Below are 288,358 nucleotides of genomic sequence, written 5' to 3' on the forward strand. Positions count from 1 at the left end.
CTTTTTAAATCACATATAGAAAGAATGGAAAGCTTTTATTCGAGTGAGCCAAAATCTTTAAATTATTTGATGGAAAAAAGTAAAATTTTTGTAGATTCATATTTTGGTACTTTTGACCAAGCATATAGCTTGGTTGCATAAAGCAAGCAAAGTAGAGATTGGTGGATGATATCATTGACTGAGCAATTGGGTTAGATATTTTGGTATAGGCATTTCAATTGAGACAAGCAAGGCAATTGCCAAAGGCGACACAATACATAATATTATCCCGAAAGATTCCAAAGACATTGATTGGATGCAGTGCACAAGTTAAAGCCAAGAAACTCCATGCAAGAAAGAGGGTGGCATCTTAACTTAGCTAGGTTGACTTAGAGAATGTTCTAGTGGATAGTTTGGAAAGAGAAGGCTCTTACAACTTTTACCCCACAAAACTTTAGCTCTAATGCATTTGAAGGTATAGGATTCGAGGATGAGTACTATTCTTTGTAGAATCAATGGCATGTATATTTGTGAAGCACTATAATTTCTAGCATATTAGACTTTTGAAATATGTCATGCCATGGCCCTTTTATTTGCATTGGATGCATAGGTCCATATTGTAATGGTTTTGAGAAATTATTGTATTTTATGTCGATTTTGTATTCTAAGTAAAGGTTTTCATGCCTATTTTTCGAAAAACGATTGTCGAAACTTTTTCAAAAAAAGATGGTTTTTATGTCTTTTGTCAAAATACATTGTGCCATCTTTTCAAAAAATATGTAAAATTCACATGAAAAGAAAGGAATCTTTGAAAGATTCCCAAGAGTTCTCATTTTGAGGTTACAGTTCTCGAATAAGATGTTACATTGTTATTTTTCCTTGTTGGACTCATGGGGATTTCCATACATAGTCATTTTCTATCTCCCAGTTGTAAACTAAGAGTTCTAGGAGTGACTCACAGGTTGGGGCCATGTGTGTTGCCACATGATGGTGGGCAAGCCATGGACCATCCCATGTACTACTGCTGAGGGATGAGGTCATCAATTTGTGGGGGGGAATGAAGGACAAATTGATGTATGTGTGTGTGTGCCTATGGGCTAGGAGTGTGTGAGTGTAGGTGTGCTAGAAGGTTCTAGTGACTTGGCAATTAGGTTTGTTAGGTTGGTGTGATGTGTGGATTTGGAGTGATCATAGGAGGTAACTGATTGAGCTAATCATGGAGACAATTGTGGATTTGGGATCTACCAACATGGAGGCAGTTGCCTATATATGTAACCACTCATGTATAAAGATGTGTTCATTGTGATTCACCTTTGCCTCATTGTTCAGTCCATGAACCAACAAATAGGACTAGACGATAATGGTGATGATCATCATGGGATCAGCCATATAGTAGTACATTATACAAAAAACCTTGGTGAAGGAAATCTTTGGTGGGTATAAGGTCCTACAAAATAAACGTAATGATAATGGGATAAAAACCTAATATACTATTGGATAAAGACATTATACCAACAATAAAGTTTAGTAAGCACATCATGAATTTGATCAAATATATTATGCTAGAGAACCATAAAGATGAATTATTTGTTGGTAAAATGTAAGTGTCCAAAATACATAATGGCTTGTCCATTTATCTTGTGAATTTCTCTCTGTAGGAAATGCCACTTTGTAGGAAAAGTCTACAATGAATGAGAAGGTGAAGTTGTTGGATTTTAAAAGAAAAAAGGGTTGTTGGCTTGGGTGAAATAATTACACATCCTACAACAAAAAAGGGTTGTCAGCTTGGGTGAAATAATTAGTATAGCAACTAGCTACAATCTTTAGGCCAAGTAAATGGACAAAGTGTGACTTGGCCTTTGGCTCTTCTCACAAGGGAAACTACATGTAATCATGCTAATTATTATGAAATAAAAGAATTGTTTGTATTTTGATAAATATTCTCTTAGTTTTATTTTTTATTATAGTGTATTTTTCTTTCATCCTTTGAAATTCAACTATTGATTGACATAGTTTGACCATATATAAATCACCACATTTTTAAAAAAATGTGAGCTAGTAGCTAGAGATCCAATGCATGCATGGAAAATGCAAACTATATTATAAGCTAGTAGCTAGAAAGCTAATGCATGCATATGAAAATATATTGTGCAAACTTCTATATTTAGATAATTGAGATTTCTCAACTACTTTGCATGGTCTTTGTACAATCATTATACAGTGCAATGTAGATAGCAAAAATGTAATTGTATATTAAAATAATACAATGGAGTGTAGATAGCAAAAATGTAATTATATATTAAGATAATTACAAATAAAGATTGGATGTAGCTCAAATGACCATATTTGTAAAACTATTATGCAGAGAAAAGGCAAACTTTAAGCCCAATCGATCATGCTTTAAAAAGAAATTAGGCAATAACTTCCATTCTTAGACATGGAGGGAAATAGAAGATATGGGAAAATGCTCATATCTCTTATTTTATTTCAATGCAAGTGTCAAAGGGATGCAAAATTTAATCTTTTGAGTTTGTATAAAAGGAGAATTTCTAGTTCTTTAAAACGGAGGACCACAAGGACAAAACTAATAAAAGATAGAGACTTAAGGGTGGATAGGAAAACTCTAGCGTTTTAGGGAAACTTAATTTTCCCTTTAGGACAATCAAAGGGGTGGAATTAGATCACCCTTTTTGCCCACTTTTCTACTAGTGTCTAAGCATAACCTCGATGCTAATAAAACGAGGTTAACCAGGAGAGCAATTGCTATAGTAGATAAACAATAATGGAGAGAGAGAGAGAGAGAGAGAGAGAGAGAGAGAGAGAGAGAGAGAGAGAGGTTGCAAAATTTGAAGAACAAGGCTATAAAAAACATAACAAGATTGTTGGAGGGACATGCCCAAAACATCAAGCTTATTAGTATCATGAAATGAAAATCTAATGCATTGCTTTGGGTTGAGCCCCATACTTTTGGCAATGTCTTCACAGCTCAGAGAAGCATGTGTTGCAAAGACCATTATTTGTTGACAATGTTAGTGCATCATAGAGAATGTTGACAATGTTGTGATTCAATATGGGCTTCGCATAATATTGCTACAATTTGACAACAAAAGCCCTCATGATTGAGGTTGGGAGAAAAAGTATACATTAATGTTTTGGGATGGCTGAGGAACTACTCAAGCAAGTTGAGGAAAGAGATAGTACAATCCTAAAAGGAAAAGCAACGGGAGATAGTAAAGCTAGTAATATAAGAACTCTGAACTTTGTGACATTCATCACAAAGAAGGAGATCCATATCGGTGAAAAGATTACAAAGTTCGTTAAGGAAACCAAGTAATTGTTTTATTTAAACGATGCTTGCACAAGAAACTTATCAACTTTCAATGATAAAGGTTTCTCACGTCATATGACCTTTATCATTGAAAATTCAACTAATGTTAAGGGTTTAATCTTCTATAAGTAACGTATCAAAGCCAACATGGATGAAGCTCGACAAGGTCTTGAAGCGAATTAATGTTAAGGGTTTAATCTTCTGTAAGTAACGTATCAAGCTTTTGAACTGAAGCCTTTGGTCTTGAAGTCCAAATTGATAACTACCATTTCTTGGCAATTAGATGCTAAGTGTAGACAGGATATAATACTGAAAACGGCAATCGAAACACCGAGTTTAAATTCTATGGAGCTCTTGAATTATAAAATGGGCTTTCAGCCGTGAATTAGAGTTATGAGCTCTTTTACTGTAACGCTAAGCTCTCTCAATGTGCAAATGTTTCCCGTGCTAATCTCTTATACAACTGTTTCATGATGTGCTAATGTTACTGGCCACAATCGTTTCATGTTACTACTACAATCGTTTCATGTGCTAATCCTACAAATGTTGCAGGCTACATCCACAAGAGCTCAAAGTTGATTCAAACGCTGAGTCCACAGGGAGTGTATAATCATGTTGAAGATATCATACTGAACAGGTTCGTCGTGCCACAGGAAATGTCTCCGGACATATTTCAACCTTCTCTGCATGGAACTGTATACTTCTTGAGGTATGTTCATGAGAATGTCCTTCAGATTGGGCACATCTTGCTCCAAAACGGTCACAGAAAACCTGTTCCAATCCAGCACGTCACTAAATGGGAGCACAAAATTATCTGCGATGATTACTGGCACACACTCGTAATAGATTGCTTCAACCAGCCTGGGGCTGTTCACCGTGAACCCCCTGGGACAAATGCAATACTTGCTGTGTCTCATATGATCTGAGTATGACTTGGTGAGTCTCGTGTAGGAAAGATTTCCAGGTCCCGCAGATTGCAGGACGTCAAATATCCTCATGGTTGGATCCTTGTCCTTCCAATGCTGGACCAAGTTGGGCCGGAGGCTTCCATGCATTTGTCCTGCAAAGAATGCTAAGTGAGGTCGATTTCCTGCGCTTGGGCCGTCTGTATACAGAAAGTTGAAGAACTTGAGATTGGAGCCATGAACGTATGTTTCTGGTAATGAAACGTCTGAATTCTTCCGAAACCCCTCCGTAAGATCAGCGTTGCAAACCACCTTTACCACATTCTTTTGCAGGACGTCGTGGTCCCTTAGCGAACTCAATGCCTGCATCCAAGAACATTTTCAGCAATTGACTCAACATTAGGAAGAAACTCGGAATCGCACAGACAAACTAAGCTAAGCATCTGCTGCTGCAAAATCGTTTATGTAAAATGTTCGTACCCAATCATGGCAAGATACAAAGAAATGGTCTCTGCCCTGTGTCCTGTTCCAAAAAGGGTATGAGGATATCAGTCCATCCACATAGTTGCTGATGACCCTCCTTAGAATCTTGCGGCTACGTGTATAGGGGTCATGTAGGTGATCCACCATCTGCTTCATACTGTAAGGCAGGAAAAACATGTGCGCCTCAAATGGATTCTCCACTGTAAACTGGTTTCCCTTCTCCATTGTGTCAATGAACAGACCTTCGGAGGCATAAATGCTGTTCGTGTATCCCTGATGGAAAAGCGGCTTGTAGCCATCCTTGTACACGTAGATGCGAAATACTTCCTCCATCAGTCGATAGCTTCTGTAGCATTGCTAGTCTTTCAACGTTAGGAGCTTGCACATCAGAAAGCTCGTCCATATCTGAGAGCCAACAAAACGTATCTCTCGGATTGCGAGAATTTACCTTCGAAATTTGGAGACATTGTGGAAGACTGACGAATAAAGTCCGTCATCCTCGTCCAGTAAAGGATCCTCTGCAAGTGTTCGTTTGAACGACCATAGAGCCTTTTCTACTCCGGTGAGGCGCTTGATCTGGATTGACCAAACCATTTTTATGTTAAGAACGCATGATTGGACAGCGCGTGTTAGTTGAAAGTTTGTCTTCATGAGTGACGCATGACGTTGAAGGCATCACGGCAGAATGTAAGAGTGCATCACAAAGGAATTTACAGTCACCATGCACTGTGAGCACTCAGAACCTCCTCAACGAAACCGAAATGAAAGTCGAACGTATAGAAATTCTTACTTGGACCAATTACAAATACTGATATGATAATACTTACGTTTATGTATGAAACATTTGCCGGGAAAAGAATATTTTGAAACTCTTGTGTTCATTAAACAAGAAAAAGTTTCGCGACTGTCGCAGGAAGACCGACTTGAAAAATAACAGAACGTTAATTTCGAAAAGAAAGTCGAAGAGTGCTTTCGTTGAAAGTATTCCGACTTGTGTCTAAGAACTCTCACCTCGTCTTCTCCTGGAGGATCGGGACTCGTCTTCTCAGGTTTTTCAAGAGAGAAATCAAAATCCGACGAAGTACGATGATGCTCCTCGGTGAAATGAGGCATGCAAGAAGCGCCCATACTGGACGAATAAATCGTGTTTGCTGTGTGGTTTGAGGCTGGGCAGGGCATCCAGTTGCTGGTGACAGCGGCACGAAGCGTTTTCGTTCGAGCATCAGAAAGGAGAAACCACCACAGCAGGACAAGCACCAACGCGGTAATGCCGATTCCAACAAGCAGACCGAGGATGAGACGACCTTTCAAGGAGGTTGGACATCTCAAAAAGGTTGGACATGTCAAGGAAGTTGGACATCTGAGAAAGGTTGGACATCTCACAAAGGCTGGACATCTGAAAAAGGCTCTCAAAGAGCGAACGAAACGCTGCCATCTAGTACGACGAAGTAGAGATGGCGGAGGTTCAAGCCAACTACGGGGAATGAAACGCATTTGCTCGAAGGGGACAGTGAGTAGAACATCGAGACGGTGCATGAAAGATGCATAGTCGCGGGCGCGCTCGACGTCGTTCTCCTCGACGATCTCGGTCAGTAGATTCTCGTAGTCCATTTGGTGCTGGTGAATGTATTCGCAACCTCTGATTTCTCGTAGGACACTGGAAATAGAATCAATCTGCAGAACAAGTTCGAACAGATTGAGCAACAGAAATCGATGGGGTTACGGATCGAGTGGAATTTGTGCAGCTGTCGATCCTAGAGCGTACATGTAGGAATTGATAGGATTACTCAAAATTCATGCAGCAATTCGAACACAGAAATCGTATGGACTCTGAGAACAGCAATCAATCGATGCGATGACTCAATGCGTGAAGCAATCGATCAAACTGACATAATTCTAAGCCTCCGGAGGATGTTCTGCTTCGTTGTCTATTTCCGGCGCCTTCCAATGCCTGCAAAGAGGAAGATCAGCCGAAGTTGTGACATCAAAATGCGTGAAGCAATAGATCAAGCTGACATTCTAAGTCTCCGCACCGGTGATTTCTTCGTCGAGGATGTTCTGTTTCTTCGTCTATTTCCGGCGTCTTCCAATGCCTCTTGCGCTAGTCTGCAAAGAGGAAAATCAGATGGAAAGCAGAACTGCTACAATCAAAACGCGATGGAACAAAATGCGTGAAGAAATCGATCAAACTGGCATTCTAATTCTCCGCGGCGGTGATTTCTTCGTCGAGGATGTTCTCGTGAATTTCGTCTATTTCCGGCGTTCCAATGCAAACACGAAGATTAAAGCTTCTGAAATCAAAATGCGATGAATCATAATGCTAAACGAATCGATCAAACTGACATGATCCTAACACTCCATAATTTCCATTTCCTCGTCGAGAACGTTCTGTTTCTTTGTCTAATTCCGGCGCCTTCCAATGCTCTGGGGCTAGTCTGCAAAGAGGAAGATGAGACGGAGAGCGCCAGAACTGCTGAAAATCAAAACGCGATGGATCAAAATGCTAAGGGAAGCGATCAAACTGACGTTCTAAGACTCCGCTGCACTGATTTCGTCGTCGAGGATGTTCTGTTTCTTTCGAATGATAAAGCAAACATCAATTGCTCAAGACCTTCAAACTTTCAAACAAGAAGACGATGAAGATGAAACACAACTTAAATCTCTTTGCTAACCCACATTAATTAGCTCTTAATCTCGCTTGTCACAATTGGCCCCTTTTTTTTTCCCACCCTCACACACAATGCCATCTACCAAAGGCACGTCTATAGCTTCGTACTTGAGAGTCTGATCGACATAGGCAGCAAGAGTCTTCGCGAGGGAACCGAACACAAGCATCCAACTCCTAAGCTCATGCTCTTGCTTACAGGTAGCAAGAGTCTTCGTGAGGTTGAAGGCCCAAATTGAATCTCTCGTTCTGCACATCTGTTTCACCCCATCCTCATGCCCTTGCCCACCATCGAATCCACATAGCTTGCCTCACAAATGGATTAGGGTACCTTCTCACTACAAGATATGCCCTTTTTTGACATATGCTCCAACAAAATGTGTGAAGAATTAAACTTTTACCCAAGTGCAGAATTGTCAGTAAAAGACTCAAAATCAATATATCAATATTTGGGTGAAAGCATGGTTGGGTCAACCAGTCTTTGTGCTAAAAAGCAAATGGGTCTTAGCAATCATGTTGTGATTATACATGGATGTTGCATGTGTGCTATAATGATTGCATCATTTCAACTCAAAGTGATCACACATCCATAATCTTTGCATGTCTTCTCCAACTAAATAAGTGTATCAAACTTCTATTTCCTCCCAACAGAGTGGCACTCTCCTCCCCTTAAGCACACAATCTCCACACAATCCCCTCATTACCTTAGTGTGCCCAAACTTCTCTCTTCCTTGTCTCCTCTCCTCACTCCACAATGCATTCTCCTCACCTCGACATCCCAATGGTATCTTGACAACACAATGTAGAGAACTTCTTCATAACATTTAGTTGTTCATAGTACAAGAGGTGGAGGGAGTTGCCACATGTGTATCTTCCTTTCCAAATGAGGTTTTGCCTTCAAGTTAAAGAATTTCATTAGGATTACGGGCTCAACTTGATTGGTCATAATCCTAGGAGGATTTCAAGAGGTGAGGTGTTTACTACTACAGACCTTAGTTGGCTTGTATTCATACTGAACTAATTCAAATGATCAGCTATAGACCCACCTTTTGACATCTTGAGTCTTCAAGTGCTCATGAGTAAATGCATGTAGTGCCATGTGTCGAGCTCTACATTGATAATGATAACATTGTGTCTCATTATTACACCATTGCGGCAACCATGATGCTGGAAAAACTTCCGGGGAGAGCGTGGGTCCACGCAAAATTCAAAATCTCACCCACCAATAAAAGTTCATAACGTTGCAAGATTGAAAGCGGGAAGTGGAGGGTGCAAGCAGCGCATCCAAGAAGCCCAGTAAGTAGCTTTTGCTATTTGGAATGTAGCTATGTTCAATCTTGTTATGTAGATGGAAATCGAGCAATGTGCTTATGTACACGTGCTGCTTGTAGAAAAATTTAGGAGCCTCAAAAGGAGAATGTTGATCCGACTGCTCTTCTAGTGAAACAAGTGAAAGATCTATTTTCAACTACTATTGCAAAATAGATGATTGAGGAAAAGAAGTTTAAAACCATCAAACGCAACATTGTGCATCAATTTGTGGAAAGCTGGCAAAGGTTATGTGGACTTAATCCAAGAGCCTCTTGATGAGAGTGGAGTTAGCTGGAAAGGTTACTCCTCTATTTTCAAAGCAGTATCATCAACTTTAAAAGATCAGAGTATCAAACATGTGCTTCTTCCAAATCCTACCAAGGTATGGAAGTTAAGAGGTTCACTCAACTAGCAAGTAGATGATTTTCTTGGGCATTGGTTGCACATTGAAAATATTTATGAAGGTAACAAAGGTAGCATTGTGTATAATCCTTGGAACAATTTTTTTGTTGATCTTGAATAATTAGAAAGAAGGATGGCTGAATTCTATGGAATTACATTTGAAAAGTGCCAAGGACGGCTTATATTTGTTATTAAATTAGATGAATCTGAGATTTTTAAGGAAAGAAAGATTGAAAGAGTGACCATCATACTTATGAATAGAGCTCTTGATCCACCAATAACAAAAGCAAACTCAAAGATATTTCAGTGTACAATCAGAGAAGCACATTTGGTAGTTCGGTGCATTTGAGGTAAGCACAAACTTGGACTTTAAATGGTTTTCCATATTTAAAATGTGTTGATGTCTAATTCTATTTATATTGCCTTGATGCTTTAATAGAGAAGGATTCTCCAATGGTAGGTTAATACAGAGGACCACCAAACATTATTTTGGGTGTTCCACAAAACAGAAATACCAGCAATCATCAAAAAACAAGTTCAAGGAGGACAACTTCATGTCGAAGGAAAATGCAATTTTCAAGTTGATTGGCATACGGCAGGGGACCTCAAGACCCTAAAATGCATGTTTAACATAAGAAAAGGAAGTAATTCTAAATCTCCATGCCTTTACTGCAAGGATCCATCCCATGTCATGGATCCCAAATGGTGGAGGAGAGCTCCTAATAGGGATAACATTGATCCAAATTCAAAGCAGCCTTGGACATCCCTTTGTGTTATGTCCATATTTGCAATTTGCATACTTTATGTCAAATCATTGAAATTTTGGTTTTTTAATATATCGGAATTTCTTGGAAGCTTCAACCTAAAAAGCATAGGAAAAAAGTAATTGTTGCTTTAGAAAAAGTATTATCGGGCATGGGTCTTCATGGAGATGTTCATATTGTAACAGACCTTAAGAAGTCAACAAATGGAAAGGATGTTCCTCGTCAAACCATCAATTGGTGGAGTCAATGCAAGAAGGCTTCTGTCAGAACCACAAAGAGAAGGAAAGCTTGGTAGACAGTCGAGATATGTTTTGAGGGTGAGATATGGCCTCTGGAAGCTTGTGAGAATCTTGTGAATAATGTTGTCAAAGATGATGAGGTAGATGGTGTTGCTAGATATGTGAAAGTAGAAGTATGAAAATCGTTAGACAAGCTATTCATACTTTGTGACAAAAATACATGGACCAAGAGTGATGACCCTTTGTTAGAAGAGGAGCTTAAAGCTTTTGGAAAGTCGATGAAACAAGCTTGGACAAGTTGCAACATAACACACTATATGGTAAGCAAAACTAATTTGTCCTATAAGGTAGATGCCTTTGGTACTTGCCAAGCACAAAATAGCGACTTAATATTTATGTAATTGCAGCATATTATCTATAACCATCTTTTGTATTTTGTGAAAAAGTATGGATGCCTTGCAATTTGGTGTACACAAGAAATGGAGAAGTCTCATTACATTGCAAGAAATGTTTTTTTTGTACACACAACATTTTGGAGGCGCAATGAAGGCAAATAGTCTCAAATAAGCATTTCAATGATTTTACAGATGTATACTACACAGGTACAAATAAAGAAAAAAGTTGCATTATCACAAGTTAAAATTGCCTTCAACATGGCATAAAAGAGAAGAAGAAGTCAAATTCTGGACAACTCAATAGCTGCCCAAAAACATGTGGAATGGAGGCAGTCAAAGATCTTTCTGGATCACAAATGAATTGATAGAACTTAAAGTTTTATCAAGAAATGCATCAGTGTACAACCTATTCGAAAAAAATAAAAACTGTATGATGTATTTCAAGAAATTTAATACAAATTCAATGTTCACTATCTTTTGTTGTAGTCCTTTGTATCAATGGAAAATACAACATAACTGGTTTTCACTCTTTTTCTTATTTCTCATCAACCCCTCCTTCTATCTTTTTAGCCTTTGGAGTTGAGACTGACTCTCTTAACCTTATAAGATGGTGTTTCCCATAACCATCAAGATGTATAGGATTTTTAATTCCATGTACTAGAGCATATGCACTGTAGGTGAGAAAGTAACTTGCCCTTGAGCATTATTGGCCTTGGGCAGTGCCCAAAAATGTCCAAGGTAGATAATATCTCAATTAATATTACTTTGTCTTTTCACTAGTTCACTTAGTAACCACCAAGAAATATTGACAAACATTTGAAAAAATAGAAAGCACCCTCTCCATTGTTGCTTAACTGCCTATGGTAAATTGAAATCTTGGTGGAAGACATCTTTTTGATATAGTGTGAAAGGGAAGACAATTGTCCAAGTCCCCTTTCTCTACTCCCCATGGATCTTTTATGAAAACAATCATCTTCAATATACAAGTGCAACATCAAACAAACAATGAGGAGAAAGACTTATGCTAGCCATAATAAAAATGATTTAGCAAAGAAAAGAATGATAGCGTACCTAGATTGAAAGTCTTATCATTTGTCTTCTTGATATTTGTGGCTTTTTTAAAGCACATAAATGGGGTGTCCTTGGGGTCAAATGTATCTTCAAGAATCATCAACTCATCATCCTCAATTCTGACCTTTTTGTCTCAATGACAAGCTTGAGCAATCAACACAATGGTGTAATCTTCTCATAGGTCAAAGAGAATGAGTATGTCTAATAGTAGATAATATTATTGACCTTGAATAGTAAAGGATGGAAGCATGGGGACAATAGGATTACATGTCTCAAAATCCAGTCCTTCAATAGATACTGCTCCTTTAAGTGTTTCTAATTTCAAAGCTACAAGATCCAAAGATGCAGCCTCTTTACTCTTTTCCTCAAGATTAATATATTGCTCTTCTAATGCTGAGCCTCGCAAATTTGTCATCTTTTTCTTCAAAAATTGTTTCTTCTTGAGGATCTTCCTTAGGCTCTTCTGGTATGTCTTCAGGAGCTCCATAATAAACATGTAGGAACATAGCAAAAGAAAGACTCTCTTCTAAGAGTTTGCATCTTCTAGCACTTCTGCTAAAAAATCTCTATTTGTCTCCAATATGGCAGCTTAATCCAGCTTTGTTCCACATCTCATAGAAAAGATGAAAATCCTGTTGAGCATCAGACTTCTCTAGAAATTCAAAAAGCAACAACTTTGATAGCTTCTCGTCTTCCTCTAAGGCCTTTCCTTGGAACGGGATTGCCTGTTTTGCAAATGACATCCCTTTCATACTTGTTTTCTCCTTTTCATCTTTCATCTCTTTCATGTATGTACTTTGCTCTCTCTTTTTCTACAATCTATTCTTCTTTATTGGAATTTGGGATCTTTCTTTTACACCTTGCATCAAGAATTGAAATATTTCCTCAATATTTCTCTCTCTCTCTCTCTCTCTCTCTCTCTCTCTCTCTCTCTCTCTCTCTCTCTCTCTCTATATATATATATATACTCTCTCTCTCTCTCTCTCTCTCTCTCTCTCTCTATCTATATATATATATATATATATATATATGGCATCATGCCACAACAACACAAAGCAACTATAGACATGCAAAATAGCAGGTGCGTTTATAGGCGCTATTCAAATAGAGAAATTATGGGTGCGTCTAATAGCACATCTATTGGCACGTCTATTAGTGCATCTAATAGCGCGTCTAATAGCGTGTCTATTAGCACACTTATTAGCATGTCTACCAACGTGTCTACATAGTGAATTGGATGCGGATTTAGATGCAAAACAGAGAATACAAAAAGTGAGATTTTGGGGCAGCTTGATAAATGTACATCACTGCTTTCCAAACATTTCCCATGATTACCAAACTCTTACCAAAGCACGTAATTTTAACAAAAATATCAATGCTTTTTTGCAAACCCATGCCACATATACAAAAATTGAGGTGAGGAGAATGAGACGATATGTAAAATAGTTTTGCCGATATCAATGATGGGCTACGGTTCAATCTCATCCTCAATGAGATCAACCCTTGCCAAACTATCTACTTCAAAATCCAAACCAGTGTTGAGATCTACAAATACATTCTACCCACTACTACTTGTGCTACTCATGTGCTCATCGAAATCAGCATCACCAATGGTAAGCTCGTCCTCACGAGTAATGGCCTCAATATCTGTATCTCCGATCTCATGATCATTCTCCTCTCACGTATCACGGTCATCATCACCTCCGTGGTGATGATCATCCTCCATACGCTCCATATTAGTAAATGTACTATACGTATACATCCCTTTGGAACGTGCCGTAATAGGTATGACATGCCACCATCTATTATTATCCACCATTGGGTGATAGACAACCTAATTCAAACACAAATACAATCATGTTATTTTCCTTGCATCGAAGGTATCAAATATTTAAAAGTGAGTATTTTTATATGTGTGTACAGTACTTGTTCACGTTGTTGCGATAGTACTAGTGTGTCCTTCTTACTTTGCCAAACTTTGTGGAGACAATAGTTACAAAGCCACTTGCATGGCATTTGATTGTTGCATTAGGGTCTCTTTCCACCACGTCCTTAAACCACTTTACATCTAAAACATACACAAAGAAGCATCGAAAATCAAGCTTGATAATATATTGGATTATGCCACAATAATCATCCATGGCTCCATTGGCTCCCTCAAAGCTAGCAATGATGCTGCAATCTTGTGTGTTTCTCTTATCATCAATCCGTTGTGTTCGAAAATGCTTGCCCTCACACCATATAGCATTGAACATAGTATACTACACCAAGACAAAATCAATTAAATAAGCAATCTAAATTATTGAAAGCTCCTAACTTATGCATAACATTCTATATGCTGACCTTGCTCATGCATCCCCTAGCATACTCCCATTCTTCCATTGTGATATGCATCCCCTCGTCTCTCTCTGCTCTCTCCATTTCATCAAGTAGCCAATCCACATGAATATCCTTTGGAAGTGCTCTTAGATACTGAGGGTATGGCACACGAGATCCGTGGTGTGTACGAAAGAGGGCCCTTTCTTCTTGTCTTCTTGCCTTTGCATCCTCGTATCTTGTCACCCATCTTTTCATCACATCACTATTAAGCATGCAATAGAGGTTGATATTATTAAGCAACTCCGTGTCTATTACTTTGATGCGTCCTTTCCCTTGAGGCACAATAGAGGTCATCCTTAGGTCTGCATCATCTCTCCATAGTCATGGGAGAGAGCTATCCACATCAATAAGAAACTCAGAAATATATACAAGTGATTCTTGTACCAACCAACCCTCAGCCATTCTACCTTCGGGCCTTGCATTTTGTCTCACGAAACCCTTCAAGGTCTTCATGAAGCGCTCGAGGAAGAACAACCATCATGCATGTACAGTACCGCATATAGCAATCTCATCCACGAAATGCACTATGAGATGTAGTTGGATTGTGAGAATAGAATGTGGAAATGTCTCTTCCATAAAGAAACAACCTCCACTGACATAACTCGAGCATTCTCAAGCGTGGTGGGATCTATTTCCTTTGAGCTCACATACCTAGAAAGAAAAAAGTACGCAATATTAGCAATATGAACACCTTGCATCCTGTAAAGTACCTCACAAGCTCACCGAGAGCTCGCCCATGTTGTAAATACAATATTCACATTTTGTATCCTGTAAAGTACCTCACAAGCTTGCCCATCTTGTAAATACAATCCTTCACATCCTTCGATGCACTGCGAGAAATGCTAGTAGGTAGTATGAATTGAACACACGAGGAATGATTGATTAGTTGCTTCTAATTCACTCACAAATTTGGAAGGAAAAATATATTATGCACATAAAATACTTACTTGGAGCATCTTGTGCCAATCATGATATTTCAAGCCATATAATTGCTCTACACCTCGTTTCTTGCTCTTTGTGAAGGCCCCCTTCAAACACCTCATGCATCCGATGGGGGTACGAATGATAGTGATAGCATGCTTCACCGCTACCATCTCTAGCTTTGATAACCTCCACGGTGCACGAGGTAAAAAAACACGTCCATTTGGTCTCTCTTGTGGCCAAGCTTTATGCATCCTCCCTGTGGTGCGTAGATCCTCCCTTATCCCTGTGGAATCTCGTGTCCCATTCAAATGTTCCCAAATGGTAGATGCCACATTCTTGAAGATATGCATGGGATCAAGCAAGTGATTGATCTTGAGGTGGGACCAATATGGTAAACAATAAAAATGGAGTATCTAAACAAAAGAAAGTGTTAGCGGGCAATCTTTATTTCCAGCCAATATAGCACACAATAGTTATAAACCCTTACCGGCTCATGCCAAGTGGTGGAGGAGTCATGGAACCGTCCCAAATTCTCATCCAATCTCCTGCAGTGAGTGATTGTGGGGGGGCTTCATTCCAAGGAGCAACATATCTAGGATGATCAGGTGGGAGAAATCGATGGTGATTCTCATAGATGACCTTATTCAATGCGTCTGCCCATGAGGCAACTAGTGAAGGACCACAAACAGGACATGCATGGTAATCCGATGTAGTGAGACCTAAACAATAGATGCAATTAAGAGTTGAAGGTGGGTTTAGGGTGCCACATCGGTTGCCTACTCATAATTAAAAGTGCAATGCTTACCTGAACACTCGCCATAGCCTGGGAAGTCATGCATCATCCACATCAAGACTGCTTTGTAGTTAAAGTCTCGTGACGAGGGAGGCTTGCTCACATCATGCACCTCGATACCTCTCCAAAGTATCTCTAGCTTGTCAATCAAAGGCTCCAAATAAACATTAGGATTTTTGACTTTATGTTTCCCTGGAATTAGAAGGGATAACATAACATGTCCTTTCTTAATAGCCATAGAGGGTGGAAGATTATAATTCACCAATATCACTGGCCATACACTGTAAGAGGTGCTTTTGAGACCAAATGGGTTCACACCATCCATATCCAATCCAAGTCTCAAGCTCCTAGGTTCTTCCTTGAAGCTTTGGCCATGTGTCTTCAATATGCTTCCACGTAGAAGTGTCTACGGGAGTTCTCCATTTGCCATCAGTTGATCGATGGGAGGAATGCCATGACATGAGCTCTGCAATGGATTCGCACTTGAACATATGTTGGATGCGAGGGATTATGGGAAAATGTCGCAGAACCTTACAAGGAACATCCAAAGTTTTGAGATCTGCTCTATATCTTTTCTCTGCACAAGTAGGACACTCTCTTGCATCCTTATGTGGTCCACGAAACAGAACGCAATCGTTGACGCATGCATGGATGTGCTTGTAATCTAACCCTCCAAGAAAGGTCACATGTTGCCTTGCCATATCTCTTGACGTCGATAATTTATTCTCCCTTGGAAGCATTTTACACAATAGCCTGCACGTGAAGACCATAAATGAGGAAAAGCATTCGAGTAATTGACCTACTAGCATAATTCACCATGTTTGCAAAATAGACTTTAAAGCTTACTTGAGTAATGCATTCAAACTTGCATTGCTCCATCCATAGATGGTCTACAAGTTTAGTAACTCAAAGGAGGCACGTAGAATAGAGAATGTGCACCCCTCAAATAGTGGAGTCGATGCTACAGTAAAAAGATAATCCTGCTCCATGCTATCATCCCTCCCTTCGGATTGATGGACATATAAATCCCGCACCATATCATCAAACATATCCTCCTCCACGGCCTCATGAGGTAATGGCGGAGGGCTACAATCACCATCACTCCATGCATCCATAATGGTCCCTCTTGAAGATCCCACCTCATATCACCAATGCTTCGCCTCCTCACGATGAGCATAGGGCAACATATGCGGGTGTGGCACTACATCCTGTATCAAATTAAAACAGGATCATAACTCAAACACATGAACACCCATAAGTATCTCAATCAACCTTAACTCTTTAACACTTACCATATTTATGGTTGCATCCCATTCTCCATACTTTGAGACGTGATTGAGTGTAATTCTACGTGCACGATACATGTTTCCTCGACATCAATCACACATACATTTGATTTTTTGCTCCAACCATATTTCGCGATGGTGGATACGGAGGGATTCATCCTCACTGGAGCTACTTGTTGAAGATGAAGACATCCTACAAATAAACAACCCAAAAAGTTTTCTCTTGCATGAGTTGTAAATGTTAAAAACGGTGGCACATCTAAAAGCGCATCTATACTATGGTGTGCATCTATAGGTGCATCTAAAAACTGTGGATGTGTTGATAGATGTGCATATAGATGCGCTTTTAGATGCGTAGACTATGAGCTAATTTTCAAACCTACTTTTAGCGCGCTTGCTTTTCTTCACATAGTTTTAATGTTGCGCGGCTTGCTTTGCTATTCACAGACACAGCTTCGGGCATCCACACTTATCTCCAAGCATCCACACTCATCTCCAAGCTTACACAATCATCCCCAAGCACACAAGAGAAGAGTGTGAACAAGGAAGAGAAGAAAGAGAAGTAGAGGGTGAACAAAGAAGAGAAGAAAGAGAAGCAGCTTTGAAGAAGGACACGAAGCTTCCATACCTCTATCCAAGGTAAGTCTCTTGACGGTTGATCTTCTTTGAAGTTGCTCTCATTGGATTCGTCCTTTGTCGTATGCAAGGAATGAATGTTTTTGGTACTAGTGTTGTTTTTTTGTGTCGGGCGCATGTCCTTTTCAAGTTTAAAAAAAAAGTGTCTATCAGAGCACGCTTATAGACGTGTATAAGAGCGCGTCTATATTTGGAAACAGGCAACCGTGCCTATAGATGTGTTGTTAGACACGTTCCGACAGTCTTAGATTTCTTCGTTTTCCTTCCCTTCCCCTTCTCCTTCTGATGACTTTGTTGTTGCTGATGATGACCGCTTCTCTGGAATAAGCTACCTCTACCTCTGCCTTTCCTTCTGTTTGAAGCTGTGAATGTCTGATCATTAGAATGACCATTGCTTGCATGAATGGCTTGCGTCCTGAGCTCTTCACCAAGTAAGACTGACCAAAGTTCTTCCAGTGTTGAAATTTGCCGTTGGATGGCAATACTCTAGACTAGATTCTTGTATCCCTCTCCTAGTCCATTCAAGATGACTTGAACCATTTATGCTAGATTCATAGTCTCTCCTGCTCTACTGTGAGTTGATTGTTGTAGTCTTTGATTCTGAGTATGTAAGCATGACCGATTTTGCTGTTGCTATTGCGAAAACTCTAGTTTATTTGGTTTCTTAGTGTGAGATCTTGGATGTGTTCTTGGACTCGTAGAGAGCTACGAACATATCCCATGCTTTTTTTGATGTCTTGATGGTGTTGAGTTGTCCTAGCATGACATCTTGCACATTACACTTGATCAAATGATATGCATACTTATCTTTCTTATCCCATTCTACTTGTGCTCATGCAATGGTAGGATTTGCTATAGGTATAGAAACTGTTGGTGTAGCTAGAGATCCCACTGTAGATTCTACTATTAGTGTTGAGACAATGGCTGGAGTACGCTACTGCTGGTTGGATCGTCCAATGGTCTAGGTGTAGATCCATCGACATACTCCCATTTGTCCTGAAGTACAAGAATGGTCTCCATTTGGTATTTCCATGTGCCGTAATTGGAGTTGTCTAGCTTAGTAGATGCCTCTAGATTGAGGTTGCTAGTCATAGACATGGTGCAAGAAATGTACTCAAAGTGTTGTGAAAATCACTATTTGAATCAACTGCAAAACATTGACTGTGGCAAGTGAAATATGAACTGTTGGTGAAGATAGAATTGCAATATATTCCACTCACGCTTGTGAGCGGTGTGGGGCGGGCCCCTTGGTGGTTGACCTCCCTTGAGCCTAGCAATCTCTGCTAGTGCCTGCCTCTTAAGCGAAGATCTTTTATTGCTAAGTATCGTAATAATCTTTGACTTGGCCCATTTATCTATGAACCGAACATTGGGGGGATTGGGATACCTAGAGCGAACAGCAATGAGGGTCTCATCAGGAGGGTCTCATCAGCCAACCTTTTTGGATGGTCTTTATAGTGCATAAAGCAATCTCTATAGTTGTTAGCAATTACAGAGCGCATGAAGGCCATGATGTCCTTCCCTTATGCATCCATCAAGATGCCTCCTGTCTGAGTGATGTCATAGTAGATCGTACCATCACCCTCTGGCACATCTGCATCATCTGAATCATCCCCGTCCCTACCACTATCCCTCCCAAAGCACTGTGCCATGCATCCCCCACCGCTCTCCCTACTACTACACCTGCTACTATGTGTCGATCTAGTACACTGGCCACTCATAACTGGAGAAGCGACTCTCGACTACATGGGACTACATTGACCAGAGAATCGAGTCTCGACTGCACAGGAGTACGTCGATGGCTTTGCGAGGCAAAAGGGCCTCTTGACGGCATGGGGAAGGGGCTCGGCTCTGTAGCTAACTGGGCTGTCTCGACTCCACTGGGGTAATCTCAGCTGGTGTGGGGTTGGGGTGGTTTGGAGTCTGTAGTGCTGACTCCTTGGGGGTGTTTAGAGTACCTGTCATGTAGCCGTATAACTCCCCAGGACTGGGAGGGTGCCCCAAAAGGTTATATAACTCCTGAAAGATGGTCACCCGAAGATCAAGTGAGGCTGAAAAGCTTCTTGGTCATATGATGAACTGAAGAAAAGAAAAAAAGAAGATTATTGATAAACTGAAAAAAAGAAGAAAAAAGAGAGAAAAAGTGGGGATAAAAGAGAGAAAAAGAGAGAAGGAAAGACAAGAGAGAAGAGAGGAAAATAGAGAAAAAGAGAGGAGAAAAAAAGAGAGAAAAAGAGAGGAGATAAGAGAGGAGAATTACCATGAAAAGAGAAGGAAAAAGAGAGAAAAGGTGAGGATAAAAGAGAGAAAAAGAGAGAAGGAAAGAGAGCAGAAAGGAGAGGAAAAGAGAGGAAAAAAAGAGAGAAAAAGAGAGGAAAAGAGAGGAGAAAGAAAGAAAAAGTGGGGAGAAAAGAGAGGAAAATAAAGGAAAATAGAGGAGAAAAGAGAGGAAAATAGAGATAAAAGAGAGAAGGAAAAAGAGAGAAAAGGTGAGGATAAAAGAGAGAAAAAGAGAGAAGGAAAGAGAGGAGAAAGGAGAAGAAAAGAGAGGAAAAAAAGAGAGAAAAAGAGAAAAAAAGAGAGGAGAAAAAAAGAGAGAAAAAGTGGGGATAAAAGAGAGGACACAGGAGAGGAAAAAAAGAGAGAAAAAGAGGTGATAAAATAGAGAGAGAGAGAGAAGGAAAGAGAGGAAAATAGAGGAGAAGAAAAGAGAGGAGAAAAAAGGAGAGAAAAAGAGAGGAGATAAGAGAGGAAAATTACCACGAAAAGAGAAGGAAAGAGAGAAGGAAAAAGAGAGAAAAGGTGAGGATAAAAGAGAAAAAAAGAGAGAAAGAAAGACAGGAGAAAGGAGAGGAAAAGAGAGGAAAAAAAGAGAGAAAAAGAGAGGAGATAAGAGAGGAAAATTACCACGAAAAGAGAAGGAAAGAGAGGATAAAAGAGAGAAGGAAAAAGAGAGAAGGAAAGAGAAGATAAAAGAGAGAAGGAAAAAGAGAGAAAAAGAGAGAAGGAAAGAGAGGAGAAAAGGGAGGAGGGAAAGAGAAAAAAAGAGAGAAGGAAAGAGATGAGAAAAGAGATGAAAAGAGAAGAAAAGAGAGGAGATAAGAGAGAAAAAGAGAGACGAAAAGAGAAGGGGAAGGGGAAGGGAAGGAAGGGGAATCACTTTTCTTCATTCATGCAATCACTTATTTCCATCATTCAATATGCAATCCTTTTCTTGGAAAGTCAGAATTAGCATCAGCATCATCCTGAGCAACATTATGACAGCAAAGAGGAAATCATTCCAACTGAGAAATATTCCAAGGATGGGAAAATGTATCCAGCAATGTGTCAAACATTCAGTGCAACTACCACCAGAAGTTTGGACACTATGAAAGAGATTGCCACAAGAAGCAGTACGACCAAGGTGGTCAATCCAGTAGTAATCGAGGGAATTTCCATGGTAGAGAAAATCATCGTGGTGGACATTCTTTGCAAATGAACATGGGAATATGTTTCTTGCAAATGAGGAAATGCAGAAGATTGATACAATGTACCTAGAAGTGTACCTAGACACTGATTGCAATCCAAAAGAGGACTTTAGCTATCAGGTCGATGAAGCAGATCAAGATCCTTGGTACATCGATAGTGGTGCATCATCTCACATGACAAATCATAAAGAATGGTTCACAGAGTTGAAACCACTAGAAGGTCAAAAGAATGTCATCTACATAGTAGATAATACACTGAATCCATTTCAAGGGACATGCATTATCCCTATGAAAAATTTCACTGGTATGAAAGGATTGGTAAAAGATGTACTATATGTTTCGAAGCTCAGTAAGAACCTCTTACCAGTAGGTCAAGTGATGGAACACAACTACCGAGTCATCTTTGACAGAGATGAATGAATGATCAGAGACAAATCCAGAAGATTTCAGCTAGTAGCAAAAGGTGTCAAGGAAGGATGCTTATATAGAATGCTAGCTACAGTACCATATATTCATGCCATGTCAGCTAAACTACAATAGGTGCCACTATCCACAAAATGGAACAAGAGATATGGTCATGTCAATTTCAAGAGCTTGCTGGATCTCAGGAATCAAAATATGGCGATCAGGATTCCTAAGCTACAGTTTCTCAAAAAAGTTTGCGAAGCATGCTACTACAGCAAACAAAAGCGAACCAACTTCGGTAGAAGCACCTCTCAAGCACGAGGTATACTCGATTTGATACATAAAGATGTATGTGGTTATGCCCAAACCCGTAGCATCAATGGATCACTTTAGTACTTGACTTTCATCGACGACTATAGTAGATATTGTTGGGTCTACTTTCTGAAAGAGAAATCTGAAGTCTTTTCCAGATTTCAAGAATTCAAAGCCATGGTAGAAAAACAAATAGGCAGAAAGATCAAAGTCATGAGATCAGATAGAGGAGGTGGAAACATGTCATGCATTCATGAACTTTTGCAAAAGTCACAGCATTTGAAGACAATTCACTTGTGCATCTATACTCGCCACAGTAGAATGCAAGAGATGAAAGGAAGAATGGTACTTTAGTGGATAGTGCAATGCTTATTGAGAAGAATCTTCCGAATCAGTATTGGGCATAAGCAATAGCCACTGCAAACTATTTGCTTAATCGACTTCCTATCGAACCGATACAGGGTATCACACCTTATGAAGCATTCGCTGGACACAAGCCACACATTAGGCATCTTTGCATATTTGGTTGCATAGCATATGCCCACATACATGATGATCATCGCAGTAAATTGGATGCAAAGTCACAAAATTGCATCATGGTTGGCTACAGTGAAGAAAGCAAAGCATACAAGTTGTATGATCCCATCAACTGCAGGGTCATTATCTCCGGAGATGTAATCTTTGATGAGGAATCAGAATGGAAAACCTCAAACACACAGGAGATAGACTCATTGACTACTCAGTCATTTGCAGAAAAGGTTGATGAAGAAGAGCAAGAATTGCCAAAAACACCCCAAGCAAAGCCACAGCAGCTCAAACGGTCTACTAGGGAAAGCAGACCTCAAGCCAGATTGACATATGCTCAGAAAGGCAAAGCAATTCAGGTCGAAACCACCAACTATGCTCTTATGACTACCATCATAGCTACAGAAGAACCACTGTACTTTAAAGATGCAGTAGACAAGCCAGTATGGCAAACTGATATGAATGAAAAAATGGATGCTTTGTACTCGCTTTGTATAAGAATAATACTTGGGAATTATGCAACCTTCCACCAAGAAAGAAGGCCATAGCAAACAAATGGGTATACAAAGTGAAGTACAATCTAGATGGAAGTATTCAAAGATACAAAGTTAGACTAGTTGCAAAAGGATTTGCATAGCAACATGGTCGTGACTATGATGAGACCTATGCTCTAGTAGCAAAGATGGATTCCATACAGTTCTTGATATCACTAGCAACACTCAGCAGATGGAATGTGTATCAGCTCGATGTCAATGGTTACCTAGACGAGGAAGTCTACATGCAACAACCAGCAGGTTATGTTGATTCAAGAAAGGAGAATAAGGTTTGCCATCTCAAGAAGAGTCTCTATAGCTTAAAGCAAGCACCCAGAAGTTGGTACAGCAGAATCGACAAGTATTTTATTGATCTAGGATACATGAAATCCAATGCAAATCATACTCTCTACTACAAAGTTTAAGGGGAAGACATTACTATTACACTTCTGTACATAGATGATCTGATTGTGACAGGAAGAAGCAAGGATAGCTTCATCAGAAAGCTAAAACAAGACTTATCTCTGTAGAGTTCGACATGAAAGATCTTGGACTTATGCACTATTGTCTTGGAATGGAGTTCTGGAGAGATTCAGACAGCACCTTTATGAGTCAGCTCAAGTATGTTGATAGTCTCCTGAAGAAGTTTCATATGCCAGATTGCAAGATTGCAACAACTCCCATGGAACAGAGTTTGAAACTTACAAAATATTCAAAAAAGCCTATAGTCAATGATAGGTACTACAGGCAACTCATCGGATCTCTTATATATCTAACTATCACATGGCCAGATATTTGTTATGCAGTAAGCTCACTTGCACAGTTTATGGCAAATCCAAAACACTCTCATTGGAATGCAACCAAAAGACTCTTGAGATACATCAGAGGTACAAGACAGTTTGTGATAGAATACAGAGGAAGTCATCCACAGTTGCATGGATACTGTGACATTGGCTATGCCAGAGATCATGGGACTAGGAGATCCACACAGGGATATGCATTTTTCCTTGGACAAGGTGCTATATCATGGTTGTCAAACAAGCAGTCAACTATTTCTTTGTCTTCGACGGAAACAAGATATAGGACACTCACTACAGGTGCATGTGAGGCTATATGGCTCAGAAGAGTATTGTCAGAAACAAACTACTTTGATGAGTCAAAGCCAACAACAATATACTGTGATAATCAATCGGATCAAGATTTGGCCAAGAATCCAGTATATCATGCTAGGACAAAGCACATTGGTGTCATAGAGCACTTCATCAGAGAAAGAGTGTTCCTTGGTGACATCACAGTGTAGCATTGTGATAGCAAAGAGAATGTTGCAGACATCTTTACCAAACCACTCCATAAAGAGCTTTTTGAGAAACATCGACAAGCTCTTGGTTTGACACAGAGGAAGGACATTCCCATTAAAGGGGTGTGATGGAATGTAATGTTCAGTCCTTCTTCGATTCCCCACAATCATTATCTTGAGGGAAGTCCTACTTCATGATGTTGATCTTGAGGGAAGGTGTTGAGAGGTCATGCTCAACATCATGTGATCATATGTGAATAGCACTAACACTTATAGAGTGCTACACATGCCTTGCATAATCTGAATCTGAGTACTCAAGTACACACATCTCTCCTCCACCAAAGAAGATACACTCCTTGGTACCCTTCATGTACCTCATGATGCACTTAACTGCCTCTTAATGCCTCTTTTCTCGATTAGCCATATATTGGCTTAGAACAACTCCCACTACAAATGCAATGTCCGGTCTAGTAGCTATCATAGCATACATAAGACTCCCTACCGTTGATGAATAAGGAAACTTGCCCATCATGGACCTCTCCTCATCTGATTTGGGACTATCTGCCTGACTCAGTTTCACATATGGATTCAATGGAGTACTTACTGCCTTCCCCCCTTCCATATTGAAATGCTGCAACACTTTTGTAACATACTCCTTCTATGAAAGCCAAAGGAGTTTCCTACTCTAGTCATACGTTATGCGCATACTAAGTATATGACCTGTAGGTCCCAAATCCTTCATGTCAAAGGCCTCATGAAACTTTTCCTTCAATGCATTTAGCTCATAAGTGTTCTTGCCAACTAATAGCATATCATCCACATAAAGTGCCAGAGTATCATGCTATTATCCTTAGCCCTTTTAGTGTAGTGGCAGTGATCTATCTCACTTCTTCTGAAACCCTGGGACCGAATGAAAGTATCAAGCTTCTAATACCATTCTCTAGGCACTTGCTTAAGGCTATAGAAACTCTTTTTCAGCTTGCAAACCAAATGCTCTTTGCCCTATTCTTCAAAGCCTCTTTGCTATACCATGTAAATTTCCTCATGCAAATCCCCATGCAAGAAAGCTGTCTTGACATCCATTTGCATATTAAGCTCCATATCCTCTGTTGCCACAAGACCAAGTACACATCTAAGTGTGGTCATCCCACAATCAGAGAGAATATCTCATCAAAGTCTACACCCTTCTCTTCTTAAACCCTTTAGTGACCAAATGGGCCTTGTACTTAGGCACATAATCACCTGTGACCTTCATCTTGTAGACCCATTTACTTGGCAATGCTTTCTTTCCATGTGGAAACGAAACCAAGTCCCAAGTCTTATTCTTCATAAGTGAATTCATATCTGACCGCATAGCATACTCCCACTTGCACTGATACTCACGCATCATAGCCTCTCTATACCAAGAAGGCTCCCCACAATCAGTAGGGATCACATAGTCTTCCCTAGAACAAATCTCTCGAGCAGTCTAGACACTCTAGCTAATCTTCTCAAGGGCATTTTGACTTTTTGTCCTGCTTGCATATCAGCCACATTTGGCTCATCATCTCCACCAATAGATGATCCATCATCTGCCCTTGATTGTGTACCTATGGGAGTACCTAGTGGCACCATTTCTTGCACATTTGGTGCATGGACAGCTTGTTGTCTATCAACATATGTGGGTGCTCGGGGGGGTAAGTCATCATATGTAACCTTGTCACGTGAGTTCAACAGAAGGATACTTTTAATATCTACATTTTACAGAAATTAATTTACATAAGGGAGCTTTTTAAATGATTTTGGGAAAATTTTACAGATTTATATAGAAAAAGGGTACATTTTATTAATGGAAAAATTACAGATAAGGGATTTTACAAAAAGGCCTTGAACGCACGTGATATTGAGGGTTTATACATAGTGACCCCCCCCCGAGTGTGGGTGGATTTTGGCATCCTGGAAAGTGATTCTCCTCATTTCCACATCCCTCATGGGTGTCTTATGCATCTTCTTCTCATTGAAGACCACATCATGTCTTTGTATGATCTTCTTTTCTTCTAGATAGCCCACATCTCTACACTTTCACCATAACCTAGAAAGATGCATTTCCTAGACTTAGGATCTAGCTTCTTTTGAAGCTCTTTTGGCACAGGTCCATATGACTCATAGCCATGATTCATAGCCAAATACATGCAAATGAGAGTAAGAGGGCTTCTTGCCACTCCATTCCTCTTCAGGAATACCACCATTCAAACTCTTACTAGGTGATCTATTGATCACATGCACTGCAATCTTCATTGTCTCAGCCCAAAAACTACCAAAAAGACTTGCATTGGAAAGCATACATTGCAACCTTTCCTAAATGGTGTGGTTCATCTGTTTTGCAATTGGATTTTGCTCTAGAGTATGAGGGGACGTGAGATCCCTCGATCCCACGTGTATCATAGAAATGCTGAAAGTCATGAGAGAGATACTCTCCACCATTGTCAGTCCTCCGTAGGCATTTAAGCACTCGCATTATACTTGACTAATTTTCAACCAAAGCCAACCATTTATGAAATACCTAGAACACATTGCTCTTCTAAGCTATAGAATAAGCTCACACTTTCCTAGTTGTATCATCAATGAATGTCACATAGTATTCAACCCTGCCTAATGACCGTGTATAGGCATGAGACCACATACATCTGAATGCACCAAATTAGTCCTTTCAAACTCTTTCTTTCTTCTTCTTTTATGGGCTGATTTAGTCGGCTTCCCATAGAGACAATGCACATAAAATTCAAAGTCACAAAAACTCAAATGCAGTACATAACTAAAATGGCATAAGAGTTTCATTCCATTTTGGCTCATGTGCCCCAATCAACAATGCCACAAAGAAGTACTTCATTGCTCGGTTATTGCAACAATATGATCAGACACCCCTGATACATGTAAGGGATACAATATCCCACCCTTGGCACCTCTTGCCAAAACCATAGAGCCCTTCTAAATTTTCCAACTCTGAAAAACAAAATGCGGTGTTAAAGCCAACATCAATTAGCTGAACCACTGAAATAAGAATCTTGGTTAGCTTAGGCACATGTCTCACATTTTTTAAAACAAATGCAGACCCATTTGCAAAAGAAAACTTTATGTCACCTACTCCCACTATGTCACATGCATAGGTGATTTCCAAGATGCACACAACCTATCTTTCCATTGTCATAAGTGGAACACCATTCTCTATGGCGAATAACATGGAATGAAGCACCAGAATCCAAAATACAATCCCAAGAATATGCATCATCTGAAGTGATAAGCAAGTTTGCAGATAGACTAGACATTCTCAATATTATCAGTGATTGTATTGATCTCTTTGCACCCCAATTTGCATTCTTTTTCTTATTATTTTCAGCTTGTAGCAATCCCTTTTCATGTGGCCCTTATTTCCACAATGGTAACACTCAATTATCTATGCCATGGATTTGCTATGAGACTTCCCTCTTTCTTGTGACTTCCCCCTGAGGTGTGATCTTCCCCTTTGCACATTTAAGGATGCATCCTACTTGTTTCCATCCATAGACTTCCATCTAATCTCCTCGGCCAAAAAGCTACCCACATCATCAAACTTTAGTACTCCACTAGGTGGAGAGTTACTGGTAGTTGTATGAAAGGTATCCCATGATGATGGCAATGAACATAAGAGGAATATTGCCTTAGTCTCCGCATCAAAATTCATCTTCTGAGCCTAAAGCTGGCTGAAAATAATAGTGAATTCATTCAAGTGAGAAGCAATGGAGACCCGTTCCTTCATCTATAGCTCAAACAGCCTCTTCATGAGGTAAACTTTGTTACAGGTAGTTTCCTTCGCATAAGTGGCACATAATTTCTTCCACAAATCTTTCATAGTCTGCTTATTTATACTACTGAGAAATAGAATGACTTTGTGAGATAAAATCTAACAGTAGATATTGCTAATACATCCAACTTATTTCAATCATCCTTAGATATATCTGGAAGCTTAACTTCAATCCCTACCAAGGGTTTAATCTTTTTTTTTTGAATCACATCCCTTATCTATTCTTTCCACTAAGAAAAGTCTGTCCCATCAAACTTTTAATGATGAAAAACTTCTTTTCAAACATGGAAGAGGATGCCATGATGCAAATGAAACAAAACCCCAAATGCTAGTACCTACAAGAGAGAAAACACACCAAATACCAGGTGCAACCAAATGTATATGCCAAAATGGAAGGTAATATCACCAAACCTCAAAGACTCAAAGCATCAAACTGCATCTAACTCATGTGCATATACTATGCATCCATATGAGCAAATCTGGCACAAAAGAAAATGCCAATTGCAATGGCAAAACAATGGCAATCCCAATGCCAATAAGTGCCAAAATGCCTCAAGCATAAATGTTGTCCATGAGCATAGGCATCAACAAAATCTCATCCAAGAGATCATCGCACAACCTGTGTATCCACTTACAATATGTCAAAGCTGTCCCTTAGCATAAAATAGCATCACAAGGTAATTTGGGCCTATCAATGCATCCAACAAGGATCAAAATTCATCTAAATGGCCTATAAAGCATCCATTGCAACCCAATGCAAACCACGAATGAGCGCACATGGCTCAAACTGCAACTAGAGTGATCTATATAACGTATATCCAAAACAATCATGGCTTTATGGCAATGAGCGCTAGTGAAAATAGAGTCTGGGATGTCTCAAAACATGGGTGTCACTGCATAATCAGGCTCAACAAGAAAATATGCAATATGTATCTTTTACCACCACTCTAAAATCTCATCCAAGGATGGAGTAAGAGCTAGTCAACTTTTGCATCTACTTGCAAAAATAAACCTTAGGAAACTTAACTTTAGCCAAAATGCCATGTGGCACCTGTGTAGAAATTTCAAGAAATCGGCAACAATAGAGAAGAAGAACTGCAACTTAGAGGATCATAGCTCAAAGAATATTTCACCAAATCATCACAAGAATTTACAAATAACAATTCGGGCCCATCCCCGATCCATTGGAATAGATAGATCCAAAAATGGTGGCCTGTACGGGTGGGTTTGATGACAAACCACGGGCGTTCGGATGTAAGAAGAGCTAAGAGAGACAAAACTTCTCCAAATCTCCACAGAATTGGAAGCAACTTCACAGGTAGAAGTTCTGGACTGCTCTAAATCCCCTAGGAGTGTTGGAACTACAAATGGTGGTCTCTACGACCAGCACACGAGCATCGAAATGTAGAAGAGGATCAGAAACTTGACACAATTGTTTTCTTGCTCCAAACTTGCTTAGTTGATGCTTACTACTCATGCTACTGCGCTCCAAGTGTAGTTTGTTGCTCATAGCAGTAGAATCTCTCTAGAAAGCAACTCGTTTTTTCCTTCTGAAGGCCAAAAAATAGCAAACCACAAGCTAGAATCACGATGTAGCAGGTCATTTTTGCTTCCCAGGGGATAATAGATAACCTCCCACTCTTGAATCAAGCCATAAATTGTCCAAAAAGGAGGGGTAGTCTATTATATACACACTAAACAACAAAAGCGACCTAGTATATGTCAAAATATAGCTCCCATGGTGGGTAGTAGGAGACTCCACGTAGCAACTATGGGCAAAGATAATCCTTCCTGGGTTGGAAACAAGCTCTGGGAAGTATAGGCAACAAGCTAAAAATCAGTAGTGCAGCAAGAAAAAAGATTCCTTCCTCTGTTTTGAAGCCACAAGCAAGTAAAAGCTCTCCCACAAGCTTCCACAACAATACGGAAAAAGAGGGCGGCCAGAGGGTAGGGCTCTGATACTAGTTGAGAGTGCTCTCAACGGAAGCAGAATGGAAGAGGGTGAGAGAGAGGGAGAGCTACAAAGTTTTAATGGGTGCAGAACATCCTAATCTTCTATGTCATCCAAATATTTATATGTGTTTGAGTATTGTACATAAGTGGGGTTAACATACAATGGCCTTTAACCCCCATAGAAGCCCAAAGACTTCTTGGATCAGGATGATCCTCCATTGCTTCCTCTCTGTGTCCAACCACTAGAGCCATGTTAGTCCTTATGATTGATAACATCTTCGACATTGTGCACCCAAGCCATTTATGCTTATCTTTGCAACTAGATGATCTAATTGTTCCCACTTTCACTTTCTATAGGCCATTTCTCAGGTTAGAGAGCATAGCTCTTGGGCATGCATCTCCCAAGATGTTGGTAGAGTGTCACTCTTAAAATTTTAGGATGTAGGCTAAAGCTTGTGAAGACTCGATACTAGTATTTGCCTGAATGTCTTGGTGCTATTGTCTCAAATGCTCCCATAAATGTGAGACCACAACTCATGTTTTTTGCTCCAATGGACATGAGCAAATGCATGCATCTACAACCGCTTCCTACTACTGCTCTGCAAGGAGACTTCTTTCTTCTCATTGTTTCTCCCTCTGCAAATTTTGCAAAAGTGCTTTGCATTTTTGTTTTGATAACGTGCCATTTATTTTCTCACCCCACAATCTATTCCTTGTGCCTTGACCAAGATTTTTAGTTTTCTATCTTGCAAACTCTGTCTAGTTCTCTTGCAAGCCATGATGAGCTATATCTTGCCATTGGTGCCATGGAGACAAGCAGTGAACCACCACCCGTGAACCACAAACCGAATAGAGACCAGCTAGCTTGTGAGGCAAGAAAATGATAGAAGACCACTTACCCGAGTTAAGAAGATAATGCCAAACCAAAAGAATGAGGTCACGTCGAGCTGCCTCTACATGGGGCAGGTTGCAGGATAGCAGGAGGAGGACAATGTACTTTGCAGGGTGGCAGGATGAGGATGCACTTTAATAATTAAAGATTTGTAGGGAAGGAGGTGAAGGAGGTGAAAAAAAGCAAAATTTTGTGGGGATGTAAAAATTTTCAATCACCATGAGGGCATGTTATTAGGTTTGATGCTATATATTATGACATGCAATGACCTTTGACATGCTTATGAGCCATATAGCAAGCAAATGCATGGAAGAAGAGCTAATACAATATTGTAAATAGTGTTGGATTTATTAAAAGGTCTTTGCACATGCACAAATTGCACATTTTCAAGTTAGTCCATTCTAGGTTGAATCTAGATACCAATATCACCAACTATCAATTTTTTAAGACCACCATGCAGTAGTCCCACTAGTTTGGATTCCAAATTTTGAATCTGTTTTGGGTTTTAACAAATCCAAAAAAAGTTAAGGAGCATGCCCTTGAATGGGTGTGCATAATTTTAGCACAACATTGGAAGCCCCTTAAACCATATCTAATATTCTCAATTAGGTGTGTCTTTTGGTTGAGGAGAAGCTCACGTAGTGTAATTTTGAATGATTACTTGGTTGCATGTATATGCAAAACAAAATTTTGATGTTTTTGAATAAATTGTTATATCATATACTCTTCAATGTGCATGCTCAGCATGCAACATAGCACGTGTAATTCTTTAGTGGTCTCATTTCAAATCTTTATTCCATATTTTTTTGGTCTCATGTTCAAAATTGGAATGTATACTACGACTTTAAGACAAAGTTTGTCGAAGTTCATTGAGAAATACATAAGTTATGGGTCAAGCAAGATACTTATATACAAGAAATGGCTTGAAACTCACCAAAAATGACTACAACCAAGCAAACATTGACCCCTCTCATAAATGGGACTCCTTATCTTGAATCTATCTCAATATCTCACCTATTATATAGAAATGAGAAAGGAAACAAGAGAGGGAGTAAGAAAATCTTGGAAGGTAAGCCTCGAATATGGCTATGACACCATGTTAAAGCTTAGAATGTCAAGCTAAAGTAGAAAGAAGATGAGAGACAAGATGTCATAAAGAAACAAAAATTTTGTATTGATCACTAAGATAATACAGCTCCCTAAGATATGTCACACACTAATATGCAAGACTTTAAATAGGCAAGGGGAAGAGCCCACTTGTCTTGCTCCACCTCCAAGAGTCTCACATGTAATGAGGTGATTACAATTAGTTTCCAATGGCCACATAGCAGCACCATGTCACTCGCCCAGCATATAGCTAGAACCGTACACAAACCACTCCAATTAGGCATACATAGTCCCATTGGTATTGGAAGGCTAGATCATTCCTTTCTCAATAAAATAGATAGTGAACAAGTGCAAGGCCTGATGAAGCTGAGAGTGCTCTCAACAGAAGCAAGAACGGAAGAGGGAGAGAGAGAAACAGAGAGCCACACAAGTTTACGGAAGTAAGAATAGAAGAGGGAGAGAGAGAAACAGAGAGCCACACAAGTTTTGGTTTTCATTAATTTATATGTGTTTGAGTATTGTACATAACCGGGGTAAAGGCACAGTGACCTTTAACCCCCACAACCTCCCACTTAAAGGACAATGTGCCTTTAAGGGAGAACAACTAGTGAGCATACTATCTAATGCCCATCAATACACGATAATACTCAAACTGCTGACTAGGTAGACTCTTCATCAGCATATCTGTAGGGTTATCATTTGTATGAACCTTGACAAGCTCTATGCACTTGTCCTCAAGTACCTCCCTGATGAAATGGTACCTGACCTCAATGTGTTTGGTCTTTGCATGAAAGACCGGATTCTATGCTAGTTGAATAGCACTCATGGAATCACTATGCAATGTTCGTACACCTGTATGAATCCCCAAATCTCCCACTAGCCGATCAAGCCATATAGCCTCCTTGCAACCCTCTGTGGCTACAACATACTCAGCCTCTGTGGTAGACAAAGCAATGCACTTTTGTGTGTGAGACATCCATGACACTGCACCACCTGCAAAGGTGAACACATAACCTGAAGTGGATCTCCTAGTATCCACATGCCCTGCATAGTCTGAATCTGTGAACCCAAGTACACGCATGTCTCCTCTACCAAAGCAGATGCACATCTCCTTGGTACCCTTCATGTACCTCATGATGCACTTAACTGCCTCCCAATGCCTCTTTCCTGGATTAGCCATATACCGGCTAACAACTCCCACTGCAAATGCAATGTCTGGTCTAGTAACTATCATAGCATACATAAGACTCCCAACTACTGATGCATAAGGAACCTTGGCAATCATGGCCCTTTCCTCATCTGATTTGGGACTATCTGTATGACTCAGTTTCACATATGGAGGCAATGGAGTACTCACTGCCTTCCCCCCCTCCATATTGAAATGCTGCAATACTTTTGTAACATACTCCTTCTGTGAAAGCCAAAGGAGCTTCCTACTCTGATCACGCATGATGCACATACCAAGAATATGACCTGCAAGTCCCAAATCCTTCATATCAAAGGCCTCATGCAACTTGGCCTTTAATGCATCTAGCTCATAAGTATTCTTGCTAGCCAATAGCATATCATCCACATATAGTGTCAGGAGTATCAGGCTATTATCCTTAGCCCTTTTAGTGTAGAGGTAGTGATCAATTTCACTCCTTCTAAAACCCTGGGACCAAATGAAAGCATCAAACTTCTGATACCATTCTCTAGGCGCTTGCTTAAGACCATAGAGACTCTTCTTCAGCTTGCAAACTAAATGCTCTTTGCCCTTTTCTTCAAAGCCTTCTGGCTGCACCATGTAAATTTCCTCATGCAAATGCCCATATGCAAGAAAGCTGTCTTGACATCCATCTGCATAAGCTCCATATCCTCTGATGCCACTAGTCCAAGCATGCATCTAAGTGTGGTCATCTTCACAACCGGAGAGAATATCTCATCAAAGTCCACACCTTTCTCTTGCTTGAACCCTTTAGCGACCAAACGGGCCTTGTACCTAGGCACATCATCAACTATAACCTTCATTTTGTAGACCCATTTACATGGCAATGCTTTCTTTCCATGTGGCAAAGAAACCAAGTCCTGTCTTATTCTTCATAAGTGAACTCATCTCTGATTGCATAGAATACTCCCACTTGCGTTGATCCTCATGCATCATAGCCTCTCTGTAGCAAGAAGGCTCCCCGCAATCAGTAAGCATCACATAGTCTACTCCTGGAACAAACCTATCAGGTGGTCTAGACACTCTAGATGATTTTCTCAAGAGCATTTCAGCTTGCTGTCCCACTTGCATCATTTCCACCAATAGATTATCCATCATCTACCCTTGATTGTATACCTGTGGGAGTACTTGGTGGTACCATTTATTGCACATTTGGTGCATGGACAGCTTGCTCTCTATCAACATATGAAGGTGGATTCACATCCTGGAAAGTGATTCTCCTCATTTCCACATCCCTCATGGGTGCCTTATGCATCTTCTTCTCATTGAAGACTACATCATGGCTGTGTATGATCTTCTTTGCTTCTGGATCCTAGAGATGATAGGCCATCTCTCCACTTTCACCATAACCCAGAAAGATGCATTTCCTAGACTTAGGATCTAGCTTCTTTCGAAACTCTTTTGGCACATGTGCATATGCCTCACACCCAAATATATGCAAATGAGAGTAAGAGGGCTTGTTGCCACTCGATGCCTCTTCAGGAATACCACCACCCAAACTCTTACTAGGTGATCTATTGATCAGATGCACTATAATCTTCATTGCCTTAGCCCAAAAACCACCAAAAAGACTTGCATTGGAAAGCATGCATTGCAACCTTTCTTGAATGGTACGGTTCATCTTTTCTGCAACTGGATTTTGCTCTAGAGTACGAGGGGATGTGAGCTCCCTCTTAATCCCATATGTATCACAGAAATGCTGAAAGTCATGAGAGAGATACTCTCCACCCCATTGTCAGTCCGTAGGCATTTAAGCGTTCTACCTGACTGATTCTCAACCAAGGCCAGCCATTTCTGAAATACCTGGAACACATCACTCTTCCGAGCTACAGCATAAGCCCACACTTTCCTCGCCTAATGGCCATGTAGGCATGGGACCACATACGTCTGAATGCACCAAATCAAGCTTTTCAAACTCTTTCTTTCCCCTTCTTTTATGGGCTGATTTAGTCTGCTTCCCATAGAGACAGTGCTCACAAAATTCAAAATCACAGAAACTCAAATGCGGTACATACCCAAACGGCATAAGAGTTTCATTCCATTCTGGCTCATGTGCCCCAACCTGCAATGCCACAAAGAAGTGCTTGGCTACTCGGTTATTGCAACAACATGATCAAATACCCCTGATACATGTAAGGGATACAACGTCCCACACTTGGCACCCCTGGCCAAAAGCATAGAGCCCTTCTGAATTTTCCAATTCTGAAAGCCAAAAGTGGTGAGAAAACCAGCATCATCTAGCTGACCCACTAAAATAAGACTCTTGGTCAACTTAGGCACATGTCTCACATGTTTCAAAATAAATGCAGACCCATTTGCAAAAGAAAACTTTATGTCACCTACTCCCACTATGTCACATGCATAGTCATTTCCAAGATGCACACAACCTGTCTTTCCACTGTCATAAGTGGAGAACCATTCCCTATGGGGAGTAACATGGAATGAAGCACTAGAATCCAAAATCCAATCCAAGGAATATGCATCATCTGAAGTGGTAAGCAACTCTATAGATAAACTAGACATGAAGAGAACATCATTGTCACTATCATGTGTGACTGTATTGATCTCCTCGATCTTCACTTTTCCTTTGTCCTCCTGTGGATTCTCTTCCTTTTGATTTGCACCCCAATTCACATTCTTTTTCTTATCCTTTTGCTCTCTTTTCAGCTTGTAGCAATCCTTTTTCATATGGCCCTTCTTGCCACAGTGGTAACACTCAATGTTCCGTGCCCTGGATTTGCTATGAACTTCCCTCTTTCTTGGGACTTCCCCCTGAACTGTGATCTTCCCCTTTGCACATTTAAGGCTGCATCCTGCTTGTTGCCATCCATAGACTTCCGTCTAATCTCCTCGGCCAACAAGCTACCCACAACATCATCAAATTTCAGTACTCTACCAGGTGCAGAGTTACTGACAGCTATACAGAAGGTATCCCATGAGGATGGCAATGAACATAAGAGAAATATTGCCTTATTCTCCGCATCAAAATTCATCTTCTGAGCCTCAAGCTGGCTGAAAATAATATTGAATTCATTCAAGTGAGAAGCAATGGAGACCCTTCCTTCATCTGCAGCTCAAACAACCTCTTCATGAGGTAAACTTTATTAGAGGCAGTTTCCTTTTCATAAGTGGCACACAGTTTCTTCCACAAATCTTCCGGAGTCTGCTCATTTACTACTGTGAAATAAACTGACTCTGCAAGATGAAGTCTAATAGTAGATTTTGCTAATGCATCCAACTAATTCCAATCATCCTCAGACATATTTGCAGGCTTAGCTTCAATCCCTGCCAAGGGTTTAATCTGCTTCTGTTGAATAAGCACATCCCTTATTTGTTCTTTCCACAAAGAAAAGTTTGTCCCATCAAACTTTTTAATGCTAAAAAACTCCTTTTCAGACATGGAAGAGGATGCCATGATGCAAATGAAGCAAAAATCCCAAATGCTAGTGCCTATGAGAGAGAATCACACCAAATACCAGGCACTACTACACACGCATCCTATTGCGACGTTTACGTACCGACGATTAGCGCTCGCTTAGCGTTAATCGTCGGTATAAAAATCGGGCTTCGCAAATCGTCGCTATATAGCGACTTTTGCTAAAAGTCGCTATATAGCGACGTTAGGAAAAGTCGCTATATAGCGACATTTAAAAGTCGCTATATAGCGACACTGAGACAAAATATTATAGCGACGTTTTACAGAGAGGTTTTTTTTTTTTTAAAGGCCTTAAAATTTATTTTTTTCCAATGACAAAATTTTTAAAATTTTCATACATGTTTGAGCTCATAGAGAATTAAAAAATGAGAGCATGTACATCAAGCTTTTGAAGTTCATATATTCATGTCCAAGTTTGAGATGAGAAAAATCAAATAAGAGCATTTACATCAACTGTTTCATCTTGAGCCAAGTCTAAGGCGCCAAGCAAGTCTATCTCCAACTCTATACCGAGTTGATCTCCTATATCATCATCGTACTCTAGTATCGTACGTTCACCTAAAAGTATTTGATCCTCTTCTTCAATAAAGCTTAAGTGTGGTGATTGATCTTGATGATTGTTGTCTTCTTCGTCAATATCGTGATCTCCATCCTCCTCCCGTGCGATGTCATTATGCGCATCTTCCTCTTGTCTCATATGGTGATCTACATCTTCTTCGCTAGATTCATCAATTGGATCCGGCATTGGTAGTGGCATCTCCATATCCACATCTCGATCTTCAAATATTTGCTTACTTCGTGGTGCAACTTGGATCACGTACCACCATCTTGGATCAGAACGATCCGGATGAAAAACCACCTATATTGAAGATGGGTGCCAAATGTCGTCAATTATATATATATCAATGGACTATAAAAATGAAAGATTTGACTAATTAAATCATTAGTATGCACCTGCTCACAGTGCTCGGGAAGAACAAAAGTATCACTTTCATCGGTCCAATGTTTGGTGGAGTCTATTGCAAAGAGACCGCTACTATCTTTTCTCACTATCGCATGGGGACCGTTGTAAGTAGTTCTAAACCATTTTACATCAAGAATGAAAATAGTAAATCGTCTGAAATCAATTTCATAGATGTCGCGTATGGTTCCACAATAATCCAACTGTGAGGAGAGAAGATTGGTATCTGAAGCACTTGCTCGGCTATCTTGTGTGAAGTTAGCCATGACTCCACAATCATATGTGACTCTCTTTGAATCGATGCGTTCCACGCGAAAATGTCGTCCATATGACCATAATGCACTGTACTTTTTGTACTGTAAAAGAGCATCATTAAATCAATGAAGATGCACCTATTTTATAGCATATATTGCCACAAATAATTACTTAATTACGTCAAGAGATAAGAAACTTACAAGCACCATACATCCAGATGATAACTCCCGCTCGCGCTCGTTTATTGTCTCTCCATCACGTTCGGCTTTACGTACAGCTAGTTGTAGCCAATCAAGTGACATGTGAGTAGGGAGAAGAGCCAGATCTCGTGGATATGGTTGTGATCGCCTGTACATTACTCTGAATCTCGTCCTTGCATTTATTCTTTCTGCTTTGGCCACTTCATATCTCTCAATCCACTTCTGCATCTCAGGGCTATTGAGGATACAAAACTTATTGAATTTCTCCATTTACTCTTCGCTCATCTTTCTTTCAATCCCTTTTCCTTGGGGGACCTCGCCAATGATGCGATCATCATCCTTGTTGTGCCAAGCTTGCGGCATATCAGGATCCGTGGATGCAAGAAACTCTGTGATATATACTAATGACTCTTGCACAAGCCTATGGGCCATGTCGACCAAGATGTCGAGCGTAACCCGAAAGGATTCACGCCGTCCATGGCTAGCCCAAGATGTAAGTTGTGTGGCTCCCTCGCAAAGTCCGGCCACTGAATATCTATGTGCTTCCAAGCTGCACAATCTGCGGGAATCCTCAATGTGTGATCAGTGGACCGATGAGATGCATGCCATGTCATCAACTCGTGGATTTGCATCGAAACATGTGTTGTATTCTTGCAATGATGGGAAAGTGTCTCAAGACCTTTACCGGTATCCGCTCACCCTGCAAGTCATCTCTATATCATTGTTCCCCACACTTTGGACAACTAGCCAAATCTCCATGCTCACGACGAAAGAGAATACAATCATTACGACAAGCATGGATGGTATCATAATCCATACCCACCGTTGTTAGCATCTTTTTCGCTTCATCTCTTGATGCGGGCATGGTATTTGGTGCAGGCAACATCTTCTGGAGCAACCTATGACAAAGACACTATCCAAATGATGATTCTCAAAACAAACAATATCCAAATAATGAGTCAAATTAATGCAAGGGCTAACCTCATTAAGGCCGAGACACTTGTATCCGACCACCCATACTGTACTTGTAGATTCAAGATTGAGAGACAAGCACGTAGTTTAGACATCCTAGCACCCTCGTACAATTGTGTTGATTGCAACTCTCGCATTTTGACCTCAGACTCTGACATCACGTGTACGTGGGATGTAGTGCCCCTAAAAATGGAATCCATCATGTCGACCATACCCTCGTCGTCATCCGGGAGACTATAGTCTTGTTGAAAGTGAGAAGGTATATGTGTACCCTCGTCACCCTCCTCATCCTGTCATAAGCTCATTCGTGTAAATAGAAGATCTTCTATTTCCGGGTATACAATAAGATTGCGATGATCCATCAACATGTGCAACACCAACGGGGGGTACTGGTTCCGGCTCCTCCCCATACATCCGCAAGTGGCGCATGATAATACGACGTTGATGTCGTACTTCTCGCTTGCAATGAGTGCAATGACAATATAACCTCTCCGTAAGCCACTTCGTGCTCCCGGGCGTTGGCGCATCATCGGATGAGCTTCCACTCGTCCCTTCCATCTACACTTATAAAACCACAACATAAGCATGAAGAGGAGATATTGACAATTATGAGCATAGCATGTTTAATTTGAGCTTCTCTTGAGGCCATATCAAAAAAATGACGTCGCTATATAGTAAGGATTGAAACTAAAAATCATATATGGTAAGGCTATATAGTAAGAGGAGATATTGACAATTATAAGCATAGCATGTTTGAGCTTCACAAGAGGCTACACAAAAAAAATAAACAGTAAGCGTCGTTATATAGCGACTCTTTGTTTCGTCGTTATATAGCGACTCTCTGTTTCGTCGTTATATAGTGACGTTTAATTCCACAGCGTCGCTATATAGCGACGCTTTTAATTAAAAACGTCGCTATATAGCGACGAAAAAGCGTCGCTATATAGCGACGCTGTGGGTTAAAACCCGAAACGGCGAAACGCGCGGCGTTTTTGCATAAGCCATTCCTAATCTCTACAGTAAGAAACCCCAAATCTCCTCCCACCTATTTCGACGACCTCCCATCTATTCCAGGCAACCTCCTACTCTATTTCCCACTCCTCACCCTTCTCCTACCTCTTGTACTCCCTCTCTCTCCTTTTTCCCTCTTTGGTTTCCAGAAAGAAAGTTCTTCAAGAGGTGAGTTTGTTTCAACAATGTAGGTTGTTTGTTTGTTAGCTTTGGTTTTGTGAGTGTTTCTACTTGTATTGCTAAAGTTGTAAACTAGTTTTCATGCTTGATTTGAAAGGATTGAAACCAAAAACGAAATTTCAAGAAAGAAAGAAAGAAAGAAAGAAAACTCACCTCTTCTTTTTCCTGTATTTCTTTCCTTCTCTTTCTCCTTGTCTCCTCAATCTTCTCTTTCCTTGTCTCCTTTCAAGAAGTTGCTTTTGTGATCTCCTCTTTCCACTAACATCTTATTTGAAAAAATGGGTTGTTTTCTCTCTTTTGTAGGGCCAGTCCACTACACCGAGCGGGACATACTCTCTCTTTTGTGGGGCCAGTCCACTACACCGAGCGGGACATACTTTTACAGGTAAGTGCTTCCTCTTATTTCCATTTAATATTTTTTTTATTTGCATTGGCCTGCAGCTAGCGCCTTAAGCGCTAGCTGCAGTAATGGGCGTAGGAACCCTCTCTTCCCCTCTCTCTCTTTCCGTCTTCCCCCTTCTCTTTTTCTCATTTTTCCCCCTTTCACTTTTTTCCCTTATGCTCATGCAGAAAAAGAGAAAGAGCTTATGCGAAAAAAGAGAATGAGAGAAGCATAAGCTTCTCTCATTCTCTATTTCCGCATAAGCTCATGCGAAAACTTACGCATAAGCTCATGCTCATGCATGAGCATAGGCATGAGTTTATGCTCATGCTTATGCTTAAGCATAGGCATAAGCATAAGCTCATGCTTATGCTCATGCATGAGCATGAGCTTATGCTTGTTTCCGCATGAGCTTAAGCATAAGCTCATGCATAAGCTCATGCTTCCGCATAAGCATAAGCTCATGCTTATGCTCATGCATGAGCATGAGCTTATGCTTAAGCATAAGCATGAGCTTATGCGGAAATAGAGAATGAGAGAAGCTTATGCTTCTCTCATTCTCTTTTTCCGCATAAGCTCATTCTCTTTTTCCGCATGAGCATAAGCTCCTTCTCTTTTTCCGCATGAGCATAAGCATGAGCTTATGCTTATGCTTATGCTTATGCTTATGCATAAGCATAAGCATAAGCTCATGCTTATGCTCATGCATGAGCATGAGCTTATGCTTGTTTCCGCATGAGCTTATGCGGAAATAGAGAAAGAGAGAAGCATAAGCTTCTCTCATTCTCTTTTTCCGCATGAGCATAAGCTCATGCTTCCGCATAAGCATAAGCTCATGCTTATGCTCATGCATGAGCATGAGCTTATGCTTAAGCATAAGCATGAGCTTATGCGGAAGTAGAGAATGAGAGAAGCTTATGCTTCTCTCATTCTCTTTTTCCGCATAAGCTCTTTCTCTTTTTCCGCATGAGCATAAGCTCCTTCTCTTTTTCCGCATGAGCATAAGCATGAGCTTATGCTTATGCTTATGCATAAGCATAAGCATAAGCATAAGCTCATGCTTATGCTCATGCATGAGCATGAGCTTATGCTTGTTTCCGCATGAGCTTATGCGGAAATAGAGAAAGAGAGAAGCATAAGCTTCTCTCATTCTCTTTTTCCGCATGAGCATAAGCATGAGCATAGAGAAAGAGAGAAGCTTATGCTTCTCTTATTCTCTTTTTCCGCATAAGCTCTCTCTCTTTTTCCGCATCCGCATAAGCTCCTTCTCTTTTTTCGCGTGAGCATAAGCATGAGCTTATGCTTATGCTTATGCTTATGCATAAGCATAAGCATAAGCTCATGCTTATGCTCATGCATGAGCATGAGCTTATGCTTGTTTCCGCATGAGCTTATGCGGAAATAGAGAAAGAGAGAAGCATAAGCTTCTCTCATTCTCTTTTTCCGCATGAGCATAAGCATGAGCTTGTTTCTGCATAAGCTTGTTTCCGCATGAGCATAAGCTCCTTCTCTTTTTCCGCATAAGCTCTCTCTCTTTTTCCGCATCCGCATAAGCTCCTTCTCTTTTTGCGCATGAGCATAAGCTCATGCTTATGCTCATGCATGAGCATGAGCTTATGCTTGTTTCCGCATGAGCTTATGCGGAAATAGAGAAAGAGAGAAGCATAAGCTTCTCTCATTCTCTTTTTCCGCATGAGCATAAGCATGAGCTTGTTTTTCATAAGCTTGTTTCCGCATGAGCATAAGCTCCTTCTCTTTTTTTGCATGAGCTTATGCTTGTTTCCGCATGAGCTTATGCGGAAATAGAGAAAGGGAGAAGCTTATGATTCTCTCATTCTCTTTTTCCGCATAAGCTCCTTCTCTTTTTTCGCATGAGCATAAGCTTGTTTCCGCATGAGCTTATTTCCGCATGAGCTTGTTTCCGCATGAGCTTGTTTCCGCTTAAGCTTGTTTCCGCATGAGCTCATGCTTATGCGGAAATAGAGAATGAGAGAAGCTTATGCTTCTCTTATTCTCTTTTTCCGCATAAGCTCTCTCTCTTTTTCCGCATCCGCATAAGCTCCTTCTCTTTTTCCGCATGAGCATAAGCATGAGCTTATGCTCATGCATGAGCATGAGCTTATGCTTGTTTCCGCATGAGCTTATGCGGAAATAGAGAAAGAGAGAAGCATAAGCTTCTCTCATTCTCTTTTTCCGCATGAGCATAAGCATGAGCTTGTTTCCGCATAAGCTTGTTTCTGCATGAGCATAAGCTCCTTCTCTTTTTTCGCATGAGCTTATGCTTGTTTCCGCATGAGCTTATGCGGAAATAGGGAAAGGGAGAAGCTTATGCGTCTCTCATTCTCTTTTTCCGCATAAGCTCCTTCTCTTTTTTCGCATGAGCATAAGCTTGTTTCCGCATGAGCTTATTTCCGCATGAGCTTGTTTCCGCATAAGCTTGTTTCCGCATGAGCTTGTTTCCACATAAGCTTGTTTCCGCTTAAGCTTGTTTCCGCATAAGCATAAGCATAAGCTCATGCTTATGCTCATGCATGAGCATGAGCTTATGCTTAAGCATAAGCATGAGCTCATGCTTATGCGGAAATAGAGAATGAGAGAAGCTTATGCTTCTCTTATTCTCTTTTTCCGCATGAGCTCTCTCTCTTTTTCCGCATCCGCATAAGCTCCTTCTCTTTTTTCGCATGAGCATAAGCATGAGCTTATGCTCATGCATGAGCATGAGCTTATGCTTGTTTCTGCATGAGCTTATGCGAAAATAGAGAAAAGGAGAAGCTTATGCTTCTCTCATTCTCTTTTTCCGCATAAGCTCTTTCTCTTTTTCCGCATGAGCATAAGCTCCTTCTCTCATTCTCTATTTCCTCATTCTCATTCTCTATTTCCCCCTTCTGTCATTCTCTATTTCCTCATTCTCATTCTTTTCTTTCCTTTACATCTCATTTCCCTCTTATCTTTCCCTCTTCTTTCCCTCTTTCCTTTCCCTCTTCTTTCATTTCCCTCTTCTTTCTTCTTGCCTATGCCTATGCCTATGAGAATGCTCATGTTTGTTTTTTGTTTTCTGTTTTCGTGTTTGTGTCTATGTTAGATATGGGATCACGTCGCTCATCCGACGAGTACGAACAGCCTCGCAGGAGGAGAGCTCACGATCTATATGCTCCAGAGGACTTTGATTCCTCTCAGGCGACTACCCCGAGGAGTACCCCTGGTCCGACTCCTCTCGGTCCTAGCACTGCGACTACCCCTGGTCCGACCCCTCTTCCACGTAGCACTGCGACTACCCCTCAGGGGACTCCTTTGCTAGCCGCGCATGGCTTTGTCGGGACTCCCGACGAGTTTGTAGCGCAGATGAGCGATGAGGAGGCAGCGAGATTCTTCTCTCTGCTCTCTCAGAGGACCTCCGCAATTCCTTCCCCTATACCGACGGGTGGACGTACTGCCCAGCCATCCCCTCGCGCCCCTTCGACCGCGGGATCATCACCTGCGCATGCCTCCCGCAAGGGAAGGAAGAGTAGGATGGGCGGCTCATGTTGTGCTGACTCAGGAGATGTAGACGAGTCAGCACACTCACGCTCCTTTAGGTCTCCACTTGGTCCGGAGACACAGTATCAGTCAGGTCCCTTTCCCTCTCCTACTCCCACAGCTACTCCTCGATCCGGAAGCGGTCGCGCAGCTTCCACTCCTTCAGACTCTGCTACCGTCAGTCCCCCTTACTCATCAGGGGATCTCTCCTATCAAATCACATCTGCCGGAGAGATAATAGAAGACAAAAAGGGCAAAGCAGTGATGGCCGCCATGAGGAGGTTGATGAGTCATCACTTCAAGAGCGGCATAAATATCGATTGGCGGTATCAAGATGCCCAAAAGAAGCAGGCGGTGATCGATGAGTTAAAACAAAGATATCCTAATCCGCCAAATGTGGAGTTTAATAACAATTATATGCTCGAGCGCATGGGTTTGGTCCTAAAGCATCGCAGATCAACCTTGCGTACTTCCATTACAAAGGGGTTGGCTAAACCCAGCTGGGCAGACAAAGCTGATTGGAAGTACTTCAAGAAGCAACATAGGGACCATCCCGAAATGTTCGAGGGTCAGAGGAGGGCTGCGAAGAGACGGCTGGACGTCGTAGGTACTTCGCACTTTGGTGCAGGCGGACGGTATGCGTTCGAGGCAACCGTGGTAAGTCTACTTCTTCCCATTTAATGTATTGTTCTATTTGTTTTACTTACATATTACATGCACTTTAGCTAACTCTAACTCTCGTAAATTGGATCCACAGCAAGCTGCGATGGGTCGACTTCCTACGGATGCAGAGACGCGGCACGCATTTCGGATAGGAACAAGGCCGTGGTTCATTGAGCAAGAGGCAATGGGAGCGACAGTCGATTGGGCTGAGGTGGCTGCTCGCACGGTATAAGTTTACTCCTACTTGTAATCTAACTTTTTAATTTAAGTTCCAATCTAATTTTCGATTTATATGGTTCACTCTTAGGGTCAAAGCTCAAGCGTCCCATCATCAGAGACGAGCGATCAACAGGGACAAGGATCGGACGCAGGTGCCGAGGACGAGGGAGAAGACGCAGGTGTCGGGGACGAGGGAGAAGACGCAGGTGTCGAGAGGACCAAGGAATAGGCCATCAAGACGATTCGGATTCGGATTCGGATTAGTAGTAGTAGTAGCTCATTGTATATCCGCTCGTTTGAGCAATTTTGTATCGCCCTTTCACAGGGTAATTTTGTTACAAACACAGTTGTATATGTATATGCATTTCTTCCTCATCGTTCACAAGAACAATTTTGTATCATCCTGCAAGCAAGGAAAATTTTGTTATTAAAAACTTTCTTTTGTAATTACAAAAAAAAAAAAGGATTAGTGGGGCTAAACAGGGCCAAAAGGAAGCCCTGTTTAGCCCCACTAAACCTTTTTTTTTACTTCTGTTAATCGTCGCTATATAGCGACGTTTACCAGTGTCGCTATATAGCGACGATTAACAGTGTCGCTATATAGCGACGTTTTCATCGTCGCTATATAGCGACGATTAACAGCGTCGCTATATAGCGATGATTTATAGCGACGCTCCTTTTTCGACGATTTTAACGACTTTTATAGCGACCTTTACGCCCGTGAAAAAAAAAATTAATGTAAAAAGCGTCGGTATTTCCGTCGGAAAATGGCCTATGCCTTGTAGTGAGGTGCACCCAAATGTGTATGCCAATATAGAGTGAAATATCACCAAAACTCATGTCTCAAAGCATTTGACTCATGTGCATATACTATGCATCCATATGAGCAAATCTGCCCAAAAGAAACTGCCAACTGCAATGGTAATCCAAAATACCAATAAGTGCCAAATGACTCAAGCATAAACACCGTCCACTGGCATATGCATTAATAATATCTCATCCAAGAGAGCATAGCACTATCAGTGCATCACCTGCAATGTGTCAAAGCTATCCCTTAGCATAAAATAGCATCCATGTGCAAAGCGTCCATAAAAATAGCATCCCACAAGGCAATTTGGGCCTATCAGCGCATCCAATAGGGACCGCAATGCATCCAAATGGCCTATAAATCATCCACTGCAACCCAATGCACACCACGAATGAGTGCACACTGCTCAAACTACAACCAGAGTGATCTGCATAAGGTATTCTCAAGAAATCATAGTCTCATGATAATGATCGCTAATGAAAATAGAACCTGAGATGCCTCAAAACATGGGCGCCATTGCATAATCGGACTCAGCAAGAGAATCTACAAATATCTCTCTTCTGCCAGAACTTCAAAATCCCAACCGATGAGTGAGAAATGAGAGTCAACACTTATCCACTGCCATGTGGCATAAATCTAAGGTTTCAAAACCTTAGAATGAAAAATGCACAACAGAGAGATGAAATCGAATACACAGAGATCTATAACTCTGAAAATCCTCCATCGAATCACATAAGAACTGACAGCTAGGGGTTTTTGGGCATCCGAAACCCAATGGGATAGACGGTTTTGGAAACCGTGGTCTCAATCACTGGGTCCAACACACGAACTGAAAAACGTTTTTGGAAACAGAGCTGTTTATAAACTCCACCAGAGTGCGAATGATGAGCAACATAGAAGTTTTAGGACCTTTTGAGTCCACCGGAATTGACAGATCTACAAATGGTTGCTCCAAACTTGAGTTCCAACACCCGAGCAGAAAAACGTAGAAAATGACACAGTGAGTCAAAAATCCAATGAAATGATCCGAGATTCAAGAATGAAGGTGTTTCCAAGGTCCTGAAGTGAAGCAGATACCAAAAGAAAGCAATAGTTGCCTCTATAAGTCAATACTGAGTCTCTATCATCGAACGGAACAGGGAAAAGCTCAAAAAACGACTTTTTCTTTGAAAACACTTAACATGCTCTCAAAACCACTTCACAAAACCAAAGTGACTTTTCCAAAGGTTCCTCCAAGGTCTCTGCACACTCGGATGCAAGTAAAGTCACCCACAAAGCTTCCCACTGAGCTTCTCCTTCCTCCCACAGAGTTGCTGAGCTTCAAGCATTCACGCACGCTCAGCTAGATCACTCGGGCTCTGATACCAGTTCAGAGTGCTCTCAACGGAAGCAAGAATGGAAGAGGGAGAGAGAGAAACAAAGAGCCACACAAGTTTACGGAAGCAAGAACAGAAGAGGGAGACAGAGAAACAGAGAGCCACACAAGTTTTGGTGGGTGCAGAACCACCCTAATCTTCTTTTTCATTCATTTATATATGTGTTTGAGTATTGTACATAACCGGGGTAAAGGCACAGTGACCTTTAACCCCCACAGAAGCAAGGTCAATATGGAAGTTTGTAGTTGTTGAAGTATGCAAATGGAGTTCCTATTGAGTTATACTATGTTTGAAGGTAAAATAGAATATTTGAGTGGATGAGGCTTTGAAACTAATTCTACAAGAGGTGAAAGTATATTACAGAGGCTATTATGGCATCCATGAACTTGGATTTCATGATCATGTTATATTTTTGGAGTATTCACATGTGATGGATTATTTATTTATTTATTTATTTATCTTTTGAGATGGTGATGCATCAAGCTTGGTTGAATTCGTAAGAAAGGTGATTGCATGCGCCTTGATCTCTTGGTTGGTTTAACATTCATGATGATGAGGAAATGATTTTTAAGAATAGTTTTTTGGAATTGCTTCTCCTATGTGTTACAATTGGATCTTTTAAGATTTTTCTTATTCATGAGATCATTGAGTCGTGAGTTGTTTGGAGCTATGATATGCTTATGGATATATTTTGTGTGGAGGCTATTATTAGGGAGTGGTGGGAGAGAAGAGATGCATCATGACAAGAGGTGAGAACACAAGAAGAATCTAGAAGAGTGTTCTATTGATTGAGAAAGAATTCTCTCATTTATAGAGTGGGAGAGAGGGTGTCCTAGGCACCTCTCCTACATCGAAGGAAATCAGCCCTACATCATAAGGAATTCTTAAATCATTGGCATCTCTTGAAGAGGGTGCCTTCTACTGCATCATCACCTGTGTCATGGTCCATAGCACTAAGTATGCTTCACTACACACACATATACATAATAAATTTGATTAGTAAATGTATCTCACACACACAGACACTTATTTCTTTATACACACACACATGTGACTGCTACTAGATGCGTGTACACATGCACCTTGGAGAAATCCCTTAATCATAGATATTCCAACATACCCCCCTCAAGGGTCTCCCTCATGCTATGTCAAGGATACATCTAGTCACATAGTTTCACATGCCATCTCATGGTGGTCAAGGATAAATCGATGGCTAGGATCTCATGCTAACAAGGGTGCCCAAGATTCAAAGTTTATAAAATGGGGTAAACCCCACCCCCCCCCCAAATGGTTATCTCTCTTGCATGTATAAGGATTAATCTTAGGCCTTCGTGTAGATCTAGTTTCTCATGTCTATAAGAGGTACCATGGGGACAAAGACATATCACATGGCCTACATAATATGGTGACCAGAGGAGATTCATAGAGACTATAAGGACTAAAAACACATAACATTCCTTTTTTACATGACCAAGTGATGACAAAAGTTCAAAGCCTGTTGGAATTTAGAAGGTCTAATATTTATCTTCCTTTACAAATTCTGTTTCTTCATTTGTTGATGCTACCACAAAATGTGTTACTTCATTGATTGATGGAGTTCTTTCTTCAACCATCTTTGCCTTGACTTTCTTCTTCTCATTGCAAAACTTCTTCGAGTGATTGTTTTGGCCTTGTTTTGGCCACAATAAGTGCAAGGATTGATCCTAGAGCAATCTTTGTCAATTGGTGTTTCCACAATGCTTGCATGCTTCAAGTACTTTCCCTTTGATGAGAACTTTAGTAAATCATCATCAATACTCTTTCAAGCTTGCATCAAGCATCCAATCACCAAAACTGTCCAAAATTATAGTGTAAAAATAGATAAAATTGGAGACCTCAATTCAAACATCCTAAAGAAAATTTGGGAGGGATTTTGAAGCCAAAGTGAAGTTTTTATAAAAGCCTAGGGCGACCAACAAGGATAGGTGCAAAATGGCACAATGCCACCCAGGAGAGCTTAAGCAAGATTGACTACTTTTTTGTTGATTTCTCCTCATCCATTGGAGCATTAGTGCTCAAAATTCATCAGCATCTTTCTCAAAGGGTCGCTTAAAAAATTCTAGGAGGGTTAGGTGAAATTCGTCTCCAATAAGGAGAATTTGGCATAAGGTCACTGGACAGAGTAAGTGTCATGGCATGGGCAGCAAAGAGGATATTTCTCTAATTCCTCTGAGCCAGAGGTTCGCCCTATCAAGGGAAAACTACAACTTAAAGGGCTAAGGAAATGGTCTAGAAACAAGGCCAAACAAGCTCTAGCAAAAATTGGGGCAGAACAGGGAAGGAAATATGAAGAAGGAGATAGATGGGAAGAAGATGATGCTTTGGCAATTAGGGGGCTAAAGGGTATTCTAGAACCTACAGCTCTGATACCACATGTTGGGGAGTGGTGGGAGAGAAGAGATGTATCATGACAAGAGGTGAGAACACAAGAAGAATCCAAAAGTGTGTTCTATTGATTGTAAGAGAGAAGCCTCTCATTTATAGAGTGGGAGAGAGAGTGCCCTAGACCGTAGGCACCTCTCCTACATCAAAGGCAATCAACCCTACATCATAGGGCCTTCCTAAATCATTGGCACCTCTTGAAGAGGATGCCTTCTACTACATCATCACCTGTGTCATGGTCCATAGCATTAAGTGTGCTTCACTATACACACACACACACACATGTGACTGCTACTGGATGCACACATGTAGCTTAAATCAATCCTTTAATCACAAATATCCCAACAGCCATGTGAGAAAACATGATATACAAGCATTGGAGAGACAAATGTAGCAAGATGAGGTCTATTACAATGTCCTTGTAGGCCAAATCATGATCTAGTATAGCCATTTTTTTGAGGTTAGGGAATATCTTGCATATGGGTACAACTTGCTTGATCGACCCATGTGTTTCTTATTGGAACTTGGCAAACTTGGGGCCTAAAGTAAGCTACACCTTCCAAAGTGGAATATGAGACCAAATTTCCTTCTTGAATGAGATCATTAAACCAGTGCATTATTTGTGCTTTCATATTTCTCCACTCTTCTTTATTAATTTGATCTACTTTATATTATCCCCAATGGGGACTTTATAGTTGTGCTACCTTGTTGAATCTTTGGGGACCTATGTAAAATTATCACTGATGGGGACTTAATAGTTGTTCTACCTTGTTGAAAATTTCCAAGTTTGAGCCCTATGTAAACTGTTGCAAATGCTTACACTAAAACATTTGAAAAACGCTAACAACGAGGCTAACAACATGTTATCCAAAGAATATTCATCATAAGAGCCAAGACAATGAGAAATAGATCTACTAAAAAAAGACATCTTGATCACCACATATTTATTTCAAAGAGGGATAAATTATCATGTGATAAAAAAAACAAGTTAAACTTGACATTGGGATAGAGAAAGATCTTTAGGTGATCATATTGTAGTTCAATGGTGGAAGAATGCATGGCATGTTTTACACCTAAGTTCTAGTTACGTGCGATACAAATTAAGTCACATAAAAAAATAACTAATACCAAGTGATGATTACAAAAAGACAAAGACAACATTGAAGATGAAATTATTATTTTTAAGTCCTTACACACAATAGGCGCTATATGTGGAATGAAACTTGTAGATGAAAGACGATGTACATATAATGATGTCTCAAGACTAGATAATATATGCTTGACTTCATACTCAAGTTGGAATCATCAATCAGTAGAGATGTAATAGTTTGAAATATGATAGAAAGAATGGCATGCTACAACAATAGATGTCATTAAAGTCTTTGAAGTCCAAAACAACATTGTATTTGAATTTTGTTCCATCATGTGTGAAATCTTAAATATTCTTATTTAAGTCCAAAACAACATTGTATTTGATCATTGTTCCATCATGTGTGAAATCTTAAATATTCTTATTTGGCTACCTCTTAAACATAACTTCTTTAACCTTTATAGGGCCATTATGTGCTTCCTTGATTCATTTACACACGTACAAGATTAGTTTTTACCTTTTACAATGCATAGTAGCAAATTAATGGACCATCTTTGCATAATTTAGCTAGTTATGAGCTTCTCTTATTTTCTTTATGACAACACACTCTATCCCATGAAGACTTGTTTGTTTAATACACCACTAGTGTGCAACCCCCCATGACAGGACACGGCCTATATTCCTATAATTCGAAAGCCTACTAACTTGGTAAAATTACATCACAAAGTCTAACACAGTTAGGATTACAATGATGAATCACAAAGCTTGCTTTTAAAGATGGATAGACAGAAAGAACGCTGAGCATTCTAAATGACAGTTTCATTGTACTGAGTGCCTTCTTCCTTCTCACAAAGCAAGTTTGGAAGCTTGTAGAGATTTTGAATGCCCTCTTTGTCTTACTTTGCCTCTACATTTTCTTACTCTGTTTTCAATAGCAACAAGCACCTTTCACAAGCGCAACCACAAATGGCATTGTCAAACCATTCGGGAAACCTTTCTTACTCTGTTTTCAATAGCAACAAGCACCTTTCACAAGCGCAACCACAGCAAGGATGAGCGACTCGGATCTCTATAAGATATGCATTGCCTTGCAGAGGTTGCATGTTCTACCAGATCCTTCTACCAAGGCTGTAAAACCCAACAAAATAGTGCATGCCTTTTGGCAGAGAGTGCTTCCTTGAACCGTTCTGAGACCTCTGAAGTGTAATTGCTTAATTCCATTACCGTCAGTATCCAGAAATATCAAAATTCTTCGATCTACACAGATGATCTCTCACTCTCTCAGACACACACACACACACACACTCATAACCTCCCTCGATGCCCTCTCTCCCTCTAGTTGTGATTGTCCTTCCGGATATCAGAAAGCAGCGAAAACTATATACTTTTCCGTGAGAAACAGAGCCCTACATAGTGGCTTCCTTTCCCTGCCTGCATACACTTGTCTCCTTGACTCATGGAGTCGATCTTACATCAAGTCAACAATATATTAAGCAGATTGTACTACCCAATCCTTAGATCTATGCAGCACACGACATTAGGTTGTCAGTTCATCCAAGCACACGTCTCACATTAATATCGACAATAGTTCTGAATATAAGAGTTCCAAGCTCGAGGAGTTCCACCGAATTGAAGTGATAATCCATGAATTCACAGTGCCTTACCGGGATGTCCTCAAGGATAATAGCAGAGCATATCGTGTTTTCGTTTTCGTAGCAAAACGAAAGTCTCTTCAACTTTACAAATTAGTGTACAAAAAGAATAAGAATGGCAATCCAACCATCAGCTATGTCCATTATTTGTAAGTTCTGCTATGTACCACATTAAACATGAACCAACAGACAGAACAGATCCTGAACATGACACGATCCAGTTTGGAAATCCTAGATCAGGTGAACATTACACAGTGCTCCTAGGCGCCAATACGAGTAAACCATCAGACAAAATAATTCCTGAAGAAGTGAAGGCATGTCACTGAATACGAAAGATGTTGAATCGAACATTGTTTAAGAACTAAATAAGAATGGCAATCCAACACTCAGCTATGTCCATTATTTGTAAGCTCTGCTATGCACGACATTAACCATGAACCACCAGACAGAACAGATCCTGAACATGACACGAATATCCAGTTTGGAAATCCTAGAGGTGAACATTACACAGTGCTCCTAGGCGCAAATACGAGTGAACCATCAGACAAAAGAATTCATGAAGAAGCAAAGGCATGTCATTGAATACGAAAGGTGTCAAGAAGCTAACATTGTTTAAGAACTATTCAAACAAATAAAAGGAGCATCTCCGTTTTCTTTTTCTACTGAAAACTCCGCACTCACGTATTCTGTTTTCCTCCTTCCTTATGTCAGTACTCCTCCTTGATCACCATGATAACATACGAGTGAAATCGTAAATCCAAAAAAGGATGGAGCACCCATTGTAATGCCATGAAACATCGACCTCTTTTGTACATCATTGTACTTCCATCAACCCAGGAGCTCGACAAACCATGACTATTGTACATGTCTCATGTCATTCAGGCGGAACTTTTGGTCACACCCATTTACTCTAAGAAAACAGAGACTAAGAACGACAAGAAAAGGAGAATGCTCGAGAAAGAAGTGAAAGCGCTGAGAAAACAAGAATGGCCAAACGATGATGATTGTCTATTGAAGAAGATCCCACGGCTTATATAGAGAATACATCTGAGTGCTAACAGAAAAGTCCGTCGAGAGCAACTAATCTAGCTGTTGTGATTACTGACTTAATAATCTATACTTTGGAGTTACATTAATAATTCTAACATCTACATTTCAACAACTAGAACTCACAATTTCGATAGTAATCATGCTGCACAAAATCCACAATTCCAAACACGAATGTCCCCGTCAAAATGAGAACAAACCCGCACGTTTGGAGTTTGTAAAGCCAGTGGTCGAAGCATACCAGCCTATTACCTAGACCTTTGGATCCGAGCGACAGCGAAACTGCATGAAAAAGGAGCATAGAAATGGCCACGTACTGGTAGAGCGATTGTATGCTAAGATCCATGTAATGTTTCTGCGGGATGCTGGATTGAGGATACCCGATGTATGGCCAGAATGACAGAATCACTAGACCCACCAAAGCAACGACCCAAGAGAATGTAACAATCTTATTCGATCTGTACCCAGTCAACTCGATATCGGCCTGTACTGCAGGATACGGGTATGGCTTTACGTAGACTTTGCTTGCAATCCAATGTGAAACCATTACGCGGAACAGTCCTATTATCGCTAAGGGCTTTGTGATCGATGGTAAAAACCCAATGCCTGCGCTCGAGATGGCCGCATATTGTATTGCAAGTATCCCCTGATATGCGGCCACAAAGGAGAGCAGGACTTGTATCCCCGAAATTTCCAGCCTTTTGACGTGATAATTTTCGATCATATCTCCCACGATATAAGGTATTGGAGGTCTGTAAGGATAAGCTTCATAGTTTATCAGTGCTACCTGCTTCTCTGTCCATTTCGTGGCCATGCATCTGTACGCCAGAATTGAGTAGTACCGCCAGCATAGATTAACAGGATTGAAGTATCTGATTAACCAGGAGATCTTTTCCAAGATAGTGGCATCCGCAAGCGTTGTATCAACTTCTCCAGCGAGAATATGCGTAGCCAACACAGTGAAGAACGATCGTAACGCATTCTCCAACTGATAGAAGTCACTCGGTCGTTTACACGGCATCTTGCAGGGACCCAAAGGCTTGGATTTATACAGACACAAGAAGGAATCAAAATTTCTACGTAGCACTCACACACTTTCCCAATCCACAGATATATTCCTCTTAACTCTATGCTCAGTCTAATGCTTTGTTGCTGCATCCCTTCCTACTCTCAATTAACTCTAGAACCAGATCGGTCTCGACCTACACATACGGCCATCTTGCTCATAGGGAGCTCTTCGGGCGGAGCACCAAGTAGAGCTAGCCAGAGAAAGCCACGAGAGTGGTGATGTGTTTACCTATGCTCTCTTCTAGAGCATCACATGTGTAACACGTCCTGAGTCAAAAACTCGCAGCCATAAATTAGTCATCAGGCGGGCGGTTCGAACTTCGGTTTCACGTCAAGCTAATTTTCTGTTTTAAAAAAATCGAAACGCTCTTGGAAGTTGGAGTCGAAGAGAAGGAATCCTGATGGAAAATGAGCGTCGTCGGGAGAAATTTCTAACAACGAACCGAAGACACGAACGTGCCTGCACGTCCATACATTGAATCTGGTGTTCTACTTTGATCCTATGCCAAAAGCAATGACCGTGAATCTCCACGAGTCTCGTTGAGTAGTAGCATGTCAACGAAATCAATTTTCAAGAACGACCTCATGCATCACTCAATCACACAAAAATTGTGAGGTTGACAAGAAAACAAAACTGTCAACGTCTCTAGAATTTGCAAGAAATTTGAAAAACTCTAAGATTCTAAGAGTGTTTACACAATTGCCCAAATGTGGGCATGCCAAGGCTCATGGACGGGCAAGATTGAGGGAGCCCACGGTCCAGATGCATTTATTACATCTTGGGCGCCCATAGTGTATAAACACCCTTAAACTATTCTGGTCGTGAGTGGGATCGCTACTCTACTACCTCAACTCGTGACTACTGCCATAGTGGCACATGTCAACTAGCTTGGTGCCCCAAATCAACCACGGGGGTGGTCTATTACATGATAGCTATTTTCATGCAACATACTATGCTAATTCTAGCAAGAAACATGGTAGTGTGCACTCCGCAGTTTGCCACTATGGCACGACTATGGTTCTTGTCCAAGGCATGGCTTTTGGGCAAGCCTAGGCATATGCTAGCTAGTTCGTGGTGAAACACTTCTTGCATCAAAGCATCTCTCATCCCTAGCCAATCAGCTCTCTCTAAACACAAATATTTGCATGCACATCTTCATAGTACCAATATCATCATATGTATAATGAGGGTCAAAGTTTGACTCAGATACAGTCAAAGTTTGACTTAGATACGTATTCAAAGTATGTCACTTTGATTGTGCTTCCTCATATACATGTGCTATGAATAGTTAAAAAAATTTAATGTTATATTAAGTAGCTTGAATAATATAGAATAGGAGGGCTATAGACCCATAGTTGAGTGTAGAAAGCACTCTCTTGTGCCAACCTTTCCATGTGGATGGCCCCATGTGTGCATTGAATGGAATAGTTGTTCATAGTACAAGAGATCTAATAATTTTTCCACTTGTCCTCATAGGTGTCATACGTGCATTATAAAATTCGGAAAGGTTCCAAGGAGGTGAGTCATTCAATCTTGACGTTTGGTATTGGATCTTGATTTATGAGGAAAATGAGGCCAAAGGCATTGAGAGGTATATAGCTAAGATGCTCACATGGAAGATTCTCTCATCCACTCTATGCATGTGGGATCCCAATTAATGAGGGAAGCAATTGGCTATGAATTAAAGGTATGCGAGTAAGGACATATACCTCAGTGACACCTTCAATTGTTCATGTCTTCTCTCATTTATATGCCTCCATTCTCTCCAATTAAGCTAGGAAGTCTCTCCCCCTTTTCTCATTAGAGTCTCTCCTTTTTCCTCCATCTCCCGATGTGTATATTTCCTTTCCCTCCCCATGTGTATATGTCACTCCCACTCTTCATCTTCATTGTTACATTTCTCTTGACTTTTGAATTGGTCTGAAATACATGATTATTACAATCATTTTGGGGAACAACTCAGGTAGAACCTGACTTAGCTCAAGGCAATATACATACACACTAAATAATTTTTACCTTCAATAGTTGAAGAGTTATAAGAAAGTGGTCAACTAATCATAGGGCAACACAATATACAAGTAATATCAATCGTCCAAATCACGACTTTCAATAGGTGAAGAATTACATCATCATTAAGTGCAATTTCTAGAAACCATAAACCTTCTCATTATTAACTTTGTCAACCACAAAACAAACCCAGCAGGTTGATCATCTTCAATTATGACATTTGCATTGCCTTTGCCTTGGCAAATAGTTTTCTTCCTTCAACTCCTCACTAAGTCCTCTTTCTTCAAATCCTCCCTAAACCTTTTCTTCTAATGGGACCACTAGTTACTCTGGCTATGTGATTGATGCAATGGGAAGCAACACTAGGCAGAGGGAGTGTGAAGATTAAAAAAAGACTACGTGATGGCATCTTCTTGCGGTAACTTCTCAGCCAGGGGCTCAGCAGACAATTTGTTCATGCTTATGCTTATGCATGAGCATGTTGGATGTACTGCCCAGCCATCCCCTCATGCCCCTTCGACCGAGGGGTCATCACCTACACGTGCCTCTCGTAAGGGAAGGAAGAGTAGGAAGGGCAGCTTATGTTGTGCTAACTTGGGAGATGTAGACGAGTCAGCACACTCACATTCCTATAGGTCTCCACTTGGTCCGGAGACATAGTATCAGTCAGGTCCCTTGCCTTCTCCTGCTCCCACTGCTACTTCTCGCTCCGGAAGCGCTTGCACACAGCTTCCACTCCTTCTAACTATGCTACCATCAGTCCTCCTTACTCATCATGGGATCTCTCCTATCAAATCATGGCTGTTGGAGAGATAATAGAAGATAGAAAGGGCAAAGCAGTGATGGCCACCATGAGGCGGTTGATAAGCCATCACTTCAAAAGCGGCATTGCTACCGATTGGCAGTATCAAGATGACCAAAAGAAGCAAGCGGTCGAGAGGCAGTCATCAATGAATTAAAACAAAAATATCCTAACCCACCAAATTCAGAGTTTAATGAGGATTATATGCGAGAGTGCATGGGTTTGGTCTTAAAGCATCGTAGATCAACCTTGCGTACTTCCATCACAAAGGGGTTGGCTAAACCCAGCTGGGCAGACAAAGCTAATTGGAAGTTCTTCAAGAAGTAGAATAGGGACCATCCCAAAATGTTCGAGGGCCAGAGGAGGGCTGCGAAGAGATGGCTGGACATTGTAGGTACTTCGCACTTTGGTGCAGGCGGATGGTTGACATTCGAGGCAACCATGGTAAGTCTACTTCTTCTCATTTAATGTATTGTTCTATTTGTTTTACTACATATTACATGCACTTTAGCTAACTCTAACTCTCGTAAATTGGATCCACAGCAAGCTGGAATGGGTCGTCTTCCTACAGATGGAGAGACGCGATGCGCATTTTGCATAGGAACAAAGCCGTGGTTTATTGAGCAAGAGGCAATGGGAGCGACGGTCGATTGGGCTGAGGTGGCTGCTCGCACGGTATAAGTCTACTCCTACTTGTAATCTCACTTTTTAAATTGTTTTATTCTTTAAGTTCCAATCTAATTTTCAATTTATATAGTTCACTCTTAGGGTCAAAGCTCAAGCGTCCCATCATCGGAGGCGAGCGATCACCAGGGCCAGGGATCAGACGCACGTGACGAGGATCAAGAAGAAGGCGAGCTCACGAGGACCAAGGATCAGGCCAACAAGACGAGGACGAGGACAAGGACGATTCGGATGAGTAGTAGTAGTAGTAGTAGTAGTAGTAGTAGTAGTAGTAGTAGTAGTAGTAGTAGTAGTAGTAGTAGTAGTAGTAGTAGTAGTAGTAGTAGTAGTAGTAGTAGTAGTAGTAGTAGTAGTAGTAGTAGTAGTAGTAGTAGTAGTAGTAGTAGTAGTAGTAGTAGTAGTAGTAGTAGTAGTAGTAGTAGTAGTAGTAGTAGTAGTAGTAGTAGTTTGCATTTTCTTCACCATGTATGTCATTTTGTATATCTGCTCGTTTGAGCAATTTTGTATCACCCTTTCGAAAGGGTAATTTTGTAACAAACAATGTTGTATATGTTCAACATGTATATGCTTTTGTTGCTCGATCATTTCATTTGAGCGATTTTGTATCACCTTTTTCGCAAGGGAAATTTTGTTATAAAAAACGACGAATATCAGTGTCGCTATATAGCGACATTTAACAGCGTCGCTATATAGCGATGCTTTATAGCGACGGTTCTTTTTCGACGCTTTTAACGACTTTAATAACGACATTTGCGCCCGTTAAAAAAAAAATTTAATGTAAAAAGCGTTGGTATTTTCATCGAAAAAGGGCCTATGCCTTGGTGCTCCAAGAACCTAAACTCCTTAAAATTAGATCTGAGGTATTGGAGGTCCTCTCCATCAAGGCTTCATATACCGTGATATTGGATAACCAAATTTGTATGTGGGATTAAGCCCCTATCACATTCTCCATGTGTCAAACTAAGGTGAGGTTCTATTTAGCTCTATCCCTTGTCCTTGCACGTTCATACACTCACTCATGATTGAGTATATTCTAACAACCCCCCTCGACATAAGCCATGTTCTAACTATCATCAAATTCTATTCTTAGAAGCTCCCTTTGTGATCCTTGGATCCTAGCAACTTCATCCTTCTGTGAATTATCTCCCTTGTTGCGTGTTTGCATTAATTTGAATGCTTGTGGCATTTTGCTTTTGTGTCTTATCTCTTGGAGGACTTAAAAGTGCATTTTACACTCCAATTTATGAATTAACCTTATTAGACTCTAGACACCTTAAAAGAGGGGTGCCACAATAGAGTCCATGACGGAATGCGAATGTTGCCTATCAAATCTCCTATGGGGTACTTAACGAAAGCGAAGGGGAAGCGTAAGGACCTGAAAAAAGGTTCTAGGAGAAGCAAGGAAAAAGGCATATTTACCTTCCATCCATGATTTTAACCGCATATCGTGTGTCTCAGCATTGCAACATATATATCACATCAACTATGATGGCAATCTTCCCATGCATTAATTAAGGCATGCTATTCATGTTTGTTGTACTCCATTGTTTGACCCTTAGTGTCTCTTTGCTATTGCTTCTAGCATGCACATTTCTTGCTAGTTCCACGTGAGTCCTACATTGGAATTGATCTACTCTTCTATCCTTGTGGTCCATGTGTAGTCCATTGCATCTATCCCCAGCCTGCTACTAGTCAGGTTGCACTTTTGTATACCAATTTGCCATGCAACAACGATCTCAGACAGTGATTCTATTGGCTAGCATTAATCCTTTTGTGCCCTTTCCCATGTCACTATCTCCTATTGGTAGTCTAGTTATGTCCGTATAGTTTTGCATCAGTCCATAGTTGCTCCATAATTGCTGCATAACATTAAGATTGTAATCTCCTCTTTTATCTTCATTGATCCATTACCATCTGCACATCTGTGTAGTTTTGCATCAGTCAATAGTTATTGTGTAACTAGTGCATAGCATGATTGTAGTCTCCTCTTTCATCTTCATTGATCCATTACCATCTAGACATCTACACATCTATGTAGATAGCATGCGTAGTCCTGGCTGTGACTCATGTGTCGCAGGGTTGTTGCAAATATGCCAATTTTGAATGCAATAGTGGGAGTTGTTGAATTTTGGTAAAAAGAGACGATCATGTTTTGCCACCTCCGGCTGAACATGTCACCAACTTGTGCCCCTAAAAAAGTGCAAAGAAGACCAAAATGGAGAAAAAAAGAAAAAGAAAAAATGCATCATTAGCGGGTTTGATGATGTGGATTAAGAAATGGAACCAACTTTGACACGCTTATGAGCCTCATTTCAAGGTAGTGACTTTAAAAGCGACTGATGCAAAATGATAAATAATGTGGGATCTATTCAAAGAGCATTGCATCTATATGCATTTAGGTCTTCCTAGTGCATGCATTTATGGGTGAACTAAATTACAAATTTCAACAAACATCAAAGTTTTAAAACCACCATGCACTAGCTTCATAAGTTTGGAGTACATTTTTTCAAAAAGTTTGCCTTTCCAACCAAATGCAAATAAGTTATTAATTTTGCCCTCAAAGGTATGTGCACAATTGCCTCCTTTGGTTTGTGGGAAGCTTAAGTAGAGAACTTTCAAATAAACAATTGCTTCCATATATGTGTAGAACCATTATTTGATGTTTTAAAATTTTATGGATATCCTAAACAATCCAAGTTGCATGCTTAATAGGCATTATAGCATTTGTAATAGTTTAATGGTATCATTCAAGATTCCAATTGTGTAATTTTTTGCCTTCAAATTCAACTTTAGTATGTGTAGATTAGTTTAGACACCAAGATTGTCAAACTCGATTGAGAAATGCATAAGTTACGAATTGAGCAAGTTAGTCATATGCAATATATTCCTTGAACTTCACAAAAAATGGATATACCAAATCATGCATTGGCCCTATTGGATGGTATGATTTTATATTTCTCAACCCTCTTTCTTGATCAAACATCCATACCACACAAGGTGCGCTTTGACTAAGGAATCACTAAGAGCTGACTAAGAATATAGAATGTCCCCACTAGCTAAAGAGATTCTTTTACAAGGTTTATTTTTAAAAAATTTGTACAAGGTTTATCAAATTCGGTTACACCACATGTAACATACTACCACTTATGCCATGTCCATAAAGTAAACCTCAAAAATTTACACCAATCCTAATGTATATGCACCAAGTTGGGTTCACACCTAGAACCATGTAGAGCACACACACATGTGCCCATGTCTTTGAAAAGTTTTTTATGACAAAAGTAATTCCATAATACACATAGAATATGTAAGGCCACAATAAGATTATCAAGAAATAAAGATATATGCATAAGACACATCCTTGCAAAGATTTTAGTGCATGTGATTTTTTTGTTGAATTACTCTCTCTTGGGAGCCATGAGCCTTGCCCCTAATAATCACTAAGACAATTCTTGTGGCAAGTAGAGTAAAAACCCACTAAGTAATGATATACAAAAAATTGCAAACTTATAAAGATAACGAAGGACATGACAAAGAAGTTGCCCAAAATATACCCCCTTAAAAGAGGCCAGAACCGGCCCAGTCCACCTTTTAATTGACTTGTATTAGAACATTAGGACAGAAGATAATTGACCCAAAATTTACACCTTTTATGTGTCCACAAATCAAGTGACTTTGAAGGTTATAGCCTTAAGCTTTGGAGAAAACAAATTCTATAGAGATGTCCCCTCAACACAAATTTTCCATGCCTCAAAGTCCTCTATAACTTCGTTGAAGAATTCAAGTTGATATTTTTCATGTAGCTCTAAATTCAACGTTGCAATGATCATAGGTCTCAAAAGATGACACTAGAGGCTGCCCTTGTATTCTGCCAACCATGATTAGAAAACCGACTCTCTCAATATCTAATTAGATGGGACTCCTTATCTTGACTCTATCTCAATATCTCACCTATAATATAGAAGTGAGAAAGGCAACATTATAGGGAGGAAGAAAATCTTGGAAGGTGAACCTCAAACATGGCTATGATACCACATTAAAGCTTAGAGAGTCAAGATAAAGCAAAATCAAGATGAGAGACAATATGTTGGATAAAGAAACACAAATTTTGTATTGATCACTAAGAATACAATTCAATAACATATGTCACACTCTCATGTACAAGACTTTAAGTAGGCAAGAGGAAGCTCCACCTCCATGCAAGGAGGTGATTGCAATTAGTTGCCACATAGCAGCACCATGTGTCACTATGCTAGCACATAACTACAACCCACTCCACTTAGGCATACATAGTCCCATTGGTATTAGATGCTATGATCATCCATTTCTCAATTAAAAAGAGAAGGAAAAGGTGCAAGTCCTGATGAAGCAAGATCATCTGGAAGTTTGTAGTTGTTGAAGAATGCAAATGCGATTCCTGTTGAGTTATACTATGGATGAAGGTAAAACAAAAGATTTGAGTGGATGAGGATTTGAAACTAATTCTATAAGAGGTGAAAGTATATTGTAGATGCTATTATGGCATCCATGAACATGTCTTTCATGAACATGTTTTGCTTTTGTAGTATTCATGGAGGATTATCTTAGTTTCTCTTTCTTTATTTACTTGTTTATCTTTTGAGATGATGTGCATCAAGCTTGGTTGAATGCCTAAGGAAGATGATTGCATGTGCGTTAAGCTCTTAGTTGGTTTAATAGTCATGAACATGATTTTTTATGGTCATTTTGATACATAGATGAGAGAATGGATTGCGCGTGCCTTAAGCTCTTAGTTGGTTTAATAGTCATGATGATGGTAATGATGATGATTTTTAACATCATGATGATGGTAATGATGATGATGGTCATTGTGATATATAGATGAGAGAATAGATTTTTAGAACTAAAGTGCTTATCCTATGTGTTACAATTGGATCTTAAATAGGAGTTTTTCTCTTATTCAAGAGATCATTGAGTCGTGACTTGTTTGGAGCTATGATATGCTTATGGATATTTCTTTTGTGGAGGCTATGTGAGAAAACACAAATATACAAGCATTAGAGAGACACTTATAGCAAGATGACATTAATTAGAATGTGGGCCAAAGCATGATCTAGTGTAGCCATTTTTGTGAGGTTGGGGAATATCTTGCAGATGGGTAACTTGCTTGATCCATTACCCATGTGTTTCTCAATGGAACTTGGCAAATGTGATGTCTGAAGTAATTCACACGTTCCAAATGTGAATATGATGCCAAATTTCCTTCTTTAATGAGATCATTAATCCATTGTAAAATTTATGCTATTTTACATGAGAATTGTGTATCCTAGATAGTGTAGGATATAACAATACACATAGATGTAGGAAAGTGTTCATTCAAAAGTGCATTAGTTGTGCTTGCTTATATTCCCTCTCCTCTTTCCCTTTCACTGATAAAAGGAAGAATCTACCTTCTTTATTAGTTGGTCTACTTTATATTATCCCTAATGGGGACTTAATAGTTGTGCTACCTTGCTTAATTTTTCCGATCTTGGGACCCATGTAAAATCTCACAAATGCTTACACTAAAAATGTTGAAAAATGCTAACAACATGTTATCTATAAGATATTTATCACAAGAATTAATATCATAAGAAATAGATTCCCATTGCACCAAGTTGACAATATTCTCATTGCCTTCAGATCACAAAATGCTCTTAACATCCTCGAGAATCCTTCTCTTCATACTATTGATTCCCTCTAGGATGGATACTATTGCTTCTCACTCTCCTGCATATTGCATAGCCTCACAAAAAAGGCATCACAGATGGTTCTCATTACTATTTTGTGTTTGGCGATACTTAGCTCTTCCCCTAGCTTTTGCTTGGTCCTAGCCATTGAGGCCATGCTTGCAAGTAGATGCTACTATGTGTGTACAAATCCTGGGCCTTGAAACTTGCAGAAATCTTGAACGATTGACCCTTGTAAACAATTGCATTTTACCACACAATATTGAGAAAGTAACCATGTGACAATACTTAAGCACTAGTGACTCTAACTCCTTATGTACCAACCCTATGAATTTTATTAAAAAAATTACATGGAATGAAATTCGATGATCATGCATGAATGCAAAGGATTCCTTCACTTCTTTCAACGCATAGACATGCATTATGCATGGATGCAAAAGATTCATTCACTATTTTTAATGCATAGACACAATATATGCTATACAAACTCTAAACAAAAAATGACAAAATAATCCCCACTTGATGTGGAGATTCGAGGAAACCTAGATCTAGGTCATGGTTGCAACTAGCCCCTCATCCTATTTAGGATGTGCAAGACTATGAATCATTCCTGGACCAGACCCCCGACTAGACTTGGAGCGAGGAGGAGTTTTTACCTCTTCTCAATCAAACAATGGTAAAATTGAGATTGGTTGTGGCATAATAACTTGGGGCGATAGTACTAATAGCAGTGTTACACAGGATACCATCAATAGTAAGCCTATTATCGCCACCAATAACAAGGAAAGTACCAATGGTAGTATTGCTTCTACCAATGGTATTACAGCAGTTTTGCATAGGATACCATCAGTAGTAAGCCTATTACTAGCAATAACAAGGAAAGTACAGATGGTAGTATTACTTGTACCAACAGTGCTATTAAAACTACCACCGGTTATTTTATTACAGGAGGTATTGCTATGAATACATGCAATATTTTGAAGTAAAGCTACCAGTGATAGTTTTGGAACTACCACTAGTAATATGCTAGTTGACAAGTCATAGCCACTAGATAGCATGAAGGTGTGATTGTGATCATGAGTACATGAAATATGTCATCACAACACGTTATCACAAGAAAATTCACATGATTACATGAATATTAAATCCCAAACTGATCTACAACTATTCGTGCATGGATCCGACTCCATTTACTATCACACGAGATGATGCAGATATACGACATGAGTTTAGCAGTAGTGATCATGCAGATTTACAACAAGTAAGTCCTTTGGAGGAGGGCGCATGGAGCAAAGTAGAGCAAGGGCGGAAAAGAGCTGCAGGAGGGGTGTGGAGCAAAGTAGCATGCAAAGATACATGGCACATTGCATTCATCTCCTTGAGTGATTCCATTCTAGCATCTCTCACCAATGCTTTCACCTCTGACATCAAGCACGTCATATCTTTGGACAGTTTTCATCAAGAGTATAGATTAGTAGATCAATAGATCAGTCTTCAAGACATTCTAGCATCGGTTCAGTCTCATGCCACATTGCATCATGCTTGGATCCAATTATCACCACCACCTCAATTCAACAGATCATTCCTCAACATGAGGACATTTGTGCATCAATGTAGTCCTGCCCCCAACCTTGGGAATCTCCATGTTTTAGCATGCACTTATGGCTATAGTATATAGTCTATACTTGATGAAGATTAGTGGTTGGATCTAGGATTACAGATTTATCCTAACATCAACATTCGGCACCTCATATGCCTTCGAGGTATCTTATGTTTTCTCAGTATGATTTCATCCTTTATACTGCTAGCTCCTTGAGTCTATGACACATGCGACATCCCATGCTGATGGATATTTAGCCATGCACACATCATATCACCTTTAGCTCATGAGAGTTGAGCATATAGGACTGACAGCCACCATGCCTTGTCAATTTTATGGGCCTCTTCTTCACAAGAGCAGACTATTATACTTGGACCTTTGGCCCTATATTTTCAGCCTCTAGATCACTCTATCCACATTGACTATGCCGTTCTCTACAATCCTGCATCATATGATAGAGATTAACAGGGAGTCATAGAAAACATCAACAAAATCATGCAAATGACAACACAACTTCTTTTTTGAAAAAGAAACAAAAAAGTACCTTTCTCCAAAATATGGAGACAAAACACAATTTTATGTCAAACAACTTTTTAAACTAGCTACTTTTATGGCAAAAAAATTACTTACATCTTACTTTAAAACCTAAAAACATCCAATATTATGAATTGGAAAAAGTGTTCTAACTCTATAATTTAAAAAACATGACAAATTACAAATAAGAACAAACTATTCTATTCACAACTAGGAAACGTCCTTGGACCTGTTGCTTTAAAATATCAATTGTTTTTTGGTGTTTAATTGACCAATTTTTTTAAACTTAAATCCATACACAAGAATTTCTATAGCTTGAAATTTAAACATTTCTACACATTGATGAATTTCCATCTTTGAATCAACTTTCCCTTGAGCACTTTTGTTAAAAGAGTTTTATACCATTTACACAGAGTGAACAAAATTGCCCTCAAGTATAAGTTTTGTACCAATATATCCATGTCGTATGTAATGTGCTATCCATAAACCTAAAGGAATGCATTGTCTTTTTAAAAATCATTCTTTTTATATAGTATTAATCCAATGGTTGAATTTAAGCATATTTTAATATTACATAGGTAGTTATATGGAGTTCATGGCCATAGAAGAGGTTTGTTGAAGGTAAAGATGTTTTTAGATTTAAATATTAACTAAAGACGTTTATCATCTTATATTATTTGGATCAAATAGTTTAATTTTGATCTAAATAATGAGGATTTTATGTTTATCAATTTACTTTATTCAAATCCAAGTTGTGATGTGAACTTGGATTCTGTAGTTCGCAATTTCATGACTGTGTAGTCTCGATGGTGACTCACATGTCATGGGGATCTCGAAGGAATGCCGATGGAGCCTCCACTCCAAGCTACTCCTTGTGAGAGCACTGCAAAGCACGAGCCGTCCACATGTGTCACTGAAGCGGCTCCCGGATTGTTGTAATGTGCTTCCACGAGAGAAAGAGGGAAGGGGGAGAAGGGAAAAGAGAGGGGAGAAGGGAGGGAGAAGGAAAAGGGAAGAGGAGAGTGAAGGGGGATGGAGTGGCAACCACAAAGGAAACAAGAGAACACCCAAAGATTCTTGGAAGAGAAGAGGGAGCTTGTATTCCAAACTTGTGCAACTTGTGCATACAACAATGAAGGCCAAAGTGAACAACTTGGCCTTTTATACAAGTCACCTTTTGAAGGGAGGGCCAACCCTAATCTCTTTATACCACTCTCCTTGTCATTCTTTTACCATCCTCTTAGGCCCCCATCTAGCTCCAAGGCACAATCCTAGGTCTATGAACTTGACACTGTCCATCAAATCACATCACTTAACCAGTGGTAGCATATTGTTAACCAATCTGTTAACATGCCGCCCTTCTTGATCTCGATCTAGTCCTCTGGATCGTGCAACGTTCATGGTTTTTGGAGTGTCTTCAATGAATATAATGCAAAGTAGTCTTTTGTGTGTACTAGGATGAATCTTCTTTTTGTCCATTGCAGCAGAGGGATATAGTGGCTCCTTGTTATGGAATGCTTGCTAGAAGTATGGATGAGTGATTCATCTGGAACTAGCACTTCAAGGTTTGAGTGAGCTGAGTTGAGTACTTGTGACCACTCAAAGAAGGAATAAGAAAAAGGAAAAGAAGAATATAAGGGGTAAGTTATTAGGTAGAAGGTCTTAGATCCTAGTGGTGTTAGTGTTAGCAGAGTGTTAGTAGGGATTGATGTAAGATCCTAGTGGTGTTAGTGTTAGCAGAGTAAGTAATGTGCATTCTCATGCTCCTCTTAAGTCCCATATTTTATTTGAGTGGGACTTCCAATGGATTCTCAGTAGATTATGTCTTTGACATGCCATGTTTGAACATCCGAAGTTGTGCATGAAATTTTGTCTTACTTCTCTACATTAAAGTTTCTTTAAAGTCCATCTCATTGAGGGCTTTGCTTGGAAGTATTTGAGCCCAATAAGGTTTTGCTACCATCTGGAGCTTTATTTGTCTGAGTCATCAAATCAAGGAGTATGATAATTAATACACCCACTATGGCTGAAGAGGTTTATAAAAGGGGGATTCTAGGAAAGGCTTTTAAGCTAGAACTGAAAGAAAAGAAAAATAAAGAAAAGAGGATGAGTAGAAGTTAGATAGTTAATGGTGATGTTAGTAAAAAAATGTGAAAAAATATTTGAGGGTCACATGCAACTCATCCAAACCATATTGGTATAATAGATCCTATTCACCTAAATGGCCTTGGTACCTACAAGTATGTCAAAAGGTGATTGCAGTAACATATTGACCAATTGTGACCCTGACCAAGCAAGAACATGATTTTGTAGACCACCCAAGGAATATGAATTGTATAGCTATTTGGGACCTCATGTAAGTTTGATAATCACTTCAAAGGAGAGTCATTAAGACATTATTGGAGATCTTTGTTGGCGTGAAGTTGACACTGCATTCATGTCATCACTCTCAAAGTATTGGTGCAGTTTGTTGATTGGCACCCTTGGAAGTTCTTGAGCTTGATAGGGAGATTCAATATTCTCAGGATTAGTGGATTGGGGTGTCACTATTTGCCCATTCATCCAATATGAGAGGTCTCTCCATAGAGTAGGATTACCCCGTAATAGTGTCGTGCTGGGCATTTTGATCTCGGTGGATAGGAATGAGGCTGTGATGTCTCAAGAACCAATGATAGGTTCCTATTGATTTTGACTCTTCTAAGCCATATAAGGACATGTTGTCATCCTCCTTTGGTTGTTGCAAGGCAGGGTCTTCTTCAAACATCCGTTGCATTAGGGTGGATCCCTCTGTTGAAGGGCATGACATACCTTCTTCATCTACCCTTTCAGGTATAATTTACAAGGCCTTTGAGGCTCGAGTGTTTATCTCATGTCTTGGATGAATTGTATCAGCACTCTTGCTTGCCTTGAGCCTTTGCTCACATTCCTCTTGGCACTTGTTCCAATTTATGTGCCTCGGTGAGACCTTGTTTCCCCACCCATGGGTTGGGATATCCACTGTGACCCTTAGGTGTTTGGCATGGTGAAGCCATTATTGTTGCCTCATTTGCCTCATGTGGGTGTTTGTTGCTGGTACCATTTGCGAGAGTATCACCAAAGGAAGATGATGTTGCTAGGGAGGCTGTATCTTCATCTGGCCCATCTTGGATGATGACCTTATTTTTTCCCTTCTCAATCTTCATTTCTCTCTTGATGCTTACTTGTGCTGATTCAGTTGCCTCTCTAGGCTTCAACGTGCTGGCTTTATCCCTTTTGGCTTGTTTGCAAAGCTCTTTATTAAGGGATTTAGCTTGTAACCTCATGATTACATTTAAGGATACTCTCAATGTTTAACAAGTTAAGGCTTGTGGACCTAGATGGCCTTCTCATCGAGCAATCCATAAAAAGATGGTCCACACCACACCCAGTGCAGGAAGTGGTGTATTAGACACTGGTGCACATGTGATTGGCTGCTTGGATTGCCCCTTATATGGACACTCATTGGTTGGGTGTGGCCCTTGACACATACGGCATTGAATGGAGTGTATCTTGGTCAAGTTCATAAATCCCATTTTTTGAGGAATTGGTGCCGTTTGGTAGACCAGGATGTATCTTGTATAATGTAGTGACTTATAATGCTGGACCAATTTGCATTGTCACCATTTTGGGGATAGTTGTGTCCATTGTAGGTAGGTTTGGGGTCTCCCCAATAACTCTTCCACCAATACTTGATTAAGGGGAGTAATTCGTGGAGGTGGTGGTTGAGGTCCCAGTACTAACGAGGGTAATGGAATATTTTGAGCCCTAAATTTCCCTTGATTGGCTGATGTGGCTCCTTGTATTGCCAATTGTGCCTGGTTGGATGGATTGGGTGGTGCAGGCAGTGGCCTTTGTTGATACATAGGTTGAGGAATCACCCTAGGATAATGACATTGGGATGTGTCATGATTTCCCCAATGAACACAATGGGCACAGTAGAGTGTTGACCTGGCTCTAAGACGAGGGCATTCCTTAGTGTTATCTCTTTGTGGAAATAGATGGGGGTTATTAGGAGCATCTTTTGTTGCTTCTATCTTCCATTGTTGGCTCAACTTGTTTAATAGATCTATGGCCAAATTTTTCATGTTGAGCCCCTTCGGCGTCATGCTTACATTTTTAGTTGCTTCTGAGGTTGAAGCCTATGCTATTTGGGACATATCTGAGGAGCCTAAGGATATATCCTTTTGGGGTGTCTCCCTCATGCTATCCCCTAGATGTATTGTTGTCTTGCTACATAGCTCAAATGATGTGGGATTCATAGCAAACAAATGATCATGTAGCTTAGCATCTCGTAGCCCTATGAGGAAGTGTGGTAGAAGCTGCACATCACTCATCCTCTCATGGGGTTCACATCATGAGTTCATATGGTTAATCCTAGTGATATAGTCTCTTAAGGACTTAGTGTTCTTCTGTTTTACCTCATAAAGTTGGCTAAGCGAGCTCCACTTGGGACCACTGGGGGCAAACCCCACAATGAAATATCTATGCAATGTGTCCCAATTTATTTTCTCCTTAGGGTTTAAGGCTCTAAACCATTGTCCAGCCTTGCCATCAAGACTCAAGCTAAAAGCATTGACCTTATCTAGATCCCCAATATCACCAAATGTGTTACAGATTTGTTCAAACCTCTCAACATGGGAAAGTAGGTCTACTTCTCCTACAAACCTGGTGATTAGGTGATTAGGTTGGAGATTGTGATAGGCTTGCTCCTTGAGGGGTTGGTATCCCTTCTTGGAAAAAGTAGTGGTGGAGCGATGGCCCCCCTTCCTAGTACTTGCACTAGGATTCTCATAGCTTCATCTATAAGGACCATTTGCGATATAGGAGGAGGTTGTGGAATGGTGGGCCGTGTCCCATTCATTAGTGGTCTTGATGAACGGTTCCATGGATTTGATGGCACGAGGTTGGGATGGGAGGATCAAGGCCCACTAGGCATTTCCATTGTGACTTGTGTCAGGTTGGGCCTAACAAGTTGGACTGGAGGTCCTCTAGGGAGTGGTATGCTCCCTACAAGCATAGGCCTATAAGGGGCACTTGTTGGGTAGGGAAAATCTCCCATGTTTTGTTGCCAAAGAGGCATCATAGGGGCTTCTGTGGTGGAGGGTCTTAATTGTGGGCCTTCAAGGTTACTCCTCTGCCCCCTTTGCTCTAGCATTTGGGACCTTGTGAGAATGTGGGTCCAAATCCATCCCCATAGGATTGTGTATCATCAAATAATTGGTACGACAGGGGTTGATTGCCATTAGGTATCGTGGGACTTGGCTCCCTGAGTATTGCTTCTGACATCGGTGGTTGGGCCGGCATTTGAGCCTCTGACATTGCCCTAGTCTATTCAGCAAATGGGTTTAGCCACTCTATTGGGTCTGTCAATCCAAACCTTCCCATGATATTGGAAAAGGTTTCCCTTAATGTAGGTGATGTTGTAGATGGGGTAGGAGAGTGGAGATCAGTGGGGATGTAGTTTAGAGCCATTGAGGCTCTAAAATTGGAGGTTTCACCCATGCCTTCATCCTAACTCAAGGACTCTTCTGAGCTAGATAATTCACATGGTGGTGGTTCTAGCAATGAGTGAGAAACGACTTTTGAGCTTGCTTCCCCTAAGGATGCCAAGCTAGGTATGGAGGTCGACAAGATGGTATTTGAGGCACTGTCTTTAGGCTCAATGTGAGCTTGAAGGACTCTTCCTGATCTCAAGATCAAGTGTTCATTGGCACAGTTGAGGCCTCAATTCTAGGTTGATTCCGCCTCAATGCAGGGTCAAGGGGCAGCAAAATGGGGTTTATTTCAATGCAATTTTCATGCAAATTTCATGTGCTTTTTCCTGATTTTTGTGTTCCCAAAGCTATCCCTATGGCCGTGGGGATAAGGCTATGGCAACGACCCATGGGGATAGAGCTATGGCGATGACCCGTGGGGATAGAGCTATGGCAATGCCCATGGGGACAACATGTCAACGGGATAGAGTAAGGCAACGACCGGCGAGAAAGTGCTATGGCAACGAGTCAATGCCTATTTGACCAGTGGGATAGAGCTATGGCGACGACCCATGGGGATAGGGCTTTGGCAACGACCTGTGGGAATACAGCTATGGCGATGACCCATGGGGATAGAGCTAAGGCAACGATCGGCGGGATAGCGTCATGGCACCGGGTCAATGCATGTTTGACTATCAGTATAGTGTTATAGCGATGACCCGCGGGGATAGGGCTAAGGCAAGGACCGGTGGGATAGCCTTATGGCACTGGGCCAATGCATGTTTGATCGGTGGGATAGTTGACTGACAGTAATAAATTAGGCGGCGGGTTAGGTACTAACATGTGTCAGGTTGTGGGGATAGCACTAAGGCGATGGGTCAACAAAAGTTTGACCGATGGGATAGTGCTAAGGTGATGAGTCAATGCAAATTTGACAAATAGGATAGGGCTATGGTGACAGTGGGTGGGATAGCACTAAGTTGCCGACCCATGGGGATAGGAATGCGCTGTCACCGACTAATTTTTGATGATTTTTGATAGATTTGGAGTTCCTGTTCAGGGTTTTTTGTGATGGGTGGATGCTAAACTACCTAATGATTCTACCTACCCAATGCAAAAAAGAAGAAAGAAAAACAACATTTGGGTGCAAAATGAGAGATTGCTTGAAGAGGTGACTGTCAACACTCAAAACCACTTTGATTTTCAGCTTGATTCCTCATTCTTGGTTGTTTTTTGTGAGTTTTGATATCATACACTCCTTAGCAATCTTCCCAACTATCTTCTTTCCAACTTAAAACACTAAAAAACATAAAAAACAAGCTTCAAATTATCAAAACGACTTTCCAATAGAAAATGTCAGTTTCCCTCACTTTTCCATCCAAACTCACAGTTCTTCACCCTTTCCTCTCGTAGAACTCCACTATCAAAGCTCCAAGTTAAGCTTGAAACAATGAGCAATGTGTAGATGATGAGAGAAGGCAAGTGCAATGCAAAATCATACCTTGAACTCCTCAGCAGTGGCACCAAAAATGTGTAGTCTCGACGGTGACTCATGTGTCGTGGGGATCTTGAAGGAATGCCAATGGAGCCTCCACTCCAAGCTACTCCTTGTGAGAGCAATGCAAGGCACGAGCCATCCACATGTGTCACTCAAGCGGCTCTCAAATTGTTGCAATGTGCTTCCACGAGAGAAAGAGGGAAGGGGGAGAAGGGAGAAGAGAGGGGAGAAGGGAGGGAGAACAAGAAGGGAAGATGAGCGTGAAGGGGGATGGAGTGGAAAACACAAAGGCCCTACAAAGAAAACAAGAGAACACCCAAAGACACTCTTGGAAGAGAAGAGGGAGCTTGTATTCCAAACTTGTGCATACAACAATGAAGACCAAAGTCAACAACTTGGCCTTTAATACAAGTCACCTTTTGAAGGGAGGGCCAACCCTAATCTCTTTATATCACTCTCCCTTCTCATTCCTCTACCATCCTCTTGGGTCCATCTAGCTCCAAGGCACAATCCTAGCTCTATGAACTTGCCACTATACATCAAATCACATCACTTAACCATAGCGGTGGCATATTGTTAACCAATCTGTTAACAGTGACAGATTGATATTTCTGTCGACGAAGTGAATTTTTTGTCCAAAAAAAGGGGGGAAAAAAGCGGTCCAAAATGAGTGAAATCTCACTTTCATCCAATGAAATTTTCAATGCCAAAATTTCCTAGCGATGGACAAAAATTTCATCAATGGAAATGTGGACCATGGAGGTACTAGGCATCTTCCCCATCTCCTTTTGCTGCTCTGCTCATTGGTGATCCCACTCTTGAGCATCCAGACATTCATTCTGCCAATGTCCTGCCCCCAAACAGAACAGACAATTTTTTGATCAATTCAACCCACGACCTCCACCACCGCAGCCACCGCAACCACCACCGCCACTGCCTCTTGGCATAGTAGGGTGTGTATGTTCCTCTTGAACATAGGATGCACTCGGATCCTGCTCCTCCAAAGTTGGCCACTACAGTTGACCCCTCATGCATTGTCTATGCTCATTATAGTGGCAACCGGATATGTTGTGGGTGTTGGACATGCATATCGCACACCATTTCTCATTAAGCGTGCACTCCATTCCTGAATACATCGGATTACGATAGTGCATACACCATAGTCCTTTCAAGCCTTTACTAGTCAAGCCATCACCGAAAGCCTCTGGGGTGAGCTTTCCTCTTTTAGAGGATTTTTAGGCCTTCTTCTCCGCTTTCGAGTCGCAGACTCCTTACTATTGGTTTCTTCAAAACTCTCTTTGGAACTATCATCCTCCAAATCTTGATCACTGTCATTTGACTTCTTGGCTTTTGATTTTGAGGACTTGCGATTCTTGGCCACTCGGTCATGCAGAGACTCTCCCGCTAGCACTACTTGCTCTACAACCACTATGAGCTGCATAGTGACCTGATCCACTATAGCCAATACCGTCTGCAAATCACGGGACAACCTCAAAATGAAGTAGTCATTCAACACTTCCTAGGTGGTCCATTGCATCAGTGGAACACGTTGCAGAAGTAGACAAAATTGGGCTGCATAATCCTCCACATCTTGATCTCCTTGATCCAACCATCGTATCCTTCTAGAGTTTGCGGTATCGTTTTTTCTTTACGAAACCATCTCAAGAATGCGGTGTGGACGAGATCATATGCGGTGAAATAGTCCACTACATACTCTACAAGGCATTTTGATGCCTTACCCACCAAGGTCGATTCGAACATTGCCTCCTATTAGAGTGGCACCACGAGTGGTGGGTTGTCGACCGCATACACCTCGGTGGAGTGTTGTTGAACACACACACCTTCTTGAATTGCCTGACATGAGCATCGGGGTCATCTCTTTTCTTCCCCGAAAACTTGGTGTACATAACTTGGGCCGCCAGCCATGTCCCTCTTGTAGGTTGAACCATCGGTCTGCCCGCTCCTGGTGTCACTACCTATCCGAATAGATTGCATGAGGCTGCCAAAACCACTATCTGAGAGGATCATGCACTCATCACCCTGCATCCATCCAATGAGACCCACACATGCCAACCTGAGTGCGTACAAGGTGGTGACTGTGAATGTGAGGGTGTCCCCTAGCTTCAGTCGGACCTTCTAGGAGAAAGCAGGGTGTTGAGAGTTCACGCTCAACATCATGTGATCATGTGTGCATAGCACCATCACATGATCATATGTGCATTGCACTAACCTTATAGAGTGCTATAAAGGAAAGGGTTAGATCCCCTAACCCTAACCCTAAATGGGTTTGTATATATTCTATTTCTTCAACTAAATCTAGTGTACAGTTAGTCATTTGTGGTGCGCTCTCTAGCTGTGCCCTATCTCCTCATCTCCACTCTTCTCCTCTCCCCTCTTCATATTTTGTCATGGTATCAGAGCATGGTTATGCCTTTCGCTGAGGTGCCATCCTTGTGAGAGTGATTGAGAGATTGAGAGATCGAGAGAGATCGAGTGTTCTCTTCTATTGAAAGAACTTCTTCCTTGATGAAAGAATTCCGTCCATTGAAAGAAATTTTCGTTCATTTCTTGAGATTTCCTTGTGAGGATTTCAATTCATTCTGTGAGACATTCTTATTGTGAGAGAGAGAGATTTCTTCTTTCTGAGTGAGAGAGGATTTCCGTTAAGAGTTCCTTATGAGATTTCTTGTTTCAAATATTTCCATTGAGAGGCAAGCGACCTTGCTCATGCTGTAGGAATTCTCCGTGATAGTCTTCACTTTCATGTTTTCCTTCATTGCCTCAGCAACCACAGTGAGGAGCTCGGATTCAATAGTGGGAAACACAACTTTGGAAGCTTTGCATGGCATTCTGTCTACCCAGACTCCTCGTAGAAGTGAAGGAGTGGCCATTAGATCCTCGTACGAGCCTGTCTCTGCCACTGTTTGTTGGGTATTAAGGAGCTCAAACTTCTCGATTTGCTGTTAAGGCCTTATTGCACTGCTCTAGCCGTTGCTAAGCTCTAGCGACCTCCATCGACATACACTCTCCATCCAGCACAATGACTCCAATGCCCTCTCCAAAGTAGCATATCAACTAAGCCTCTCCAACGAGCCACAAAGCCAAAGCTTCATGACAGCTTTGACCCCTCCAGCACCCAAAGCTCACAGGCAGCCAGTGCCTCCAAGCTCCTTCTCCACCAAGCATAGCTCCAAACAAGGCCTCCACAGAGCTGACAAGCTGCCAATCAATGTGATGCTACCTCCGCCTCTCACGCACCATAGCTCCCTGCTCTATTAAGCATACGATGAAGGCTCCCAACAACAAAGGCACAACGAGCTCCTGAGGTGACTCCAGTCTCTACTATGCCTTTGCAACGAGACTCCAACAAAGGCGCTCTCGGCTACACAGGTGACTACATGACACCAACAGCAGCAAACGATGCCACAAGCAGCTCCGAGCTTCGTCGACAGTAACGGAGAAGACGACGAAATCTCGAAGATTCCATCGACATCTTTGAGATTCCATCAGGACACATCATCTTCCATCTGCCATGTTAGCAAGCCCTCTGCCTAGTGCCACATCACCTTATCCACATGCCACGTGCGATCACACATTATCTGCCACGTGTGACACCCTATCCTTTTGCCATGTCATCATAGCCACATAAGCAAGCCATGTTACCATTGCCACATCATCAGGGACATGTCACCTTACACATCACTTGCCACATCATCTGCCATGTCATCTACCACGTCACCTATGCCACATCATCTATCACATCATCTACCACGTTAGCATTGCCACATCATCTACTAACATCATCATCTATGCCACCTTAGCAGTGCCACCTGTGAAGAGAGTGGGAGAGAAGGAAGGAATCTCACTTGCAGCTTTCTCACATACACAATGGTGGAATATACACAAAGGTGGAGGCTGAAAATAGTTTTCCTCTTCTTAGTTGTGAAATCAAAAGAACTCTCTCAGTACAAAAGGAATAGGTGAACCCTATATGTGGGTCTCAAGCCAAACTCAGCTAACTAAGGTGGCATACTAACTAAGCCACTAATTAGAGTACATAGAGATAGCTGTCATCTAGCTATTATTCATGGGCGGTGTACCAACCGCATTTGCAGCTAACAAGTCGGTGACATAAATGCATAACGATCACCCTAGCATATCACGAGTGGAGCTCGATATCTCAACACTGCCCCTCAAGCTCAATCCCAATTCTTGCACACCAAGCAGGTCTCTGAACTTGCGTAGCTTCTCTGCGCCTAATGCCTTCGTGAATCTGTCAGCTACCTGATCCTCTATACTGAAACTAGAGCAATAAAACCTACTAGAACCTTCTCCCACACATAGTGATAATACACCTCAATGTGCTTTGTTCTAGCATGATAGACTGGGTTATTTTCCAAGTGTATATTGCTCATGTTGTCACAATAAATGACAACTGGCCCATCTATAAAATGATGCATATCATAAAGTAGCTTATGCAACCAAGCTGCCTCACATGCAGCCATTGTTGCACCCCTGTACTCAGCCTCTATGCTCGACAAGGCAACTATAGGTTGTTTCTTGCTACTCCAAGTGACTACAACACTCCCAAAAGAGAACACATATCCACTGGTAGATCGTCTATCAGAAATACTACCAGCCCAATTAGCATTAGTGTATCCATGCAACTATATCTAAACCCCAGTCTCATAAAATAGTCCATACTGCAATGTGGACTTCACAAACCTCAGTATGCATCTAGCCGCATCCAAATGCAGTTTCCTTGGAGCTTGCATAAACTGACTTACCAAACCAACAGCATAGCTCAAATCTGGTCTGGTAATGGTCATATAAATCAAACTTCGTACTATGCATCTGTACATAGTAGGGTCTTCCAGAAGCTCACCTGCATTTGCGCTCAACTTCACATTTTGCTCCAAAGGGACTGAAATAGGCTTATAGCCTATCATCCCATATTTGGACAGCATGTCCAATCCATACTGCCTCTGCAAGAGCCATATCCCACATGGATCTAATCACCTTAATTCCCAAGAAGTAACACAGCTCTCCCAAATCCTTCATCTCAAACTTCTACTTCAATAACATTTTCACATGAAGGATATCTTCATCACTATCACCTGTGATGATCAAATCATCAACATAAATGACAAGGAGCATAATACCTCTCTCTGTTTTTCTCACATAAAGTGAGAAATCTGCCTTGGAAATCTGAAAGCCAATAGTGACAAGATACTTTCCTATCTTGTCAAACCATGCTCTGCATGCTTGCTTCAAGCCATACAAGGCTTTCTTCAACCTGCAAACAAACTCAAGATGAACAGCATGAACATAATGTTGGGATATCTCAAGGTGTATGCCTCAGGCACACCTTGGTTTCTATGTGTGAGTGCTAGAGGCACAGTTAGGTGCCCATAAGCACAATTAGGTGGTGGAGAGCCACATAGGATGATTGAGAGAATCTAGGAGCAGATTGAGGAGATGATTGTGGAGCTTTGAAGTCATCAGTGATGTCAGTGAGCATGTTAGAGGTGCCTACATAAGGACCTCACTCTTCTTCATTCCATAATGCAAGTATTCTGAATTTGTGTCCACTCTACTCTTTCCTTTCAGTTTACCAACATGGTATCAGAGCCATTTGATCCCCCTTGATCCATTTCTGCCACATCATCATCTTCTTCTCCATCTTCTTCTTCACCATCTCTTCCTCTTCTTCCCAAAATTTTGCTTAAGCTTGTTCTCCTCCATTTCTCTGCCATTCTCCATGCCCTTCCTGCTAGAGATCCACCTCGAAGGGGCGAATCCTTGGCTGCAAGGAATTGACGAACCTTTGCTTCTCCTCGTCGCCATTTCACGTAGTTCATCGATCCTTCTACCTGCGTTTTCTCTCAACATGCTCCATGCTTCTCTAATTCCTTTCAGAGGGAGTTTGTCCATACCTAGAGCTATCCTATGCTGAAATCTGAGCAGCAATGGATGCATATTCAAGCTGAAAACAGAGAAAAACCAATCGAAAATGGAGAGAAGCTATGGCGCCCTGACGTGTTTTTGCGCCCTTCCTTCTCAGTGGACATTTTGTGGTATATAAGCTCTCTTTTGTCTCAAAAACCCCTTTTTCCTTTGCTCTGAAGAGTGAGATACAAACCCTCCAAGTTCAGTCTTTTGATTTTGACAGTTTTGACAAGTTTTTGAAGATGATGCTACATAAAATGCTACTCTAGCATTTCTGAGTTTTTGAAGTTTTCAATAACATCAGTACAACTGTGGCTTCAGCTTTGCTCTGAGTTGATATACCTGGTTTTGATTGGAAAGCTTTCATTTTAGCCACCTCTATGAAGCATGTAAGAAAAAGCATCATTGATTGAATTTTGGTCACTAGTCTTTGCTATATTAAATGCTTATATTTGGAAGCCTTTCAGTTGTTATTCTAGCCTTGTAAGAGAGAAGACACTGCCCAATACCTGGGTTAGACCCTCTCATGGCTACCATATTGAATATAGATAAGTTCAATGGAAAGGGCTTCCACACATGGCAGATGAAGGTGAAATTTGCATTGATGAGGGAAAACCTCTGGGGACTTGTCAAACCGACTTCAACTTCTTCTTCTACAGCCTCCAATGCTGGAGAATCCTCAGCTCTGACACGCCCGGCAAGGGATCCCGCTAGAGAGGAGAAAGCATATGGTATCATTGCTCTTGCTTTAGGAGATGATTATATTCATCACATCTCTGACTTAGAGTCTCCTTCAGAAGCTTGGCAGAAGCTTGACATGATCTTTGGTGCTAGCTCTCACATCTCTAAATTATCACTTAAAATCTCTTTCTTTGAATTGAAGATGGATAGTGGCACTCCTTTGGTAGCCCATGTCAATTACATGCAGAGTCTTATGACTCAACTTGCTTCTATCAACTCTCCTATCACTACAGATGATGCTATGGCAGTGTTGCTTAAGAGTATGCCTGAAGATTATGATCATATTGTTACCACTTTGAAAAATCTTCCTAATCCTAATCTTGAAGGTATTATCTCTGCTCTCCAAGAAGAAGAAAGGCACATGGAGCTCAGGAAAGGCAATGACACTGTTTATGCTATAAAAATCCAGAAGGGTAAGTTTACACCTCCGTTGCAATCATTGTGGAAAGACAAATCACCTTTCAAAGGACTGCTTCAAAATTAATCCATGCAAACAGTGTGGCAAAAAAAATCATCATGAGAAGTTTTGCAGAGCCAAAGCAAAGACAGAAAATGCCAATCTACTTTCAGTTGTTGATGTGCCTCCACAAGATGAGGCATCCTTTGAAGATTATGCATTTTAAATCATCTCTATGTATGCTCCAGATCTCTCTTTTTGAGTCAAGGTACTCAGCCTGGATAGTCCTCCAAAATGAATGAAATAAACTATTGTGTTTTGTGTGTTTTGTAAACACCTCTGGTCACCTTATGATGTAGGCCATGTGTATGTGTTTTGCTCCATGGTACCTCCTGCAAACACTGTGTGCATGTACATGCAGGGGAGATAACCATTGGAAGGTCTTTTTGTATCCCTTTTGTTTACCTTACACCCATGGGAACCCTTGCTAGCTTGAGATCCTAGCCATTGATAGATCCATGACCACCATGACATGGCATGAGACACCTTGTGCTAGCTGTATCCTTGACATAGCCTGAGACATTCCCTTGAGGGGGGGTTTGTTGGGATATCTCAAGGTGTATGCCTCAGTTTCTATGTGTGAGTGCTAGAGGCACAGTTAGGTGTCCATAAGCACAGTTAGGTGGTGGAGAGCCACATAGGATGATTGAGAGAATTTAGGAGCAGATTGAGGAGATGATTGTAGAGCTCTGAAGTCATCAGTGATGTCAGTGAGCATGTTAGAGGTGCCTACATAAGGACCTCACTCTTCTTCATTCCATAATGCAAGTATTCTGAATTTGTGTCCACTCTACTCTTTCCTTTCAGTTTACCAACACATAACCTGGTGGCTGCTCCATATAGACCTCTTCTTGCAAATCACCATGCAAGAAGGCATTCTTTACATCCATCTGATATAAAGACCATCCCTTTGATGCAGCCATAGCAATGACTACTCTTGCGGCTGCCATCCTTGCAACCGGACTGAATGTTTCTTCATAATCAATGCCATATGTCCCCTTGACAACTAATCTTGCCTTGTATCTGTTCACAAAACCATCTGCATTGTGCTTCACCTTATAAACCCACTTGCAACCAATTGCATTCTTGTCTTTAGGCAAAGGCACCAATTCCCATGTAGCATTTGCTTCCAAGGCATCCATTTCTTCATACATGGCTTTCTCCCATTTTTCTTTTCCCATGGCTTGCTCAAAAGAAGTGGGTTCTGGTTCATGTATCACTTTGACCATATAGGCATAGTGAATGGCTGTAAATCCATCATATTTCAGCTTATCCATAGGATACCTAACTCTGGTAGACCTACACAAAATAGGCTCACTACCAAGTGCTCTCAAAACATCCCTTGTCTTCCTTACTCCAGGTGTAACAACAGAAGGAATACCCACCTCATCATCAAGGCACTATTCTGAGCCACTGGATTCACCATCCACATAAGAGTGACCTGCATTCACATCAACCATGGGTTGATCTACTTTCTCTTTTCCTTTTCGTGATACTTGCATACCACTATTTTCATTGCTTTGAGGAGATTCTCCTGATCTCAATCTGCCTATCCATGGTGAAGTATGTGAACCACTGCTAGAGGACACTACAGGTCCACTAATATTTTGTGATTACTGCTGTGAATTCTGTGCAGCATTACCATTTTTTGCATCTACATCATCAATCACATTTACTGGTTTATACCAGCTGCTCATCTCATCAAAAACAACATCTTTGCTTACTGTAAACTTACAAGTAGAAGGGTTATAGCATCTATACCCTTTCTGCTACAGAGAATAACCAATAAAGATGCACTTCTCAACTTTTGGATCCAACTTGGCTCTCAACTCATCTGGCACATGAACATAGGCAATGCAACCAAAAACTTTCAAATGAGAAATATATGGTTTCCTACCAGTATACATCTCCTCTGGCATCATGCCATGTATTGTTGCAATGGGAGTCTTGTTCATTATGTAGGCTGATGTAGCAACTGCTTCAACCTAAGAATAATCTGGCAATCTTTTTTATTGAGCATGGCACGAGACACCTCTCCAATATGCCTGTTTTCCTTTCTGCAAGTCCATTTTGCTGTGGGGTATGACTGCATGAATATTGCTGCTTTATGCCATGCTTCTGCAGGAACCTTGCAAACTCATTTGAGAGGTAGTCTCTATTGGAATACTGAAAGGAAAGAGTGGAGTTGACACAAAATCAGAATACTTGCTTATAGAATGAAGAAGAAAGAGGTCCTTAAGTAGGCACCTCATACAAGGTCACTGACATCACTGATGACCTCAAAGCTCCACAATCATCTCCTCAATCTGCTCCTAGATTCTCTCAATCATCCTATGTGGCTCTCCACCACCTAACTGTGCTTGTGGGCACCTAACTGTGCCTCTAGCACTCACACATAGAAACATAAGGTGTGCCTGAGGCATACACCTTGAGATATCCCAACAAACCCCCCCTCAAGGAAATGCCTCAGGCTATGTCAAGGATACATCTAGTCTCATAGTTTCTCATGCCATCTCATGGTGGTCAAGGATAAATCTATGGCTAGGTTCTCATGCTAGCAAGGGTTTCCTTGGGTGTAAGGTAAACAGAAAGGGATACAATCAGACCTTCCAATGGTTATCTCCCCTGCATGTACATGCACACAATGTCTGCAGGAGGTACCATGGAACAAAACATACACATGGCCTACATCATAAGGTGACCAGAGGTGTTTACAAAACACACAACACACAATAGTTTATTTTCATTCATTTTGGAGGACTATCCAGGCTAAGTACCTTGACATAAAAAGAGAGATCTGGAGCATACATAGAGATGATTTAAAATGCATAATCTTCATGGGATGCCTCATCTTGTGGAGGCAAAATATCCATGTCAAGGCAAGGTCTTACCACATGGGCAGTGTCTAGTGCCTTATAAGATGGTGCTATGATAGAACAAGTGGATTTGAAAGTCATATCCTTCAAGAGAACAATTATCTTGTCATCTCCATAGTTGTGTAGAGAAGCATATCTTAGGTGTCTGACCGTCATCTTTTTCTTGTACTTGGAGTCAAATAAAAGTGCCATGAGAGGGTAGATCTTTGTAGTTGCTTCCTTTTTGGCAACCATTGTTTTGGCAATCTTCAATAAGGAAGTCAGGTTGGCATTTTCATCCTTTGTAGCATAACAAGACATTGCTTTATGTTTTGGCTTTTCACATATTTGGCATAAGCAAGCCATGAGAGGCTCTAACCCAAGTATTGGGTAGTGTCTTCTCTCTTACAAGTGAAAAAGAACTGAAATACTTCCAAAGTATAGGCACTTGATGTAGCAAATAGTAGTGACTAGTTTTCAAACAATGATGCTACTTTTTACATGCTTCATAGAAGTGAATGAAATAAACACTTTCCAATCACAACCAGGTCTAGCAAGTCAAAACAAAACTGAAGCAACACTTGTAGTGAAGTTATTGAAAACTTCAAATGACCAGAAATGCTAGAGTAGCATTTTATGTAGCATCATTTTCAAGAGTATGTCAAAACTGTCAAAACTAGAGAGCTGAACTTGGAGGGCTCATATCACACTCTTCAAAGCAAAAGAAAGGGGGCTTTCTGAGGCAAAAGAAAGCTGGTATACCACAGTAGATCCTCTGGGAAGAAGAGGCGAAAATATGCGTCAGGTCGCCTTCACCTTCTTGAACAAAGTCGACTGGTTTTTCTCTGTTTTCTCCTTCAATATGCAGCCATTGCTGCTCAAATTTCAGCACAAGGTAGCTCTAGGATGGAGAAGCTTGCCCTGAAAGGAATTAGACAAAGACGGAGCAGGCGCAGAGAAAACGCAGGAAGAAGATTCGACGCAGTTCGTGCAATGGCGACCAGCAGAGCTCATATTTCGTCAATTCCTTCCAACCCGAAATGCGCCCCAACAAGAGGGATCTCCAGCAGAAAGGGCATGGGAAATGGGTGAGAATCAGAGGAGAACAAGCTCAAGCAAATTTTTGGAAGAAGAGGGAGAGATGGTGAAGAAGAAGAAGAGGAAGAAGATGATGATGTGGCAAAAATGGGCTCAAGGGGGATCAAATGGCTCTGATACCATGTTGGAATACTGAAAGGAAAGAGTAGAGTTGACACAAAATCAGAATACTTGCTTATAGAATGAAGAAGAAAGAGGTCCTTAAGTAGGCACCTCATACAAGGTCACTGACATCACTGATGACCTCAAAGCTCCACAATCATCTCCTCAATCTGCTCCTAGATTCTCTCAATCATCCTATGTGGCTCTCCACCACCTAACTGTGCTTGTGGGCACCTAACTGTGCCTCTAGCACTCACACATAGAAACATAAGGTGTGCCTGAGGCATACACCTTGAGATATCCCAACACTCTCCCCCTCCATCTGACCTTAGGCATTTAATTTGCAGGCCTGTTTCTTTTTCAACCATAGCTTTAAAAGCTTTGAAATGCCCAAACACTTCACTTTTCTTTTTCATAAAATACACCCAAACTTTTCAGCTGTAGTCATCAATAAAAGTGACAAAATAATGATAGCCTCTAATAGATGTAGCTTTAGTAGTCCACACATCAGAGTGGATTAATTCCAATGGCCTCTTACTCTCTTGACATGTCTAGGAAATGGTTTCCTTGCCTGTTTTCCAAATTGACAAGCTTCACATACCTTATGCATTATATGTTATATGTTGGTTTGCTCCAGAGACAAGTAAGATCTATGAGCCTAATGTTGGAGGTTGGAATCTCATGAATATTATGCATGTGAATTTAATCAGGAAGAGATTCCGTAGGATTGTGGAGCCAGCCTCGAGATCTCTTAGTTGTTTTTCTAGATCAATTTTCAACAACAGTCAAACGCAAAATGGACTTCAAGATTGCAATACCTACATTTACCTTTCCTACAAGGAGCCTTAGAGCTTGTGGAGAATCTAGCAGCTGTTTGTGTAACCAAAGTGTGATTTGCATTTGCTATAGACATTCCTAAATCTATCTACTTCATCTCCTCCTCGTAGAGTGCATCTGCAGCTTGCTCCCATGTAAGATTTTTGTTAGTCCTCAGTGCGCTACAAAAGTTATGCCAATTGCTAGGAAGGGATTGGTAGAGCTTAAGCCTTTCTTGTTCGATGGGAACCTTATAGGCTTCCTATAGAAATTGAAGACCACGGAGTATTCATAGAAATAGGGATACAACGAATGATTGTATTACAAGTGAATTGATGTTACATTGTTGATTTTCATTACAATTGTGTTTATTTTATTTTTGTTTGATTAATAGCATTATCTATTTCTTTGCTCCCTCTTAATGTTATTAATTTAATTTGATTAACTATCTACTCTTCTAACGGGCTTATGTCATGGAGGGGAAAAGGGGGGGAAATAATGATGGCTATTTTGGATGCTTTTCCCTTGGAAGAGCCTAATTCTGATGTTTTTCCTATGATGCATGACATAATGATCCAAGGGAAAATGAGACATGCTATAAAGGAAATGTCACATCAATGGTTCTCAAGAGTGTGGGAAATAGCACCTTGAGGTCTAGAGCATGGAGTGCTATTTCCCCTGGTCCCACCCTATTTCCCACCTATTTCCCTTCTATTTCCCATGGTGCATTTGCACAGCATAACAGAAATAGCTATTTCTTACATATTTCCCTTCCATGACATAAGGCCCTAAGTCCTAGATTAATATAACAGGACTCATGCTAAGGTGTTGGCAGTAGCTTTGTTAGGAAGTCTGCCCACATCAGATCTGTTGGTGTGTGCTTTTTCTTCAATCTGATATTTCTCGAATGAAATGATACTTCAGGTCGGCGTGCTTTGTTTTCTATGAGTGTTTTGGATTACTTGCGAGGTATATGCATGAGAGTTTGTCACAGTATAATTGAAGTGGTAGTTTTGGAAGAAACTTTAGTTCTTCGAGTAGCATCTATATCTGTAATCCTTCTTTAGTTGCCGGTGCTACTTCCATGAACTTTGCTTCGGTAGAGGATAGTATTACTAAGGTTTGCTTCTTTGATTGCCACGGGATTGCTCCATCAGCAATCACAAAAGTAAATCCGACAATAGACCGTCGTGTATCGATCCCCCACCCCCCTTGAGTTGACGAGGAGTGGTGTGATGGGAATATTGTATGCCTAGGTTATGTGTGAAACTAAGATAGCGAAGTATTCGTAGTAGCACTTTCCAATGTTTGTAACCAGGATTGTGCATGAAGCATGAGAGGTAGAATATTGATGCTATGACAAATGTCAAGGCGTGTGCGAGTGACTAGGTAACACAAGTTTCCTATCAACTATCTATAGGGCAATTGCTTATGAATTGTTTGTCACAGTCAGATGAGGGGCAATCGGCAAGGGAGAGTTTGCAACTAACTAATAGAGGAGTGGGTGCAAGTTTCATATTACTGAGACCAAATTGATGAAGGATTTGATCAATAAATTTTATTTGGTGAAGGTGAAGAGTGCCTTGTGATCAGTTTTGTTTGACTTGAATTCCTAAAAAATAGGTAAGTAGGCCTAGATCAGTGATGGCAAAAGCGGATGCAAGTGACCTAGATCAGTGATGGCAAAAGCGGATGCAAGTGTTGTTAGATCCAATTAATGGTATGTCATCTATGTATAATGCAACGATAAGAAATGTGTTAGATGTGTGATGTGTGTAAATGTTAGGTCCTATGAGTCGAGAATACTCAGAGGGAATTAGCGTAGGAATGGTTAAATTCAATTTGGTTGACTGGGTAGAGATGATGGTTGCCGGGATGGAAGTAAGGAGGCAAGGAGACATATGGCTTGGACGGAAGGTTCTAAGACCAGACCGGACATTGTAAGGTCATCCATGGCTGTGCACCATGTTTGCAAAAACTTAGGTGGATCATCCATTTCATTCATATGGACGTTCATAAGGTTTTTCATATTCGAGAGTTGTGTGGAGAGATCTTTGTGCTCGTATGTCTATTGTAATTGACACCAAATTTCATGAGTGGTGGTCAACGTTCTCACCGATTGCTTTTGCTAATCTTTCATGTACAGGATGCCCGTTGAGGTCTCTTTGTTTGCAGTTTGCAAAATCTTGTGCCTTGTCTAGATCATTGCAATCGGGCATTACTTCAGAGCCGTCCATGACTTTCAATAGATCAAGTTTCTGTAGGAGGAGTTCCATTGTCATCCTCCAAGGTTGGTAATTGGTGTCGTTTAGTTTGTCCACCTTGTAAGCTCTAGTTGTTGTGCAATCGTAGTAGACTATCACGATCAATCGTTCCGATTAGGCAAGTAATTCTACTTGGCTAAATTGGGCTTCTACTGGATCATGGATACCATGTAGAAATTGAAGAACAGGGAGTATTCACAAAAGTAGGGATAGAATGAATCATTGTATTACAAGTGAATTGGTGTTACATAGTTGTATACCGATTTGGCGTGTCTTTACGATGATGCCTCATCAATTTTCATTACGTTTGTGTTTATTTTATTTGAGTTTAATTAATAGCATTATCTACTTCTTTACTTCCCTACGACACGTCAATTGATTAAATGATTCCTTCATGTTCGCACATAAGTGCGCGAATCCTTCCCATAGAGATACTACAATTGGTCAAGTTTGTGAAAGATATGCAGTACCTCTATTTCAAAATGCTTCTCGTACCTGGATCAAGCACTCCCATAGGCCATCGCTCATTTTGCATGGTGCCTCCAAAACAATCCCCCGCCGTTGCCAATTCCTGCAAGAGCTTTATCATCACATGCTTTGTCAGGCCTTGCCTTTAGTTGCCGCACTGGGCTTCTTCTTTGTCCCATCCACAATGGGAAAGTATCCTTCTCCCTTAAGGTAAACTAGCATGAAACCTATACCTCTCATAATCTTTGTTGTTAATTTGTCCATAGTGCTATGTAGTACGAGGAAAAACCCATTTTAGAATTTATCAAGATCGTCTAATTACATTTGGGCTTGTCGGATTTTGTTTTCATGGACATTCCTTTTACCATCTAAGCGAGGTATTTGTTGGAATTACCCACTTCTATTTGTGTTTGAATCCACCATTGCATTAAGGACAGTTGGGTAGTACATTTGAAAGTTGTTTTTGACCATACTATCTGGCTTGTTGTCAGGAACTCCATCTATTTTTTTTTTAATGCTCGAGGTGAACAAATATAGAGAGAGGAGAGGAGAAAAGTGGAGATGAGGAGAGAGAGCACACCATAAATGACTCACTATACACTCTAGATTTAGTTGAAAATGTAGAATATATACAAATCCCTTTAGGGTTAGGGTAAGGGTTAGGGTATCTAACCCTTTCCTTTATAGCACTCTATGTGTTGGTGATATGCACAATATTGAACATATGATGTTGAGATGGTTTCTCGACACCTTCCCTCAAGATCAACATCATGAAGTAGGCCTTCCCTCAAGATGATGATTCTGGGGAATCGAAGAAGGACTGAGCATTACATTCCATCACCCCCCTTTAATGGGAATGTCCTTCCTCTACGTCAAACCAAGCTCTTTGCCAAGTGGTTTGATAAAGATGTCTGCAACATTCTCTTTGCTATCACATTGCTGCAGTGTGATGTGACCAAGCTCTTTGCCAAGTGGTTTGATAAAGATGTATGCAACATTCTCTTTGCTATCACATTGCTGCAGTGTGATGTCACCAAGTAACACTCTTTCTCTGATGAAATGCTCTCTAACATCAATGTGCTGATACACTGGATTCTTGGCCAATGCTTGAGCCAATTGTTTTTGGCTTTGATTCATCAAAGTAGTATGTTTCTAACAATAGTCTTCTGAGCCATATAGCCTCACATGCACCTGTAGTGAGTCCCCTATATTCTGCTTCTGTTGAAGACAAAGATACAATTGGCTTTTTATTTGACAACCATGATATAGCACCTTGACCAAGGAAAAATGCATATCCCTGTTGTGGATCTTGTGGTCTCATGATCTTCGGCATAGTCACTATCCATGCAACCTTGAATGACTTCCTTTGTATTCTATTACAAACTTTCTTGTACCTCTGATGTATCTCAAGACTCTTTTGGTTGCATTCCAGTGAGACTGTTTTGTATTTTCCATAAATTGTGCTAGTAAACTTACTACATAACAAATATATGGTCGTGTGATAGTCAGATATATAAGAGATCCGATGAGCTACCGATACTAACTATCATTGATGGTAGGATTTTCTAAATCTTTTGTAAGTTTCAAACTCGGTCCCATGGAAGTGGCTGCAATCTTACAATCTACCATATGAAACTTCTTCAGGTGACTGTCAACATATTTTAGCTGACTCATGAAGGTATTGTGTGAGTCTCTTCAAAACTCAATACCAAGATAATAGTGCATACGTTCAAGATCTTTCATGTCGGACTCTGCAAATAAGTCTTGTTTCAACTTCTTGATGAAGCTATCATTGCTTCTTGTCACAATCAGATCATCTATGTACAAAAGTGCAATAGTGATGTCTTCCCCTTGAACTTTCTAGTAGAGAGTATGATCTGCATCGGACTTCATGTATCCCAAATTAGAAAAATATTTGTCGATTCTACTATACCAACTTCTGGGTGCTAGCTTTAAGCCATAGAGAGATGGCAAACCTAATGCTCTTTCCCTGGTTCAACATAACCTGTTGGTTGTTGCATGTAGACTTCCTCGTCTAAGTAACCATTGAGAAAAGCATTCTCGACATCGAGCTGGTACACATTCGATCTATTGAGTGTTGCTAGTGATATCAAGAACCGTATGGAATCCATCTTTAATACTGGAGCATAATTCTCATCATATACTTACCATATTGCCGTGCAAATCCTTTTGCAATTGGTCTAGCTTTGTATCTTTCAATGCTTCCATCTGGATTGTACTTCACTTTGTTTGCTATGGCCTTCTTTCCTAGTGGAAGGTCGCATAATTCCTAAGTGTTGTTTTGTACAAAGCTTCCATTTTTTTATTCATAGCAGTTTGCCATTCTGGCTTGTCAACTACATCTTTGAAGTACATTGGCTCTTTTGTAGCCATGATGGTAGTCATAAGAGCATAATCAGTGGTTTCAACCTGAATTGCTTTGCCTTTCTGAGCATATGCGGGTCGCGGACTTGAGACAGTGCGATGTAGACAAGGCCATGTGCTTTTACTCTAGAGGGATCGAATGTGAACGAGTTCATTGTAAGGTCTTGCGCACGGTGGATTGTCCTTGCTGCAGCTAGTTGTATGGGGAACTAGTGCATGCATACTGTGTTGAGTTGATTCTTTCCAATTTGGAATTCACATGCAATTTGCAGGATTGGGTCATGTTGCGGGAATTCGTTATTTGCAGAGGTGCGAGTGTGTTGCATGTGCATGTCTTCCTATGCTTAGATTCTCAAATTGTATCCAAACAATTGCAGGGCTTTTGTTTAATGATGTGCCCCTGAAGTTCGTGTCGGCTACATTAACAAGATCATCGGAGATGTTGAGGCTCCCTACGCAAATTTTGACGATCACGTCTTGTTTTAGTTGCAACTCCTTGTACTCTCACTCTCACTCTCTTTCATATAGCCCACTCTCACATGATATAAGCCATTTTTATTGTATGTTTTGTCTCTCTATTTCGTGTTGTTTATTTGATTTTGTTAGAAAGCAAGCTCATGTATGATCGATCTTCTTTGCATGTGCAGCTATGTCACCCCATAGGTCCAATGCATCACAGGATAGTTCATGATCTGTGGCCTCGTGTTTATCCTAGACGACGAGTCTTGATTAGATTGATAATTAATGACTCAACAAGCTCAGGTAGCACAAATTGAGATTAGTCTAACAGGTTGTCCCACATGCCCTGTCCAACTTCATAGTCCTAGCCATCACCAGAGATAGATTCCTCTGAATGATACCTATTTACTCTTACAAGGCGATGTCTTTGTCATTGCAGTGAGGAGAGGATGATGTTGATGAGGATGTTCATGTCAGTCGAGAGCTAGTTGTAGACACATAGTCTCTTAGTGGATGAGACACACCCTTCCCAACTAGTGGATGAGACATGTCCCTCCTTGCTAGTGGAGTAGCCACATAATTAGCCTAAGGATGTTTTTAGAACCCATCTACTACTTTGAGAAAAAAAATGTGTCAATGTCTCCAAAAACACTAGAAACTCTCCAATTACATAATATGTCTCACTACATGGCCACTTTGTCAACTTTATTTCATGTATTTTTCAACAAATGATATAGGCTTGCCTACTTGAAAAGCACTACTAAGTTTGATTTCCTTTTCTTTGACCATTTGCAATCACAATGTCATAAAGCTCCACTTGGAGACATTTTAAAATTCCTTACAATCTTGTTATTAGAAACTCTTGTAAAGTTTTGCCTTGGAGCCTTGCGTTGGATATTTTAAGCACCTCAAGCCATTAAGATAGTGGTTAATGTACTTTTATATGCAATATCATTTACTAGTCGGCAAAAAATGCAAGAGTATCGAGTTCTATTACACTTACAGCCCTCGCAGAAGCATCGTTGTTGCCGTTTCCTTAGTCTAAAAATGCAAGGAACTACTTTTGCAAGGCTCATAAACCTTGCAAAGAAAGGCCTTACCACATCTAAAAATTGAGTGCAAGGCTCTTATATTTTGGAATAAGCATTAATATATTTTTTAAGCATAATAGAAATTAATAGTATAAACTTTGGGCTTGACAAAGCATTGAGTTTCCTTTTGGTGAAAAAAAAAAGTTAAATAAACATAGAATTGCTATATTGGAACGTTAGTTAATGAAAAAATAATGTACATGATTCTTTCAATTTCATACTAAGGAAAAAAAATGCAAGTTAGCTTGTTATGGAAAGAATGTGTGGCAATGTGTAAGGAGGGAAATGCTTGCCAACAAGCACTTCAACCTAATAATATGATTGAGAGCACGAGCTGGCCAACCCATTATGTATAGTATCAGTCATGATTATAGTAAGAAGAGGAAGAGAGTATTATGGCAGATGGAAGCACTAGTCCAAAAGTGATATAGTTTCCAAATGGACCATGAGGATGGCTAGGATCCAAACTGGCTTCTTGATGAAGTTTGTATGTTTATGCAAGATTTTGTAGCTAAGATGATGAGGAATGATGATTCAGTGGGGACTTAACTAAAGGATGTGGGATTTACCTTCTTAGGTGTTAAAATTTGCATATTTGCATAGGCTTCAGTTGTTGCCCGTGATTGGGCTAGTATTTGTTTAGGGGTGTGTAGGGGGTTTCAACCCCCCCCCCCCCCCCCGCCCCCCTCTCTTCCGTTTTGATGCAATTAATAAAAGCAACGATTTTCTAAAACTTGATGTAATGCAAAGAGAATTAAATGCTCTACCCGTGTCCACCCTTAAAGAGTTTTAACACTAAGGTAGATAGACATTGTGGGGTAGGGAGCTATTTAACGTCATAAACTCTCCACAAAATGAAATTGTAGGCCAAGTGACATGGAGAGAATATGAGGTCTTTCATTAGGAGGCATCATTGTATTACCAATCAGGATAAACTCTTGTTAATTGTAATGTCCCATGATAAGGGAGGAGGTGCAAGAATAATGTGATTTCACCTGTATATATATCTTGTACAAATATAGGAGTTCGTTTGCTACATATGGGTATTGCTATTGTTGACAATGTCAATCTATTTTATTTGGATGCATGAATATGCTTTTCCCTCTTCCTACTCACACCACATGGCTTATCCATGCTCACACACTCGTGACACCCCTTTGATCCTCCTCTAAGATACCTTCCATAAGAGCAGGTGAAATATGCATCCACCTTCCCCCCTCCCCACCTCCTAGTTTTCATGCTACCCATTGGCTTTGCCAAACAATATGAGTGCCCTTGAGGGTCCCCTTATGAATCTAACCTGGAGGTTTTCATGCTTATACTTTAGGTCCAAACCTTGGTGGGTTAGTTGAGACACAGGGCCATGAATAGTACCATGTGGATGATTTACTTTTCAGGTGATGGAATTTGAAACGGAACTAAAGAGTAGTCCAAAATATCCCAAAGGTTTGAAAGATGTTGTGGGCTTCCCATTGGTTGTACAATTGCCCAAAGGGTATCCACAACATATGACAATTTGGAAAATAAGCTGAAATAACATAGTGTAGAAGATCTATATTTTTCACCCTCCATTTTTTTTCGCACAAATTGTAGGTCAATGTAGGCACAAACATGCACCTCATGGTGTGTACACCCCCAACATAGAAACCTCATTGGATTGGGAATTTACCAATGATTATCCACTTTTATGGGTTGCCCTTGAAATGATTTACACATGAGGCCAATCTTTGGCATGGAATGTTAATGGCTAGTACATGCACCTGGCTACTCATTGCCCTTTCTCCAAACACGTATCCTAATTAAAGTAGTTGTAACAACGTTTTTGTTTCTTGGGGTATGCACATTTGCAACTCGAGCATGTCCCAATGTTGGGTTATGGGTGTGTTAACAATGGCATTGTCGATCTTAGATATTGTTGCTATTGTGAGATAGCACCTTGTACTGTAGAAGGTAGGTCACTCCTTGTGCTTAAGAAAATGCGCAAGTATATTGACCATGCTTATTTGATTAGTAGACTCTCAAAATATTCTCTCGTAAGGTTATATAGTATTGGGCTAATGAGTTGGAGTTGTGTTGCTCTAGGCTCATTAGAGCAATGGACACTTATTTTGGTAGTTGCTTGATCGTATTCGTCATTGGTCCATGATCTTAGCTAGATACATTCTTAATCCATGTGGCATATTAGAGAAGCATTGGCTTCTTCTTTCTTACTTTGTGGTGGTGCAAACCTAACTTAACAGACTATCCCTAACTTGACAAACCTACTTATTAGTGAGAGTGAATGTGCTTGTCAAAGGATTAGTATGAGAGATGAGTGGGTTTGTGAGTATGCTTTACCAGGTAGGAGAACCAAAGTGAAGGGGTATGAAGACTATTGGAGGAGGGGGGTGAAAGCCTATTTATGGCGGTGGTACCCTATTTTAGAGATAGGGTGACTGAGCTTTTCAAGCATGTAAAAGGAGGGTATTTTAGGTATTATATATATATACACACACACACACATCGTGTCACCAATCCTCTCTCAAATGCACCAACTCACCCTTGCAAAACTTACACCCCTTAAAACTTGGTCTTCACTTGGATTGTGTGTCCCCATAACATTGATAAATGTGTGTCCCCATAACATTTATCAATGTTATGGGGACACACACAATCCAAGTGAAGACCAAGTTTTAGGGGGTGTAAGTTTTGCAAGGGTGAGTTGGCGCATTTGAGAGAGGATTGGTGACACGATGTGGGGAGGGGCAACTAGGAGCCAAGGGGAGTAGGGGGGGGCACAAAAAGACATTGGCAAAGACAAAAGAGGAAAATAGGGGTGGAGGTGGGAAAGTGTTGGGAGGGGGGATAAAGAGACGTGGGAAAAGACAAATGGGAACAAGAAAATCCGAGTGTGTTTTGTTTTTTGGGGGGGCCTTGAAAGAAGGGGGAAGTGAGATTCCAAGTGAGGTAGGATGAAATTTAATAGCATTTGTTGCAAATGTAATGTAATGGTGGCAATAATAATAAAATAATTGTGTAGTAACAAACACCACACTCAGACTCTCTAGTCGCTTTGCCTGCCTTCCCACTTCCTCTCATCATCCATCTCTCTCTCTCTCTCCCCCACAAGCTTTGCCCGCCATAGCCACCTCCTCCAAGCTTTGCCCTTCGCCATCGCCACCACTCGCCCGTCGCCATAGCCACCTCCTCCAAGCTTTGCCCGTCGCCATAGCCACCTCCTCCCAATAGCTCACCCCTTCTCTCTCTCTCAGTGAAAAGTAAAGAATCCCCCCCCCCCTCTGCCTCCTCCCCCCGCCTCCTTTTCCTCCCTTTACCCCTCGCATTGTCCTCCCCCCCCCCCCCTCGTCCATTTCCCCTGCATCTGCCTTCGCAGCCGCTCGTGACCTCAGTTTCATCTCGAATAAATCACTCTTTGCGAACCCCTCGCGGACGTGCAGCTCATTCTGGAACATGTGTCGTTGACATCGCACCGGAATCCTCCCCGTCCGTTCTTCCTTCCGCCACCATGACTCACGTGCTTAGATCGCGGGAAATCGGATCGTCCAAGCATAAGACCGAGAATGCAAAAATTAACGTATCGCATGCCACCCCTCCAGCCAAACCTTTGAGATTGGTCTATTGCGATGAAAGCGGAACATTCAAAATGGACGCAGAAGCTGTGGCAGCTTTGCAGCTGGTTAAAGGCCCTCTCGGTGTAGTTTCGGTGTGTGGCCGCGCGCGTCAAGGCAAAAGTTACATCTTGAATCAGGTAATTGGGTGAATTGCGTCGAATTGGCGATCCGGAAGTTATTGACTAGTCCGGGGTCTTGATCGGTACACTGTAAGTAGATGGGCACTAACACTAGCGCGATGCTTAAATAGTCTTTCGACTTGGTGCGCTGTCGTGAACAACTTATCGTGACCAAAGAAGCTGGACTGAAATCGTCCACGACTCGGAGACAATTGTTTTATGTTGATTCATTCAGGCCGTACTCTCTTTGCAAAACCGTAGGGCAATGCGACCATGCCACGCCAATGGCCATGAGTTTAGGCTGCTATTACTCACTCGGAGGTTTCCCTTTTGTCAACTCTACGTACACCTCATGGCGTGCCATGACATGGACGGCAACGTACGCAGCTAAGTAGGACTTGGACTTTGGGGCCTTCTTGATAACCATGCATGTTGTAAAACCGATTCAGTTCGTGGCGATTATTGTGACTACTTAGGGAATGTCCTCCATCCTTGGAGCCCTACAGTGATTACTGCCTGTCAATCAGGTGGTCGAAAACTCCTAGAGGCCTACTGATGGTATCATCAAGCCTATTATACTTGCTTTCATGTACACAGTGAGACAGTAGTTTTCCTACTGGCCAATATGTTACCCTGGCAAATGATGGTGCTTGAGGCCTGCTGGATGTTTCTAAACCTTGAAGTTGACGTAAAACAGTTGCTTATGCGACAACGTGTAATTAAGCTGAACTACCGTACCGATCGTACAGCAGCTTTGCATTTTTGTAGATTCTTAGTTACCAGAAATGGTGGTCCCTAAAAAGGAATGTTTGACTTGAGAAAATGTAGTACAAATTCAATATGCAGTCATTGCATGCTTTTTTTAGGCAAAGGTTGCTCTTTAAAAACATGCCTTTAACGACACCTTTCTGAATAAGATTGTCTAATACACCCAAGATTTTCCAGGATGCCTTCCTAAAAGGCACAACCTTTAGCTCGCCATTCTGCTCAAACAGGTTTCCATTAAGCATTCCAAGAAGCTATTTGTCCACTGAAGTCGAGTCTCCAAAAAGAAACATCTGTCATTGAGGGCCAGTAAAAGAAGGGGAGGCAGCAATATGTCAACGCTGAGCTTTTCACGAGTGTTGTTCGGCATTCCATGAATTGACAATAGCTGAACACACCTTGAAGGTAGCAAGTCTTGCCTTTTTGCAGAAAACCTGACGTAAAAGTGCGTTTTTTGAGTTGTGCATGATTTCCCTGATGGCTAGCAGAATCCATCCCAATTAGCCAAACTTCAGAACTTTTTTATTTCTGAATCAGAATGCTGCTTATGTGTGGAAGAGGCATAATGGACATTTTTATGTATCGAAGGCATGGCCCGTGTCATGCAGTCCAATTATACATTTCTAGGTGACCTGTAGATGGTGACACTGTGCATGCCTTCATTAAAAATTTTGGCATCAATTTGTGGTATTATATGGCACCTGTGTAATCTTATTGTGCTGGACTGACATTGTATGACATCTTTAGTTTTAAATTCACTCTATGCTTTTGGAATCCTGGTATTTCTTTCTGATATTTGTTTTCCAATGATAAAGCTTTTAGGCAGGAGTAGTGGTTTTCAAGTGGCCTCTTCTCATCGGCCCTGTACAAAAGGGCTCTGGATGTGGAGCACTCCACTGAAGAGAACAGCACCTGATGGAACAGAGTACAGTCTTGTGCTTCTTGATAGCGAAGGCATTGATGCATATGACCAAACTGTACTGCTTATTGTGCCCTCATGATCCTTGCTCTTGTTTTTTCTTTACATGTTTTTTTTTGGTTCTTGCTGTTGTAGGCCCACATTCGTTTTGATTCATATTATTTTTCTTGGGACAGGGGACATATAGCACTCAGATATTTTCAATGGCAGTGCTGTTATCAAGCATGTTTGTTTACAATCAGGTGACTTCTCATCGTTGGGCTAATATAGTAGTGAGACGTGAATAGGATCAAAAGTTAAGCAGAGATCTTTTCTGACTGAAGTTTTACTTTCCATCAATTTCTGTGCTGGAGTCTCAGTGATTCACGTTTGCAGTGGGATAATGACAATATTTTGTTATAGATGGGAGGCATTGATGAGGCAGCTCTGGATCGGCTATCCCTTGTCACAGAGATGACCAAACATATCCGAGTGAGGGCCTCTCAACATCGACCTTCAGCTGCAGAGTTGGGCCAGTTTTCTCCAGTTTTTCTTTGGCTTTTACGGGTATGCTTTTGGAAACAATATTTATTGATACTCAGCTTGGCTCTTTTATCCAAATTTAACCCATTTTGCAACATGTCATCATTTGGGAATGAGGTATGAATTGTTGACGGGCTATTGCATTGGTATCAGAGCTTCAGTTTTTTCCTGAGACAGTGATGTTCAGTCAGGGACAGGCACTGGTTTATGGTACTGACGAGGTATGGCAGAGACACCATGAGTACCAATGACACATCCAACCATAGAGGAAGCAGGTTTGACAGCCCTTCCACCACAGTCAGTACCCATCGCCAGAGGCCCGAGTTACAGCTTTCACCATGGTAGGCATGATGTAGATGCAGACACAGCAGGCAGAGAGCCTCTTTGCACGCATGCTACAGCTCCAAGAGATGCGAGAGGATTGTGAGCAGGCCGTCAGAGCATGCGATTGGGCAGCTCAGGAGGCCAAGGAAAAGCACGATCCAGAGGCTCAAGAGGCCAGGGAGCTTAGAGTGCACAGAGTTCAGGAGGCGAAGGAAGAACATGATGTCTTCTCCTCATTTCTCTACTCCGGTCATAGGGAGGCGAGGAAAAGAAGATAGTTCCACAGCCCGTCAAAGTGAAATTCCCCCCTGAAGCTCAATTTTCTATGGTATGATGGTAAGCCAATCCACTAGTGTTGATTTCTTGGCTCGATCAGTTTGAAAGTTATTTCTCAGTTGTGCCTACGAAAGACAATGCGAGGCGTATCCTTGTGTCGATGCACCTTAGAGGCAAGGCGGTCACGTGGTGTTACAAATGGTAGGACCACTAAGATGCAGTCCATGAGATACCTCATTATGTGTGGACAAAGTTCATGAAGGATATCAGGAAAGATTCCTACCACCATAGTATTTGGACAGGTTGCAATTCTTCGAGATGACCCAAATGGCTCACCGTGTCAGTACATCATTACGGCCAACAGGTTTATGCATGTGTCCATTCAATTGCAAAAGGAGGTATGAGAAAAGCTGAGAGTCTTCATGGTTTGCATTTTCCACGCCAGGTGATGGTGGGAATGGGAAGAAACCGGGGAACATGCAGTCTAAGAAGAACTGGATGGCAAAAGCACAATGCAATAGAAGGGGGAGCCTCACATGTTTACAGTGCTCCAGTTTTACGACCAGATGGGGGGCAAAGGTCCTCATCCTTGCAGATTTAGGGAGTTTTGAGAATATCATCTCCACCAAAGCCTCCAAATAGGTCCAAATTGACTCTCACTCTAACTAAGACCATTGCCTTGAATGCTAAATTCTTGGGAGAGTAGACGGAGAGCAACATGGAGGTCGCTTCAGCCACTCCAAAGATCTCAAGGTGGGTCGACGATCAGCCACCCAGGGTCACACCAACACATGCAACGGATACCATTTTGGGAGCACGATGGTGGTACCAATTTGAGGTTTGACTTGACTACCAGAACAAGGGCTTGGGTCTCAAAATCTTGGGCCTTGGGGGAAAGCTCATTCCTTGGCTATGGGATACTCTTCCTCGACTATTGATTTCAGTAGTACACATGTCTCGAGATGTTCACTGACTTGGCGAAGTGTATGTGGTCTACGTCAACTCGACCGCATCCACTCTAGTCATGAGCCCTCAGCAGGAAACATTATTACAGCAGTACCATCCTCACGTCGAGTCTCCCTCCAACCTTATCACGAGTTCAGCTAGAGGACCACCGCATTGAGCTCATTCCTAGCTCATCACCCACTAGCAAGCATCCTTACAATCTCAGCAAGAAGATGGAGGAGGAGCTTGAGGTACATTTGGAGAAACCGTTACGGAGTGGTTTCATAAGACCTAGTAATTCTCCATATGCAGCCTTGATCCTCTTTGTCAAGAAGAAAGATAGCACGTGTCACATGCACTAGGGTCAAGCCTAGGGGCAGTGACAACTGTCTGCCTTGTCAGCCAATCGCAGCTCTCTATGCAGCCCAGTGAACCAGTCGACTAGCTGGTTGGCCAGTTTAGGCTGCTTGGGTTGGCCAAAATGAGCCTTTCCAGCCCCTATATAAAGGGCGGGGTTTTCCATGATCCAGCACCTAGCCTCCAGCAGCTGCTTTCAGCCATCCTATGGGCGAGGTGTGGGTGTCCTATTTCTGCAGCATGGCTCCATCTGTAGCGAGAGAGAGACTATCCTCACTCTCTCTCCGATCACTAACTGCAAACTGCAAGATGACGCACTCAATACACAAAGTGATGCTGTGGATGTGAGAGAGAATCAGAGGGAGAGAATATAACTGAAATGTATGAGAATATAACTGAAATGTATGAATGCCCAAAGGGCTGAATACAACTGTATGGAGGGGCTGAAACCCTCAACTGCGAAACTGGAAAGAAACTAGACTACCTAGAGGAGGTGAATCCTCACTAGATCCCTGTAGAGGCTAAGGCACCCTGCTGGTTTGCTGCGGGGAGCGTGTCTACTGCTGCACTGAGGGCTTGGAAGGCTTGAGAAATGAAGGCCAAGGGGGGCTGCTTTAATAGGCCCCTCTTGGGCCTCAAACTGACCGACCAGGCATATTTCTGCCCACCGACCAGACTGCTCTTGTTCACCGACCTGCTGTTGCTGACATGGCAGTCGACCTGCTGGCGTCATCACTAACGTGACACCCTGCTGACGTTGCGCTTGTTCAATCTACTGAACTGTCTGTGTGGCAGTCAGCTGACGTGGCAATCCACTGCTGCACTGAAGGCTTGGAAGGCCTGAGGTGGGGATGAGAAATGAAGGCCAAGGGGTCTGCTTTTATAGGCCCCCCCTTGGGCCTCAAACTGACCGACCAGGCATATTTCTGCTCACTGACCAGACTGCTCTTGTTCACTGACCTGCTGTTGCTGATGTGGCAGCCGACCTACTGACGTTCGCTGATGTGGTGCCCTGCTGACGTGGTGCCTGGTGATGACATGGCAATTGTATGGTCTGCTGAGCTGGCTGCTGGCTGTGTGGCAGTCTGCGTGGCAGCTGGCTGATGTGGCTGCCTGAGTGGCAATCCACGGGGCTGCTGCGTGTTGACTGGACAGCCCACGTGGTCCAGCATGCCATAGGCTGAGGATGCCCGTGACACCATCTGCCGCATGTCGTAGTTAGGGGAGTGGTCTCAGTGCAGTTTTGTATGCCAATTTGGCAATCATGTGTAAATAAAGCAGTGTACTATAGTTAGGTAGATCTATGGTATCTTTCATGCTTGAGTTCTTCCATGTATGTTCATCTAAATTCCACATAGTTATGCTACAGCACTGCCAGGATGTGTGTGGACTACTGCACACTTAACAGACAGGTAGTGAAGAACTGGTTTCTCATGCCATTGTTGATGCCATTTTGGAATGCTTGAATGGGGCCAAGTTGTTCTCCAAAATTGATTTGAAAAGTGGATAGCATCAGATGCGGATTCATGAGCGGGATATTCTGAAGTTAGCCTTTCCCACGGAGAAGACATGGTATGAGTTCATTATTATGCCCTTTGGTTTCACAAGGGCGTGGTGAGCTTCAACTGCATGATGTTGTGGACCTTAAGCCTCTCATTGATAAAAGTGTTTTTGTCTTTCTTGATGACAGTCTCATTTTTTCCCCCACACAGCATGTTTTGCATGCCCAACAGGGTCTTCAGTTCTTGAAGGATAATCACTTGTACATCAATGCCTAGAAAAGCAGCTTCTTTTTAGAGGAGGTACACTATTTGGGCTACGTCATCTCTCTTGGAGGTGTTCGATTGGACCCAGTCAAAGTAAAGGATATCGTGGAGTGGGAGGTGCTAGCTACAGTCCAAGAGGTCCACATGTTCATGGGTATTTGTCAAGCATACAAGAGGCACATCAAGGAATTGGCAAAGATTGGGGTTCCCATCACCAATTTGTTACAGGGGATAAAGAGCAAGAAGCAGCCCATTCACTTTACTCCAAAAGCACTTTTAGCCTTCGCTCGTTGTTGAAGGAAGCAGTTACCACAGCCCCATGCCTTGCATTGGCCCAGTGGGATCAGCCCTTTGATCTTCGGGCCGACGCCAGTGACTACGCCATAGGAGCAGTCTTGGAGCCTAATGGTCACCCCATTGCATTTGAGGGGCGCAAGCTGATTCCAGCCTAGACTAGGTATTCGGTATATGAGGAGGAGTTGTTAGCAGTGATCCATGCCTTAAAAACATGGAAGCATTTCCTGTATGGATAGATTTTATTGTTTGGGTAGATCATCAAGCATTGAAGTGGCTTTAGAGTATGCCAGGTGTCCAGTGGTGTGACCATAAGGTTCGATGGAGCAAAACTTTTCAGTATTTTGGAGGAATGATCGAGTACCAGCCCCGGGCAGAAAACGTAGTGGCTGATGCTCTCAGTCGACGGCGGGGCATGGCCACCTCCATCTCCCTAGTACATGAATCTTCTCTTTCAGCCATGTGTAACCAGTACCAGATTTTCAGGTTCATTGGTACAAGGTTATGCTTGATAACCAGCCCGGTGATCATGCCATAGATGATGGTTGGTAGTTTTTTGGAGGATGCCTTTGTGTGCTGCCCCAGTTCCATGCCACCATACTCCATCATACGAACGATTCCATAGTTGGCGGACACCGAGGTGTTCAAAGCACTCTTAAGAAAACTGAGTGCAAGTTTTTTTGGCCTCATTGTGCAGCGACGTATGTCTCCTGCTCCCAAAGGTGTTAGAAAGTGAAAGCACCTCATGGGAAGTTGCCAGGTCTTCTTCAGCCCCTTGAGATTCCGGATCGGCCATTTGAACAAATCAGCACGGACTTTGTCAAAAGCCTTCCACCGACCATTGGTTCAGAAACACCATGTGTCTGACCATTGTGGACAGGTTCAACAAGTTTGTCATGCTCATTCCATGCAAAGCTACCATTGATGCACAAGATGCGGCTCGACTCTTCATCCGATGATGGTATCCAATGTGTGGTTTGCCATGTACCACTATATTTGATAGAGATTCCAAGTTCACAAGTTAGTTTTGGAGAGCCCTTTGTGACAACTTTGGTACGAAGCTAAGTTTTTCTGGCAGCTTCTATCCTAAGTATGATGGCCAAATAGAAGTCTATAAGCCAGTTGGTGTTCGACGTTTCGAAATGTTATGTGGCAGATTGACACTCCTGATGGGAGTAGTTTCTACCATTGGTCCAACCATTGGTCCAGGGGATCCTGAATGACATCCATTCCACCAGTGTCATAATAAATATAGATTTGTTCCCTAGTTCAGAGGACCTTAATTTCCCCCTTAGTTCTTGCACTCACTTTACCGCTTCCACTTGTGTTATGAGTGTATCTTCTCTTGGTTTCTACCTCAATTTTAGTCAACAGTTAGCAGGAGAGAGAGTGCATTAGACTTATCCATGCTACAGGCTGGTTAGCTCTCTTGTAGGCTGAGAAACAGCAGGGAGGCTAGGTGTGATTAAAAAAGAAAGAAAGAGAGAGAACTCTATTAATGCTAGATGTGATTAAAAAAAAAAAAAAGAGAAAAGGAACTTCTATTAATGCTTGAAATAACCACCATCCAAATCAGCAAACAACCTAGAAGGTGCTGACCATGGGAAAAAGAAAGGAAAAAAGCTAGTTGCTGCTTGAATATGGCCAACTTGTTTCCTGAGCCCCCAGCAAAGTGCCTAGGGAGTCTCTGGAACAGGGGCTAACTATTAGAGGTCAACATCTCCTGATGTCACCTATGTTGGAACTTGAGGAGAGAGGATAGCTTCATCATGGAGGTGAGTGAGAAACATGAGATATTCAAATGGGTGTTCTATTGATCTGAGAGGGAAGTCCCTCTTTTATACAAATGGAGAGAGGGTGTCCTAAATTAGTGGCACCTCTCCTACATCATTGGAGGTAACTCCTAAATCATAGGAACTCCACAATCATAGGCACCACCCACATCCCTCAAGGGTTTGCCTCTTGCTATGTCAAGGATACATCTAGTCACATAGTTTCTCATGCCATCTCATGGTAGTCAAGGACAAATCTATGGCTAGGATCTCATGCTAGCAAAGGTGCCCAAGAGTCAAGGTTTACAAAAATGGGATAGACCTCCCCAAATGGTTATCTCCCTTGTATGTATAAGGATGAATCTGAGGCCTTTGTGTGGACCTAGTTTCTCATGTCTGCAAGAGGTACCATGGGGGTAAGTAAACACATATCGCATGGCCTACATCATATGGTGACCAGAGGTGATTCACAAAAGACAAAACACATAACATTCTTTTTGGAGTACTATTCCAGGTAGAGAACCTTAAAATTTGACCAAGTGATGATAAATAAAGTTCAAAAAGGCAAGGTCTTTATCTTCTAACTCAAAGTTTGATTCTTCATTTGCTGTTGGAGTTCTTTCTTCAGCCAGATTTGCTTTGTTGTTTATGTAGCCCTTCTTCACATGATATGGTTCATTCTCTTTGGAGTTGTTCTTCTTCATGGAATAACACACTCCCTTTTTCAATTGTAGCCAAAGGAACTTAATAAGCAAGGTATATTTGAAGCATTTCCCTTGTGCGTCAAATACTGTGTGAAGATGATCCCAAGCTTCATGTGAAGTTTCAAAGCCATCAATGTGGTGAATGTATGAGTCACTTAATCCCAAAGCAATGATAGCAAGAGCCTTCTTGTCTTTGATCAACCAATCAGCTTCTTCTTTTGCAGGCGTCTTTTCCTTTCCATTAACAACATTCCATATCCCCTTTTTCATAAGCACAAACTTAGCTTTTGTTTGCCAAGTATGGAAACTAGTTCCATTAAACTTCTCCACTTGCTCGGGCTTAGTCATGTTTACAATGCAAGTACTTATCAATCATGGTCAAAGAGAATCATCCTAAATGCAAAGTATAATGACACTCGTGAGCTCCATGACTGAGTTCTACTGCTCAAGTACAATCAAAACAATAAAAATTTGCAGTAAATAATAAGCCCCAAACTTGTGGTGATTTGTCAACACCCTTTGACCAAAATATGAAGAATTCTGCCAACGAAGACCAAGGTAGATTGGAGGGGGCAATTCACACGCATAAAACATGAACAGAGGGGGCTTTTAAAGCAGAAATAAAACAAGTATACCAGACCAGGGCTACCAACAAGAAGAGGCGCTATTTCACTCAGGAGAAGCTATGGAAACCTGACTGGATTTTTGCGGAATTCTCATCGTTCAGTGGACCAAACGGTCTCAGATTTGCACTGAAGACACCTTATGACATCGCCCAATTGTGGCTGGAAGTAATTAGAGATCTTTCTTCTCTATCGACAGAATTGCACGACTGTTCGGCGAGTGAAGTTTGTGTTGGCACTTCGCGTACAGGCAATATCTGGCTAATTGCTTGCAGCTAAAGGGTCGCTCATATGACAGGAGTCTATAGCTTAGAGGATTTGAACAACGGTCGCGTGTAGTGGGAGAACTAAGCTCTGCAAGTTTTGGAGAGAAAGAAAATGAAATATGGAAGAAGATGGAGGGTGGAGAAGATGATGATGTGGCAAGCTAAGGAGGCGGCTAGTGGCTCAAGGAGGATCATGTTGCTCTGATACCAAATGTTGGAACTTGGGGAGAGAGGAGAGCTTCATCATGGAGGTGAGTGAGAACACATGAGATATTCAAATGGGTGTTCTATTGATTTGAGGGGGAAGTCTCTCTTTTATAGAAATGGAGAGAGGGTCTCCTAAATCAGTGGCACCTCTCCTACATCAATGGAGGTAACTCCTAAATCATAGGAACTCCACAATCATAGGCACCACCCCATGTGGGGGCCTTTGCATTACATCATCACCTGTGTCATGGTCTATGGCACTAAGTGTGCCTCTCCTACACACACACACACACACACACACACACACAACCATATGACTGCTATTGGATGCACACATGCACCTAGCAGCCGCAGCCCTTGATCACACACATCCCAACAACCTAGACAGAGAGGGCCTTGATTGTGGGTGTGCCCGCCCAGTGGGTGAGGCTAGGGCAGAGAGTGAGGGCCTGTGTTGTGGGTGTGCCCGCCCCCCGTGAGCGTAGGTGTGGTTTCCAGTGCCTCATGTGATGCCATGTAGGCCATGGAGGCTCCTAGGTAGGGTGCAGGGTTGTGTGAGCAGGTGTGTCTCACCTTGCTGCCCTTAGGCGCCTCATATGGGCCCCTTTTTGTCGGCTGTACAGCAGTGGGTGGGCCGACCTACAAGTCGGCCACCTTGGCTAGCGATAGCCCTTGTTTGTGCCCTCTATTAGGGCCTGGACAACCCTATATGGCAGGCTGTAGGGGTTGGCCCTCATGGGCAAGCTGGTCGGTGCCCTACTTTGCTGGCCGACTCGAGAGGGAGGGGGGGGGGGGGGGCGCTAAATATATGCCTCCCCCTCCCCTCATTCGAGCAGTTCAGGTCACTTCATTGTGGTGCCTGGCAGAGGAGCAGAGCCAGCCTAGAGTAGCACTTGAGGAGCAAGGTAGTGGAGCAGTTCATCCACTCCCTTGTGCTTCCGTTCTTGTGGTTGTTGAGCTGTTGTCTGAGTTCTCGAGCAGCCTGTTGGTTCGGAGGTTTTCCCCCAGTTGTAGCGGGGTTTCCTCCACAGATCACTTGCAGTTCTCTTGTGCCTTTCTCCTTTCTCTCCTTCTCAGTGTGGTGTGTGTGAGGCGTGCTCTCTCTCTCTCTCTCTCTCTCTCTCTCTCTCTCTCTCCCCCTTTCATTTCCACTGCACTTCTCACATGGTATCAGAGCCACGGTTGGCTTGAGACCCAAGGAGCGGAGGGAGTGTAGACCAAAACACTGAGAGGAGGATTAGGGTGCTGTTTGGGGGTGTCTTTGAGGAGCGTGTGCTAGGTGTGGACTATTTGGGTGACCAGCGAAGGGCAACTTTGAAGGGTGTTTTTAGATAAGAGAGGAGGTGTTTCCAAGGGACAGAAAGCGAGGTGTGAAGGTACATTGGATTGTCAGTCCCTTCATCCTCTTCTTCTGCCTTCTCCTTTCTTCAACCCTCAATTCCCTTCTATCCCATCCACCTTCTGTTTCAGTTCATCGTCCTCTTCACTCCGACATGGCGAGTCGCGACTTTGTCCGAGATGGCAGAGAACAAGACTAGAATTCCAGTGTTGCCCACATTTCCGTTTGACGGGCAGTTGGATGGGCTCAATTACGATGTCTGGCATGTGATGATGGACTCTGTGTTACAGTCATAAGACTTGGCAGATTTCATCTTGATAGGTGTTGCCCGACCAGATCCTGTGGTGAAGGACTTTGGCATCCTGGAGCAGATGGAGGTTGAGATCTTGTCTCAGCTCTGGGACCGTGTTAATGCCAGGGTAAGATAATTTATATTTCTTAACTGTACTCCTCAGGTGATTAATCATGTGAAGCACATGAAAGTGGCCAAAAGTATATGGGAGCATTTGGCGTCCATGTATAACCAAACCTCTCCCATGAAGAGGGTCTCACTGGAGGTCTAGATGAGGTTGTTGGATCCCAAGAAGTCTTCATCGATGCGGGACTACATCAACAAGCTACAAGAACTTCAGCAGGAGATCCTCCATGTGGGGAAGCAAATTTCATTAGAGGACATGGCCATAACTCTTCTATCCTAGTAATCCTCTCAGTACGGGCCTTCTATTCATCCTTGATCACCAGTGGTAGGATGAATGAGTTGACCTAGGAGGAATTGGTCCGCATGGTGTTTGACCAGGAGGAGCGCTTTGTGGATTGTACTTATCAAAGTCAGCTTGAGGCTTTTGACAGCTGATCAAAAAGGTAGAAAGCAATTGATAGCTGAGGAATGAGAAGCTCTTAAGGCATCCTGTACGTGTAACTGATGTGGCCAGAAAGGTCATTATTGGCGTCAGTGTCCCCAACGAAATGCAGAGGGGTCCAGTAACCAGGTGCCAATAGTGTGACTGTTGCGACCACGCATACTCCAGCCTTCTAGTAGCACGAGGTAGGCGCTGCTAGCAGACCTTGAGCCACGAGGAGTCGTTCCCGTTGACTTAGGTGGTAGTATGTTATCAGTTTGTATTTTGTTTGGATGTTATGACCTGGCAGATCCTGAGGGGGTCTCCTAGTGTTCTGTTGTAGCTATTGTCTGATGCTGATGGAGATCCGGATGGGTTAGTAGATTGCCAGCGTGGGAACCCAGACATAGTTGATAGATCCTTGTGAGCTGTTTTATGCATGTTGACATTGGAGCACTAAAGCTCATCGATCTGGGGACAGTGGACCAGCTATCTAGCTCTGAGATATAGGTGCCCATGTAAGGAAGCAGACCTGTGCCGGAGGCAGTATCAGTCGGTTTATTGTTCCAAGATCCTTTGTTGGAGCCATGTACCAGGACCAGCAGTTGGATTGTTGTACTAGATGACCCAGTGTACTAGTTGCAGACCAGAGAAGTGTACCTAGCACCTAGTTCCATGTTACCAGTGATCGTGCTGAGGTGGTTCGTGCCACAGGGGGGCTTGTTCGACAGTATCTGTGGTGGTCTTCAGCAATGGAGTATCACACGATGGATTTCTCCAATTGTTCCAGCGGCACACCCAGCTCCCTGGCTGTTCCATCCAGGAGCTGAGAGGTGGTTCTAGAGGTCAACATCTCCTGATGTCACCTAGAGAGAGAGGGCCTTGATTGTGGGTGTGCCGCCCACTGAGTGAGGCTAGGGTAGAGAGTGAGGGCTTGCGTTGTGGGTGTGCCTGCCCCCCGTGAGCGTAGGTGTGGTTTCCAGTGCCTCACACACTTGCACCAAGTGCATATAGGCTACACACTCACACACTTGCACCAAGTGCATATGGGATAAGTCCCATAGTGACACGTGGCACTCACACATGAATTAGTACTAGATCTCCTAGTACAACACATCACACCACACATCTCACACACTCTTTGGCTATGATATCTCCAACACAAATCTGAGCAAAAATTGGGCAAAGCCTGACCAAAAATGACCACAAAGGACTCATGAGTGGACTGCAAGTCTGAGAAAGTCCACTGTGTCCTTCATGAAGAAGGGAGCTGTAGTGCAAACTGAACTGAGCAGGAAGGCTGCAGCCTGAAAAGCATCCAACACAGCCGTAGCCTTCTTCAAGACAGCTCGAAAGAGGTTGAAATTGTCCAAGACAGCAGCAGAGGAGGTGTTATTAGGCATGTACGGGGCAGGCTCTTGTCCTTTCTGCCTTCTCTTCCCGTACATCTTTGCCTTGGCCGCCTCCTCTTCGAACATGGCCCCCTAGAGATCAATGTCCCCACCTGTGAGCCCCCGATTTGAGGGGAAAAGGGGCATTAACTCATGGGGGGCTGGGGGGAACTCAGCACATGATTGCACAGGGTACGTGGCTGCGTGTAAGGCGCCTCCAAGAGTGGAGCAGGGCGCAGCATAGTAGCACCAAAAGGCCCTGCAATAGGGCCCTTTTATAGGCCAGCAAAAATCGGGCCAAGGGCTGACTTTGCAGGTCGGTTTAGGGCTGCACTCAGGTCGGTGTAAGGGTAGGGGGTCGGCCCTATGCTGGTTGGTTTTTTTGAGCCCTGCTTCAGGTCTATATAAACCCCCTTCCACTCCCACATTCTCCATCCAACGCTTGTTGAATGCCTTCACCTACAGGCAATGCATCTAGGAGGAGATTGCAGTGCTGCATAGAGAGTCTCAGTTCAGTTTTGTCCCAGCCCTTGCTGGATGCTCTTTTGTGCTCACCATTGAGGTTGTTTTCCCACTGCTCGGTTGTGCCGTGTTTTCTGAGAGAGGTGAGCATCATTGTAATCAGTGAGAGAGTCTACTTGGAGATGAAGGTTATCCAGAGGATTGAGTGATTCTTTCTTCAATTTCCAACATGGTATCAGAGCAAGGTTTCCAGCTCTAGGTTCTCACATCGAAGGAAGGAGTTCTTCTACACGAAGGCGACTCTGATTTGAGCCAAATTTGCGCCGAGTTCAATTCTTTCTATGGCAATGGTGTTTACAGATTTGCTGTGTGTATTTGCAGCAAGCAATGTCGACTACAGGAGCCTCTTCAGCCAATGCTCTTCCTTCCTCCTCATCCACTCATATTCCTTCATTTATCCCTAACTTGGGAGAGTCCAGGAAGCTAGATGGGATGAACTACCCTATTTGGAAGGTGAAGATCTGGAGTCACCTGGTGGGTCGCAAGTTGAGAGTTTTAGAGTTTAACCACCCGGAGCTTGTATGGAGGCTTATTGGGGTTGTATGGAAACTAAGCGGAGGTTTTACGGGATCTATACGATGGGATGAGCGGAGGTTGTAAGGGTGGTACGGACGGAGCTACGACAGAGAGAGAGAGAGGGGGCAGCAAGTAGGAGTAGAAAGGAGAGTAGATAGGATTAGATGTCACATAAAATGTACATTGCACATGAGGGGAGGGTACTTATATATTTCTCTTTATCCCCATTGGCCTCTCTATATTTCTCCTAACCCCCACCAACTTGGTCAACTTTTGGTCTTCATTACAATCATCCCCTCTCAATATAATTTTGCCCTCAAAATTGCAAGTCAACCTCCCCCCTCCACCACCACTTTTTCCGTCAAGCTTCCCCCCCCATCTCTGCCACCTCTATCTCCACCCAGCTTCCATCAACCCCCGTACAGGTCCTGTACAACCTCCGTAAGCTTTCGCTCAGCTCCTGTATATCCCCCGTACAGTAACAACTGGATCGTTGGAGCGTAAGGGAGCAGTGCAGGTAGCTTTTTGAGGCCAGTCCAAGCTGGACTGAGCCCTTGGCTCAGTTTTGGGGGCTAGCTCTAGCAAAGGGCTTCCAGGTTTAGGAAGGCCAATATGGAGTTCCCCCAAGACGAAGTTATTTGCCTCTACCCCAACCAACAAGCTCTCGTATTCAACTATTGTAGCAATACCTAGACCCTTTGCGCTGACCTACAAGAGAAGGATTGGATCAGACCCTCAAGAACACATTTATTATCTGGAGCAAAGTTAGAGAACTTAGGCTCCTAGTTGCAGCTCTTAGCAAAAAGGTGAATGAGATGGAGAGCAAAGGCAAGTAGGAAATCATTGCAGAAGTTATGGAGAAGTGCAACACATCTCCACCAGAACTAATACTTGTTTCCTAGGTCAAGGAAATGATCAACGCTCAGGTCAGCTCAGCCAAGGAAGAGATGGCCATTGTTGCCAACAACAGACTTAACTGTTGGGGTAAAGGCACTGGCCACCCTTGTAACAGTATTTTTCTAGTACCACTAAGTACCTAAGTACAATGTGTAATAAGGAAATGAATGCCTTGAAAAAGAGATTGCACCAGACCTTTGATATGAAGGATCTTGGTGATGCCAACCATATATTGGGTATGCGCATACTTCGGGATAGGGAAAAGCGGTTGCTATACTTATCTCAGAAGGAATACATTGGCAAGGTCTTGCAGAGATTTCACATGGAGGGGGGGAAGAGTATTGGTACTCCATTACCTCCTTATGTGAAAATCAGCGCTTTGGACAGCCCTCAGACAGATGCTGAGAGAGCTGAGATGTCAAAGATTCCGTATGCATCAGCTTGTGGCAGTCTCATGTATGCTATGGTTGCAACCAGGCCCGATATTGCGTTTGCAGTGGGAGTGGTTAGCAGATACATGGCTAAACCTGGCAAGAAGCATTGGAATGCAGTGAAAGGTGTCATGAGATACCTAAAGGGTACACAGGACTTGTGTATATGTTTCGGCAGTCAAGATGCAAAAGTGCAGGGTTATACAGACTCTGATTATGCCGGTCACCCTGATACCCGGAAGTCTACTACCGGCTATGTTTTCACTTTCACTGGAGGTGCAGTGTCGTGGGTATCTAGAATGCAGCAATGCGTTGCTTTGTCTACTACAGAAGCTGAATATATTGCAGCCACTGAGGCGTGCAAGGAAGCTATATGGCTATCTCGGCTAGTGGCAGATTTGGGCTACTCTAGTGATACTCCATTGTTGCATTGTGACAGTCAGAGTGCCATACAGTTGGCACGAAATCCTGTTTTTCATGCAAAGACGAAGCACATCGACGTGAAGTATCATTTTATCAGGGAGGTGCTTGAGAACAAGCAACTTCAGCTTGTGAAAGTTCACACTGATGACAATCCAGCAGATCTGTTGACAAAAGGATTGGCTGCTGAGCGGTTTGCACACTGCAGACGGCTTATGGGTATTGGATAAGCAGACCAACTGGTCCTGTACATGATGATGTATATTGCTGTTTTTTCTTTTACTCTCTCTTATGGGCACACTGCCTTTAAGTGGGAGGTTGTTGGGGTAAAGGCACTGGCCACCCTTGTAACAGTATTTTTCTAGTACTACTAAGTACACTAAGTACACATTGTACTTAGGTACTTAGTGGCCCTAGTCTTATCCATATATATACTAGTGTGTGTACTTGGGGAGGTACCACTCATTCCTTTATCCCCACCCACTGGTGTGTGACTACTGTGAGTGTGTCTCTCTACTCCCTACTCCATCTCTCCCTCACACTCTCCATCATTAACAAAGCAGATCTTTACACAGAAAAGAGCAACAGGCCATAGTACATAATGAGAAGATACCATGCATCGAAGGGCTGCCCCAAGGATTGCCTTGGTTGCTTTAGTGTAGAAGAGGCATACAAGTGGAATGGGATGAAAATGATATCAACTATGTCTCCCAAATGGGAATGCAAGTATAGGTGCTTTTCAAGAGACTCCACGGGTCTTTAGAAACCCAGTATAGCTGCTTATGCTTGGGCACTGATGATGACATAAGTGTTGCTTTGCTTGCTAAGTATGTCTTCGTTTTGTTTTTCATAAATGTTTTTGTTTACCTCTTTTTTCTTCTCTTTCATTTTCTCTTTTATTTTATGTGTAGTTTTTTGATCTTTAGAACAACAAAAAATCTAAATTTGTATGATTGGACTTATTCTAGTCTTACAAAGGTATATATATATAAAGATTCTCCGACAGACAAACAAGTTGAAGGGCACAAGGATTTGGATTTCTGCGGAGCTCACCCCAACTCAGCTGAAACAAAGGAATGTTGACCCCACCAAAGTGAAAGATGCACGTAACGCTAGAAAATGGGTTGTATCGAGATGGAATAGTTTTAATTAGAGACTTCAAATCTAAACCCCTCAGTCTTAAACAGATGTTATGAAGGCCATTTTTATTTCTATTATAGATTTAGTATGTAGAGGTGTGTTATAATAATCGAGCTGAGATGCCATGTGCACTCCTTGGCTCTCTGGTTTAGCCAGATGATGTAAGTCATTTTGACATTTTGTCTTTTGTTTCATAGGCCCATGAGGCCTCCCGCAAACATTAATACGACTCTCTCTCTCTCTCTCTCTCTCTCTCTCTCTCTCTCCCCCCTCCTACTCGACAACACCACAGGACGCTTAGACAGACCGATCACAGCGACATGCACTCTCTAGAAATCAAGCCGAGGGGGAGTCCTCTTGCTTGGGGACTTCAACGCGAGGACAGGGGCATGTCAGATACCACTACTCGACTTCAGAGATGGCTCTATTTTGCTACCAGACATTGACTTGGAGGATGCAGGTATGCTGTGAGTCTCAGCTGATAGGCGAGGCGCGGTCAATCTTATGGGCATGCATTGCTAGATCTAGGCGGGATGCATGATCTCATTATCTATAACGGTCTTGACAGGTGGCCATTCTCAGGTGGTTTTACTTGTTTCCCACATGGAGGAGGCTCGATGGTTGATGGTTACATCATGGGATCCCTTGCCTTCTCCTCTTGTATCATTGACTTTATTGTTGCCACCTCCTCACGAAGCCTACCACACATACCTCTTCTTCCATATCTCCATACCCCGTCTCGCAGTACCTTTCATTCCATAGATCACTCACACCCCACTAGAGGACCATGCTGCTCTCATCACTCTGTTGTGGGCCGGATTTGTCAGATATAGAGTGGGCTCGTGCAGAACGCCTACAGGTTCTTATGTTACAGAGATGCTTGTCTGCCTTCATTCACGAGGTAGTGAGACACCGTGAGCCTCTACTTAGATCACTGAGATAGGAGCAGTGCACCCTGGTATAGACTCTTCTCAGAGCATGATCACTGAGTTTTTCCAATGGACCATACAGACTCCCTTCGACACGATCATGACCTAGAGCTAGTGTCACGACAGCTCAAGCAGAGGGTTGATGCACATATTGCATTGGGGGACATTCCCTCCTTGTTCAGAGTTGGAGCGTGACAGACAGGGGTCACTGTAGCTGTTGTTAGATGGAGAGCCATGACCAAGAGATAGCACAGGCCGTGCCCACAGGCAGCCGACAACATTCTATCTTTGATTTCATGCTCTTGCTCCCTCATCACCCTTGACGGGGCAGGGGGACCTTAGATGTGATACTGGAGCATATTTCACTTTATATTCTGATGACAGATGATGTGATGATGAGGATGATAGTGATGATGTAGAGGATTATTTTGATATGACTGTGTAGCATTTAGCATTTAGCATTTTGCATGGGTGTTGATGTTTGGTTAGTAGCTCCACCCTTTCAGCTTGCTTATACCAGGTTTCTCGCAATCTCATAGACCCATCGGTTTTCTGAAGACGTTAATAAACTTTCTTTTTTTCTTTCTCTCACTCTCTTTCTCTCTCTCTTCCTCACATTTTTCTTTGTCTCTTCTACCCTATCTTCCTCCTTCCCTCCTCTTCCTTTCACTCTTCTATGCCTATTTTCCTAATGTGCCCCTACCCCCTTTTCAGCACAGTTGGCACAATGGTGGGGAGTGTATGAAGGCAACAAGTTGAAGCAATTCATGAGAAATTTGGATTCCAAAATCATATTTTCAATGCAGAATTTTGACCCCGCTTGCCTATGAGTGGATGGTGACCTTTGACTTAGAATCAAGAAATGATGCTAAATGGGGGAAAGCACAAGGAGGTCCAAACAGGTGCCAAGGCCCTACAACCACCCTCAACACCCCCGTGTAAGGGTACACAACAGAACTAGAAGAAAGATGATCAGTAGTTCGTCTAGTAGAAAAAAGGATTCCATGCGTAAAAAGACTACCCCAGACGAAAAAGCAAAGGAGGGCATTATGGGAGGTTACCTTTAGCCGACCGAACATAAGTTGTTAAAAAGGGATCAGCAGCGCCTAAAAAAGAGCTCATTTCTGAGACACTAGAGGAAGAGAAAAGACGGGCCGGTAAAGCAATGAATGTCCTAGTTAGAGGCTTCACAGTGGGAGACACCTCAATGGCAGATGCTCAAGCCTTATTTGCCAAGATGGGAGTCAACCTTACATGTGAGGCAGCTTGGAGAGTAGGGAAGATGGAGATACCAACAAGACTCTTAGTGCTGAAACTCCGGACTGCAATAGATAGGTCCAACCTCATGAGCATGTCAGCATTCTTGAAGGGGACCAAAATCAACTTGGATGATGACCTCACCCTTCTACAATAGGAACACAGAAGGGAAGGCATGACTAATGGCAGCAAGGGAAGCAGGGAAATGGGCTGCCTACAGGGCTGGCAAGGTGATTATCCGGGAAAGAGCTGACAGAGGGGAGAAGGGAGAAGGGGAACTATGATGGTGTTAGAACTAGTGCACAAAACAAGCGGAGTATGGCTGTATGGAACTGTAATGGTACCCTTTGGTCTGGCCAAGGTGGCTTCTCGGAGACATACACAGATAGAGACATCATCTTCTACATGAGAGAGAAAGAAAGAAAGAAAGAAAGTCTATTAACGTCCACTGGAGACCAAAAGGTCTATGGGACAGGAAGAAACCCTCCAGTACAACTGCTTTAGGGAGGGTGCATGGCAGCTCCCAAGGAGTGCAAAAGCAACCCCCATTTATTTAGAGTACCTACATAATAGTCTGAAAGAGTAATCAGCCATACATCAGTTTAATACTGAGAGTCTTTGGTTTTGATTTAAACTCTCTGATTAGGGCTATGCCTTCATGGTAAACTGCCCATTTTCCATCCTTTCTAGCAGCCCTGACTTTAGCTAATTCAGTTGCCTTATTTTTGAGTTGAGCTTGTGTAAGCTCCTCAGCTATCCATACTTTGGTACCCTTCAGCTTGTATGATTGTCGAAGAAGCTTGATTCGCATATCTTTTGACTTCAGTGTAAGATTGCCTGACCTTTGTAGTGCATAATAGAAGCGGGCCTAGAGTCGTCATCATCCTGCTCATCATCATCCGTCCATTCAATGTTGGGCAACTCTGCTTTGATCTTTGTCAATATTTCACTACAAGTGTTCTCCTCTTTGTACCAATCTTCTGGAAGTCCCCCTATTCTAATCTTCAGCGCATTATCACATCTAGCTTCATGTTCTTTAATCTCTGCTTAAATATCAGACTTACTTGCTTTGGTATCCACTTTGACAATCACTTCCTTCTTAGCAGTTTGTACTTCAATGTAAACAAGATCTCTGACTGTAGAGACTAGCTATGGGGTAGGGGAGGAGTCCTTACAAGATTTTACAGCCTCATCAATTACTGCTTGCTTACCAGTCCCTTCCAGAATGTGAAGTCAAGCTTGTACTTTTGCTAGTTCCAATCGTAGCTCTCTCACTGCTTGCTGTAGATAAAAAATCTGATCCTATTGCCCAAGGATGGGTCGTTTTGAGACTTCTTGTTGATAATTGCGTGCATACAGAGAGGTTGTCATTGCTGCAATTCAGAGTATGGAGTCCTGATGGAGGTTGAAGGAGTTGAGGGGGGCTTGAAGGAGAGGGTAGGCCAGCCCATAATTGGCTGTCTGTAGAACCCCCTAGCTGAACCTAACCCTGGGTTGGGTTGGGGTTTTAGCCCAACTCCGGGTTAGGGTTAGGGTTAGGGCTTTGTCCAACTCGGGATTAGGATTAGGGTTAGGGGTGGGGGGGGTTTGTTGTTGACGACATGACTGGGGGGTTTGTTGGTGATGACGGGCTAGGAGGTGCTGGCAGCTGGCGGTTGACGGGCTGTGGGGGGCTTCTGGCGGCTGACGGTGGCCCTGTTGGCTGGTTAGCTAGGTAGATGGGTAAGATAGGTAGGTAGGCGGGGCAAGCGGCGGTTGTGGCAAACGACAAGCTGAGCGGCGACGAGGAGGAGGAGGAGGAGGAGGAGTTGAACGACGAGTTGAGCGACGAACGGGAATGGGAGCTGAGTGACGGATGGGAACGGGAGAGCTGAGGCTGAGTGTTGAGCGACGAACGAGAATAGGAGAGCTGAGGCTAGCAGGTTGAGCAGGGAGGGTGTGTATGAAGGGAGAGAGGCGGGAGGGTGGGGGCAGAGAGAGAGAGAGAGAGAGAGAGAGAGAGAGAGAGAGACGGGAGACCTCGCGGGCCTATGGGACAAAGTGCACAGAAAAGCGAACTCATACAAGCCTCAGTGGGCTGAAGCAAAGGGTACACGCTAGGACCCTCATTGAGTACTAATCTATGTTAACAGAATCATAATCATAAACATATCATATCAATCAATCTATCTAGGCGTTGGGACGAAACCGAAGCTTGGTACAGTGATGGCTCTCTGGTGGGCTGCGAAAATATCTCGTATCTGCGTCTGTCGAGCTGTCTTGATCTGTGGCGGGGGGTGCAGTCTCCTCGCTCTCTGGACTCTTTGGGCTATGTCTAGAGTGATCCCTCGTCTCTGTCGGTCTCCTCTAAGGAAAGCTGTGATAGGTCGGACCTCAATAGAGTGTACTCTGGGGGCTCTCTGTCGCATATGTGGCCTCTGCGTTCAGAGAGAGGGCTGCCCACAGTGACAGGATACACTTGGGAGTCCAGAGAGAGGGCTGCCCACAGAGAGAACTGAGGAGAGACTGTGGAGTACGAGGCTCTGGAGGCGTAGTTGTCCTTTTCAAGACATACTTGAGACCACTCATGTCTGTGGTATGAAGAGAGGAACATGCACGTCATATGTGGATACAAGTCTAGTTGCTAGATGCTCGACCGATCTTCATTGCAGTATGCTACTTCCCTCCAGACAAGGAGACACCCTTCTTCTAGGGGACTTCAATGCAAGGACAAGGGATAGGCAAGTGGGCTTACTTGACTTCACATATGAGAGAGACCCCCACATGATTCCGGAGTTAGATGTAGGAGAGCTTGGGATCCGAAGACATTCAGTAGATACCTCACATGTGACATCATACGGGCAACACTTGCTTGAGCTGGGAGCTGTCCACGATCTCATCATCTACAATGGCCTTTAGAGATGGCCATCATCTAGGGGATTTACATGTTTCCCACATGGAGGTGGGACTAGCACAGTGGACTACCTACTGGGCCCATTGGCTTTTGTCTCACGAATACACGACCTCACTGTACCCCCCCCCCCTTTGGAGCTGACCACTCATATCTGGCCTTCTGTGTTCTTGCTACTACGCCAGTCACAGGGAGAGATCCTACCACAGCCCGTACATAGATCCACTTTGATCGTGCCCTTGATCCAGTGTATGCGAGTCACTTAGCTAGAGAGCTTCCGGCCCTATTGGAGGATGATTTAGACCTCACCCACGCCTCAGACACCCTTGTCACAGTGATACAGGACGCTGCCACCAGATCCTTTCCTATGACCCGATCTGCATGGGTACGAGATGGGAAGATGCCTCAAAGCCCTTGGTTTGATGATGAGTGCAGAGAGATGCGAGCCCATCTCACACAAGAGCAAGCCTTGGGTCAATTGACGTCATATGAGGAACAACGTATCTTTCAACGATTGACATGCCGCAAGAGACGAGCCTTCCTCTCACACAAGATGGATGAGATCTTTAGATCATTTCGAGGAGGCGACCCGACCATTGGATGGGGACTTCTTTCAGAGGGGAAGCCACCCATTCCCATTACTGATCCCGGAGTATGGCACACTTTATGCATGCTTCTTATACGATGTCTCGAGGCAGACACCGCTAGGCATATCCTCTATGCCTAGGCCCACCACCTACCCTCAGTTTACTACGCAGGATGTGCGGGCTGCACTTTGCCGGCTCCACAATCGGAAAGAACAGGATCATGGCAGCCTACGGACAGAGGATTTCGCACATGGGCAAGAGGTTCTAGCCCCCATTCTTGCACAGATGTTTAACCATGCAGTTTGTCACGGCTTCCCACCAGCATGGAGCACCACCACTATCGTATCCCGATACACAAAGCAGGAGACCTCATGGATATTGGGAATTATCGCACCCTCATGATTGAGCACACATTGGCCAAGATCTATGAATCGGTACTAGAGAGGGAGATCAGCAGTCATATAGAGGCACGAGGGCAGTGAGCAATAGGTGAGGGCAGCGAGCACTCTACTCTAGACCACATTTTCACTTTGAGGGCTGTCATTGAGGAGGTGAGGTCAAGACATCAAAAAGGTTTGTTGGGTGTAGGAAGCAATGGAAGCTCAGAAATGAGTGCAAGCGAGCAAAAAACGAGCTGCTGTAATGAAACAACTGCAAGTACAAGTGTGGAGGCTCAAGGGGGAGCCAACATAACAAAACCCTAGGGCTAACTGTCCTAACTGGACTAAGTATCCTAACTGACCTAGGTGGTACATGAACTAACTATACAAATAGTCCTAAGTCACTATAACTAGGCCTATAAGGCACATACCAAGGAATAAGTGGCGCCTATGGATAGCCCATAGAATGGCCTACAAACCCCCCTCCATGGTATGGGTTGAAGTATCCTGGACATGGCTCAAGATACCTAGATATCTAATGTCATGGTTGCACATGTTCGTCCTGTAGGGATATAGCAACCTATGACTGTACAGAGTATAACAGATCGAATTACAAAAGGTACTAAGTTTAAAGCTTGCCGAAAAGCCTCAAACTTAGGTCGAGGTAGAGCCTTCGTAAAAAGATCTGCCTAGTTGTCTTCAGTAGGAACATTAGACAACTCAATATCACATGCTGATAATTGCTCTTTGACATGGTGATAGTGAACCTCAATATGCTTTGTGCGAGCATGGAAAACAGGATTCCGTGCAACAGCCAAAGCACTCTGACTATCAGTGAAGATGACGGTAGGAGCAGTCTGACATGCACAAAGATTTGCAAGTAGCTTCTGAAGCCAAACACACTCCACTGTAGCTGTAAAAGCTGCTCTGTACTCAGCTTCACAACTAGAAGTAGCAACTGTACTCTGCTTCTTGTTGAACCAAGAAACACATGAAGTACCAAGCATAAAACAATTGCCACTATGTGACACACGAGTGTCTGAACAACCAGCCCAGTCACTATCAGTGAATCCATGCATGACAAGTGAAGTATCAGCCCCATAAAGAAGGCCTAAATGCTGAGTGCCTTTGAGATATCTGAAAACACGTTTCACGGTATGCCAATGGTGCATAGATGGGCTGTGGATATATCTGCTCAACTGTGAGACAACATATTATAGATTAGGTCTCGTATGGCATAGGTAAATCAAACAACCAACTGCCTGCTAATAGAGAGTGACATCACATGTACCGTTGCCATCCTCAGAAGAGAAGTGAAAACCAATCTCTAATGGTGTGGATATTGGCTTGCAATCGTCAAATTCAAAACGCTGCAAAAGCTGTCCAATGTACTTGGATTGTGACATCCAAAATCGAAATGCCCCTTTCACTGCTAGCAAATTGGATGCCCAGATAGTAGTGCAAAAGACCAAGATCAGACATAGCAAATGTCTGCCGCAAATCGAGTTTAAAATCTGCAATTTGCTGAGCATGTGTCCCAATCACAAGCATGTCATTCACATAAAGGACTAAAATCAGCAAATCTGTCCCACGCTTGCGGATGTAAAGGGTAGCCTCTGTAGGGCTGTTCTGAAAGCCAAGTGTGAGCAAATGAGTATGAATCTTGGAATACCAAGCCCGAGGTGCTTGCTTCAATCCATAGAGTGCTTTTTTCAAGCGGCATACCTTGCTTTCAGAACCTTCAACCTCAAAGCTAGGAGGTTGGGAAACATAGACCTCTTCTTGCAAATGCCCATGAAGGAAAGCTGTCTTGATATCAAGCTGATGTATCTCCCAATGAAAGTGGGCAGCAAAGGCAATAACAATGCGAATAGTAGTGATCGTGAAAGTGGGAGCAAAAGTCTCCTCAAAGTCAATGCCATGCTGCTGAGCATAGGCCTTAGGAACAAGACGGGCTTTGTAACGGTCCATTGAACCATCAGCTTTCCGTTTGATTTTGTAAACCCACTTCGTTCCAATGGCATTCTTGCTAGGAGGCAAATCACACAACTCCCAAGTGTTATTCTGATGGATAGAATCCAATTCAGCTTGCATGGCCTCCATCCAACAATCATTTTGAAAGGCATCTTGATGACATAATGGCTCTTCATTACATGCTGTAGCAACCAAAGCATAAGCAACAAAACTAGTACGGGCTGGCAGAGGAGTATCTTGTTTGCTGTCTTTTAATGTGTCAGAGGCAACGGGGTACCTTCTTAGGCTCTTGAATTTCAGCTCTTTCCTAGGCAAGAGCCCTGTGCAAATGATTCTGATCAATGAGAGGCATATCAGGCTGAATTTCTGGCTGCACATGTGGCTGCAAATAACCAACAGATGGAGGAGGTATGTCACCACAATGTAAATATCCTAAGTCAAAGTACAGTTGACCATTTATTTGATCATAATTAAAGAGTTTTATATGTGTTAATTATGGTCAAAGAGTTATTTTAATGGTCAAAGGATTGACTACGGTCAAAGATACTTGACTCTAGTCAAGTAAACCTGACTGCGATCAGAGAGTGTTGACTTCGGTCAACAAGACTTGGCATGCGCCAAGAGGGTTAACCCTGGTTAACCAAGATGTGCCAACTTTGGTTGGAAAGACTTGGCTATAATTAAGGCGCCTTGACCTTTGGTCGAAGCTCTTTAATTATAATCAAGAGTGTTGACTCCGGTCAACCAGAGAATATATATATATATATATATATATATATATATATATATATTGTTTAGATGTGCACATGTATTCAGTGGGGACGCCCACCGTGACTAGGATTAGTCCACAGTGTGTTATTTGCATGCAAAGCGCTAACAATTAATGGGTATCATGGTGGTGCGCTTTAATTAATTGTTGCAGGTACTAGGAAGGATTATTTTTCCTAAGCGTAATGGGAGCCTGACAAGCATCTAGGAGGCGGTTCGTGTGACCGAGAGCTTTGAAGACTCCAGAATAGCCCTTAGTGGCATGTAATAGGATTTAATCTAGATTTTAGACAAGTGGCATGTTGCCAATTTGAATGGAGCTTGAAGCTCTTGTAAGAAAATGGATTATTCAGGTTTTGTAATGTGGAGATTTACGAGATAGCTCTACGCTGAACTTCTGTAACAGATTTTCTTGGATGAATAAAGACCTTCGTGAAGGGAAGGAGAGAGATAGAGAGTGTGAGAGCAAGAGAGAGTGAGAGAGACGTAAGCTTGAAGACTGTAGTTGCTCAATAGAGTGTGTAAAGAGTACAACACAAAGTAGTGTAGATAAGGTTTTGTCATAGTGACAAAACCTTAGTAGTCACTAACCATAGTTAGCGAACTAACTGCAGTTAGGGGGAAAAACCTCTACAGGAGGGAAAAGTGCCCCTAACTAACTTATTATATTACATTGGTCACTGCTGAATTATAGATATAATTCCAACACCCCCCTGCAGTGCCAATGTCATGTACAAGGCTGATCAATCACCAAATGGATATAAGTTCAGGGCACTGCGAAATGCCTCAAACTTCTCACGTGGTAGTGCTTTGGTGAAGATATCTGCAACATTGTCATGTGTGGACACAAAGATCATACTGATCTCTCCTGCATGTAACTTCTCTCTGACGTAATGATAGTGAACCTCAATGTGCTTCGTGCGAGCATGAAACACTGGATTCTTTGCCACTGCAATGGCACTCTGACTATCAGTGAGAATTGGAGAAGGACCCTCCAAAGACAGATAAAGATCAGCAAATAAACGTCTCAGCCAGACACATTCCACTGTTGCTGTGAAAGCTGCCCTGTACTCAGCTTCACATGATGAGGTAGCCACTGTAGATTGTTTCTTGCTTAGCCATGAAATGCAAGATTTTCCCAAAAAGAAACAATTGCCACTAGTGGACTGCCTAGTGTCATAATCACCAGCCCAATCTGAATCACTGTAGGCATGCATCTGCAAGTCACCCCCCCTGGGAAATAGTAAGCCAAAAGACTTGGTGCCTTGCAAATAACGGAAGATGCGCTTAACTGCCTGCCAATGCATAGTTTTAGGGCTGTGCATATACCTGCTCACCTGAGATACTGCAAACTGAATATCAGGCCTAGTATTGCAGAGATATATGAGGCATCCAACAGCTTGACTGTAAAGTGTGGCATCAACTGATTCTCCTGCATCATGCATTGTGAGTTTCAGCCTTGGTTCCATAGGAGTAGATATGGGCTTACACTCTTGCATGTTAAATCTGTCCAAAAGTTTCTGAACATACTTGGACTGAGACATAACAGTGCCACGTCTCTCATGAGAGAACTGGATCCCCAAATAAAAATGAAGCAGCCCCAAATCTGACATATCAAAGTGGGTCTGCAAATCAGTTTTGAAATCTGCAATTTTGTCGTCATTGGACCCTGTGAGCAGTAAGTCATCAACATAAAGAAGGATGACTAATATTTCCCCCCCATCCATCTTGATGTAGAGGGTGCTCTCAGTAGGACTATTGTGCAGCCCCTTGCTGGTCAAAAAGGCATGTATTTTGGCATACCATGCACGAGGGGCCTGTTTCAGCCCATATAAAGCTTTATTAAGCTTGCAGACTTGAAGTGCATTTGCTGTAATTTCAAAACCCGGAGGTGGTTTGACATACACCTCTTCCAGCAAGTCCCCATTTAAGAAGGCTGTTTTGATGTCCAACTGATGAACATTCCACTCAAAATGTGCAGCCATTGCAATGATTGATCGGATGGTGGTCATCCGGGATGTAGGAGCAAAAGTCTCCTCATAATCTATGCCCTTTTTTTGAGCATAGCCTTTAGCAACCAGCCTGGCTTTATATCTGTCAATGGAGCCATCTGGCTTCCGTTTTACTTTAAATACCCATCGGGTTCCAATAGCATGTTTACCCGGTGGTAAGTCCACAACATCCCAAGTCTGATTTTTGGCAATGGACTGCAACTCATCGTGCATGGCATTCATCCAATGCACATTACCTTGTGCCTCTTCAAATGTGGCAGGCTCCTCTTCATCAAGGAGAGTACCTGCATATGCTGATTCCACTGAATTAGCACCTTCCATGTGCCTTGCTGCACTGCGAGTCCTGCCAGGTAACGGGGCATCAAGTTTACTCTCCCGGAGAGTCTGTAACAGCCAGTTTGGGACTGTTTTGGCTGCATGTATGTCTGCAATTTCTTGCTGTACCACTTGTTCCACTTCCTGTGGAGGAGGCATGACATCCCGTGGCGGAACTGAAGCATTTGAAGGTTGCTGTAAATTCTGATGTGGATCAGAAAAATCAGCAGGGGAACCCAATGCAATGGGTAGCAACCCTTGAAATACATCTTCTGAAGGTGAAGGCATTTGAAAATCAGCCTGAGTGTAAGCTGAATTTTCAGAAAATATCACATCTCTACTTACAATGATTTTGCGTGTAGCAGGATTGTAGAGACGATACCCCTTGCTTTCTGCACTGTATCCAACAAATATGCATTTGATGGCTTTATCTGACAATTTGTGCCTAAATTCAACTGGCACATGTGCATAGGCAAGGCATCCAAAGACTCGGAAGTGATCCACTGAAGGCTTCCTGTCATTCCAGACCTCAAAAGGTGTTTTTGTTTTTAAAGCCTTAGTGGGAGCCCTGTTCAAAATGTAATTGGCACACATCAAACCCTCTAACCAGAATTTATGAGGCATGTGTTTGCTTTTCAGCATACATGTGTCCATCTCCATGAGGGTTCGATTTTTCCTCTCAGCTTTGCCATTTTGCTGAGGGGTTAGCCTGACTGTGAGCTGATGCACAATACCCTTTTGTTTGAGGAAAGCATCAAATGCTGCAGATAGGTATTCCCCACCTCTATCCGTGCGTAATATCTGTATCTTGAGCCCGGTTTCATTTTCAACCATGGCTGAAAAGTGTTTAAACACTGTGAACACTTCAGATTTCTTTTTCAGCCCATAAACCCAAGTAAAATTGGAGTAGTCATCAATAAATGTGACAAAGTAGAGATGACCACCCAATGAAGGAGTCCTCATGGGACCACAGACATCACTGTGTATAAGCTGCAATTTGCGAACAGCTTTAACTGAACCATCCTTTTTGAAGGGAAATCTATGCATTTTACCTAAAATGCACCCTTCACAGGCATGTGGAGGAGGTATTGCAAGAGGTGGCAATGCATCAACCATTGAAAATTTCTGAAGTGTCATCAAGCTGTTGTAATGCATGTGGCCATATCTGGCATGCCATAATTCTGCATTTTGCATGGCAACTGTAGGGGAAGAAATTGCCAAAGCATGAGCTGCTCTTTTCTGAAAAATATCAAGCTGAAAAAGCCCACGCAGCAGAGTACCAGATAACATTAAGGCATTGTTAGCTTCCCTGTCCCGGACAGCACATTTGTCATCCTCAAAGATGACCTGAAATCCATCTCTGTTAAGAGTGGACACTGAAAGGAGATTTTTGGTTATGCCAGGCACATATAAAACATCAGAAAGTCTGAAAATTGAGCCATCAATGGCAGTGAGCTCAACTTCTCCTGTGCCACGTACTGAATATGAGGAGTTATTGGCACAAGTGACTTTCTTACCAACAGGAGGTGGATGCAAGGAAGTAAAAAGAGACTTCCTCGAAGTGATGTGCTTGGATGCACCGCTGTCAAAATACCAGATGTTCAGTGTTTCATCAACACTGAAAGCAGATGCATCTGAAGAAGAGTCAAAACTGCAAGTCAAAAATGCATAAGTGTCATCACTGCATGAAGCTGTACTATCCCGAGCATCTGGAACAGCCAACCTAGAATCAGAAATGCAAGATAAAAAGGCATAATCTTGACCAACAAAGTTGGCTGCAGCATCCCCACTGTCAGATGCACAAGGGGCTGAATCTGAAACAGCCATTCCTGAGCTGTTTTTCTTTTCCTTTGCAATCCTTTTCCTGCATTCTGCTATGTGATGACCTGGCTTTTTGCAGTAGTGACAGAAACCCTTCTTTTTGGGCTTGCTAGCATCACTTTTAGCCTTTTGTGAAGGCTGTCCTGACCCACTGGAAGGCTGATTTGCTGCTGTTTTTGCCTGTCCCTTTGTTTTTGATTTGAATTTTGAGAGCATGGCTTGTTCACCTGCACGTGAAGCCAAATTTTTCCTGGTCTGCTCTTCCTGAAGCAGAAGTCCTATCAGCTCATGAAAAGAAAGAGGATTTGCACCCCCCCTCAATGATAAATTCAGCGAAGTATGAAAGCTGAGATAAGACTCAGGAAGAGAATTCAGAGTGGTTGTAATCATCTCTGAATCAGGAATGATTTCATCTATATTTAACAACTGCTCTCTGAGATCCTGTAGCTTAGTGAGGTGCGCTGACATGGAGTCACCCTCCTCCATATGTGTATTGCTCAATTCTCTTTTTAAAAAAGATACTCTGGCATCATTCCGTGCTGCATACATGCTTTCCAAAATATCCCACGCTGCCCTGGAGGTCTTACACGACCGGATATGCGGAATGATTGATCTTTTCACTGAAAGAGAGATGCAAGACAAGGCTAAGGCATCTCGTGAATCCCATCTCTTTTGCTCAGGAGTATTAACTGTAGCTGCACCAACAACTTGTCCTGCAGCTGCACCTTGTGTACGACCTCTTCCACCTCCTTGGTGAGGAGGGGTAGCAGGTGCAATATCTGCTGGTCGGATTTCATCCCCATTGACATAATCCCATAAATTGCGAGAAATCAGAATATTACGTACCATGAAACTCCAGAGGGAGTAGTTGGTACCATCCAATTTGTCTTCCTGAGAAAGACCACCGAACTGAAAATCATTCTGATTTTGATGGGCCATATCTGAAAAAGGAATTGAAGCAGATACAAAGTTGAATTCCCTTACTGGGAATAGAATGCACAACTCCCAAAAACCACACCCAAGCACGGGCTGTATATGCAACTTAGATTTCTGCACTTGAGCTGTCAGAAATCTGTCCAAGCATAAAACACTCTCCAAAATTTGCCAAAAGTGTTCCAAACACTCCAATAAAGGCAGTATGTACTAAATACTCCAAAAAATGCTCTCTCAACTCAAAAGCCCCAATTTGTGGCTAGAAATTGCAGCCAGAAAGGGGCAAAATTACTAAAAGCCCCAAATCTGCAATTTTTGAACAAAAGCCCCAAATTTCAGACTAGATCTGCAGATCTGTCTGTAAAAGCCCCAAATGTACTCCCAGAAAATAACTGCCCCAATTTGTGGTTTCCTGCAAGATGAGCCTGTCCAAAAACACCTGTGGCTTAAGGCAACTGGTGTCGATCTGCAAGTACAGATTGTACAGCTGACAGAAGCAAGGACTGTACGGTCAGTACGAACTGTACGGTCAGTACGGAACAGACCGTACGGTACTGATGACGCAGGTACAGTCGAAAAGCAAAACTGTACGGAAGCAGGATGGCGATGATGTACGGCGAAAATTGTACGGACGGCGGAACCTGTACGGCGTACGGCAAAATCTGTACGGACGGCGAAAACTGTACGGACAGCGGAATTCGTACGGCGTACGGCGAAATCCGTACGGACTGTACGGCGAAATCCGTACGGACTGTACGGCGATGGTACGTCGGATTCCGTACAGTCGTACGGACTGTACGGACGAGTTGTAGCAGGGAGAGAACGTTGAGGGAGCTGGTGGCCCGAGGGTCTTGAACCCGCTCTGATACCAAATGAAGGGAAGGAGAGAGATAGAGAGTGTGAGAGCAAGAGAGAGTGAGAGAGACGTAAGCTTGAAGACTGTAGTTGCTCAATAGAGTGTGTAAAGAGTACAACACAAAGTAGTGTAGATAAGGTTTTGTCATAGTGACAAAACCTTAGTAGTCACTAACCATAGTTAGCGAACTAACTGCAGTTAGGGGGAAAAACCTCTAGAGGAGGGAAAAGTGCCCCTAACTAACTTATTATATTACATTGGTCACTGCTGAATTATAGATATAATTCCAACACTTCGGGGGGGTCCAGCCCGACGATTTGTCCTGGGCCCTAGTGCATCTTCAGAGAGAGGGAGTGAGGGAGAGCTTTTGAGAGCATAAATCCCGTCATTTAAGAGTGGTGATAGCTGTCTTTCACTTTCAGTTTGGTTTTATTGGTATCAGAGCCCAGCCTCCTGATTTTCTAAAATCATGACAGTCTTGGAAGCACTTGGAGAAAAGTTTTTTTTGGTATCGACTGAAATTCGAGCACGAAATGACTGTTCAATAGGATGCTGTGAAATCACGAATAGGATAAGGGGCAGATGCGTGGAATGGTCGAACTGTCGTGCTAGGAACTGTAAAGGCCTGTGAACTAGATTAAATCGAGGGAGCGCGTATCTGAAGCAAAAAGGAAGATGGCGCAACGACGTATGAGACCTGTTCGTGGGCTGGATTAAAGTCTCGAATCATGGTCGTGCTTCATTGTTGTAATAGCACGCAAATGATTAGGCGTAGTGTTTGAAGCGGGATGCGAGGTGCTGGCGAAGGCGTGGAGAAGGTGCGAAGAAGCGGTGAGTCCCGCTATTGTTCTGGTTTTGCCAGTGGACGGAAAGCTCTGCTAGCTCCGTGACGCTGTGTCCACGCGATCTTTGGCGACGCCCTCTACGCTAACGCTTCACGAAACTGCGAAGGTATTGCAGACGTAACCACGACGCAGGCGCGACGCGCGACAATCACTGCATAGCCAAGGTTTGAAACCTTTGGCTGTTGCTGACGTGGCCAGGGTGCCACCTAGGCAGACACGTGGCACACAGGTGACGTGGCGTCCGCACGTGCAGGCGCTGACGTGGCAGATGGAGCGGTGGGGTTGAGGACGTGGCACTGACACGTGGCAGACAGCTCAGCAGCTGACGTGGCAATACACGTGGCAGACAGCGCAATTGCTGACGTGGCATGCACGTGTGAGATGACGTGGCATTCTGACAGGTGACATGGATGCTGACATGGCTAACCAGGGGTTAATCTAACTCAACCTTGGTAGTGGACTGGTTAGAGGTCCAGTTAGTTGACCCAGCCAGACCAGTCTGGTCACTGCAACCAGACTGTGACCAGTCCAGTTGGCCCAGTTGTAAACTAACCAGACCAGAACCAGTCAGTCTGGTTAGAGTAACTGGCAGTTACTCTATCTGGTTACCGTCTCCAACAAAAAAAAAAAAGAAGACAGTTGCAGAGACTGTTTTCGCTAGCAATTTTCATCTGCTTGTCAGACTTTTACTGTCAGAAAAGCAGCAGAAAAACAGAGAAAGCAGAGAAAACAGAGAAAGTAGATCTCTACTGTCAGAAAACAGCAGAAAAACAGAGGAATCAGAGATTTGCAGAAAAAGAGTATGCATGCCTTTGAGCAGTTTTATAAAATTATTTATTTAAAAAAAAAAAAAAAACAGATGCCTTTTGAAGCCATCTGCAACAGCCAGAAAAGGGGAATATAGTTGTTGATGCTTTGGCAACTGTGTGGGTATATGCCTTGAACTGACAGCCAGTACTGGCATAGATTGTGGATGCAAAACACCTCTTGTTGAGGTACTTTTTCGGTTGAAAAAGCAAAGGTAGTGTGCATCAGTTACCTGCATGGTGTGAGAAATCTGCAGATCTCAGAATATGGATCAATCACCTATCCAGTGGGATTCACAAGATAGGGATGTACATCCAGGACAGAGAAATGTGCCGCAAACTCAACAAGAATTTGAACAGATGGTACGCACTCGTATACAAGAGCTGGAAAATCTCAAAAGGGATCCCAGGGCTCAGCATTTGTTTCCAGCAGAAGCTATGCCTAATCCCGTATATGACGTGCCAATGCCAGAGGCACAGTCTCGTGTACAGCCTGAGAGAGAGAGATCTCATAGATCTCATAGGAGACGGTCCCATAGAAAAAAGAGATCGAGGCATCATCACCGATCTCCTAGTCCATCACCGTCTACCTCGAGTTCGACTTCTGTGTCTTCTTCTTCCTTATCAGATAAACCATCCAGGAAAAGAAGGAAACACGAGAAGTCTAGGAAGAGAAAGTCTTCCAAAGCGACCAAGGAATTTAAAGAGGGGGAAAATCTGTCAAGTTTATGACCTACAATGGACAGTATGGTCATACAGACAAAGCATTGCAGTTTATCAGACAGTTTGATGCTGCATTTGGTACAGAAAAATTTTCAGAATCCTCCAAGTTAAGAATGGTCAGTTTACATTTGACAGCAACGGCTAGTGCATGGTGGAGTGCACTGACCACAGATGGGTCAGCCCCAAGGAAGTGGAAGGGCTTCAAGAAAGCCTTCTACCAGCAGTTTATGCCTAAACAGTTTAGAGACCATGTTCTTCAAGACTGGGACAGCTTGCACATGGATGCAGGAGATACAGTGGATGGGTACAACCAAAAGTTCTGGGATGCTTATTTGCAGGTTGCCCCGTTCAAAAAGATCTCCAAAGGCACCCAAATGAGGAAGTACAGAGCAGGTCTCACTCCAAGAATTCAGGCAGTAGTAAATGCTTTGGGGGCAAAGAATATTCAAGATCTTATGCATTCAGCTTCAGTAGCGAGTCTTGTGCCGCTACAAGATCCATCTACAGTGCCATCCTTGCATTCAGGACGTGCTGATAAAAAGAAAACTGATTTTCCAAAATCAGAAAAGAAAGAGTATCCCAAGGCTGAAAAGAAAGGATTCCAGCCTCAGAAATCGAGGGGTACTCAGTTTTCAAAGACTTATAAGGGCAAATCTCTATTTACCCCTGAACAGATAGCGGAATTTCGTAGAGATGGGAAATGCTTCAGGTGCGGTAAAGAGGGGCATGTGGCTGCCCAGTGCCCAGAAAAGCCTTCAACATCGAAGGGAAAAGAGGCAGAGAAGCCACGAGGACCGCAAAAGCCAATGGCGGGGGGAATTCCTAATATACTGGGTCATGCTTTGAACCCAGAAGAACGAGAATTGCTGCTATCATGGGGCAAAGTTAGAGACCAGCAAGCGTTAATTTTATTTGATCCAGGGGCTACTGATAATTTCATATAAGAGGATCTAGCCCTGAGGCTGGGAATAAAGACGAAAGAGTTAGGCAGGGCTTTGGATGCCGATCAAATGTTTTGTGGGAATCCTGTGCCAGTTACTCCCTTGATAGGGAAGCTCCGTCTTCATGTTCAAAGTTATGTGGATCAGGAAGACTTCTTCATTTCTCCACTGAAACATTATGATGTAGTTTTGGGGATGCCTTGGTTTCACCGCAAGGCAGTGAAGTTGACTCTTCCTGAAAGAGTGCTGGAGTTTGTGCATAGGGGGAAAAATCAGCATTTAATTGCCAGGAATAAAGGGGACACTATCCCCATTGTATCTGATGTTTCATGCGGTAAAGCAATAAAGTCTGCAATTTCTGCGTACATGGTTTTTGTAAAAGAAAAAGAGAATGATATGCATGCTGAAATGAATGATGCAGACAAAGATAAGTTTCAGTTTTTGGTAAACTTTAAAGATTGCTTTTCTGATGTTTCAAGAGAACATCTTGCTATAGTGTTTCAAGAGCTGAGAAATCATCAGCTCTACGCAAACAGCAAGAAAAGTGAATTCTTCTTGGAAGAAATCCACTATCTGGGGCATATAATATCCAAGAATGGGATACAAATGGATCCAGCGAAGATCCGTGCCATTCAGGAATGGCCAGAGCTGAAAACTGTGCATGAAGTTCGAAGCTTTTTAGGCTTGTGTTCTTACTACAGAAGGTTTATCAGACATTTTGCTGATATCGCAGCTCCATTACATGACCTCACTAAGAAAAATGCAGCCTTCACATGGGGATTATCACAGAAGAAAGCATTCAATACACTCAAGGAGAAGTTGACTACAGAGCCTATTCTGGTAGTCCCGGATCTTTATCAGTCTTTTGATGTGGATTGCGATGCTTGTGGAGAATGTGTTGGGGCTGCATTGCATCAGAATGGTCATGTAGTAGCCTATGAAAGCAGGCGACTTCGGGATGCGGAAAGATATTTAGGAATCTATGAGAAAGAGTTATTGGCTGTAATTCATGCCATCCATACATGGAAACACTATCTTTTGGGTGCAGATTTTACTGTCAAAACAGATCACCAAAGTCTGAGATACTTTTTGACTCAGACCAAGCTTTCCGAGAAGCATATGAAATGGGCAAACATGCTGTCAATGTATCATTTTCAGATTGTCCATACTCCAGGAATTCGGAACAGAGTGGCAGATGCCTTGTCCCGAAGACCCCAGGTCAATAATGTAACTATTGCTTATCATCAGGACCTGGAAGGCATGAGGGAACAATATGCTCATGATTCTGATTTTGGTGAAATTTTACAGCAAATGCAAGAGGGGCAATCCACCAGTCACTATTCCCTGAAAGATGGGTATTTAATGAAAGATGATTGCCTATGCATCACCCAGGAGATGAGGAAAAAGATTTTGGGGGAATGCCATGCACCTCCCTATGCTGGACATAGAGGAATTACAGCAACAACTCTAGAACTAGAGAGGTATTTCTTTTGGCCAGGAATGCGGAAAGATATACATCAGTTTGTTACTGAATGCCTTACGTGTCAGAAAATGAAGTATGATAGACAGAAGGCACCTGGCCTACTTATGCCTCTTCCCGTGCCTCAGGCACCATGGGAAAGTATTACAATGGACTTTATTTTTGATTTGCCAAGATCAAAGTCAGGGAATGATGGGATTTGGACTATCATAGATAGATTCAGCAAGCAAGCCCATTTCATTCCGGTTCGCAAAACCATAAAGGCAGATCATATGGCTAAGTTGTTCATGGCACAAATTTTCAAACATCATGGTATGCCTAAGTCCATTGTTAGTGATCGAGATCCCAGAATGACCAGTCTATTCTGGAGAGCTTTATTTGATAATATGGGGACGAATCTGAATTTTTCTTCTTCTTTCCATCCCCAGACAGATGGTCAAAGCGAAGTAGCAAATTCTACAATTTTGGATATGCTTAAATGCTACGTGGGTGACCAAAGTTCAGACTGGGAAAAGTACCTACCGTTAGTAGAGTTTGCTTACAACAATACAGTACATAGCTCTACAGGGAAAGCCCCTTTTGAAGTCATATATGGGAAGGTGATTTTACCACCTATACTGAGGACCAAAGATGAAATATTTGCAGCTGATCAGTTTGTGAGAGACCTCCAGACAGCTTACAGCCAAGTCCGGACAGCAATTCAAAGGTCTCAAGAGAAACATAAAAGAGCTGCAGATAAGCATAGGAGACAGTTAGATCTCAAGGAAGGGGACTGGGTACTTTTGAGGTTTGAAAAAGCTAGGCTCCGCAAGTTTAAAGGCAAACAGAAAGTGTATGCAAAGTTCTCTCCCAGATACTATGGCCCTTTTAGGGTTACAGAAAGAATAAATGAGGTTGCATACAGATTAGCATTGCCAGAGCATTGGAGGATTCACAATGCATTCCATGTGAGTCTTCTAAAGAAATTTCAAGGACCAGAGCCTACAGAACCAGTATCAGAAGATCCACCAGAAGTGGATGAGCTGGAGGAAGTCCTTCAGCCAGAGCAAATTGTGTACCATATTGTACGTAAAGGCCCTCAGGGTAAGGAGTTTTACAGGTATCTTGTAAAATTCAAAAATTATACCGCATTAGATGCCAAGTGGATGGATGAAGACATGCTATCCGATCATCCACAACTTTTGGATGTTTACAAGGAAGCTTTTCAGTTGAGGTCAACTGAATAGAAGCCGAGGGGATGTCACCACAATGTACAGTTGACCATTTATTTGATCATAATTAAAGAGTTTTATATGTGTTAATTATGGTCAAAGAGTTATTTTAATGGTCAAAGGATTGACTACGGTCAAAGATACTTGACTCTAGTCAAGTAAACCTGACTGCGGTCAGAGAGTGTTGACTTCGGTCAACAAGACTTGGCATGCGCCAAGAGGGTTAACCCTGGTTAACCAAGATGTGCCAACTTTGGTTGGAAAGACTTGGCTATAATTAAGGCGCCTTGACCTTTGGTCAAAGCTCTTTAATTATAATCAAGAGTGTTGACTCCGGTCAACCAGAGAATATATATATATATATATATATTTGTTTAGATGTGCACATGTATTCAGTGGGGACGCCCACCGTGACTAGGATTAGTCCACAGTGTGTTATTTGCATGCAAAGCGCTAACAATTAATGGGTACCATGGTGGTGCGCTTTAATTAATTGTTGCAGGTACTAGGAAGGATTATTTTTCCTAAGCGTAATGGGAGCCTGACAAGCATCTAGGAGGCGGTTCGTGTGACCGAGAGCTTTGAAGACTCCAGAATAGCCCTTAGTGGCATGTAATAGGATTTAATCTAGATTTTAGACAAGTGGCATGTTGCCAATTTGAATGGAGCTTGAAGCTCTTGTAAGAAAATGGATTATTCAGGTTTTGTAATGTGGAGATTTACGAGATAGCTCTACGCTGAACTTCTGTAACAGATTTTCTTGGATGAATAAAGACCTTCGGGGGGGTCCAGCCCGACGATTTGTCCTGGGCCCTAGTGCATCTTCAGAGAGAGGGAGTGAGGGAGAGCTTTTGAGAGCATAAATCCCGTCATTTAAGAGTGGTGATAGCTGTCTTTCACTTTCAGTCTGGTTTTAAGGTACATCCTTAGCGTTGGAAAGGTCACCTCCCCATCTGTAAGCCCCCAAATGAGGAGAGCGTGGGGGAGGGAGACCTAGGGCAGGATGTGCCAAAGAGAGATTACCTGGATGTGTGGATCTGGGACGGATCTGCAGCATTCATGGTTGGTGGGGTATCCCAAGGATGAAAGGCTGCATCAGGAGCAGCTCATGTGCAGGAAGATGGTGGGGACACAGTGTCTTGGATCAGGCCTGGCATGAGGGACTCAGTGGACTGCAGCAGGACCCTATGAAAGGCGCGCTGACATCAGCATGTGTACGGAGCAGGGTACAAAGGTGTACGGATCTGTACGGGCTGCTGCAGGGCAGTGTACGGAAGAGGTATGGCCAGGACAAGGCGCTGGCAAAGGGCTGCAGCAAGGCGCAGTATAGTGGGGGTCTATGGGCAGGTCTATGGCTTGCAAGCAGGGCTGGCAGGTGGGAGGACAGCAGCAAAGGAGCTGGGCCCTGCATGGAACAAAGGGCCAGCAAAGGGCCCTTATATAGGGCTGGTTGGGCTGAGCCAACCAGGTCGGTTGGGCCAGTCAACCTGGTCTGTCCAGTCGGCCCAGTCAGGGCAGACTGGTCCGTATTTTTGCCAGGCCTTAGGGCCTATAAAAGGAGAGGCTTGTGGCCTCATTTCATATCCAGCAACCAGCAGTTCCAGGAGGCAGAAAGGAGCAGCAGGAAGCCACCCTCTGGACCTATATCCAGGAGGTGAGAGGGTGCTTGAAGGGCTGCAGACTTAGCCAGGAAGGGCTGGACCTTGGCTGTCTTCTAGGGCAGCAAGGTGCTGAGATCATCAGCTTCTGGAGCAGTCATTCACAAGCAGGTTGGAGCAGTGGAACAGGGACCTGTGTGCTGCAGACAAAGCTTGGCAGGGGCTGCCCACCTAGGCTGATTCACAGGCAGTAAGGTGGAGAAGAACACACTGGACGGAAAGTCTACAGACGCTCGAGGTGGAGCACACGGGCTCGAGTCTAGAGATAGCCAGCAGATTGGTGAAGGACCTTGTGGTTAGATCAGAGGACCACACCATTGGTGGGACTCTGGATCTATCTATTTTGTATTGTGTCCATAGTTTTGGACGAAAATATATATTTTGGTGGTTTCTCTATCTGGCTGGTTCGTTGTCTATTGATGAGTCTGCACATCTATTGAATGCACATAAGTAAAGAAGTTTGTGATTCCACACCCACACCGCACACTGTGTGAGCTCCTGGGCATTACTATAAGTCTTCCGCTGTGCGTACCCTCTGTTGGGTCATTTCTAACACTTAGAGGGAACTTCATCCTGAGCATCGGATGGAAACAAAGGCATCAAGCTGTCAAAGATGTCTGGGGCATCAACAACAGGCTGTTTTTGACAGTCCAGCAAAGGCATAGTGGAAGATTCATCAAACACAACATCCCGACTGACAAAACACTTGCCCTTGCTTATATAGCTTATAGCACTTGTGGGGCTCATATAGCTTATAGCCCTTGCTCTCTGAGCTATACCCAATAAAAATGCACTTGACAGCTTTATCATCTAACTTAGTGCGTATCTGTAAAGGCACATGAGCATAAGCTAAGCATCCAAAAGTCCTCAAGTGAGAAATGCGAGGCTTACGATCCGTCCAAGCCTCATAAGGTGTGATAGTTTTGCAATGCCTTTATGGGACATCTGTTCAAAAATGTAAATTGCACACATGACCGACCGCATCCAACCACAACTTGTTGGGAAGATGTTTGCCTTCAACATGCACCTAGCCATCTCCATCACTGATCTATTTTTCTGCTCAGCCATGGGATTCTATCAAGGAGTATAAGGCACGGTGCACAGATGATGTATGCCATGAGAATCCAAAAAAACAGTAAACTCCTTCGACATGTATTCACCCCCCCTGTTTGTATTAAGGTGAGCAATGTGCAGGCCACTCTCATTCTTAGCCAAGGCAATAAAGTGCTTGAAGTATGAAGAAACTTCAGATTTGGATTTCAATGCGAAAATCCAAGTGTACCTGGTGAAGTCATCAATAAAAGTGACAAAATAATAGAACTCCCCAAGAGCTGCAACCCTCATGGCTCCACAAACATCACTATGAACCAGATAAGGCTTGCGTGAAGCACCAACTCTCCCATCCTTGGGAAACACAGCACGGTGCATCTTACCAAGCAAGCATGGTTCACAAACATGCTTTATAGGCATATGCATTTTGGGAAGATCAACAACCATACCCTCCTTATATAACTTTACTAAGGCTCCAAAATTGAGGTGTCTAAACCTCTCATGCCACAAATGGGTATCTGACATGGTAGAATCAAGAGCAAAGGCATGTGCATCTGCATCATCATCCAAACATGTGTCATAAGAAAAAATTCTATAAAGACCTCTAGTCAATGTGCCAGTCAAGACCATGGTAAAGGCATGTGTAGCATCATACACTGCACACTGAACACCATAAAAAAGAACCTAAAAGCCACATGTAGCATGGCTGAAATAGAAATGAGGTTCTTACGAATGCCTGGAACATAAAGCACATGCTCTAGAGTAACAATACCACCAAAGACAGAAGTAAGAGCAACTTGCCGAATACCTTTCATGGTATAGGATGCATTATTGGCACATGTGACACTGCCCTCCTGAGATGCATGCTCTAATGAGCTGAATAACTTCCGGCAGGAAGTGATGTGCTTACTAGCACCACTATCAAAGAACCAGGCATCATGAACATCTGAAACTGCCATACAAGCATCATGAACATGAAGATTATACTGACATGTAACCAAGAAAGCCCAATGCTGGTCTTGTGCAAAATTAGCGGACTCATGTCGATCCTCTGCACTAGAAGAACGAGATACTTGAAGACCAGACTCTTTCTTTTTCTTTTCAAATGCAATGCGCTTCCTGCATTCAGAAATATCATGCCTAGGTTTCCTGCAATAATTACATCTCTTCTTCTTTTTGTTATCCCTTGAAGAAGAGGCACCATGTAAATGACCAGCATGGGAATGAGAGGGTTGACAAGTTGAACCCTTACCGTTGCCTTTGTGTTTGTGATGGGCAGCAAAGGCTTGATTACTAGCTATAGAAGCATTGCGATTCGCACGACTTTGCTCCTCCTGAAGAAGAAGAGCAACCAGTTGGTCAAATGAGAAATGATTGGCATCACCCCCTGACGAGAATGTAGTAGCAAAGCCTTGATAAGAATCAGGCAACCCATATCAAGGGTATTAGAAACTAGTTGAGAATCAGGCATAATCTCATCAATGTTGGCCAGTTGCTCTTTCAAATCCTTCACATTAGTGATAGCATCCATGTTATCACCCTCTTCAAGCTTCAAGTCTTTCAACTGCTTGCGGAGATAGGCAACCCTCGCCTCATTCCGCACCTGATACAAAGATGCAAGCTGATCCCATGCTTGCGTAGCTATCTTGCAAGACCAGATATGAGGGTTAATAACACGTTTCACTGAAAGAGCAATCAAGGCATGTGCTTTGGCATCACGACCATCACACTGAATCTGCTCTTGTGTAGGAGGCAAAGTACCTGTAGCAGGAGGTGCAGGTTGTTCTGGAAGTAGCATTTGAACCATCACCTGACGACCAATCACTTGAAGAAGAACCCAAGGTAGTATGTACAGCACCAAAAGTGGCACTACGTGTAGTACTCGAAACAATATGCCATAGATTCTTGGCAACCAAAACATGTCCCATCATGTATGACCACATGGGGTAATTGGTGCCATCAAGCTTGTCATCAGCCCCAAGCATACCAAAACGATCATCCTTGTGGCTAGCCATTAATGCAAATGGAGAGCAAATACCACAACTGACAAAGGGAATACATGTGACTTCACAAGCCTCAAGGCTTTCAACTGCAAATGTATAACAGTCCCAAAAGCTGAAAATGAAGGCACACTTCATGAGGCAAACTGTTCAACTACGAAGTGCTTGCACGCTTCACAAGTCAAACTGTTCAGCAGTGTACGGTTGTTTGTACTGCAACAACAGAGCAAGAAATGCAGCAAAAAACTGTCGAAAAACTGTCCGTACAGCAAGGTGAACTGAAACTGCTCAAAAAATCTGTTGCAGATTTCGTATAGGTCTGTATAGGGTGTACGGACCACGGACCTGAAGCTGGATGCAGTAAATGCAATCTGTACAGCTCTAACAGCTATGTATGGATTCTGGATTGCAATAAATGAAGCAGTAAATGCACTGCTAGTCCGTACGGTGGCCGCACCTGCAATGAATGACCCTGACACAGTCTGTACAGCCTGCAAAGAACCTCCGTACAGTCAATAAAAACCGCGTACAGCAGTTTGTACTGTGTATGAACCTGCACATGCGATTTTAAATGCAGTAAATGACCCGTGCAGCATCGTACAAGCATTAAATGTGACTGCCTGCAGGCCGTACGGATTCTGTACAGTCCCACGTGTGAGGCGGATGCAGCAAAAACTGGTCGAAAATGGCTGTAGGAGGTGGAAAACGCAGCGAAAAATCCAGCAGATGCTCCAAAACACATGCTTCCCGCGATCAAACTGCTTGGAGAAGCCTCAAGTGTGCACACGTGTGGAAATGCACAGAAAAATGGGCCGACCAGCAGAGAAGTAGGCTGCCAAACAGCTCCCAATGGCTCCAACAGGACCTCGGGTGGCTGGAAATGGCTAGAGGGTGGATCCTTGACCTGCTCTGATACCATTGTTGGGTGTAGGAAGCAATGGAAGCTCAGAAATGAGTGCAAGAGAGCAAAAAACGAGCTGCTGTAATGAAAAAACTGGAAGTACAAGTGTGGAGGCTCAAGAGGGAGCCAACATAACAAAACTCTAGGGCTAACTGCCCTAATTGGACTAAGTGTCCTAATTGACCTATGTGGTTCATGAACTAATTGTACCAATAGTCCTAACTGACTATAACTAGGCCTACAAGGCACATACCAAAGAATAAGTGGCACTTATGGATAGCCCATAGAATGGCCTACAAAGTCTACACATGTTTCGTAGACTTTTGAAAGGCCTTCGACACTATTCCACGATCCTTTATGATCAGGGGACTACAGGAGGTGCAGATTCTAGAGATGCTGATCTGGAGTGTGATGAGCCTATATGAGTCAGTAAGAGATATGGTCCGTGCTCCAGGTGGTCTATTGGATCAGGTTGAGAGCACAATTGGGGTGAAGTAGGGCTGCCCTCTCTCACCGACTCTCTTTGGACTCTACATCGATGAGATCACATCCTTCATAGATCGCCTAGGGTGCGAGGGTTCATCATTGGGCGATCTCCTCATATAGATATTGTTATACGCTGATGATATAGTCCTTATATCCTCTTCAGCGGAGGGGCTGCAGAGGGATTTGGAGGCCTCAGAGGGGTTATGCAGAGAGAGAGACGTGACGGTCAACCTTGGGAAAACCAAGGTTATGATCTTCAACACCTCATGAGTAGTGCTTCGCCGACTTAGTTTCACTCATCGTGGCGAGCCAGTGGAGATAGTGCAGCCGTACACATATTTGGGAGCAGTCTTACAGCTCACACGAGGACGTAGTGCTCTGGCTAGACTAGAGCGACAGTGCTTCGAGGCGCACTTCCAAGATCCATCGAAGAAGGGCTGGCTTTTTGATACACTGGTGCGACCGACTGCCATGTATGCAGCACCCTTAAGGAGATGCGATCTCCCGAGGATAGATTGGGGGAGCTTCGAGGGTTGACTCAAATGTATAGAAGTCTATGACATGTCGCTAAGCCCGGTCAGCCTCTATGTCTTGTGGTGGTCTAGCCATCCTTTGCAACTCTCTGATCTGTCACAGTAGTGTCTCCTTGTGCCGACGCATCTCCATAAGATAGAGCCCAATACAGACCTGGTCATGGAAATGGATTAGTCATGATAGAGGACCGAAGCCACTCCCCTCTAGGTTCCCCTCCAAGTAGAGACAGTGGTAACGCCCCCGGATCTCATAGTAGGCTGGGAAAACACAAAGAAAATGCTCCTCTTGCTCAACCGCCCCCAGCGTACATAGCGTGTAGACCCCCTGCTCTGTGGGTATACCTGTTACTCTCCTTGCCTCGATCCTCAACTGATGGGACAAAAACCGCGTTTGACCAATGGCAATCCTCAGTGCATGGGAGACTTCTCTATCCTCGAGATACTGGGGTCTGATGATGAATCCCTCCTCTGATACTCTCAAGAAGTGGTCGCGGTAGAACTGGGTCTTGGTGGGAAGCTCTTGATCCCCCCCCCCCTCCCCCCCCCAAGTCCGAAGCTAGAGGAGGTCTAACCTTATGATACGGTTGATCTCATCTCGTGGGATTGACTCAGGAGGCGTGCAAATACTGAAAGGGGAGAAGCCTATCCATCTGGATACCGTGCCTGGCAAGCCATGCAGATATGCGTGCATACCATGTGTCTGCCCCGCTCTCTCCTAGTCGTCTGGATGACTCTAGGGCCAGCCTTGGAAGTCTCCTACAAGGTAAATCCCAGACTCTGTGGATGAAAGTCACTGTATGAAAGATGGCATCAACCTGGAGAGACTGCGTGCGCGACAAAGAGTCCCTAGAGCACATTCTAAATATCTGTTGTTGGCTCACAGGTATTTGGGACAGTAAGACATATTTTTGCAGTTCAAAGCCTTGAGGCTATCCTTTGGTCACTTTGTCAGTGCATTTCTATCAGTACTACTTACAATGGATGGGAACAATCACGACTTATTTGGCATTCTTCGTGAAGATGATAAGTTGGATGGGACCAACTATCCGATGTGGTCTTATCTCATGAAACATATTCTTGTTGCAAGGCACTTTTGGAATATTGTTTCGGGGGTTGATTTGAGGCCAGCCAATGCTACAGTGGCTGCCCCTACTGCTGGTCCCTTTGTAGAGGGTACTCCTCTTGATGCCTTATCTACTAGCACCCCTACTGCTGCTCCTCCAACTCAGGAACAATCAAGATGGGATGCAAGAGATGCAAATGCACATTCATGTATTGCTTTATCATGCAAGAGAATCATTATTCCACACATCCGGTCTTGCAGGACAGCAAAGGATGCTTGGGACAAATTGGCTTCTCTTTATCAGATTCACAATGAGGCACGTGTTGCATATTTAAGAAGGCAATTGCAGGAAGTTAGTATGAATGAAGGTGACTCTATGGATGCATACCTGACAAAGGTCAAGGACCTCATGGAACAACTTGCCAATATTGATAAGGTGGTGCCAAATTCTCAGCTTGTCAGTACCACATTGAATGGACTGCCAGATACATATCAAGGGTTTGCTGCAACCCTTCGATTAGTGGCCATGGGTAATCCAGACCACTACTCTTTTGATCAGCTAGTCACTTTGCTTTTGCAGGAAAAGCAAAGTCGTGCTAATAGACAAGCTATTATTCTTGATCATGCATTTGCTTCACAACAGATAGGAAGAGGCAAGGCTTCCAAGCCTATGGGCAAGCCTAAATATGGGCCTAACAGTGGCAATTCATCCAATGCATCTAAAAATACAGCAGATAAGTCAAAGAAGAAAAGATGCAACTATGGTCGCAAGCCTGGACATGAAATTTCAGAATGCAGGAAGTGCATTGCTTCGGAGAAAAAGAAAGCAGGATTGATAGTTAATGCCTCACATGCAATTGAATCCCACGAGCCAGCAGATGCCTCACATGCACATGCTCTCCAGGATGATTGGGCATGGGCTGTCCATTGCTCCTTTGATCCCTCCCAAGTTGATGCACTCTTTACTGCTAATGATACTCAGTCTTGGTATTTTGATAGTGGTGCTTCCAAGCACGTCACATCTTGCAGACAATTGTTTCATTCCTTAGCTAATGCACCTCGTGGGGGAACTGTCACATGTGCTAATAATGCCTCCTATGCTGTAAAAGGAATGGGAGATGTGCAGCTCACATCCATTTCAAGCCATCCTGTCACTCTGACTAATGTTCTTTTTGTACCTGGAGTAGAAGTCAACTTGATTTCCATTTCAGCAATTGCCACTTCAAGTTTTAGAGTGATTTTTGATGGATACAGATGCCTAGCATATGATCTTCGTGATGACAATGCCATAGTTCTCACTGGCACTTTGAAAAGGGGGCTTTATCAACTTGATGATCACTCAGCTGCACTCTCTATTGAAGCATTTGCTATTTCAGATTCACAGCTTGCTGAAACTCATCTTTGGCATGAGAGAATGGGTCATGTCAATTATAGAGCTCTTGCCAAGTTACATTCACAGGACATGGCAAATGATGTACCTCAAATTCACACAGTTTCCAAACATGACGGAGGGGAAGCTATCATCTATCCTAGTCCTTCTAGCTCAACAGAGCATGCCACAAGCCCTGGTTCTAGAGAAAGTGAGTAGACGTTAGGAATTGTGTGAGGGTTGTCTTTTGGGTAAGATGCATCGGTTTCCTTTTCAAAAAATTGTCCAAAACTCTCACAAAGGAAATTGCAGCTAGTGCATAGTGATGTCTGTGGCCCAATGAGGACAAATGCCATTGGGGGGTACAAATATTTCATGACTCTCATTGATGACTTCACAAGATATTGCTGGGTATAAATCAGGATGCAAGCTTGTCACCCTCAACACAGATAGGGGGGGAGAGTATATGTCAAAGGAGTTTGATGCATTTTGGTCTTCACGGGGCATTGTTCACTCATGCACTACTCCTTACACTCCTCAGCATAATCCTGTATCTGAAAGGAAGAACAGGTCCACTATGGAGATGGCCAGATGCATGCTTAAGGCCAAGTCCTTGCCCAATAAATTTTGGCTTGATGCAGTGATGTGTGCCAACTATGTACCGAATAGATCACCTATAAGGGCATTGAAGACTGTTACACCTTATGAAGCATGGAAAGGCAGGAAGCCTTCACTTTCACACATGAGAGTTTTTGGGTCTCTTGCATATGTTCATGTACCATCTTAGCTGAGACATAAGCTTGATGACAAGGCAATCAAATGCATATTTAGTGGTTACAGCCAGGGGAGCAGAGGGTATCGGTTATACCGGGAAGATTATTGTCAGTAGAGATGTAATCTTTGCTGAACATTCAGCTTCTCCTCTTGTGGACTGCAAAGCTAAGCCAGAAGTTGACATGTTTGATGCCTTTGACTCTTGGTTACCTCTGCCTCCCTCAGAGGGGGACTTTGACCAGCAACATGAGCCTCCCGCAGGCCCTCCAACAAGCAATGATCAGCCAGTACCCCATGCTGATTTGCAGGTCTCTTCCAGCACAAAATGATCCCACTATTCATGATGCAATGATTGAAGAAAGAGATGTCAATAGACAGCAAAGGCAAGTTCCCAAATGGCTTCTTGATACATTGAGGGACAGCAAACAAGATCAACCTCTTGCAGCCCGGACAAGATCAGGGAATAGACAGATGCATGGTCACTTTCTTGAGTTTGCACTCCTTGCTACAGCTTGCAATGAAGAGCCTTCGTGCCATAAAGATGCTTTTGACAGCAAAGAGTGGATGGATGCAATGAGAGCTGAGTTACAATCCATTGCCAAAAATGACACATGGGAATTAGTAGATCTCCCTCCCAGCAAGCATGCCATTGGTACCCGGTGGGTCTACAAATTAAAAAGGAAATCTGATGGTAGTATAGATCGACACAAAGCCCGTCTTGTTGCAAAAGGGTATGCCCAACAACAAGGCATTGACTTTGAGGAGACCTTTGCTCCCACATCCAGGATTACTACTATTAGATGTGTCATTGCCATTGCAGCCCATCACCATTGGCAAGTGCACCAGCTTGACATCAAGATTGCTTTTCTTCATGGGGATCTGCAGGAGGAAGTTTATGTGACACAACCTCCTGGCTTTGAGGTTGCTAATTCTGAAAACAAGGTATGCCAGGCACCCAGGGCATGGTATGCTAAAATTCATGCACACTTACTATCCCTTGGTTTTCAGAATAGCCCCACAGAGCCCACTCTTTATGTCCGTGGGAGTGGATCTGATTTTTTAGTGCTGATTTTATATGTAGATGATATGCTAATCACGGGCCCAGATACTTAGCATATTGCAGCTTTCAAGGCTGATTTACAGCAGGCTGTTGAAATGTCAGACATGGGACAGCTACACTATCATTTGGGCATTCAGTTTGCTCATGTTGAGGGGGGTATCATGATGTCACAGTCCAAGTATATTGGACAGCTCCTTGATCGTTTTCAGTTCGAGGATTGCAAGCCAATCTCTACTCCAGTGGACCCTGGCTTCAAATTTTCAGCTCATGATGGGAGCCCACCATGTGATATCACTCATTACCAGCAGGTTGTTGGATGTCTCATTTACTTATGTCATACCAGACCTGACTTACAGTATGCAGTATCTTAGCTCAGCAGGTTCACGCACATGCCCAGTTCACAGCGTTGGCAGGCAGTGAGGAGAGTCTTTAGATATCTCAGAGGCACTCAGGATTTTGCTCTCTTCTATGGTGATCAGGGTCCACTTACCATGCATGCTTACATGGATAGTGACTGGGCAGGTTGTTCCGACACTAGAGTGTCACATATCGGCAATTGTTTTTTGCTTGGCAGTTCATGTATCTCTTGGCTTAGCAAGAAGCAACCAACAGTTGCCACATCTAGTTGTGAGGCTGAGTACAGGGCAGCCTTCATTCCTACAGTAGAGTGTGTCTGGCTTCGACAGTTACTTACAGATCTTGGTATTCGCCAAATATCCTCCACTATGGTCTACACTGACAGCCAGAGTGCTTTGGCCATTGCGCGTAACCCAGTGTTTCATGTGCGTACCAAGCACATTGAAGTTCACTATCATTATGTTCAAGAGAGGTTGTTAGCAGGAGACATAGAGTTGTCCTACCTTCCCATAGAGGACAACATAGTAGATATGTTTCCAAAGGCACTTCCTCGTTCCAAGTTCGAAGTCTTCCGACAAGATTTACACTTGGTTCCCTTTGTTACATGATCTGACATACCTTGTACATTCATAGGTGGCTATATCCTTTTGGATGAACATGTGCCACCATGACCAGAAAATACCAGGTATTCTAAGACGTTTCCAGAATACTTCAGCCCATGCCATGGAGGGGGGTTTGTAGGCCATCTTCTCCCGGTTCTAGTGATGCCCTATGGGCCTTGGTATGTGCCTTGTAGGCATAGTTATAAGCACTCTAGTATTTTAGTGCCTTTTATGCCACATAGGACATTTAGTCCTATGTGACACCTAGGACACTTAGTCCTAAGGTCTATCTTCAAGTACCTTGTACTTTTCTTTTCTCTGGTACAGTTGATGTGACGGCTTCTCACTCTCGAATCTTGTGCTTACTTCCACGCTCACGCACCTTCAGTTAGACCTATCATAGCTTTCCTCAAGGGGGACCAACAGAGACGAGGGGTCACTCTGGACATAGCTGAGAGAGTTCAGACAGTGAGGAGACTGTGTCCCCCACTGCAGCGCGAGACAGCTCGACTCGAATCTTGTGCTTACTTCCACGCTCGCGCATCTTCAGTTAGACCTATCATAGCTTTCCTCAGGGGGGACCAACAGAGATTAGGGGTCACTCTGGACATAGCTCAGAGAGTTCAGACAGCGAGGAGACCGTGTCCCACACCGCAGCGCGAGACAGCTCGACAGACACAGATACGAGATATCTTCGTAGCCCACCAGAGAGCCATCATTTCTTCAATAGTGTTCAGGGTTGTTACACAAGAAGCACTTTTCTTCTTTTTCCAGCTCGCACCATCCAAAGAGTCTTCGCCCTCATCTAAAGAGTTTGCGTCGTCCTTCTCCTTGGGCTTGTTTTTGCCGGGCTTCCATTTCCTTTGGCCTTGCCTTTGCCCAAAGTGACTAAGGCCTTGTCGTCAGCATGTCCTTCATACATTTTCTCTTTGGTTTGTTCGAGTAGGAGCAATGGCCGCAACCCATCCAGCTGCCAATCCCTGTCGTGCTCCTTATATGAGAATCGTTTTGGCATTTGAGGATGGGAAATGGAGATGCCGATGCAGAGTATCGTTTTGGCATTTGAGGATGGGAAATGGAGATGCTTACGACATGCAGTCAAGATAGGTTAACAATGTGGCAGCATGCAGAAGTTGGTTATTTTGATGAGGCTTTTAACAGTTAAATGCGTATGCAAGTTGATTTGTATTTCACGACTCTACTGATTTTTTCCTTGTAGCAACTATTGCAATTTTATCACGGTGAGAGAATAGGTGAGGACAGTGTAAGAGGTAACAGTTTTGATAGAGGCTATGCCTTCTCATTACCATGCAGCTAGGGATTTTCTATTTCTCCTGTTGTGACGTGAAGAGTATATTTTTCTGCTATCAATATGTAACCGCTTTGTTGAAATTGACGAAATTGCCTTCTGCCTTAGTTCGGTTTTTCACTTCAAGGTTTATTTTCCCTTGGACATGCAAAAGCTCTGGAAATAATATATCACCCCATCCCCCCAACTGCATCTTCTTCCCCCCAAAAAAGAGGGGTAGATTCATTCCTTCGCCCCTCCGCTTCTCAAGTTTTGCACTCTTCCTCATTTTCAACACCTACTGAGCCTTGTTAAACTCAATAGAGTTTGATAATTTTATAATTTGTCTTTTTGTCTATTGCATGCAGGACTTTTATTTGGATTTGAGTGACAATGATAGAAGAATTACTCCTCGGGAATATTTGGAGGCTGCTTTACAGCCCATTGCTGGTAGTGGGAAGGCGATTGCCGCAAAGAATGAAGTAAGTGGGTGTTTTCTCATTGAATCATCAATTATGTTGTTGATACTGTCTAGGCATGAGAAAGGTAAGACAATTTTCAAGACTCATTTTGCATAATACCAGCTATGTCCTTGCCATAAAGGTACTTTCAGTGAAAAGTGTGGTGAATTCAGTGTGTGCACATTTTTCTAGATTCGGGATTCTATTCGTGCTCTTTTTCCGGACCGTGACTGCTTCACATTGGTACGGCCACTCAACGATGAACGCGATCTGCAGCGGCTGGATCAGATTTCTGTAAGCCTATAGGCGATGCTTCGATATAATCGCTTTGCAAGCTTTTTTTGTGGAAAGTTGTAATTTCAGTTTTAAACTTCTGCTCTTGGGAACGATTCTTTACCAGTGCTTAGCTGTATTGAGTGGTCAACTTGAAATGATTTCTGCTTCAGATTTTCTTTGACATAGTTCTCAGAACTGGAAAGGGTGTACTGGTGTGTGTTAGTTCCTACTAGAAATTGAAGGAAAACATTCTTTTATTTTGAAGGTTGATGTTAAGTTTACTCTTTTTGTTTTACTGATGGCAGCTGGAGCGTTTGCGACCAGAATTTCACACTGGTCTGGATGCATTGACAAGATTCATATTTGAGAGGACAAAACCTAAAGAAGTTGGTTCAATTACAATGACAGGACCCTTGTTAGCAGGCCTCACACAATCATTTTTGGATGCTATAAATGCTGGGGCAGTACCAACTATTGCCACATCATGGCAGGTAAATTTTAGTAGGCGATGCATTTCCATTGTGTTGCTGGATGCTCTGATGCCTTGATTCATCTGGGTAAAGGTCTGCTCCAATGGACTAAGGAAAATTGGTTATGGTTTTGAAATTTTTAATGGGCATTACATGTGATCTGCGAGAACCTTGTCATATAGCTAATTTGCATATTCTCATGCAGCAGGATTTCTTCTCTGCTCTCTGTAAAAAGACATACCAGTGCGATCCATCTTAGAACAAAGTAAAAAGAGCGATTTGTGAAGCGTCTCATGTTGTAACTTTATCCAGCTATTTGGAGCATGTTTTTGGAACTTATCCTGCAGAATCTTTAATGGAAGAGAAATCTTTTAGATGAAACTTAATACATAAAAGACAAAGTGCCTTGGAGTATGGTGCTACAATCATTAATGAACATTTGCAGATGTTTTTCTATCATCAACGACTGCCACCTTTTGGTTTTAAGGCCTTTCAACATAACTCTTTTACTGTGAGAATGCACTTTGTGCTTAAGTAGTTTATTTGGTATATATGTGTAGGGATGTTTTGTGCTCAAGTAGTTTATCTGGTATATATGTGTAGGGCTGCTTTTTCTGAAATGAGCAAGTTTTGGTCAGTATATAACATGTAAGAGGGGTCACTTTTTGTCAAAATGACGTCAACAGCGTTTATGTGGTAAATGAATTTTGCAGCACACTATGGTCAATGTGAACACTGACTGCCCGTCTCTTCCTCTTCACAGAACCTTGAAGAAAATGAGTGTAGGCGTGCTTATGACACAGCCATGGAGGTCTATGTTAAGATATTCAATGAGGCTGCTCCTAAAGATGAGGTCAGACTTCAGACTTTTCATCTTTACTACTCTAAAGCCTCCAGGTATCAAAGTGACTTAAGTAAACTGAGTCACCCTGTACTTCGATTTCTATGCATAGTGTGTAATTGTGTGGAACTCTGAACACTCCAGGAAGCGCTACGGGAAATACATGAACATGCTGTAGAAGATGCTCTCATTCTTTATGATAAAGAGGCTGTTGGAGCGGGTGCAGCAAGACACAATTATGAAAAACTGTTTCTTACGAGTTCGAAGAGACACTTCACTGTAATCTTTTCTAACCATGGTTTGAAGTGATACCACTTCAGCCCCTGGCCTTTTTGCTTGATTTCATAGATATAAGAGTTTTTGAATGGTTGGGTGATGCTCTTAAAAAGGACTTGTCTCACTGTGACTTCGTCATTAGGAGAATATGCGTAAAGTCACCATGGAATCGGAAATGAAGTGTGTGAAATCTGTGGAGAACATGGATGAAAAGCTCCGGGCATTTTGCCAGTCAGCTACATCGGTTGATCAAGCACTTGAAGTAAGAGATTCAATTTTAATGAAATCTTTGAGGATTTGCTGCTACTTTAAACGTTTTGCATTTGCTCTAGTGAAACTCAATAAATCTATCTAAAGACTATAGGAAAAGTTTAAATACTATCCAGACTGGCCGCGTCCAGGGATGGACGTGCCGAACTATCTCAGTTCAAGACAAATATAGAAAGCTGAATCTACGCTTTATTTTTTGCTTGTTTTAGTTTCAAAAGAGAGTTTGTTTGAGTATGCTTGTGCTTTCTAAGTTAGAAATGTATTTTTTCCTCTTTGTAGAAACGATACATAAGTGTAAAGGGCCATTTAGCTTTTTATATTTTAAATAAGAGAGAGAAGAAGAAGAAGAAAGAAGAAGAATATATTATCGTCCTCTGAAGACAAAAAAATCAGCCTATGGGACCTGAGCAATACAAAATCCTCGTACACAAAGACTCCTCCCTTGGAGGGGAGGGTATTAAGAGAAACTACCTTTATGTCTTAGGTGAGTTCCTGTGCTTGAAAAGCTTATAGACAAACGTTCCTAAAGCTGGGGGTGACCCGCTATGTAGCATATCAGCCAGTCTATTGTGTCCCTCGAGAAGAGAGCTAAATGCTTTCCGGATGTGAGTATAGTAAGGGCATATCATTACCATGTGTTCTTCAGTTTCTGCCATTCCCTGGTCACATAATTGGCATATTCTGCTCTCTTTTGGCATATCTTTCCATCCTCCTATTTCAATCTGCAGCTTGTGATCGGGTGCGAAGTGAGGCCAAAGCTCTTCGCTTATGTATTGCCATAGGTGTGCAAATGTACTTCTGCATGGCTGTTTCTCTTCCTGTATAAGTAGCCCAATATTCGGGGTTGATAAATGTACGGTAGTACTCAAACTTATCTCTGTTTTCAGCTGTTTGCCATTTTCTATGTAGTGCATTCAGCAGGTCATGATGAAAGGCATCCTCATCTACCTTCTCTGGAGAGTAGTCCAAGTACCTCTCTACCTCCCATTTTTGGAACCATTTTTTTAAATCTAGTGCCCATCCAGATGCCAAAATCTTACCCTTATTCGTCTTTTGGGACTTTTGACTTTCTACCCATGCCCTCTTTGGCAGCCTTTTATTATTCATGCGCTTGACCTTTGTGATGTATCTGAGTACTCTCTTCACGGCATGCAACTCTATGGGTATGCATCCTGTCTCTAGGAGTAGGAGAGAGTAGGGTGTGGTAGCCTTGATGCCAAGGTGTCTTCTAATGAAAGATTTCTGCATTTTTTCTACATCATTCCATTTTGATGATGGTATACTCCCCCCCCACACCTCTACTCCATAGAGCACTGTTTGTACCACATAAGCCCCAAAAATCATGTTTCGTACTTGCCACCTTCTTGTGTTGGTATTGCTAGTTTTTGGAAGTTTCTAGTTTTTTGGAAGTTTTTGTTTCTTGACTTGCTTGTTTATTTTTGCTTAGTCACCTGCTTCGTTTCTTCCTTGTTTCTTGTTTTCATTCTCTTTTGTTTATTTGACGTATTTTAGTAAGCACTGGGTTTGCCCAAGAGACTCCGCGGGTCTTTAGAAACCCAGTATAGCTGCTTATGCTTGGGCACTGATGATGACATAAGTGTTGCTTTGCTTGCTAAGTATGTCTTCCTTTTGTTTTTCATAAAAGTTTTTGTTTACCTCTTTTTTCTCCTCTTTCATTTTCTCTTTTATTTTCTTAGTAGATTTTTGATCTTTAGAACAACAAAAATTCTAAATTTGTATGATTGGACTTATTCTAGTCTTACAAAGGTATATTTTTCTATCACCTTAGCGGACATGTAAATTCTTTGAATTTTCGTCCAAGTGGTGATCAGCTGTTTAACTACATCGTTTTATCTTACGCGGGTGCAGAAGCCCCAACAGCCAATCTTATTCTCATTTATTCTTCTTATTATTTTAATTCTTTTCTTTTTGTTTAAATTTTTTTTAATTTTTAATTCTCTCTCTCTCTGTCTCTGTCTCTCTCTTCCTTAATTTTATTTTATTTTGAATTTTATTTCTGTTAAAAGTGTGCTTTTGCGTTTTGTTTTAGTTGCTCTCCTTGGTTTATTTCACTGTATGACCGCTTTATTTTTTATTTTATTTTATTTTATTTATTTTTTAAATTATTGGTAACTTTCCTTTTCTTTTTCTCGTGCTTCTAGGTTGATTAAGCTCTTACAGTGGCCTTGGCTCCTTGGCTAACCCTAACTATAATCGCCAGTTTGGGGGTATATTAGCATTAGCGATACATGCTATGATGAATTCGCCTTTTGGAAACCAACAGGGCAATCTCCTGGGATGTCATCTGGCTCCTGTGACATTCCCTTGTAGTAGTAAGGGAGAAGTTACCTTGGGACGAGTAATGACTGTGCAAGCAAGCCCCCCCCTAAATACTAGTCTCGCTCCTGCTAGAGTTAGGGGATATAGCAAGGGAGAATCTGCCTTGGGATGGGCAGGGAGAGTGCAAGCAAGTTCCCCAATGTTGGATCGTTTGACCTCACCGAACAACATTGGAAATTCTAGTGATGGCCTTGCCTCTTTGGTAGGTGATTTAGTTGGGTCTAGCTCGGTAAATCAAAACAAAAAAGTTAGAAGAAACATATATAGAGAAATGTATAACTTTTTGACTAGGTCAAACATGAATAATCTTCATGATTTTGGGGAAGGTAACATTAATTGGTCTAACTTTAAGGCTTTATTAGTTAGCACTCATTATATTAATAATAACATAAGAATTCTTAATAAACTAAGACGTCTTAGAAACAAGCATCTCAAGACTCCTGTTTCTATTAGTCCTATTCATGCCACGCAAGTAATTTATGTTGTCTATAACATACATAGTAGTAATATGCTTTATGTAGGAAAAACCTATAGGACAGCTTTTATTCGTTTTCAAGATCATGTTAGGGAAGCTAGAAAAGTTCATAGGAAGAATTCCTTAATTGAGAATTCCTTAAGGGAAGGTTTTGAAGAAAGTTGCTTTGAAACTAGAAGAAGTCCCTTCGGTTAATTGCTCAAAGAAAAGTAACCATCTTTCTAAAGAAGATGAAACTCTTCTTCGAAAATTCCATAGGAATTTTGTCATTTCTTATGTGGACAAATGTTCCAATAACTTTGTTTTTATTTGCAAAAAGTTTTACTTAGAATGTCTTTTGAGAGAAGTGAACTCGTCTACCAAAACTTATACCCCTGCCTTAGTTTCTCAAAAGGATTTGATCTCAAAACATTAGAGTTTTCGCAAGTCTTTTGGGTTTGTTTGCAATCCAAGCATACCTTTTCTTTGTGCTGCTTGGAAGTTTCACAAAACTCTAAAACAAGATTTATTGTAGCTGCTTGTGAGACTACTTTGACGGATGTCTCTAAATGGCTAAGCTACTGCTTCAAAGCCATGTTGCCTAGTGTTCATGAACTTTGGAGGGACTTATTAAAAGAGGCAGATGTCCGCTCAAACTCAAGCTGGATTTTAAATGACTCTGTAGGAGTGATTTCTGTTGTAAAATTTTTAAATTTCTCTCGAAGCATTCAGGAAAAAGAGTCTCCTATTCTCCTTCAAACCTATGATTTTACCACGCTTTACACAAAGATTGAGTTGGAAGACCTGAAGTTTAGAATTAAAAAGCTAGTGGCTGAAGTTTTCACGTTGAGATTTGACAAAGATAGATGCAAAGTGCTAAAAGTTGAGAAAACAGCCTTATGCTTTGACTTTTTGTGGCTAAAAAATAAAGATCATGACATAGATTCTAAAAAGAAAAGATACACAAAGGTAGTAAGTGTAGAAGATATTTGCTCTTGGATAGATTTTCTTTTAGATAATCTTCACATCACAATAGGTGATTCTTTGTTTCAATAAGTTATAGGAATCCCCATGGGCACTAATTGTGCCGTCTTTTTAGCAAACTTTTATCTTTTCACTTATGAATTTGAGTTTATGCAACGTCTTATTTCTATCAATACCTGCCCTATCATTTTACATAAGCTTAGTCAAGTTAGGCGTTTTATAGATGATTCATTTGTACCAAATGTTCCTAACTTTCAAGACTTTATGTACAAAGACGCTAGAGCTTTTGGAGAAGGAATCTATCCTCATGACTCTTGTGAACTGAACTGCACTTCAAGAGGGGATTCTTGTGTTTTCTTAGATCTTAGACTTTCTCAATCTACCATAGGATTAGAGGTTGATATATATGATAAACGTGAACAACCTGAATATAGTGGTTTACACATTATAAAAATGCCTCACATTGACTCAAACATTTATGATTTGGCAAAATATGGAGTCATTTCTTCCCAATTCCATAGATTTTTCCGCCTTTGTACAACTAAGGAGTCTTTTATCACTCAATGTAGTAATTTGATCACTTTACTATTACACAAGAGGTATAATCCAAGAAAAATAATGAAAAAGTTCGCACATTCTTAGATATGAAGTTTTTTATCTATGGTGTTTCGGCCTTAGGTTTGTTTAGAATGATTGAACATAAGCTGAAAACAAAAAGCGGGGAGCTGAATAGCCTGTTTTTCTTTTAGTTTCAAAAGAGAGTTTGTTTGAGTATGCTTGTGCTTTCCAAGTTAGAAATGTATTTTTGCCTCTTTGTAGAAACGATACATAAGTGTAAGGGGCCATTCAGCTTTTTATGTTTTAAATAAGAGAGAGAGAGAGAGAGAGAGAGAGAGAGAGATTTTCTAGTTTTTTGGAAGTTTTTGTTTCTTGACTTGCTTGTTTATTTTTGCTTAGTCACCTGCTTCATTTCTTCTTTATTTCTTGTTTTCATTCTCTTTTGTTTATTTGATGTATTTTAGTAAGCACTGGGTTTACCCAAGAGACTCCGCGGGTCTTTAGAAACCCAGTATAGCTGCTTATGCTTGGGCACGGATGACGACATAAGTATTGCTTTGCTTGCTAAGTATGTCTTCCTTTTGTTTTTCATAAAAGTTTTTGTTTACCTCTTTTTTCTTCTCTTTCATTTTGTCTTTTATTTTCTTTGTAGAGTTTTGATCTTTAGAACAACAAAAATTCTAAATTTGTATGATTGGATTTATTCTAGTCTTACAAAGGTATATTGCGTGCGGGATGTGTGTGTTGATCACCTTGGCGGACAATTTTCATCCAAGTGGTGATCAGCTGTTCAACTATATCGAAATATCCTTCGTGGGTGCAAAAGCCCCAATAGCTAAAAATTCTCAATCAGTGTAGAATTTTGAACTTTACAAAAACAAAAATCTGAATTCGTACGATTGGATATGTTCTAGTCTTACAAAGGTATATTTATTTTTTGCTTGTTTTAGTGATTTGATCTGGGTTATGCGTTTAGTTCCTCTTGACCACTTCTTTGCTCTATCTGTATACTTCACTGGGGTTCCCTTGGTAGATTGTTGAGTTTTATTTCATGATTCGTGTTGTGTCTACCTTTGTTGGGAAAGCTTTTGGGTGTTGGGGCCATACAAAGGTGGTAAGAGGGACTGCTATATATGTGGCTTTATCTTTACCGGTTTTCTTATGCATGAAGTTGTTTGAATCTGCCCATTCCAATAGTAAAGCATTTCTAGTTAAGTGTGCCTGTGTTGGTTTTAGAAGCTGAGCGTCATTGGTGTTGAAGATCATAACCTTGGTTTTAACCTGATTGACCTTCTCGACTCTCATAGAAGGTTTGCAAAGCTGTTAAATGCATTTGTAGTTCCTTTGCCATGGCTTAGATTAGAATGGTATCATTGGCACATAGCAAGATAGGCATGGCAGAAGTATGCTAAATGGATGCTCAAGAATGTGTGGGTGTGCGGATTTGTATGTGTGAGAGCATATGTTTATACTATGGTCTACACCCAATGTTGGGCGCTGATGACGTCAGTGGGGATGCCATAGTGTGATGGAATTTATGGTTTTCAACCAGATGAGTGACTATCATGAGATTGAAACTGCACTATGTTGTGTTTTTAGAGGATGAGTTTGGGCATGCTCCTGGATTCATCTAGATATATATAAAACCAAGCCTCGGCTTCCTAGTGTGTCCCCAAAAGAGGCCATCTCATCAATTGTGAAAGCCAAATAGGGTGGGGGATAGGAGGCATCCTTGTTTCACCCCAATGGTACTACTTATCTCCTCTGGCAACCCTTGCATCATGTGCACTGGGCTCCGAGTCATGCAATGAAGCGAGCCCATGAGACTGAATTGAGGACCTTCCGAAAGTTCTCAAAGGAACAATATGCTGTCTGTTTTCGGTGTCTAGCCTCCTCCATGATGGTTGTAAGAGTGAATATGTGATATAGTGTGGAGGTTTATGAATGTCTACGGAGGGCTATAAAAGCTCTACGAGACAAAAATCTGAACACATAATGAGAATATCTCTCTTATGCAGGGAGCTACCAGTGTCTGTTACACCTCTCATAGTTGGAATTATGCATCTAAGACTATGTGGAGAAGCTGGATTTTGAGATTACGAGACTTTCTCTGATCACACGCTCCCTCCATGAAGTTGCCCTACACATTTTTCCCACACCACTTGTTCCACTTGCCTGCCGCCTCTTGGCTCAATACCCTATAATAGCTGGTATGATGACGAGTGTAAGGATTTATGTTGGCAACTCAAATTTGAGGCTAAGCCTCATCTTTCGAGTGAGGCAGAGACAGTGTCACCAAAAAACGCGTTTCGGTGCCCTGAAATGCGAAGAAACATTTCTCGACGAAACGTTTCTTCGAAACGCCCGAAACGCGCAGTTAGGGCGAAACGTTGCCTGTCCAAAAATCCGCCGCAACGAGTTTCTTGCAGATTTTGGCCGCCGTTTTCGTTTTTTCGCTCCTTCCGCGCCGCTCCATTGCTTGCCTTGCTCTAGCCTCCTAGTGCCTACTACCATCTACAGTCTACTCTACCCTCTACTCCACCTTCTACTCTCCTCTACTCTCTACTCTCTACTCTACCCTTGGGCCTCTACTCTACTCTACTCTACCCTCTACTCTAGTCTGTACGGTCTACCCTCTACTTTCCTCTACGGTCTATCCTGTACGGTCTACCCTCTACCCTCTACTCTACCCTATCCTCTACTCTACTCTACTCTACTCTACCCTCTACTCTACCCTCTACTCTACTCTCTATCCTCTACTCTCCTCTAGCCTCTACAATCTACTTTACTCTACTCTCTACTCCCATACCATGGCCTCAAGGTGGACCGAGTGGAAGCACAAAATGGGATGTATGGTAGGATACCGTTTTTATAAAGAGATATGGCACATCTGGCACGAGGAGGTCAGTATGCAAGTTTTCTAGTGACACTTTGACGGGATCTGTCCCTCGAGTTCGAGCACATTTTTTATGGATCAGAGGCCAGGGTAAGAGTGCTTGCCATGCCATTCCAAAGGGGATCTTCTTGGGATATGGAGGTACCTCATCCAAATTTGCTGAGATTTGATCCCTTCTCCATCCGTGATCACAGATCAAGTTCTTCAAGCTAATGTGTTGGTTGAGCAGCAGAAGTTGGGCATAGAGGCAACCGTCACTCTCACATCATCCCAGTCAGATACTGGGAATGTGGAGTGTTCTCACTCACAGCAGGAGGGGCATGGGTATACTCCATCTACATCGACATCACAAGTTCATGGGAGTGTCTCTACTCAGCCTCTACATGGCACCACTCCATCGGCATCCATATGAGTTGGGCTGTCCGCTATGCTATCAGCTCCTCCACAGCCTCCTGCCAAGAGGCCGCGTGGTCCAGCAGCTATCACTCCGAGAGTTACTCCTATATAGGCTGCTTGGGCACCACGCCTGAAGCAAGAGGTTGCAATTGCAGAGGAGCAGTTTTTCTACGCTTGCAATATTCCCTTCAATGTTGCAAGGACTCCTGCCTGGTAGAGCAGGAGCATCATCCCTCACACTTGCTAGTTCTGAGACTCTCCGCACCACACGTTTGAAGAAGCAGGTGGGATTAATCAAGAAAGACATGGAGGGACTCAAGGAAGCTTGGAGTCGGTATGGATGCACCATAGTCTCCGATGGATGGAGTGACATGAAGAGGAGACACATGATTAATATCTTGGTCACTAGTTGTGTGGGAAGCATATTCTTGAGGGTGGTTGATGCCTCACATGCCGGCCTTCACATCACCGGAGAGTGGATATGGGGTCATATTGAGGCAGCCATCAAGGAGGTTGGTGAGGACAATGTGGTGCAAGTCATCACTGATAAGGGCTCCAACTGCAAGAGAATGGAAAGTCTTCTTGAGAAGTATCCCAAGATAGTATGGACACCTTGTGCCTCAAACTCTCTTGATTTGATGATGGAGGATATTGGAAAGCTGCCTTGGGTGTCTAATGTGGTCGAAAAAGCAATGCAGCTAGTGACTTATATCACTCGTAAGCCACATGCACTAGCCCTATTTAGAAGGGAGTGTAAGTGGGAGCTATTGAGACCCTCAAAGACACGCTTCGGCTACCCTCAAAGACACGCTTCGGCTACATCTTCCTGGTTCTTAGCAGGTGTGATTCATGAATCATGATTCAATTTTCATAATTCAAAGATCAATTCCTCAAATTATACATTTGTTTAAACTTTATCATTTATAGGTTGGTTAAGACCAAAGAGAGCCTTCGTCGCATGATGACCAATTCAAATTGGCTCGATTGGAGTGACTCGAGATTGCCTGCTGGACAAAATGTTGAGGGGATTGTCTTTGACAATCAGTTTTGGCAGGAAGCCCTTTGCATTCAGATGTCCATAGAGCCCTTATACTTCGTGCTTCAACTCTTTGACCATGAGGGTTATACTATGGGCTTGCTATACGAGTTCATGCTGAAGCTTCGAAAAGCAACGGAGGATTGTCCTATTGAGATTCTCAACCAGAGCAGGTACATATAAGTTGAAACTTGTAAGTTTAATATTCAGTTCTCCTAGCTCTAGAGTCTAGCCTCTAACTTGATTCCTTTTGGTAAATTTTCAGAAAGGATGACATATTAGAAATTTGGAGGAAGAGATGGGATTGGTTTCATAGGCCAATCCACACTGTTGCACATATGCTCCATCCCTTGTGGAAGGAGCCTGCTAAATGGAATGATCGGGTGCTTGTGAACGATGGACTCAATACTTGGAGAAAGTATGCGACTCATCGGTCCAGAATAGGTGAGGTAGCATGGCGTACAAGTTTGCAGCGTGCTCACTACTAACTTCTAAGTGCTTTTAACTTTGTATTTACTATTATCATTTATGATTTATCTAATTATTTATATTGTCTTCTTCTGTATTGCAAATTGCAATAGCATTGAAGAGGACATAGTGGAGTTCCGCAATGGCATGGGTCATTTCTCTGGTGCAATTGCCAAGGAAAGAGACAACAGGTTGTTGGGTCTTACTTGGTGGGAGAAATTTGGGATTTTGAATCCCTCATTGCAGAACTTAGCTCTCCGCATCCTTTCGCAAGATTGCACATCAGGTCCAGCTGAGAGGATATGGAGCATATGTGCAGACATACACACCAGGAAGAGAAACAAGTAAGTTCTAACTTCTTATAGTTCTTATTTATAGGCTATATAGTATAGCGTCAAGCTTGTAACATTTTGAAAAACAATTCTTAAGTCGTGAGAATTGACTTCTTTATGCTTTGTAAACTATGTCAGGTTGAGCATGGAGCAGCTCAATAGGTTGGTATATGTCAATGCCAACCTACGTCTACTTGAGAAGTACAGGTCTGCAGATGGTACCGGTAGCATCGAGTGGAAGCCCAAGCAAGTCAATCCTGACAAGATCAAGCTAGAACTTGTTGACATGTCCATCATCCAGCACAGTCGAGAGAATGACGATGCTTACGAGTTCCTGCGATAGGATATGCTTCGATTTCGACGTCAGACACGTTTGATGGCTCAAGCTCGTGCACCACGAGTACGTGCTGCTACTGTTACAGAGGATACACGGACATCCCAGATTCGCGGTTATCAACGTCGAGCACGAGCCTCAAGAGGGGGATCACAGGTATCTATTCTTGCATCGTCATCCCGAGGACGTCCAGGCAGAGATGAGCCAGAGGAGGAGGCGGCATTGGTAGACAGTGCGGACTTAGAGGACTCAGATTAGTTGCGAGTCCCTACTTGGTTCGAGGGTGGCACTTCCTCTTTCTCCACAGAGGATGTAGATCCATTTGCTGATTCCCGTGCTGATGATGATAGTGATGAGGCAGCAAATCTTGGAGAGGGCAGCGGTCCCTAGCTCTAGAGAGTCGAGACTAGACTCTAGAGTGTACTGTGTACACTGCAGTTGTTAGCAGCTGGCTTGCATGCGACGGGCTTTGATGATGTATACAGTTTATACCATACAGTTACCAGTATATCATTATGGCATGTTACATGTATGATGTAAACAGTAATACATAATACATTTTGTTATATTTTGAATCTTGAATCTTGAATCTTGAAATTTGATTCTGAAATTTGAATTATAAAGTTAAAAGTTTATTGTTTGAACTATGGGCCATGGCATATGCTAGTAGCCATATGCACTTGCAACTAATTAGTTAATAGTAATTTGTAAACTGGAAGATTTGTGTCTTTGTAAACCTCAATCTATAGGCTGCGTGACACATCTTTTTACTCTTTCAACTGTGTAATATGTGTGTGCAATGTGCATTGTGTGCACAATATGGATATCTGAGAGCTATTTTGAGAGGAGTCTGAGAGCTCTTTTGAGAGAGAGAGAGAGAGAGAGAGAGAGAGAGAGAGAGAGAATCTGAAGATAATTATTTATGAAGTATATTATATATATAACTTCTATAAAATAAGTATTTTTAGGCGTTTCTAGACGAAACGCCTGTAAAAATCTAGAAACGTTTCTAGAAACACTGGGTAGAGACGATACACGAGTGTCATTGTCTAAGCAGACTTTCATTCACCAGAACGAGGAGTTAAGCCTTTTGTTTAGTAACAATTCTAAGGACTTCTGGTGGAAGTTCCTTGAGAGGTGAGTCCATCCCCTCTCATGAACACCAAATTCCAGAACGAGGAGTTAAACCTTTTGTTTAGTAACAACTCTAAGGACTTCTAGTGGAAGCTCCTTGAGAGGCGAGTCCCATCCCCTCTCACGGACACCAAACTTTGGCACCCCAAAGCAGACACTCTATATGATGTCTTTAACCAACCAGCACCTGATCTCTCGTACGCACCATGTCCTACATCATGCACACTCTTCACAGGTAGTGGTGTCAAAGATGCAACCCTGAAGCTTCACAAGTGTCAAATACTGAGTTTGTTGCATATAGAATAAGTACCTTGGCCTTGGTCTTAGCAAATCTTTTAACGAAGTGGTTTGTACCTGTTTCCCTCACACCTGAACCCGTAACACTATCACTCCCATTTACAAGACAGGGGATCCCATGAGCACGGAAAACTACATGATCATTATGGTTGGACATGTTATGTCAAAGTTCTATGCAGTAGTGCTTATCACAGAGTTAGCCGGTTTGCAAAGCTTCAAGGACTCATAGTTGTGGATAGGCGGGCTTCCGAAGAGATCACGGGACTGTGGATCACATGCTCACACTTAGACGTGTCATTGAGGAGGCCAAGTACGAGACCATGGATGATCTGCTCACACTCAGAGGTGTCATTGAGGAGGCCAAGTATTTTTTTTTTCCGAAAAAACAGTGCTAATTATATTACTTCGAGAACAAGATACAAAAAGTCAGCTTGTAGCTGACGGGCTGCGTACACAAATCGGACGCAGCCCTAAAAGGTAACTCAGTAAATCACTCTCTCACGTCGGGATAAGGCGAGTGTGAATGAACAGCCATCGGGGTGGTGGGTAGCACCACCGAAGGCCCTGTGAGGTCTGCTCGAAGAAGAGGCCCTGAGTGTTCCAAGCCCGAAGGAAGCGTCTCCGCTTCTCTTGACCGGACCGGGAATCTCCCTGAATCTGGTCCCACTGGCCTCTGAGGGTATGAATAATCTCGCACCAAATATCAGTCATGACCTGGGCAGTCGATAAGGAGGTGCCGCCGAGGATCTGTGCGCAACGCGAGGTCCAAATGTGCCACCCTGCTATGCTGCTGATAATCTCCCAGACTGGCTGCCTCTCCGGAACTCTTGTATCCGCCTCTGCTAGGTGCTGCGGGATACCCTCGAGCAGCCCCCAAGTACCCTGCGTGATAAGGAAAGTGGGGTCCTGCTGGCATGCCTCGAATAAGTGATGTAGACCAGATGCGGTGCTGCACCAACAGAACGCGCCCCACGTGATCAAGCCTAGCTCTGGTGCTGCGCGAGTGAGAATCCCGAAAGTCCACCTCCACACTTCCTGGGCGCGAGGGCAGCTCCACAGGCAGTGCTTTGGTGACTCCTCAACCACATGGCAGATCTGACAGCGTCCGTCCTGGCCTACCTGTCTCAACCAGCTCCCCACCGGAAGACCTTTGTGGGCGAGAAGCCACAGGAAGTAGGAGATCTTCTGCGGCCGCCAGCTCTCCCACAAGGCCTTCCAGAAGGCCTGCAAAAAGAATCTGGAAATACCCTGTGCATACCAGCTAGGCCGCTGGGTGGGGGGGCGACTCTGCATCCTCCCAAGAACTCGCCTTCCCAGAGTCGTGCTGTAGGCGAAGAAGGAGGTCGGCCCCTGTCCTGTCACAACCTCTGGCCAGCTCCACTCTCCTGGGTCCCACTCAAGCTCTGACAAGGCCCGCCCCTCCCAGAGCCAGAGTCGCCAAAGCTGCAGCTGATCTTGCTCAAAGCTAGGGTCGGTACGCCAGACCTTCCCCAAAAGGCCTACGATCCGAACCCTCTGCCAAGGGAGTAGGGGGTCGATGAGTGCATCCTCTCTCCTGAGTCGTCCATCCCCCATAACCGTGAAGAAAGAAATAGAGGAGTCGACCATACGTCCTGCGACCACCAGTGGGATGCCACGGGGGGTGAACTGTCCCAGCCAACGGTCGTCACCAGGCATGAGGATCTGAGGCTCCAGTGGAACCAACCAATCAGCTGGGATCGCTCCGTCGATCTCCGTGCGTCTCGCCTGGGCTCCACGAACACCTCCAGCGGCGTCTGCGAGATCAGCCGTCTCCAGATATCTGTACGTGTCCCTCCAAACTCGAAGGGACCGGGCTGGCCCCTCATCCAACCATCCCACCTGATGTGTGATCTCTCCCCCAACTGAAGGCCCTCGGCATCTCTGACCTGATCGTTCCAGATAAGCGGCTGGCGATCAATCTCCTCCTGACAGCGGGGAGGGGACTGGATGAGACTGAGGCGGAGCCGCCTCCAAACCATGAGGAGGCTACGAACGAGTGGGGAACGGGGCTGAGTAAGTGGGGCGGAAGTGAAGATCCACCTGAGGGACGGGAGCCACTCTCCACCTCGTCGCGGGACACAAGAACCGACCCCCTGCTGAAGAAGCATCTTCCACGTCTGCCCCCCCGGGGTCAAACCGCGGATGACTATCTTGCCTAGCAAAGCCTGACTCTGCAGCTCTGGATCGATGATTCCCAGGCCTCCCTCAGACTGCGGAAGAATAACTGTCTGCCAAGCAACCCTGGCTCTGGTATCTCTGAGGCCATCCTCCCCGGACCAAAGGAAGCTTCGAACCAGCCTCCTAAGCTGTGCCACACTGGATCTCGAGAAACACCAACAGGAAGCCACATACCAAGCCGTGGCAAGGAGGACTTGGTTGACTACCAAGGCACGACCTGCAAGGGAAAGCTTAGCAGTGCTCCAGAAAGCCAGCTTCCGTCGGATGGAATCTAGCACCGGGAGAAACTGCTGAGCTGGCGTGATGTCCAGGCCGACCTGAAAACCCAAGTATCTAGCTGTCTGTCCCCGCGGGATCCACCTGAAACCCAAAAACCTCCCCCACTGAGAACGCGCCCCGGGGTCTGTGAGGAAACCAACTGATTTGTTCCAGTTGATTTTCGCACCAGCAGCCGAACAGAAGACCTCCAGGGCCAACCTCACCCTCTCCAGCATCAACTCATCGTCTTGGACAAACAGGGCTGTGTCATCCGCGTACTCCGAGTCCAAGAGCTCCGTGTCCTCCCGGAGGGGGAGGCGAACACCCCTGATCCCTGTAGACCTCGCCCGGAGATAGTAAGTCATGGCCTCGGCGAAGAAGAGAAACAGGTAGGGGGCAAGGGGGCAGCCCTGACGCACTGATCTCTCCAAGCCAAAACGCTCTCCCATCCTGCCTCCAATGATGACTCTGCTAGAGGCTGTCCTGTACAAAGCTGAAATGCCCTGAATCCAACCTGCTGGGAAACCTAGCCGCTCCAGAGTCCCCTCCAGAAAGGACCAGTCCACCCGATCATAGGCCTTCTCAAAGTCGAGAAGTAGGATGGCAAGGTGTGATCCGCTGTGCTGAGCCCACTCTGCCGCCTCTGAAAAGGTGAAGACATTGTCCAGGATACTGCGATCCTGAACAAAGCCTGTCTGAGTGTCGTGAATGATGTCTGGAAGTAGAGGCCGAACTCTGGCGCTGATCATCTTGGCTAGGATTTTGTAGGCAGTGGTAAGGAGAGTGATCGGGCGCCACTGACGGATCTCCTGTCTATCTCCTCCCTTCGGGATGAGGCAAATCAATCCCGAGGAGAGGCTCTCTGGCATATAACCGCTGCTGAAAATCCTCTGAAAAGATGCTAAGAGGGGCTGATGGATCTGGTCCCAGAAGGAGGTGAAGAATGCCCGGGATAGCCCATCCTCACCTGGGCATCTCTGTCCATCGATGGCCATCAAGGCCTCCAGCATCTCATCCGTGGTGAACGGTGCCAACAGCGTCGCCTGCATGCTAGGCTGGACCAAGGAAGGAGTGTGTCTCCACACCTCCTCGCGGGCACGACGAGTGCGAGGAGCAAGTGGCTCCTGATGAAAGAGGGTCCTGTAAAAGTCGGTGGCCAGTCCCAAGACCTCGCCCGGATCCGTGACAATGTGTCCCGACGTTGTCCTGAGACTCCGAAGCTGATCACCTGCAGCTCTCTGGCCATGTGTCCTGAAGAACTCCCTGCACATCCGGTCACCCTTCCGAGCCCAGAAGGAGAGAGAGGCGTGATAGGAGAACTCTGAGCGACGCTGGAGTGTCTCCTCAAGAAGGGCTCTGGCTCGAAGGGCCTGGATCTGAAGCTCCTCCGAGCCCGGGGATGCCTGCTGGAGCCGCTGAATGGAGGCGAGGTCTCTCCGAAGGGCTCTCTCTCTACCCCACCACTCCTGTCGAACCTGTAGGGCTGCGAGCTGGCAGATCTGGCTGGACTCCTACAACGCCTGCGCCACCGAATCAACCAAGTCCTCGCACTCGCCCCAGTCTCTGTCCCAAAGATCGCAAATACTGCTGCGCACGTCCTCCCTCGAGAAGATGGAATCAGGAATCCGGCATGAGCGGGGGGGAAGAGTCTGAGCTGCCGAATCTAATGATAAGAGCACCGGCGCATGGTCGGAGAGTGTCGTCCCTGGAACTATACCGGCCTGACCGCCTCTGCTGATGGCCCAATCACTAACATAGAATCTGTCCAACCTCTCCAGGAGTCTGCCTCCTTCCCTGCGGAAACCCCACGAGAAGTCCAAGCTCCCGTGCCAACGCCGGAAGGACGGGTCTCGCCAACAGTCCCTTCCTCCTGTCGCAAAGATAAAAGAGTCCCAAGCGGACTGCTCTGTCTGAGCCATACCTGTAAACTCCGGTCCTCTGCCCTGCTGGTCCTCCAAGGTCTCCAAATTGTTGAAGTCACCTCCAACAATCCAGGAATCCATGTCTGGGAGAATCCCTGTAAGTGTCCTCCAGAAGGTGGCTCTACAACGGAGATCTGTGGGGGCATAGATGTTGAGGATTCCAACTCTGGAGCCCTCTAATTCCAGGCCTACCCAAAGGGCACGACCTGGAATCAACGTGCCATGATCGAAAACTCCCTGGGCTAGCTGCTCTTCCACGGAAGTACAGACACCACCACTCCTCCCCAGAGCACCGATCGAGGGCTCCCAATAAGTGTGAGAGCGACCAGTGAGGATCTTCCCACATCTACGGGAGTGAGCCGCCGAAAGCTTGTGTTCCTGTAGCAGTACATCCACACGTCCTATCATTGCTGGCTGAAGTTCCTGTCTCAGAATGAGCTTCCTGGGACCACGGGTGCCAGAAGAGTGAAACCCGTTCACATTCCAGGATACGAGGTGTAGGCTCATGGTGAGGACTGAGAGGCAGCGAACAACTGTCTGCTCGCGGTCGAGGTCGAAGAAGAAGTTGACATTTCGGAGGAGAGGCGCTGGCGCTTATGGGAAGGTTTGGAGGGGGAGGCGGGGTCGTCCTGCCCGTCCTTCAACACCTTCAGCAAAGGCGAGAGGCCTTTGGTACCATGAACAAAGGCTTTCTCGAGCCAGCTCGAGATCTCTGAGGTGGACATCCCGTGGAAGGCACGGAGTTTCTGAGGCGTCCAGGCTCTGACATCTTGGGGGAGGGGCCAAGACAGGGGAGGCCTGAGGATCACAATCAGTCTGAATCGTTTGGCGGCGCAACGCCACCGCAGGCGCACGTCACCCTCGGACCACTGAGTCTCGAGAAGCTGCCCACTGGACGGGCCTATCCAGGAATAAATCTGAGCATGCGTCTGCTCCCTGAGAGCCTCCCAAACCGAGTCGTCTGTCCAGGTCTCGGTGCCGTCACTGCGGAACGTGAAAGCAAAGCTAGGGCCATCCCTGGGGGCCAAGGCGGCTATCTTCCCATCCGCCCCTTTGCGGAGCAGGAAGATACTGATGTCGAGGCAAGCAGGGAAGGTCCCGAGGTCGGCCACGTCCAAGTAGTCCCAGGGGCCAGATCTGTAAAAGTCGCGGGGGAGCTCTCTCTCCTAAGGCTGAGGCCCATCAGAGTCTGCCACTGAGGGGCTAGCGGACGAAGAAGCCTGCACCGGAGGTGGTGGAGACTCCGGGTGTCCTGTCAGGGGAGGGGGAGGGGGAGGGGGAGGAGGCTGGGGAATAGGCAGCTCAGACTCCTCAGGGGCGGCTGGCGGTGGAGAAGGAGGAGGGGGAGCGGGAGCTGCCCTCGACTGGGGAACCGTCGGAGCAACTAGCTCTGCGGGAGAACTGAAAGAGGCGGGGGAGGGGGGGGGATGGGGCTGCAACTGAGACTGGGACTGAAAAGGAGGGGAAGAAGACTGAGGAGGACGCGGGGGCTGAAGCTGCGGGTCGGGAGGCAAGGGGTGCCGATGGGGGATGGGCTGGGGCTGGAGGGGGGGAGGCTGGGGAGAGGGAGAGAGGGGGACCTGAGGCTGTGGAGGGCGGGCTACCGTCGAGGAAGATGCTCTCCCAAGTCCCTGGGGCGGCTGCCTATCGGGTCTCTGGGGTGCAGCTACAGGTGGGGTAACCTCTGCCTCCTTGCCTTTATCAGAAATCTTCTTGTTCTTTCCCTTTTTTCTTCTAACCTCAGTCCAGCCACCAGCTAGCTCTGGTCCGGGTTCCGGCTGCCTTTGTTCCTCCTGGCGTGGCTGTCCGGAGGGGGGAGGAGGGGGCGGAGCGGGGGGAGGCGGGGAGGGCCGAGAAGAGCTGGCGAAACGTGGGCAGGCAGCCGCCAGGTGTCCAAAGCCGTGACACCTCAGACACTGTCCTGGCTGTCCGGTGACTACCATGCTCTGGGTGATGCTGCCGGCACCTGTCACGATCTCGATCACTGCCGGGAGAGTCGTAGGATCCGCCACAGCCACACGGACTCGGGGGGCTCCCGCCGTAGTCACCGCATCGGCGAAGGTATCGTGCATAACCTAGCCGAAGTGGGAACCAAGGTCCCTAACAATCGGCCGCAGCTCAGCAGCAAGACCAGGAAAACCAACGTCACTGGATGGCGAGGTATACGGAATCGGGCATCAAAATCTGCTGAGCTGAACCCACGGTACCACGGGACTATCATGATAATCTTCCCGTCCACTGACGTGGGGGAGCCAGCAATCAGGTTGCTCGCAGCTTTCGCACTGGAGAGTTTGAGCCAGAAGATGCCCCTTCCCATAAGGGCCACCTCCACAATATGGCCGTCCTCTAACATGAGAGTGCACTGGAGCCAGTCCCTGATGGCTGATCTGGAGGGGGAATGTCCAATGACTCTGCCGTAGACTGATGTAAGAGCAAAGTCATTGGCCACCTCCTGAACCCGAGATGACTGCTGCTCAGTCAGGATGACGCGGTAGGCATCTGGAGAGGGAGGGACCGTCTGGGCCTCCGGTTCCGGGCAGGGAGCCGCCATACCGCCAAGACAAACTGCGAGGCTTCCGATAAGGAAAAGGCTAACACCCAAAAACGGGGGGGGGTAGAAGCGGGAGGGTGGAGCCTGGGTGTGGCGGGAACGGAGGTGGCGCACGAGGTGACGGACGGGGGTGGGGAGGAAAGGAGAGGCGGAGGGGGCGGGGTGGGGCGAGTGAGCGGGGGGGGCGGGGGTGAGGGCGGGAGGGGAAGGCGGAGGTGTTGGAAAAAAAAAAAAGGCGGAGGAGTGGACTGGCGGCGGTGAGCGGAGTGGAGCGAGGGGGAGGCGGGCTGGGGTGGGGCGGAAGCGGGGCGGGGTAGCGGGCGGGAAGGGGCGGTAGCGGGTTAGGGCGGTAGTTAGGGCGGTAGAGCGGTAGCGGGCTAGGGCGGTAGGACGTAGCGGAGCGGGGGGTAGCGGGCTGGGGCGAAGGGGGGGTAGCGGGGCGGGGGGTGAGCGGAGGGGTAGTGGTAGCGAAGCGGGGTAGCGGGGCGGGAGGGGATAGCGGCGGAATAGCGGGGGGGTAGCGGGGCGGGGTAGCAAGGGAGAGCGGAGGGGGTAGCGGGGCGGGATAGCGAGGCGGGGCTGAGCGGAGGGGGTAGCGGGGGCGGGGGTGAGCGGAAGGAGTAGGGAGGGGGAGGTAGAGGTACGGCGGGGGAGGAGGGGAGGCTCGCAGGAGCAGGAGCAGCTCTCTTCGTATCGAGCAGGACCTGGATTAGGCTATGAGGCCAAGTATGGAGACAGAGGGTTTATTATTGCTTTGTGGATGCTTGCAAAGCTTTTGACATAGTGCCAAGAGCTTGACTCATTAGATGTTTGCAGAAGTTGGGACATGATCAGGAGACCATTTGGGCAGTCATGACACTCTATGAGAGTCTCGGGTAGGATTTCGATAGTTGCAAGATTGGGTTGAGAAGATTCTTGCTCTAGATTCTTCTATACGCAGAAGACGTGGTCCTACTCTCATCCTTAGCAAGGGGCTCCAACAACACTTGGTTGTGCTTTATACTTTTTGCCATACACATGACTTCAAGGTTACCTTGGTAAAACCAACATCATTATCTTCAATATGTCCCAAGCAGCCATGCACAAAGAGCACTTCATGCTAGATGGGTTACCGGTGGAGGTTGTTGCATCCTATATGTACTTGGAGGTTCTTTTCTTTGGCCCGAGCTTCACAATGCGTCCAACATTATAGACCTGACTGAGTAACCACGCTTGCTAGACTCCAGTGGCAATGTTTTCACTCTCATGCTCAATATTTTTGAACCAAGTCTCTTCTCTTTGACTCTTTGGGCCACCCAATGGGTATGTATGATAGTCCTTGTTGGGAGTCAGACCAATCAGAGACAGATTAGGCTTGAGTGGAGAGGCTTCAGGCTCTCTTGCTTTCACGGATGATCTATAGCCTTCAGTCCCACATCATATAGTCCTACTAAGTTCAAAGCATACCCACAACAGCTTGATGCAGCATTTCAGGTTATCACTTACCTCCATGGAATCACGAAGTATGGCTCTTGCACTATGGGGCGATGTCCTATCTTCATCCATGACTTTGGCATCTGGGGGCCACCAGAGGTGTTGGTATGTGGAGGGTCACCAGAGGTACTGGTATGCATGTACATGTAGATGGTTTACGAGTCTGGGGCTCCAAATAGATAGATTACTTCCCTTCTAGTATAGCATTGAGGCCCTCTCTGTCTTGCTCACGTATCACGAGGTGAACCGGGTTATCCGAGAGGATCTCTTACAACTACATACGTTTAGGACTTGGTTGGCACCTCGCGAGTTTCTTGCGAAGCTTAGCTTGATCTACCAGGATACACATGGATTCATCTCACCCACTCCTTGTGTATATTGATCGAGTAGTTTTGCGTTTCATCACATCGACTTTACATTGAGGGTGGACGGGTTAAGTGCATATCGAGAGAGGGTCGCATTTGCACTCTATGTGATTAGCAAGAGATCAAGTCGGAGGAGCACTTCGCTCTCAAATGCCTTGTGTACTATGAGATCTGAGGTCGTTATCACTGTCTCTGAAGGGATGGTTTCTTGTCCTACCTAGTTCAAAGATGCCCAACGGCCTTCATCCATGAGGCCGTCCAACACAGGGAGCATTTGCTCAGGACACATGCGAGATCATGTTGTATAGTTGAGCTCCACTCAGAGCATGATCACTGAGTTTTTCCAGCTAGATAGTACTGAGCAGTAGGTGTTAGAGAGATGACAGATTTAAGTACCAAAGCGAGAGACACATCAGACTCGCCAACAGATTGAGACACAAATCATGCTAGGGACCTTTCTTCTCTGCTTACTAGATCAAGGCACGACTGACAGGGTTGATAGTGGCACTTGTTCGTCTTAGGGCCATAGCTAGGAGACCACAACGGACCACACATATTGATATCTGTCAACGCTCTATCACATGCTTTATGCCCCCATAGTCTCATACTTGGCCAATTGCATTATCTTGGATCAGACTTCCCCTCTTTACCTCTATTGGAAGAGAAGGCTTCGACTCTGCCTATCTATCGATTTGGACGACTCTTCAGAAGCCTCGATAGCACGAAGAGTAGAACTTCTATTAACCTTCTCCAGATAGGGAGTAGAAAGGACGGAGTCTGACTCCCCCTTAGGCTTGACCTCTCCACTAGCTTCTAGATAATCATCACAAAGCTGCCAATCCCCCTTCTTCTGCAGGTGCTCAGAGATTTCTCTTTGTGCATTGGTATCTTTATGAGTATAGCTTTTTGTATCCATCATGGGTGTTGATGTGTGCTTAGAGGCTGAACCCTTCCAGCTCATTGTATCAGATTCTTTTAGTCTCGTAGACCCATCGGTCATTTGAAGACTTTAAATAAACGTTATTTCTTTCTTTCGTTTTTTAATGCTGATATTGCTCTTGAAATGGCGTGGCATTTTAAGCAAAATCTTTTTGTGGATTAGCAAAAAGACATCTATCAATTTAAATTGAATGATGTGTCTTATGTTCTTCAAAGTTCGGGATGAGATGAATCTATCTCAAGGTGCTTGAATCTCGACTATGGAAGTTAAAAAAACTCCAAGTGAGTTTTATTCCTTTGTAGTGTATAAATTGACTCATGCATAGCAGACTATTTAGCTACCCAAGATTTGGATATGAATTGTTAGCCTTCTCCTTTAGTGCTAGCCTTCGTCATGGCTGAGTTTGCCCTTCACCTCCGGAGTGTCGACAGAAACTCAATATGAAGACTTTGTATAAATGGATGCTCAAGTATGTGTGGGTGCGTGGATTTGTATGTGTGAGAGCATATTTTTATACTATGGTCTACACCCAGTGTTGGGCATTGATGACGTCAGTGGGAATGTCATAGTAGCTAGTCCCTGCTATGCGTGATGGAGTTTATGGTTTTCAATCTTATGAGTGACTATCGTGAGATTGAAACTGCACTATGTTGTGTTTTTAGAGGATGAGTTTGGAAATGTTTCTGGATTCATCTAGGTATATGGCTTGTTAGCAGATCAAATTCTCCGTGAGTTTTTTATTGTTTTAAAGATGAATTATCCTATGGATTATCTTTCGAAAGAAATGTTAAACTTAAAGTTGAAATTGAACTTGTTTCTAGGATAGAACTTTTAAATAGACCTCCTTATAGGTTTAAGCTATGTGGAGGAGGCTGAGATGCGAAGACAATTGGAAGAATACCTCAACCTAGGACAGATTCAACCTTGCTCTCATCTTTTGCTTCACCGATGATATTCAAGGAAAAGAAAGACAATAGTGCTTGATTGTATATTGATTATTGAAGTTTGAATAATATACCATTAAGCACATGTATCTGATGCCAAGAATTGATGATTTGTTAGATGCGCTATATGGGGCCATAATCTTTAGTAAGATTGATATCAAGTGTGGTTCGCATGAGAGCTAAGGATGTATATAAGACTGATTTTAGTAGTCGACTTGCTCTTTATGGAGTTCAAATGTATAGTCCAGATTGAAACACATTTTCCTCTCATCTCCTCCATTAGATATTTGTGTTGATTAAGGGTGGATATTTGATCCCTCTATCCTTTGATCCCTTAGATCTAGCCCTTGATCTAATGGCTGCGAGTGCTCTGCCTCCAATTTGATTGTATCTGTTGGATTGGAGATAGATAAGGGCTAGGAGTGAAGATCATAGGTCTAAACTATGGGTTAGAGGTCTCCCCAGCCTAAGGTAAAGGACATGCATATGTTGAGGAATGATTTGCACCCAATAATGGTAAAGCTAGTGCAAAAGTCATAGTAGCTAGTGTATCCTATGCACGATAAGATGGATGACTTCTATTATTGTCAGCAGCAAGCTTAGATAGGCATGCGGTTGCAAGTGCTTGTTTAAACTTGATTTCTGCTCGCTGTAGTGGGCATGCAGTTTTCACATTTTGGAATTGCGTGCTTGAATAGTGGCCAGTCCTTTTATAATGACAATAACTATTTTAATTGGTGCATATGTGTTAACAGTGACTTCTCTAAGCGCATCTTTTGAATGCTTCTTATCTGGGAGCCATTTAACTGGCTTCCCCCCTCTTGAGCTATATACATGCGTGTTTGTGGATTTGACATGTGTTATGTATGCATGTGTTAGAGCACACATTTGTACAAGTAAGTAGGTGCTCATGGACTCATTGGGGACATCCTAGTGTCTACTATGGTAATGGATGTGATGGCCCTTAATGTTGTAGCTGACAGTGATGAAGGTAAAAAGTACATGTCTGAATGCCTTCTCCAACAGTAGATTACCAACATGACTTAGTCTTTCTAATTTATATAAAATCAAGGTCATCTTCTGATGTACTAGAATCCTCCAAAGTCTCTGTGTACCATCTAGGAAATCCTTGAGGTCTCCGCTGGAAATACTCTACCAAATGCCGTGGCTCAACCTCTTCTTCCTTCACGTTTATCTGAGGTAACTTGGAGATAACTGTGAGCCCTGAAGCAAGTTTCCTTTGGAAACCGTTGACTTTCTTGCTTGCCTATCATGTAAGAAGCACCTCCAAAATGAATGGTTAATGGTAGGCCTTCTACCATTCCATGTACATGTACCTTGAAGAGATCTCTCTCTCACACACCTTGAGCAACTTGCTCCCCATTTTTATCAAGGATCCCAACATCTTGATGATCAAAATTTAGCTTGGTTTTAGTCCTATGATAGCTGATCAGAGAGAAGATTCTGGTCTTCGTAATGAATGGAGCACTATCAAGTCCCTCCACTTGACTTATGGAACCGTCTCCAATTGTGATCAACTACTGGTCAGTTTGTGCATGATCATGGATTCTTCTAGGTACACTCCCTAATTTTTTAAAATAGATGTAATCTTGTGTGTTTGATTTAGATGTCTTCAATCTGTACAATGAGATAGACAGAAACTTCTAATTCTCTTGCAGTGTGAGCTGTATTGCCAGGATACATATGTAGTCTTCAGTTCCAATTCTCAATTTGCTAGCTGGCGTTTGCTGCAGGTGCTCAATAGTCTTGTGGCTGAATATGAACTTGCTGCCTTTGGTCCTTCGAAATGGAAAAAACTCGTGAAGTTTTTACAGCACAGGTCTGGAAGTCTGCTATTTCCTACAATCATGTGTTTTCTTGTCAGGTCTTTCTCATCTTAAGTTGCTGTTCTGGTTTTGTGGCAGCCTAGAAGGCCCATTGTTGGACATTACCAAGAAATGGAATCATCATAGTGCGATAGAAAATACTGCACTCCAAACGAAGCGCCAGTCTCTTGAAGATAGGTTGGTAAACTTAGGAAAGCAATTAGATGGCGCAAAGAGAGATGTACAGGACTGGAAAAGGCGGTATGAATCAGTTGCAGCTGATGGCAAGTCGTCGGAGGAAGCAGCTTCTGCACGGTATACAGCTCTCCAAAAGACACACCATGTGATGGAGGAAAAATTCACAGAACTTTCTCAGCAGCTTTACACTTGTAGAAAGGAGGCATCTGACTGGAGAAGCAAATATGAGCAGTTGTTATCCGAAGGGTATGCTGAGGAAGGGCATGCACATATAGAAATTGCAGCTCTTCAGAGCAAGTGTAGTGCTGCTGAGGGAAGGCTAGCTGCAGCCCACGAGCAGTTGGAGTCAGCAAAAGAAGAGGCAGCAGAGTGGAGAAGGAAGCTTGATGCTTCGATAGAGGAGGCCCGTAATGCGTCAGAGAAGGCTACGGCAATGTGTGAACGAATTAGTAAGCGAGCACAGTCTCGGGAAGATGCTCTGAGGGCAGAGTTCGTGTCAATCAATGCAATGAAGGTTTGAAACTACTGGCTTAAAATTACTGACTTTTTTCCCTAGATATTTTCTGGCATTCTGCTTCTTTCTTTGTTTTGTTTTGAGAGCCGTTTTTCTGTGTAGGCACAAACACCCACCAAACATCTGATGGAGAACTCTTTCCCCCACCTTATGTAATCGGTGCCACCTCACATTTGAACCCCCTTGCTAAAAAGAGTGGGGAGCGGAGAAGATACCAGGACCTTGATGGACATAGGCATGTGGGACTTGCCTTGAGCCCCCAGGCCCTTAGTATGCTGTACCTCCTCCTCCTTACAAAGCTCATTCAAAATCCTCACTTCCCTTATCTTTGATGAGTCTCTGCTCTAGATGGGAGAGTGATCTGACGTCCTCATACCTAGTAGTATATATCTAGTAAAATGCAGTGTGGCACCCTTTCTCTCTATATCAATTAATCTCCTACATAAAAGCGATCGAGCCCCTTCAACAAACCATCATAATGACCTTGGCCAAAAGATTAATTTGAGACTGCCTTGTAGTTTGGTGAACTCAAAATCCCACCATGGGTCCTTGCTCGATACTTTTTCTTTGATTGGTAAAGATAAAATGCTCTCAAGCACCTTGGTCCATAGGTAGGATCGTTGAAAGGGAGGTCATCCCTTGCTTGTTTGTCACAAATCCCAAATTGTTGAAGTTGGCCCTAACAATCCAAGGGTTTCATGTTAGAAAAGCAATTGGTGACGTAGTGCTAGAAAGGTCCTTTTTTACGTTTGCACGCTGGAGCATTATCATTCAGGATCCCAATCGTGAGGTTGTAGGCTATCTCATGGGCTATCCATAGATGCCACTTATACCTTGGTATGAGCCTTGTAGGCCTAGTAATAGTCAGTTAGGACTATTGGTACAGTTAGTTTATGTACCATCTAGGTTAGTTAGGACACTTAGTCCAGTTAGGGCAGTTAGCCCTAGGGTTTTGTTATGTTGGCTCTCCCTTGAGCCTCCACACTTCAGTTTTGTAGCAATCTATCATAGCATCTCGTTTTTCTCCATTGTGCTTTCATTTTTGAGCTTCCATTGCTTCCAACACCCAACAGTGGTATCAGAGCAGGTCGGGAATGCATTCCCTCAGCCATTGGCAGCTTTCCCAAGCTGTTTGGCAGCCTGTGGAGCGCTGGTTTTCACACTCCCACGAGTGTTTGAGACCTTTCCAAGCAATTCTGTACAATTGCGTTAGAAAATTCCATACAAATGCGTCAGAAAATTCCGTACAATGTGTTAGCAAGCATTTACTGTAGTACAGGATCTGCCTCGGGGTGTGCGCCAGTCATTTCTCAGGTTTTCCAGCATTTTGGAGCTGCCTCGAGCTGCGTGTCAGTATTTTGGAGCTGCCTCGAGTTGTGTGCCGGTGTTTGGAGCTGTTGAATTGATTCGGAGACTTCTCTTTGAGCCCTTCCCTTCTCATTTGGCATCCCTTTGCCTCGGGCTGTGAGCTTCTTTCCGTTGGATCTCTTTCACTCCATTTCTAGGTGCTCTCCTCCTCGTGGGAGTACTTCTTTTGCTCTAATTCTCATTTCCAGCCCTCATTTGCTCGCTTTCAGAGCCTGCAACTGCGGTACATCATTGGGTAAGCCGTTGTTGCATTGGCTTTTTCCAATTTCTGCTTCATTTGCATTTTGGAAAGGCCTCGTGTTGCCTTGGAAGGCCTCGTGTTGCCTTTGGGGATTTTTCTTGCAATAGGTACACCTTGAGACAGCAAAGTCTTTTGCAGACATAAGCTTTGAAGCTTCGGCAGTTTTTTGGCACTTGATTATGAGAGGTTGCCTTTCTCTCATTTGCTTTGCCAGTTGGTGCATTTGCTTTATATTTCAGCACCATGTCTGGTGGCAAAGATGATTTGTTTGGGCTGATTGGGGCCGGTGACAAGCTTCATGGCACCAATTACCCCATGTGGTCATACATGATGGGACATGTTTTTGGTTGCCAAGAATCTATGGCATATTGTTTCAGGTTCTGAGGCCACGCCTACACGCACTATTACTGGTGCTACACTTGCAACCTTTGCTTCTTCATGTGATGGTTCTATTGCTACAGCCAGGACTCCTGCACCTCATGCTCCAAGTGCTTTGGCTCCTTCACAGGAGCAAATTCAGTGGGATGGTCGTGATGCCAAAGCACATGCCTTGATTGCTCTTTCAGTGAAACGGGTTATTATCCCTCATATTCGGTCTTGCAAGACAGCTAAACAAGCATGCGATCAACTGGCATCTTTGTATCAGGTGCGGAATGAGGCGAGGGTTGCCTATCTCCGCAGGCAGTTGAAAGATTTAAAGCTTGATGAGGGTGGTAACATGGATGCCTATCTCACTAATGTGAAGGATTTGAAAGAGCAGTTGGCCAACATTGATGAGATTATGCCTGATTCTCAGCTGGTTTCTAATACCGTTGATGGGTTGCCTGATTCATATCAAGGCTTTGCTACTACATTGAGGTTGGTTTCAGGGGGTGATGCCAATCATTTCTCATTTGACCAGCTCGTTGCTCTTCTTCTTCAGGAGGAGCAAAGTCGTGTGAATCTCAATGCTACTATGGTTAGTGATCAAGCATTTGCTGCCCATCATAAACACAGAGGTAAAGGCAAGGTTTCAACTGGAAAGCCCTCATTCCCATGCTGATCATTCCCATGGTGCCTCTTCTTCAGGGGATAACAAAAAGAAGAAGAGATGTAACTATTGCAGGAAACCTCGGCATGATATTTTTGAATGCAGAAAGCGCATAGCATCTGAAAAGAGAAAGAAAGAGTTTGGTCTTGAAGTATCTGGTTCTTCTAGTGCAGAAGATCGACATGAGTCTGCTAATTTCGCACAAGACCAGCATTGGGCTTTCTTGGTTACATGTCAGTATAATCTTGATATTCATGATGCTTGTATGGCAGTTTCAGATATTCTTGATGCCTGGTTCTTTGACAATGGTGCTAGCAAGCACATCACTTCCTGCAGGAAGTTATTCAGCTCATTGGAGCTTACATCTAAGGGGGGCAGTGCCACATGTGCCAATAATGCATCGTATACCGTGAAAGGTATTAGGCAACTTGCTCTTACTTTTGTCTATGGTGGTATTGTCACTCTAGAGCATGTACTTTATGTTCTAGGCATTCGTAAGAACCTCATTTCTATTTCAGCCATTGCTACATGTGGCTTTTAGGTTATTTTTGATGGTGTGAGGTGTGCAGTGTATGATGTTACACATGCCTCTATCTTGGTTTTGACTGGTACATTGTCTAGCGGTCTTTACAGACTTGATGCTTATGACAGATGTTCAGATGATGATGCTGCACTTGCCGATGCACATGCCTTTGCTATTGATTCTACCATGGCAGATACTCATTTGTGGCATGAGAGGTTTGGACACCTCAATTTTGGAGCCCTGGTGAAGTTATATAAGGAAGATATGGTTGTGGATCTTCCCAAAATGCATATGCCTACCAAACATGTTTGTGAACCATGCTTACTTGGTAAGATGCACCGTGCTCCGTTTCCCAAGGATGGGAGAGTTGGTGCTTCACGTAAGCTTTATCTGGTTCATAGTGATGTTTGTGGACCCATGAGGGTTGCAGCTCTTGGGGGGTTCTACTATTTTGTTACTTTTATTGATGATTTCACTAGGTACAATTGGATTTTCGCATTGAAAACTAAATTTGATGTTTCTTCATGCTTCAAGCACTTTATTGCCTTGGCTGAGAATGAGAGTGGGCTGCATATTGCTCACATTAATACAGACAGGGGGGGTGAATACATGTCGAAGGAGTTTGCTGTTTTTTTGGCTTCTCGTGGCATTAATCATCGATGCACGGTGCCTTATACTCAACAGAATCACGTGGCTGAGCGGAAGAATAGATCAATGATGGAAATGGCCAGATGCATGTTGAAAGGCAAACATTTGCCTAATAAGTTGTGGTTGGATGCGATCGTGTGTGCAAATTATATCTTGAATAGATGTCCTACAAAGGCATTGTAGACTATTACACCTTATGAGGCTTGGACGGGTCGTAAGCCTCGCATTTTCCACATGAGGACTTTTGGATGCTTAGCTTATGCTCATGTGTCTTCACAGAGATGCATTAAGTTGGATGGTAAAGCTATTAAATGCATTTTTCTTGGGTATAGTTTAGAGAGCAGGGGCTATAAGCTATATCAGCCCGGCACAAACAAGTGTTTTCTCAGTCGGGATGTTGTGTTTGATGAATCTTCCACTATGCCTTTGCTGGACTGTCAAAAACAGCTTGTTGTTGATGCCCCTGACATATTTGACCTTCCATCTGATGCTCGGGATGATGTTCATCTGAGGTTGTCTCTCCTCCATCTGTTGGTCATTTACAGCCACATGTGCATGTAGAAATTCAGCCTGATATGCCTATCATTGATCAGGATCATTTGCACCGGGCTCTTGACCAGGAAAGAGCAGAAATTCAGGAGCCTAAAAAGGTACCCCATTGGCTCCTTGACACATTAAAAGACAGCAAACAAGACACTCCTCTGCCAGCCCGTACGAGAGCAGTTGTTCGGGAAGAGCATGCTAGTTTTGTTGCTTATGCTTTGGGGTCTACAGCATATGACACTTGGGAGTTGTGTGATTTGCCTTATGGCAAGAATGCCATTGGAACTAAGTGGGTTTACAAGATCAAACGGAAAGCTGATGCTTCAGTGGACCGTTACAAAGCCCGTCTTGTTGCTAAGGGCTATGCTCAGCAGCTTGATATTAAGACAGCTTTCCTTAATGGGCATTTGTAGGAAGAGGTCTATGTTTCCCACGTCCTGGCTTTGAGGTTGAAGGTTCTGAAAGCAAGGTATGCCGCTTGAAAAAGGCCCTCTATGGATTGAAGCAGGCACCTCGGGCTTGGTATTCGAGAATTCATTCTCATTTGCTCACACTTGGCTTTCAGAACAGACCTACAGAGGCTACCCTTTACATCTGCAAGCATGGGACAGATTTGCTGATTTTAGTGCTTTATGTGGAAACTGCTTGTAACTGGGACACATGCTTCGCAAATTGCAGATTTTAAAGTTGATTTGCAGCATACATTTACTATGTCTGATCTTGGCATTGACTTTGAGGAGACTTTTGTCCCCACTTCCAGGATCACTACCATTCACATTGTTATTGCCTTTGCGGCCCACTTTCATTGGCAGATACATCAGCTTGATATTAAGACAGCTTTCCTTCATGGGCATTTGTAGGAAGAGGTCTATGTTTCCCACGTCCTGGCTTTGAGGTTGAAGGTTCTGAAAGCAAGATATGCCGCTTGAAAAAGGCCCTCTATGGATTGAAGCAGGCACCTCGGGCTTGGCATTCGAGAATTCATTCTCATTTGCTCACACTTGGCCTTTACATCTGCAAGCATGGGACATATTTGCTGATTTTAGTGCTTTATGTGGATGCCATGCTTGTAATTGGGACACATGCTCAGCAAATTGCAGATTTAAAAGTTGATTTGCAGCATACATTTACTATGTCTGATCTTGGTCTTCTACACTACTATCTGGGCATTCAAATTGCTAGCAGTGAGGGGGGCATTTTGATGTCACAATCCAAGTACATTGGACAGCTTCTGCAGCGTTTTCAATTTGAGGATTGCAAGCCAGTATCCACACCATTAGAGACTGGTTTTCACATCTCTTTTGAGGATGTCAGCGGTACATGTGATGTCACTCTCTATCAGCAGGCAGTTGGTTGTTTGATTTACCTATGCCATACGAGACCCGATCTACAGTATGCTGTCTCACAGTTGAGTAGATATATGCACAGCCCATCTATGCACCATTGGCATGCCGTGAATCATGTTTTCAGATATCTAAAAGGTACTCAGCATTTAGGCCTTCTTTATGGGGCTGATACTTCACTTGTCATGCATGGGTTCACTGATAGTGATTGGGCTGGTTGTTCTGACACTCGTGTGTCACATAGTGGCAACTGTTTTATGCTTGGTACTTAATGTGTTTCCTGGTTCAGCAAGAAGCAGAGCACAGTTGCTACTTCTAGCTGTGAAGCTGAGTATAGAGCGGCTTTTACAGCTACAGTGGAGTGTGTTTGGCTTTGGAAACTACTTGTAGATCTTTGTGCATGTCAGACTACTACTACCATCATATTCACTGATGGTCAGTGTGCTTTGGCTGCCGCACGGAATCTTGTTTTCCATGCTCGCACAAAGCACATTGAGGTTCACTATCAGAGAGCGATTATGAACAGGTGATAATGAGTTGTCTTATGTTCCCACTGAAGACAACTTGGCAGATCTTTTTACGAAGGCTTTAACTCGACCTAAGTTTGAGGCTTTTCGGCAAGCTTTAAACTTAGTACCTTTTGTAACTTGATCGGTTGTATTTTGTACAGTTGTAGGTTGCTATATCCTATGGGATGAACATGTGCAACCATGACACTAGACATTTAGGTATCTTGAGCCATGTTCAAGATACTTCAGCCCATACCATGGAGGGGAGTTTGTAGGCTATCTCATGGGCTATCCATAGATGCCACTTATATTTTGGTATGAGCCTTGTAGTCCAAGTTATTGTCAGTTAGGGCTATTGGTACAGTTAGTTTATGTACCATCTAGGTCAGTTAGGACACTTAGTCCAGTTAGGGCAGTTAGCCCCAGGGCTTTGTTATGTTGGCTCTCCCTTGAGTCTCCACACTTCAGTTTTGCAGCAATCTATTACAGCATCTCGTTCTTCTCTATCATGCTTCCATTGCTTCCAACACCCAACAGAGGTAATGATGACCAAAATATCCCCCCCATCCTTCTTGATGTAGAGGGTGCTTTCCGTGGGACTATTGTGTAATCCCTTAGTTGCCAGGAATGCATCTATCTTGGCATACCATGCACGTGGGGCTTGTTTCAGCCCATATAAAAGCTTTGTTAAGCTTGCAAACCTGAAGTGCATTGCCAAAAAGTTCAAATCCAGGAGGTTGCTTGACATAAACCTCTTCCCGCAAGTCCCCATTAAGGAAAGCTGTTTTTATGTCCAACGGATGGCCGTTCCCCACAAAATTTGCAGCCATTGCAATAACTGACCGTATGGTGGTCATCCGAGATGTAGGAGAAAAAGTCTCCTTAAAATCTATGCCCTTCTTCTTTGCATAGCCTTTGGCAACCAGCCTTGCCTTGTACCTGTCAATAGACCCATCTGGCTTCCTTTTCACCTTGAAAACCCACTTGGTACCAATGGCATGCTTACCTAGGGGCAAATCCACAACATCCCAAGTATGATTTTTCTCTATGGACTGCAACTCATTGTGCATGGCATGCATTCAATGCACATTATCCTTTGCTTCTTCAAAAGAGTTAGGCTCCTCTTCATCAAGAAGAGTCCTTGCATAAGCTGTCTCAATTGAAAGAGCCCCCCCTGCGTGCCCTATTGCACTACGAGTCTTGCCAGGCAATGGGGCCTCAAGCCTACTCTCCCGGAGAGTCTGTAGCAACCAATTCGGGATTGTTTTGGCTGCGTGTATCTCTTGAATCTCTTGCCTGACAACCTTATCCACACCCTGTGGAGGTACAAAATCAGTTGGTGGCTGAATCAAGGCATGTGGATCAGAAGGAGGTTGCTGTAAATTTTGATTTTCGGCGGGGGAACCAAATGCTATAGGAAGCATCCCCTCAAACACATCATGTGTACTAACAAAAATCTTGCGTGTAGCAGGATTGTAGAGACGATAGCCTTTGCTTTGTGAACTATTATATCCCACAAAAATGCATTTAAGTGCCTTATCTGACAACTTGTTTCGAAACTCCACAGGCACGTGGGCATATGCAACACAACCAAAAACTCTGAAATGGTCCATGTGGGCATATGCAACACAACCAAAAACTTTGAAATGGTCCATTGAAGGCTTTCTCCCATGCCATGTCTCATAGGGAGTGATTGTCTTCAAAGCCTTTGTGGAAGCCCAATTCAAAATATAGTTGGCACACATGAGGCCTTCAAGCCAAAACCTGTGAGGCAACTTCTTACTTGTAAGCATGCATCTATCCATCTTCATGGCAGTGCGATTCTTCCACTCAGCTTATTGAGGTGTAAGCCTCACTGTAAGCCGATGCGTTTTTCTTTCTCCTTAAAAAATGCCTCAAATTCATGAGACATATACTCTCCCCCTCGATCTGTGCGAAGTGTCTGCACCTTGAGTCCTGTCTCATTCTCAACCATAGCCACAAAGTGTTTGAAATGCATAAACACTTTTGATTTTTCCTTGAGACCATAGACCCAAGTGTAGTTGGTGAAGTCATCTATGAATGTAACTAAATAGAGATAACCCCCAAAAGTAGGTGTCCTCATGGAACCGCAGACATCATTGTGAATAAGCTGTAATTTCCGTGTAGCTTTCACTGCACCATCCTTCTTGAAGGGAAGTCTATGCATCTTGCTAAGGATGCAACCTTCACATGCATGAGGAGGAGGCGACTCTAAAGGAGACAATGCATCAATCATATCATGCCTTTGAAGTGTCATTAAGCTGCCATAGCTCATGTGTCCATACCTGGCATGCCATAACTATGCATTCTGCATTGCAGCAGTGGGAGTGCTCACTGATAATGCAAGATTGGATCTTTTTTCATATAAATCAAGCTGAAAAAGACCCCGATACAAAGTGTCAAACAACATCAAAGCATAGTCATTCTCTGTCTCTGACTGCGCACTTATCATCATAAAAAACAACCTGAAATCCTCCTCTATTGAGTGAGGACATTGAAAGCAAATTCTTCTTTATGCCTGGCACATAGAGAACATCTGGAATTCTGAAATCTGTGCCATCCATGGATGTGAGAATAATGTCTCTCACTCCACACACTGAATAAGAAGAATTATTTGCACAAGTCACCTTCTTTTTGGTAGGTGGTGGGTGCAGAGATGCAAAAAGACTCTTCTTGGAAGTGATGTGCTTTGAAGCGCCACTATCAAAATACCAAGTATTCAGTGTCTCATTGACATTGAGAGAGCATGCATCCTTTGAAGGATCATAGCTGCAAGTCAAAAAAGCACAAGGGTCATCATCATTAGTGGCTGTAGCATGTGAACTACCCATTGAAAAATCTGAAGTTCCACAAAGCTGGCTGCAACATCTCCCCCATCATGAGAATGTGGAGCTGATGCATCTGACACAGCCATACCTGAATCCCTTTTCTTCTCTTTGGCTATGCGCTTCTTGCATTCTCCAATATAATAACCTGGCTTCTTGCAATAGTGACAAATGCCCTTATTTTTTTGCTTATTTGCATCACCCTTAGCCTTATAAGAGTCTGTCTTGAATCAGCTTTATGCTGATGTGTAGGCTGATTGGCATGTGGCTTTTGCTGCCCTTTACCCTTGGGCTTGAACTTGGAAAGCATAGCATCCTCGCCAGCCCGGGTTGCCATATTTGTGCGAGTCTGCTCCTCCTGCAACAGAGGTCCTACCAACTCGTGAAAAGAGAGAGGATTGCTACCTCCCCTCAAGACAAATTCAGCGAGGTGTGGAAACCAGGACTCAGGAAGAGAATTCAGAGTGGTGGTGATCATTTCTGATTCTGGAATGACTTCATCAATATTCAACAATTGTTCCCTCAAATCCTAAAGCTTAGTGAGGTGAGAATTCATGGAATCTTCCTCATCCATATGCGTATGGGAAAGCTCTCGGTTCGGATTGGAAACTCTGGCATCATTTCTTGCTGCAAACATACTCTCTAGTATCTCCCAAGCTGCCATAGATGTCTTCAATGACCAAATGTGAGGTATAATGAACCTCTTGACAGAGAGAGAAATCACTGAAAGAGCTTGTGCATCTCTAGAGTCCCATCTTTTCTGCTCTGCTGTGGGAGCTCTTGGAGCAGGAGCTCCAACTACTTCTGCTGCATTTGCACCTCTACCCCTGCCTCCAGTTGTAGGAGTGACAGGTGTAGCCACTGTATCTGGTCTTGCTTCATCTCCATTGACATAATCCCAAAGATGTCTACCAACCAAGATATTGCGAACCATGAAACTCCACAAGGAGGAGTTGGTGCCATCCAACTTATCCTCCTGTGTGAGAACTTCGAACACCTCATTGGGGTTGTTCTGAGCCATTTTTGCTAGATAAACTAAAAAAACACAGCAAACTGACCAAGTAAAGTCCCTTTTTGGGATGTCAAATGCACAAGTAAAATCTGCATAGAAAATCTGCCCACAGCGACAGATACTTCACAGCCTATCAAAGGCACAAAATGCGCCTCAATGCTCTTTTGAATGCCAAAAAATCTGCAAGTAGAATGTGCAAAAAGTGGCAAAAGTCTGCAAATTGAGTCGTACTGAGTCCAGAACTGCTTGCAGACTTCCAAAATGCTCTTTTACCTGCAAAATTGCAACCCACATGCAAAAGCCCCAATTTCTTGCGGAAATTGCATAAAAAAGAGGGCAAATGTTCTGAAAGCTCCAAATATTGCCCAAATTACACTCTGCCTGCAAAAGCCCCAAATTTCACTTCTAGATTGCAATGCAATTGCAAAAGCCCCAAAAATTCTCCAAAACTTGCGGATCTACTACAATGTTTGTTAAAGCTTCAAATGTGCTCCCAAAAGCAAAGCCAAACAATGGCTGAAAGCACTACTGAGCCTGCAAATGAACCTTGCCAACAAATGATGGAAATGGGACACCTTCAGCTTGCAAAAATCTGGTGGTATGGAACTGACACGCAGGTACATAGCTGTACATACGAACTGTACGGAATTGTACATACGGACTGTATGGACGGTTGTACGGAACTGACACGCAAGTATGAAAATCCGTATAGTCGTACGGGTTGTACGGACAGGTTTTTGTGCGGGTGTACGGACGGGAGCAGGCATTGGCATGGAATCTGTACAGTTGTACGGAATGTACAGGGCGGCAGGTCGCGATGAAGCTGCACGGACTGTACGGACGGCAGGACGAGCGGGAGCTGGAAGAGAAGAGCAAGGAGCGGGGAGCAGGTCCGAGAAGGAAGTGCTCTGATACCAAATGTGAGAAAATGCGAGAGAGAGCAAGAGTAAGCAAGATGGAGAGTGAGCTGAACGTAGTTCACTCCCTAAGTGTACTGAACTGAAGTGACTGAAGTGTAGTACAAAGAAAGAGATAAGGGTTTTGTCTAAGTGACAAGCCCTATCTAATCACTAACCGTGGTTAGGGGAAAAAACCTCTAAGAGGGAAAAGTGGCCCTAACTCACTTATTACATTACATTGGCCATTGCCTAGAATATAATAATAATTCTAACAGGGCACTGTGCCTCTAACTCTTGTTCCTAGTGATAAAACCTGTTCTTTTACTAGAGTGGCAGAAGCAAATGAGCGGGTAGATTGACCAGTGGAAGGCAGAAGAGAGGCAAAAGAAGGCTAGGGCTGGAATAGGCAGGACTTAGGACAGAAGAGGGCGAAATGGGCTAGAAGGGAGGCCTGTCAAGCCTAGAAATCTGATCTTTCACGCCTGACATTAGATTTATGCTACTCCAGTAAAATATTCACTCCTTTTATGCGATCATTCTATCAGTGTGTTTTTCAAGTCAAAGAAAAATGTGCACTTCTAACTATAATGTTTGGTAGTACTTATTATCCTATGTTGGATCTAGAGGCTACAAACAAAAATAATGAAAACTTTTTTTTGTGTTTGTGTTTGCAATTATATTCCTATGTTGGATCTAGAGGCTACCAACAAAAATAATAAGAAGTTTTGTATGTTTTGATGTTTGCTAGTATTAATTTTTCCTATGTTGATTGTAGAGGCTATCAAGAAAAGTAATGAAAAGTGTTTCTGTGTTTGTAATTACTTGCTTCAAAACTTCAAGAGATTATACATGTAAAAACCTTGTATGGGGTATGCATTTCTTTGAGTTCTGTATGGAAGCGATTGCTTGTTTCTCTTCTACCATACCATTGGGCTTTGTCGTCATGTTAGAGTGTCTCTCTTGTTAGTAGGATGTCCTATGTTACAAGAGGTTTCTGTTGTTTCATTTACAGGAAAAGGAACTCAGAGATATGCATGCAAAGATGGAACAAGGTGAACAGCACTTGGCTGAATTGCAAGCACGTCTTGAGGTAAAGGTCTCTGTAATGAAATGCTTGGATAATGTTTAATAACTTATATGTCAGTGTTAGCATATGTTTAGATGTGTGTGTATGTGTGCGCGTGCACGTGTGTGTGATTAGATCATTATGTGTATCTATCTTGTACTGAGATCTTCTCGTGATGTATTTTTCCACATCTCGCTTTGGGATAGTGATTCTGTAATATAAAGCTACAACATTTTCACCAAAAGAAAGAAATAAAGTGTGTGTGTGTGAGAGAGAAAGAAAGATTTTTAGAGGATGAGTTTGGGAGTGTCCCCGGATTCATCTAGGTATATAAAAAGATTTATTAACACCTGCAGAAGGCCTCACAGGAATATGAGGCAAAGCACATAGCACACGACTAAATTCTAATACTATTATGAATCAAAAGTGGCCTTCATTACATCATTTTAGACTGAGAGTCCTTGGGATTAGATTGAGAGTCTTTGGGTCTATGATTAGGGGGGGGGGGAGAGAGAGAGAGAGAGAGAGAGAGAGAGAGAGAGAGATTATTAAAGTTTGCTAAAGACCGATGAGTCTATGAGATTGAAGAAAAACCTGATACAATGAGCAAAAGGGTGGAGCTACTAAGCAAGCATCCTAACCCATGCTAGAAAACTGTGTAGACATAGTTTGTGATATCATAGTACATGTCCACCATAAACCTATGCAGCCATCCTGGCATCATCATCCTCATGTGGAGACACAGTCTGATCCAATACAATACAATAGGCATATAGGACATCAAGATACACCTAGCGGCGGACTAGGCAGTGTAGGCAAGAAGCCCGTAATGGATCGTTGTCTGCTATTTGGATGAGTAATCTGTCGTGTCCTCCTGGCCACTGCCCGACGTCTGACGAGCGCCACTATAACACCGGTTGGCTGCACCCAAGGTCTGAAGAAAGAGGAGATGTCAATGAGTGTGATCTATGTGCCTATCCTCTGCCTGGTGTGACGCGTCTTGGTCTTTGCCTCTCTGCTAATCGTGGCTGAGATAGCAACTTGCTCTGCCTGGAAGAACTTTGTGATCGTACTCTAGGATGGGTCGGGCACGGTTCCCTGCTCCTGTCTCCTTGATCTAATGAGACGATCTCATGTCGGACCGCCTCGTGAATAAAAGCTGCCAAGCATCTCTAGTTTGGGTATAGGAGTCGTCTAGGAGGCCCTTGAATCGGTCTCTGAAGAGGCAATGGTATTGTCCACGAATCTCATAGTAGACCGGGCAATGGAAAAGAAACTGCTCCTCTTACTCCACCTCATGGCGCTCACACAATGTGTAGATACGACTCTCCATGGGTATCCCCTCTGCACGCCTGCTCTCGATACGAAGTCGGTGTGATGACACATGTAACTGTCCAAGGGCAATACTAAGTGAATGTGTTACGTGGATCTCGGTATACCCTAGTGGGATGATGATGTTGGTGAACTGAAAGGAAAGCATGGAGTGAACACAAACTGAGAATTCTTGCTTATAGAATGAAGAAAGGTGAGGTCCTTAAGTAGGCACCTCTTACATGATCACTGACATCACTAATGACCTCTGAGCTCCACAATCATCTCCTCAATTTGCTCCTAGATTCTCTCAATCATCCTATGTGGCTTCTACCACCACCTAACAGTGCTTATGGGCACCTAACTGTGCCTCTAGCACACACACATAGAAACCAAGGTGTGCCTTGGGCATACACCTTGAGATATCCCATCATACCCCCCCTCAAGGGAATGCCTCAGGCTATGTCAAGGATACATCTAGTCTCATAGTTTCTCATGCCATCTCATGGTGGTCAAGGATAAATCTATGGCTAGGTTCTCATGCTAGGAAGGGGTTCCCAAGGGTGTGAAGTAAACAAAAGGGAAACAAAAGACCTTCCAATGGTTATCTCCCCTGCATGTACATGCACACAATGTGTGCAGGAGGTACCATGGAGCAAAACACATACACATGGCCTACATCATATGGTGACCAGAGGTGTTTACAAAACACAATAGTTTATTTCATTCATTTTGGAGGACTATCCAGGCTGAGTACCTTGACTCAACATAAAAAAGGGAGATCTGGAGCATATATGGAGATGATTCAAAAAGCATAATCTTCATAGGATGCCTCATCTTGTGGAGGCACATCAACTGAAAGTAGATTGGTAGTCTCTGGCTTTGTAGTTGCTTCCTTTTTGGCAACCATTATCTTGGCAATCTGCAGCAAGGAAGCCATGTTGACATTCTCTTCCATTGTAGCATAACAAGACATTGCTTTATGATTTGGCTTTCCACATATTTTGCATAAGCAAGCTATGAGAGGGTCTAACCCAAAATGGGCAGTGTCTAGTGCCTTATAAGATGGTACCATGATAAAAGAACAAGTGGATCTGAAAATTTGAGAGAACAATTATCTTGTCATCTCCATAGTTGTGTAGAGAAGCATATCTTAGGTATCTGACCTTCATCTTTTTCTTGTACTTGGAGTCAAATGAAGGTGCCATGAGACGGTAGATATCTGTCAAACTGATCTGATACAGTCAAGCAATAATAAATGCAGCTTTGACAGTCAAATCTTTGAAGAAATCTGATCACCCTGAGGTGCTAGTGCCAACCAAGGTAGCCTGCGTCGCCCTATGGTACATGAGCCGTACGCGAGCACGTGCTAGAGATAAGGATAGTCTGGAATGTCACATCTAATTGCAAAGGAGATGCCCCGAACTCATCTTGGATGATCTGATGAGGGACATATGGCTTGCTGCGTATCATTCGTGAAAATAGGACAACCTGTAATCTCTCCACTCTAGTCCACTTTGTGTCGGAGAGGTTTGGTCCCCAACAAGTGCTACCATACATGCTTGCAGGTTAGACCAAGGAGTCGAAAAGGAGAACCTTGGTCCGTGGTTCGCGGGTCTTGAAAGTGCGAGTCGAAGCATTGTCTCTCTAATCGGGCGAGGGAAGTCCTCATAAAAGACTCAAGCTCGTTTATGTAGAGGCCAAACAAGGTCGATGAGAGTGGACAACCTTGTTTGACCCCCATGGTGCTCAAAATCTCATCTGTCCATCCGCCCCCCGTTTGAACTTTGCCCAAAGCTCTTGCAGATCCTCAAAAACTCTTATAGATCCTCATGCTTGCCAAAAACTCTTGCAGATCTAAATGGATGCACAGTTCAAATGGGTGGAGCGCTTGCAGATCCTCATGCTCTCACGGATGATCCGGGGGAAACCATCTGTACCACATCACATCATTCAGGCCAAGTTTGGTGCTTCTCCACTCCAGCTAGATGCAGCCTTTCAGACCATCACATATCTACACCGGGTTAGATCATATGGGGACTGCACATCACAGACTCACAGATGGTTTGTGAGACTAGGGTTTCACATCGATAGGATACCTCCTTTTCAATACAGTTTAGATGCCCATCCGGTACTCCCACCTACCATCCCGATCGGGCCACACACCAACCAAGTCATTCAAGAGGATCTCCTGTAGGTACACACCTTTAGGACCTAGTTGGAGTCGAGGGAGCTTCCAGTGAAGCTGAGTTTCTACAGAGATCACTGTCTTCGTATTTCGGAGGAGGGATTCATCACACCACCAAGGTACATTGAGCTTCATATGCCTCACTCACTACGGATCTCCATCGGACAATTTCGGGTATCATCACACCGCCTCTGCATATAGAGCGGCAGAGGAGAGGGGATCCCTAGGGAGTATCGCATATGCATATTGTGCGACTGTCAGGAGGTTGAGTCGGAGGAGCATTTTATTTTCAGGTGCCTAGTGTACTACGAGATCCGAGGCCACTACCACTGTCTCTTCAAAGACGGCTCCGGGCTCCTTTCCAGATTCCTTGCTTACCCAGATCAGAGATGCCTCGCGGCCTTCATTCACGAGGGGTCCGACACAGAGAGTACTTACTCAGGTGACAGGGCTTGGCCACACCATCAGACACCTCCCAAAGTAGGATCACAGAGTTCTTCCCATCGAGTGACATTGATTGTCCAGTCTCTAGCCGTAGACATGACAGAGACCCCGACCCAACGATCGTAGCACGACACATGAGACATTGAGGGGACACACATATCACTTTGGGAGACCTCCCGTCATTGTTTAGACCCGAGATACGTCCCACGGGAGTCATGGTGGCTCTGGTCTTGCGTCGAGCCTCCTCCAGGAGACTGAGACGCACGGGACCCCTTGACGGACGCCAGCGCCCCATCACTGGCTATGCACCAGCCAGGGCAACATGACATACGGAGGATTACATTCCGCTCCAGTCTTTTTTCTTTTCACTGTCATACCCAGATGTATTTGATTATGTATGATCAGACTTAGGATTCAGCACGGGTGATGATGCTCGTTTTAGTAGCTCCACCCTTATTGGGATTTGTATCAGGTTTTCTTTCAGTCTCATAGACCCATCGGTCTTCCGAAGACTCTAATATAATTTCTTTCTTTCTTTCTTTCTCTCTCTCATAAAGTGCCATAAAAGCCTTAACTATCTCCGGCCCATACCCCAGTCCCTTAACCTCCTGATGAGGCATGCTCGAGGTATTGTATCAAAGGCTTTGCGGAAATCTACAAAGCAGCAATATACCCTTTGTCTCTTTGTCCTGTCCTCCTCTATGCCTCTCCTAAGTGTCAGGATATGATCCATGGTCCCGCGCTCATGTCAAAAGCCTGCTTGTCCATCTACTCTGAGTCCCTGCAGCTCTGCATAGTGATTGACCTCCATATCTAGAAGCGAAGCATATTTCTTGGACATGACATGCCCAATCATAATGGTCATGTAGTTACTTGGATCAATGGGATCCCCTGCCTTGTGGATAGGTGTGATAGTGTTGAGGGTCCAAGTGTGTGGGAAGCCGAGACAAACTACTTCATTAAATAGCTTTACCACGGTAGGGGCTAGGATATCAGTCTCGTATGCAACAAACTCGGTGCATAATCCCTCATGATCCTTCGCTCGGCCATTATGAAGCTTCATGACCGCATCTTTGATGCCCCCCTTAGTGAAATGAGTGCACGAGGTAGGTCGTGGTATGTGCGAGGGATCAGGTGTGGGCTGCTCGGGGATGTCATAAAGTGTGCGGGTGTAGTTGTGCCAAACTCGAGTGTCTGTGAGTGGTGAGGGGGACCGCCGTTCAAGAAACCGTTGCGAAAAGTCTTTGGAATTATTTCTGAAAAGAATGTTCAGTAATTCATCCTAGTTTTGGCAAGCAAAGTTTCGTTTCTTTTGGCAAACTAGACGGTGATACTCGCGTAACGTGTCTAGTTCACTTGGTAAGCCATGTTGGAATTCGAATCGGAGTTGTCGGCAAAGAGCCTTACACTCATCATCGTACCACCTCTTACATGGCACGGATCCTAAAGGCGGTGGTCGGTTAGAACGTGTGGTGTATGGGAAGGCATGAAGGGCAGCTTCGTGCTATGATCGGCCAATCAACGTGGCCCAATTCTCTAGGAGGGGTATGTGGTCAGTATAGGTGAGTAAAGTGCAGAGCCGTGCACAATATATGGGTGAGACACTGTGGTTAAAGTGTATGTCGTGATAGGTAATGTAGGTGGGTGGTGTGGTGAGTGGTAGAGCAAGGCGGGGAGTGGTGATATTGAAGAAGAGATATGTGTGATCAGTCCCAGGTGGTGGTGGTGAGAGGGAGAAGTCTGTGATATGTGATGTGAAGGCATGGGATCCCAAGATATAATCACTATGCCAGAGCCCCCTCCATGCGGAAAGTAGGTGAAGCCGTTGGAGGAGAGCCATCGCTCAAGACCATTATAGATAATGAGATCGTGTGCCATACCTAGATCCAGTAGTACATGTCCGTAAGAAGTGATAGGGGCCCGTCTATAAGAAGTGATAGGGTCCATAAGAAGTGATAGGGGCCCGTCTATCCGCAGACACTTGTGATATGTCAGCATCAGCCAGGTCTATCTCAGGAAGTAAAACAACGTCCTCTCGAAAATCTAGTAGTGGCATCTGGTGTGCTCTTGTCCTCGCGTTGAAGTCTCCCACTAGGAGAACATCTCCGCAGCTCGAGAAACCCATGATATTATGATAGAGGGGTGTATATGGTGATGTCTCAGCCTCCTCCCATATTGTCTTGGCAAAATGTGAGGTCTCTGGTGGGAAGTAGTAGGTCGCTATGAAGAGATCATGGTTGGTTGTGCATCGTAGTCGGATCCAATGAAACCTAGAATGTGGATCTCTCATCTCCACTGAAATCGCCCCAATAAGAGTGATCTATATAAGGCTGATGCTACTCCTAATCCCCGTACTTTGCCTTCTCCCTTGTCTCCCGCTTGTAGGCTGACTCCCAAGTGTATCCACTGACCATTGGCAAGGGGCGCTTTGGGCTTTGATGTGTCTCTGTGTAGAAGACTATATCTTTTCCTGTGTATGGCTGCGAGAAATTCCCAGGCTCGGACTAGAGGGTACCATTACAATTGCAAATGGTGCAAGCAAGGGTCTCAGTATCTTGAGTCTCATAGACCCCGCACCCCTATGTGGAGGAGCGCGGCAGGGTCCGGTAATGAGACGTCCATCTCGCACTTCCGCAGACGTGCATATGTTGGAGTACACTGCTAACCCTGTGCAGCAAGGGCTAAAAGCATGGTCCAGAGCAAGCAAGCTGAGATCATTGTGTGTGGAGGAGCAACAAAGTTTCGCTTATAATATCTTGAGCTTAAAAGTAGCTTTGAGGAATCTAATAAGATAGGGATAGCATAAACAGTCTCTGGAAAAGATTGGGTCATACTTGCAAAATCATGATCTAGAGAGAGAAAGACTAAAGTAGGGAGAGAGAGAGAAAGAAAGAAAGAAAGGAAGAAAGTTTATTAAAGTCTTCGGAAGACCGATGGGTCCATGAGACTGAGAGAAACTTGATATAATAAGTTGAAAGGGTGGAGCTACTAAATGAGCATCATCACCCACGCTAAAAGATAGTCATATCATCATCATCATCATGTCAAGTGCAATATCCACATGCATCAGATATGCGAATGGGAGGGTTCCAAAAAGGTGTAGGATATTAGGGTTGGCCTAGTGGTGGGCGGGGTTGTAGTGGCATGAAGCCAATGATAGAGCATTGGCTGCTATTTGTGGATGTGGTCCGTCGTGGCCTCCTGGCCATCTGACAAGGGCCATGGTAAGCCTAATCGGTTGTGCCCTGGTCTTGAACATGGATGGATGAGATGAAATGGGTATGGAAATACAAAACTCATTGTCCATGCTACGGCAATACTTTGTACTACAATTTGTAGAACAGAACATGCTATCCACTAAGTTTGATAATCTTCAAAGATCAAACGACGGAATTCAAAAACTGACACTGCCAAGGGTAGTTCAAAACCATCGAGACACTGTGACATATTATTTCAGCAAGCTAAAAAGTGCTATCATGGAGGGAAATTTGTCACTATCGTCAAGATGGCATGAAGAATTAAAGAGCAAACGGATCACTATAGTTGCAAAACTATAACAAAGGTATATGATGTCGCAATGATCATTGAAGAATCAATCAAGAGAGATCGAGGAATGGTTAAAGCAGAATTGGAACGACAGGTTTCTAAACCTGGATATGATACAAGTGGAGCCATTTCTAAACCCATTGACACACATAAGTCAAGGCCTTTAGAATCATCAGAGGCATTGAATAGTAATGCAGATACTCTGCCAATGTGTTCAAACAAATCGCCTATCACTAAAATGTACTCAATTGAAGATCAACTAACTAGGGAATAGAAAAGTAGGAAGAAAGGCTCTAAGAAAGGTACCGTGAATGTACATTGAACCAATGACCTCGAACCAAATTTAACAAAAGTAGATGCACAAAGGGGGATGCAACCCAAAGGATAGCATTGGATGGTTTTGACACACATCTGTCCAAGGATGCAAAAGAGGATGTGGCATGTAAGAACATCCCTGTCACCCAATCTCTTTGAATACAACACCTTTGCATAAATATGATGTAGAAATTATTCTCTTGGATAAGTCTCAAATATGGATGACACCCATGGAAGAGGAAATACATCTTGCTTATACAACCAAGGATTCACCAAGGCTAAATGCAAAGATGAACAATCAGAAGCACCCTCCTATCAACACCCTTCAACGCCAATGCTTGACATGTTGAAGAAAGGATAACAAAAGGGAATAGACCCATTACCAAATTTGCAGCAGTTCAAGGGTGTTTTCCAAGAGCAAGCACAAATAATGCATGAATTCCAAATTACTTGGCAACAAAGTTGATACAGCTCAAGAAACAACTACAACATGAGCAGGATCACAAGAACAAACTTACTTCATGTTGTGTAGAGCAAAAAAATGAGATACAAGCCTTAAAAGAGGAGCTCATTGAACTTAGACAAAGGCTACTGGCCCCTATCAAAGAGCTACACCATTTGTCAAAGCGAAGAGTCAACAATATCAAGACGACAAGAAGGCTATCAAGACAAGCTTTGTTTAACAATTAAAAATCAAAGACGACTTTAAAGACAATCACTCGACAAATGGAAACCCAACAAAATGTCAACATGGACCCATCAACGGAAAAGGACATGGTCATTCAGTAGCAACGGGTATTCCACGTCATATAATCAGAGGCAATTCAAACAACGAAGAAAATCTATCTAGATACAAAAAAAAGATGCACATTGCTTTGTAACCAATAGACATCAATATTGGATAAAAGATTAAGGTGGGCATGGATCCCCAAAAGATGCATCAAGAAAGCCGTAAATACCCATGTCCAAAAAAAACTTAAAACTATTGATAGACCATGCAATGAGCCAAAAGAAATATGGGTATCTTGACGATAGCATGCAAGACTTGCAAAGAGTCACTCTATGTCCACACAAATCGAACACACACCAAGCGTGAAGTCATCAATTACATATGTTTCTCACCAAAAAGAGCGCCATCCATCCCATTTACAAATGAAACACTTTCAATGCATGAAAAGAATCAAGCCCAAGGGATCCAAAGTACAAAAGGTATAGAGCTACATGCATCAGCAGAGACTTGCATAATCAAAGGATGGAACACAATTCAACATTCCACCATATAGAATGATGAGGTTGCACTTTTGCCCGATCCATATCCACATCTGAACTCAAGTGTCAACTCTCTATCCTAGTTCAACTTGCCAACACTCTAAACGACTCAAGCACCGGACTAGAAACACTTCAAGAAAATCCAAAGGCCAACATGAAAGAAGCTTTTCGATGAAAAATGTTCACAGATGATCTTGGTCTTTGAAAGAAGGAAGGATAAAAACAAATAAAGAATGGGCATTCACTAAAACTCCATCGGAGTAAGGTTTAAAAAAAATAAAGAAGTGGCAGTTGGTAAAACTCCATCTGAGGTCCAAATCACGAACAATAACATGGCTTCTCAACCATGGCACCGATGAATAAACTTTGTAGATAAGATTCTCTCAAATCTTGCAACTCTGTGAGTCTACACCTAGACAAGATAAGTCAATAGACAAGTTTTTCCATTTTAGACATGATAGATGCATAAATAAAACCCCATTGGATAGGGAAGGGCACGAACATTTAAGCACTCGATCTCAAAATTAATGCACATCCTTGGGAGTCCATAGGTGAATAGGTGATGATACTGAATATCTGCTCTATGTAACACTAGACACCCACCTCTTCTTTATGTAACACTAGACACCCACCCATCTCCAAGCATGCACTCTCACAATCTCTAGGTGAATATAGGAAGCAGTTAAGAGCACAACGTATATTACTTCCTTTCAAGAAGTGAAGACGAAATCATTCGTCTTTGACTTTATTGATACCTGCAGCCATGTATCCTTACCTTGGTATGGATGGGTTAGATTTTTAGAAGCTTGAGGTACTCATGCCCTCGTGTATTTCCTCACCTTCAACTAGAGGCAGTCTTCTACAAAGACGCATAGTATCTAGGGACTCAGTGGAAGGGCACACTCAGCCTCTAGGGTTTGCACTCATATCTTCCTAGCAGTTGGCCACTGAGGGGTATCGAGCTGATGATACTAAGAGGTAATGATATATTTTACTGCCTTAATACTTCTTGATAGACTGGATACCACCATTCCATGTTAGCTTAGATACCCCTGGTGGTGCCTGTATACCTCTTTCCAATATAGCTCTTCAGGTGAATTACAATCTGGGCCATAGAACTCAAGACTACAAGGTTCAATTGTCAAATGTTGCATGTGATGTGACAAGCGTGTAGAGCTCAAAATCTGATCGCTTTTCCTTCTGGGAGCTGCCTGAAGATTCCTGCAAAGATAATTGAAACAAAGCATCAAAATGCAAATATAATTGAAACAAAGTGTAAGGCATTATATAGCTCATTAATTTTGGTATATATGTTAAGGAGTCTGTGACCTGCAGTCTGTCCTAGTGAATATCCTGTACGATACTTCTGAAGGCACTTCTGAAGGCCAACTTCAGCCTTTGGCACCAATGGTTTTGGGTACATTCAATCATCTTCTTCAAGCCCAATCATATACTGGATGAAAAGGGGTATTTTGTTCTGGGTAAAAACATAAGTTTTTCAGCTCATGGATACTTCCAACAAGAGTGAGGAACTCAAGATGTCAAGAACCTGGGAGGAGACTTTGTTCAGAATTCTAAGCAAGTGTCCGCATTTGAAATCAAGGACCTGGAGACCTAATGAGCACCAAACATAGGAAAGCAACATCAAATCCTAGCGGAGTGGGTGGGGGACTATGTGGGAGAAGCAGGACTGTAGCTGGGTCAAGCTTCAATGCTAGCTTGGCTCTGCTTCACATTCCACCTCATCCTTTACTGTGCCTGTACAAGGCCGACGTATATGACACCTGTCGCTTTAGATGGTTCTTTAGTATGTTTCTGCTGCTTATGACATGACAAAGGACTTTCACCAGCATACAACTTGTAAATGATTACAATATGGACCATGGTGCCCTGCCACTTTCGCTGTCTCCCATTCTTAGTCTCTTCAATGTGGTGTTTATTTTATCCCATAGTTTTTGCATTGTTTATTGTGTGAAACTTTATGAGAAAAAAGGGGGGCTTTTTTTAGTGGAACTCTCTCTTGTAGTAATATGTGTATGAAAATCACATGAGGCAACTAACACACTGCACTTGATGCTGGTTGCACATGGAATCTCATGTTCTATATTGCTGCAGCTTTATTGAGGTAGTAAATCTTTTCTCAACAACATGAATTCTCTGTGGGTCCTTAAAATTGTTGCTAAGCCTTCCCGTTGTTTCAGGATCAAGGGATGAAGTTAAATGTGCAAGAGGAAGAGCTTATCGTATTAAGGTCTGAATCGCAACATTCAAAAGCTCTTGTTGATGCAGCAAAAGCAACTGCTCTTTCATCAGAGAGAGAGCTTGAGGCTTTCAAGCAAGATAAGACCCACCTGGAAGACGAACTGAGTGCTGGGCTCAAAAGGCTAGAGGAAGCGGAAGAAAAATGCAGATTGGCTGAGAGGAATGCTCAAGTAGCCATTGAACAAGCTGAGAGAGCTCGGGATGAGGCTTCACAAGCAGAAATAGCCAAATTAGAGGCAGATCGGTTGGCTGTTGAAAGACTTGCTGCACTGGAAAGGGTTGAAAGGCAGTCTGAAGCCCTGACCAGAGAACAAGAATTGTTGACCAAAGACCTGGAAAAGGCATGCTTATCAGAGGAAGAAGCTGTATCCAGGGTCAAATCTTTGGATAAACAGCTGGAGGAGAGAGAACAGGAGATGGGAGAGCTTTTGGATTCTGCTCGTGAACAAAGGGCAAATACTATTCAGGTGCTCGAGAGCTTGATAGCATCTGAGAGGCAGGCATGTACTGAAGCCAATGCACGAGCGGAGACTTTGTCTTTACAGTTGCAGGCTACCCAAGCAAAACTGGACTCTTTGCAGCAGAAACTTTCAACAACCCGTTTAAATGAAGCAATGTTGGATAGCAGACTCAGAACACGCAATGGAGAGCTAGCAGGTGGTATGGGATCTTTCCGAGGAAAGAGGCAAAGGGAAGATGACAATGGGCACAGGGAATCTGTGCAGGATATTGAGGTCGGCACAGACAGCACCAACTTGAAGAAGCGGCCAAATGTCACAGGTGTGGAGAACGGGGACAATTCTGTACGTGGCCAAGTTAACTTATCTGACAAGCTTGATGGTAACAATGCTCCTAATGATTTGAAGGATCTGGAAGAAACACAAAGTTTACAGCTCCTAGGCTGAGGCAAGAATTAACAAAGGCAGGTTTTGGCGAGGATCTTTTGCAGTTACGAAGTCCTACAAAGAAGGAGATTTTGGATCTGTACGAGATGTTGGTACTTCAGAAATAGGTCCTCGCCTATTGTCTTTTTGTCACTTGTATTGTATATGGTCCTATATTATGGTGTTGTATCTGGAAGCCAGGCAAGTTGGATCAAGTATCATATCTGGTCTGAGTAACATTGTAACATGAGAGTATTTGTTTAATGTAAGTAATGGTGGGTGTTTCTGTTTAGTGCGTAGATTCATTTCAACAACTAAAGTACAGGTCACAGTTGGTTTCTAAATGCAGATAATCTTGTCTCCTGAACATCTATGTGTATTCTGTTCTAGCATCCTATAACCTGCAAAGCACATCACACACATGCAGTCCATGGAAATGACGTCTTGTGCTCCTTCAGGGTCCCAGGGATCTAGGTTTGTAAGCTTGTGTACTCTGGGCAGGGCAATGTGCGGTCCTAATGCAACCATTTCATCCATGTATCCTTCTATTCATGCTTTTGCATAGTAAAATTGACGGCATATCTTGTAAGTTGTAATTTCGTTTTTCCCATGGCCAAGGCTTAGCTGCTTTTCGATGTAGCCACTTTTCCATCAGCTCCCATACTGAACTGACATAACATTGTGTGGAGAGAAGTGCTGCGAGTTCTGTACTGCTTTACCGGAGTATTGGGTGAAGGAACAAATATCTGTGTGAAATCAGACGTCTTTTACACATTCACAAAGTCTGATACCAGGCCTTGCACCAATCCAGTCAACAAAAACTTGAACTTGGAAAGGCATTCAATGTCAGTATAGTTTGAAGGCTTGCTATCAGGATGAGCGAAATGAAAAATGCTTAGTGGCAGCTTGTCCTCATAGATCTCTTTTAGTGCAAAAGTGCTTACCATCCCCATTTGGTGGTTAAAGGTAAATCATGATGTACAGAATTGCTTAAATGAAATTAGCTTCATGATAGCCAATAGATATGTACGATTCAAGCATTTTTAACTTTATGGTAGTGCCACTTGAGCATGTCTACTAAGAATCGAAGGTGCACTACTAAGAAAACCTAGATACAACATGCGTTCAAGGGGTATTTAAAAAACCCCTTATCTATATATTTTGTATGGATAAAACGATCCTTTTACTAGAGAAACTTATGGTTGTTTTGTGAAATTCCATTATAACCCTATACACAAGCATTTTGAAAATTGAAACAAAGCTTGTGTAGGCTTTCAGCGGGTTGTCTGTAGCCCGTTAAAAGATAATGCCACAAAATTGTGGTTTTGGAGATAGAAGAGATGAATTGGTTTTGGAGATAGAAGAGCCATTCATCTGCTCAATTAGGCTAGGTTGGCAAGTATAATTAGTAGGTTAATTTATTTTGGCAAGTCAAATTCGTGGTAGGCTCGGTAATAGGTTGACATTTTGGGTGTTAAATCACCCAATTGTTCCCTTTGGTACAATTGAGGACTTTGGTTCAAATGAATGGATGGTTGAGGAAGCACATGCACAAAAAAAGTCTCAAGAATGTGACTATGGATGAAGATACCATTATAAGAGGAATCAAAGATGGACCTTCCAACTGCATTGCTCCTAGCCATGGCACTTCCCCAGAAATCAATCTATGTCAAATAATACAAAGGTGTGGCTCGAGTTTGCAATGTGCCTATTGGAAGTCAAAATTCTTTTGAAAAATTTCAAGCCAGTCTATAGGCACTTATCCTCAAATGCAAACAAGGCCTTGGTACATATAGAAGTGGAATATACCGTATGCTTTTCTTCAGGCCTATGTACTTGAATAAGAGCCTGAACAAGGAATGCACCTCCGGCCAGTCCAGGGTATTGCCATTCAACGGCAAATTCAAACACTGGAAGAGCTATAGTCAGTGTTACTTGGTGAAGAACTCAGGATGCAAGTCATTCATGCATGCAAAGGTCATTCCAATGATCAAGCATTCACAACTTCAGATAGAAGCAAAGGTAGAGGCATATCATTTCAGTGAAGTGGTCATCGTTGACAACAAAGTCATAAGCAAAGTTAGCATCATCATCCTCATCGGTAGCATCAACATCAGCAACAAAGAGGAAATCATTCTAACAGAGGAAGATTCCAAGGACAGGGAATGCATTCACCAACTTGTCAAACATTCAGTACAATTACTGTCATAAGTTTGGACACTATGAAAGAGATTGCCACAAGAAGCAATACGACCAAGGCAATCAATCTAGCAGTAATCGAGGAAATTTTCACGGAAGAGGAAATCATCACGGTGGACATTAAGTCACAATCATTATGCCAATGAATATGTTTCTTGTAAGCGAGGATATGCAGAAGACTGAAATAGTGTATCTTGACATAGATTGCAATTCAAAAGAGGAATGCAATTATCAAGTCGATCAAGCAAATCAGGTTCCTTGGTGCATCGACAGCGGTGCATCATCTCATATGACAAAGCATCATGAATGGTTTATAGAGATGAAACCACTAGAAGGATAGAAGAACGTTATCTACACTGCAGATAACACATTGAATCCAGTTCAAGGGAAAGGCATTGTCCCTATAAACAATCTCACTAGTACAAAAGGATTGGTGAAAGATGTACTCTATGTTCCGAAGCTCAATAAGAACCTCTTATCAGTTGGTTACATGATGGAACACAACTATCGAGTCATCTTCGATGGAGATGAATGCACGATCAGAGATAAATCCAGAGGATATCAACTAGTAGGAAAAGCAGTCAAGGAAGGACACTTGTTCAGAATACTAGCTTTAATACCATATTTGCATGCCATGTCAGCTCAATCGCAACAGATGTCACTTTTCGCAGTATGACACAAGAGATATGGACATGTCAATTTCAAAAGTTTGATACAGCTCCAAAAACAAAATCTTAGTTTCTTGGAAAGTTTGTGAAGCATGTTGCTTCGGTAAACAAAAGCAAACCAATTTTGACAGAAGCACCTCTTGAGCACGAGGTATTCTTGATTTAATTCACACAGATGTATGGGGTTATGCCCAGACTTGTAGCACCGATCGTTCACTTTACTACTTGATTTTCATCGATGACTACAGTAGATATTGTTGGGTCAACTTTTTGAAATAGAAATCCGAAGTCTTTCAGATTTCAAGAATTCCAAGCCATGGTTGAGAACCAGACAGGCAGAAAGATCAAAGTCATGAGTTCAGACAGAGGAGGTGAATACACGTCTTTCTTTAGCATTCATGAACTTCTGCAGAAGTAATGGCATTCGAAGGCAATTCACTCATGTAGATACTTCTCAGCAAAATGCAAGAGCTAAAAGGAAGAAAGGTACTTTAGCAGACAGTGCTAAAGCAATGCTCAGTGAGAAGCATCTTCCAAATCAGTTTCAGGCAGAAGCAATTGCCACTGCAAACTACTTAATCGGCTTTCGACCGAACCGATACAGGGTGTGACACCTTATAAAGCATTCACTTGACACAAGCCATGCATTGAGCATCTTCGCATATTTGGTCTCATAGCATATGCCCACATACATGACGATCATCATAGAAAATTAGATGCGAAGTCACGTAAATGCTACAGTGAAGAAAGTAAAGCATACAAGTTGTATGATCCCATCAACGGAAAGGTCATTATCTCCAGAGATGTAATCCTTGATGAAGACTTAGAATGAAAACCATCAAATTCTCAGGAGATAGACACATCGATTACACAGTCACGTACAGAAAAGGTTGATGAAGAAGAGCAAGAATTGCTAGAGGCACCCCGAGAAGAGCAACGACAACTTAGACGATCTACTAGGGAAAGCAGACCACTAGCCAGCGACCCCACTAAGCTGTACATCTTGAACCCGCTTCAGTGATCACAAATCAAGGTTGACAATATTGTCCTTGACGAACTTGCATGGCTGGCGAGAAATGCACATGTGACGTACACTACAGCTAGATTTCAGTTCCCTTGGCACTAGCATATTGTCCTTGTAATCCCTAAACAAACGGTCCCTCCCAACATAAAGGTGGACATTCTTTCATCTCATAGCATCCTTGCTACAGATGTCTTATGCTTGTAAGAGCCAACTAATCTCCCAACCAACAATATTCATGGGTCTACTCATCGACCACATTTGGGCCTGTGGAGACACAAACCTACCTACCATGCATGGCACAAATTACATTTACCAGACAAATCACTCGTTGGTGTACACCACAATCCCGAGCACATGACATCTCCAATCACCTGACTCCACAAGGGCAGGCCCCATGAATGTAATTCATCTTGTTCTATGGAACCAAAGGGTCACACCCAAGAAATGTTTTTCTTTTCAAAAAATAAATGATTTTGGCTGGTAGCACTCGATTCATGAATATTGAGTTTGACAGAGGTAGAGCAAGGTACGAATTGCAGGTAGGCCTTGTTTATAATAGACATGCGTGAGAAGCTTCATGGTAACTATGGGAGAGGGCGTCTGAAGAATGGCTCGTGGGTCGGAGGCTATGCATGCGAATGCTGCGTCAACTTAGATGGATGAGGAGGGAGATCAAGGACGTAACTATCCTAATGATTAGCAGAACAACCAGGATGCTCCATCTTATGCAAAAGCTCTGGCCTCGAAGCTCCAAAGTGGCTTCTTCCAGGTGGATGAGGAGAAAGTACACCATATCTTGTACATGAAGATATTGCAAGGAGTGAAGGAGGTGGCCAACAAAAAGTGGTTCGTCAACTTGGGCAAAAAATATACTCACCTACGAGCTCTTAAGCATTGAGATGTCGCTAGTCCATTTGGATAAAGGAGCATTATACCTCTTCTTCACAAGGAGAACACCATCATTGTAGGAGCTAGCCCAATTCATGGTGTATGAGCGCGAGCTTCCGTCCAACTGCTATAATGCGAGGTTCTAGGTGCAATAGTCACCGAATTTTGGCACATCGCATATACATACAGGAAGGAATTAAGTTCCATTGTTGGCGAGCCACCAACATAGTATACGGCATGGCTGCTTAGTTTGAACAAGGTATTGAGAAAACTAAATTGTATATTTTGCCAAAATTGTAACAATTTGAGAGTTTTTCTTAATATAGAGTTTGGAAAAAATTTGAACAAAAGTAAAATTTTAAACTAATATTGAGTTTGCACACAAGATAGGTTAAAAGGTGTCAAATCCATCAGGCAGTCTAGGTTTCGAGGTCAGGGTCCACTTACCTGCCACCATCGAAATAAACCATATGTTAGAACAATATAGCTTAATTGGGAAAGACATGTGCCTATGCTCGCTGGCTTGTTATTGCTTTACTTAGGAACAAAAACATCCCTTCTAGATTCTAAAGAGCAAAAAAAAAGGGGGGTAGTCCACCCCCAAGATTGAAATGAATGAAATTATTAAGGGGGGTAATCCAAGCCTAAGAGTAAAAATAAGCTAATTGATTGAATTTACGAAAAGTTTTTTAGTCCTCACAAGGACCATCCCAACTATACCATGAAAATTTTGAAAAAAATGAAAGGAATAAACCATTGGATTCAAAGTTGAAGAGCTAATAAATAATTGATTAATAAGTAAATCCCATGATAATGGGGTTCTCCATACCCTTTAATGAGTGCCAACATCATAGGGGTTAATTTGCATCGTTTAGCAAGTGTCATTATAACAGGGGGCAATCCACACCCATAAGAAAAGTTTGTTATCATCATCACATAAATTATTGGAGGGGGGTAGTCCACACCCTCCATGAAAGTCCATTATTTTATGTAAACACTTAATTGAAGGAGGATAGTCCATACAATTAACAAGGACATCACAAGGATCAATTATGCGTTTCCACAATAATTATCCCAACTTAGATAAAAGAATTATACTCCAATAAAACTACATGACCATATGTATATATATCGCATATAAATGCATGATGTACATAAATACATATATACTCATAAATGTGTAACATTTATGGAGGAAAAAGGAAAGAAATAAAAAGAGAGAAAACAAGGATCCATGCAAAGGAAAAGGGCGACTAACAAAGGCATTAGCTCGAGAGAAAGGAGAAAAGAAAGGAAAATCTCAAGATTTGTAGAAGATAAAGCAAAAAGAAAGGAACACTTATGGATTAGTCACAATTATAGAGTTTACAAGGAAAGGAGTGGCCATGAAGACAAGAAGAGCTGCCAAGAAGATAAGCTTGTGGCAAGCTACAACTGCATGCCCACACACATACTTGAGCAAAGACAAAAGCCAAGAAGAAGACTTGCAGTTTGATGGTGGTTGAGATAAGGAAGATGATGATAACTAGAATCATGCCAAAAGGCAAGTCCTAGCTCCTCCTGCCCCATCGCAAAGCACTCCCGGATGGAGCTTATGTAGGAAATGCAAACAGGGAGCCAGGAAGGTAGTGAGCACTTAAGCCATAGTAGGAGCCAAGCTGAAAGTTTGGTGGTGAAACAAAGAGGTATGCGAGTAAATAACTTGACGTAGAGCAACCAAGATGATGAGAGCGCTATAGGAGAGCAACTGAGCAACCAAGAGGTGTAAGTAAGCTGAAGAAGTGGCAAGAGAATAGAGGGTTAAAGGTGTGAGGTAGGGAGGGCTTGCTTTAGTGTTTCGGTCTACATGGAGATGACATATATCAAAGAGAAAAAGAGGCTTGCAAAGTAACACAGTAGTGGATCCATGGAAGGGGGTTGTAGGAGTAAGGAAACATTACCAAAGACGAAGCCAACATGGGCTAAAGCAGAGGAGTTGAACCATGGTGGCCAACATAAAGAGCAAGTCATAGTAGCAGCAAAGTATAAGGGGAAGCAACAAGAAGGAGTCATGAAGGAGGGAAACACATTAGAGTTGTTCACAAGGAGTAAACAAAGGATAAGGAGGGAGACCTGAGTGTGAGGTAACGCCATGAAGAAAGCAAGTAAGAAGTTTGCATACACCAAAGAAGGAAAACTCATACAAGCCTCACTGGGCTAGAGCAAAGGGTTACTGAAAGGGGGGAAGCCTGTCCATCTGCCATGCCTGGGAAGTTATGTGGATATACATGCATACCATGTGTTTGCTCGTTCTCTCCAGTGTTAGCCTTGGTAGTCTCCATTGAGGTAAGTCCCAAACTCTGTGGATGAATGTCATTGTCTGAAAGAAGCCATCAACATGTAGAGGTGTCATGGCAAACTCTGCCTGTACTATCTCATGTGGGATTGATGGCTTACTCTGAATCATGCTAGACCCCATAGTCACTTGTAGCCACTCAAATCTCCTCCACTTTGTATCGGGAGATCACTCGCAGAAGGGCGTTGCATACACGGTAGTCAGCCATATTGAAGTGTCGAAAAGCCAGGCCTTCGTTGGTGGATCCTAAAACTGTGCCTAGAATCATTGTCTCTCTAGTTGGGCCAAAGCACTCTACCCCCCTCTAAGTTGTGCTCTGGCTACATGAGTCATTGTGAAGATGGATCCTATGAAGACTTCTCCCAAGTACGTGTAGGACTGCACTATCTCCACTGGCTCACCTCGGTAAGTGAAGCTATGTCAGTGGAGCATTGTGCGGGATATGTTGAAGATCGTAACCTTGGTCTTCCGAAGGACGACTATCAAGTCTCTCTCTCTGCAAAACACCTGTAGGGCCTCTACATGTCTCTCCATTTGCTACTCAAGGTGAGAAAATGTTCTCTGTTGAGAAGGACAATGAGACAAAGGACTGTAGGGGAGCTTAGAGATAGACCAAGCTAAGATGTATCATTAAGAACAAAGAGGTGAAGACTCAAACAATTACATTTCAAAGTAGGTTGGCAAATGTATAAGCCATATCCTTATCTACCATCACCATTAGACCTACGAGGAAAGTCAAGAAAAAAAGTGGTAAGAGGGAGAGCTTTTGGCTCTCGAGTCTTGAGATAAGTTAGTATACAGTGATATGTTGCGAGTGATCTTGTAATATTTTGAAACACGTTATCAACATAGAAAAACCATTTTTTTCCTCACACGAGAGAGAGAGAGAGAGAGAGAGAGAGAGGGGGGGGGGGGGAGAAGGTCCCTCCAACCTTGCTTTGAGTAGGAACCATAGAGAGTTTTGGGATGATTAAAAGTTAATGTCTATGATTGGTTTTCATGTGCTAGTGAAAGGGCCATTACACAAGGGTATAAGGTAATGCAACTTAAATGGCATACTTTGAAATTATACTTGAGCCAAACTTTGAGCATTTTTTTGCATGTTATGATGTGGGTAATATGAAGAGATGCATGAAGAGAGTGGTTTGCAAAGAGAGATGATTGGCTAGAGATGAGTTACACTTCAATGTAAGAAGTACTCCATTAAGAAGTGCCACAACAAATGCCCAAAGCCACATCATCTAGGAACCACAGTGGTGGCAACAGGTGGAGTGGATAGTGCCATGTGTGTAGCTAAAAGGGATGTTATGGATTGCATGACAACACATGTGCAATAGGACCACGATGTTGGTTGATGTGGGCCACCGGGTTGGTTAATGTGAGCCACCATTTGCCACCATGGTCATAGTGACCACCTATAGTAGTTGATATGGCCACCATGATAGCCAATGTGGGCCATTGGGCAACCATCTTGATGTCTAACATGGGACACTAGGCAGCCATTGTCATGGTTGACATGGATCGCTAAGCTAGTTGACATGTGCCACCATGGCAATAGTCACGACTTATATGGTTAACATGGCCACCAATCGGAGTTGACATAGGCCATTGGTCAATCATCATTGTGGTTGACGTGGGCCATTAGCTAGTCCATATGTGCCACATGGTGGTAGTCACCACTTGCAATAGTTGAATGACCATCATAGTAGTTGGAATTGGAAACTTGGTTGGTAATGGTCAAGTTTTGACAATCTAATTGAGCCATGGTGTGATTGACATGGCTGGTTTAAGCCTATGCAATTCAAAACATAGATTAAAACATAAAAACAAGCAAATTTTAAGAGTTTTTTTTGAAGGAAATGAAATCAAAATTATAAATTTAAGTGACACAGTTAAGTTACACAAAATGATCGGAAGCAATTGTAAACTCTCATAATATTTATAATGGTGTTAACAAACACCTTCAAAAAGTTACAATAAGCAACTAGATGAAATCAAAATTGTACAATGTAACGTGACACAGTTAAGTTACACAAAAAGATCAAAAGCAGTTGTAAACTCTCATAATATTTATAACGATGTTAACAAGCACCTTCATGAAGTTACAATAAGCATCTGGATTATTGTCACTAGAAGGCATTATTATTCGCTATTTCTATCCGAGATTCAGCCCATTCTTGTGCTGCCACCATCTCATCATGATTAATGTAATTATAAATACAGAAGAGAAATAAGGAATTATTAATATTTTCCTCGATAGCAATTTCTCGATTCTGTATGGCTTGTGCTTCAATGGTGGAAATCTCCCATAACGAGCGCTGCGAGAAGTAGCCCCACTTAGAAAGTCTACTAGTTCTCTCCTATATGAAATTAAACTATTTATTTCAGTAGTAGATCTACTTATTTTTTCTCTCTCCTCCCTCTCTAGGCGCTTTTGTAGAGCAAACTCCTCTTTTTCATCCTAGGTTAGTGGAGCTTGTTGTCTCTTTCTTTGCTCTTTGTTCGCCTCGTTCTCAGCGATCCAATCTTTATTGTTGCTAATGGAAACCTCCATGGAGGAGATGACTTTGAAAAGATCCATGAAGCGTTGAGCTAAGAGAAGATGGAATGAGGAACAAGAGAAAGTGACGGAGTAAGGCGAGATGGAAGAAGAGTTTGAGAGTAAGGCTACAGGCGCGAGATGGAAGGAGGAGTAAGCTTGAAGATAGTAGAAAGGTAATGAGAGCAAAATGGAAGAAGAGTTTGAGAATAAGGCTATGGGCAAGATGGAAGGAGGAGTAAGCTTGAAGATAGGAGAAAGGTAATGAGAGCAAAATGGAAGAAGAGTTTGATAGTAAGGCTACGGGCAAGATGGAAGGACTAAGGCTGAGGATAGGAAAATAGCAATGACAGCAAAACTCTAAGGTGAGATAGAAGACGAATGACTAGAGAGGGATTTAAGGAAGTGTGGACTCATAATGTGAGATGAAAGATATAGAATAAAGAATTGGGGTAAGCTTGAGGATAGTAGAAAAATAATGAGAGCAAAACGGAAGTAGAGTTTGATAGTAAGGCTACGGGCGACAAGATGGAAGGAGTAAGGCTAAGGATATGAGAATAGAAATGACAGCAAAACTCTAAGGCGAGATAGAAGACGAACGACTAGAGAGGGATTTAAGGAAGTGTAGACTCATAATGTGAGATGAAAGATATAGAATAAAGAATTAGGAGAGGCTAAGATGTCACTATGATGATGGTTGGAGGACACAAGACTACTAGATTGTGTGAAGTAACAGATGCAAGCCTGTATAGTGAGACATATGAGACGATAGATTTCGAATACATTGAAATCTACGAAATAAAGTGATCGAAGACAAGAATGTACATGCATCACTTGCCACTAAAGTTTTGGCTACTTTAGAGTAAACTCATCTACATGCTTCACAATGAAGTCGGCTCTGATGCTTGCTGTGGACTCCATTGTGATGCTTTGGAACTAGACTCTTTCTCTGAAGGCTTTGGTGCTTTTGGCATATATGGACTCCTCGTTCGGGCATTGAATTTGTCTACTTCCAAGTTTGGACTCGATTGTGATGGTTTAAGTGTAGACTCCATTGGAGAATGTGATTCTCTAAGCATATATTGAATCTCTACTTTCGAGCGTGGGCTCGGTTGTGATGCCTTGGGCATATAGACTCCTCAAGAGGATGTGATGCTTGTGGCATAGCATGAATGTCTACTTCCGCTCATGGACTCTGTTGTGTTGCTTTGGGTGTAGACTCCTCTAAATGTTGTGATGCTATGGGTGTAGATTGAATCTCTACTTCTACTGGTGGACTCCGTTGTAATGCTTTGGGTGTAGACTCCATAGGCATATGTTGAATAGCTACTTTCGTTGGACTCGATTGTGATGCTTCGGGAGTAGACTCCTTTAAAGGCTGTGATGCATTGGGAGTATATGGAGTCTCTGCTGCCTCAAGAGCCTTTGATGTAGATTTGGGTGTCTCATTTAGGACCTTCATAGGTGACATCACCCTTCTCATATACACGACATACTACCACATTTTGCTCAAACCCCTTATCAGGCCAAAAAATTATATTTGTGTAGTCTGCATACCTATCTATCACTACCTTAAAGCTTGTGATAGATTCTTCTTGTTCTTGACTTTTCCTTGGTACAACTACACTTAAACATGTATAAAAATTGACCAATGTGTCTGCATCTGCTTTTGGGGTAGTTCTTTTCAAATGTGTTGTTGGAGAACCAAGTGTCATCCATAGACACCTTGCTTTCATTAGGATTTCTGATGTCAAGGTTATCTTATGCTTTGCAAAAATATCATGATTCAGCCATATTTTGTCGAGTGCTTGAAAATACATATTGTGGCCATATAAAAATTACAGAGAAGAACCTTTGAAATTTGCTTCGGAGTCACTCTTTTTGGAGTCTATTGCTTGTCTAGAGAGTTTATTGCAAGCATAAGTGTAATGTTGACCATAAATCAGCTCAAATTTACAATGCAGCAATGAATTTCTCTGTGCCTCCTTCAAAATTCTTTCAGAATTTGCCTCTTCACCTTGTTCATATGGAATTTGTCAAAGATATTGTGTGAAGAATTGGGTGAACATCTCCTCAAAATGCGCAGGTCCTTCAAACGTAATTCCATTGTCATGATAGGTCACAGCTACCTATATTTGAACAGAACATGATTGGATGCACGACTACATTAGAGACCATAGTTTCTTGCCATCCACCAAAGCCTTGAATATCTGCATAGCATAAGATATATAAAGATTCCTGTTGTTGGTAAAAATGCTTGGCTGACTCCACATCTCGAGCATTCACATATAGGGCTTTTCTCCCCATATATATCTGAGATAATCTTCTATGATTGTCTCATCAAGACATAGATTGAGGTTTGCACACAACGGTTGTGTTGCCTCGTCGTTTTTCTGTTTGAACACAGCATCTGCTTCTATTTCTGTCTCAAAGAGTTTGCATGTAGATCCTTGATGTGGGCCTCCTTATCTAGCCTACTTCTGAACTGAACTAGCATCCCTCTGATCCTGCTTGTGCCCTCTTTGTTTTTGAACCAAACTAGCATTCCTCTTATCCTTCTTGTGCCCTCTTTGTTTCTGAATGAAACTAGCATCCCTCTGATCCTACTTGTGCCCTCGCTACTTTTGACCAAATTAATGGTATTTCTCATGTGAAGATCTCTCAAAGTACTCAACCATAATCTTTTGACGTAGCCTACTTGCCTCCACACTCGAAAGTTTACTCTATTGATCCATGAGAGCCACTAACTAGCTCATAATTATGTAAAGTTTGATGGTGGAGGAGGCGGCATTGTGAACTTGTTTAGAGCTCTTGATAAGATAAAATGATAGCCCCCAATATGAGGTTATAAACACTTCACAAAAATATCTAAGTATGGTTTCTTTGGCTCTATCGTGATTCCCACAACCATGCTAGAAGTTATATCTTTCTTAGAGAAGCTTGCATTCCATGGCTCCTCATTTTGCTCGATATCTTTCCTCAATATCATAGGATGTAGCTCAGTTTTCTTTTAAAGAGAAACCAAACTTTTCTTCCCTTGTGTATGTGAGCACTTCTCTTGAAAGTTATAAAGGGCATACTCTTTGCCATTGAAATATAAGGTGGTGCCAGAGGCAAATGCTATAATCTCTTTAGAGTGCTCCATAATAATTGAAAATCCTACATGAAAAATGATTTAGAAGGTTTTAGATAGATACAATGCTTTAACAAAAATAGCCAATAAGAATTTACAAAGAGGATGTGTAAAATATAAACTAAAAGTCAATGCTTTTTGCCCATCATACAACTGTAATGTGCCCACGCTATGATGTGCAATCACATGGACGCATTCATAAAACTGTAATATAATATGCCCAATGATACAATTTTCTATGTGCCCATTTAACAAAATCTTTGAAAACTTTGTAATGGAAGGTTGGAAAATAGCCTTAGAGGCTTTACGAGGCTCAATATATGTACATAAATTTAAAAAAAGATAGCTAATAAGGCTTTACACAATGATGGCATGCAAAAATAAATGAAAGTATGATCTGCCCATGATTAACAATTGCAATGTGCCCACTGAAACTCTGACTTTGCTCATTGATCTGTCAACTGAAACTTTGCTCATAGGGTTATGTTATGTGGAATCGCATGTCAATACAAGACTGACTTGGATTAGGAACTAGTTGGGAATTTTTGAGCATGGCTTTGATTGGTTACTTTGGAGTTCTCTCCTCTATGGATAAACCAATCTATGCTAATCTAAGCTATACCACTCGTCAAACCGAAGAAAAAGCAAGAAATAATTTCTTTTTCTTGTTCTTTTTAATAGGTTACCTGCAAGGGGGGACAAGGGAGCACTAGAGATCTTATATTCAAGTTTCAATCAATTAATCAATCAATATATACATATACATACATACATACATATATATATATATATATATATATATATGAAGTATATTTAATTTAGCAAAATATTTAAAAGTAAATTAAAATTTTGCTGAATTAAATTATATATACTAAAATAAATTAAAAATTAAAAATATAAAGAAATTTAAACTGTGGGTTGCTTCTTGCTGACCCATGACACAACTCCAGATCCAAGTGAGAAAGAGTACCCTGTCACTGATCTCCTGCTATCCACGTCTCCTACCCAATCCGAGTCACAGAATCCGATCAAGATGTTGCCCTTGGTATAGGTGATGTTATAATCAAGTGTGCCTTTGATGTATTTCAGCACCCGCATCCTTGCCCTCCAATGGTTCTCCCAGGGCTTATTGGAAAACTGCTTAGTACACCAGTCGCAAAGCTGATGTCCGGCCGTGTGTTGCACAGGTAGATCAAGCTGCCCACAAGTCTTCTGTACTGCACTTCGTCCACCAGTGGTGATGAATCCTCGTTTGGGAGCTTCGCGTCAACCTCCATAGGGGTACCAACTATTTTGCACTCAGCCATGCCAACTGCCTTCACAGCATATTTCAGCTGTGAAACGAAGATCTGTTTCGGCTCCTGCCAAACTTCAATCCCCAAACAGAAATGCATCAGTCCGAGGTCTGTCATTTCAAACTCTCTTCCTAGCAAATGTTTCATCTGCGAGATCTTCTCTTCATGGTTCCCTGTTATGACAAGGTCGTCCACATAAAGGACCACGATCATACACCTGCCTCCTTCTCTGAAGATATACAAATTTGCATCAGATGGGCTCCTCTTGAACCCATTTTGCAGAAAGTAGGCATCAATTCGCTGGTACCACGCTCGTGGGGCGTGTTTCAGCCCGTAAAGTGCCTTCTTTAGTTTGCAGACTTTACCTTCTGAACCGGGGATCTCAAATCCTGGTGGTTGTTCCACGTATACCTCCTCCTTGAGATCTTCATTCAGAAAGGCAGATTTCACATCCATCTGAAACACGGGCCAACTTCCCTGGGCAGCTAAAGCCAAAACACTGTGAATTGTGGTTAGTCGAGCTGTGGGAGCAAAAGTATCTTGATAATCAAAACCATGTACCTGTGCAAATCCTTTTGCCACGAGCCGAGCCTTGTACTTATCCAACGTGCCGTCGGACTTGTACTTGATCTTGTACACCCACTTGGTTCCGATTACCTTGCGCTTTGGTGGTCGATCCACAAGGTCCCAAGTGTTGTTCTTCATTATGGAGCCATACTCCGACTGCATAGCCTCCATCCACCTATCATCGCCTTGTGCCTCTTCAAGACACTTTGGTTCATAAGCACGGATCACTTCTGTCATCAAAGCATAGTTGACCAAGTGTTCCTGTACCCTTCTTTGCTCCTCTAATCTCTTGGACCGGCGGTGTTCGGATAGCTCCTCCTCAATTGTTGCTAGAGGTTCTCTGCCATCCAAAAGCTGCTTTACCCACTTTGGGAATGGCCGTTGCCGTTGTGGTTCTGCAGGCTCTTCTTCATCTTCTTTGTCTTGAATCGTCCCAAGCACCGTTGGGGGAGTTCGGTCTGCTGTTGGTGGCGGTATTGGATGGATATCCTGGTCCTGGTTGTCTGGGAAGGAAGCATCCTCCTCCAATTGATGCGGTTGTTCTGAGAAGACCACATTGCGACTTACAATTACCTTCTTGGTAACAGGGTTATAGGGACGGTATCCCTTCGCCTCTTCACTATAGCCCAAGAAAATACACTTCCGGCTCTTCAGTTCCCATTTGGTCCTGGTAGCATCAGGGACATGCACAAAACAGTCACATCCAAAAACTCTGAAATGTGCAGCTGAAGGTTTCTTACCAGAAAAGGCTTGTAGTGGAGTCATCCTGTTCACAGCCTTCGTGTAGCTACGATTGAGGATGTAAACTGCAGTGTTACATGCTTCAGCCCAGAAAGTCTTTGGCAAATCTTTTCCTTTGATCATACTCTGGCCCATTTCGCAGATGACGCGCATCTTGCGTTCTGCTACTCCATTTTGTTGTGATGTATGTGGCGGGGGTTTCTGCCTCTTGATTCCGTGACTTTTGCAGTAACTTTCGAATTCTGTCGATGTGAACTCTCCACCTCTGTCTGATCTCAACTTCTTCACCTTCCTCCCCGATTCTTTCTCAACCATTACATGCCATTCCTTGAACCTACTGAAAGCCTCGTCTTTCATCTTCAGGAAGTATATCCATATCCTTCTACTATAGTCATCGATCAGCGTCATGAAGTAGAAGGAACCACCCAAAGCTTCCATCTCCATCTTTTTGCAGAGGTCCGTGTGAACGAGCTCTAGAGGAGCCTTTGCTTTGCTGGCCTCTTTAGGAAAGGGCTACCGATGCTGCTTGCCCATCATGCAAGCTTCACATACATTGGGCAGATCTGAAATTTCTGGTAGGTCTGCAATCATTCCACTTTTATGCATCTCCTTCAAAGAACTAAGGTTTAGATGACCAAACCTCTCATGCCACAGCTTAGTGTTCTTCACATCCGCTCGAGCACTGAAAGCTGAGAGTTTGTAAATGTTGTTGCACCGTGTACCTTTACCAATGACCTTTCCTTGAAGATCCAGGATCTGTGCACCATTCTTATCGAATTGAACTTTGAGGTCCCGATCCGTGATCGCAGAAACAGACAACAAGTTCCTCTTGATATCTGGCACATAAAGAACATCGAACAACTGTTTTACAACTCCATCTGACTTGAGAGCAACTATACCTTTTCCTTTTGCTAGACATTTTGCATCATTGCCGACTGCTACCATGATGTCATTCCCTACTGGCTATAGAGAGGTATACCAATCCTTCCGACTGGTCATGTGGCGCGATGCACCACTGTCAATGATCCAAGGTTCATCTACAGGTACATGAACTGCCTCCATGCCAATCTCCTCAATTGCTATGAACAGCTCTATAGGTACTGTCTGTATGTTGTTGCTGGACTCTTTCTTCACTCCGTTCTTCTCATCTGCAATCTTCTTTCGGCACTCATTCTGCTTGTGCCCTGCCTTGTTGCAATAGAAGCACTTGATCTTCTTCTTTCCCTTTTTATCATCAGAAGAAGATGGGTTACCAGAATCCTTACCCTTACCTTTCTTTGATTCGGTCCAGAAAGCCGAATCTTCTCCAGTCCTCGTCTTTTGACGCATCTCCTCCTCCAGAAGCATTGCGCTGAAATTCTCAAAGTTGAGGGGCAGATTTTTGTTCTGCGTATTCAGCGCCGTAACAAGACCGTTGTGCTTTGGTGGGAGAATCTGTATCTTGCTAGATTCTCGCTGGTGATGGTGATGCCAATTGCAGTCATTTGATTGCGCAGATTCTTCACCCTGGTGATGAACTTCTCTGTCGCTTCAGACTCAGACAACTTTTCATTCGCGAGTTGAGTCTCTAGATTTTGAATCCGCGTCTGATTCGTGGTCTCGTATTGATTTTTCAAGACCGTCCATGCCTCCTCCGCTGTGGTGACATGTTGAATTAACGCCATGATGGAATCACTAACACTGCAAACAATAGAACACAGCGCATCTGCATTTCTTCTTGTCCACACGAGAATCTCATCCGCAGTTGGTACTATCTGTTGTCCTGCATTGGTTGGATTCGGTCTCGGAACTGGCCTCACGTCCACCCCAGTAGCAGTGTCCCAAAGCTCATATGCGCTTATGATGGTCTTCATCTTGAACTTCCAGAGAGGATAGTTAGAGCCGTCCAACTTTTCGCTTTCACCGACCAGTGGGATTCGCAGTCTTGCGGGTTGGGCCATCTCTCACAATCTGCTCGCAAACAGAAACACACTCTCAAATCTTCTTGCTAGAGTCCAGGCTCTGATACCATGTAAGAAAATAATACAATGTCTGTGCTCAATAGATAACAGGATCTCGTACGCAAGAGAGAAAACAAGGTAGTATGGAGAATCAAAAATTTGATTACTGTAGAACTGATACAATAGATGGCGCTGCCTCCTAGCCGTGCGCTCCTGTGAAAGAAGCTTCGATGGTGTGCTGGAAATAGTAGAAGACAGAGGCTGAATGCTAAGGAATCAAGGTTGCTGTAGCAAGTGATGAAATGGGCTTCACGGGCTTGCTCTTATATAGCCACCAGTCGTAGTCAGCTAGGCTCAATTGGGTAGCTGACCTAGTCCACCCAAAACGGTCGACTAGGGGTCGATCTCGAAATAGGCCACCGGCCATATGATAGAATCGGTGCACAAAATAGAGCAACTAACCTACGGTCACCGTTCGGCCCACAGCCATTCGGGATCATCTGAGGCTCCAAACGGCCCCCGCAACCCGAGAGTGGGCTGCCCCGAGAAATGCTCCATCCACCCTCAGTGCGGTCAGTCAAGGGATGCCTTCCCACACTTGCATGTAGCCTAGTTGGCGGTGTGCCAACTCTATCTGAAGTCGTCCAGCCATCAGGCCACACATGGCCCCCATCTGGTGTCCAAACCAGGACCTACCGGATAACCAAGCTACTCAAATGCCTTCTCCTCATATGGGGGGCTTACAAGTAGAGTAAGCTAGTTCCCGTGTAGTTACACGAGAGTGGAGCATTGATATCTAACACTCCTCCCTTACACCCTAGCAGTCGTGGCCACCAAGAGTAAGGGAGGGGAATTTTGGTGATCCTCCCATTTCAACATCCTCCCTTTCGTGTGAATGAACGGTTCATGTCGTGTCGTTCACAAAAGGAAGAGAGAAAAGAGAAAGGAGGATGATCTCCTTTTGTCGATTCGATGTGAACGACCGATTTCATGTCATGTCATTCATAGAAGGAAGAGCGATAGAAAGAGAGAAAGGAGGAGGTGGAAAAGTAGAGGAGAAGGAAGAGATGGGTAGGGAAGGAGTAGTCATGAGGTAGGGGATAGGAAGAGGTAGATTAGTAAGAGAAAATGGGAGAGTAAGAGGCTTACCAACAAGAGTGGAAAGGAGAGAATCGAAATGAGAGAAAAGGGAAAGGGAAACGAGAAGGGGAGTGTAGGTAGATTCAAATATAGTGCAGGAAGATTCAAATTCAAAAAGGTGAGTGAGGGAAGATTTGTCAGGGAGAATAAAATTTGAACTTAAAAAATAGAAGTGCAGGAATATAAGTGTGGATGATTTGAATTTCAATTAAAGAAAGAGAAGTGTTGAGATTCTCTTAAACATTCTCCTAAAACATTCCTTCACCTTACGACATTCTCTCACTCTTACACATGACATTCTCTTTCATGACGCTCTTTCTTTGCTTCCCACACATGACACACTTTCCAACATTCTTTTTCAGTACATTGGTAAGTCCTATTCCTTTCGACACTCTTTGTTCAATTTCATTGTACTTTCAGACACTTTTTTGTCTCTCTCCATGTCGCACGTTTTGTTGTTCTCACATCTTGCTTCATTCCATTCCCTCTTAGACCCTTGCTTCTCTCCCTACATTCCATTCCTTTTCATTTCGTTCTCTATCTTTACATTTCATTTGATTCCATTCTCTCATTGCCGCACTCCCATTTCTTTCCATTGCCATCCTCTCTTTCGTCGTTGCTGCCCTCTCGTATTGCTGCTGCAGCTCTCCGATGGAAAGCCCTCCCGTACCGGCATGCCACCACCCTCTTGTACCAACATGCCACTGGCCTCTCGTATCATTGCCACTCTCCGAAGGGAAAGAGGAAGATTATCCCCCCTCCCTTTGCCCCTAGTAGTCGTGGTTGCCAAGTGATGAGAAAGGGGGGAGCATGGGGATAATCCCCCCTCCCTTATCCCTCGGCGGCTGGAACCACCAGGGGATAAGGGAGGGGGAGGCATGTCCCCTCCCACCATCTCCACACCCCCGCTTTCTTGCCATTTGGCTTCTGCCCTTCCTCCCACCATCTTCTTGTCATCATCCATCTAGCGCTGCTGCCGTTCGGCTTCTACTATCCCTCCCACCATCTTTTCGCTCGCCGTCCATCTAGCACCACGGTCCGTCCTTTTGCCGTCCATCCCACCATTCGCCATCCGCTCATCCCCCCGTTGTTCGTCCGTCAGATTCTACAACCGCTCTCTAAGGGAGGAGCATGGGAAGAGGGGGATTATCCCCCCTCCCTTATCCCCTGGTGGCCGCCAGGGATTAAGCGAGGGGGGAGCATGGGGAATTATCCCCCCTCACTTATCCCTCGGCAGCCACGGCCACCAAGGGATAAGGGAGAGGGGCCATATCCCCCTCCCACCATCTCTCCCTGCCACCCTTCTTTCCGCCCACCCTCTCTCTTTCTCCTTAGCCCGCCAGGGAATAAGGGAGGGGGAAGCATGAGGGATTATCCCCCCTCTTTTATCCCTAGGTGGCCACGGCTACTAGGGGATAAGGAAGGGGGGAGCACATCCCCCTCCCACCATCTCTACCCACCGCCCTTCTTCCCGCCCGCCCTCTCTATTTCTTCCACCACGACTGCCCTTCTTCCCTTCACCGCCCTCTCTCTTTCTCCCACCGCGGCCACCCTTCTTTCCTCCATCGCCCTTCTTCTCGCCGTGGCTGCCCTTCTTCCCTCTGCTGCATTTCTTCCCGCTGCGGGCGCCCTCCTTCCCTCCCACCCTCTCTCTTTCTCCCGTGGCTACCCTTCTTCCCTCCCATCCTTCATCCCTTCCTCTCTCTTTCTCCCTCTCCTGCTGCCTTCCTTTTCTCTATCTTGTCTCTCTCTTTCCTCTCTCAATTTCTCTCTCTTAACTTTTTACAAAAAGTAAACATGAACTTAAATTTTTCATACCTGGCTGAAAGTTTTGTAGATGGGAAGTAGACTCTCCTTGGTCCTTCTTGCTCTTTTGCTCCAATTGATTGAGGTAATAATGAATGAAGGGAAGAATACCTTTTTATATTTTTATAGGGAAAATTAAGATTTTCCTTCCCCTTCTTGTGCTTTTCTAATCCTTTCCTTTCACCCTTCTCTTTTCTTTTGATTAGTAAATAGCCTACTAAGCACAATTGTTTCTCATAACTGCTTATTCATTGAATGATGCCTATTTTACTAACAATTGAATGATAAAATCAAAGAGAAATTATTTCCATACAATATTTAAATAGGCTTCACAAATAGCCTACTAAGTGCAATTATTCCTCACAACCACCTATCCCACTAAATCACGCCTTTTTAAAAATCGTTGCAAATGGTGCCTATTTTACTAAAAATTAGATGGAAGGTTGTTTTTTTATGGCCTACTAACCTTACATCTGCCCATCCATCGAGAATCATGCCTTTTTTAAAGCCATTTTAAATGGCACCTATTTTAATAACTAAAAACCCGCCAAGAGTATGTAAAAAATACATCACTCACATCCTTAGATCCATTTTCAAATTCTATGAAGCTTTGGATTGGTGAGTGCGACCATGCCTTTGAGCATTTAAAGTGGCACCTAATCACAGCACCCATCCTTATATCTCCCAATTGGGATATTGATTTTCATGTTCATACTGATGGATCCAAGTATGCAATTGGGAATGTGCTTTGTCAACCTGGTGAACATAAGAAAGACTACCCCTTCTACTTCACCAGTCGACAACTCAATGATGCAGAGATCAACTATACAACCATAGAAAGAGAAGCCCTAGCAATGATGTATAGTGTAAAGAAATTTCGACACTATCTACTGGCAAATGGTTTTGTCTTCTACACCGACCATCAAGCATTGCTTTATCTTGTGAACTGTCCGTGTATAATAGGAAGAATAACTAGATGGCTACTCTTGCTTCAAGAATTCAACTTCAAAATAGTGGTCTGCAAAGGTGCCCAACACTACATTGCCAATCACATGTCTCAAGTCAAGTCGGGAGAAGAAGCCACTGGAGTAGAAGACGACTTACCAGATGCCACACTATTTCAAATAGATGCTGTTCCAGAGTGGTGTGGAGATATCATTGGGTACTTGATGGCAGGAAGACCACCCCCTGATATGAAAGCAGTAGATGCCAAAAAATTGATTCTAGAGGCTGCACCCTATCAACTCATTGTAGGACAACTGTACAAGATGGGCAAGGACCAGATATTAAGATGTGTAATGCCTCATGAGATCATGCCAATCCTGAGTGAAGTCCATGAAGGCATTGCCAGAGGACACTTCCAAGGGGAAGCCATAGCCAGAAAAGTTCTCCTCGCAGGCTCCTGGTGGCCAACACTGACAAAATATGAAGAGGGGAGAGGAGAAGAGTGGAGATGAGGAGAGAGGGCACAGCTAGAGAGCACACCACAAATGACTAACTGTACACTAGATTTAGTTGAAAAAATAGAATATATACATACCCTTTTAGGGTTAGGGTTAGGGGATCTAACCCTTTCCTTTATAGCACTCTATAAGGTTAGTGCTATGCACATATGATCACGTGATGGTGCTATGCACACATGATCACATGATGTTGAGCGTGAACTCTCAACACCTTCCCTCAAGATCAACATCATGAAGTAGGCCTTCCCTCAAGATGATGATTCTGGGGAATCGAAGAAGGACTGAGCATTATATTCCATCACACCCCTTTAATGGGAATGTCCTTCCTCTGCATCAAACCAAGAGCTAGTCGGTGTTTCTCGAATAGCTCTTTACCGAGTGGTTTGGTAAAGATGTCTGCAACATTTTCTTTACTATCACAATGCTGCAGTGTGATGTCACCAAGTAACACTCTTTCTCTAATGAAGTGCTCTTTGACATCAATGTGCTTTGTCCTGGAGTGATATACTGGATTTTTGGCCAATGCTTGAGCCGATTGATTATCACAGTATATTGTTGTTGGCTTTGACTCATCAAAGTAATCTGTTTCTGACAATAGTCTTCTGAGCCATATAGCCTCACATGCACATGTAGTGAGTGCTCTATATTCTGCTTCAGTCGAAGACAAAGAAACACTTGGCTGTTTGTTTGATAACCATGATATAGCACCTTGACCAAGGAAAAATGCATATCCCTGTGTCGATCTCCTGGTCTCATGATCTCCGGCATAGTCACTGTCATAGTATCCATGCAACCATGGATGACTTCCTCTGTATTCTATCCCAAACTATCTTGTACCTCTGATGTATCTCAAGACTCTTTTGGCTGCATTCTAGTGAGACTGTTTTGGATTTGCCATAAACTGTCCTAGTGAGCTTACTGCATAACAAATATCTAGCCGTGTGATTGTCAGATATATAAGAGATCCGATGAGTTGCCTATAGTATCTGTCATTGACTGTAGGCTTTTTTGAATCTCTAGTAAGTTTCAAACTCTGTTCCATGGGAGTGGCTGCAATCTTGCAGTCTGCCATATGAAACTTCTTCAGGAGACTGTCAACATACTTGAGCTGACTCATGAATGTGCTATCTGAATCTCTCCAGAACTCAATTCCAAGACAATAGTGCATAAGTCCAAGATCTTTCATGTCGAACTCTGTAGATAAGTCTTGTTTCAATTTTCTGATGAAGCTATCCTTGCTTCCTGTCACAATCAGATCATCTACATACAAAAGTGCAATAGTAATGTCTTCCCCTTGAACTTTGTAGTAGAGAGTATGATCTGCATTAGATTTCATGTATCCCATATCAGCAAAATACTTGTCAATTCTACTGTACCAACTTCTAGGTGCTTGCTTTAAGCCGTAGAGACTTTTCTTGAGATGGCAAACCTTGTTCTCCTTTCCTGGTTCAACATAACCTACTGGTTGTTGCATGTAGACTTCCTCGTCTAGATAACCATTGAGAAATGCATTCTTGACATCGAGCTGATACACATTCCATTTGCTGAGTGTCACTAGTGATATCAAGAACCGTATGGAATCCATCTTTGCTACTGGAGCATAAGTCTCATCATAGTCTTGACCATATTGTTGTGCAAATCCTTTTGCAACTAATCTAGCTTTGTATCTTTGAATACTGCCATCTGGATTGTACTTCACTTTGTATACCCATTTGTTTGCTATGGCCTTCTTTCCTGGTGGAAGGTCACATAATTCCCAAGTGTTATTTTTATACAAAGCATCCATTTCTTCATTCATAGTAGTTTGCCATTTTGGCTTGTCTACTGCGTCTTCAAAGTACACTGGCTCTTCTATAGCCATGATGGTAGTCATAAGAGCATAGTTGGTTGTTTCCACCTGAATTGCTTTGCCTTTCTGAGCATATGTCAATCTGGCTGGAGGTCTGCTTTCCCTAGTAGACCGTCTGAGCTGTTGTGGCGCTGCTTGGGGTGTTGCTGGCAATTCTTGCTCTTCTTCATCAACCTATTCTGTAGATGACTGTGAAGTCGATGCTTCTATCTCATGTGTAGGTGATGTTTTCCATTCTGATTCCTCATCAAAGATTACATCTCTAGAGATAATGACTTTGCAGTTGATGGGATTATACAATTTGTATGCTTTGCTTTCTTCACTGTAGCCAACCATGATGCATTTGCGTGACTTTGCATCCAATTTCCTGCGATGATCATCATGTATGTGGGCATATGCTATGCAACCAAATATGCGGAGATGCCCAATGCATGGCTTGTGTCCAGTGAATGCTTCATAGGGAGTCATACCTTGTATCGATTCGGTAGGAAGCCGATTAAGCAAGTAGTTTGTTGTAGCTATTGCTTCTGCCCAATACTGATTCGGATGATGCTTTTCACTAAGCATTGTGCTAGCACTGTTTGCTAAAGTCCCATTCTTCCTTTCAACTCTTGCATTTTGCTGAGGAGTATCTGCACATGTGAATTGTCTTCGAATGCCGTGATTTTTGCAAAAGTTCATGAATGCTGAAGACATGTATTCACCTCCTCTATCTGATCTCATGACCTTGATCTTTCTGCCTGTCTGGTTTTCTACTATGGCTTTGAATTCTTGAAATCTGGAAAACACTTCAGATTTCTCTTTCAGAAAGTCGACCCAACAATATTTACTGTAGTCGTCGATGAAGGTCAAGTAGTAAAGTGAACCATTGATGTTGCGGGTCTAGGCATAACCCCATACATCTATATGAATCAAATCAAGAATACCTCATGCACGAGAGGTACTTTTGACAAAGTTGGTTCGCTTTTGTTTGCCGAAGCAGCATGCTTCACAAACCTATCTAAGAAACTGTAGCTTCGGAATCCCAATTGCCATATTCTGATTCCTGAGATCTGACAAGTACTTGAAGTTGACATGACCATATCTCTTATGCCATTTTGCAGATAGTGGCATCTGTTGCATTTGAGCTGACATGGCATGCTTATCTGGTATTGTAGCTAGCATCCTGTATAAGCATCCTTCCTTGACACCTTTTGCTACTAGCTGACATCTTTTGGATTTGTCTCTGATAGTGCATTCATCACCGTCGAAGATGACTTTGTAATTGTGTTCCGTCATTTGACCTACTGACAAAAGGTTCTTGCTGAGCTTCAGAACATAGAGCACATCTTTGACTAATCCTTTTGTACCAGTGAAATTGTTCATAGGGATAACACCTGTCCCTTGAACTGGATTCGGTGTATTGTCTGCTGTGTAGATGACATTTTTCTGTCTTTCTAATGGCTTCATTTCTGTGAACCATTCTTGATGATTTGTCATATGGGATGATGCACCGCTGTCGATGTACCAAGGATCCTATTCCACTTGGTCGACTTGATAGCTGAAATTTTCTTTGGGATTAAAATCAATGTCTAGGTGCATTGTATCAGTCTGATGCAATTCCTTGCTCGCAAGAAACATATTTCCATGTTCATTTGCAAAATGACTGTGACTAGAATGTCCACCACGATGATTTCCTCTTTCTCGGGAATTCCCTCGATTACTATTGGATTGACCGCCTTGGTCGTACTGCTTCTTGCGGCAATCTCTTTCATAGTGTCCAAACTTGTGACAGTAGTTGCATTGAATGTTTGACACATTGGTGGATGCATTCCCTTGTCCTTGGAATCTTCCTCGATTGGAATGATTTCCTCTTTGCTGATTTTGATGTTGCTGAGGATGATGCTGATGCTGATTCTGACTTTGATTTTGTTGATGATGACCACTTTTCTGATATGATCTACCTCTGTTTCTGTCTTTGCCTCTGCTTCTATCTGAAGCTGTGAAAGCCTGATCATTAGAATGACCTTTACATGCTTGAATGGCCTGAGTCTTGAGTTCTTCACCAAGTAGAACTGACTGAAGTTCTTCCAGTGTTGGAATTTGCCGTTGGATGGCAATACTCTGGACTAGATTCTCATATCCTTCTCCTAGTCCATTCAGAATGACTTGAACCATTTCTATGGGATTCATAGTCTCTCTTGTTGCTGCAAGTTGATTGTTGTAGTCTTTCATGCGGAGTACATAAGCATGACCGGTTTCACTGCTGTTGTGGAAACTCTGGTTGATCTGGTTTCTCAGGGTGAAATCCTGGATGTGTTCTTGGACTCGTAGAGAGCCGCGAACAGATCTCATGCTTCTTTTGATGTCTTGACTGTGTTGAGCTGTCCTAGCATGACATCTTGCACATTCTGCTTGATCAGGTGATAGGCATACTTGTCTTTCTTATCCCATTCTGCTTGAGCTCGGGCAATGGCAGGATCTACTACTGGTGCGGAAACTGTTTGTGTAGATGTAGATCCCATTGTAGATTCCGTTGCTGGTGGTGTGACAACAGATGGAGTAGAGCTACTGGTGGCTGGATTGTCCAATGCTCTAGGTGTAGACCCATTGACATACTCCCATTTGTCCTAAAGCACAAGAATGGTCTCCATTCGATATTTCCATGTACCGTAATTGGAGTTGTCTAACTTAGCAGATGCCTCTAGATTGAGGTTGCTAGTTGACATGGTGCAAGAAATGTACTCAAAAGTGTCGTGAAAATCTCTGTATGAATCAACTGCAAATACACTGAATATACCAAGTGAAATCTCTGAACCGTCGGTGAAGATAGAACTGTAGTATATAAAATCTGATCTATATTAGAAGGCTTGTGGCAATGATGTCGGGAATAGCCAAGAGGCTTTACAAGGCTGAAAATGATGTGCACGATGCCGTGAGATAGCCGAATAGGCCTTACAATGGTGGCATGTGTGTGTGAAATCAAATGCTATCTGCCCACTGAATCAATCTGCAATGCCTCTGAACTCTGAAGTCTGCTCACTGAACTGATGAACGTAAGGTTTCAGGTAATGTAATGATGTGAAATCGGATGTGAGCATATGGATTGACTCCGAGTAGGTACTAGTCGGGAATTTCGGGCATGGCTTAGATTGGTAACTTGGGGAATTCAAAGCGTCCCCTCTATGGCGATCTAGTCTACTCTGATCTAGATCTAAACCAACCGTCGATTGATGAAAGAACAGTAAATAATTTCTTTTCTTTTGTTCTTTTTAAGTGCTGGGTTAGATGCGTCGATGTAGAGGCAAATGTGCGTGAAGGAAGTGGTTTTGTCGGTGAGGCTCAAATGTGAGTGTAACTTGTGTCAAAATGTGCATGTGATGTGATGAGCGCGTAGAGCACAAAAAAATGAGCGACTTTCCTTTTTGGAGTGCCCTCAAATTCTTCCTGGATCAAGAGATATGACTTGATCTAGGTGGAGGGGCAAAAGGAGTGCAAATGGTGCTCAATGATGATGTGTCACTGTGAGTCACATGCAGTGATGATGTGGCACTGTGCTTAGCAAGAGGTGTGCCTGTGAAGCTCTGTGTTGAGGTGGCAGGAGTGTGCACATGCAGTGTGTGCACAGTGTGCCTGGCAAGGGACTGTGCCTGCAGGGGGTCAGTGCTAAGGTGGCATAGATGATGTCAGCAAGGTGATGTGGCAATGTTGATGTCAGCATTGATGATGTCAGCAATGTTGATGTCCCTGATGATGTCAGCAAGGTGATGTCCCTGATGATGTGGCACAGGTGACGTGGTAGTCGGTGATGACATGTCATTGATGATGTGGCATAGGTGATGTGGCAGTCGGTGATGATGTGTCACTGATGATGTGGTAGTCGGTGATGACATGTCACTGATGACGTGGTAAGATAATGTGGCCTGCTTACGTGGCCGATGATGTGGCACTGTGGATAAGCGGATGACGTGGTAGATAAGGTGCTGATGTGGCAAGGGGATAACGATGACATGTGGCAGCTAATGTGTGGTGACACGTGGCACATAGATAAGGTGATGATGTGGCAGATGCAAGAGTTTGCTGATGTGGTAGACGAAATAACACGTGGCATCGACGAAAAAATGATGTGGCAGTCAGAATCTTTTAGATACCGACAGAATCTTGAAGATTTTGTCGTTGTCTATGATGGTCGATGGAGGCGATGGACTGAGCGATGGAGATGGCGCCTTGAAGTCTGTAGCCCGCAAGCTCGAGTTGGAGGCAGAATGCGCTTGTCGAGGGAGCCGTGAGCTCTGTGATGGCGTGTACTATGGCACAGGTCGTTCGGTGGGCTGAACCTTTGGAGCTAGAACTCGTTGAAGAGGTTCGTGGGGCTGTCGATGCAGAACGTAGGCAGAGCTTTGGCTCATAGGAGGTCAGCTATGAAGGCTTTGGAGGAGAGAGTGTCCGTTGTTGAAGCCTTGGAGGCGGTTGAGCGTTGTAGTGTTAGCTACAAGAGGTGCTGTTCGAAGTCAGCTGAGGCCCACGATACCAGAGGCTCGGAGCCCGTCTGCGATGCTGTTTGGAGAGGTAGGAGGGTCATGGGAGCCTTGTTGAAGGAGCCACTTGTGGGCTTGGCGCTGGTTGTCGAGGTGCCTTCGAGGCTGGAGATCTACACGCTCAGGAGATCTCTGAAATAAGCATGAACTGTGGAGATTCTTGGGCGTAGCTTGTTGTTGGCGGTGGCTAGGAGTTGGAGCCTAGCGCTGTGCGGGGTAAGGTCGATGGCTGAAGGGAGAGCCATTTGGAGTAGCTTGAAGTTCATAAAGGTCGTAGTAGGCCGCCTTACCTTGAGGCCTTGGACTGTGGTGGCTGTTGTTGAGGATAATGAAGACCTTATTGCTGGCTTCGCTGTGAAGATGGGCTGAAGAGCAGACTTGTAGATGGAGCTATAGAGCCGCATAGGTAGGAGGCTGCTCTCTCTCCTTCAAAGCTCACTAAAAAAACTCAGTCTCTCCATAATGGATGGAAAATCTTTCTCTCACACAATGGAAGTCCTCACAAAGAATGGAATTTTTTTAAGAATGAATGAACAGAAATGTCTCTCTCAAATGGACGGAAATTTCTCTCAACGGAAGTGAAGGGAAGGATCTCACAATTACTCAAGAGAACTCTCAATCTCACAATCTCTCTCACACTCTCAAGAAGGATGGTGCCTCAGCAGAAGGCAGAACCATGCTCTGATACCATGACAAAATATGAAGAGGGGAGAGGAGAAGAGTGGAGATGAGGAGAGAGGGCACAGCTAGAGAGCACACCACAAATGACTAACTGTACACTAGATTTAGTTGAAAAAATAGAATATATACAAACCTTTTAGGGTTAGGGTTAGGGGATCTAACCCTTTCCTTTATAGCACTCTATAAGGTTAGTGCTATGCACATATGATCACGTGATGGTGCTATGCACACATGATCACATGATGTTGAGCATGAACTCTCAACAAACACTATGGGTAGATGCCTATGAATAAGTAAAAGGCTGTGATGTATGCCAATGGACTACTAAACCACAACACAAAGACTTTAATCCCCTAACAATAGTTATTGCACAAAAACCATTTGAAAAATGGGGGATTGACTATGTGGGTCCCATACATCCAGCAGCAAAAGGAACGTAGGCACGCTACATCATTGTGGCCACTGATTACTTTACAAAATGGGTTGAAGCTAAAGCAGTCAAAAAGGCAGATGCCAGAAGCATAGCAAGATTCTTATACGAAAATGTGATCACCTGATTCAGATGCCCCATTGAAATTGTGTCAGATAGAGACACACATTTTGTCAATGAGGTAATCCAAGAACTCTTGTCTAGCTTCATGGTAATCCATAGAAAAAGCACACCCTACTACCCCCAAGGGAATGGACAGGCAAAATCCACCAACAAAATAATATGCATTATCCTCACCAAGGTAGTAGAACCACAGCGTTCTGATTGGGCAAAGAAACCGAATGCTACCTTATGGGCATACAGAACCACATTCAAGGTCAGTACAAGGAACACACCTTTTCAATTGGTGTACGGCCTTGAAGCTGTGGTCCCACTCGAACTTGTAATCCCAAGTCTATGCATCATAGTACAGGAACACATGGGAGACCATGAATCCTTGAAAGAAAGGCTCTATCAGTTGGAGAAGCATATAGAGACAAGACTAGTCGCCTACCATGCCATGACAACAGAAAAACACAGAAGAAAGGCATAGTTTGATAGAAACCTTAAAGCTAAAGACATCAAGGAAGGCGACCTAGTCTTGTTATACAATGCCAAAGTACACAAGGGGAAACTGAAGTATCTAGGTCAAGGACCATACTGAGTGCGAAAGATGAATCCCATCGGAGCTGTGCTGCTAGAAACATTGGATGGAGTCCAATTCAACACAACAATAAACGGGAGCCGACTGAAGCGCTACTACACCAACACGCAAGCCATCCTTGACAAAAATGAAGATTTGGGAAACCAAGTCTTCCTTACTTAGGATTAGATTGTATCACAAGCACTCACTTGCATATGTACATCTTCGCACATATAGGTAGCATCAATCGATTTTACCTAGGGCTCAGAAGTGATGATTGAGTTCTAGCTTCCCTATGAAAATCCCAGCAGAAAATACATATAGTTAGTCCCTACCTAGCTACTAGGTCATGTGCACTCACATGCTTTTGCTTAGACACATAGATGATTGCATGAATAATTGTGCCACACACTTTTATTCCACACTCTCAAAGCATGTATAAAAATAAGATCTCTCTCTCTCTCTCTCACACACACACACAGAAAGATCATACCGGCATGCCAATCAATCTAATGATCAATGGTACACTACATGCACATGGATGCAGGTTCAGAAAAGATGCCGCCACTAAAGAGGATGCATAGAAAGAGCCCACCGCCTCAACCACGAGACCCCCTCCAGAGTTCACAGCCATCTACATCCTCTCAACCACGGCGACCACAGGCATTCGTGGTCCAGAGAGAGAGTTCCGAAGAGGATTCAGTGCATGATCAAGCAGAACAAATGCCACCTCAGTCACCACCGGCCTACACAGCCATTGACGAGGCCCAATCATTGGAACTTGTCTGGCCACCCACATCGACTTATGCTCTTTCCCAGGAAGCAACATCTTACTTAGAGCAACGGGGTCTAGGCAGTCTGCATGAGAGCCTAAAATCCTTGGGGGACAATCCTACAATGACCACATACATCAAGGAATTTCTCCATTCTTACTACTCCAGCAATGCAAAGGTTGGCAAGTACGGTACAATCACTATATAGCAAAGCCCACTCAACATTATCCTCGACAGTATAGTCATTCAAAGGGCTTTCTCATTGCCAAAACAAGGTGGCAAATACCCTAAACGACCTACTGATGCAAAGTTTATCGAAGTACAGTCTCTCCTCACCAAGGGCACACTGATCCATGGAGACGGCATATTGCTTCGCACAATCCTTGACCATCGCCTCAAGGAAGTAGCACAATTCCTATCCACAATCTTGGGGGTTAAGTGCAGCAAAAATCGCTCATTTCCACTCCGCACATTTGTTTGCTGAGTAGGAAGCTAAAACAAGACTGGGTCTAGCACTTCGTCATCTTCTTTACCAAGAAACTCGATGGTTCTTCAAGCCAAAAATGTAAAATTCCACACTTATTGGCTATAATCATCACAAAGGAACTACAAGAAAGAGAAGTGATTCTGCCCTAGTCACCAAAACCGATTGAGGAGTTGGACATACCCTTCTCACCAGTATGGGAGCCGTCACCAACTTCTCCTACTATCACTTTGATAAGTGCAGATGCCTTAGTAGAAATACCTATTCTGGAGGTCGAGATTGGGGAATTGCCCCACAAGATGCTACAGCTCAGTGCACAACTGCAACCAATATGTCTCCACCAATAGTAGCAACTAGAGCTCGAGACAAGATCAGCACCCAAACCTAAGGAAAGATCGGCACTAGGAGCCTGAGGCTAGATCAGCACTCGAACCGCCCATCGACGCCATGCCAATCGATGAGCCACAAGGGGAGCTAGTGCCCGATCAACAATATGACTATTGTACACAAGGGACTAAAATGCCATTGGAACAACCTCCCCCAAGTACTACAGAATCATTGGGATGGCTACATGGGCACCAGTTGTATCAGCAATATCACCAGACCTCATCACCGTCTGTCATTCTCCAACATCAAGCTAGCCAAATGATCCAAATGTCAGAACTATTCACTAGCTTGGCCAAGGAAGAATATGCAAGAGAATTGGAAAGGCAGACTGCATCAGAAATCAAAGACCAATTCCAAGCAATTGCCATAGAGGTCAAGGCACTTCGGGCAGAGATAGATGAGAAGGAGGTAGAAGAAGTGCGCATGAACCAAGCTCTCCAAGCTCAAGAGAAGGCAGTAAGGGATGTGACCTCCAACCTCCACCAAAGTCAAACACAACTAACTGTGGCAATAGAAGCAACGGCAATCCTACAGACCTACTATAACTCCTTGACATCCGCACATGCGCAACAGACGGAGGTAGTGGCACAAGCTCGACTCACTCTAATTCACAAAGAAGAACAACTCCAGGATTGCAAAGACAAGCTTGAAGACATGAAACAATCTTTGGCAGTATGTGCCTTCAGCATTGATGAGCTTATAAGGGAATGCAGAATCTTAAAAGACCAACTTGCTACCGTTCAAGAGGCCAGCACTTCACAAGCACAAGTCTTGGACCAATGGTCCAATACCACTGAAGACATTCCTCAATAGGCAAAGGTCACCTTACAAATGAAAAAGCTTAAGGAGGCATACACAACCATCTACCATCAATACAAAGAAAAAATGAATGAGATGCACTCCCAAAAGATAATCATCTCCAAGCTTGAACTCCAATTGCTAGTGCACAACAATGAGGCATTGGCAGACAACACCAATGACGCCCCACTACAATGCACAACAGTGGTGTACCAAGAGCTTGTGGCTGCTCTATACGTGGAAGATCACCTCAACGCACGCGTGCTTATCTAATGGAAGCAACTCCAAATTGGGATCATATCTGCTCATCCAACAATCAACTGGGAACGTTCCATTGGGACCAAAACCTTGCGCATAATTTGCCAAGACTTGTCCAAAGATGAGAAAAATATCTTCTGCCTGTCTACACATGCCGAGTTTATAACACTCAGGATAGATGCTTTCATTGCATATGTCTGCCTCATGGGTAGTCCTCCCCTCAGGGTTATTGTAGGTTTGTTTCCATTGCTACAAAGGCCATCTCTATTATTTGCAAAGCACGACATAACTGACATCCCACCCATGCAGCTGATCATCCCATTGCACCAGCAAAAAGAAGTGTCGGAAGATGACAAGGCCTATCTCAAATCCAACTTCCCATATCTAACCACTCTTTCTGCCAACATCATAACCTCACTTACCCTTGCTGCTACCACCCTCTTAACCTTCCCTGAGCTCCATCCTAACATCTATTCCCTCCATTGTCTCTTTGCTCATGCCTCTCACCATTTTCAACTAACCCAATAGTCACAAACTTATGAGCCCCTTACACCTAGCTTTTTCGCCTCCCTTGCTAATCCTACCCTTGAGGATTACCAAGCTGCGCAAACCATTTGCCCAGTTCTTCCCCCCCTCCCCTCTGCTCCCCCTTCCACAACTATCACTCTACCATATTTCTCCCCAATGTCCCCCGATTCTCTCCCTGCCCCATCATCAACTTTGACACTTCTGGTGCTTCCATCAGTAGAAAATGACACAGTATTTGATTTTGAATATCAGGATCTGGATAATCCAATTCGTACGCCCATACCAAGTTCCAATGATGGGTATGATTTTGATGAGATACCACTTCCCAGTACCCCATCAAGGAATGGAGCAAATATCCTGATAAGAAAACTCGAGGTGGATGGACCCTGGACAACTTTCCTACCAACCTTCGTCAACGTCAAATTAGTGAAGGTTGGATTAGCAAGCTGGATCCATAACCTGATTGGCGCCATCCCAAGCTCTTTGATGTAATCTTCTTAAAGGAGTACTTACGGGCACCTCCATATCTCAGAACCCATCCCAAGTTCTATGCAGTTCCACGGTGTAAAAAATGGGAAGCCAACATACACACTTTGGCTGAAGATCGAACCATTAATTGGCCAATGATCAAACCATCCTCTGGTGTAGAATGGAATATCCAAGGCATAATGGTCCAAGCACTTCAGCACCATGAGCATTCTATGAACCATGCGATGGGTGACAAGTGTCACACTGGCTCCCTGTCGCTTCTCACTGTGCTTGGTCATCGTGTGGTTCTGGTGTCCTCTTAGAATCCAATTCTAGAGTCGATCCTCTACTTTTTTCTCACTTTTTTTGACTCATTAAGCGTAATTGTTCTTGACAAGTGCCTATCCATCAAATTACCCAGAAGTCGATTCTTTACTTTTTTCGACTCGTTAAGCACAATTGTTCTTGATAGCTACCTATCCATCGAATCATGCTTTTTTGAAGCTGTTGCCAATGGTGCCTATTTTACTAATAATTAGATGAAGGGTTGCTATAAAATTGCCATGAGCATGTGAACACTCTGAGATCCATTTTTAAATTTTACGGAGCTTTTGATTGGTGATAAGTGTCCCCCGCCTCTCGTCTCGCTTGACCTAAAATCTTTATACCATCATGTATTATCCTAAAACCTATAATAGGCAAATTTAAATTATAGATCCTATTAGCTAAATGCTAAACCTGAATCCATTATTGGAAACCCATATTTATTAATAAGATCCTCATAAATTTGTATCACCATCAAACTTAAATAGAATAAATTAATTTAATAAAAAGTAAAATAAAAAAGAATAATTTAATATGTCAAACTATTGACTCAGAGACTAATGTTCTTTATAATTGTTGTTACAACTTGCTTGCAAAGAAGATGGCTACAAATTTTGTTGTGATATTATGTTGCAAAAGAGAAGTATTTGCATTTGCTACAATCCATGATAGTGATCCAAATTATTTGTCACTTTAAAAGACTTGGTGAAGATAGGGTAGTTCTTGTATCAAAGATTCTTAGTGCGCTTGTTGAGCTAAAGCATAAGTGTGGAGATATGAAAATACTTGGAGATGTTATGCCTGATAATGTTTTCAACAAATCATTTATTGCATGGGATAGAGATGAGACTTATCCAACACATGTCATCAGAAATACAAAGTGCATTTCTTTGGATTTCAATGTGGGAGATATTTTGCAAATGATATCATTGTAGAGGAGTGTGGGGTAGAAGAGATGCATCATGGCACAAAGAGTGAGAGCACAAGTGAGGCAAAATCCATTGTATTAGAATGAAGGAATGCCCTCCATTTTATAGAAAGAGAGGATGGTGTAGGCACCTCCCCTATATTAGTGGCAATCAGCCCCTACATCAATGGGACTGGCCTAAATCAAAGGAACCTCCCATGTGGAGGCCTTTCGCTTACATCATGACTTAGGTCACACACTAGACACATCATAGCACTAGATGTGCCTCTACAACACACACACACACACACACATGTGACTCCCCTAGATGCACACATGCACCATAGAGCAACAAGCCCTTGACCATAGTTATCCCAACATACCCCCCCTCAAGGGTTTGCCTCTTGCAATGTCAAGGATACATCTAGTCTCATAGTTTCTCATGCCATCTCATGGTGGTCGCACATGGCCATCTCATGGTGGTCAAGGATAAATCTATGTCTAGGATTTCATGCTAGCAAAGGTGCCCAAGTGTCAAGGTTCACAAAAATGGGATAGACCAAACACATATCACATGGACTACATCATATGGTGACCAGAGGTAATTTATAAAAGACAAAACATATGACATTCTTTTTGGAGTACTACTCCAGGTAGAGAATCTCAAAATTTGGCCAAGTGATGATAAAGAAAAATTCAAAGACAAGTTGCTCAATAGGCAAAGTCCTTGGCTTCTACCACAAAGTTGGATGCTTCTTTTGCTGATGGAGTTCTGTCTTCAACCATATTTGACATAGTCCTCTTTTTCTCATCGCAAAACTTTTCAGAGTGATTATTCTTTCCACAATATGAGCAAGGGTTGATTCTAGAACAATCCTTCTCAAGGCGATTGTTTTTCCCACAGTGTTTTACAAGCCTTGTACTTGCTCTTTGAAAACCTCACTGCAAGTGCCTCTGTATGCATTTTGCCCACTCTTGAATTGTTTTTCCTTTCCTCTTCTTGTAAGGCACTACTGATGCCTTCTAATGAGGGTTGAGGTAGATTCTTCAAAGTAGTAACCACATAGTCAAAATTCTGAGGCATGCTATTTAAAAGCACTGCCATAGCATCATCCTCAGTGACAGGGGAATTAATTGAAGCTAGCTGTGTCATAATACTTCTCATAGTTTTGACATGGGCAGCAACATTATCTCCCTCCATTCTAAGTTCAAAGAACTTAATTTTTAAATTTAATTTGGAAGTATGAGAGCTAGCACCAAACAATATATCTAACTTGTGCCATGCTTCAAAAGGGGATTCCAAATTTGAGATGTGGTGTACATAGTCATCATCCAAACCTAATGCAATGATGGCATAGGCTTTCTCAATTCTCTTTGCATCTGCAGGTGTAGAAGTAGAGTCAATGGCTTTTCCTTTGCCTTTTGATGTAGTTGATTCACCTTCCTGAGAGGTTTGAGTTCCTTCTTTAACTAAGTCCCATAGATTCTCCTTCATAAGCATAAACTTTATCTTCATCTGCCAAGTATGGAACCCTTGGCCATTGAACTTGTCAATTTTATAAGTAGCCATGAGAGGGTCTTACCTTTATCAAGCAGTGTCTACTCTCTTACAAAATGACTAATCTTGTGGAACAAAGAAATCTCCCTCACCATACAAATGTAGATTGCTAAAGATAAATTCAGAGAATCCTAATTGTTTAGCATACTCATACCCTGTTGGTTTCTCCTAGAGTTTCTTGGCTGGGGTCTTCTTCACTTTGAATTTTGTCCTTCTTGTAGTCTTCTTCAAGCGTTTATCAGTTGAAGATCCCTTAGAGCTTGGAATTTTGACAAAAGACCAGTTCTAACTGAATTTTAAACTGAAAATACGTTCTCTAAACTGAACTTTGGCATTACTTCAATCCTCAAGCATCAACATAGCATTTACTCTAGCATCAAATTTTCAAAAACTATCAAAAATGCTTACAAGGAAACAGAGTAACTTGGAGGCTTGAATTCTCACTCCACATCTTCAGATTTGGGGCTTTGTAAGCTAGAATGAAAGCCTTATACTAGAGAGTAAGCACAGTAGAGGAGAGGAGAAATAGTGCGTCACATTGCCTATGAGAGTCTCTCCAAGGTCGATTGTTCTTTTGCTAATTTCTTTGCAATCAGTGAACCATATAGGCTCAGATTTCACCACCAGCAAGCTCTAGGCATTGCCTAACTTGTGCTTGAAGGGCAGGTAGTAATTTGCTTTGTAGGCATAGAATTTTGCTACCAATTGCCGTGCTCTGTTTGGATCAATATGGGTAGTAGAGACCACATCTAGAGCAATGCTTTGAGCCAGAGCTGCGCCCCAAGGGGAAGAATTTTTAGTCAAAAGGGTTTGGCAAAAGACATAGAGAATGAAGAGAATGTGGAGCTTAGCCATTTCTGAAGAGAAAGGGAGAGAGAGCTTCAAAATGGAGGTGATGGGGAAGATGATGAGGTGGCATTACCAAAGTGGATTTTCTAGAGCCTACCAGCTCTGATACTAAATGTAGAGGAGTGTGGGGTAGAAGAGATGCATCATGGCACAAAGAGTGAGAGCACAAGTGAGGCAAAATCCATTGTATTAGAATGAAGGAATGACCTCCATTTTATAGAAAGAGAGGATGGTGTAGGCACCTCCCCTATATGAGTGGCAATCAGCCCCTACATCAGTGGGACTGGCCTAAATCAAAGGAGCCTCCCATGTGGGGGCCTTTGGCTTACATCATCACTTAGGTTAACACTAGACACATCATAGCACTAGATGTGCCTCTATAACACACACACACACACACACACACACACACACACACACACACACACAGAGACATGTGACTCCCCTAGATGCACACATGCACCATAAAGCAAGCCCTTGACCATACTTATCCCAACAATCATTTGCGAATAAGAACATAGCGGAAGGTTAAGTTTTGGAGTTTGAACAAGTGGATCAGTGGTTATTTGTGCAGATGAGGATTGTGGAAGTTACTAATGATGGTATGGATGATAACGCAACATGATTGGATGGTCCCTATTATGAGGAAGGAAAGGATTTGAGATGGAGCATGCAATTTTTGAACATTAAAAAAGGACATGTGGTTTTCAATGATAGAAATAAGGTATACTACAATTTCAAAGGACTTAAAGAATATGCCAAATGAGCCAAGCTTTGTCCCTTCAGACATGGATGATTTCAATGGACTCAAGTCTAGAAGTGACATCTTATCAGCAGTGGATGAGTTCATTGGTACCTAGAAACAAAAAGCATTCAGAAACGATGCCTTGTATGCATATTGAGAAGGGAAAAGACATCAAAAGTATTATCCCTTAAGATTTAGATTATTTCAATGCAGTCATCTATAGAAATGACATCTTATCAGGAGTGGACGAGTTCAATGGTACCGAGAAGGCAAAAGATTTCAGAAGCAATGTCTTATCTGAGTCGATGAATTCATGCACATCGAGAAGGGTAAGATATCATCAGTGTTGTCCCCTCAAACTTGGATGATTTCAATGCACTCAACTATAGAAGTGATATTTTATTAGGAGTGGATGAGTTCATTGGTATTGAGAAAGCAAAAGATTTTAGAAGTGATGTCTTATTTGGAGTGGGCGAATTCACACACACTGACAAGGGCAAAGAGTTCAAAAGTATTGGCTTATCAAACATGGATGACATGAATATTGATTTGAATGGTCCTACAATTGTATCAAAGATTGTATCAAAGACAAGAATGAAATCAACAAAGGACTATTTGGTATTTGACTTTGACTATGATAAGATCAAGGATGCAACATTTCATGAAACAAAGTGACAAATAATTTTGATGTGGAGAAGGCACAAATCCAAATAAGGATGTACAGAAGAAACAAAAAAGGGACATACATACGCATCAAAAGAAAGCGAGTCAAGGCAGATCTAAAAAAGCAACCAAAGAGAATAAGAGTAATGAATGAAGATGTTATGCCGAAACAGTGTGATGTATATGTTGCAAGTGCAAATCTATGCGTTCCATGAACTTACATGACATCAAGGGGTGTAGAGAACAGGTGTGGCAAAGGAGAGGGAGCAAAAGAAATGAATACCTACTCACGAGACTCTCTTGCTTTCTTGTAAATGACATGAAAAGTCAAAGTTTAGGACAACAGATAAAGCCTCTTATAGATGGAAAAAGTATTTGCAATAATGCATATCACATTACTACAAGATTATCACATGGCACATACTAGGATTTGGCTAATAAAGCAAAGTATGGAGTAAAATTTAACATTCATGGAAACACAGGAAGGCCCAAAACAAGAGCCTCAATGGTCTCGGCAATAGCCTCAGCCCCATCTATCTGAAATGCATCCTCCGATAGGTTTGACAAAAAAAGAAGTATTTAGGTTTATTGGAGAAACATAGAGGCAAAGAGGGCATGGTCTGGCATCTTTTCATAATTTATATGCTCTTTGGAAGGAGAGCTTTGGACATGTTAAAATCCCAAAGTCTAGGCGAAAAATGTCAAAGTGCAATGATTGTGATAATAGTAAAGTGAGCAATCGAGAGGGAAACGTCTCCAAAACAAAGAGAATCATACAAAGAAAAGAGATAATTTCATCATGGATTTGCTCGACATTCTAGACTAAAATATGCATTTTGGAAGAAACAAGCTATTTCTCATCCAAATGACTACATGTGCATTATTGTAGATGATATGAATCAAAATATAACAACATTACCTCGATTTGTTAACACTCCATGTAAGCTACAAGGAAAATATTTTTTCAAGACACATTTATGTGGAGTGTTAGTACATGGATTTAAGGTTTTGCAGACATATGGATTGATTCCTTGCATCTACATGATAGCGGTTAAGTTGTAACATCCCTTATGAAGGCAATTCACAGTGTGCATGTAGAAAAAGGTTGCCTACCAGTAAATTTGAGAATATAGATAGACAATTGTGGAAGAGAGAATGAGGAGAGAATAAGAATGTACTCTTCTTTGCATTTTTGATCCATGCTAATTGCTCATCAAATATTCAATGAGATTGAAGTTGGGTTTTTGTTAGTTGGGCACACACATGAGGATATCGATCAGGTTTTTAGCATAGTCTCAAGAGAGCTAAAACACAAGGACATGGAGATGATGGATGACTTGATAAGAAATGTGGGAGGCAAGTTGGTGGCCGCCTCGTGGCCGCAAGGAAGGTATAGTATGCTCCATGGTTGCAAGGATGTATGATTGGAAGAGCTTTATTCTACCTTTCATATAAAAAGGTGGTGATACCCTTAGTTGGTCATAGAGCTCCACACTACTTTTGCTTTTTCTTAAAGGATGAAAAACAAATGTTGCACTGGCAACACTATTCTCATGATACAACAAGGCAACCCGAAGAACCTTATAGTCTCTTAACTTCAATTTTGAGCAAAGAAATGCATCCAACATGGGCTCTTATAAAGAATTCAGTAAGAAATCCAAAGGTGAAATAAAAGCTTTTATTATATACAAAGAGGAAATGGTTCATAGATTTCTTGATTGGAAGACCTCTTGCAGGGAACACACTACTGTTGTAATTAGCAAGACATACCAATTGATAAAGGACCTTGAGAAAATGTGAGAAGATGATGTTAAGGTAGAACGACCTTTATTTTGGCCAAATGACATTGGTAATGACTTGCACCCAGATTTTGATCTCTTTGAAAATGAGTTTAAATCGCTACTCCCACATCCATATTGTGAACCAAAGAAGAGAGAGTTTATGCTAGAAGTAGACATAGACGTCCATTATTTTGTTGCAGTTCGACCATCAGACGTCGATGAATATGAGAATGTGAAGTTCTGGGTTGCAAAAGTGGTCGACGTGAACATGGATGACCAGGGGAGAGCTACAATATTTACATAGGTATGGTATGAGCCAAGGGGTAGGAAGGAGAACCATGGTAACAATACACTATATATTGGTTGTCTAAAAGAGGAATGGGTTCCAAACCATGAAGTAGTTTTATAGCTTTCCATAGAGATAGTCATAGTATGCTGGAAATCAAGGACAAAGAAAACAAAGACTTGCACATGGGGTATGATGTAGAAGAAAAAATAAAAATACCACAACCAATTATTTTGCACATTACAGAGTTTTAAAAGATGCTCACTAAGGAGGAAATAGAAGGAGATAGCACAAATGAAGGATGCCCATGACAACACCATTCAAGCATCAAGGGAGACTAGAGATGACAGTGGTCAAACAAGAGTGAATGAAGATGACACCCAAGCGATAAGTGACAATGAATCAGACATTCAAACAAGCAAGTGTTAGGATTACCTATTTGTAATTAGCTCATTGTAAAGACATAATTAAATTATTGAAAAGGCCGTGATAGACTCCTTTGTACAAAGACTCATCGAGAGCAATATTTCTTGTAAACATATGACATGTAAATTGCAAGCATAGCTATTTCTATTTTTGGAGTACAAAAGAGTCTTCCATGCATCTTGTCTATTAAAACCTTTTAATTTTTTGAATCTTCAAGAGTATTATAGTTTTCTACAATGAATTTTAAGTGCATTTTTATGGATTAAATTAAATTAGTAATTCTTTATTTTGTAAGTGTTTTTTCATGGATTTAAATTAATAACTCATGAAAGTTTTTTAACATGACTAGGATTCTTAAAAACAAGAAATACAAAAGTAGGATTTAATAGTAGCTTTTGCATTATTAGTGCAACATTATAGAGAGATATTGTGAAATTTATTATGTGAAAATGACAGTGCTGGAAAGTAAACTTTTGATTCTCGAATGACATTTTCATAAAGTAAACTTGTCATTTGAAAAGGATTTTTAGGGTTAGTCCAAATGTAGACATATGAGTCCAAAATTAATGAAATACGTGTTAAAGGTAAAAACTTAAGTAGGCATAGAAGCAAGTCAAAGTTCTGTGGGTGCAACCTTTTGAAGGCAATGCACTTCATGGTGTCCTACAAGAGCATGCCTACTTGCTCACTCATTGCGTTACAATGCACTTGGGCCGCTAGGTGAGCAATAAAAACAAATTGGATTTGAACGAGCACTTTTGAAAGGCAATAGGAGGCAACACATCCCCAACAAAAGCATTATCTTTGCAAACAAAGGATTTCACATGTTCAGCTCAAAAGCCACCAAGTGTCCAGAACTGTTAATTCTGAAGCTGCTGCTTGGCTTGATACCAAGGCGCATGGACCATATACGTAAAACACTTTTGGTGTATAGGTCAAGGAAAGGTGTTTTGAACCCAAGCAATGTGTTGACGTCTCATCGACGTACATGCCACGAATCGTGAAAGCAATGTCTGAGCCTTCATGGTGGTAGATGTGACCTTTGAGTATAGGAACCTTAGCAATGATTTTAATGGATGCGCATGTGGATGCGATGGGTCACGACTAACATGTGTCCCCGCAAGAGCCATATTGGTACTCCACAAGTTGCATGTTGAGGTCTGTGAAGTGCAACACGCTATGACCTAGAGAAGCAAACCATATGTTGTCATTATTTATTATGGTGCAATTGAAGACATAAGATAGTAAGGCCTTACTCTTTGATCGTAGCCGAGTTTGGACACTTGTATCATAAACACTTGTTGATGCTTCTTCTTTTTTTGTCCATCATGAATTTTTGCAAGATGCTGAAGTCATAGTAGCCCAACGCGTTCTTTGCTATCATATAGGAGATATTCTTGAGGGTGTACATGACAATGCCGTCAAATGGGTTAGGACACTTTTGCACTCCATGACAAAGGAAAGCTACAAAGAATAGCAAGTTAGAAGCTTGGCAAAGCATCCATTTATTCAAACTAGGTGAAGAGAGGTGAAGAGGATTAGAGTTGCACAGTCCTCATCCTATGGCCCGTCTGCGATGACTACTTGGTCTACTGCGCCGCCCTCATTGTCCACTTTTATCATAATGATACTCAAGGTGGACATCAAAGTAGAAATTGTGCCTTGTTTCATTCTTATTGCCCATGATGCAAATGGTGCAAACTCAGCTCTATCAATGTCTCATGTAGGAAATGAATGTTGCCCTCGAATTGTTCTGCTTTGACCACCAAGGTTGTTGCGTCAGCATGTAAGAAAAAGTAGCAACTTCTCGCCTTACCTTGGCCTTTCTTGCACAATACCGCTCCCTCGATTCTATAGAAGGAATCGCACACCAACATGTTCTTGTACTGTTGTATGAATGCATGAGGAAGAATCAAGGTTACGGTCTCACAATTGTGACGGTCGATAAAATCCACACATATGTGTGTAGCATATGTGGATTTTTTATCTTTGAAGGTCCCATACTTGACAAGTAGTTTTCCCTCAAAAGTGAACCTATGCGTGATGGGGTCAGGGATTTGACTAATGTCATGCATAGTCAACATACTCCCTCCTCCTATGAATCTACTGGGTGTAAGAGCTAGTGCCTTGTGGCCTATTGCAATTTCATGGGCTTTGCTTAAAGCTTCTTTGTTATAGACCACCTCATCCTCGAAGTCATGGCATGTTGTTTTTTTCAATGACAATGCTTTGCTTGCTGCAATAATGGATGGCATGCACACTATGTCAAAGGCATTTCCCAAGAAAAAGGCAATGTGTACATTAAAACAAAAGATTTAGGAAACATCATTCATTGAAAATGATTTTGTTAAGGTATGTTAGTTTTAATACTTGTGGTTTTTCTTCTTACTTGTGATGCATAATTATAGCAAGAGTTTGTTTATTCCACAATCACAACAAAGTACAGGAGTATGATGCTTTTTCCATTTGGGGAGTGCAATGTGCACATTCGTTGGGTAAGAAATTGCACATTGATTGTACACTAGTTTGTAACTCTACGTTCAAATGAATGATATGTTCACGTTTATAGCAAAGACTATCACATTGCATGAAGATAAACCTTAAGGCAGTTTTTCGGTTAATATGAACTAAAAATGAACATGTTAGGAGAGTTCTAAACACAATAACATCCGACTATGAACTCTTCAACTGTTGTCTGTCACGGAAAAACAACTCACTTCATAGAAGAAAAGACAAAGACAATCCTCCTTTCTCAAACACCGCACAGCATCGAATTTCAACCAAAGTCACAGAGTATTGCTTTTCTTATTTCATCACACAACCACTACTCATATTGCGTTTCTTGTTGATCGCACAACCACCACTCAAACTTTTAAAAAAGGCTACTGCTATTCGTAAAGTAGAGCAAACGAGTAAAAAACTCCATCATTGTCTGCTACGCGCAAAGCCGTAGACCCAATAAACAAAATGCCAGCCACAACAAACAAATGGCTGTGTAATTGTTCAGAATAGTCTGGCAAGCACGATGGTCAAACTCTTTTAGTACCTCCATTCTCTAAACCGATTCATCAAACGACAAAACAATTTCTCAACACGCATTGTAAGTGCAACAATAGTGGCAAAGTCTCGAATTCCCATAGAAGATCCCTGCAACGTATTTAGAATCGGATGTAAGCACACATGCGTTGGCGAGAAGAAAACCAGAGCACAAAATTAACACCTTCAGCATTCGCCTATTGAGCCGCAGCATGGAATGCCTTCTTAAGTAAATGCTTGGTATCTTTCCCGATTGAAGAATTTTTTAGCAACTTAGATTGCTTCGGAGGCCTGCTCCGCTTGAAAACATAACCACGTATTGGAGACCGAAGCAAAGCCTTTCTCTTGGCACTTGTTGTCTGCCTCTGCCTTTAAACATGCATGGAGAAGAATTACTAGTGAACTTCGTAGTAGGTCGTATCAGAAAGCGATGCATGCAACAACAAGAGTGAGTGTACCTTTCATCATAGACATTGCGTCGTCATTGATATCCAACAGATTTTTCCCAACACCTCAATTTAGGATCTTTGTAGTGACATTCAAATTATGAGAAATGAACATCGCACGTGCAAATGGGATTAGAAGGAGGAATCGAACGTCAAGAGTTTAAAAGAACGAACATAATGACATCCAACCCTTTTGGAAGGTATTATTTTTGGTGTTCATGGACTCTCAAGAGCCTTCTCCCGCACCAACAGGTCCTCCTCCTATCTAGCAATCACTAGTGGACTCTCTAACACCCTCACCATCAGCCATATCAAAATCCAATGAAACAAGAATACACTCGCACATGATGATTGTTCTGCAACCAATCTCTCTTGTTTTATAGACGGATGTGACGACGATGACTTCCCTAAGAAAACGCTTGCATGTAGAAGAAATTTGATGAATTAAAAGCAAAATCTTCCATCTTCTCCACTTGATAGCTCTCTGACACAAGGGGCGTTGAATCTCTTCAAGGCAATATCGTGCCACCATGCAGAATTCATCACACAACACCACTAGATACTCTGACACAACGGCTGAAACCAGCTTCACACGAATGATGCACCACCTAGCGCCATGAAGAACACCTACAAATTCTTCAAACACCATGAAGAAAAGACCTTCAAGTTTTCTCACCCATTGAAATCTTTGCCATGCACCTTACTTGCATCTCTAAACTTAGAGAAAATGATGTGACTCTCTACCCAATCTGGCGGTGGCTAACATTCATTCAAATGACTATGTGGACCAATCAAAGAATTCCCACTACATGGACCACCCAAAAATTAAAAAATCCATATTTATGGCAAGTAGCCTAGGGAGAGCTTTGGGTTATTTGAGCTCTCCTTGTGCCACATGTCACAATTTTGGAGATTGATTTCGCGCAAATCTAATGTTGTGGATTTACCTCTATTTTACTTTTCCAAGTGTGAAAGCATAGCTAAGCTTTTCACCACAACAACATACAAGTGCTTTTCTAGTAAATCTATATAATTGCAAGCATCAACATGATTATTAGCATTGTTTGTGTATAGATTGGTTGAAGTGTCTTCAACCAATACTGAAGTGCTTTGAAGTGTTTGGAATATCTTGGACCAACACTAGATAAGACTTTCTTCTAGTGCATGTGCATTGGTTTTTTAAAGGAGTTTGCTTCACTTTTGCAACACCAAGATCTAATCCCCCAGATTGAGCGTGGGAACAAAGTAGTTAGGAAGCTCCATATAGATTTTCAGTGTTAACATGAATGCCTTGCTAGTGTTCTCACAGATGCTGCTGTGAAAACTAGTGTAGTAGAATTATTTAGTGCAGGAGAGCAATTCCCGCTTTGTTTTCATATCGGTCTCATTTGAATTGAATGGTATTCCAAAGATCCCCGTATCGACTCAAAAACCTCCACCAACGGATAATAGTGGGGCTCCTCTACTGTTACCTATGTCACCTGAAGGACAAATTGATGTAATGGGGTGTACCAAGGGTTGTGTGTTGGTTAGTGTGACCAAGTTTGGTTGTAGAAGGTTCTAGGTATGATTGAGAGATTCATGGAGATGGTGGCATGATTATAGGGTCTTGGTGGCTTCTACTATGACATCATCTATGATGTTCATTGGATGTATCTTGGTGCCTATATATTGGCTCTCCACTCTTCAATAAACACTCTCCATTTGCTTCATTCCATTGTCTCCTTATTGTTGTTCCATCATGTGGTATCAAGGCCATACTTCCCTCCTTGAGCCTCCTTGAGCCATGTCATCATCTTCTCTACCAAGCTTCTTTCTCTCTTCCATGAGTCTTCCCCTTTGCCCATGATTTTGCAAGAGCAAATACTCAGCATCCGACTAATGGATTGAGCTTTGGTGAATCTTCTCTGGTATTTAGGCTTTCATTTTGTGTGAAAACCCCCATGAATGCTACTCCTAAAGTGATGAATTTTGGCCTCTAAGATCACTGTATGAAGCTTGACCATTTTTGGCATGTTTGATTGTGTTGACCAAGTCAAACCTCAAAATTTGTTGAGGGCTTTTGTTCCCAGCATGCTCTTTGCCTTAGGAGAGCATTGGTTTGACTTACATGAAGAAAGAGTATATCAAGACTTGCATGATGGTTTCCAATGGATATGACTGGAACAAAGGTTTCAACTACAACCATTATGTTGCTTATTTTGAAGATGCCATAGTTATGGTTTCAACATCTTTCATGATCTATGAAATGAACTTGTATTTGATTGACTATACTTTGCCATACAATCATGACCTCCTCTTGTACAAGAGTAGACATTGTCCTTGCATGACAAGTGGTAAGACACTCTTCAGTCCACATGATTCACAAGAACACTCCAAGAAGGTAAAGGACTACAAGGATCTTGTATTGCAGAATATGGACAAGATGCATAAAAGAGTGTGGACAAGGACAAAGAGCAAAAGAGTTATGCAAGGAGCTACATCAATATTGATATGCTTGTGCTCTCGGAAACTATAAAGAAAAGGATGACTTCACCAACATTGAAGAAATACAAAGATGTTGCAAAGACCTCTATCAATGAGGAGACTTTCACCCAGGAGGGCATTGGCCCTACTTTCTAGATTTTTTAAGTTTGTGTGATGTGGTCAATAATGGTTCTCTGCCATGGATAGTCCATCCTTAAATGATTGTTAGTCCTTACTTTGAGGTTTTACCTTGTTGGACCCATGGGTATTTCCATAAATAGTCATTGTCCAATCCTCCAGTTGTAAACCAAGAGTCCTAAGAGTGAGTCACAAGTTGGGGTCATTTGTGTTGCTACATGATGGTGGGCAAGCCATGGAGCATCCCATGTACTACTACTGAGGGATGAGGTCATCAATTTGTGGGGGGGAATGAAGGAAAAATTGATGTAATGGGGTGTACCAAGGGTTGTGTGTTGTAAGTGTGACCAAGTTTGGTTGTAGAAGGTTCTAGGTGTGATTGAGAGATTCATGGAGATGGTGGCATGATTATAAGATCTTGGTTTCTTCTACTATGACATCATCTATGATGTTCACTAGATGTATCTTGGTGCCTATATATTGGGCTCTCCAGCCTTCAATAGACACTCTCCATTTGCTTCATTCCATTGTCTCCTTGCTATTGTTCCATCGTCACCTTCACCTCTTCCTGTCACCAAAATTGTGTAGCATCTCCCTACTATGCCATATTTCAAGCCTACTGCTTCTACGTGAATTATGCACTGTATCACTGGTAAAAGTCTTCCTGCCCAAGATGTAGGGTTATAGAAACAAGCCTTTGCCCCCGGAGTAGTCAGACTTAAACAGGAAACACATATCATGGTAAGGGGACTGCACTCCACCAAACTTCTAGATATTATACTAGACCTCCATAGAAAGCTGTCACTCTGTCTTGAAAGCCTATTGCCCTTACGAAACAAATCAGGATTGTAGTCGACCATGGTGATAGATCCTCGAAAGCAATCCTATCATTGGCCAAACTCCCCTAGCCTACTATCTAGAAGTTCTTCATGAGAACGTGTCTCAAAAAGCAACCCAAACAAAAGATCTGCTTCATAAATTTACCATGAAAAATTCTAAAATGACCCAAAATTTGACTTGCATTGATTAGCTGTTGCTCACCTCAACTCAGTGCATGAGCATCTTAGATGTAGATCTTTATCGTTGTGCCACAGATCAAATGATCAAGAACACTAAGTCAAACATATTCCTATTGCCAGCCATATCGTAAAACTTTTAGAAATTGGCTCCAATGAAGAGCCCGAGTCCTAAAGGGCCTTTTAGATTCTGCAACAATAATGTATTCACTAGTGTGTTGAGACTACCACTCCAAAATCTCATTTTTATGACCACTTGAGTATGACCACCTAAGTACGTGTGAATAGGAGCTAGAGTTTTGCTTTCTTACAACAAGTAGGCATCAAAAGCTTTAAGGTCCTAAAGCAAATGCCATAGAGAGCCTCGTTATCGAGGACCATACACTCATTAGCATTCTGTACTGAGTGATGAAAAGATAGTGTTGCATTGTATGGTTCTACCATTGTGTCAGAAACCTTAGGTGAGGGAAACGCTGAAAAGGTTAGCATCATCCTATCTGGGTACTCCTCTTTGATCTTTGAGATGAGAAGAGTACACATGCCCGAGCCTATACCTCCGCTCATCGAATGACAAACTTGAAATCATGCAAAACAATTTCACTAGTTTATAGGCTTCTTTAGGGGACAATTGGAAAAGGTAGAATCATCAAACATAGGATGTCTAACATGAATAGAGAGACGGATTTGCTCTTCTGAGTAGGTATAGTAACACCAAAGTGCTGAAAAGCTATGGAAAGCTATAGTCCAAATAGGATAGTAGCGTGGTCTGCGAACTATATCCTCGTCTAATAGTACTTCTTGTTAGCTTTTCAGAATTATAGCCATATGGACATGGCAACCATCCTCATCGAGGCAAAAGTCTGTAATCGTGAAAGTCTGTCTATGTAGACTCAATTGGAGTATGAGTTGATGATGCTTTTGATGATAGGATTCCCAAGCCAAAAGAATAGCTCCTAATCATAGCTCTCGGCCTTCGTGCGCACCACATCCAGCACAGAATCGATCAATTTGCACCTTTCGTGTAATGCCCTTTGCCCCAGTTATTCTTGGCATTGGTATGACCAAAGACAAAGTTATCAAGGCGAAAGATCTAGCCATTGGGCCCAGCTTGCATGTTGTCCATGGTGCTAGGCTCGAGGTCCATGAGGACAGAGTAAGGGTTAAAGTGGCCACCATACATTTCATTGAAGTGAACACTGATACGTTCCAGCTGGAGATTAGAGTCGCCATGGTAGCAACCACTGAATTCTATTGCTCTATCTTTCTCTAGCTTTAAGTTCCATTGCTCTATCTTGCTCTAGTTTTAAGGCATTAATTTCTCTTATATTGTGGGAGGTCTGGGGGTCCAAGTATAATTGTGCTGATCAGTGCACTAAAGTCCAAGTATAATCTTACAAATAAAAGAGAGAATAATTTTTTTTTGCATTTAAAATAATTTCTAAGTATTTCATTGAAAGTGACAAAAAACATAGATACATGATGTCAATGATAATATTTTTCTATGTGTTTAATTTAATTAATGTTTATGGTAGATAACCTAGGAGGAAGTTTGGGTTTTTTGAGCTCTCCTTGAGCCACTTGTCATAATCTTGGGCATTGATTTCAAGCAAATCTAATTGTGTGAAAAGTAAGGTGCAAAAGCATAGTTAAGCTTTTTGTCAAAAGGATGGGAGAAAAGCATATAAGTGCTTTTGTCATAAGTCTATCACAACAAGACAAAGCACCCATAGACGCGCGCACAGACGCGTTTCATGAACTAAATAAAAAACTTACGGGCGCGTCTATTTGCGCGTCTAATTGCGCGTCAGGAGACCCGCGTCTAATTGTGCGTCTATATATCAGACTTACGCGCGTATAGACGCGCTCATACACGCGTATATAGACGCGCCGATAAACGCTTTGATAGACGCACGTATAGACGCAACTCGAACAGACAGACGCGAATATAAACGCGTTTTTAAACGCACTGATAGACGCGCCTTTTTTTTAAATTTAAATTTTACAGAATACTGTGTATGTTGTGTATGCTATATAGTTACAAGAATCCCATATCCACATTCTGTAATTCAATTCTTACAGCCAACCGCATTTTAATTACAATTCCAAATAAAATATTACAACTCCAAAACGCAATAAAATTGAAAGCTCAAAAAGTGCTTGTATATACATATAGCACGAAGCTAAGCCACGTCATGTGGCTCCAAGTACAAAAAATAAGGAAGCTAAGCCATGTCATGTGGCTTCAAGTACAAAAAATAAGAGGAGTCTATATACAAGAGGGACGAAGCCAAGCCAATGGCTTTAAGTACAAAAAAGAATAGTAGCACTACTTCTACGACTAATCCTCGCTACCTTCTGCGCTGCCTTCCTCGTCTTCCTCGTCGTCTTGTGCAGGGGCGCCCTGTAAACAAGGGACAACATATATCAATGTATGAAAAATCAAATCTTTACTTATAATTTTGGCATTATTTAATTACTTTCAAATACCTGGGGGGCCTGTCCAGTAGCTCGGGTATACTGCTCCTCAGTAATCAACCCGTCATCATAGAAGTGCCTCCATGTATCTCCTCTGCGATGGTGGCGGTGGTAGGCTGTCTCCACTGGAGTAGGGTATCTGTCCACGATCTCAAGCTGCATGACCGCGATACACTTTGTGGAGGGATTAGTACAAAGAAACAACCAACCTCCTAATAAACTACATAAGCAATATAATTTGAGATCGATACTTACAAATTGGGCCTCCCATGAGTCAACACCCCCTGCTCCAAAATGCGCATACTCCTCCATCTGGATCCTCCGTGCCTCCACGTGCTGCAGAGTGGGCTCCTCCCTCGCTGACTTCATTGCCTTCTTCCACTCATGCTTCTGAGCGGTGTGGGGCGGGCCCCTTGGAGGTTGACCTGCCTCAAGTCTGGCAAGCTCCGCTAGTGCCTGCCTCTTAAGGGAAGATCTTTTATTGCTAAGTATCGTAACAATCTTTGACTTCCCCCATTTATCTGTGAACTGGCGATTGGGGGGGTTAGGATACCTAGAGCGAACAGTAGCGAGGGTCTCATCAGCCAACCTTTTTGGGTGGTCTTTATAGTGGATAAAGCAATCTCTGTAATTGTTAGCAATTACAGAGCGCATGAAGGCCATTATGTCCTTCCCCCGCGCATCCATCAAGATGCCTCCTGTCTGGGTGATGTCATAATAAATCGTACCATCACCCAGAGGCACGTCTAAATCATCTGAATCATCCTCCTCCTCACCGCCACATGGCCCAAAGCAGCATCCACCACCGCTCTCCCTGCTACTACGCCTGCTACCCTGTCGTGTCGAGCTCGTACGCTGGCCACTCGTAGCTGGGGACTGCGCGGGACTACGCTGACCACTCGTAGCTGGAGAACCGAGTCTCGACGGCTGGGGAGTACGTCGACGGATCGCTGAGGCAAAAGGACCTCCTGAAGGCATGGGGGAAGGGGCATAAGACGGGATGGCAGAAGGGACATAAGACGGCATGGGGGAAGGGGCATAAGACGGTACGGGGGAAGGGGCATAAGACGGGGCATAAGACGGCTGTGCGGACTCCGCTGGGGTGATCTCAGGCGGTGTGGGGTGGCTCGGAGTTTGTAGTGCCGACTCCTGGGGAGTGTTAAGGGTACCCGTCATGTACCCGTATAACTCCGCAGGACTAGGAGGGTGCCCTAAAATATTATATAAATCCTTCCATATCGATTCACGCGGATCAGGTGAGCTAGAAGCACTTCCTCCCCACATGTTAAACTGGAAAAAAATAAACAAATCTATTACTTTGGGAGCTGAGAAGAAAGGGGAAAATAAAAAAGAGGCTCTGTCAGAGTGCGTCTATAGACCCGTCTAATCTTCGCGTTTATAAACGCGTCTAACAGAGCATTTAACAATTGAAGTAAAAGCGCGTCTAACAGTCCGTTCATCAATCCGTCTACCAGTGCGTTAAAAAGCGCGTCTAAAAGCGCGTCTAACAATTCGTTTAAAACTCCGTTTAACAGAGCGTCTGTTTGGGTGTCTATATACGCATCTGTGTGTGTCTATGACAACCCAGACGCGCATATAGACGCGCCTGTAGATGCGCGTTTACACGCGCCCTCAGACGCCCCTATACACGCGCTCCGACAGTCGAGAATACTCAAAAGTCGAAAAGGACGTTTCGCCCGACAAAAGAACGCGTCGCTCATACCTAGATACTGCGTTTCGTGGATGCGAAAAAGTACAAAACTGGAAAAAGCAAGTAAGAACAACTTCAAAAGGACTTACTTGGAAAAAAGGTATGGAAGGATCTTTCTTTTCCAAACTTGTTTCTTCTCCTTGTTCGTACTCCTCCTCTTCTTTAGGCTTGGAAGCAAGCTGTGTAGGTACGGTCCCTTTGTCTTGAGTGAAAGCTTGGAAATCTTAAGCTTCGAATCTATAGAAGTGCTAATAAAGAAGGAAGAAAGCCGCTCACGAAGTTTAAGTAGTCAAAAGAAAAGCAAAGCGAGCGGCGCGCCGAAAAGCAGGTTTAAAAGTCGCGGGTATAGTCGCGTCTGAATACACAGAGTAGATGCGTTTATAAACGCGTCTATTAGCGCGTCTACAGGCGCGTTTAAATACACAGAGTAGACGGGCATTTAGACGCGCAATTAGACGCGACGATAAACGCGGCGATAGACGCAACACAGAGTTTTTTAAGTTAAGCATTTGAAGAAGAGCAAATTTGGTGGGTTGTTTGTTTGTAGGATGTCTCCATCTTCAACAAGCAGCTCCAGTGAGGATGAATCCCTCCGTATCCACCATCGCGAAATGTGGTTGGAGCAAAAAATCAAATGTCTGTGTGATCGATGTCGAGGAAACATGTATCGTGCACGCAGGATTACGCTCAATCATATCTCAAAGTATGGAGAATGGGACGTGACCGTAAACAGGGTAAGGGTTTGTAAGTTAAGGTTGATTGAGATACCTATGGGTGTTCATATGTTTGAGTTATAATGATCCCGTTTTAATTTGATACAGGATGTAGTGCCACACCCGCACATGTTACCCTATGCCCGTCGTGAGGAGGCGAAGCGTCGGCGATATGAGGTGGGATCTTCAGGAGGGACCGTTACGGATGCATGGAGTGATGGTGATAGTAGCCCTCCACCATTACCTCATGAAGCCGTGGAGGAGGAGGTGTTTGATGATATGGTGCGGGATTTATATGTCCATCAAGGGAGGGATAATAGCATGGAGCAGGATGATCTTTTTACCGCAGCATCGACTCCACTGTTTGAGGGGTGCACATTCTCTATTCTACGTGCCTCCCTTGAGTTACTAAACTTGCAAACCATCTATGGATGGAGCAATGCAAGTTTGAATGCATTACTCAAGTAAGCTTTAAAGTCGATTTTGCAAACATGGTGAATTATGCGCGTGGGTCAATTACTCGAATGCTTTTCCTCATTTATGGTCTTCACGTGCATGCTATTGTGTAAAATGCTTCCAAGGGAGAATAAATTACCGACCTCAAGAGATATGGCAAGGCAACATGTGACCTCTCTTGGAGGATTAGATTACAAGCGCATCCATGCATGTGTCAACGATTGCGTTTTGTTTCGTGGGCTACATAAGGATGCAAGAGAGTGTCCTACTTGTGGAGAGGCAAGATATAGAGCAGATCTCAAAACCTTGGACGTGCCTCGTAAGGTATTGCGACATTTTCCCATAATCCCTCGCATCCAACATATGTTCAAGTGCAAATCTATTGCAGAGCTCATGTCATGGCATTCCTCCCATCGATCAACCGATGGCAAGTGGAGAACTCCCGCGGACTCTCCTACGTGGAAGCGCGTGGAAGCATATTGAAGACACATGGCCAAGCTTCAAGGAAGAACCTAGGAGCTTGAGACTTGGATTGGGTATGGACGGTGTGAACCCATTTGGTCTCAAAAGCACGTCTTACAGTGTATGGCCAGTGGTATTGGTGAATTACAATCTTCCACCCTCTATGGCTATTAAGAAAGGACATGTCATGCTGTCCCTTCTAATTCCAGGGAAACATAAAGTCAAAAACCCTGATGTTTATTTGGAGCCTTTGATTGATGAGCTAGAGATACTTTGGAGAGGTATCGAGGTGCATGATGTGAGCAGGTCTCCCTCGTCACGAGACTTCAACTGCAAAGCAGTCTTGATGTGGACGATGCATGACTTCCCAGGCTATGGCGAGTGTTCAGGTAAGCATTGCATTTTTTAATTATGAATAGGCAAGGACGTGGCACCCTAAACCCACCTTCCACTCTTAATTGCATCTATTGTTTCAGGTCTCACTACATCGGGTTACCATGCATGTCCTGTTTGTGGTCCTTCGCTAGTTGCCTCACAGGCATACGCATTAAATAAGGTCATCTATGAGAATCACCATCGATTTCTCCCACCTGATCATCCTAGATATGTTGCCCCTTGGAATGAAGTCCTCCCACAATCACTCACCGCGGGAGATTGGATGAGAATTTGGGACGGTTCCATGACTTCTCCACCACTTGGCATGAGCCGGTAAGGATTTGTAACTATTGGCTGGAAGTAAAGATTGGCTATATTGGTTGAAAGTGAGGATTGCACGCTAACACTTTATTTTGTTTAGATACTCCATCTTTTATCGTTTGCCATATTGGTCCCACCTCAAGATCAATCACCTGCTCGATCCCATGCATATCTTCAAGAATGTGGCATCTACCATTTGGGAGCATTTGAATGGGACACGAGATTCGGCAGGCATAAGGGAGGATCTACGTACCACAGGGAGGATGCGTGAAGCTTGGCCTCAAGAGAGACCAAATGGGCGTGTTTTTTTACCTCGTGCACCGTGGATGTTATCAAAGCTAGAGATGGCGACGGTGAAGCGCGCTATTACTACAATTCGTACTCCCACTGGATGCATGAGGTGTTTGAAGGGAGCCTTTACAAAGAGCAAGAAAAGAGGTGTAGAGCAATTATATGGCTTGAAATCTCATGATTGGCACAAGATGCTCCAAGTAAGTATTTTATATGCATAATATCTTTTTCCTTTCAAATTTGTGAGTGAATAGCTATAAGCAACTAATCAACCACCTCCTCGCGGGTTCAGTTCATACTACCTACTAGCATTTCACGTAGTGCATCAAAGGACGTGAAAGATTGTATTTACAAGATGGGCGAGCTTGTGAGGTATGTGAGCTCAAAGGAAATAGATCCCACCACGCTTGAGAATGCTCGAGTTATGTCAGTGGAGGCGGTTTGTTTAGTGGAGGAGACATTTCCACGTTCTATTCTCACAAGCCAACTACATCTCATAGTGCATTTGGTAGATGAGATTGCTATATGCGGTACTATACATGCACGATGGTTGTTCTTCCTCGAGCGCTTCATGAAGACGTTGAAGGGCTTCGTGAGACAAAATGCAAGACCCGAAGGTAGCATGGCCGAGGGTTGGTTGGTACAAGAGTCACTTGTATATATTTCTAAGTTTCTTGTTGATGTGGATAGCTCTCTCCCACGACTATGGAGAGATGATGAAGACCTAAGGATGACCTCTATTGTGCCTCAAGGAAAAGGACGCAACAAAGTAATAGACACGGAGTTGCGTAATAGTATCAACCTCTTTTGCGTGCTTAATAGTGATGTGATGAAAAGATGGGTGACAAGATACGAGGATGCAAAGGCAAGAAGACAAGAAGAAAGGGCCCTCTTTCGTACACACCACGGATCTCGTGTGCCATACCCTCAGCGTCTAAGAGCACTTCCAAAGGATATTCATGTGGATTGGCTACTTGATGAAATGGAGAAAGCAGAGAAAGACGAGGGGATGCATATCACAATGGAAGAATGGGAGTATGCTAGGGGATGCATGAGCAAGGTCGGTATATAGAATGTTATGCATAAGTTAGGAGCTTTTTATAATTTAGATTGCTTATTTAATTGATTTTTTCTTGGTGTAGTGCACTATGTTCAATGCTATATGGTGTGAGGGCAAGCATTTTTGAACACAACGGATTGATGATAAGAGAAACACACAAGATTGCGGCGTCATTGCTAGCTTTGAGGGAGCCAATGGAGTCATGGATGATTATTGTGGCATAATCCAAGATATCATTATGCTTGACTTTCGACGCTTCTTTGTGTATGTTTTGGATGTAAAGTGGTTTAAGGACGTGGTGGAAAGAGGCCCTAATGCAACAATCAAACGCCATGCAAGTGGCTTTGTAACTATTGACTCCACAAAGTTTTGGCAAAGTAGGAAGGACACACTAATACTACCGCAACAATGTGAACAGGTACTGTGCACACACATAAAAATACTCGCTTTTAAATATTTGATACAAGAAAAGTAACATGATTGTATTTGTGTTTGAATTAGGTTGTCTATCAACCAATGGTGGATAATAATAGGTGGTGGCATGTCATACCTATTATGCCACGTTCCAAAGTGATGTATAGTACATTTACTAATATGGAGCATATGGAGGATGATCATGGCCATGGATGTGATGATGACCGTGATACAAGAGAGGAGGATGATCATGAGATAGGAGATATAGATATTGAGGCCGGCATTACCCGTGAGGACGAGCCTACCATTGGAGATCTTGATTTCGATGAGCACATGAGTGGCACAAGTAGTAGTGGGTTGAATGTATTTGTAGATCTAAACACTTGTTTGGATTTTGAAGTAGATAGTTTGGCAAGGGTTGATCTCATTGAGGATGAGATTGAACCATAGGACTCCCCACAATTGATATTGGCAAAACTATTTTACATATTGTCTCATTCTCCTCATTTCCCTTAATTCTTGTATATGTGGGCTTGCAAAAAATTATGTGCTTTGGTAATCATGGGCAATGTTTGGAAAGCAATGATGTACACCAAAATCTCACTTTCTGTATTCTCTGGAGCGCGTTTATTTACGCGTCTAAATGCACGTCTGATTCTCAGTGTAAACGCGCAAATAAACGTGCAAATACACGCGCAAATAAACGCGCTAATAAACGGGATGTTAGACGGGCCCGTATTTTCTCCGGTCTAACGCGCAAATAAATGCGGTGATTGACGCGCAAATAGACGAGCATTTAGCCGCGCTAATAGACGCGCCCGTAATTTCTCTACTAAAACAACGCCTATAGACGCGCCCGCTATTTTGCGCGTCTACCAAGCGCGTCTATAGTTGCTTTGTGTTGTTGTGTATATAACTCGTAACAAGCATTTCAATTACTTGTCCTTCAAAATTTCTTGAATTATTACAACATTCCTCTCCTATCGATGCAAAGGAGCAAGGAAATCCAAGATGGATGCAAGATTGAAAGATGACTACACCTTTATTCAATATGGTTGTAGTCCATGTGACAATACTGTATAAACTACAACGAGGATCAGTTATTGTATCACCTTATTCATGTATTTGTTGGACTTCATCTTCCAAAATATGCACATCACAAAATCAATAATAAATCACTACCCTTGACATTTGCAGGGAGTATCGGGTCCTAACGGACCTTGTGTTGTGTCTCATATCCACTATTTTACTCATTCGCTTTTTTCCTGAAAAAATTGATAAAATAGTAGGATTTAGCTTCAATTTTGAGTTAGTAGTTACTCCCTCCATGATGAAAAGACTGCCTGCCGCAAATATATTTGACTTTGTTTCAGTACATAAAGATTGAGTGAGATGTTTCTTGAGGTGACAATGGACATGCGTGTTTGACACGGCAACTGATTTAATTGCGAGTCGCGTAATTGACTAAACAACTACATTGACTCAACGACTCCATGACTCTTTGGTATCACAATACCATGTGATTCCGAGACTCTCATGAAAGTATCATACACCATTGTATCGTATGGTAATTTCTGAAAACTTTCCGCCTTATCTTTTGGGGTGACAATTCCTCCGCCCGGAAGAACTTGCACGCTTCATTGACAAAGTTTTTAAGGTGAAAAAGAAGTCCTAACGCACACGAGTTTATGGCCGCGAGTCGTTGACACAAGGATACCGACAGACGCAAGAAGCACAACCACTCTCACCGTTTTCTCTATCGAGCTATCAGCCCGAAGAGCTCTCTATATGAACAAGCTGGCGGAAGGTGGAGAAGCGAGACCGATCTGGTTCAGCTAGTGTAGGGCTAGTTTGCGTTGATGAGGATCGAAGCTAGGCCACAGAAATAATGGAGAGTAAGACGGGATGCAACAACAAAGCATGAGCACAGCGTTAAGAGTGGAAAAATCTGTGGGTTGGGAAAGTGTGTACCCGCTACGTAGAAATTTTGATTCTTTGGTGTGTCTGTATATTTCGGGCCCTTTCGATATGCCGTGTAAACCACCAAGTGACTTCTATCAGTTTGAGAATGCATTTCGATCGTTCTTCGCTGTGTTGACCACGCATATTCTCGCTGGTGCCGTTGATACAACGCTTGTGGATGCCACTATCTGGGAAAAGATCTCCTGGTTAATCAGATACTTCAACCCTGTTAATCTATGCTGGCGGTACTACTCCATTCTGGCATATAGATGCATGGCTACGAACTGGACCGAGAAGCAGCTAGCACTGATAAACTATGAAGGTTATCCTTACAGACCTCCGATACCTTATATCGTGGGAGAGAAGATCGATAATTATCGCGTCAAAAGGCTGGAAATTTCGGGGATACAAGTCCTGCTCTCCTTCGTCGCCGCATATCAGGGGATACTTGCAGTTCAATATGCGGCCATCGCGAGCGCAGGCATTGGGTTTTTACCATCGATCACAAAGCCTCTAGCGATTCTAGGACTATTCCGGGTGATGGTTTCACACTGGATTGCAAGCAAAGTCTACGTAAAGCCATACCCGTATCCTTCGCAGTCCGATATAGAGTTGAGTGGTTACAAATCTAATAAAATGGTTGCATGCTGTTGGGTCGTTGCTTTGGGGGGTCTAGTGATTTTGTCATTTTGGCCATACATCGGTTATCCTCAATCCAGCATCCCACAGAAACATTACATGGATCTTAGTATACAATCTCTCTACCAATACGTGGCCATTTCTATGCTCCTTTTTCATGCAGTTTCAGTGTCGTACGGATCCAAAGGTCTAGGTAATAGGCTGGTATGCTTCGATCACTGGGTTTACAAACTCCAAACTTGCGGGTTTGTTTTCATTTTGACAGGGACACTCGTCTTTGGAATTGTGGATTTTGTGAAGCATGATTTCTATCGAAATTGTGAGTTCTAGTTGTAAATGTCTGTTACCAAACGTTCCGTCTCAATGCGTACATGAGAGATGTACAACAGTCATGGTTTGTTTTGCTATTGGGTTGGTTGGAAGTACAATATAATTGGTGTACTAAAGAAAGAAGGGCCAGAGATAAGCTCCATCCATTTTTAAATTGATGATTCAATCAACCTCTGCAGTGACATCCGTATTTTATGATGGGAATTAAAAGAGGAGTATCCACATAAGGAGCAAAAACGGATATACGAAATGTGAGGACTTTTCTGTAGAAAAAGAAAACGGAGATGCTCATTTTTTTTGTTTGAGTAGCTCTTAGACATTGTCCGCGGATTTACCATCTTGCGTATTCAGTCTATTTGCATCTAAGAGTACCGTGTATCGTTCAAATTCTATAGAGTTATAAATGTTCATTGATGCTTTTATGTATATTCCAAACTTGATCATGTCGTGTTCACGATTTGTTATGTCTCTTGGTTCATCATTGTCGAGTACATATCTGAGGGCTTGATTGTGTTGGAACGTAGAGAAGATGAAGTTGAAGAGCGAGAAGGAGAGGAGTGCATGCATGCAGGGAAAAGAGGAGTGCTCGGGAGCGATGGAGACAGAGCGACTTAGAGAGAAAAACAGCATTCATATTGATTGTAATGCGCTCTTGTAGAACAGGAGGCGGTTATTCTGTTACAACTATCTGATCACCGCTCATGCGCGCGTGATCAGAGCTTATTGTTAAGCTTCAACACAATTAGGAGTTAATTATTCTAAGACCCCCCCTAACTCCAAATATGTGTGAAAGTGTTCAAAACAGAGCTGAGTTTTAGGGGCCGCTAAGGCCAATTGATTTGCAGCACTTCCAGTGCTGAGGTCCTGGAAGCGATTTGGTGAGCACATCTGCCATCATATCCGCTGTGGGAACATAGACGAGACGCACGTGCTTGTGGTCCTTCAGAAAATGACTATATGTTTGGTGCGGTCACTCTGCATCACGTTCTTCGCTATTGCTATGCATGACTGGTTATCCGAGTGTAGAGAGAATGGTCGTCGTGCAGGGAAACCCAGCTCATGCAGCAGCCCTTTAATCCATAGCCCGTCCGCGAGCGCAGCAGCAAGGGCGATATGTTTAGCTTCTGCAGTTGACATTGCCACCGTCGCTTGTTTCTTGAAGTGCCAAGGTAATCGGACCTGAAGCCATTTGAAACAGGTACCCTGTTGTGGATTTCCGCGTGTCGAGGTCGCCACCCCAACCCATGAAGGCTATTGGTTGATTGGCCTGGTTGGAGATGCCAAGATTCTGAGTGAATTTGAGATAGCGAAAAAGGCGTTGTACTGCCTGCCAGTGTTGGGGTCCGGGATCCTGCATATGTTGGGATACTTGTGACGTAGAAAAAGAAATGCAGGACGGAAGAGATTGAGCCCACCGCCTGGCGGTAAGGAATCTGCTTCATGTAAGATCGGGTGTCGTCTTCTGAGAGCGACACGGACTTGGAGAGTCGTTGGTGAGCTTCCATGGGAGTTGGAATTGCCTTCGAATCGAGCATCTGGAATCGCTTTAACATGTCGTGTATGTAGCGTTGTTGGACCAAGTGAATGGAACCAGTAGGAGAAGGCCGTTGAATTTGAATTCCCAAGCAGTACTGGACTGGTCCATTGTCTGTCATCTGAGTTATTATTTGAACCAGAAAGTCTGGATCATTGCAGGCAAGCAGTAAACCATCGACACAAAGACCTAGCAGACAATATGAAGGATTCGAACGCTTAACATAAACACTAGAATCCGAGCGTCCGTTGGAACTTGGAAGCCAAGTTCGATCAGAAATTTGTGAAACCGATGATACCATACGCGTGGAGATTGCTTGAGGCCGTAGAGGCTCTTTAAAAGGAGGCAGACTTTGTCTTCTTTGTCAGTGACCTCATAGCCTTTAGGTTGTCGCATGTATACGGGATGTTCATCGGGGAGGACTCAATTGAGAAATACAGTTTTGACGTCCATCTGGTGAAGATGGAGACCTTGCGTACCGCTGAGGGCGATTATGAGGCGGAGTGACTGTATCTTAACCATTGGCGCGTACGTCGCAACGTAGTCAATACCCTGGATATGCGAGAAGCCCTGAGCCACCAAGCGTGCCTTGTAGCGTGAAATGGATCCATCCGAATTAAGCTTTTTTTTCAGCAAGCACTTTGACCCGATGATCTTGCGATTTGGTGGTGCATCAACGAACAGCCATGCGCGGTTCTTGGACAGGGAATCATATTCGTCGTCCATTGCATTACGCCACATAGGAGCTTCGGGTGAGTGAAGAGCCGATTGAAGAGGTATATGATTGTCTTCTCGTATGGCTACAGAGATTGGGGCTGTAGCATGAAGAGTGGCAGCAAGGGAATACTCGGTATCTCTGAATTGAGTACCATAACGCCCACGGTTGGGGACCACCCCATTCAAGCAGTTGGTTCTAGTTCTGTGCAAATCGAACTTTCAACTGGTCCCATATTGGTTCTTCACAATGTCCTGTTGGTTCCTGAGCTACATAAAAGCTTGGTGTCCGTGGCTTCACTTGCAAATGCTGGATATCATCTCAATTTCCACATCATCAATGTGTCCTTACAAATTCAGAAGCAAACACCCACATCATCACCTCTCAAGATGGACTTTACCCCATCGGACGCACTGACACTCGAGTAGAGCATGCCTTGCTAGAAAATTCTAGCCAAACATAATCACACTTGTGGCATCATCATCTCAGACACCCAAATTTTCGAACACTTTTCAAGCTGTCCAGCTCCAATCATGTTACTAAAATTTCGACTTCCTTGCAAATCCGGGGACCGGGACCCATTCTGTCGCTCCCATGTCACGGGAAAACATCACATTACCACTTTCGCCAGACTTCAGGGTTCTTGTGCAGTTGACATACTCGATTTGGTCCATGGCGACCTTTGTGGCCCTATGCATGTCCCCTCTCTTTAAGGCGCACGGTTCATTCTTTTGCTAATTGTTGATTACAGCTCATATGCTCGAGTTTTCTTTCTCCAACGAAAGAGCCCAACCTTTTCACGCTTTCAGGAATATGATTGATGGACCACCATTCAAATCGGCAGAGACCTGAAAACATTTTGTACAGATGGTGGCAGTGAGTTTTGCTCAAAAGAGTTCAACAAGTATTGCATCGAGAATGGAATTGCCAAGCAACTGACCATAGCCCCAAAACTTCCTCTCAAAATCCTATAGCGAGTTGGAGGAAAAGGAGATTTTGGTGGGCATGGACCTGTGTCGCAATATCAACGTGGTCGTATGATGCTTTCAATTTGTCCCCGGTCTCCTTGGAGGTATTAAGGGAATGGACTAGTTGTTTTTGCGAGTTGCCACAGTGGAGAATGATTTCAGAATGGGCTTTAGCATGTGCTAAAAGCTAGGCTTTCTCTTCTGTCGGAACTGTTGGACCGAGATGCAGGTAAGTGCCTATCACAACCGACCAAAGATCTGCTCGTTGAAGGAGGGCCTTCATTTTGATAGACCGAATTCGATAATTGTAGTTTGATAGCTTTCGATCTTGTATGCACGTTTGACATTCGTGTTGGGAGAGGTCATGTCGGACAGAGAAGATAGGCTGATGTGCAGAATCAATAGCGCCGAGGGAGGTGACTTCCTTCACAGGTTCCCATAGATGAGTAAGGGTGATGGATCAACCCGTAAAGTGGCCAGATAGGGATGTATCGGGGTTGCAGACTTTAGCGGGATCCACAAGGAACTTTTGACTAATGTCTATATAGGAATTTGATGTTGAACTAGGAAAGTTGAGCATATTTCCTAGGTAGAAAGATGGATTTTCTCCTCTTAATCTAGGAAATTCTTTTTCCTATATAGACAACCAATGCTATCTAGGAAATTTGACTTGTAATATGGAGAATCAAGTGGATTCTATGTTTTCTATCTAGGAAATGACGTCTTTTTTTCATAGCAAATTATATTTCCTATATAGATCAATCAATGCTATCTAGGAAATGTGACATCCTATATGGAGACTCAAATGAATTTTCTATTTTCTATATAGGAAATATGGCTTCTTCTAGGAAATATGTAATTTAATATGAAAAATTAAGTGTTTCCTATATTGGAAATTAGAAAGAATGTATCTTTTGTATATGGTGATTGCAATTAACTACATAGGAGGAGTTTTTTGTGTACTAAGCAAGAATGTTAAATATTCCATATATAAAAATATTTTTATATAAAAAATGAGCATATACTTAACAAGTGTGTATCATTGTAATTTTAATAAGATATATGTTGTAGGCTAATTATATTTTTTTTAATATTAGAACATTATATTTCTTCTATATGTAGTCCAAATAAAAGTGACAATGAGAAGTACATGCGCTTATTTTTCTTCCAAAAAATTTCATGAGAATTTGAAATGAAGGTTTCTCCATTTTATAAGTGAAAAATATAATAAAATCTAAATTGTCAAACACATAGACAATTATAATATGCTATGTAATTCTAAATTAATGTTCGAATTAGAAGTATATGCACAATGTTAAGTTCACAAATCACAATTTTTGTCTCATGTTTTCTAGGGTAAAAGTATATCTCAAGGGAAATATTTACCAATACAAGGTAAATAATTCCTTGAGCCTTGAATACAAAATGTGTGATGTCAAATGTATTGTTTTGGTATAAAAATCAACTATCTCATGCTCCCAATAATAAAATTATAACTCAAAATAAATGCTCTCTAACATAAGATAAATATTGTTTACCAATAAATATATGAAGTTTATTAAATTAATTACGAATGAGATGTTGATTTCCTGTAGTGCACATCTTTTCACTTAGGTATGCAAAGCTATTATGTTGTCATGCAGTCAACTACATTCGTATTTTGGTACTTTGAACATCTATGTACATTTGTGAATACATCCAAAATAAACCGCTAGGTTGAGTGACTTGTTGACCATATAAAAGTCTTTCATCTAATATGAACATAATCTTCTTCCCTCCCATTGTGTTGTTCCCTTACATTCTCGTATTCAGCTCATACACATTATACATTTTGGAGTATTATGTTATGATGCTAATGCATCATCACTCCATTAACTTTTTGATGCCCTTTATCCAAATACATTTAAAAATTAATCCAAAAAGACCTGTATGTTTCTTGCTATATTATCAATCCAAAAGGAAACCATCTAGACTAACATAAGGTGCTTCACTCCCATTTTCCCTCTACATCTTTGTATTCTACTCATATACATTCTATTTTGTAGTGCAAGAATGGTAGAATGTCCAACAATGGTAAAATACCTCTACTAAACACACATAGTTTTCATAAAAAGATGATGGTTGAAGAAAGTATATATGAATTGAAGAAACAAATATTGAAAATGTCGAATAAGAACCAAAAACATGCTTTAGGTGATGTCATAGTAACAATAAATGTTACCACATGCAATTGGCACAAGATAAATCTATCAAGACAATAAAAATGCATTCTTAGATATGCATTGTTTAGATTTGAACTACCAAAGGGAAAGTATTCCCATTGCCATCATGATATGATCATTTACCATTCTTGGAGTGCACATATATTATTTTTCAAAGACCAAAGAAACTGTACTATATGATCTAGTGGAATTATTTTATAAATCATAAAAGCATGGCCTTCCTTTGCATCACAAGTCAAAGTTCATGGGTTCCTAGTCAAGTTTAACATTTGTTAATTATTGTACTATGTTATGTGCCTTATTGTTATGCTTAGGGATTAATTTTTCTCATTGGATGTCTATCATAGCAATTCTATACTTTATTGCAATTGTGTGTGCTTTCTATATCAGAGATAAAAGCTAATCCCTGAGCAGTAATTAAATTCTTTTATCAAATACTACTAGAATTTTATAATATAAGTTTATTTTTCAAAGTATATGCCCTCGGTCTTTCAGTAAGAGGCCAAAGGATGATTTAAGAATTCCAAACTAGTTGTTACAATTCGATGTAATCATTGCATTTCTAGAGGGAATAGTGAATCACTTTAGTTTGGAACCTTTCCATTGTTTAACTTGTACCTTTATTATACATATATGTGGAAGGAAAATTTTGACACATGTCTCCATGAGGGGGTAGTAAATAAAATGATGCACCAATTTTGCATTTACTTGTAAAGTTCCATCTCCTTGCAAAGTTCCAATGTTTATCAGACACCGAATGTGTGGCTAGGAAGGAAGAATATCCCAAATTTTCATGTGCATCCTATTATGTGAACAAAAATTATGTAACAATCATCAACAATGATACCTCCCATCATCCACCAATTATATTATTGGTAATAAACTTTTCATAGGTCTTGAGTAGTTTCCATATCCCTACAAAGTTCTGTTTTTGTTGATGGTGCTTTTTGCATTCAAGAGTACATCCTTGGAGATGGTGTATATGCACTTACACCATGGTTCATCAGTCTATATGAGACCCCTAGCATGGACCTCCAATGCAAGTTTAACTTCTATCTATTCTCCACGTACGTTTTTTTGGAGCATGCATTTGGTTGATTGGCAGTATCTCAATAAGAAGTTCCTAAATTCAAAGCCCAAGTTGGTCACAAGGAGTATAGTGGCATGTTGCATTTTGCACAATACGCTACTCATAGATGGGAATGTGCCATAACATGAAGATTGCTTTGACAGACCATATGATGAGGATGTATCACATCGAATAGTTGAACCTATTGGTCATTCTCATAGGGCTGTAGTAGTAGCTTGGGCAAGTGCACAATGAGATGCTTTTCCTCGATATGTTATGGTACTACATTCGAAACTTGTAGTGCCACTTCGAGATACTTTGCAATGTTTTGGGGATGGATGATCCCATAAACTCATCAAATGATCCCAGTATGATGGATGCATGCAAGGAAGTTGGGATTCATGAACTTATGGGATGATTCCTAGCTTGGTGGGTCTATGCACGGGAAATTTGGGTCCATCAAATGATACAACTCTTTGTGTTGCACAAAAACCACTAACATGAACTCATCAAATGATCTGACTCTTGGGTTTGCACATAAGCCACTATACATGAACTTATCAAATGATCCCACCCTTTGCATTGCACACAAGGCACACACATGAACTCATCAAATGATCCGAGTCTTCACATATATATCTTTTTCATCTCTCATCGGTTATAAAGCTTAAATTATAATTTGTGAGTTAAATACTAAAACATGCCTTGTATCTACTATCAACCATGTCATGACTCATTGATTCTACATTTGCTCTTTGTTATAACTCTAAATCTAGGACATATATATATAGCTTATGCACACTACCAACAACCCACTCCATTTGCTCTTTTCCATCTATGTATGCCTATGCCTATGTCTATGTATGCCTATCTATGCTAGCATGTGACTTATGCTTTATGTAAATGCTCATTCTTGTAACTCAAGAGCACACTGAAGGATGTATATCTTAAAGCAGCTCTCATCTATAAAGATTAAATTATAATCTTTTGCTTCTCTATTATGCCTATGTCTATGTATGCCTATCTATGCTAGTATATGATTTATGTTTTATATAAATGCTTTAAGCTGTATGCTAGTATATTATGCTTTATGCATTATGCGAAAGCCTATGTTTCTATAAAGTAATGAAACTAATTGCCTAGAAGAAATCTGAGGAGGAGCAAGAAGGAGTTGCTCAATGGTGATTTTTGGTTGCACTTCTTCACATGACCCAAAAGAACAAATTCCTTTTGATGAAATGGTGTTTTGATATGCATCGTTTATGATAGGGCGTAGTTCTAATAGAATTGGGATTCAAAGTGGTTGAAAGGATAGGACCACCACTCAAGCTTAGGGTCCCTAAGTATTACTTTTCATTTGTATCCCCTAAGCTTAGCTTTAGGACTTTTCAAGTATGCTCAATGCATGGCCATGATATCAACAAATGCTTCTACAACATGAGAGTAATGCAACCTTGAACTAATAGTTTTAACAACCTCAAGTCCTATCATGGAACATAAATTGCCAATTGACATAAGGGAATCAAACCATTGCAAAATTGCCAATGAGATTTCATTATTAGAGGTCTTACATATGTGTTAAGATAATTAATGAAGATGAATATGTCCCATAAGGAAGGAGGTCCCAAGGCAACAATGATCTCTCAAGGGCAACCAAATTTTCATGGGGAGTAGAGCAAGGGGAGGAATGGAGGATGGAGAGAAGATGGAGGATGGAGGTTTGTTTAATGGTACTTGGGTTAAAGGGTTTAGATAAATGGTGCTTGGGTTAAAGGGGAAGGCACCAAAGTTGCATTTTGGGGGAAAAAATCCCCCCAAAATCTAATCCTCTTCCTTCAAACGGCTCCTCCACGGAACAAAGCACGCCAAAGTCGTACGCACCTTGCTTTGAACCTATTTGTACTTGCAGCCTGCACCTTGCTTTCTACCTGTTTGCAGTGATCTGGTCCTTCCCTAGCTAGTGCATGCGCAGTTGTAGTCCGCGCAATCGATCCTGCTGCAGGAGCTGCACCATATCGGTAGCTAGCACCTCGATCGCGGTATATATATTGCAATTGATCTGCATCGATATCGATATCGTGGTGCACCAGCCAGTAGCTCTGAATTTCGACTATCTGGTGAAGGTTTTTCGCCAGCAGTTGTACTACACCGCATGGCCAGTTCCGTTCACCCTGCAACTGTACTACGCCGCACCCTAGGCTAGCAGTTGTACTACGCCGTGCCCTAGGCTAGTTCCGTTCGCCCTACAGCTGCATGCAATAAAAGGGCCGTTTGTACATGTGTACTAGCAGCGCATGCGCAGTAAATTATACATCGAATTCGAAGCAGCTTGAGAGCCCATTGCCCATGACTCTGTGACCAGCTGCAGCTCCCAAGAGGATTGCGACAAGAGTACTTGGAGGATCGAGCTCATGGCAGTAGGGTACATTCGCAGGTCAACTCCCAACAGGTTGATTACGACGCGGTCATCACCTTGGGTAGCAATTTCCATGTACTAATTCGATCCACTTACCAAGGAATGTTCTAGGATTAACCCCCATTTTCTATCCTAAAGTAACCCTATCTCTTCATGCAACAAATCGTGTCAAAATTGTTGCCGTAAATTTGTATATGCCTACGCATGTTTTGCCTATGTTTATGCTTCTATATTTGTATAATATGCTTGTACATTTTTATTCTTCTATATTTATATGCCTACTTTATGCTTTATGCCTATTTGCCTATTTGCCTATGCTTCTATATGTCTATATGCTTTATGTGAATGCCTATTTGCCTATGCCTATTAAGTTTATGCTTTATGTGAATGCCTATTTGCCTATGCCTATTAAGTTTATGCTTTATGAATGCCTATTTGCCTATGCTTCTATATCTTTGCTTTATGTTTCTATATTTCTATAGGTTTCTATATATTTATGTTTCTATTTAATGAATGCCATTGCGTGCCTTACTTTATGCTTGATGTTTATGCCTTATGCTTCTATGCGTGCCTATGCCTATACTTCTACACTTGCCTATGTTCCTATATGTGCTATTCTACGCTTGCTTATGTCTCTACATGCTTTATGTGAATGCTAGTACATGCTTTATGTGAATTCTAGTATATGCTTTATGTGAATGCCTATTAAGTTTATGCTTTATGTGAATGCCTATTTGCCTATGCTTCTTTAGTCTATGCTTCTATGCCTATTTAATGAATGCTTTATGTGAATGTCTATGTCTATGCATCTATGTTTATGTATGCCTATGTCTATGCTTCTATATGTCTATATGCCTATGTGAATGCCTATATGCCTAATTCTATATGCATGTTTTATGCTTTATGCTTTATGGATGTACTCTTTAAATGTTTATGGATGCCTTCTTTATGCTTAATGCCTATCGCTATGCTTTATGTGAATGCCTATTAAGTTTATGCTTTATGTGAATGCCTATTTCTATGCTTTATGTGAATGCCTATTTGCCTATGCTTCTTTAGTCCATGCTTCTATATGTCTATATGCCTATGTGAATGCCTATTAGTCTATGCTTCTATGTCTATATGCCTATTAGTCTATGCTTCTTTAGTCTATGCTTCTATGCCTATTAAGTTTATGCTTTATGTGAATGCCTATTTCTATGCTTTATGTGAATGCCTATTTGCCTATGCTTCTTTAGTCTATGCTTCTATATGTCTATATGCCTATGTGAATGCCTATATGCCTAATTCTATATGCATGTTTTATGCTTTATGCTTTATGGATGTACTCTTTAAATGTTTATGGATGCCTTCTTTATGCTTAATGCCTATCGCTATGCTTTATGTGAATGCCTATTAAGTTTATGCTTTATGTGAATGCCTATTTGCCTATGCTTCTTTAGTCCATGCTTCTATATGTCTATATGCCTATGTGAATGCCTATTAGTCTATGCTTCTATGTCTATATCCCTATTAGTCTATGCTTCTTTAGTCTATGCTTCTATGCCTATTAAGTTTATGCTTTATGTGAATGCCTATTTCTATGCTTTATGTGAATGCCTATTTGCCTATGCTTCTTTAGTCTATGCTTCTATATGTCTATATGCCTATGTGAATGCCTATATGCCTAATTCTATATGCATGTTTTATGCTTTATGCTTTATGGATGTACTCTTTAAATGTTTATGGATGCCTTCTTTATGCTTAATGCCTATCGCTATGCTTTACGTGAATGCCTATTAAGTTTATGCTTTATGTGAATGCCTATTTCTATGCTTTATGTGAATGCCTATTTGCCTATGCTTCTTTAGTCTATGCTTCTATATGTCTATATGCCTATGTGAATGCCTATTAGTCTATGCTTCTATGTCTATATGCCTATTAGTCTATGCTTCTTTAGTCTATGCTTCTATGCCTATTAAGTTTATGCTTTATGTGAATGCCTATTTCTATGCTTTATGTAAATGCCTATTTTCCTATGCTTCTTTAGTCTATGCTTCTTATATATGTCTATATGCCTATGTGAATGCCTATATGCCTAATTCTATATGCATGTTTTATGCTTTATGCTTTATGGATCTACTCTTTAAATGTTTATGGATGCCTTCTTTGCCATTGATGAATGCCTAGGTTTATGCTTGCCTATGTTTCTACATGCTTCTATGCTATTTATGCTATAGTCTATGCCTTTGTTTCTATTGGTGTTTCTATAGTCTATGCCTATGTTTCTATTGGTGTTTCTATATGTCTATGTTATCGTTTGTGCCTATGTGAATGCCACTGTTTGTGCTTCTATGTTTCATTGGGTTTATGCCTTGTCTATATGGTATGGCAATATTTCTTTTATTTGCTTATGGTATGGCAGTTTCATTTTTATGTTATGATATGCTATGCACTTATGCTATGCTAGACACGTATCTATGGTCCTATGTGTGGGAGCTAAGTACCAAAAGTGACAAAATCTCATGGGTATAGTCCTTCTTTATCCATGGAGTCGTTGCTAGGGTGTGCATTTGCATGGCCTACAATGGCTTACCTACGGTTTTACCATGGGTGAGGCTGCTTTGATGATATCTGTTGGGAGGCCGTCTATACAACTGGCACTAGTTGCCCATACTTAGGACCCTACTATGTGTTTTTATTTTAAATGTGTTTATACATGTTTATAAATGCTATGTCTCTATGCTTGTGATGGACTTTGTTGAGCTTATATAAGTGTTTGTTCTCTAGGGTGTTTTATTTATGATTTCATGTGCCTTATTCCAGATGGCAACAGATGATAGCCTACGGAGATGTAGATGCAATTATAGGTGTAGGCATTCGCCTCTTGGCTATCAAGATGTGAGCCGGAGGACGTATTATGTGCATTTGCAACAAGACTCCATTGGAAACTTACACGCATCAATTTTGAGGAATGTGAATGAGGAGAACTCTATTGACAATGATATTGCAGTGAATGAAGAACTCATTGAATCATCTAATCGACGGAGCGGGTATGGTGTAGATGTGAAACTTATTGCCATGGTGGTCGCTTGGTTGCTCCATCAACTTATGCAAGGAATATGCAAGTCGATGAGCGATTTGAAACTATTGCAGAAAATCTTGGTTTGCATGCTCCACACTTTAGCTCTTGTGGGCCTGAAGAAGAGGAGAACAATGAGCCTATGCATCAGATGGAAGGAAACGATGAATTTACTAATATGCATGAACAGGTTGGATGATGAAGAGGATAACATGGATGCTTTAAAAGAGGATAGCCATTTATCTCTCGCTGATAAAATCATACAAAGATTGATTGAGTTGCAAGCTCTTTGGGATGGACATCAAGCTTCAGTGGAGTTTCAAGATAGTATGCTTAAAATTCTATTTGGAGATATGGGTGGTCCTAGGTCTACAACACATGAAGGCACAAAAAGATCGAGTTTGAGTAAACTATTGGTCCAACTTCTAGAAACATGGGATGGAAGTCTAAATGGAATAACTGTTCCCACATGTTGGGAGCAATTAACTACTATGTTGACAAGGCTTGGAATGGTTGAATCAAAGAGATATAGAATATGTCAAGGAAAAGAGGATTCCATACATGCTCCAATACTCTATCTACCAAGCAAAGAGGATGCTTATAGTGGTAACACTATTGAATGCCAATGCAATAGAAATGTCACTGGAAAGATAAGATTAAAGCGCGATTGTTTAACATGTTGTGAGAAGTGTGAGAAATGTGCAGTGCCTAGAAAGGAAATGTTATGTTTTGACTACATTTCGATCGGTGAACAATTGAAACTACTTACTAAAAGTAGATCTTTATGCCACGAATTATTGGAAATGTGGCGAAATAAAGACAAATGGTTGGTATCGAACAATTCTAATGAAAATATTAGAATTATGAGTTCTGGAATGGCAGTAAATGTAAAAGTGTTAAAGAGTTTTGGGATCCAGAATCGGAGTTTGAGTTGCCATTGGTATGTGAGAAGGGGTATTGCAAACAAGCTTATACAGCATGGCCATCTTCACTTAAATTGGAAGCACTTTTGGAGGGTTGGAAAGAATGTGAGAAAATTAACAAATTTGTTTGCAAGGCTTAGGTCCACAAAGACTCTGTAAGGTAAATTTTTTACATATATACTATGTGTGGTCTCTAATTAATTTATGTTTGAGAATTCCACTTTATGTTGTACTCTAAATGTGTCTTTGTTTACATATACAGGGAGATCGACACAATTTTGCTCTCTTATTACACTGGGATGGGTTCCAGACATCAAGAACAACCCAGAAGAATTGTGGCGTCATCGAGATAAAGGTTCTCAATTGTGGAAATAAGTCCATAATTGGAGCAATACCAGTCTTGTTCATTCCATTTAGTTGCAAAAAAATTATAGGAAGCTCAAGCAAACTCTTTCATGTTTTTATGAAACCTTTGATAGATGAATTAGAAAGTTTGTTCATAGATGGAATTGATATAGATTTCAATTATCCAATGCCTTTAATTTTTGGGCGTGATAGCTCTTTTTCCCAAACCCTCAAAGCATGTGCTATGCTTATGATGGTGACTGGTGACCATCCAACTCAATGTAAGATTGGAGCTTTTAAAGATGGTGGCCAAGCTTTTTGTCATAGAGACAAACCTATAGCTACTTTAGAATGTGAAGGATCGAGTCAATACCTTTATGACCAAAATAGATTCCAATTCAGATATGCTCCAGCCAAGAGGTCCACAAAAGATATGTTGAGAGACTTGCTTCTTGCAGAGCGAGCAAGCACTCAAACGCAACGTGGACATTCTTAAAGAGGCTGGTCTTTCAGGTAGATCATGTCTATGGAGATTATATGATCTTTATGGGTTCGACTTATCTCTTGATCTTGTGTACGATTGTATGCACATACTAGCATTGAATATGTTTTCAAAGTACATGAGCTCTTTAATGAGAGATATCGATAATAGAGTGAAGAAAGAAATCGATGAAGCAACTCATAGAATGACATTGGCCACACCTTATTCCATCCGATATGGTCGATGGCCAAGGTTTCCTAGCAAGTATTTTGAGAGTTACAAGGCAGAGGAAACGCAAAAGTTCATACAATGGTGTCTTCCTTATGTCCTGAGTGAAGTCCAAGGTATTCCTAAGAAATTCTATGATTTGGGTCTCTTGATCATAGATATTGCTCATGCCTTTTATAACTATACTAGAAGTAATGGCTGGTCTCAAGAAGACATAAACACTCTGAGGGTATTGCTTGCTCCTTGGAGAGTAAGATTAGAAGAGTGGATTGGAAGAAACTCAGCTCCATTAGAGCATGTTGCAAGTTTCGGAGAATTTCTTGATGATATTTTGCGACATGGCAGCCGCGATGGGTTTTGGTGCTACATATATGAGCGTATGGTCTCAACATATGCTAGCATCAAAACAAACAATAAGAACAATGAGATCTCATATGCAAACTATCATCGAAGGAGATTTTTCACATGGGTCTTTCTACATATTCAAGAAGATACTCATAGGTTGTTTCCTCATCAAAGGATGTTGAAAGAGTTTCATGGAGTTCTTTCAGTCCCAGATGGATATTTAGTGGACAAACATGGATGTTATGACTGTCCTCAATGGCATTCATTAGGATTGATACATGTATCATCCATTGAAAAAGCGAAACATTTATGGAGTTTAGCTACATTGCATGCAAAAGACTATCCTTGCCAAAGAGTCATTGGCCAAAAGGGTATTGTAATAGCAAGAAAGAAGCCAAAAGTTAGATACGCAACAAGTGAGGAAAGAAGGTATGTAGAGCAAAATCTTCAATTCGGGATTGAGAGAGTAACATGTTTAAGGGTGAGGTTTATAAGATTGAAGATAAGGTTATCGTAAAGTCTGAAGAGGATGCAACATTAGTCTCTAGTGTGGGACACTAGAAAGCGTGTATAGCATCGTTTTTTTCCTTTCAGCATAATGGTGACATGCAACTATTCTTTGGAGCACACCATTATAGGCAACGCATTGTTGTTGAAAGAGGATATGAAAGATTAGATGTTGATGGCACCACTGGCATGAATGTCCTACAAAATGCATATTTTCCATACACCTGGAATTGTATAAGGCTAATTAGTTCCTTATTGCATAAGTTTATTCCTCTACAGCATGGAGGTGGTATCATTGCATATGAGACAAAAGATTTAGGATTGAGAACATGTTTAATCTAGCATGGTTGCATTGGATGTATTCCTCCTTGGCTAGAGGAGAATGATATTGTTTTATTGAAGTCTTATCTTGCAGATACAATATGTTCACCAAATGATCTCAAGTATGCCGTTGTCAGAGATGTGGATCACATGCTAAATCAAGTTAAAGTAGCATGGCTAAAGCTAGTTCACGCTGAGGAAAAGAGATGGAAGGTCTCGATGGGAGACAACGAATGGAAGGATTGGTGGTTTTGTGTGTCTGTCAATGAGACGTGGAAAGTTATCAAGACAAAGAACATGGTAGTTCAGGGCAAAGCCAAGATAGTTCCTATCATGTGGCAATCTTAGGCATGTAGCTAGGATACATGAAGTTAACATCATTCAAGGAATTAGAAAACGGATTTGGTACGTATTTGTATTTGATTTCCTTTTACATCTATTTCTATTTTGTGTGTTTTTATTTCATACTAACAATAACTAAACTCTTTTATGCTTATGTTGTGCATGATCAAGATGGCTAGCAACAACATGGACATGGCGGTGCTACTAAAGAAAATGATGAGTGAAGATGCAAGTTTCCTTGGACTCATGGATTCCATGGTTAGTTCAATTTAAGGTATGTCATTTTTTTGTTGGATTTATGTTATGCATTTGGAGAAAGAAGGGGTTGAACATATAGAGAAGGTGCTGCGTGGTTGATGAATGCATGGCATGTATTCACTGCATTTAGAGAAAGAACGGGCTGATTTTGTAAGCATGTATGTTATGCATTTGGAGAAAAAAGGTGGCTGAATTTATAGCATGTATGTTTTTGCCTTTGGATGTAAGGGAAGGGGTTGAATATATGGGAGAAGGGGGCTGAATATATGGGAGAAGGAGGTTGAACTTACGGCATGTATGTTTATGCTTTTGGATGTAAGGGAAGGGGCTGAATTTATGCATTTGGATTTAAGGGAGAATGCTGAATTTACACATTTGGATTTAAGGGAGAAGGCTGAATTTTTGGGTGAAGAGAACTGTTTTATGAATTCATGGGCTGTATTCATTGCATTTAGAGAAAGAAAGGGCTGTTTTGTAAGCATGTATGTTATGCACTTGGAGAATCTTGGTGGCTAAATTTATATCATGTATGTTTTTGCCTTTGGATGTAAGGGAGGGGGCTGAATTTATGGGAGCAAGAGGCTGAATTTATGGCATGTATCTTTATGCATTTGGATGTAAGGGAGGGTGCTGAATTTATGGGAGAAGGGGGTTTAATTTATGGCATGTGTGTAGATCCATTTGGAGAATGCATGTGGCTGACTTTATGGCGCATATGTTATGCACTTAGAGAAAGAAGGTGGCTGAATTTGTGGCATTTATGTTTTTGCATTTGGATGTAAGAGGGGGGGCTGAATTTATGGCATGTATGTTTTTGCATTTAGATATGAGAGAGGGGACTGAATATATGGCATGTATGTTTTTTATATAGGGAAAATGCCTATGGGTGATGAATCAAAAGATGTGTCCTTCAAAGAGAACAAGGAGCGTCTCTCTTTGCAAGATAAATCTCAAGTTTCTGTTCCTCCAATCTCAGGGGTAAGTTTTACACCTACATATGATGAGGTGTTTAAACCACCCAAAATGATCTGTAGGGATAAGAACAAGCTATATGGGAAAGAGCTCCTAGAAAAGTGCTTTAAAGCTCTTTTAAACCAAGAGTGTGACTGGGCTCATCTATTGCTGAGAAACATGAAACATGCCAAACCCTAGGACTCCTAAATGGAGGAACTACCCAACTGTTTTCAATTCTAACCTTGAAAAACAAAAGGAAGCTCACTGTGGAAATCCATTTAGGGTGCCTTTGAGGAGATAAAAGCCTTTCTACAGCTCTCTGGCAAAGGTGCATTCATGGCCATTGATCTAGTTTGGGCTTCAACAATTTTTAGAAACTTTATGCTGACTGATTAGCAATTTAGTATGGCATCTTCCTTGTTTAAGAGGGACTACAATCTTGGGGTCAACTTTGGAACAGAGACCTTTTCAGATGGAAGACATGGCAAGAAATTAGAAGGGAATTATCTCTCACAAATCAAAACCAAGGACTTATCATGAGTAGATTGGAATAATGGAAGGGAGATATTAGCTGGAAGGGTGGCTCTGTCTTAATTATACATAAAGATTTTAGTTGGGTTGGGTGCTCCTCTATCCTTCCTATACCAACTCCAACTATTGATATGGATGACCTTTTTAGAACTCTTAATGTTAGATGGAAGATGAAGGATGGTAGAGATGCATGGTATGCCAGGTTCGACAAATTATGGGCTAAACAAGTTCTAGAGAAGATCTCTTGTCTTGTATGGCTTATTCTACACAAAGCAATTTGGACTAATTCTAGAGGACTCCAGATAGTGAAGGGAGATGGAAAGTGTAACAAATGCTTTGACACTATTGAGGATATTTCTCATCTTTTTGTTGCTTGTGCTCATGCCATAAGAGTTTGGAAATTCATACAAATAGAGCGTAGAGAACCCATTAATTGGAAAGCAATTTTGCTAGGAGATGCTTGCAAAATAAGGCATGAGCCTTGATTCCAAATAAGGTCCCTTGCTATATGGTTCATATGGATCTCAAAAAATAATTTTCAGTTCAACCATAAAGATATATGTACTCATGCCTTGTTTGCTTCATGGTGGGATAGGAAAAAAGGAGACTTGACTTTCAAATAAGTGCTTACAACTTGGAACACTCAAGATTGAATGCTGACATTACAAAGCACAAGCGTTCCTGCTTCATTTTTTATGAATACTCCAAGCTTCCTCACTTGCTTTAGAGAAGAACTACCTCAGCTGAAACCTACCCTATTGCTAATGCTGATACCCTTTTCCCATCTACTCAAAGATTTTATGGTGCTACCTCCTCTTAGATTCATGCTACTGAAGAGATGTCTTTAGATCTAGCCCATGGTCTTCCTGATGCTGTTCCTACTGTTTTTGCTCCTGTTGCTAACCTTGCTGATCTCAAAGTAGGCCTCAATGAAGAGTCTACCAGTTCTCCTTCCATGTTCTTGATGCATCACTCAACAACTACTAAGGCCTTTACTATTTTTTGCTACTACTATTTTTGTAAGAGGTTAAGTTTTTCTTAGGATAGCTTTCTACTTTTGGATGAACTCTGATAATGTACAAAAGCTACTTATGATAATGTAATATATCTTTTTCTTCCCCCCCCCAAAAAAAGGTTACCTTCTTCCCATAAAACCTCAAGGCAAAGGGAAGTGTGTGTGTGTTTCCCACCAACTGCATCCTCATAAGTCTGACACACAAAGATTACCATCTTCCCACAAAATCTCAAGGCCAAGGGAAGTTTGTGTGTGTGTGTGTGTGTGTGTGTGTGTGTGTGTGTGTGTTCGTCCTATCCAACAATCTATCCTACTACACTAGTAGACCAATTTCCAATGGCAAAGTAAACCAATTGCAAACACCCATGATTGCCCTTTTCAAACACCTAGTGAGAGTAGTCCATTAATAACCAATTTCTTAAACCCGCATAAAACACTTATTTCATTAATTTTGGACTCATATGTCTACTTTTGGACTATTCCTTAAAATCCTTCCCAAATGAAAAGTTTACTTTATGAAACTGTCATTCGAGAATCAAAAATTTACTTTCTGGCACTATCATTTTCACATAATACATTTCAAAATATCTCTCTACAATGTTGTAAAAATAATGCAAAAACCACTATTAAATCCTAAATTTGTATTTCTTGTTTATAAGAATCATATTCTTAAAATAAAAAATCCGAGTTATTAGTTTAAATCCATGAAAAACCATACTATTGAGGATTCACAACATTTTAAAAATGTATACATAAGAGACCTGTAAGACTCTTTTTACTTTCAATGCAGAAAACTATAACACTCTTGAATATTCAAGAAATTAAAAGGTTTATATACACATGAGACATGATGGAAGCCTCTTTTGTACTCCAAAAAATAGCAATAGCTATGCTTGCAATTTCACATTATCATGTCATAAGTTTTACAACAAATATTGCTCTGGATGAGTCTTTATACAAAGGATCTCCTGTGGCCTTTTCAATAATGTAATTTTTCCTTTACAATGAGTTTAGTACAAATGGGCGATCCAAACATGTGCTTCTTTGTTTTCTTTAAACTTGATTTCCAGGATACTATGACTATCTCTGTGGAAAGTCTTGAAATTGCTTCATGGTTTGGGACCCATTCCTTTTTCAGACAACTACTATACAATGTACTGTTATCTTGGTTCTCCTTCCTACCCCTTGGCTCATACCATACCGCTGTAAATGTTGTAGCTCTCCCCCAGTCATCCATGCTCATGTCAACTACTTTTGCAACCTGAAACTTCACGTTCTCATGTTCATCATCCGATGGTCGAACTGTAACAAAACAATGGACATCTATGTCTATTTGTGGCATAAACTCTCTCTTCTTGGGTCCATAATATGGATGTGGGAGCAATGATTCAAACTCATTTTCAAAGAGACCACATGCTGGACGCAAGTCATTACCAACATTTGGCCAAAATAAAGGCCGTTCTGCCTTAATATCATCTTCTCACATTTTTGCAAGGTCCTTTATCAATTGGTAGGTCTTGCTAATTACAATAGTAGTGTGTTCCTTCCAAGAGGGCTTCCAATCAGGAAATCTCGGAGCATTTTCTCTTTGTATGCAATAAAAGCTTTTAAGCCTTCTATTTCACCTTTGGATTTCTCGCTGAATTCTTTTATAGGAGCCCATGTTGGATGCATTTCTTTGCTCGGGATTGAAGTTAAGAGAGACTAAGGTTCTTCAAGTTCCCATTTTTTATCAAGAGAATAGTGTTGCCATTGCATCACTGGTTTTTCATCCTTTAAGAAAAAGTGAAAATAGTGTGGAGCGCTATGACCTATCAGGGCATCACCACCTTTTTGTATGAAAGGTAGAATAAAGCTCTTCCAATCATACATCCTCTCAACCATTGAGCATATTGTTCCTTCCTTATGGCCACCAACTTGCCTCCCACATTTTCTTAATGTCCTTGTGTTTTAGTTCTCTTGAAACTGTGCTAAATACCTGATCGATATCCTCATGTGTGTGCCCAACCAACAAAAACCCAACTTCAATCTCATTGAAGATTCTATGAGCGATTAGCATTGAGCAAAATGCAAAGAAGAGTACATTCTTATTCTCTCATCCGCAATTGTCTACTTGTACTCTCAAAGTTGCTGGTAGGCAACCTTTTTCTGCATGTACATTGTGAATTGCCTTCATAACGGATGTTACAACTTGATTGCTATCATGTAGATGCAAGGAATCAATCCATATGTCTATAAAAAACTTAAATCCGTGCATAACACTCCACATAGATGTGTCTTTAAAAAGTATTTGCCTTGTAGCTTAGGTGGAGTGTTAACGAATCGAGGTAATGTTGTTGTATTTTGATCCATACCATCTACAATAACGCACATGTACTCATTTGGGTGAGAATAGCTTGCTCCTTCCAAAATGCATATTTACAATAACGCACATGTACTCATTTGGGTGAGAATAGCTTGCTCCTTCCAAAATGCATATTTTATTCTAGAATGTTGAACAAGTCTATGATGAAATTCTCTCTTTTTTTTGTAAGCTTCTTTTTGTTCTGGAGATGTTGCACTCTTAAGTGCTTGCTTTAGATCATCACAGTCATTGCACTTTGACATTTTTTGCCTCTTTGGGATTTTAACATGTCCAAAGCTTTTTTTCCAAAGAGTATACAAAGTATGAAAAGATGCCGGTGCATGCCCTCTTTGCCTCTGTGTTTCTCCAATAGAGTTAAATACTTCTTTTTTGGTCAAACCTATCGGAAGATGCATTTCTGATAGGTGGGATTGCGGTAAAGCATTTTCATAAATGTAATCTTTCAAAATTGCTATTGCCGCAACCGTTGAGGCTCTTGTTTTGGGCCTTCCTATGTTTCCATGAATGTTAAATTTAACTCCATACTTTGCTTTATTAGCCAAATTCCGATATGTGCCATCTAATAATCCTATAATAATGCGATATGCATTATTGCATATACTTTTTCCATTTATAAGAGGCCTTATTTGCTGTCCTAAACTTTGCCTTCTCTTATCATTTACAAGAAAGCAAGACAATCTCATGAGTAGGTACTCATTTCTTCTGCTTCCTTTCCTTTGCCAGACATGTTCTCTACAACCCTTGATGTCATGTAAGTTAATGGATCGCATACATGTACGCTTGCAACATGTAGATCGCATTGCTTTTAGCATAACATCTTCATTCATTACTCTTATTCTCTTTGGTTGCTTTTTTGGATCTGCCTGGACTCGTTGTCTTTTCATGCATCTGTATGTCCGTTTTGGGACCTTCTGTACATTCTTATTTGGATTTGTGTAGTTCTCCTTGTAAGATTTATTTGTCACGTTGTTTTCATGAGATGTTGCATCCTTGATCTTATCACTCTGACAGTCAAATACTGAATATTCCTTTGTTGATGTCATCCTTGCTTTTGATACATTCGTCAAACCATTTGTAACATTTACTATTTCACAATCAAAGTCAAATATCGAATAGTCCTTTGTTGATCTCATCCCTACTTTTGATACAATCATAGAACCACTTGTCACAATGGCATTAGAGTGTCTCGAATGATCTTCAAACTCATCTATTCCTGAGAGAACATCACTCATTGATGCACTTTCTATGGATTTCATAACTCCATAGTTAGTGGTGATAGAGTATCTAGAATGATCTTCAAACTCATCTATTCCTGAGAGAACATCACTCATTGATGCACTTTCTATGGATTTCATAACTCCATAGTCTTGAAACTCCTCTACTCCAGAGAGGACATCACTCATTATACTATCGTGCATGATTTCCATAATTCCATAGTTACTTGGTTTGACTCCAAGAACTTTATCAGTATCCATGAAGCCATCCATGCTTGAAAATATATCACTTTTGACATCTTTGCCCAAGTTCTCAATGTGCATGAACTCATCCACCCCAGATAAGGCATCACTTGTGAAATATTTTTCTTTCTCGGTACCAATGAACTCATCGACTTCTGATTAGACGTCAGTGCTATAGTTGAGTGCATTGGAATCATCCATCTCTGAAGGAATAGAGCTTGGTACATTGGCATGTTCTTTCAATTCTTTGACGTTGTAGTATACATTATGTTTATAATTAAAAACCACATGTCGAGTCTTTCCAATCTTTAAAAATTGCATGCTCCATCTCAAATCCTTACCTACCTCATAGTAGGGACCATCCAATGACATTGAGTTATCATCCATACCATCATCAATAACTTTTTGAATTCTCATCTGCGCAAATGTCCAGTGTTCCACTTGTTCAAATCCCAAGACTTGACCCTCTGCTACATTCTTATTTGCAAATGATAACATTTGTAAAATATCTCCCACTCTAAAATCCAAAGATATGCACTTTGTATTCCTGATGACATGTGTTGGATAAGTCTCATCTCTGTCCCATGCAATAAATGCTTTGTTGGAAGTATTATAGGGCATAACATCTCCAAGGATTTCCATATCCCCACACTTATGCTTTAGCTCAACATGTGCACTAAGAATCCTTGATACGATAACTGCCACCTTCTCTTCTCCAAGTCTTCTAAAGTGACAAATAGAATTTGGATCACTTTCATGGATTGTAGCAAATGCAACTACTTCTCTTTTGCAACATAGAATCACCTCCATCCCCGGAATAAATTTTGTAGCCATCTCCTTTGTGAGTTTCCTTTGCAAACAAGCTATAACAACCATTATAAAGAACATTAGTCTCTTCTCAATAATCTACTTTATTAATGATTTAAAAATCTAGATCTTGTTTAAAAATTTAATCAAACCCTAAACCAAGCACCCTAAATCCTAACCCCCAAACCCTAATTCCTAATTCGACCCTTAAAACCATAAACCCTAATTCCTAAACCCTAACTCATAATCCCTAATCCCTAAACCATAAATGTTAATCTTGACTCTCTAAAGCCTCAACCCTAACCAATAACAACCCTAAACCCTAAACCCTAACCCCCAAACCCTAAATCCTAAACCCTAAATTCTAAACCCTAACCCCCAAACCCTAAACCCTAAACCCAAACCACCAAACTCTAAACCCTAACCCCCAAACCCTGAATCCTAAACCCTAACCCTCAAACCTTGAACCCTAAACCCTAACTCCCAAACCTTAAACCCTAAACCCTACCCTCCAAACCCTAAATCCAAACCACCAAACCCTAAACCCTAAACCCTAACCCTAACTCACAAACCCTAAACCCTAAACCCTAACTCACCAAACCCTAAACCCAAACCACGAAATCCTAAACCTTAAATCCTATGAGTATTTTCAGTAATATCATTTATTTAAGTAATAGTTTTAATTAGAATTCATAAGTAGTAGTGGAATTGATAGTTGGGAGGGTGGTAGTGGGAGAAAGGGAGAGTGGGAAAGTGGAGAAAGGGAGTGTGGGAGGGTGGTAGTGGGAGAAAGGGAGACTGGGAGAGGGAGTGGGAATGGGGGCGGTGGGGGTGGGGGTGGGGGTGGGAGGATGGGAGTGGGAGTGGGAATGGGGGAGGTGAGGGTGGGGGTGGGAGAATGGGAGTGGGAGTGGGAGAGGGAGTGGGAATGGGGGAGGTGGGGGTGGGGTGAGGGTGGGAGGATGGGAGTGGGAGTGGGAGGGGTGGGGAGTGGGAGTGGGAGGATGGGAGTGGGAGAGGGAGTGGGAATGGGGGAGGTGGGGGTGGGAGTGGGAGGGGTGAGGTGGGAGGATGGGGGTGGGAATGGGGGAGGTGGGGGTGGAAGTGGGAGGGGTGGGGTGGGAGGATGGGAGAGGGAGTGGGAATGGGGGAGGTGGGAGGGTGGGAAAATGGGCATGGGAGTGGGAGGATGGGAGTGGGGGGAGGATAGGGGTGGGAGAATGGGAGTGGGAGTGGGTATGGGAGTGGGAATGGGGGGGGGGAGGCGTGGGGGTGGGAGGATGGGAGTGGGAGTGAGAGGTGGAGGTGGGAGGATGGGAGTGGGTGGGAGAATGGGAGTGGGAGTGGGAGTGGGAGAGGGAGTGGGAGAGGGAGTGGGAATGGGGGAGGTGGGGGTGGTGGCAGGATGGGAGTGGGAGTGGGAGGGGTGGGGTGGGAGGATGGGAGTGGGAGAGGGAGTGGGAATGGGGAAGGTGGAAGAATGGGCGTGGGCGTGGGAGTGGGAATGGGGGAGGTGGGGTGGGAGGATGGGGGTGGGAGTCGGAATGGGGTGGGAGGATGGGAGTGGGTGGGAGAGGGAGAGAAGATAATCTAATGGAGAGGCCAATGGGAGAGGAGATAATGATATAGAAGGACCAATGAGAGAGAAGCACTTAAAACCCTAGTTTTTCTTATATATACTCTCCTTCTCTCATTGTTTCTCTCATTTCAACAAGGAAGAGCAAGAGGAGAAGCAAAAAGAGGAGGAAGAGTAAAAGCAAGCACAAGCATAGATCTCAACTTTTTTCTAGATAATTTTTTTTAAATTTGTATTCTTTGAAATTTTATTATAGAGAGAGAACTTAGAGAGAGAAAAGTGAAGGAAAGACTTTTAGAGAGAGATTATAAGAGAGAGAGTTTTGTTGCCTCGGCAGCAAAAGAGAGAGAGAGAGAGAGAAAGAGAGAGGGAGAGAGAGGAGAGACTTTTGGAGAGAAAGAGAAAGAGAGAGGAGAGACGTTTAGAGAGAGAGGGTGAGAGGTAAAAGAGAGAGAGAGGGGGGAGAGAGAGAGAGTGTGGAGAGAGAGACAGAGTGGGGAGAGAGAGAGAGGGGGGGAGGCTGCTGCCACGGCAGCACGAGAGAGAGGGAGGAGAGAGAGAGTGGGGAGAGAGAGAGAGAGGGGGGCGAGGCCACTACCGCGACAGCGCGAGAGAGAGAGGGGGGAGAGAGAGAGAGAGGGGGGGAGGCCGCTACTGCGACAGCGTGAGAGAGAGGGGGGAGAGAGAGAGTGGGGGGGAGGCCGCTGCCACGGTAGCGCGAGAGAGAGGGGGGAGAGAGACAGTGGGGAGAGAGAGAGAGAGGGGGGGGAAGGCCGCTCCCGCGGCAGCGCGAGAGAGAGGGGGGAGAGAGAGACTGGGGGAGAGAGAGAGAGGGGGGGAGGCCGCTGCCGCGGCAACGCGAGAGAGAGGGGGGGAGAGAGAGAGGGGGGGGGAGGGGGGAGAGAGAGAGAGGGGGGGGGAGACCACTGTCGTGGCAGTGCAAGAGAGAGAGAGGGGGAGAGAGAGAGGGGGGGGAGAGAGAGAGAGAGAGGGGGGAGAGAGAGAGAGGGGGGAGGCCGCTGCCACGGCATCGCGAGAGAGAGCGGGGGAGGCCGTTGTTGCGGCAGCGAGACAGAGGGGGGGAGAGAGAGGGTGGGGAGAGACAGAGAGAGAGAAGGGGGGGGAGGCCGCTGCCGCGGCAGTGCGCGAGAGAGAGGGGGGGAGAGAGAGAGGGGGGGAGGCCGCTGCCACGGCAGTGCGAGAGAGAGGGGTGAGAGAGAGAGAGAGAGAGAGAGAGAGAGGGGGGAGGGGGAGAGGGGGGGGAGAGAGAGAGTGGGGGGGAGGCCGCTGCCGCAGCAGCGCGAGAGAGAGAGGGGGGGAGAGAGAGAGAGGGGGGGGAGGCTGCTACCACGGCAGCACGAGAGAGAGAGGGGGGAAGGCTGCTACCACGGCAGCACGAGAGAGAGAGGGGGAAGAGAGAGTGGGAAGAGAGAGAGAGAGAGAGGGGGGGAGGCCGCTGCCACGGCAGTGCGAGAGAGAGGGGGGGAGAGAGAGAGTGGGGAGAGAGAGAGAGAGGGGGGGGGGAGGCCGCTGCCACGGCAGCGCGAGAGAGAGGGGGGAGAAAGAGAGGGGGGAGGGAGAGAGAGAGAGAGAGAGAGAGAGAGAGAGAGAGAGAGAGAGGGGGGGGGGGAGGCTACTACCGTGGCAGCACAGGGGAGAGAGGGGGGGAGAGGGAGAGAGGGGGGGAAGGCCACTGCCACGACAGCGTGAGAGAGAGGGGGGGAGAGAGGGAGAGAGGGGGGGAGGCCGCTATCGCGACAGCACAAGAGAGAGGGGGGAGAGAGAGTGTGAGGAGAGAGAGAGAGAGAGAGGGGGGGGAGGCCGCTGCCACGGCAGTGCGAGAGAGAGAGAGAGGTGGGGAGAGAGAGAGTGGGAAGAGAGAGAGAGAGGGGGGAGAGAGAGAGAGAGGGAAGAGAGAGAGAGAGGGGGGAGGCCGCTGCCACGGCAGCACGAGCGAGAGGGGGGGAGAGAGAGAGTGGGCAGAGAGAGAGGGGGGGAGAGAGAGAGAGAGGGGGGGAGGCTGCTGCCGCGACAGCGAGAGAGAGAGAGGGGAGGGAGAGAGAGAGAGAGAGTGGGGAGAGAGAGAGAGAGAGAGAGAGAGAGAGAGGGGGGGGGAGGCCGTTGCCGCGATAGCGCGAGAGAGAGAGGGGGGGAGAGAGAGAGGGGGGGGAGAGAGAGAGAGAGAGAGGGGGGGCCGCTGCCTTGAGAGAGAGGGGGGAGAGAGAGAGTGAGGGGCACGCTGTCGCGACAGCATGCAAGAGAGAGGGGGGGAGAGAGAGAGTGGGGAGAGAGAGAGAGGGGGAGGAGAGAGATTGGGGAGCACAAGTGAGAGAGAGAGAAAAGGAGAGGAGAGAGTGAGAGAGAGAGAGAGAGAGAGAGAGGAGAAATGAAGAGGAGGGGAGAGAGTAAATAAAGATGAGAGGAAACGTAGACTAGAGGGGAGAGAAAAGAGAGAGAGAGAGAATAGAAAAAGAGAGGGAGAGGAGAGACGAGAGAGAGAAAAGCGTACTAGAGTGAGAGAGAGAGAGACAAGAAGAAGAGAGAAGCATACTAGCGTGAGAGAGCGAGAGAAGAAGAAGAGAGCAGATGAGAGAGATTGACGAGAGATGGACGAGAGATGAAAATTTAGAGAGGGAGGGCACAAGAGAAAGTACGATCGAGATAGAAAATCTTACCAATGAGGAGGAGAAATGAGTGGGCGACGATCAAGGAGAGATAAAGGAGAGATGTTTTGATGGAAGAATTTGGGAGCTACGATCAATGAGGCATATTAGAGGAGATTGGTGTGTGATTTAGTCGAAACTTAAACAAACAAAACTATAAACCTTGGTGTTTGAAAAGAGAAACGTGTGGAAACTTGAATTTCAAATTTCTCGCCTTTTTTCAAACTATGAATCCTTGTGTTTGAAAAGATAAACGTGTGAAAACTTGAAAATTGTGATAAAAGACAATCTTGTGTTTGAAAAGACAAACGTGTGGAAACTTGAAAAGTGTGAAAAGACAAGTGTGTGCGAAAAGGAAAACTTGTGGAAACTTGAATTTTAAATTTTCCTTTGTTTTTTAATTTAAAATGAGTTTCACTTCCATTTTCAATTTACTAGTTTAATTTCTCAATTAAATTTTCTGAAATATAGTTTACAAAAATGCATTTTGTTTTGGAATATAGAAAGTATAATTTTAATTTTATTACATTTTTTCAAATTTTAAAAGTAGTTTAACTTACATTCGTTATTATTACTTTAATTTATTTCTTTTTAGGGAGAATTAATATATTCTTCTATGTAAATATTAAATTTTTAATTTTAAGTCTTATTTTCTTAATTTTACGTTATTTTTTCATAAACTTTAAGTTAAATTGAATTTATTTATATTTTAAATTTTGTGATTTCAAAAATTTAAGTCTTATTTTCTTAATTTTACTTTATTTTTTCATAAACTTTAAGTTAAATTGAATTTATTTATATTTCAAATTTTGTGATTTCAAACTAATAAGAATTTACTTTGTCAAAGTTTAAACTTCTTATGATTGTGAATTAAGTTAAATTAATTTGAATTAAAAAAGAGTTTGGAGGTTTGGGTTTACGGTTTTGGGATGAGGGTTTAGGGTTTCGGAGTCGCGTTAGTATTTGGGGGTTAGCGTTTAGGGTTTAGGGTTTAGGTTTTGGGATTCAGGGTTTAGGGATTAGGGTTTAGGATTTGGGGGTTAGGGTTTAGGGTTTGGGGGTTTGGGTTTAGGGTTTTGAGGTTTGGGTTTAGGGTTTAGTGTTTAGGGTTTTGCGGTTTGGGTTTAGGGTTTAGGGTTTTGGGGTTAGGTTTTAGGATTTTAAGGATTGGGAGCTAGGGTTTAAGGTTTGGGAGTTTAGGGTTTAGGGTTTTGAGATTTGGGTTTAGGGTTTAGGGTTTAGGTTTAGGGTTTAGGGTTTGGAGTCAGATTAAATTTGTAGTTTTTATTATTTAAATTCAAATTTATTAAGATTTTAACTTCTTATTAATGTGCATGTTCAATTCTTATGAGTTATAAGTAAATTAGTTTTTGAAAATATAAATTTTATCTTTTTTAAACTCGCAACCTGAGTGTATTAAAAAGAATAATGGAAAATAGATTATTTTTTGCTTTTAATTCACAACCTAAGGATATTAAAAAGAACATTTAGAAAATAAATTATTTCTTGCTTTTCTTCGCTTCGACGATTGGTGTAGTCTAGATTAGCATAGATTAGTTTGTCCTTAGAGGAGAGAACTCCAAAAAAACCAATCAAAGCCATGCTCAAAATTTCCCAACTAGTTCCTAATCAGAGTCAGTCCATTCGTTCACATTCAGTTTCACACTCACAACAACCCTACCATTTAAGCAACGATTAAGGTTTTTAAACTTTCAAGATGATTGACAGTTGTATCAGTGGACATGACAGATTACAGTTGAATCAGTTAAGGGACTAGACATAGCAGATTATATTTGTACCAGTTGTGGGAGTTGACAGAGCATTTTACACTTATATCAGTTGCGGGAGTTGACAGAGCATTTTGCACTTATATCTGACAGACTTCAAATTTGTATTCGGAGATCATTGTAAATCCTTATTTTTTTTCACATTTATGCTCTAAGCCTTGTAAAGCCTTTTAGGCTATTCCCAAAGCATGAAATTGACACTTATACGATTGGGAAGATTAAAAACTTGAGGTGTATTAATGGGACTCATTGTACTTTTGATTTTTCAAAGTAATTGTAGTTTGTCAAGTACCTAAAATTTATGTTGTGCTTGAATATAGGATGGATCTTGAGGCTACAGCATTTGTCAATGGTATGACACTAAAATACAATGGAAGAATTTATGCCCCAAAGGACTTCACAAACTGGACCGTTGTTGATACAACAAAAGAAGCATGGTTCTTGGTCTTAAGTAAAGGAAATCTCATTCTAGGGATGACAAAGAGAGAGTTGGAGAAAGATGAGTGGGCATCAAATGTATCTTTCTCAAAGAGCAATTTGATTCAAGGGGGCACCTTACTAGGAATAAAAATTAAAAAAGATAGCAGTACAATGATGATTTACACAAAGTCAAGAATGAGCAACAGATTGTTTCTTCTTTCTAAGAAAGATGCAATGCACTTTGTGATGCCGCCACCAAAAGCACCTAGATTTCCTGAATTGATTCCTGCATTGGAGATCCTCCAACATGTGTGGGAGGAATTTCCCATTGAGGAAGCAAGAAAAATGCAGTCAAAGATTATCCTTGAATACTTTCAGGGTGTCATTGAACAAGGTTCAACTTCATTGGAGGGACCTAAGGTGCAAGAATCCACACATCAGAAAGGAAGTGATGAGACACGCTATGTAGACCTAGTTCATGGTAATACAAATGAGAAAGGAACTCGAGTGGATGAGACAGAACACATTGTAGCAATGGATGAGGGTCTTGTACACGTGGATGCTTACAAGGGATCTACATCTGAGACAGGAATTGAATTGGTGGAGACAGGACATGCATCAGATGATACAGGACATGCACATGCATCTCAGACAGAAATTGAATTGAGTGAGACACGACATGCATCAGATAAGACAGGACATGCACACACATCTCTTGTTCATGGTATTACTCACTTAGATGGTGTAACTCATGAAGTTGATGGAATAACAGAACAAGTGAAGCCCTTAAGTATACCTAAAGTTGAGGCAATAGAAGAAGAAGTAGGGCGATCTAAAGCGGTTCACATAGAGCCCCTAAAAAATAAACCTCGACGTCAAATGCAAAAGGCAAGTACTTCACGAGCTACAGTTCCAAGTCCTATAACTCGAAAAAGAGGTCATTCATATACAAAGAAAGGGCAAAGAAGAGAAGAGGAAGAACACGAAGAGGATGCGGAGGGTCTTGAAATGGAGTCAGATCTAGAAGCAGAAATGTTATCAATGAAGAACCTAAATATTCGCTTGAATGAGGCTGTGACAGATGAGGATCCAGGATATATATGGGGCCAGAAGACTCAAGTTATACATGCTTCAACGGTGGTCAAAGCAAGTGTCTTCACCAACAACAGGACCTCAGATACAGTCTATGCTGAAAAGATTTTTCAGGCTTTGATTGATGGAAAAAAACCAGTTTTTCTAATTTGGTACTCCATCCAAGAGCATTTTGGCCAGTCGTGGGAGATTATAATCAATCCATCAATTTCTCTCAGCCTATAGATTTTGAGATGCAATTCACTAAGTTCCTCGGAAAACAAGTTCCCTCACTTCAAGAAGGACAGAGTTCAGTGAATGATCCAAAATGACATATAAAGGATGCCAAGAGAAATTTCTTAGCTCATTGCACATTTGAGGCAATAGATGGTCAGCACTATGGCTATGCTTGTAATGAGCGCCCTAAAGATGCATACAAGAAAGGAGAAATTACTTATCAAACCTTCGCAAGTGTGCCTCAATTTCACTACTATTCTGCATGCATTTGTATCTTCAAGAACGAGAAAAAATATTTGATTGAGTCAGAAAGACTTAATCATGACATTTATGCACTACAATAAATCACCTCCACTTCAGAGATGTTACTCAAAGCTAGGACCATATGGAGAACTTTTCATTCTCCTGTGACCACTCTCAAAAGAACTACAACTAAAGTGGAAGCGGATAATCTTGTTGACTTCTACACATGCTTGAGTGCCATTGTACCAAGGGGAAAGCAGGAAAGAGCAGAGGTGATTACAAGCTTTAAGACAGTAAGGGATAGGTATCAAGACTACACAAGCATACTTTTTTGTAGTGATGAAGTTTTTCATCAGATCAAAGACGTGTGTCTTGCATGTGAGAAAGGAGATGTCACATATGAGGCTCCATCATTGATTAAAGACAAGGCAAAGAAGATTGAGAAAAAAGACATGACAACTCGGATGTGGAGGCCTTTAAGAAACTTACCAGACACATACGCAAGTCTTGCTGCAGAGAAATTAATGTCCAAAGAATGGTTTTTTGGCCAAAAGGATAAAGATCATTGCATGGAAGATTGCATCATCCAACAGGTCAAGCGTGATGCAGTAAAG

The 288,358-nt window shown here is 42.6% G+C and overlaps 4 protein-coding genes, 1 long non-coding RNA gene and 2 pseudogenes across 6 annotated transcripts; 3 read left to right on the forward strand and 4 right to left on the reverse strand.

Annotated features, from left to right (window-relative positions):
• Positions 1–3,681: 3,681 nt before the first annotated feature.
• LOC147883656 (putative glycosyltransferase At3g07620) lies at positions 3,682–6,357 on the reverse strand. The gene is made up of 4 exons (XM_087399551.1): positions 5,707–6,357; positions 5,144–5,271; positions 4,693–5,041; positions 3,682–4,575 (listed from the first exon to the last, which is right to left on the reverse strand). Exons 1-4 carry the CDS (start codon positions 6,304–6,306, stop codon positions 3,877–3,879), a joined length of 1,776 nt encoding a protein of 591 aa, XP_087255677.1. The 5' UTR covers positions 6,307–6,357; the 3' UTR covers positions 3,682–3,876.
• Positions 6,358–14,445: 8,088 nt separating this feature from the next.
• Positions 14,446–15,195, reverse strand: LOC147883657 (uncharacterized). The gene is made up of 3 exons (XM_087399552.1): positions 14,874–15,195; positions 14,701–14,785; positions 14,446–14,572 (listed from the first exon to the last, which is right to left on the reverse strand). The coding sequence occupies exons 1-3, from the start codon at positions 15,193–15,195 to the stop codon at positions 14,446–14,448; spliced, it is 534 nt and encodes a 177-aa protein (XP_087255678.1).
• A 38,038-nt stretch (positions 15,196–53,233) lies between these two features.
• On the reverse strand, positions 53,234–54,441 carry LOC147883658 (uncharacterized). The gene has a single exon (XM_087400113.1). It carries the CDS (start codon positions 54,286–54,288, stop codon positions 53,383–53,385), a length of 906 nt encoding a protein of 301 aa, XP_087256239.1. The 5' UTR covers positions 54,289–54,441; the 3' UTR covers positions 53,234–53,382.
• Positions 54,442–94,697: 40,256 nt separating this feature from the next.
• On the forward strand, positions 94,698–197,732 carry LOC147883659 (uncharacterized; annotated as a pseudogene). The gene is made up of 14 exons (XR_015543762.1): positions 94,698–95,094; positions 96,657–96,818; positions 96,937–97,002; positions 97,163–97,306; positions 146,549–146,662; positions 146,834–146,935; positions 147,223–147,408; positions 148,151–148,240; positions 148,373–148,507; positions 148,647–148,766; positions 172,410–172,495; positions 172,581–173,193; positions 185,168–185,245; positions 196,496–197,732. The product of XR_015543762.1 is annotated as an uncharacterized LOC147883659 (transcript).
• Positions 157,688–158,500, forward strand: LOC147883660 (uncharacterized). The gene is made up of 3 exons (XR_015543763.1): positions 157,688–157,827; positions 158,153–158,250; positions 158,377–158,500. It is a non-coding gene; the product is annotated as an uncharacterized LOC147883660 (long non-coding RNA).
• Positions 197,733–245,965: 48,233 nt separating the features above from the next.
• Positions 245,966–255,508, reverse strand: LOC147883661 (tubulin beta-1/beta-2 chain pseudogene; annotated as a pseudogene).
• Positions 255,509–255,766: 258 nt separating this feature from the next.
• LOC147883662 (uncharacterized) lies at positions 255,767–257,109 on the forward strand. Its single transcript, XM_087400016.1, has 2 exons — positions 255,767–255,902; positions 255,935–257,109. The coding sequence occupies exon 2, from the start codon at positions 255,981–255,983 to the stop codon at positions 256,881–256,883; it is 903 nt and encodes a 300-aa protein (XP_087256142.1). The 5' UTR covers positions 255,767–255,902; positions 255,935–255,980; the 3' UTR covers positions 256,884–257,109.
• The last annotated feature ends 31,249 nt before the right edge of the window (positions 257,110–288,358 follow it).

This window comes from Dipteris shenzhenensis, chromosome 28 (genome assembly GCF_047967505.1).
Source record: "Dipteris shenzhenensis isolate YYH24624 ecotype China chromosome 28, Dip_SZ_1.0, whole genome shotgun sequence".
In the NCBI taxonomy this organism is placed as follows: Eukaryota; Viridiplantae; Streptophyta; class Polypodiopsida; order Gleicheniales; family Dipteridaceae; genus Dipteris; species Dipteris shenzhenensis.

Excerpts from the sequence above, each read along its gene's own strand:
- LOC147883656 (XM_087399551.1), bottom strand. The coding sequence starts at position 6,306 with ATGGACTACGAGAATCTACTGACCGAGATCGTCGAGGAGAACGACGTC. Across the intron at positions 5,272-5,706 it reads ATCCTCCAGGAGAAGACGAG|ATCAAGCGCCTCACCGGAGT; the intron begins GTGAGAGTTCTT and ends TGGTCAATCCAG. Across the intron at positions 5,042-5,143 it reads AATGTCTCCAAATTTCGAAG|AAGCTATCGACTGATGGAGG; the intron begins GTAAATTCTCGC and ends GCAATGCTACAG.
- LOC147883662 (XM_087400016.1), top strand. The coding sequence starts at position 255,981 with ATGCCGTGTAAACCACCAAGTGACTTCTATCAGTTTGAGAATGCATTT.
- LOC147883658 (XM_087400113.1), bottom strand. The coding sequence starts at position 54,288 with ATGCCGTGTAAACGACCGAGTGACTTCTATCAGTTGGAGAATGCGTTA.
- LOC147883657 (XM_087399552.1), bottom strand. The coding sequence starts at position 15,195 with ATGCATATCTTCAAGAATGTGGCATCTACCATTTGGGAACATTTGAAT. Across the intron at positions 14,786-14,873 it reads TCATGATTGGCACAAGATGC|TTCAATTCATACTACCTACT; the intron begins TCCAAGTAAGTA and ends ATTCCTCGTGTG. Across the intron at positions 14,573-14,700 it reads AAGATGGGCAAGCTTGTGAG|GTATGTGAGCTCAAAGGAAA; the intron begins GTACTTTACAGG and ends TTTTCTTTCTAG.